At 36.3% G+C, this 286,515-nt stretch overlaps 26 protein-coding genes, 3 long non-coding RNA genes, 3 other non-coding genes and 4 pseudogenes across 53 annotated transcripts; 15 read left to right on the forward strand and 21 right to left on the reverse strand.

Moving 5' to 3' along the window:
* Positions 1–11,223: 11,223 nt before the first annotated feature.
* On the forward strand, positions 11,224–20,927 carry LOC147501279 (uncharacterized). Of its 4 annotated transcripts, XR_015221301.1 has the most exons (5): positions 11,243–11,467; positions 11,761–11,792; positions 18,698–18,917; positions 19,598–20,077; positions 20,546–20,927. XR_015221301.1 is itself a non-coding variant. In XM_086606315.1 (3 exons), exons 2-3 carry the CDS (start codon positions 18,715–18,717, stop codon positions 20,019–20,021), a joined length of 627 nt encoding a protein of 208 aa, XP_086462441.1. In that variant the 5' UTR covers positions 11,224–11,467; positions 18,698–18,714; the 3' UTR covers positions 20,022–20,433. The 4 variants fall into 4 exon arrangements, 1 of the variants encoding a protein (XP_086462441.1); XR_015221303.1 differs by lacking the exon at positions 11,761–11,792 and having other exon boundaries at positions 11,237–11,467; XR_015221302.1 differs by lacking the exon at positions 11,761–11,792 and having other exon boundaries at positions 11,243–11,471.
* A 2,395-nt stretch (positions 20,928–23,322) lies between these two features.
* Positions 23,323–27,083, forward strand: LOC147501280 (glucan endo-1,3-beta-D-glucosidase-like). The gene is made up of 5 exons (XM_086606317.1): positions 23,323–23,592; positions 23,885–24,549; positions 25,486–25,809; positions 26,260–26,566; positions 26,676–27,083. The coding sequence occupies exons 1-5, from the start codon at positions 23,520–23,522 to the stop codon at positions 26,711–26,713; spliced, it is 1,407 nt and encodes a 468-aa protein (XP_086462443.1). The 5' UTR covers positions 23,323–23,519; the 3' UTR covers positions 26,714–27,083.
* Positions 27,084–27,393: 310 nt separating this feature from the next.
* LOC147501281 (Sugar isomerase (SIS) family protein) lies at positions 27,394–39,201 on the forward strand. The gene is made up of 24 exons (XM_086606316.1): positions 27,394–27,491; positions 27,565–27,621; positions 27,702–27,778; positions 27,862–27,943; positions 28,023–28,070; positions 28,220–28,375; positions 28,454–28,550; positions 28,676–28,718; positions 30,080–30,147; positions 30,257–30,341; positions 30,431–30,479; positions 31,250–31,322; positions 31,434–31,494; positions 31,694–31,760; positions 33,451–33,507; positions 33,637–33,690; positions 33,762–33,890; positions 34,133–34,196; positions 34,323–34,396; positions 36,713–36,766; positions 36,894–36,962; positions 37,756–37,845; positions 37,966–38,073; positions 38,908–39,201. Exons 2-24 carry the CDS (start codon positions 27,571–27,573, stop codon positions 38,956–38,958), a joined length of 1,707 nt encoding a protein of 568 aa, XP_086462442.1. The 5' UTR covers positions 27,394–27,491; positions 27,565–27,570; the 3' UTR covers positions 38,959–39,201.
* A 346-nt stretch (positions 39,202–39,547) lies between these two features.
* LOC147501282 (guanine nucleotide-binding protein subunit beta) lies at positions 39,548–44,028 on the forward strand. Its single transcript, XM_086606319.1, has 6 exons — positions 39,548–39,780; positions 39,862–39,956; positions 40,020–40,444; positions 42,002–42,359; positions 43,071–43,184; positions 43,635–44,028. The coding sequence occupies exons 1-6, from the start codon at positions 39,675–39,677 to the stop codon at positions 43,674–43,676; spliced, it is 1,140 nt and encodes a 379-aa protein (XP_086462445.1). The 5' UTR covers positions 39,548–39,674; the 3' UTR covers positions 43,677–44,028.
* A 2,463-nt stretch (positions 44,029–46,491) lies between these two features.
* LOC147501283 (uncharacterized) lies at positions 46,492–47,975 on the forward strand. The gene is made up of 2 exons (XR_015219796.1): positions 46,492–46,888; positions 47,439–47,975. It is a non-coding gene; the product is annotated as an uncharacterized LOC147501283 (long non-coding RNA).
* A 6,483-nt stretch (positions 47,976–54,458) lies between these two features.
* Positions 54,459–54,968, forward strand: LOC147501284 (prohibitin-3, mitochondrial pseudogene; annotated as a pseudogene).
* A 6,681-nt stretch (positions 54,969–61,649) lies between these two features.
* Positions 61,650–62,258, forward strand: LOC147501285 (inactive receptor-like serine/threonine-protein kinase At2g40270 pseudogene; annotated as a pseudogene).
* Positions 62,259–86,215: 23,957 nt separating this feature from the next.
* On the reverse strand, positions 86,216–86,674 carry LOC147501286 (uncharacterized). Its single transcript, XM_086604291.1, has one exon. It carries the CDS (start codon positions 86,672–86,674, stop codon positions 86,216–86,218), a length of 459 nt encoding a protein of 152 aa, XP_086460417.1.
* Positions 86,675–92,248: 5,574 nt separating this feature from the next.
* Positions 92,249–93,172, reverse strand: LOC147501287 (ATP-dependent DNA helicase RRM3-like). Its single transcript, XM_086604292.1, has one exon. It carries the CDS (start codon positions 93,170–93,172, stop codon positions 92,249–92,251), a length of 924 nt encoding a protein of 307 aa, XP_086460418.1.
* A 435-nt stretch (positions 93,173–93,607) lies between these two features.
* LOC147501288 (uncharacterized) lies at positions 93,608–94,572 on the reverse strand. Its single transcript, XM_086604293.1, has 2 exons — positions 94,188–94,572; positions 93,608–94,101 (listed from the first exon to the last, which is right to left on the reverse strand). Exons 1-2 carry the CDS (start codon positions 94,570–94,572, stop codon positions 93,608–93,610), a joined length of 879 nt encoding a protein of 292 aa, XP_086460419.1.
* A 9,903-nt stretch (positions 94,573–104,475) lies between these two features.
* On the forward strand, positions 104,476–105,746 carry LOC147501289 (Mitochondrial transcription termination factor family protein). The gene has a single exon (XM_086606324.1). It carries the CDS (start codon positions 104,739–104,741, stop codon positions 105,582–105,584), a length of 846 nt encoding a protein of 281 aa, XP_086462450.1. The 5' UTR covers positions 104,476–104,738; the 3' UTR covers positions 105,585–105,746.
* Positions 105,747–106,091: 345 nt separating this feature from the next.
* Positions 106,092–114,023, reverse strand: LOC147501290 (sulfite exporter TauE/SafE family protein 3-like). 4 transcript variants are annotated; one of them, XM_086606320.1, is made up of 14 exons: positions 113,840–113,907; positions 112,295–112,385; positions 111,851–112,229; positions 111,309–111,468; positions 110,257–110,457; positions 109,986–110,050; positions 109,861–109,900; positions 108,916–108,977; positions 108,758–108,844; positions 108,413–108,463; positions 107,597–107,818; positions 106,775–106,868; positions 106,415–106,555; positions 106,092–106,330 (listed from the first exon to the last, which is right to left on the reverse strand). In XM_086606320.1, exons 3-14 carry the CDS (start codon positions 112,061–112,063, stop codon positions 106,251–106,253), a joined length of 1,416 nt encoding a protein of 471 aa, XP_086462446.1. In that variant the 5' UTR covers positions 112,064–112,229; positions 112,295–112,385; positions 113,840–113,907; the 3' UTR covers positions 106,092–106,250. The 4 variants fall into 4 exon arrangements, with proteins under 4 accessions (XP_086462446.1, XP_086462448.1, XP_086462449.1 ...); XM_086606322.1 differs by lacking the exons at positions 111,851–112,229; positions 112,295–112,385 and having other exon boundaries at positions 111,309–111,712; positions 113,840–114,023; XM_086606323.1 differs by lacking the exons at positions 111,851–112,229; positions 112,295–112,385 and having other exon boundaries at positions 113,840–113,976.
* A 9,385-nt stretch (positions 114,024–123,408) lies between these two features.
* On the forward strand, positions 123,409–124,573 carry LOC147501291 (deoxyhypusine hydroxylase pseudogene; annotated as a pseudogene). Its single transcript, XR_015220864.1, has 3 exons — positions 123,409–123,474; positions 123,558–123,624; positions 123,711–124,573. The product of XR_015220864.1 is annotated as a deoxyhypusine hydroxylase pseudogene (transcript).
* Positions 124,574–128,312: 3,739 nt separating this feature from the next.
* LOC147501292 (protein FAR1-RELATED SEQUENCE 5-like) lies at positions 128,313–130,303 on the reverse strand (annotated as a pseudogene).
* A 5,433-nt stretch (positions 130,304–135,736) lies between these two features.
* Positions 135,737–144,600, forward strand: LOC147501293 (protein ESSENTIAL FOR POTEXVIRUS ACCUMULATION 1-like). Of its 2 annotated transcripts, XM_086606326.1 has the most exons (10): positions 135,737–135,930; positions 136,975–137,060; positions 137,267–138,163; positions 138,243–138,363; positions 138,543–139,280; positions 140,007–140,476; positions 140,681–142,395; positions 142,951–143,144; positions 143,218–143,277; positions 144,002–144,600. In XM_086606326.1, the coding sequence occupies exons 1-10, from the start codon at positions 135,846–135,848 to the stop codon at positions 144,382–144,384; spliced, it is 4,749 nt and encodes a 1,582-aa protein (XP_086462452.1). In that variant the 5' UTR covers positions 135,737–135,845; the 3' UTR covers positions 144,385–144,600. The 2 variants fall into 2 exon arrangements, with proteins under 2 accessions (XP_086462452.1, XP_086462451.1); XM_086606325.1 differs by having other exon boundaries at positions 140,007–142,395.
* A 1,078-nt stretch (positions 144,601–145,678) lies between these two features.
* On the reverse strand, positions 145,679–149,257 carry VAM3 (Syntaxin/t-SNARE family protein). The gene is made up of 7 exons (XM_086606328.1): positions 148,842–149,257; positions 148,669–148,762; positions 148,449–148,582; positions 148,253–148,327; positions 146,402–146,559; positions 146,223–146,323; positions 145,679–146,064 (listed from the first exon to the last, which is right to left on the reverse strand). Exons 1-7 carry the CDS (start codon positions 149,027–149,029, stop codon positions 145,999–146,001), a joined length of 816 nt encoding a protein of 271 aa, XP_086462454.1. The 5' UTR covers positions 149,030–149,257; the 3' UTR covers positions 145,679–145,998.
* A 1,881-nt stretch (positions 149,258–151,138) lies between these two features.
* Positions 151,139–153,443, forward strand: LOC147501295 (Pentatricopeptide repeat (PPR) superfamily protein). Its single transcript, XM_086606329.1, has one exon. The coding sequence runs from the start codon at positions 151,248–151,250 to the stop codon at positions 152,763–152,765; it is 1,518 nt and encodes a 505-aa protein (XP_086462455.1). The 5' UTR covers positions 151,139–151,247; the 3' UTR covers positions 152,766–153,443.
* Positions 153,444–154,235: 792 nt separating this feature from the next.
* Positions 154,236–156,158, reverse strand: LOC147501296 (BURP domain-containing protein BNM2A-like). The gene is made up of 2 exons (XM_086606330.1): positions 156,000–156,158; positions 154,236–155,523 (listed from the first exon to the last, which is right to left on the reverse strand). Exons 1-2 carry the CDS (start codon positions 156,084–156,086, stop codon positions 154,447–154,449), a joined length of 1,164 nt encoding a protein of 387 aa, XP_086462456.1. The 5' UTR covers positions 156,087–156,158; the 3' UTR covers positions 154,236–154,446.
* Positions 156,159–156,957: 799 nt separating this feature from the next.
* Positions 156,958–160,392, reverse strand: LOC147501297 (F-box protein At5g03970-like). Of its 12 annotated transcripts, none has more exons than XR_015221306.1 (5): positions 160,235–160,392; positions 158,756–159,962; positions 157,972–158,066; positions 157,688–157,909; positions 156,958–157,427 (listed from the first exon to the last, which is right to left on the reverse strand). XR_015221306.1 is itself a non-coding variant. In XM_086606331.1 (2 exons), exon 2 carries the CDS (start codon positions 159,952–159,954, stop codon positions 158,818–158,820), a length of 1,137 nt encoding a protein of 378 aa, XP_086462457.1. In that variant the 5' UTR covers positions 159,955–159,962; positions 160,235–160,392; the 3' UTR covers positions 158,599–158,817. The 12 variants fall into 12 exon arrangements, 1 of the variants encoding a protein (XP_086462457.1); XR_015221308.1 differs by having other exon boundaries at positions 156,958–157,445; XR_015221309.1 differs by lacking the exon at positions 157,688–157,909.
* A 499-nt stretch (positions 160,393–160,891) lies between these two features.
* LOC147501298 (anti-muellerian hormone type-2 receptor) lies at positions 160,892–161,585 on the reverse strand. Its single transcript, XM_086606333.1, has one exon. The coding sequence runs from the start codon at positions 161,470–161,472 to the stop codon at positions 160,969–160,971; it is 504 nt and encodes a 167-aa protein (XP_086462459.1). The 5' UTR covers positions 161,473–161,585; the 3' UTR covers positions 160,892–160,968.
* A 2,769-nt stretch (positions 161,586–164,354) lies between these two features.
* PBRP (plant-specific TFIIB-related protein) lies at positions 164,355–168,113 on the forward strand. Its single transcript, XM_086606334.1, has 3 exons — positions 164,355–165,036; positions 166,759–166,917; positions 167,128–168,113. The coding sequence occupies exons 1-3, from the start codon at positions 164,428–164,430 to the stop codon at positions 168,010–168,012; spliced, it is 1,653 nt and encodes a 550-aa protein (XP_086462460.1). The 5' UTR covers positions 164,355–164,427; the 3' UTR covers positions 168,013–168,113.
* A 2,011-nt stretch (positions 168,114–170,124) lies between these two features.
* On the reverse strand, positions 170,125–170,287 carry LOC147501300 (U1 spliceosomal RNA). Its single transcript, XR_015194060.1, has one exon. It is a non-coding gene; the product is annotated as a U1 spliceosomal RNA (small nuclear RNA).
* Positions 170,288–175,323: 5,036 nt separating this feature from the next.
* LOC147501301 (uncharacterized) lies at positions 175,324–179,740 on the reverse strand. The gene is made up of 3 exons (XM_086604294.1): positions 179,549–179,740; positions 176,202–176,318; positions 175,324–176,109 (listed from the first exon to the last, which is right to left on the reverse strand). The coding sequence occupies exons 1-3, from the start codon at positions 179,738–179,740 to the stop codon at positions 175,324–175,326; spliced, it is 1,095 nt and encodes a 364-aa protein (XP_086460420.1).
* Positions 179,741–193,923: 14,183 nt separating this feature from the next.
* On the reverse strand, positions 193,924–196,672 carry LOC147501302 (uncharacterized). The gene is made up of 2 exons (XM_086606337.1): positions 196,023–196,672; positions 193,924–194,403 (listed from the first exon to the last, which is right to left on the reverse strand). Exons 1-2 carry the CDS (start codon positions 196,491–196,493, stop codon positions 194,332–194,334), a joined length of 543 nt encoding a protein of 180 aa, XP_086462463.1. The 5' UTR covers positions 196,494–196,672; the 3' UTR covers positions 193,924–194,331.
* Positions 196,673–202,992: 6,320 nt separating this feature from the next.
* Positions 202,993–204,376, forward strand: LOC147501303 (uncharacterized). Its single transcript, XM_086606336.1, has one exon. The coding sequence runs from the start codon at positions 203,135–203,137 to the stop codon at positions 204,068–204,070; it is 936 nt and encodes a 311-aa protein (XP_086462462.1). The 5' UTR covers positions 202,993–203,134; the 3' UTR covers positions 204,071–204,376.
* Positions 204,377–207,748: 3,372 nt separating this feature from the next.
* LOC147501304 (small nucleolar RNA R16) lies at positions 207,749–207,834 on the reverse strand. Its single transcript, XR_015194083.1, has one exon. It is a non-coding gene; the product is annotated as a small nucleolar RNA R16 (small nucleolar RNA).
* Positions 207,835–207,907: 73 nt separating this feature from the next.
* Positions 207,908–207,994, reverse strand: LOC147501305 (small nucleolar RNA R16). Its single transcript, XR_015194084.1, has one exon. It is a non-coding gene; the product is annotated as a small nucleolar RNA R16 (small nucleolar RNA).
* Positions 207,995–208,733: 739 nt separating this feature from the next.
* LOC147501306 (uncharacterized) lies at positions 208,734–210,379 on the forward strand. 2 transcript variants are annotated; one of them, XR_015221316.1, is made up of 4 exons: positions 208,734–209,008; positions 209,609–209,668; positions 209,739–209,907; positions 210,036–210,379. It is a non-coding gene; the product is annotated as an uncharacterized LOC147501306 (long non-coding RNA). The 2 variants fall into 2 exon arrangements; XR_015221315.1 differs by having other exon boundaries at positions 208,741–209,008; positions 209,739–210,379.
* Positions 210,380–218,715: 8,336 nt separating this feature from the next.
* LOC147501307 (uncharacterized) lies at positions 218,716–220,988 on the forward strand. The gene is made up of 6 exons (XM_086606338.1): positions 218,716–218,951; positions 219,044–219,191; positions 219,296–219,444; positions 219,524–219,656; positions 219,823–220,228; positions 220,598–220,988. The coding sequence occupies exons 1-3, from the start codon at positions 218,912–218,914 to the stop codon at positions 219,396–219,398; spliced, it is 291 nt and encodes a 96-aa protein (XP_086462464.1). The 5' UTR covers positions 218,716–218,911; the 3' UTR covers positions 219,399–219,444; positions 219,524–219,656; positions 219,823–220,228; positions 220,598–220,988.
* A 413-nt stretch (positions 220,989–221,401) lies between these two features.
* On the reverse strand, positions 221,402–222,808 carry LOC147501308 (protein FAR1-RELATED SEQUENCE 5-like). The gene is made up of 2 exons (XM_086604295.1): positions 221,563–222,808; positions 221,402–221,478 (listed from the first exon to the last, which is right to left on the reverse strand). The coding sequence occupies exons 1-2, from the start codon at positions 222,806–222,808 to the stop codon at positions 221,402–221,404; spliced, it is 1,323 nt and encodes a 440-aa protein (XP_086460421.1).
* Positions 222,809–222,889: 81 nt separating this feature from the next.
* Positions 222,890–223,213, reverse strand: LOC147501309 (protein FAR1-RELATED SEQUENCE 5-like). The gene has a single exon (XM_086604297.1). The coding sequence runs from the start codon at positions 223,211–223,213 to the stop codon at positions 222,890–222,892; it is 324 nt and encodes a 107-aa protein (XP_086460423.1).
* Positions 223,214–234,963: 11,750 nt separating this feature from the next.
* On the reverse strand, positions 234,964–237,690 carry LOC147501310 (polyol transporter 5-like). The gene is made up of 2 exons (XM_086606335.1): positions 237,344–237,690; positions 234,964–236,636 (listed from the first exon to the last, which is right to left on the reverse strand). Exons 1-2 carry the CDS (start codon positions 237,483–237,485, stop codon positions 235,264–235,266), a joined length of 1,515 nt encoding a protein of 504 aa, XP_086462461.1. The 5' UTR covers positions 237,486–237,690; the 3' UTR covers positions 234,964–235,263.
* Positions 237,691–239,568: 1,878 nt separating this feature from the next.
* Positions 239,569–242,227, reverse strand: LOC147501311 (polyol transporter 5-like). Of its 2 annotated transcripts, XM_086606341.1 has the most exons (3): positions 242,091–242,227; positions 241,820–241,976; positions 239,569–241,383 (listed from the first exon to the last, which is right to left on the reverse strand). In XM_086606341.1, exons 2-3 carry the CDS (start codon positions 241,956–241,958, stop codon positions 239,939–239,941), a joined length of 1,584 nt encoding a protein of 527 aa, XP_086462467.1. In that variant the 5' UTR covers positions 241,959–241,976; positions 242,091–242,227; the 3' UTR covers positions 239,569–239,938. The 2 variants fall into 2 exon arrangements, with proteins under 2 accessions (XP_086462467.1, XP_086462468.1); XM_086606342.1 differs by having other exon boundaries at positions 239,569–241,430; positions 241,820–242,123.
* Positions 242,228–262,422: 20,195 nt separating this feature from the next.
* LOC147501312 (uncharacterized) lies at positions 262,423–264,329 on the reverse strand. The gene is made up of 2 exons (XR_015221317.1): positions 262,998–264,329; positions 262,423–262,763 (listed from the first exon to the last, which is right to left on the reverse strand). It is a non-coding gene; the product is annotated as an uncharacterized LOC147501312 (long non-coding RNA).
* A 1,079-nt stretch (positions 264,330–265,408) lies between these two features.
* Positions 265,409–267,758, reverse strand: LOC147501313 (polyol transporter 5-like). The gene is made up of 2 exons (XM_086606343.1): positions 267,392–267,758; positions 265,409–267,293 (listed from the first exon to the last, which is right to left on the reverse strand). Exons 1-2 carry the CDS (start codon positions 267,534–267,536, stop codon positions 265,873–265,875), a joined length of 1,566 nt encoding a protein of 521 aa, XP_086462469.1. The 5' UTR covers positions 267,537–267,758; the 3' UTR covers positions 265,409–265,872.
* A 6,541-nt stretch (positions 267,759–274,299) lies between these two features.
* On the reverse strand, positions 274,300–276,495 carry LOC147501314 (polyol transporter 5-like). Its single transcript, XM_086606344.1, has 2 exons — positions 276,064–276,495; positions 274,300–275,965 (listed from the first exon to the last, which is right to left on the reverse strand). The coding sequence occupies exons 1-2, from the start codon at positions 276,206–276,208 to the stop codon at positions 274,545–274,547; spliced, it is 1,566 nt and encodes a 521-aa protein (XP_086462470.1). The 5' UTR covers positions 276,209–276,495; the 3' UTR covers positions 274,300–274,544.
* Positions 276,496–286,515: the final 10,020 nt, after the last annotated feature.

The following is a 286,515-nucleotide window of genomic DNA, read 5'->3' on the forward strand; positions in this document are numbered from 1 at the left end:
ATGTATAAACATTGATTGTTCATACCCCAAATAGGTATGAACAATGAGTGTTCATAACTCATGTTGAGATATGAACAATGATTGTTCATACTCCAACAGGTGTTCTTACTAATCATACATTATGTTGAGGTGTGAACAGTGGTTGTTCATACCCCAAATAGGTATGAACAATGATTGTTCATACTCCAATAAGTATTCTTACTTATCATATATTATGTTGATGTATGAACAGTATGAATAATGAGTGTTCATAGCTCATGTTATTGAGGTATGAACAATGATTATTCATACTCCAATAGGTGTTCTTACTGATCATACATTATATTGAAGTATGAACATTGATTGTTCATACCCCAAATAGATATGAACAATGAGTGTTCATATGAACAATGAGGTATGAACTGTGATTATTCATACCCCAAATAGATATGAACAATGATTGTTCATGTTCCAATAGGTGTTTGTCACACCCCCAAATTTACAAAAATTAAAATAGGGAATTATCCTCACTCTATTCCATCTTCTGAAAACCCAGGATGAAACGAAACCCTAATAACCCATTACTAAACACGATACAGAAAAAAAAATGAGATCAAATTTAAAACCAAAAGGAACAATTCTTCAATCACATTATTAAACTACAAAACTAACCAACTCTATTACATCTGTCTCAAAACAAAACCGTACACTTCCGAAAAACTTAAACCAGAAAACTCCAAGAGTAAATCCAAATCACGTGTCCTCATCCACTGCACTCCACCATCTATGTTTCCAAGAACACACCCACGTTGCAAAACAAAGCAAACATGGGTCAGCAAATTAAATTTGCTGGTATGAGTAAGACTCAATTTGTTGGTATGAGTAAGACTAAAATAAAAATAGCATGTTCAATATTTCAAATAAAGGAATATACTATTACCATCATTTCAACTTGGAAGACAAGTTAGTTCCGTTTTCTCAAAACGGCATGTAGTTTCTTCCCAAGTAATATTTCATCCCCAATATATTCCAAAAATCTCATATAACAGTACTCATCATTATTTCCACTTTTCAAAATAACTCACAACATAAATACCACTTACATTCCACTTATTAAATGCACATATGATAACCTAATTAAATATGAGTTTGATACACCTTACCTTTAAGCCAACACGTCGTCTTAGGGTAGAATATTTATGTTCCTGCATAAAAAATTAATAGATCCTATCCTCCTGCAAAACAGAGTTAGACATCACAATAAAATGATTTATCTCAGCCAGTCAAATTTCCATTCATAATCAAACCTCATTTAAGACATTTAAGTTTAATTGATACAACCTGGTTCATTCCGCATATTCGAGGAATACCACTTATCATAATACCTATATCAAGGGTAGTCATTCACATGACATCATTATGTCATAAAGTTTCTGTGTGCATAACCATAGATCTCAGACTATCACAAGTCATTAATATTTTTATAATAACATATCAAGTTATAGTCATTTCGCAATCACATAAAAGCTCACAAGCATTCACTAATATTATTCACAGTCACACTTCACATCCATAACATCACACAAATTCACATACTTTTAGTTCATTCAATTCCACAATGTATCTGGTTTATTAATCACTTATTTACTGACCTCACATTTAGTTCCTACTCCATGATTTGCACTTTACACATTTGCCAAATCACACATACCCGTGTGCCTCTCTCACACCGAGTACCACTACAAGACATATGTCCCAAGTAGGGATATTGCCTCCAGGAACATATTTACATCTTGTAAACTCGTAACTTGTGAGTCACATCCATCTATTGGCTTTCCATTTGCATAATCACAACTTCTTATGGGCATTCAATATCTCAGGTCATTCATGGCACATTTAATGAATACCTTGGGTTATTCCCGCCACATTCAAGGAATACCCATCATACACTAACAGGTCATCCATGACACATTTAATGAATACCTTGGGTCATTCTCGCCACATTCAAGGAATACTTATCATAACACTAATAGGTCATTCATGGCACATTCAATGAATACCTTGGGTCATTCTCGCCACATTTAAGGAATACTCATCATAACACTAGCAAGTCATTTATGGCACATTCAATGAATATCTTCCTATCACATGACATCTTAAGTCATAATATATCATTACCAAATTCTGAAGCGTGGAAAGTTCTAAAGGTGTGGTCGACTCGTTGAAAATATTATTCTCAGCTTAATTTTTATTGTACTAGCATTAATCGTACACAACAATTGATCACACGTTCATAGTTATTTTCACACATCAATGCAAATCAATCACGCATTTAAATATCATTGAACGCAGCACGAATGGTCATCAATCAAATAAAATTCAAATAGCCACAATCACGTACACAATTAAATACTAACATTATACACATATAGTTATCACAAAAACTAATAATATAATATATAATATAATATAGTAGCTGCACTTTTGCTCAAAGCTGCCTACGTATCCAAATATTTCAAGATTGGAATCAAGTCTTCGTAGTTCTTATCAGCCACATAGTCAAAATCAAAGTTTATCAATGCCAATATATATAATTGCATAAAACCACGTCAAATCTTGATTAGATAATGACAAACATGTTTATACAAGTTTAGACAACATCCTATTATTGGATTTGTCCACAAAGTTTAATATGTCAACAGTTCAAAGTCAACGGTCAATAGTCAAAGTCAAACCTGCCAAGTCAACAACAATCAACCAGTTCTAAACTCATATAACCAAAAACCCAAAACTAAGGCTCAAAAGTCTTTAGCCTTTCCTAAGCCCAACTTAAATAAACTTAAGCCCACAGGTTACTATCTAAAAAAAAAACACTCAATCCCACAAGTCTTATTTCGGCCCAAGCCCAACAAAAACAAGAAACATAATCGCCACCACCTCCTTCTTCTTCCTTAACAATTCACCCCTCCACCGATCAACCACCATCAACCACCAACATTTGTCCCCTCTAAACCCATCGGTTTTAACCCTCACCAAAAACCCAATATTTTGATACTATCAAAACTCGATTCCCCAACTCCTCACAAATCGCGTATGACGTTATTAACAACCCTGGGGAGCTTCAACATCACCCATACAACCCACCGAAAATAGTTGGGTTTTGATCGCCAACAAAACCCAACATACTAAAAACTCGATTTCTTCACCTCCACCGAATTCGATCTTGATACCATTACTACCCTTCAAAGCTTCAACAATACCCAAATAAACATCAATTCAACATATCCAACACTTTACAACAACAACCAAGAAATTTAAACAACCAAACACTTGATTAAAACACAACAACCCATATATTCACTCGATAGTATACCACAACCCTTATAGCCAATCTACACCGGTAGTATAAAAGTATTCAAACACATTACTTTAACTTTAAAGAGAACAATCTTGACAGAGCACACAGAATAATCTACAACGGCACAGAATGAATAACACTTAACTAACACAGTTATAGTTATATGAAATCAGTTTAGTATAAGCACAGTTATATGAAATCAATTTGTTTCGAGAGAAAACACTCAATGAAGTTCAGTGAAAGATTTAAAAATCTACTCACTCGTGATATACTCCTGCTATCAACTATCAGTAGATTTCCAGCAAGAAGCCTCCCTTATCCTCTATGTGTAAAACTCTTTTTTTTTTTCTCTGTGTAAAACTCCTTATGTGTTAAAACTCTCCATGTAAACACCATTTTTTTTTCAAAACCCCTGAAAATAGGGAAGAGGGTTTATCCTCATTTCCTACGTTTACTCTCTCCACTAATCTTTATCTTATTATTTTGTTTTATTTTATTTATTCTTATTATTAATATTAATTATATATTATAAAAATAATAAATAAAAATAGCCGGGTGTTATAGTGTTCTTACTGATTATACATTATATTAAAATATGAACATTGATTGTTCATACTCCAAATAGATATGAACAATGAGTGTTTATAACTCATATTGAGATATAAACAGTGATTCTTCATACCCCAAATAGGTATGAACAATGATTGTTCATACTCTAATAAGTGTTCATAGCTCGTGTTATTGAAGTATATTGTTCATACCCCAATGAGTGTTCATAGTTCGTGTTATTGAGGTATGAACAATGATTGTTCATACTCCAATAGGTGTTCTTACTGATCATACATTATATTGAGGTATGAACATTGATTATTTATACCCTAAATAGGTATGAACAATGAGTGTTCATAACTCATGTTGAAGTATGAACAATGATTGTTCATATATAAGTGTTCATACATCACATAATGTAAGATCAGTATGAACAATGATTGTTCATATGAACAATAAGTATTCATAGCTCATATTGAGATATGAACAATGATTATTCATATCTCAAATACATATGAACAATGATTGTTCATACTCCAATATGTGTTTTTATTGAGCATACATTATATTGAAGTATGAAAATTGATTGTTCATACCCTAAATAGATATGAACAATAATTGTTCACATGAATGTTCATAGCTCATATTGAGGTATGAACAATCATTGTTCATACCTCAAATAGGTGTTCATACCAAATCTCAACATTAAGTGTTCATACCATTGAACTCTGGGTTGTTACTCCATACTATCTTGGATTCTCGTATGACTTCAACGAACACAAGTAAAAAAGACCTTCACACCTCATGTTGAGGTATGAACAATGATTGTTCATAACTCATGTTGAGGTATAAACAATGATTGTTCATAAACGTGGTGTTGAGAGTTACTTTTTTGGGCGATTTGTCATTCATAGTCGTTCTATGTATTTTGAATGGATTAACACATATATATTGTTTTTGCTAAAGGTAATTATATTGATAGAAAAAAGTGAGACATTGTTCATGCTCTTATTCTCAAACAGTGAGTTTAATTAAGAACGAACCCTCCGTGATATGTCCCATTTTTTCTTGATTTAAGAAACACATAGTTTTCTAATTATAGTCAAATTGATTTCTTAGTTACCAAAAAAAATTTTCTTAATAAACCGTCTCATAAAGATATCCCAAAATGGTGAAGCTTGAAACAATCTGGATCTAGGCTCGATGAGCTACTCCAATACTCGATGACCCGACTCGAGAGACACACAGGCTGAATGAGCAGCCCTAGATTTTAGTGTCATTCTCAATGTGTAAAATGCATAGCAAAATAGATTTTCAACACGTGCCACTTGATTTTAAATCCAGCGCTTTTCATGGCTCAAGACCAAGAAGAAAAATAAAACAGTAAGTGCAAGAAAAGTTTTAGAAATGGAAGAAAATTTGATACAAATGCTAGAATCAGCTGTAACTTGGCTAGAATCTCTTTCATTAGGAACCAATTCTCGATCCTTGAATTCTTTTGATATTGGCATTGTTGTTGATGATGGACCATTAGATCCATCTATCGTTGCATTTGATGATCTGAGTAATAGAATGATTTGTAAGAATGATTTTCATTACACTTACCATTTACATAAATGTTCCTATTTATACTACTATCTACAAAGCAAATAGTTACACTTAGTTACAGAGTTGTTATGGTGTTACAAATCAGTTACATTTGGTTATAGAATCTTGTTAGATGATTGCTAAGCTGTCCTTCATTGATTGGTCTTCAGATTACTATTCTTCAGATCCCTTATTACCCCCTTTCAAGCTAAAAGGAGATGCAATCACTTGGAGCTTGGCAAGTAGCATGTTAAATCTCTGCGTAGACAAACCTTTTGTAAAGATGTCAGCCAGTTGATCCTTAGTGCATAAATACTAAATATCAACAACCTTGTTAATAACTAGTTCCTTGATATAGTGATAGTCTATCTCCACATGCTTTGTTCGAGCATGAAAAACTGGATTATTCGCTAAAGCAATAGCACTAATATTATCACAGGAAATCAAAGGTGGTTGAAGTAATAAAATATATAAGTCTTTAAGAATAGCACAAATCTAATACAACTTTGTAGCTGTGTGTGTGCTAAGGACTTGTATTTAGCTTCAGTGCTTGATCTGACAACAATATGTTGTTTCTTTGCAAACCATGAGATGAGATTGTCACCTATGAAGACACAAATTCCAGTAATAGACCTTCTGTCCACTGGACAAGTAGCCCAATCAACATCTGTATAGGCATGAACTTTAAAATTACTTTTGATAAACCAAATTCCATGACTAATAGTTCCCGTTAAATATCTGAAGATCCTTTTGACTACTGCAAGATGTGGTGCACGTGTCCAAGTTAAATACTGCAAAGCCCCCACCAATGATCTATATGTAGTTGGTTAAGACAAGACTTCACCTGAGTGTGAATCTAACCTGCAGCTTGAAGACAGTGGTGTAGGTGCTGGCTTAGCATCCACCATGTTTGCTTTCTGCAACAAGTCATATGCATACTTTGTCTGACATAAGAAAATGCCTTTTTCATTTTGCTGAACTTCCAAACCCAAAAAATAATGCAGTAAGCCTAAATCTTTCATAACAAAAATTAAACTGAGTTGAGTGATCACTTGAAGATACACTGGTTTAGAACTTCCTGTAATGAGAATATCATCGACATAGACTAAGATGTAGGCCACTGTCTTTGAATCTCTCTTGATAAATAAGGAATGGTCAGCTTCAGAACTAATAAATCCAATAGACAATAAAGCTTGAAGAAGTTCTCCATACCATGCACGAGGTGCCTGTTTAAGGCCATATATAGATTTCAACAACTTGCAAACATAGTGTGGCTTTGTAGGATCAACAAATCCTTGTGGTTGCTTCATGAAAACTTGTTTATATCGTTATCAAGTTGTTGATTCTATGTAGTTGGTTGAAATTATTTCAACACGTGGTGGTTCTGTTTTGTGGGTAGTAGACATTTGATAAAATGCTTAGTTGGGGTAGCAATCTGATTACATTAGAGGATTACTAGGTGAGTGAGTCTGTTGCACAGTTAATCTCTATGCTGAAGATTTTGTAAAACCTTAAGTCTGATGTAGTTATGGCTTAATTACACTTCTAGTGTTTATAGGATGTCTTACTAAGTTACAAGTCCACATATTGTTCCCAACTTTGAGATAGACAGTGTTCAACAACCTTGGAATATTACAACAGCCCAAATTCGTTGTTGGGGTTGCAAATTTAATGCAATTATATATCAGTTGATATGGGCCGACGAATAAAGCCCGACCCGAATTAATTAAGGACCATAAAACAAAGTGAGTGTCTCTGTTTGTATGTTCTTCATTTAACAACTCCAACTCAAGGTATTTAAAATTTTCTCTTGTCATTTTTCATCTATGTTTCGTTTTGTTATTCGTTATGATTTTTTTTGTCTTGTCGTTTTTTTATGTTAGATTTACTTGTGCTCTCTGTCTGTTTCATGAAATGTATCTATGCTTTTACTTGCTACTCTACAATTGTTTGAATAATTATCTGAGAAGCATTTGAATGGGTTTATTGGATTGGGTTGTCCTAAATGAGTTGTTGTAATGTTACGGAAAATGTAGTTAGTTGAAGGTATCTTTTAGTATAGTATAATATGTCATTCATGGTTAGTTGTTGGTTGTATTATTTTGTCAGATTGAAATCAGTATGTTACTAATTGGAAAGAGCGAGTGTTAGTCGTAAAGGAGAAGTGGATATTCTGTTCATGTGCGAAAATAAGAAAGGGTCGGTTTAAGAGTGGGTGATCATGTGGTTCTGATTATTGTTGGATTACAAAAGCTAGGTTGGGTAGTGATTGAATGTTTGGTACTGGTTGTGTTTATTTGGTGAGTTGCTAGTGAGGTGAAGAGGGAAAATTGGTCTGTTCGTATAGAACACAATATCCCCTCTTTCACATTCAAACAAGCTATATATAACATCATCAACATTATGAAAGTAGATTTGTATTCCACATTAAAGTTCATAAAATTGATTTGCCATATATAGATATAAATGCACCTACTTAATACCACGATTTTGTACTAGATAAATTCAAACCCTTTTAAGTAGTATAATATAACTTAAAAATTGCACGACATCACCAATTATAGTAGCGTCCTAAGAAACACTAATAACTTAGTAAGAGGTTGTTGAACGTAAAAGTTTAGTTAAAGATAATGTAGCGTGAAAAGTTTACCTTCAAGAGTGTACATACTAGATCTTCACTTAATCATTCGAAAGTATATAGAACACTAAGAAAAAAGATACTCCACACAACCAGTCTTTAGTCTTCTTGACATTTTATTGTTGACGAGTGGGCACATATTGTGGAGGGAAACTCAGCTTGGTTACCGCCGTCAAATATAACAAATGGTCCTTATTCACTCGTTGGTGTTAAAAACTCAAAATCTCAATACCGAGGAAGTAGACCGAGTTTTAGTTTTACCCATTTGAAATATCATAATATGTATCGTAAAATACCGACGCAACTTAACATGCCATTATGTCTCTAATAAGCCCGATGTTGCAAGTAATTTCTTTCTTCTCCAATTTTTCACCGCTCTAGATTCTAGACACTATAAAGCGTTTTTATTGAATATTTGATTTACAATTTTAACCACACCAAATATTTCAACCTAATTTAATAAACTTGAATTACTATTTTTTATTGTTCATTTATTTGTGTTGTTGTGGTGTATTTTATTTTATAGTGGATGATGTCGTTTAAGTGGAATGCGGCGGTGTTTAGGAAAATGGCTAAGAAAGTTGGGGAAGAGAATTTTGCACCTGGAGTAAAAAAGTTAGTTAAGAAATTTATTCCAGAGAATCATAAGATTGTTATGAGGAGAGCTAAAAGAGGGCTTTATGCGGGACGTCATATTCAATATGGGAATCAGATTAGTGAAGATGGTGGTAACAAGTACTTTCTTCTCCTTGACTCAGAAAATAATTTAATATTTAATTAGTGTTTCTTATTGCATGTTTCGATATATTTGCAATGTTGATTTTGGCTATGGAATATTTTTTGCAATATTATTTATTTCATGTAGTAGGCCTAAGTTTCATTTGTAGCACAATCTAATTTCCATCAAAATGCTTAGATGCCCAAAAGGTTGAGAGTCCTGCATTGTGTTGTGCTTATATAATTATGGGTAAGAAAAAGTGGAGCTGAAGTGTTGTTCTATACTTGGTGGCAGTGACTCTTTTTTTTCTTTTTGGTAAATGAAATGTATTTAAGATGAAATGAAAATATAGTAGGATGGCAGGGGGATTAGTGTATAACTGACATAAGAGCATCTTTAGCAATGATATCAACCTAGCATCAAACACTAAATTCTCAACTTCAGGAGAACTACATGTTGATGAAAACACCAAACCAAACACCAAAAAAACACCAAACCAAACACCAAATCGACCAATATTTGGTTTAAGGTTTGGTGCTGTATCAAATCACTCACGCGGTTTTGCCAACACCGCGTGGGCTTGGGCTTCTAATTGGGCTTATATGGCGCGGTTTTCACAAAACCGCGCCAGAGATTGAGAAAGAAAAAAAAAAAAAATTTATGTGCGATACATAGCACGGTTTTTTCAAAACCGCATGGTCTTGGGCACATTAGTTGGGCTTTAGTGGCTGGTTTTACCAAAACCGCGTGGGCTATATAAGGCGGTTTTGGCAAAACCGCGTAGTTGCTTGGTGTTTTTTTTGTTTAGTGTTTTTTTGGTTCAAAATTTTGGTGTTTTTTTGGTTGCTCTCCTAAAAATGCTCTAAGACATCAAAATTATGGGTGCCACCCCTTGACATATGGTGCTTGTCAATAGATGAGTGAGAGAACGTTTTCTTGTTTCCGGGTTGATCCTAACAAAGCATGTGTAACAATGTTAGATACTTAGATGAAGAACAAATTTTTATTTGAAACTTTTATCTAGTGTGGTAAAAATTAAGATAGAGATTCATTTAAGTTTAACTTTATTGTAATGAAAATTAGAGTTTCAAGTGACGGGAAAAAGGATAGGGGACGAGAGATGTTTGCTTAATAATTTGCTCATGGTGATATTAGGTCATGGTGAACTTGTAAACCGAACATACAGGACAAACGTCTCTTCAGTTACATCCTTGATCGGCACATCTAAGTAAAGGTCAGTACACATTCACTTAAGTGCATTGACAAGGCAGGTGGGATAGGCGAGTACTTCCTTAAAACACCCTATCACAAGGTGGACACAGAAATGGGTTTCTTCTGAAAGGCTAAGATGGAGAAGATGTATAAAGAACAAGAACTCAGACAGATGGATGTGGAGGATGAAGCCAAGTTTGAGCATAGTTTCAAAGATCTGAAACTGGCCGAGAGGGCTGCCCAAAAGGAAGCCAGAAGAAATAACTTCACTATATCAATTTTATGAACTTTAATGTGGAATACAAATCTACTTTCATATTGTTGATGATGATATATGTAGGTTGTTTGAATGTGAAAGAGAGAATATTGTGTTCTCTACGAACAGGACCCAATTTCCCTCTTCACCTCACTAGCAACTCACCAAATAACTCACCAAATAAACACAACCAGTACCAAACATTCAATCACTACTCAACCTAGTTTCTGTAATCCAACAATAATTAGAACCACATGATCACCCACTCCTAAACCGACCCTTTCTTATTTTTGCTCATGAACAGAATATCCACTTCTCCTTTATGACTAACACTCGCTCTTTCCAATTAGTAACATACTGACTTCAATCACACTTTTTTTTAATATGACAAAATAATACAACCAACAACTAACCATAAATGACATATTATACTATACTAAAAGATGACTCCAACTAACTACATTTTCCGTAACATTACAACAACTCATTTAGGACAACCAAATCCAGTAAACCCATTCGAATGCTTCTCAGGTAATTATTCAGATAATTGTAGAGCAACGAGTAAAAGCATAGACACATTTCATGAAATAGACAGAGAGCACACGTAAATATCAAAAAACGACAAGCCAAAAAACAAGAATAAAAAACATTCATAAAACGGAAAAATTTTAAATAAAACGAAAAATGAATAACAAACAAACACATAGATTTTGAGAAACGACAAAACCAGAAAATTTTAAATACCTTGAGCCGGAGCTGTTAAATGAAGAACAAACAAACTGAGACACTCACTCTGTTTTATGGACTTTAATTAATTCGGGCCGGGCTTTATTCGTCAGCCTTATTGCATCAATGGCATATGGGCTTTATTCGTCGGGCTTAATTTGGGCTGTTGAACACTGGCTACCTATCATCATCAACAAATCTTTTCTATAATCTCATTTCTTCATCATCATTCTCATAACAAGAAACCCATTCTTGACATCGAGAACTACCGGCTGGGAAAATGGTTTTAGAAGGAAGATAAGGTTTTTTTTTTGCCAGAACAAAGTTTGTTTCTGTAGCTACAATTTCCGCTCGAACTTGAACTGGAACTTAAACGAAAGAGACGATTTTCGCTGCTCCTTTTGAGAAGAAAGATTCGGTTTTTGCCTAACTTGTTGCAAACTAGTGAGTAAATTTTCCATCGTCTTACTTTCAGTATCGTTTATTAATGTTTTGATATAAAATGTGAATCTGGTTATCCCGAATTTGAATGTTTAGATAAAAAAGTTGGTATTTTTATCAAAACTTTAACTTTCACAAAAGTGGGCTGTTACGTTAATGCGTATCTAAAATGCTTATATCGTTATCAAGTTGTTGATTCTATGTAGTTGGTTGAAATTATTTCAACACGTGGGGGTTCTGTTTTGTGGGTAGTAGATGTTTGATAAAATGCTTAGCTGGGTTTTTTTTTTTTCCAGTGAGCAATCTGATTACATCAGAGGATTACTAGGTGAGTGAGTCTGTTGCACAGTTAATCTCTATGCCGAAGATTTTGTAAAACCTTAAGTCTGATGTAGTTATGGCTTAATTACACTTCTAGTGTTTATAGGATGCCTTACTAACTTACAAGTGCACATATTGTTCCCAACTTTGAGCTAGACAGTGTTCAACAGCCTTGGAATATTACAACAGCCCAAATTCGTTGTTGGGGTTGCAAATTTAATGCAATTATCTATCAGCTGATATGGGCCGACGAATAAAGCCCGGCCCGAATTAATTAAAGTCCATAAAACAGAGTCAGTGTCTCCGTTTGTTTGTTCTTCATTTAACAGCTCCGGCTCAAGGTATTTAAAATTTTCTCTCGTTGTTTTTCATCTATGTTTCGTTTTGTTATTCGTTATGAATTTTGTTGTCTTTTCGTTTTTTGATGTTAGATTTACTTGTGCTCTCTGTCTGTTTATGAAATGTGTCTATGCTTTTACTCGTTGCTCAACAATTGTTTGAATAATTATCTGAGAAGCATTTGAATGGGTTTATTGGATTGGGTTGTCCTAAATGAGTTGTTGTAATGTTACGGAAAATGTAGTTAGTTGGAGGTATCTTTTAGTATAGTATAATATGTCATTCATGGTTTGTTGTTGGTTGTATTATTTTGTCATATTATAAAAAAATGTGATTGAAGTCAGTATGTTACTAATTGGAAAGAGTGAGTGTTAGTCGTAAAGGAGAAGTGGATATTTTGTTCATGAGCAAAAATAAGAAAAGGTCGGTTTAGGAGTGGGTGATCATGTGGTTCTGATTATTGTTGGATTACAGAAGCTAGGTTGGGTAGTGATTGAATGTTTGGTATTGGTTGTGTTTATTTGGTGAGTTGCTAGTGAGGTGAAGTGGGGAAATTGGGTCCTGTTCATTGAGAACACAATATCCCCTCTTTCACATTCAAACAAGCTACATATATCATCATCAACAATATGACAGTAGATTTGTATTCCACATTAAAGTTCATAAAATTGGTGGTTGTGTTAAATAGTTACTACTTGCTTAAGCGGCTATCGACTAATAGAGACTAGCTTCCTGGACTCATAAAATCTAGCTTCCTTAGATGCCAACGCCTAGCTACCCTTCGGCTTCTAAGAAAGCCATCTTCTCTCGCTCGGGCTTCTATCTGGGAAGCCCTTGATCTACGACCACCCTTCGGCCTCTAAGAAAGCCTTCTTCTCTCGCTCGGGCTTCTATCTGGCTCTTCAAGACCTGATCTACGACCACCCTTCGGACCCTCTAGTACTCTTATCTCCCTTCCGAATCCCCGTGCTCAATAAGGTCCGGGCAGATCCCGTCAGTACGTAATGAGCTGGGCCAGTAAGGAGTCCAACTCCGGTAGTATCTGCCGAAGGGAAGTCCTTTATTAAGTAAGTAATCGAACTGCTTCTTCCTTTCCTATCTTCTTTGCCCTAGGGAAGAAGATAGGATCCCTAAGGCCTATGATCTCTAGCAGCCAGTCTCTCTGAGTCTATGAATCTAAGTTATCTATGAATCTAAGGTCTGAGCTCTCCGCTGTCTCTCCTCCCAACCGGTGAGTTTCGGACTTCTCGATGTAACTACATGGTTCTGGTGTCTTCTTCCTTTCTTTTATATGGCCATTCTTTGTAGATGGAATCCTTAGTTTCGCCTTCCGTTCTAATCTACGACTGCCCTCCCTTTCTTCTTCACTGCCGAAATCGGGTCTTTTTTGGGGCTTGGACCCGGAGAAGACTGATATGAGCTTCCTGCTTTCCTGCTTTTAGTCTTTTGCTTAGTGGCTTCCTTTCGCTCTAGTACTAGCCTTTGTCGGCTTAGCGTCTGATTTGTCTTTGTTTGTTCTCTTTCCTTCCGTGTTATCTGATTCTTTCTTTTCTGATATCGGATACTATGTTCCGTCGGAGTGGCGTCTTATCGATACTCCTCTCTTTCCGTCGTCTCTTTGTTGACTCTCCTGCCCGATTCTGACTTCTCTGTCTTCTTTCCAAGTCCCTTGTTAAATATCCTCATCAAGTGGGTGCCTCATAAAGTCTCAGTAGGGACCGGGACGGAAGGCTCGTTTTACAAATCCTTGTCTCAAAGGTCCGTTTAGATTCATTTCAGGTATCTGCCCAAGAGCTGTAGCAAGTAACGAGTCCTACTTAATACGGTCTGTAGCTCCTACCAACCATTCTGTCTTAGCAGCTAACAAACAGTCTTGTCTTCACAAACGGTAAACTAAGGGTCCGAAGGAGAGTAGAAAGCCTGGGTTCCGTAACAAATAGTCTTTCGTTTTGGCCGTAACCATCCAATTGTGAGTGAAGCCCCTATCTTGATATTCCATATCTCCTTAAGGACTCTTCTCTTTTCCCGGAGTTGTAGCTCTTATCTGTTAGGTATTAGCTCATTTATCTAGGAATCGAAGCTATGAGCTAGGCGCTTTTATTTAGAGTATCTGGTGTAGCTAGGAGCTCTGCCTTTCCCTTCCCACTCCCTCGGGCATCAGGGGTTCTTAAAAAAGAGGCTTTTAAGGGAGTTCCCCGCCTAAGTAGGAGCCCTGTCTAGTAACTAATCCAACTGTCCGGTCAATCGGTTTGTATCTGCTAACGGGACTAAGCCATTCTACTAATAGAATCAATCCTTCCTTCATCAACTGCTTTTCCTTCCCCAACAATCCATATGGGAATCCCCGGTTCTTATCAGAGTCGGTCAAGGTATCTGCCCTAATCCCAAGAAGAAGTAAGGCCTTTTGCCAGTCCCTAATGGAAGATTCCGTTCACTGGTTTGAGTCATTCGCTCCCGCTTCAGCTGTTGAAGTGTAGGGCTGTCTATCCAAGTAATAAGGCGACCGGAAGGAGGAGTGAGCGGCATCTGTTTAAGCTGTCCTGAAGTCAGTAAGGCAAGAGGTCGCCCAAACCCGTGTTTTTTGCTTGAAAAGTGCCACTACTAACTATGGGAGGGTGGAAGGGAGAGGCGTACAGATGAAAAAGTTGGTGTCACACGTACTCATTGATCGGTCTGTCTGCTGAAAGCGAGAGGAATGGGTCTTAAGCTGGTTTCCCTCCTTTAGCCCGTTCGGTTCCGTCACTAGCCTTAGCTCGTTCGGCTATGCCTCTGACGCCGCTTTGGTATTTTATCGCTGACTCTATCTCTCTCTCTCCCTCCGTTTTTGGTGCTGTGGGAGAGAGAGAGACGAATCCTAAAGATACAACCGGGAATCCTAAGCAAGCTAACCAGGGATTAGAGAAACAAGATACTAATCCTATGACTAAAGATACAACCGGGAAACCTAAGCAAGCCAACCCGGGATTAGAGAAACCTGTGCCTAAAGAAACGAATCATATGACTAAAGATACGTTGGAGCAACCTACTCTATACAATCACAAAACTAAAGCTATGAATAAGAAATGCAAGAAGAAAAGAAGAAACTTTAAGAAGAAAAGAAAACCTCCAGATTGATATATACGAGTACGATAAATCACAATAGAGAATATGCCTTAAGAGAAGAGAATGGTTTCATTGATGTTCCTATGGCAACCCGTCAAAAAAGGTATTCCAATGTGCTTTACCGAAAGCTGAAATAGCATTTCCAGACTAAAGTGGGAAAATAGTAGGAAGACAAGATCGCAAGGGAATCACTAGTTCCATGCCTTCTACTTAGGCAACCCGAATCTGCGTATACCTACTCTAGCAAGAGAGCAAACTACCAACGGATCCTTCCACTTCTGTAATAGAGGCTAAAAGGTGCGAACGAAGAAAGCTTGTTTGGGCTTTTAAAGGCTTCCCACCTACTTGTTGTGTCTCCCGTCATAAGACAGCCGGCCGATACGAGGGATTGACTTAGGCGCAATAGCCTGTTTGAATAGAATCGTAAACTAAACCCGCTCTATCGCTACACCCGTGTTTGCCCACTACACCCGATCTGTTTACTTACTTACTCTTACGCCGCTAACACGCCCCTTTGTCAAACAGGAAACTTCTGATCTACTTCTGCCGGGTTGGTTGCTCGCTTCCAAAGCCCTAAGCAACAGGTCCCATACTGTCCTGAACTAGAACAGCTAACTTGGACTCAGGGGACACTTCTGAGTTGTTAGCTGCAGGTACGAACGTAGAGAGTTTGTTAGGTCCCATCTAGTCTACAAAAATAGAACTAGAACGCGAACTACTGGCTTTAGCTACAGGGACAGTTTAACTGACCTAACAGCCAATAAACTACGGCTGGAATCAGGTTCTCCTATTTATTTCCACTTCCTTATAGGCACCTCTAGAAAGCTTTGGTACGGCAGTTTCACTTACTTCGCATGTCTGGACATTGGACCTTCTTCAAACTGGCCTTTGAACTTTAGCAAATAGTATATTGGATAGAACGGAGAGAGCTCGTTGGGGGAGCTCTTTGCTAATCGAGGCTTAACTTCCGATTTCACTATTTCACTTCCCTGCTCTGTTTCCCCTCCCCCTAGACTTGTATGGATAATTAAGCAAGAGAAGAAACTTTAAGAATAAGAAATTGATCCTCCATAAATAGAATTTGCATATATACGAGAAAGAACAATAGAGAATATGCCTTAAGAGAAGATACTGATGGATGTTCCTATGGCAACCCCGTGTACGAGGGCTATCCCTGCTCTGTTTCCCCTCCCCCTAGACTTGTATGGATAATTAAGAAAGATGAAGAAAGCCTTACAGTTTTCAATCATAGATCAACATTCAACACTCAAGACTCAGTTGCCTGTCCGGAAATAAGCTAGTTCTCTCCGGATTGCCCTAATGACATGACATCTTATCAAGAGAGGTGCCCTTCAAAAAGGGTACTGAACGGGGAGCATTGACATCTCGATTCTCGCTAATGAGTGAACGGACTCCAAGTATACCTCCCATAGCCCCAAAAAGGCGAAGGGAGGTATACATTGAGAGTAAGTGAGCGAGTGAAATAATGTATGTAGCTCCGGATTGTTCTTGTTCTCTCCGGACTGTCTGTCCTGTCGGACAAATAGGCATATGTTTTGAGTAAGAGTTCCACACAAGCCTAGGTTAGGGCAAGAAAAGGATAAGTCAACCCCTAAGGGATATTCTATCTTAACTTGCCAGTGTCTAGGGGTCGGGTTTAATGTCACAGTACACAGCAGTGATCTCTTGGCTTTGATGCTCGTCCAGGAGTGCCACCGTTTCTGCAGGCTATAGCCAAGAGTTCACGGAGCCAGGTTTACCGCATGTCTACGGACCACGCTCCAATCAATGCCTTCTTGTCCTTGAGTCCAGTAGTTCGATTCATGCTCTTGGGAATACCAGTCCTCCTAGGCAAGCTACTGTTTTAGGTCAGGAGCTCACCATGCAGCTATCTTTGAGACAGACATGCTTGTCTCAGTGAGTACATTGCTTAGCCTGAAATGAACACTCGGTTTCATTGATCACTCTACGCAATAAGAATTTGTGTTTGGGTACCTTCCACAAATGGAGGATGAGCAGAAGGAGCTGCAAGCACTTTTTTTCTTTATTCTTTCGAGCGATGACCTCAATTGATCAATACCGCAAAAGAAAAGGACCAAAGTCCCCTATTTAGTGGCAGCCGGGCGGAACTCGTCGGACTATGGGCACGGACTTCGAGAAATCGTTAGAAAGGGAGAACAGAGGTTTCATTGTTATTAGTAAAGGACGAATGAAGGGACACACGACCGGGTTGGCGGCGAAAAGGCTGGTTTGAGAGCTTGATAATTGGATAGTGATGAATCGGGAGTTAGTTAGCATAGAATCCGGAACCGCTCTTCCATCTTAAACATTCTTTGGAATGGGTGGCAGCTTGGGAAATCCCACTGGCTCTTTTGAAGGCCTGGTCTTGACTTCCTCGATCTCCATTTGGTAGGCAATCCAGAGGCGGAAGAAGGGATTCTAATAGAGGAATATTAGGGTCAACACCTTTCCCTAATTCTCTTTATTTATCATTTTCTAAATAAGAGAAAATATTCTTCTAGTTTGATTCCGACAATTACAAGTCCGGATTTAGCATACTGTAAGATAATCTTAAAAGCACTAATGCATTCTTTTTTGAAGTCAACACATTGTTTCTTTTGGTCACTGCCTCTCAATGTATACCTCCCTTCGCCTTTTTGGGGCTATGGGAGGTATACTTGGAGTCCGTTCCCTCATTCGCTAGAATAGAATGACTGATTTCTTTCTTCTCCCATTTTTCACCGCTCTAGATTCTAGCTGTGTTGCATAGGTATGGGTACGAGTGTGGGGTTTGGACTTGGGTACGGCGATTTGGACACAACGAGGTCTAAAAATCAAGACACGGGGACACGACTAATATTCTAATTTAATATTATATTTTATTAAAACATAAATTATTATATATATATAGATTTTGATAAAGCCCATTAGCCATTTAAAACAGTTTTTGCTAAGTTTAGTTCATGAATATAACCATTCCAAAAAAGCCCAAGTCCACATTGCTTATTAAAAGCCTCATTTAATCCTATCTAAGTATCTATTGAAAAAAGAAACAAAAGAGTCCAAGCCCACATCCCTTATTAAAAGAAACAAACCCTAGATCTTAGAAGATGGTCACAGCCGACCACATCAATCCACCACCACTCGAGGAATTCTCAGGTCAGTCTATTCCATTTCTCGCTTTCTCGCTTTCTTCTTTCTTTCTTAATCTTTTTTTTTCTTTGAAACCGAAAATAGATTCGAATCGGAATCTGTGTCGCGTTGGTGTCGGTGTCGGTGTCGCCACGACACGACATGGGACACGCTGGAATAATAGGCATACCCATGCAACACAGGATTCTAGACACTATAAAGCGTTTTTATTAAATATTTGATTTACAGTTTTAACCACACATCAAATATTTCAACCTAATTTAATAATCTTGAATTACTAATTTTTATTGTTCATTTATTTGTGTTGTTGTGGTGCAGTTATTATATAGTGGATAATGTCGTTTAAGTGGAATGCGGCGGTGTTTAGGAAAATGGCTAAGAAAGTTGGGGAAGAGAATTTTGCACCTGGAGTAAAAGAGTCAGTTAAGAAATTTATTCCAGAGAATCATAAGATTGTTATGGGGAGAGCTAAAAGAGGGCTTTATGCGGGACGTCATATTCAATATGGGAATCAGATTAGTGAAGATGGTGGTAACAAGTACTTTCTTCTCCTTGACTCAGAAAATAATTTAATATTTAATTAGTGTTTCTTATTGCATGTTTCGATATATTTGCAATGTGGATTTTGGCTATAGAATATTTTTTGCAAGATTATTTATTTCATGCAGTAGGCCTAAGTTTCATCTGTAGCACAACCTAAATTCCATCAAAATGCTTAGATGCCCAAAATTGAAAATTTGCCCAGGTTGAGAGTCATGCATTGTGTTGTGCTTATATAATTGTGGGTAAGAAAAAGTGGAGAAGTGTTGTTCTTTACTTGGTGGCAGTGACTCTTCTTTTTCTTTTTGGTAAATAAAATGTATTTAAGATGAAGTGAAAATACAGTAGGATGGCAGGGGGCTTAGTGTATAACTGACATAAGACATCAAAATTAAGGGTGCCACCCCTTGGGTTATTTACATATGGTGCTTGTCAATAGATGAGGGTGAGAATGTTTTCTTGTTTTCGTGTTGATCCTAACAAAGCATGTGTAACAATGTTAGATACTTACATGAAGAACAAATTTTTATTTGAAACTTTTATCTAGTGTGGTAAAAATGGAGATAGAGATTCATTTAAGTTTAACTTTATTGTAATGAAAATTAGAGTTTCAAGTCACGAGAAAAAGGATAGGGGACAAGAGATGTTTGCTTAATAATTTGCTCCTGGTGATATTAGGTCAAGGCGAACTTGGAAACCGAACATACAGGACAAACGTCTCTTCAGTTACATCCTTGATCGTCACATCCAAGTAAAGGTCAGTACACATGCGCTTAAGTGCGTTGACAAGGCAGGTGGGATAGACGAGTACTTGCTTAAAACACCCTATCGCAAGATGGACACAGAAATGGGTTTCTTCTGGAAGGCTAAGATGGAGAAGATGTATAAAGAACAAGAACTCAGAAAGATGGATGTGGAGGATGAAGCCAAGTTTGAGCATGGTTTCAAAGATCTGAAACTGGCCGAGAGGGCTGCCCAAAAGGAAGCCAGAAGAAAGAACTTCACTATATCAAGAAAGCAAAAACTGATCAAGGAAGGAAAAGCAGATTCTAGTGAAGCTGAAGCTGACAATGAAGATGAAGCTGAAGCTGTAGTAATATAGCATCTAGGACTGGGGAATGAGCGTAGATTTCAAAGCAAGCGTGACACACTATGAGGGTGAGAAAACAACAAACAGCTCCAGATATTACGCTGTCCAAGCTCTACACATTCAATCATCATCCATGCACTATACAGTCCTTGTTATTTTCACTAATTTTGAGGTGTTAAAACTCGTCTGCTCCAGCACGAGGGATAAAACTCAGTTTACTTTCCTGGCATTATATAAATGTGTTTAAGTTGATGTTTATGGTTCAATTAAGAGTGTAGACTGTTCAATTGCATGCAAAGAGACCTACAAGGCGGAACTGTAAGGCTTTGGTCCTTGCTTGCTCTCAAAATGTTCATGTGCTCAGTTGTTTGACTACATTGTTTCGCTTGTATGATCATTTAGTAATGTATTTATCTTTCTGATAGACTTGGCTTTGACTTTCCCAATGTAACTACTTCTTCCAAGTGGTTCTATATTTGTATGGACAGAAGTAACCAATGCTTAAATTTGAAGGTTTATTGTGTTTTTTGTTTCAGGGAGAGCATGCTTTACCGCAACAGTATATCCATGTGTTCAAGGAAGGAGAATTCTTAACAACGCCCGTTTCTCACTCAGGCGCATAACAAAGAAATACAATGGATGAGCTGATTATGCTTCCATCTCTTTTTATTATTTTGGCTCTGAGGTAGAGTTGCCGCTTTCATCTTATCTTTTGTATATCTGAGGTCGGTAGTTTTAGATCTACACCTGTATCTGTGCTATAACTGGCAGCCTATTCTTATTATGATTTTCGTGAATCAGATATTGTAAGGAGTGATCTATCTTTTTCTTGTTTGGATTGGCACAGCTGACTTGTTTTGTTCAAGTCCATTTTTCATTTGATTAATAATTAAAGCTTTCCGTTGTTGATGTACCAAATTACACATTCAAGCTTTTGTTTAAAGGTGTGAAGGATTCTTTTTCAAAAGGGTATGTGCTTAGTCCTTAGCATCTCTGTTCCTCTGATACTTGTTTCACAGTCAACTTTTCATTTGCATTTACACTACATGTTAACAACCATCGACTTTTCTCTTTTCTTTTCACTTTCATTTATCTTTTATACATATTTTCTATGAGTTTGGTATTCGAGTCAGATCTCGATGATGCAGTGCAATATGTCCTACACATTATTTCGCATCAACTTTCTTTCTTCTTGGTCTTCTTCACCAGGACACAACCGAGAAGAAAACAAAGTTCCTTTGAAGAACTGTAAACTTATGTTGGACCTACCATTTGTAATGTTCCTGTATTACATGTGAAAAAGAGCCAACTTTTTAAGTTGCCCCCTCATTGGAAAATTTAGACCCACTAACAGGACTCAGCCTAGCATCATTTTTGGAAATCATGAAGGTTCATCATGCAAGCCTAAACAGTCTGGGTAGTCCTTTTCGGCAATAACACCAAACACCACTACAAAAGCTTCTTTACTGCCTCTAAAGGTCCGTAATCCTTCGAAAGTGATTTGAAGATGGATGCCCCTTAGACTGCTTTGGTTTAATGCTTGATATCATTAGATAGCCATAGGTATGTAGCAAAAATGTTGTGCTGCAACTTTTAATCAATATGCATTCTAGGTTCAGAGGAAGGTAGAACAATATAACCATGTCCTGGTATAAATTTTACCCAGAAGTCATGACATTTAGGGAAAATTTTCAGAGCCTGCATTGGAGATTTCGTAACAATCTGGTGTAGGGTTAACTGGTTAGGTCAATGAAGACAGTTTCTATGTTTTTAAAAGGCAGTTCGGAAACACTTGAATTGCTACTATTTGTTGCCATGATACACAGGTCACAGGACTCACATAAAGCTTTTTGGGTTAAAGTCTTATAATTATGAGAGGGGTTCTAGGGACATATTTTATTTTGACACGTAAATAAATTCAAAATCGTTAGAGCATTTATAAGTTTTGGATTAGGCTAATATTTTGTAGATATATAAAAAATTTCTAAACTTGCCAAATATAGTATAAAAAATGGTGAAAATGAACGGTCTACAATTAGCCAAATTTTGTACATTGTTAACTACATTTAGCAAGTTTGGAATTTTTTGATTTTTTTGATTATTTGTGATAATGTTTAGAATAATTAGGAGATCATATCTACAAAATATTAGCATAATCCGAAACTTATAAATGCCCTAACAATTTTGAGTTTGTTTAAGTGTCAAAATAAAATATGTCTCTAGAACCCCTCCCTATAATTATTTATGAATATGAAGCATAGATGTCAGGTTACTTCACTTATTCTTGGAGAAAAACTTAAAAACGAAGTTGGTAAAGTTTGAAACCTTGAGTGCTACTTTCTATTCTCCTTTGGAATTAACTTGCTTGTGCATTATACCCTCTTAAAGTTAACCCTCCTTTTTGCTTCATATATTCTGCAGTCATGTGAGGTGAGAATCACATCCTCTTCACTATATGCCTAATTGTACCCTAAAAGAGTATAAATTATTCTGCAGCTGTAATATAAGGCTGAATTATCTATTGTTTATTGCCTGTTCACATGTTTGTATGGAAATTTGAAAGACGTTTGTGGTTTGCCTTAGGTAGTTTGGTTCAGAAGATAACGGTTCAAAAACCAGTATACTATATATATTCTCTTGTCCACAAACGAGAGCGTAATTCAGAAAAGGGATCCCTTCAGAAATTTCAAAATGAGGACAAGTTGAAATTCTTGTCTCTCTAGTTATTATTAGCATCCATGTGCTGGTCCCCGTGGCCTTACTGAACAGTGCAATTATAAATTCCCATATCCAGTATTCCAGTGAAACAGCGCACCAAAGGCCAAACAATCCTTGTCTCCTCATTGTGATGATACAAAATTCTATCATTTGTATGGTGGAACCTGTTATAGGTCCCCTTGATTTACACAGACATCGCATTGCTGTTATAAACTTGGTACGGTTTGTATATACAAACAATTTGGTCTTGTACAAGAGTTGTTCCGTATAACATTCTATGTGTTCGGAATTCGGATTCACTAACTTCTAATAAACAAGAGTTCTGAATCAAATTCTCAACCAAATAGTAGTTGTGCAAAGTGCAAACAATTTGTGGATGGATTACACCGAAATCTCATAAAAGAAAATCAATCATTTTCAACAACTAGTCATCATTAATTGGGAACGTATTGTACTTACCTCATTCCCGCATGCATCATACATTCATGCGTACGTTTCGAAGAAGAAACTCAGGATTATTACTGACTGATGACTTGAAGTTTGATCAAAACTGAAAAGTGTTACATACAAAGTAACAAACCTCATCTGGTCCCACACGTCAATCCATCCAGCAGAGTCCAGTCCGACAGAGAATTTAACATCTCATGACAAAAATCTTGAAATTGAGACTTTCCCGTTTACTTCTCAAGTCCAAAACAACAATCATCATTGTTTTCTGGACAACTTTACCCTTCCCTTTCAACTTCTTTATACCAGAAAACTCAGGCACTAGCTAATAATCAATCATCAGCCATGGCAAAGCCTTTTCTTACTTCACCGGCTTTCTTCACTCTTTTCCTCATATTCCACTCTCTCTGCACTGCAAGTAAGTTTTTTTTTGTAAAACTTGTCATACCAGTTTTTAAATATTCTCTGTTTCTTGAAAACTTCTCTTCATGATTACAAACTGATTTCCAACTTCCATATACTTTAACAACTTTGTTATATAATTCATTTCATGTCTGAAATAACTGAATATTTAAAGTTCTTGGTTGTAAACTTGGACTTCACTCTGAAACCGTTCCATGCAACTGAATTCACAAGTTTGTAATTAAATTTTGAACACTATATATGGTTATGCTCACTTCTTAACTTTATCAAATATACAAATTTTGCAGACTCACAATCATTTATTGGAATAAACTATGGCCAAGTCGCCGACAATCTGCCACCGCCATCTGCGACAGCGAATCTTCTTAAATCCACAACAATTGGAAAAGTTAGATTATATGGTGCTGATCCTGCGATAATCAAAGCTCTTGCGAATACTGGTATTGGCATTGTACTAGGTGCATCCAACGGTGATATACCCGCCTTAGCAAATGATCCTAACTTCGCCAAGCAGTGGATCAATTCAAATGTACTTCCATACTACCCCGCGAGTAACATTATTTTGATTAATGCGGGTAATGAGATTCTGACATCTGGGGATCAAGGTTTGGTTTCATTGATTTTACCTGCAATGACAAATTTGCAAAATGCTGTTAATAGTGTATCTCTAGGTGGGAAAGTTAAGATCTCGACCGTTCATTCTATGGCTGTCTTGAAACAATCTGATCCACCTTCTTCTGGTAGTTTTGATCCTGCGTTTGGTGATACTATGAAAGGTTTGTTGGGCTTTTTAAATGGGACAGGTTCGCCTTTTACGATAAACCCGTATCCATTTTTCGCTTATCAGAGTGATCCAAGACCCGAGACACGGGCCTTTTGTCTTTTTCAACCGAATGCGGGACGAGTCGACTCGGGAACTAAGATCAAGTACATGAACATGTTTGATGCTCAGGTATTAAAATTTCCTTTGTGATGTTTAGTTCTTTTTACGGTTTCAATTAGTAGAAATGACAATGTTTTCTCTGATTATAGCTGTTAAAATGGTTGGACTGTAGCTGGTAAAACCGAGTACATGGTACAGTAAAACCTTGGGCCAATGTTTGTTCAGGTGAGCCTATGTAAGTAAAGGCTCAAGTGCTGACTAAATGCTGGAGGTGAGCCTAGACGGGCTTATGTGCCTTTAGGCACGAGCCTAGGAGGGCTTAGGGTCTGGGCACTAGGGGTGAGCGTAGATCCCATTGGCTAATGATTTCTTCATTTTTAGTGATATATTATTCCTTACTTGTCTCTATTTTCTTTCAAGTTTGACAACAACATTTACCAACTTGGTTAAATATTTTAGACAAAATTATTGAATGAAAGTTTAGAAAGACAAGTAAGTGGCTGCTTTGATTTTGGCCAACACCGTAAGACAAGTCTTAAAAAAATAATTAGGTGCTATGAATGATTTAGTGAAATGGAGTAACGACAGTCAAGCTATTGTCAATTGTGAAATGTGCAGTCCTATTGGACCTGACCTGATTGAATACAACTCTAGTGTTTACGGCCTTGGCCATTGAGTACCTGTTTAGGAGTTGATATATAGAATGAGTACCATATTGGTTTGTATTCAACTTGCATTATGTGCTATTGTTTGGTACATAATTTCTATGTACCTCAATGATATCGGAATACTTCAATTTGCAGCAACAATTATCCTGAAATTGATTGAGCTGATGGATAGCCGATAGGCGATAGGCGGGCACCAATCTTTCATGGTGCTCAACACTGCAAGAGTTAATAGAGTGGGATTCGAAGCCCATTTACTAATTAATCAATAGTTCATGAATACCTCTTGATCTGTTGTACTATATAATGACAAATTAACAGCTAAAATTACTGTTTATAGGTTGACGCTGTTCGATCTGCCTTGAACTCAGTAGGACACAAAGGCGTGGAGATAGTGGTGGCGGAGACTGGATGGCCTTACAAAGGAGATAGTAATGAGGTTGGACCTAGTCTTGAAAACGCAAAAGCTTATAATGGGAATTTGATTGCACACCTTAGATCAATGGTTGGGACACCATTAATGCCTGGCAAATCGATTGATACGTATCTCTTTGCATTATACGACGAGGACTTGAAACCTGGGGCAGGATCTGAACGTGGATTTGGGCTTTTCAAGCCTGACCTCACCATGACATATGACATAAGTCTTTCTAAGAGTAGTCAGGTGAGAACTTTGAGTAGCATTCTTAACATCGTCTTTTCATGAAATAATGGAAACTGTAGGAATTTAATTAGCGTATATAAATCTAAGCTCATGCATCTTACTAATGTCTGTACTCTGTAAGCATTAATTCTCTTGATACGTAGATTAGATTTCAAATTTTGATTGATTTTTCATGCACGCTGGTAACTTTCGTCCTGCCTTTATACAAATGAACTATGAAGTCTTAGATGTCCCTAAGCTCAAATTTTTACTTAAATCAGTTGGCTGCTGGCATTGTTGAATGTACTGGCTATTTTACCACAATATAGTGATTCATGTAGTAAGTAGCACTTGAGGTTTATGTGATCACATGCCTTACAAATCAGACCATTGAAGAAGGTTGTTCTAAATGTTTCAATCTGTTTTATGATTACTCTTGTTGTTTGTTGACATGGATTTCATTTCTCCCAGACTCCGACAACTCCGACAACTCCAACCACACCGACGACACCAACAACACCATTGACAAAACCAAAGCAAACAGGATGGTGTGTACCCAAGGGTGGCATTTCAGATGCACAATTGCAAACAAATTTGGACTATGCCTGTGGGCATGGAACCGACTGTAGTGCTATCCAACCAGGCGGTGCATGTTTTGAACCAAACACTGTAGCCTCTCATGCTGCTTATGCCATGAATCTCCTTTACCAAACTGCTGGAAGAAATCCTTGGAACTGTGATTTCTCCCAAACAGCAACACTAACATCTACAAATCCTAGTAAGCTAATTCAGACACAAATAAGCTTTAACTCTGCTTTTTTCTTTAAAGTTTAAACTGGTTTTTACTTGTGAGTATTTATATTTTGATTTTGGTCTTTCTTATGTAGGTTATAATGGTTGCACTTATCCTGATGGAAGTACCTAATAGGTGCTGAAGCAAATTGCTAGATTATTTAAGAATAAAGGACATATATGTATAGCTGTGGACTTGCGGTGGTGTTGTTACTTGGTGCTTGTTCGGGTATAGTTGGATTTGTTGATAATGTGTCTTTTAAATGGGTGGAGGAAAAGAAATCTATTCAAGATTGTGACTACGGCTGGGTGAGGTGAGGTGAGGTTCGGCCGGTCAGGGTTCAATAGTATTTGTCAGAGTTTGTACCTTTGTAAGTGGTCCAGTATGTCTATATAGCTCTTGAATCTTTGTGTATGCAAGAGAATTGTCTTAACTTGTGTCGATGTATTATTGTCTTCACATTGTCACATTGCTTCTCAAGATGATAAAGTATTCTTTTATATGTTTTGGGGCTTTCACATATATCATTAGAATCAGCACTTATGAGTGATATGGGCTCAGGTTTGGTCTCGATCTGGCTAGGCTTAATCATGCTTTTCTATAGAATCCTGAACACGAGCCAAGACAATAAACCTAAACATTGCAACACTAATTTCATGTCTGAACAATCAATTTAAGCCAGCTATAAAGATAATCAGAGGACACTAATCTTCATAAGCATTTCTAAATATGAAACTACCAGCGGAAAACTTCATTTAGTAGGACCTGTTCATTTCGTCAAGTAATAGCCCAATACTATGGGCTAATAGAGCCCACTTGTTGACACGTGGAACGTCTGATAAAGGCCTTTTTTCGAGAGACAGAAAAAGACAAAAGCTTTTACTTCCAATTTTGCAGATAACACAACGAGGTTCTTTTTTCTTTCTTTCTCAGTTCAATAAACTAATCTGTTAATAAGTTACAAGTAATCATAATTTTTACAGATTGCAATGGCTTCTTCAACACTAATTTGTAACACCGAGCCATGGAAGGACTTAAAGGTAATATCCTCATTTATATTTTACACTTAGGAATATATATTGCCTAATTTTTAATTGTTCAATTGTAATTAAATATATAGGCTCATGTTGATGACATTAAAAAGACGCATTTACGTGATTTAATGAACGATGCTGACCGTTGCAAATCAATGATTGTGTATGTCTCTCTTTTTTTTATTTATAATTACTGTATTTGGAGTTGTAATATGTTGTGTAATGTGAATTTGTATGCATGTGTAGTGAATTTGATGGATTGGTTTTGGATTACTCGCGGCAACGTGCTTTTCAAGATACTATTGATAAACTACTTACATTGGCAGAGGTAGGATTGTGTATTGTTGTTTACTTAACGAGGAGGTAACATTGTAGTATCTGCTAATGAGTATTTGTTTTATGTGCAGGCAGCACATTTAAAGGAAAAGATTCATAAAATGTTCATTGGAGAGCATGCAAGTTCTTAAACTCTGTTTGGATTTTCAAATTCATTGCAGAATTATGTAGATTGATATTTAACTCCAAAATTAGATATGTTTGACTGTAAACTTTTTTTTTTTTTTTGCCATAAATGTAATATGGCGTGTTCTTATTGCATTTTCAGATTAACAGCACTGAGGATAGGTCTGTACTTCATGTTGCACTACGTGCTCCAAGGGATAAAGTAATTAGTAGTGATGGGAAAAATGTGGTTCCGGAGGTTTGGAAGGTTTTGGACAAGATCAATGAGTTTAGTGAAAGGGTTCGCAGCGGTTCTTGGGTAATAATATTTGTGCTTTGTGTTTATCAAATTACAGTTTCTGTTGGATACATGTAAAGCGATAGGAAACTTTGTCAGGTTGGAGCAACGGGGAAAGCGTTGAAGGATGTTGTTGCTGTTGGTATTGGGGGCAGCTTCTTAGGTCCTCTCTTTGTACACACCGCTCTTCAAACAGGTGGTCCTTCTGCCTGGTGGATATCTGTTATGCTTTTGTGTTTAATCAATTTTTTTTGTGTTGGTCATTGGCCACGTTATGCAGCAATTAGCTGATAATCATTGTGTTTTTATTGAAACTTCCAGACCCAGAGGCTATAGCTTTTGCAAAAGGACGTCAGCTACGGTTGTAAGTATTCCATTCTGATCATTTTACGTAGACAATCCACTTCAGGCATCCATGTCTGTGTAATTTAAGCGTTAACTCAGTTGCTAATCGGTCCAGGAGTGCATAGCGATTTGGCTTAGTAATCGGAATAAGTCTGGGACTTAATCGGGTGATTGTCCCATATAATATTTTCCCTCCACCTAGGTATGTAGGGAACACACAACACATATGCCACATATAACTAAGATTTCCGTACATGCTGGAGTGCTCAAGTGGTGCTGTGGTGGCTGGCTGCTGGAGTGGTACGGTGGTGGTGAGCTTGTTCTTTCTGGTGATTAAGATGAACAGACTAGGTCACTAGATTTTAACTATCGTGCGGGAAGTTGATTTAGGTTGGATTTTCTCTATTGTAGGATTTTGGTAAGTAATAACTCTCCCCCCCGACCTGTTAACCGCTGGTTTTTCAAAACCTAATAAGGCATATATCTCTCTATTAATCGGCATAAATCTGGTGATTTATCTCTCCCGCTCAGACCTGGGTATTTCTTGCTAATCGTATCGGTCAAGTAGCGCGTAACTGCACAGTAAATACAAAACCAGACCATGATCTGAATGAATGTTGTGCCCTGGATTCTTCTAGGAAGATAGTAGGCATAGGTGTCTTTGGTTGTGCCGGCTGAAGGCTATCACTTTAGTTGATTTGGATGTTTATCAACTATGTTGGTGTTCTCTTATGAAATCAGCATCTCCGAACAAAAGTTCTCTCACCAAACAGATTGAAGTTGATCCTTCTCTAGAGTCTGGCCATCATATCGTGAATTTCTAAGTAACTAAGGAATAAGGTTTACGTGTTCATGTCCTTTTTTTCCCTTGTTCAGTTGACTGAGCTGGATGCAGAAAGTAAAACTTTTCATCACTGGTGAATGGTGATGCAGAGACAATTCTTTTGATCAATTTTAAGAATCCCAAATACCTAAGTTAAGTTGACACAAATAGGTGTGTATGTATCCAACACGGATATGAAGAGTCGGACATGGCAAATTTTCAAAAACTTAAGTATATCACATACAATATTTGTCCGACACGGACATATGGATACGTATCCGACACAGATTAATTTCAAGATATGGCGTGTCCATGTAACTTAGCCAAGTACATATACTTTTCTTTTTTTTTATTACTGGGTCTATCTAATTACGTTAGACCCTACTAACTTACAAAGATTCAAGTTATCAAAAGTTGACCCTGATGTTTGTATCATAAGCCGAGAAAAGTTGTCTGTTGAATATATCTCTTAGATATGAGTTAGATATTTTTGTGAACCTGTCCTTTGAGTAACAAAATTCAGTATTATACCTAATTATATGCACGTTTGCATGCAGTCTTGCCAATGTTGACCCTATTGATGTTGCTAGAAGTATTACAGGGTTGAATCCTGAAACTACATTAGGTATTCACTGTCGTTTTAGTTTTCAACTCTTATAGCCTGGTGTAGGATGCCTGTCATTTTTTCCCTCATTTGTGTGTCTTAGTTGTTGCACTTTCAATCCTAATTGCAGTTGTGGTAGTATCAAAAACTTTTACAACAGCTGAAACTATGTTGAATGCTCGTACTTTAAGAGAATGGATTTCAGCTGCTCTTGGGTTAGTGCAACGACTGGACTCTTCTTTTTACATTTTTTTTTTCTGCTCTATAAGAACATGTTTATGCTATTGAGAAACACAATTCTCAGGCCCCAGGCAGTTGCAAAGCATATGGTGGCTGTTAGCACAAATCTTACGGTATGTTCATGTCTCTCGTGTGGTGCTCTATTCCTTTTTATTTAGTTGTTTATTTATTATTCTAAATAATAATAATAATAAAAAAAAATCATTCCACCTTGTTTCTCTTGGTTAGATTTATTGCGCAGCTGAGGAGTTTCATTTTTTGCACAAAACCTAGAATGGATTTAGAATTGTATTTTTTACGAAGCACTTGGTATCTCTGTAGTAGGGTATCTTGGATATGTTAATAATGCTTCAATGTGACCTTCTTTAAGTCTCTCCTAGTGATTACTGAAGAATTTGGGAAGAATCCAAGACTGAAGGGTTAGCTTTTCTGTATAATTTGTCTTTGTTACCACTTAGTAACTGAGTAAGTCATTCATTGACTGTGACATAGCCTCAGGAGTATTCTTGGAATAATTTTTTTTCAAATTTATAAAACTATTTTATCAATAAAAAAGAAATCTTATAGTTCTTGGTAAGTTCCTTACAGATTCATCATCACTCTCTTTCTCCAAATTTTTAACCACAGCTCACATAAATAGATTTTAGAGTGTTGAGTGATCTTCTTTCAACTTATTCACTATATAGAAATATAAAATGAAAGTTTCCCATGGGAGTTATCCCCACAAAACAAATACACCCCTAGAACAACTTCTTCATACAAAGATTGTTATCGATTTATGACTTGAACTCCTGATGCATTATATGAATCAAGAGTCAAGATTATTATTCTCGTTATCTTAAGTTTGGTATTATTTGCTAATTCGGTTGTCTTTTCAATTTAGCTTGTAGAGAAGTTTGGCATAGACCCAAATAATGCTTTTGCATTTTGGGACTGGGTGGGAGGTCGATATAGTGGTAAGTATGTTTGCAAACACATCACCGGGTGTTATAGATATTTTGAGTTGGTAATAAGTTGCCTTTAGTTATCCAGGTCTATATTTTGACAAAATGAGCTTCTTTTTTCAGTTTGCAGTGCTGTTGGAGTATTGCCGCTGTCCCTTCAATATGGTTTCTCAGTTGTTGAGAAGTATGTTTGAGATATTTCCTTCCAGTATTATGTTGTAGCTTCACAAAGAATGCTTTGAAACTTTTTGTAAATTCACAGGATTGCCTGTGGATAGTAGTCTCTGGTTGTTTAGGTTTAGACAGACGGACTGATGTTCTTAATCTACCTTTGTTTTTTAACTTCAACTTGATTCTGAAGGATTTGCTGTTTTCTTTTGAAGGTTTCTGAAGGGAGCTTCTAGTATTGATCAACACTTCTATTCAGCTGACTTCGAGAAAAACATACCTGTTAGTCTCTAATCCATTTCTAGTATGTTAACATGTTTAAATCGAATGAGGATCAGATAAATGTAGGCCCATGTTATAGGGAAAACACCAAGATCAGTATTCTCCGAAATAGGATCTTTCCGCTTTACATATTTCAGTGTCTGACACATGACAATCTATAGGCTGTTTGTTTAGATGAGATCCAGTAAAGTTAAGACGAGTTCTTTGGAGTAAAATATTGAACTGAATATTCATCTATTAGGTCTCTCCCATGTGGTACTCATCAGATATTATGGACCGTACTGATAAAGAAAAATAAAGAAGAAAAATAATTAGGGCTGTTCACAGTTCGGTTTGGGCCGGTTCCTAGTGAAATCCTGAGCTGAACTGAACTAATCGGTTCCCAAAATTTCAAACTGTAACTGTAACCGACCCGACCTATCAAAGAAACCGATTACAAACAAAACCGACTTTACAATTCGGTTTCGGTTTTAACAGTTGGGTTTAAGACTAAAATTTTGTTTGTACTGGTAAAGAAGGCTGAGCCCCTCAGAAAGTCCACTCATTAACAACCATTTAAGATCGAACAAGCCCAAGAGCATTTTGCAAGGTCTTTCAGTCCAGTCCAACCACTTTATAGACTTCTCTCCCAACAATCTTTTATTGCTTTTAGGTGTTATGGGACTAAAGGAAAATGAAGTTCTTCTATTGTAACTATCCACTCAGCATGTCATCAAAGTACCATTGTTTTGAATACTAATCACAGCTTACTAGCACATGCACTAACAGAACCAATATTACATACTAACTTCATCCTCTCTCTCTCTCATAGATGAGCTTACAAGAAAATGAAAGTTTTGAAGAGGTTGTAGAGTAATTTATAGACTATAGGTGTCTTAGATGAAGTTGAATTATCAAACAAAGGTGTGTTATAAAATGATGTAGAAAGAATGGCTGCTAATAAGCTATCTCTAAAAGCTTAAAAAGAGTAATGCACCCAAGTCTATGAAGGAAAAGAGCCAAATTGATTAAGAAAAGAGAGAGGAAAGTTGCTATTTGCAAGCTTTATGAATGAATTATGGTAGACAGGAAAGAGAAAAAGAAATTACATAGAAGCAACAAGTATTTTTATATACTTTTGTAGGAGGGCATTCTTGAAGATTGCAAGTTTTTATTTCCTTTGCTCGATTCTGTTAATCTGTTCCTAGCTTGTACTTGGGGATGATACTGTATAGGCCAGCTAGTGGAGTTTGGGCAAATTTAGTCCCACACGGGTAAGAGAACACCATAAAGAGCCAAAATTAATCATAAATACAAGTACTCATTTAGTCATTTCATCAACAGTGGGCCTGGCGTTTCAACATGTTTGGTCAAACTTAAATATTTAATTATTGCAAGGGTATTTAAGTACATTGTTGGTTCGGTTCAGTTTAAACGGTTAACCGAGGGCTTGAACTGAAGACCGGACCGAATTAGTTCGGTTTTCAAAGTTGGAACCGATAACCGAACCAAAGTGTTTAAAAACCGTTAGAACCGGCTGGTTTGGGGAAGTTCGGTTCGGTTTTTCGGTTTTGGTGAACAGCCCTAAAAATAATAGACGAAGAGAAATGGAGAGTACTGTCCTCATATTAATAGTATATCACCTTGTATTCTTTTTCATACACGGAGCATCTAACTATCCATGTATCAATGTATTGGATTCATGAGACAGGTACTTTTAGGTTTGTTGAGCGTATGGAATGTTTCATTTCTGGGATATCCTGCAAGAGTGAGTATTCTTTTTTCTTCTTCTTAATTTCACTATTTGTTTTTTTCATAAATCATGATTGAAATATAACCTGCAAATCGTTATCTTAGTAAAAAGCCACTAAACACACATTATTAATTGTTTGTCCAGGCCATCTTACCCTATTCTCAGGCACTAGAGAAGTTTGCCCCACATATTCAGCAGGTATATGTATGCTGCATCTTTCAGGAAAACGTATGCACACTTTTATCTTATGTTTTGAAATACTTGTGTAGGTTAGCATGGAGAGCAATGGTAAGGGTGTCTCAATTGATGGTGTTCCACTTCCCTTTGAGGCAGGGGAGATTGATTTTGGTGAGCCAGGAACAAATGGTCAGCACAGCTTTTACCAGCTAATCCATCAGGTATTTTGTTGAAAAGTGACCTGCATCCTAGTCTGACTTCTTGATCAGATGAATTTAAGACCTTGAAAACAACTTGATAGATGGGGTTCCATAGAGATGGTAGTCCCATGTTCTAGATACTTTCAAGATAGTGACAATCATTTCATCTAAGATCATACTTTTCTGTTATGGGCATAGAGAAGTTCATTAATAAATCTTGTAGATGGGATGCTTCATTTCTTTTTCTTTTTTGAGCCTTTCAGGGTCGGGTTATTCCTTGTGATTTTATTGGTGTTGCGAAGAGTCAACAACCTGTCTACTTGAAAGGTACACTGATACCACTGATATTCAAATAGCAGTATCTATCAATTGGATTAAAGTGGGCGGATATTTGAGCCATAAGGTTTCTTTCAGTCTCATTCATTATTCATGCTATTTTTAATCTGATTACAGGGGAAATGGTGAGCAACCACGATGAGCTCATGTCTAATTTTTTTGCACAGCCTGATGCTCTTGCTTATGGAAAGGTAATTTTCTACTTCGTTAGGAACGTCTCAGATGTTAATTTAACATTTATTTCTATTTGGTTATTTTCATCTGAGTAAAAGGTTACAGAACTAATATGTATTGTCATTTGTCAAGTCATAGTTTATGGTAGGGGTGTCCACGGTTCGGGTTGGTTTGTACTGTAATCCCTAATCCTAATCCTGGACCGAACCGACCCCATCGGTTTTGAAAACCTTGAACCGAAACCGAACCAGATCATAGGCAAAACCGACTTAAACCGAACCAGCGAAATTGGTTCTGTTTCGGTTCTAAAATGATAACGATATAGGCCCAAAAAGAAGCCCAAATGTTTTGACTACTTACCGCAAATTCTTTAGGGGCTGGTTACAAAAATTGAGTAAGCCGATATTGAGCAAGCCTAACTAACATCTTTATACAGTTCTTTATAATACTATGGGACTAATTGAAAGCTATTCCTCAAAACAAAGCCTTTGTCTCTTTCGTTTTTGGATTAACATCATCAACTTGAGCACTTTCACCTTCTTTCTCAACACATCTTTATCCACTTAATAGATGTATTCATGTGATTTTTATTGAACTAGTATATAGCCCGTGCCCACGACACTGTTTCAAATTAGGCCCAAAAGAACCCCAACCAACCGAATGATAAAAGCCCAGTCCGCAAAGCAACCATTGTTGACCAAATCAACAATGATCCAGTACTATTTCAAATTAACATTTTAAACTGCACATATCCTATAAAACTTTGGATCTGCCATGTCATAACTTGTGAGAATAATTTGTAGCCGCCGGATGGGGCTCTGTGGGCCCCACACAAAGTTTTTTTATTAGATAGATACTGTTGGTTTAGATCTATTAAATAGATGAGATGTGCGGGAGTTTTAACTCAAATTCATGTGGTTTAGATGGGGTATTCATGGGTCTAAATTGTTGTTCAAGTGGGTATGGATTGTGTAGATTTAATTTGGATATATGATATTAATCAAAGTACAACATATGTTGGGGTTTAGATGGGTGTTCATGGGTCTAAATTGGTGTTTAAGTGGGTATCAATTGTGTGATTTTGATTTCAATGTATGAAAGTAAGCAATGCATAATGTGAGTTGGGGTCTTAATTCCATTTGTTGGGTTTTAGACTGGGTGTTCATAAGTCCCAATTTGGCATGGATCCTCATATACAAGTAGTGTGTAGAGAGGATTTGAGCACTATCTTTAGTACTTGAGAGTTTAGTTCCAAATCCACTAAAACAAGAACAACGCGAGGTGAACTCTAATATAAAGGAGAACATTTGATTCATATTTTCAATTGGACTTTACCATGTGAACTAGTCAATTCAAATTTATGGATCACATAAATTCGCTTTGTCTTCAACAAAGTTTTTAAATATATAACATTAATTCGGTTTGGTTTTCTTGGTTAACCAAAGCCCTGAACGAAACCCGAACCAATGCTATAGGTTTTTGAATGCACCTCACCTAAATTGATAAAATCCAAAATAACCGACCCGGTTTGGCTCAGTTTGTCAATTCTCGGTTTTGTGTGAACACCCCCTAGTTTATGGAAATATGGATATATGGACATCTATGTGAACATCTTGCTCAAAAGATGAACTTGGAAAATGAATTGAGGGCTGATTTTTGGTGGAGATGATAGTCCCATCATGGAGACTATGCCTAAGAAAAATTATCTCATTTGAAAACTTGTGAGTTGGTCAAAAGATGGTCGCAAAAGCTGTAAATTATGGACCGTTCATTTTTTCTAACATCTTTTGACCAAGTTGGACATTTTGAAATGAGCTGTTTTTTGGTAGGGATGGTTTCCATTGTATGAAGATCATCTCTACCAAAAATCAGCCCTCAACTCATTGTGCAAGTTCATCTTGTGAGCGAGATGTTTACACAGATGTCCAATTAAGATGTCTTCATGTCCATTCTCTATATATGTAGCTGGAAAGGTAATCTTGTACATTGTCAGTATTTCTATTTAGTTATGCTCTTCTGAGTAATAGTTTGAAGAGATTATTTGTATTGACAAGGAAGTCATAATCTTTTGACAATATTGTCCCAAGTTTGTTAAAATCTCCGCTTTAAAATTCATTCTTGTATGTGTTAATTATATTTAAACTTTTTGAAGTTCCAATTAAAATATTCTAATCTCTCATTGTTGTAAGAAAATATGAGATTAAAGAAAGAAGTATGCATTATATACTAGATATAATGAAGTGATAGCTAGAACTTATTAGCACTCTGCTTTTATTATGTAATGAGATGATGCGTTATTAAAGACACCTAACAGAGTTTTGCTTTACTAGTAGACGCCGGAACAACTGCTACGTGAAAATGTTTCGGGGTTCCTTATTCCTCACAAGGTGATAGCTCTATGTTATATTTTGTTATTTTTTTTTCAATTTCTTTACCGTCAACTGTCAACAAAAAAGAAAGGAAAAGAGGACAATAAGGGGAGGTTCAGTTGTAACCTTTGACTTCTTTGTACAGACCTTCTCTGGCAACCGTCCTTCCCTCAGCCTATTACTTCCCCATTTGAATGCTTACAACGTTGGACAGGTTTGTGGTTTCTTCTGGATTTCAATCTGTCCCTGTTAAGGTGTTAATATTTTTTTGATGTTTTCATGTGCAGGTGATTTTTTTTTATAAATGTTTCGTCATTATCATCATCTTATTTAATGTTTATATTAGCATTGACCAACATGAATTTTAAGACAAGCGAGGTGTTTATCTTCATGACATGGACATCCAAACCATTACAATTAGGCATTGCAGCCTGAAACGTCATATATTGTATTTTGTGGGCATTCAGACACAAGTTATGTGAACAACCCCCTTGCAATCCTTGCATATCAAGTTGAAGCATTTAAATACTTGTCAACATATACACATCAGAAAAATTTCCATTGCCTCTTAAGATTTCTAATGGGCCCTGCTTAGAATAGAATGATCGATTGGAGGGTCTGCTGGATGTAAGTGTCTCATGTGGGATTTGGTTGTCTCTATTAGATCCACTGCAAAGTATGGAATATGGAGCTGCATGCCTTCATAACTTTTCAGCAACCAAGTGAACAATTGAGCTTCACCTATCTACTGCTATGATTATGTACAGGTGCTTTCTTACATGACCAAACCAGACTCCCTCAAAACTCGTGGACAGTTGTTATGCAACCATGGACAATCTTTTGGCTCAAAACTAAGCAGTGCCTAAAATTACATACACTATTTCAGATATCTTCTTCTTTTGCCTTTTTTTGATAATGCAGACATTTTATTTTATTACTTAATGAATTTCGAAGTTGCATGTTCATGTTGCTCAGAAACCTGACATTCTTGTTTTCATGGTCTTCAGTTGTTAGCAATCTATGAGCACAGAGTCGCTGTTGAGGGTTTTGTTTGGGGAATCAATTCTTTCGACCAGTGGGGAGTAGAGTTAGGAAAGGTGTGTAGTAGGAGATGCACTTTTTCTTTTCCTAAGCTTCTATTCCTTCTTACAAGCGACCTTGCTTCTTCTAATTTTGTCTTCCTTCTCATGTCATGAAATGTGTTCTTTACAATGCAGTCACTAGCCAGCCAAGTTCGAAAGCAACTTAATGTGTCCCGTACAAAAGGCGAACCAGTTGAGGGCTTTAATTATAGTACCACAACTTTGATGACGAAATATCTTGAGGTATGGAGTGTTTTTTTACCATGATTTCTAGCGATGGTAGTGGCGAGCGGTATTTTGAAGCATGTAGGGTTTCAACATCTTTTCATGAGAACCCCACCTGAAAACGAGATTTTTATCATCCAACTCATAACTAAAATAGCTTGTCGTAAAGGAAATCCAAAATGGTTATTTCTATTGATGGATTTCTGTATCCAGGTAGAAGAAATTAACAAAAGGAAATTAAGATTTCTAGCTAATCAGCTTAGTTGCATTGACACGGACACGTGTGTCCACATCTGATATGGATACAAAGTGTCTGACACGGCAATATGTGTACGTGTGTCTGACACGGACACGTGGATACATGTCTGTCACTGATTGCTTTTAAAATATGGCGTGTCCATGTAACATAGCTAATCTGGAATCGTTGCTAATAAAGGAAACTAAAAGCAATGTGTGTCACGATACACATTGCATCAAAGCCACAGCACATCCTTGAGGTACAGGGGGTGATGTGATCTTGAGGTGGTATGGTGTGGATGCAGTGTTCTCTATCAACTTTTTCCCCAATGGTTTTTTCCAAAGTATATATATTTGTAGTTAGTGGAAAGCATGTTAGAGAAGGGGGAGTTATCTGGTTGGCTGTGTCTTGTATGCTAAAATCAACCGTTTCATGTTGACGTTTTACTACTTATTAATAAAATGAATTTTGGTTATGAAATAGTGATATCTTTTGATGGAATTCAGTTAGGTCATGTACATTTTAATGTATCAAATGCATATGCAGGTGTTCAAAAATTCTCTTTTACGGCTTTAGTATCCTTTTTTGATATTATGTGTTTCTTTCTTTGGCAGGCAAAATCGCCTATTCCTTCTGATCCAACTACTGTGGTACCAAAAATGTAGCTGCTTAGTGCTCAAGTTACGTTGTTTCACCTCATCAAGCAGCTATGGTTTTGAGATCCCATTGTTAGCTTATTTTCCAAAATCTATTACCATAAACCTTCCTTTATTGAGCATTAACTCTTACGAGATAACTTGATGTGGAAATTGAATTCTCTGTAAAACAATTGACATTCAATTCATGATCTTCACTACCCTTTTTGTTACAAAAATGGTATCATAAATAAATACAGTTCAAAGTTTAAACGTCAAATGGATGTCTGACATGAAACAATTCTTAATAATATAGTTTGTCAGGAATGAAAGACAATCATGAAGTTAGCAATTTAGTTTTCTTGGATAAACTGGTGACAGTGTTGCTTCAAAAGAGCACATCATTTTGTTATCAATGATCTCTCATGAGAATATGTACATGGGAAGGCTGTTTAGACATATGAAGAGGTGTGTTCGTGAGGTGGTATCGTACGTGTAGGTTAAAAAGTTCATAACAATGGAAAAGTGTCTTGGGCCCAAATTAAAGGCCATTACCATACCAGTAGTGGGCGTGCACTCTGACAAGCTTGTAGTAGTCCGAAAAGGTCCCACTTATGTAAAAAATAATGAATTCAACTTTGTTGACTCTGTAGTCTGTTCGTCCTCGAACTCTCTTACTCCCAACCTAAAATTTTTCGCGAATCGAAGTCTTTAAAGCCTCTTCTTCTTCTTCTTCTTTCTAGAAGATGTCAGTTGCAGAACTGAAAGAACGTCACTTAACTGCCACAACTACAGTTAACGGTCTTCGAGACCGTCTAAGACAAAAACGTCTTCTGCTTCTCGACACTGATGGTAACTAACTAACTAACTAACTAACTAATTCACTTCTTTACTGTTTTATATAAATTCTATAATTGTTTTTTTTATTATTAGTTTCTGCTTATGCAAAGAATGCCGGTCGATCGGCTGTAAGTTTCGGACAAACGGATCTTGTTTGCTGCAGAACATTACAAGGACATACTGGCAAGGTAACTGTTTAATTAATTTTGATGTTTTTTGATGTTTTTTTTACTTGAATTTTTTTTTACCAGGTGTATTCATTAGATTGGACACCTGAAAAGAATAGAATAGTGAGTGCATCACAAGATGGGAGATTAATAGTGTGGAATGCTTTAACAAGTCAAAAAACACATGCGATAAAGCTACCTTGTGCATGGGTTATGACATGTGCATTCTCTCCTAGCGGCCAGTCTGTTGCAAGTGGTGGACTTGATAGTTTGTGTACTATCTTCAATTTAAATTCTCCGATAGATAGAGATGGGAATCTACCTGTATCTAGATTGCTTAGTGGGCATAAGGGGTATGTAACTTCTTGTCAGTACGTGCCGGATGAGGATACACATTTAATAACGAGCTCTGGTGATCAGACGTGTGTTCTTTGGGATGTTACAACTGGGCAAAGGATATCTGTCTTTGGAGGGGAATTTCCATCGGGTCATACTGCTGATGTATTGAGGTATCTTCTCAGACTCAGTATGTCTAATTGTGTAAAACATGTTTATTACTATTTTTTGTTTTGTGTTTCTTTTCCATGTATCTTTGATATAATATGTGCATGAAACATTGGTGCAATAAAATCGAGCTTGCTCTCAGCTCTGTAAACAAAATCTAGTGTACCAATAAAAAGTCAATGTTAGTTTTAATAATTGGATAGACTCTTTAAGATGACTTCTTGTGCAAGCTCTATGTAGATTGATTATAGATGGGAAATTTCTATTTTAGCAAATCTTTCTGTTCGAAGTTGATTTGATCTGAAACAAAGAAATAATGAATAGTAGAAGGTAAGAGGAAATGTTAAAGTTTTCTATAATTCCATCTGGTCAATCACAGAGTTGCCTATCCCATTTATAGCAGTAGATATCTGATACATTTCATTGTCTCCAACCATTGGTGGAGATCAAGTCCTGCTCTGTTTTGGGGCATCCTTTGGTAAGTCTGCAAAAGGAGAGCACTAATTACTATGTACTCTATTTTAGAGACCAAATTATATCAAGACACCTCTGGAGCATCTTCAAAGTCACCGTTGATCATGAGACATCCATGATTAAAGATTCTAGAAAACTTTGGCCATAATTTGAGTAGTTAAGACTAAAGAATGTTAGAATGTCTTACTTTACTTCCACAGTGTAATGAGCACTTTAAAATGTGATCCCACATCTCTCCCAGGCCTCTTACAACCTTTGAAATCGTCAAAACAATAGGGTTTTTTTTTTCTTCCGGAAAGATGTGCCCCCTTTCTATAGGTACCTTGTTTTTGAGAGACATGGTCCTGACTGAACATGTAGGTCATCCTGGATCGTGACCCCCTAGGGATTCAGCTCTAGCTAAATCCAAAACTAGAAGGGGGCAGAATGTTTTCCTTTATTTTGACCTTACCACTTGCTAGGTAATTCTCCCTTACTGATGTGAACTGAGTCATACTTGCTCCATCAGTCTATGTCGCCTTCCTTCTTCAGAAACAAGCTTCAGGCATTGGATCTTCTCACTACACCAATAACTCACTAACATATCTAACCGACGACGATTCTGGTCCAAGCCAACATCCAGCTTGGAAAGTAGCTTAAAGTCTCAGCATAAAGAACATATTAATATTATATCTGCGTATAAGGTGGCTAATCTAACTAAAAGACAAAATCTCCAATTTCTTTTGGATCTGAATGGGCTGTGCTGATTAGGTTTCAGCTTCTTGCATTCTCCTTTCGACAGCTCTTCTCTTAGGTGTATACAAACAAGGTTGGAGGTTGCAGTAAACGCAATGATTGTTGAGATTTATACTTTATGTTTTGATCTAGGTAGTTGTACCTAAACCTCCTGATGCACTTTATGACTGGAATGTTTATTAGACAGATGATTCAACATAATTGTGTTGCAGGTTAGAGGTTTTCCATACTAGCCTGTCAAATGGATGGGTTTATTGACTTTTTATTTTCTTTAGCTACATTTACATGTGTCAACACATGTGCTTTGTAATTCCCACTTTCTGAGTTGGGTTTATTTATTTGTATTTTTTCAGCGTATCAATCAATAGATCAAACTCAAAGATGTTTGTTTCTGGTTCTTGTGATACAACGGCACGATTGTGGGACACTCGCATTGCAAGTCGAGCAGTTCGGACGTATCATGGCCATAACGGAGATGTTAACACTGTAAAGTTCTTCCCAGATGGACAGAGATTTGGGACTGGCTCCGATGATGGTACATGCAGATTATTTGACATGAGGACGGGACATGAGCTTCAAGTTTACTATCAGCAACACGGTGATAATGATGTCCCAACAGTGACCTCCATTGCCTTCTCAATATCAGGCAGGTTGATGTTCGTTGGCTACTCAAATGGCGACTGCTATGTTTGGGACACGTTAGTGGCAGAGGTACGTAGAGAGCTACTTTTTCAGGTTTCAAAAGAAAAGAAAAGAAGAAAAAGAGAAGGTAGGAAAATATAAAATGAAAAAGTAAATTATGATTCAAACACATATCTTGCTATTATACGCTTTGCATTCCGGAACAAGGATGTTTTGTAAAACTTGGTTAATGTTTTTAATGTGTTGGATGCTAGGCCTCATGGGTATCAAATATGCACAGAAATTCTTTAGTCTGCTTCTTTAGTAGCGTTCACTTTTTGTTGATAAGCAGTTAGCATTTCATGTACTTTGATTTCATTTTATTTTTGTTTCAGCGTTTGCTGTTAGCAGATAGTGTGGAGAACTGGCTCCTTTAAGTGCTAGTGCTTTTTGTTTCGTTTTGTTTTTTGAGGAATTAGAGAACACTGTTTCAATTGTCTGGCTTCTCCTTATTTTATGCTTACAATGTAAGATAGATGAGCAATGAGTGGAACTTATGCTCAAAGTTGCAATGCCCAAGTATTTTTTTTTTCCCGAAACTTCGCCAGATATTATATGTATTTATTATTGTGAATTGATACTTGGTATGTGAGTCCCAATGTTTCTATAGCTGATTGAATTCAAAACTGTGATATGCATTTCTTTCTCCTTCCTTTCATGTTGTTTTCAGAACCTTGTTTTTGGTTTTCCTGCTATTGAAAATGTATGTTTCTCCTAAGGACTTTCTTTCCTGGTCTGTAGGTAGTTTTGAATTTGGGATCTCTGCAGAACTCCCATGAGGGGCGGATCACGTGTTTGGGTATGTCCACTGATGGGAGTGCCTTATGTACAGGTAGCTGGGATAAAAACCTGAAGGTAATAAGAGTTCTATGGGCCTTGTCTCAATCTTTAAATTGGCTGTGTTTGGTTCAAAATGGTACGAATCTAAATATTTTACTCCTAGCTTAATTATAGGAAGGCTCTTCGCCTTATTTTATATACTGTATTCATTTTTTTTTTTTTTTTTTTTTTTTTTTCGATATGTTTTGCTTTTATTTTCTATTTTTTGTTATCTATATTATTTATGTACTTGTTGGTTTTTTGGTAAAAAAAATCTATTTTTTGTTTTCTATTTTATTCGTACTTGATGTTTTTTGGTTTTGTTTCATTTTATTGTATTTTTTTTTTTCATTTTCATTTTATTGTTATTATGAACCCTTCAGGGTTATCTTGAACAATATGATATGCTTGATAATCTAACTTAATTAAATTTAAACGCTGATGCTGTTGCATGCAAAGTACATTTTAGCTTGTTTGTCTGTGCAGATCTGGGCTTTTGGAGGGTATAGGAATGTGGTTTCACCATAACAAGCACAGGTGGCGTCAGAATTCCTCATTGCATGGCAGGTTTGTTTCTTTGCAGAAGCAACCTTTTGCAAGTGTTGTCTTCAATTTCTTGAGAACCCAAACATTTTCCCCGTAGTCCCTCAATGATACACCCACAATATGGAACCCTTGCAAGAGAAAAAGATAAGAATGATCATTGGAAAGAGGCACTCTTTTAGGAGCTTAAAAACGGGCATTTCTGTTTGTATATGCTGTGCTTCGGTCACGTTGTATTTTCAGTGTAATGTCAATATTTTCAATACAAGGTAACAACAATAACTAATGTATGTGGAATATTAATAATGAGATGCAAATTTTTGCGGTTTTGCGTTAACTGCAATTTCTGTTATTTTTATGAACAAACGGTTTTGCGTTAACTGCAATTTCTGTTATTTTTATGAACAAACAGGTGTATGATATAGCTAAACAAATATATAAACCGAGAGAAATTTCAATGTTTTTCTCACAGTTTTTGTCTTAAAAATCTGCGCGCTATTAGAATTAATTCTTTATTCACTTTTGATAATCAGTATTCTATACACATAGGCAATACACTTTGGTAATGGCGGAGAAATTTGTATAATATTTATATGAATTTCAATGGGCAAGAACTTCCATACCTAATGTTGGGCTTGGGTTGGGAAAATAAAAATGTAACAATTGGCTTGGGTTCACTGAAAGTGTAACAGATTCTGACTTGACCAATCTGACAGTTCTCCATACGGCTAGGGAATCTGAAACCTTTAACAAGTGGCGTCATCTCCTAGGCATATATATATATATCCAAGTAGCTCAGATTTTTTCAGTTAGGATATAGCACGGACTAATTATACCAAGTCTAATAGATATGTAAAAGAATTCTATTTCTAGTATGCCTAGGATTCTCAGCATATCCAAATCACAATTCCAACCAACATTGCAACTGAAAAAAGAAGTTTACAAGGAAATCATATCTCAACGAGATCACAAGATCACTTTCATGAATTTGTCAGTGGTGCTTTCTCCATCAATAGATTGTTATTTCAATGCTCTCTCCTGTTTCTGCTCCATCACCTGCTCCGCCTCCTGTTGAAAAAGTGTTGTGGGTTCCCAATCATAAGGTTGGCACCTTAGCAATCTTACTCTTAACTGGTATTATTCTCTATGTTTCTATAACCATCATTGTAAAAAACATCAAGTGCAATGGCCGTAGGAGTAATCCAAGTGACGATACCACAGTAAATCCAGATATCGAAACAGGAATGGCGACTGTACAGATTCAGCCACAGCCTAATTTGTTTGTTCAAGTCTTAGCAAATTTTCAATGGAATGCCTTTCATCATGATCAGCATTCAGAAAACTCGTCTGAATTAATTATCCAGATGATGCGAACTGCTCAGGTTAGAGCTTCTCCTTCAAACGAACTAAATGATCGATCAAGTGAATGTGGAATTTGTTTGGAGATTTGGGAAGATAAGAAGGAGAACTGGATTCTTCCGAGATGCAAACATAAGTTTCATACTGAATGTATATGTAAATGGGTGAAATCTTCTGGCAAGACGTGCCCAGTTTGTCGACGTGATATTGTTAAGATTTAGATTTTAAATCATGTTCGTTAGAAAAGCCAAAACTTGTTATACTTGTATATTGATCAGATATATATTGACTGCAATTTTTTTTGTGTATGTAACGAACTAACGAACATCCTTGGGTGTATATAACACCAGTAATTATATATTGGTTTACATCAAGATATGCACTGAATATTGATAATCATTAATGTACATCAAGGCACCACGCTCGAGTGCACGTAATTCAAATAGTGCGCAATAGTAAGTCGATAAGTAGATCCGAGTAGCATTGCTCATATAACTTGGGTTTCTCTGTTTTGAAATATTTTGAGGTGAATTGATGGCTTTGTGATGGTTTGTTGTAGTATTATAGTTTATAACAATTTGTTATTATAAATATCTTTTTCTTTTTTTCATCTTTTTGGTAATTTTTTCTTCTATATATGCATCTAAGAAGGTCTTGCCCAAACATGACCCAGAAAACAATACAGTATAACAGGGGTGCGCTGATGCCCTAAGGACTGTCTTTTTTCTTCTTTTGTTTATGGAATCACATTTAAGGTTTATCAAAACAAGAAATCCAATCACACAATACCAACTCCTAATGAAAACTGAAAACGGACATCAGTAACATTTTTTTTTATTGGCAAGTCTATTTTAAATGAGATCAGTAATTTTTTATTATTGGCAGAATTCGAGTCCCAGACCTTTGACATCACTCAAAAATTTAACATCACTCAAAAATTTTACCGACTTTGCTAGTCGACACTTACAAAGATACCAATAAGGTTAGATTGTGCACTAGCACCAGTGCCACCACAAAAAGTGAGAGAAAACTGTGGAAGCAGAAAGTCCATTCATTTAATGGCCATTCCACCCTTGCTATATTTCAAACTTTTGAAAAATATGACAAAATATGGGAAATCCCATTAACGTCTATCCATTTGGTCAAGCCAGATAATAGGGAAAGTTTCGCAACCGAAAGCCCTGATATAGTGGTAAGTTGTTGTTTAATAAAATCCTAAATTCTTTCCTTAAGTGACTCCTAACTGGACACCGTCAATTTGTATGCTACCTCGATACAAATCATTTGTATGCTACTGTTGAATAATTTACAATGTTGATATTCGTACTGGACACACCGATATTTTTAGATTTGTAGTGTTGATATATCGGTAAATATACTGAAAAAAAATTCATGAGTCGGCATTTAGGATTTATGTCAGCATCACATTTCGAACTATGCTATGGACTCGGTAGAGAATTTTCGAATTTAATTCATGAGTCAACAAACATAAAACACTTAACTTGTCTTCGATTGTGCAAATCTTTCTATCTATTTCTATTTCTACCTTACATATATGTGTTCATCAGTTCATTAGGGTCTACATGATGAGCAAACAACATAAGATATAATTGTTCTTTCATCTTAAATACCTTCCTTTTTCATTTCTTCAATTCAATCTCTTTTTTTGTTTAGATAAAATTTCACATTTGATAAGTTTATCTTGAACATGTTTCCGTCATCTCCTCCATCACTTGCACCTCAAGAAGATGAAGAATTGTTTTCTGCATTTGGTGCGGCTCAGCTTTTGTTTCTTTTCTTTTGCGTGGTTAGTTTCTATTTCATCGCCCAATGCTACGGTAAGAGAACTAAACTAAACATCAAAATAAATATGCAGATTAGAGTTTTAAGATTTTAATTAGCCAATTTTGACAAAAAAAAAAAAAAAAAAAGAACAACTTACAGGCGTTACAGCACAAAATTGTGAAATGAGGAGTACAAAACTATTTCGATTATTTTATCAAATATATATTCTTTTCACGTACACATGGTACACATTTGCACCAACTAGCCGTTCATGCATGATCATTCCATAGAATCTACAGATTGAATATCATATAATTTGGAGTGTATGTTGCCATGGTTTTAAAATAACAGTAGTTTGTGTGACTCTTTATCCAAAAAAAAAAAAAGTGGTTTGTGTGACGACATCGATTAGTAGTTCTAAATGACCAAATACGTTGAATACCTCATCAACGTCAACCATCTGCAATGGGAATCGTGAATATTTTTGACTGATTACCAATTGTTAGTACATTCTACAGATTAACAGAGATTTAGAGCTTATATGTGTACACGAAATTATTCCACTGATAAAACACATTTTGTACTAACTTCTTGCACACACAGGTTCTTGTACTGGAAATCGAGAAACTTCACATCCAGACATTGAAACAGGAGGCCTAACTGGAGTAACAAGTCCACATCCACTCACACAATTTATGCATGACGCACAACGAAGACTTTTTGACCAACATATGCGGGCAGAAGCCAGTAGAATGTATAATGAGAATCGTTCCAAGCTGATTATGCAATTGCTTCAAAGTTATCAACAAAGATCTTCTCGATCAAAGTACAGAACTGATTTATCTTGCGCAATTTGTTTGGATAAACTTGAAGGGAAGCAATCCTGGATTCTTCCCCGATGTGAACACATGTTTCATGACGAATGTATTTGCAAATGGTTGAAGTCTTCGGGCTTGACATGCCCAATTTGTCGAAGTGTGATTTGTAATATTTGAATTGTTGTAAGGAATCTAAGTTAGGAACTGCCTGGCGCTTGATGTAAATTTGTTTCTTTTTGTTCGGCCACTTATTTTTTATAGCATTTGGAATACAATGTAAGACATCTTTCATGTCGAGAAAAGATTTGATTGGTTAGTGGTACATACATTGTGATATATATAATTTGTAATTAGCTACAAACAAAAAAGCAAAGAAAAAAAAAGGCACGGACAACTGGACAAGTGACAAGTCATGTTGATTTATAATCCAAGTCATGTTGGATAAAATTGTGAAATGATAAGAACACATTGGATTATATATACTAACTAGGGGAGTATATAATGCAAAATCTAAAGTACACTGTACGCCTACTGTACCTGTGCTCCAGCATATGGGCCCTCCAATAATCAGGGGGGTGCGTGTGTACTGCCCCCACAAAGTCTTGAATCAAAGTACGAGATGATTGCGCACCGGTACAGCTCACTCTAGAATAGCTAAAATTTTAAAACGAAACCAAAAAGATAGAAAAGAAGCGTGGTGGCAAAGGGTTTTGACTTTAGCAAAACAGAAATAAAAAACAAAATAAATAAATATGTGTGGAGCCTATATAAAAAAAAAAAAAAAAAAAAAAAAAAAAAGTGCGAGCGTATTGGAGAGAGGCAACCGGCTGGCTTTTCTAGGCCGGTATTATATAGTAGTAAAGATATACCAATCAACTAGCTTTCGAATCCGTTCTACGTGTGGTTATATTAAATTATTTTGAACAACATCTATTATCTATCTACTTCTACTATCTATATACTAAAAACGACTTTAAAAAGCCTACCCATGCCAAGACTCTAATACGAGAGTTAGCCTTTTTCTATCATGTAGACTCTAATATGAAAAATAAGATTTTCTAATAGTCCCATCGCATACTGGGCCCTCTTTGAAGAGTTTAAGTGTATTTATAATTTTATATTTGGAGAGTTTGAGAAGATTTCCAATTCTTATATATTTGATCAAATAAAAAGAAAATTGCTAAAAAATTGGTGATTCCTATTACTTAATCAAACACTTTTAGTGTTCCAATTCTTATATATTAGATCAAATAAACAAAAATTCGCTAAAAAATATAGGTGATTTGTATAAACTAATTCCCTATATACTAAAAGCGAGACCTTTAAATGAGGATTTTCTCTCCTATGATGAGAGTTAGCTTTTTCTATCCCACACCGGAAAAGATAAGATTTTCTAATAGTCCCATCGTTACATAGGAACCTCTTTGAAGAGTTTAAGTGTATTTATAATTTTATATTTGGAAATTTGAGAATTTCCAATTCTTATATATTTGATCAAATAAAAAAAAAATTGCTAAAAATTGGTGATTTCTATTACTTAATCAAACACTTTTAGTGTTCCAATTCTTATATATTAGATCAAATAAAAAAAAAATGCTAAAAAATAGGTGATTTGTATAAACTAATTCCCTTATTACAAATCATACAGAGTGTCTATGATAAAATCAAATTTATTTTGAATATATCCTTAAAACGGCCTCAAAATATAGTTAAAAACAATTATACAAAAAATAACATCACAAAATATATAATAGCAAATGAAAAAAAAATAACGGTAAAGTAATAATGACAAATATTTTAAAATATGTTTAATATCTTGAATGAAACTAACGCCAAAAAAAAAAAAATTAATGGAAAACCGAAAACTGTATGCAAATGTATCAATTAACCTCAAATAATATTTAACGGAAAATCGAAACCGATGCAAATGCAAGTTTTATACTAATCTTAAAAAAAAATTAATAGAAAATCTAAATATAAATACAACCGCATTAAACTAACCACAAAGAATAATTAACGGAAAATCAAAATGTGGATGCAAATACATCAAACTAGCATCAAACAATAATTGTCGGAAAATCGAAACCGGATGCAAATGCATTGAGCTAACCCTCAAAGATTAAATTAACGGAAATCGAACCTGGATGTGATCGTTGAACTAACCTCAAAGAAAAATTATTTATAAATTGGAAACATAATGCAAATGCGTGGAACTAATGTTAAAAAATAATTAACGGAAATCGGAAGCCGGTTGCAACTTCGTATAATCTAAAAAATACACCGGATACAAAACCTCAATAAATAATTAACAAGAAATCAAAAACTGGTTTGCAAATTCATTGAACTAACTTCAAACAATAATTAACGGAAATCGAAACTATATGCAAATGCAACTTTATCAAATAATAAACGAAAATCTAAAACTGGATGCAAATGCATTAAACTAATCTCACATAATAATTAACGGAAATCGAAAACAGGATGCAAATGCATTGAACTAACCTCAAAGAACAATTACCAAGAAATTGGAAATTGGATGCAAATGTATTGAACTACCGAAAAGAATAATTAACGAGAAATCATAAACCGGATGCAACCGCATTGAACCGATATCAAAAATAAATAACGGAATTGAAATTAGATGCAACCGCATTGAACTAACCTCAAAATATAAATAACGGAAAATCAGAAATTGGATGCAAATACATTGAACTAACCTCAAAACACAGTTGGGTTATATGTTGTGGGAATGTCTCGATAAGTATAGTTTTATACTTAAAATGGTGTTTATCTTATCTTTTTCCGTATGATTGGGAACTCCTTGCTATTCAAATTTCAAACTAGTCCAATATATATGAACTTCACCTTATTAGGCAATATCACAAAACTTCAATCAAATTTCTATTATTAAACAACAAAATGAAATTGAAGAGTTTTATCAAAGGTGAGTTCATTTTTTTTTAATGGAGAGTGAGGTTTTCACGTTATAAGAAATCTGGTTGAGTGATTAATATAATGTTAATATATATAATAGTTCTGCATATTTGCAAATATTTTTCAGAATAATTAATATAACAACAAACTCAGTAGATAATCTTTGAAGATTCCACATAGTGAGTCATGCATAATTTAAAGAATAATTAGTGAGAAATTGGGAACTGGATAATCTTCGATGATCTCACATAGTAAATTAAGCATAATTTACTTTTTATGTCATGTTTGTAATGACACTGCAGATGAATAAGTAGAAATTGGTATTACATACCATATTGGATAATTATAATGAAATCAGAAATTGATTCAAATACATAACCGAGCTCAAAGAGTGATTAACGGGAAATCGGAAACTTTATATAAATTGCATTAAACTAACGACAAATAATAATTAACGGGAAATTAGGAATTGGATGCAAATCATTGAAAAATATTTAACGGAAAATTAGAAACGGTATGCAAATACATCAAACAAATCTCAAATAATAATTAATGGGAAACCGAAACCGGATGCAAATGCATTGAACTTTACTCAAAAAATAATTAACATAAAATCAAAACCTTCTGCAAAACCGCCATTGAACTAACCTCATAGAATAATTGGTGGGAAATCGAAAATTAAATGCAAATGCATTGAAAACCCTCAAAGAATAGTTAGAAATCAGAAAACCGATAGAATTGTATCGAACTAACCTCAAGTATAAATAATCGTAGATGTGTATTTAACTAACTTTAAAGATTTATTAATGGGAAATCGAAAACGGATCCAAATGCAATGAACTAATCTCAAAGACTCATTAAAAACATTGAAAAATGGATGAAATTGCACCTTTGAACTAACCTAAATTAATAATTAACGGAAAATATAAATTTGATGTAACTGATTGAACTAACCTAAAAAATAATTAATGGTAAATCGAAACTTGATGCAAATGCATTGAACTAACCTCGATTAACATAAAATCGGAAGTTGATGCAAACATTGAACTAACCTCAAAGAATAATTAACGGAAAACCAAAAAACGGATACAACCGCATTAAACTAAAATCGAGATTAAGTAGTGGGAAATCGAAAATTGGATGCAAATGCATTGAAATAACTTAAAAAATAGTTAACTAGAAATCGGAAGTCGGATGTAACTACATCGCATTGACCTCGATCAAAGCATAAATGTCCACTTTTTAGCCTTCTCACATGAGTAATTACTGGAACCAAAAACGAAAGTGAGTTTATAAAAACAGACTCTTACATGTATACAAATTGTATAGAAATTGTAAACTATCGAACTAACCAACAATTAACGGAAAATCATGGATGCTGTATTGAACTAACCTCAAAAAGTAATTAACGGGTGATTGGAATCTGGATGCAAATGCTATGAACTAATCTCAAAGACTAATTAACTAAACATCGAAAAACCGGATGCAATCTTCAATTAACCTTAATGAATAACTAACGGAAATCATAAAGTGGATACAATTGCACCTGAATTAACTTCAAATAATAATTAATGGGAAATTAGAAACTTGATGCAACTGCATTGAACTAATCTTAAAGGCATAATTAATGAGAAATTGGAAACTGGATGCAACGTGCTACATTAAACTAACCTCAAATAATAAATAATGGAAAATCGAAACTTGATGCAAATGCATTGAACTAATAACCCTAAAAACATATTTGTATTATATGTAAGGGGAATAAATGTCTCAACAAATATATTTTTGCATTTTAAGTAGTGTTTATTATAATTCTTTTATTGTGATTGGGAATGCCTTGCTATTCAAGTAGCTTCAATATTATCTTCGCCACATTAGGTATTCTCACAAAACTTCAATCAAACTTCTATTATTAAACCTAACAATAAAAAGAAGTCGATGAGTTTTATCAAGTTTTGGTGCTTCTTTTTTATAGAGAGTGGTGCAAGAAATTTAAATGAGTAATTAATATAATTTTCATATCTCATAGCTATGCATAGTTACTAATATTTTTTAGAATAATTTAATATAACGGCACCCGTTCGTAGGACACGTTCATGTGATAATCTTTTTAAGTGAGAGTAGTGTATTCTTTGAGGATATGGAAACAATCAATCTGTTTCAGTGATTTGTACACATTAGTAAGCCGAACGGTGATGATTTACCGCTAAATCACTATAAATCTAATAAAACTATTATACAAGCTAGATCGAGTTTAAGATAATTTGAAAATTATGGATTAATATTATAAACCACAAAGTGAAGAGGGTATCTCAATTTGATCCCTTAGTTTCCAAGTACTTATGCACCATAATTGTTGCTCATTAACGTATTTCGGTTTATTTTCAATAAAAATATATTCTTATTCAAAAATTTGCCGCTAAATCACCATAAATCTAAGAAAACTATTATACAAGCTAGATCGAGTTTAAGATAATTCTATTTGAAAATTATGGATTAATATCCTAAACCACAAAGTGAATAGGCTATCTCAATTTGATCTCTTAGTTTCCAAGTACTTATGCACCATAATCACCATTAACATATTTCGGTTTATTTTCAATAAAAATATATTCTCGATTCAAAATTTGTCGCTAAATCACCATAAATCTAAGAAAACTATTATATAAGCTAGATCGAGTTTAAGATAATTCTATTTGAAAATTACGGATTAATATCCTAAACCACAAAGTGAAGATGCTATCTCAATTTGATCCCTTAGTTTCCAAGTTCTTATATACCATAATCATTGGTCATTAACGTATTTCGATTTATTTTCAATAAAAATATATTCTGATTCGATAATTTGTGCGAGACATTTCGTAAAGCCTTTTCAGCACACAAAATATTTAATAGATCCCGGGCGTATGCCCGGGTCCAAAATCTAGTATATACTAAAGTAGAGACCTCTAAGAGTGATTTTTCTCTCTCCTAGGTGGCACTCTAATATTAAAGCTTTTGAGTCTACTATGCCACGTGTAATTAAAGTTTTTGAGTCTAATTAAAACTCTTCCGATGTGTATATCTACCTCTCTCTATATCTCTGAATTCTAATATTATACAATCTGAACTGCGCACTTATTAAATTGTTTGAAGTTTCCTAATGCAATTTGAACTATACAAACAAATCACTGAGATATCAAATTGGAATATCGGATACGGGAAACAGGGAAACATAGTAGGAAGCAATATAACCACAAAATTCAATCAATTAGGTAACTCGATCAATGTTTCCATGAAATAAACTCAGGCTCTCACCCCTTTCCTTCTCACCGTTGCCACCCATAATGTGATACGGGGTATGATTGTAGACCCATGTGGGTTTCACCTGTGTGTGAAAAAATTAATGGAAGCGACAACAATTATGGGTGCATTGAGAATCTATAGAGATTGATCTTCTAATATTAGTAGCCATGCACATGGAACCTAGGAACATATCGTTGAAGTGGAAAGCTAAGTTCAAATGACAAATTGGAGTAAATAAATACATGAGTACGTGGCCTATGTATATGAGTTATGATTTCTGCAATCTATGTGTCTTTGCCATGAATCCATGACTATCTAACATGTACGTCGTGTAATCAGAAAATTGATAATAACTTTTGGCATTATGGAACGCATGTACAGGTCTAGATTGTAAGTAAGGTTGGTTGAGACATATAATTTAGGTAGTAGTAATTGCAAATCATAATTTAGATGTAAAGAGGGGATCAAAATTTTGACATGAGTAAACTTAATTAAGCCAATTTTGACATGAGTAAACTTAAGTCAGTGATGATTGTCTTTGCTTAGGTATGAGCTAAAATTAATCACATCCCAAAGTTTCTAAATTTTTGGTGTAGAGTATGACCACAAAGTTCTTCCTTCCCCATGTAATGAAGTACTTAAAGTAGTTGTCAAGCAGTTTGAAGCCGAATAGTTGTTAACTGAACGTCCCCAAGCGTTGCTATTAGTACATGAAAGGATTTTATTATTTTGTTGGATGATGTGGCGATAACTCATTTGTCATATGGGGTGGAGTTTTCTATTATATTGTTGTGGAACAGAAACAAGTTGTGCAGCAGCCAGTAGGAAGCGAAGAGGTCTAAGTTTGTGGTGGCGAAAGCAGAGCAACAACTATTAGAGCTGAATGTGAAAGCTGCTTAGTTGATTTATGGTGCAACTTCAGAGTTTGGTATGGGACTAATTCATATTAGGATACTTGAAGCCGCAAGAGAGAATGCTGCTATGTTGGCCAACTCTAATGATGTTATTTATCTTCCTAAGGGAATGAATGTGTTTATTGGGCTCAATCCTGGACAAGGGCGTTGGTAGAGGTAATTATTTGCATCTCTCTTTTCTGTGTTGGTGAATTTTGTTTTTCTCCTTGGAATTTATGATGCCACTATATATATAGTTATTTAGATTGGGGATAACATTATGTGGTCAATTTGTCTGGTAAATTTAATTTTCTGGACTGCTCCTAATATTTAAGAAACTCTGATAGTCTAGCTAGGTATACAATAATTATTAACTTTATTCACGCTATTAGAGGAGGGTGCATTATTGTTCATGTCTACCCTCTTTAGAAAATACTCGGGTTAGACCTTATGCTTGGGGTTGCAGGATTTTGTATGAGGAGTTCTTGGAATTTGCTCTAAACAATTGCTTCACCAGAAAGAGCATTTCAGAAGGGTAGAAGTACATTTGAACTTGGAGTAGCTCAACAACGACTCTATTGGATATGCAAGAGTTGGTGCATGTGGAAGGTACTTATACACCTGAGACATGTAAGGTGAACTCTTTGAGAGGCTACTAGATCACACGAATCAGTTGAATGTGTGATTTTATTATGCCCAATTTGAGGCAATTGATGTTATGGAGGCAGTGACATGCTAAAAAAGAATGATTGTTTTCTAAACAATTCTAAATAGTGGAAATCAATGAAAGGGAATATTACCTAATCAAGTAAGGTTATAATTCTTTACAAACAGCTTTATCGTTATGTAATATTTTCTATATATAATGTGTTTTCAAATATTGGAAACTGGAGAATAAGTAATGTTATGATACCATATAATTACAATTACACCTTCAGGTGAAAATTCAAGATGCAATGGACAAATGGTGTGCGACAAATCTTATCAGCTTCCGGTTCAAAAGGAAAATAGTTGAATTAGCTTACAAGTAAGCTTAGTTTTGGAGTCTTACTTATAAGAGAACTTTTGGAAGAGTTATATATTGTTTTTTTTTTATACTAAAAGGGTTTTAGTGTGTAAAATATCTAAAAGAATCTAGGCATATGCCCGGGTCCAAAATCTAGTTTACAACTATATGCAGAGCTATGATATTTAAATATTTATTTTGATAACCCATCCAAACTTTTTGCAACATGAAAACCCACTCTCCATAAAAGGAAAGAACATAACCATTATAAATGCAAAACTATACTTGTCGAGGCATTCCCACGGCATATAGTACAACCAGTGTTCATTATTCCGAATAGAATATCGGAATTCCACCCAATATTTCAGTTTTTCAAAAAACCAGAAAAAACAGTATAGAGTCGAAATATTGATAATTCCAAAATTTGTCGAAATTTCGAATATAACATGGGTCAAAATATTGTAAATTTCGGTTTTTGGATTTGTCGGAATTCCGAGAATTCAGAAATCCCAAACTATGAGTACAACTATGTTTTGAGGTTAGTTTCAACGCATTTGCAACCAACTTTCTATTTTTCGTTAATTATTCTTTGAGGTTTTTTCAATGCATTTGCATCCAGTTTTCGATTTTCCGTTAATTATTCTTTGAGGTTTGTTTAATGCATTTGCATCCAGTTTTCGATTTTCCGTTAATTATTCTTTGATGTTTGTTCAATGCATTTGCATCCAATTTTCGATTTTTGTTAATTATTCTTTGAGGTTGTTTCAATGCATTTGCATCCAGTTTATAATTTGTCGTTAATTATTCTTTGAGATTAGTTCAATGCATTTGCATCAAGTTTTCGATTTCTCGTTAATTATTCTTTCATGTTAGTTTAATTCAGTTGTATGAAGTTTCTAATTTCTCATTAAATATTTCTTGAGGTTAATTCAAAAGAGTTGCATATAGTTTTCGATTTCCCGTTAATTATTACTTTTTGAGATTAGTCCAATTCAATTGCATTCAGTTTTCGGTTTTCCGTTAATTATTCTTTGAGGATAGTTCTATGCATTTGCATCCAATTTTTTTATTTTCCGTTAATTATTTTTTGAGGTTTGTTCATTACAGTTGCATCCAGTTTATGATTTTTCGTTAATTATTCTTTGAAGTTAGTTCAATGCAGTTGCATACAGTTTATGATTTTTCGTTAATTATTCTTAAAGATTAGTTCAATGCAGTTGTATGATTTTTTTTTTTTATTTTCCATTAATTATTCTTTGAGGTTAGTTCAACTTAACGCATTTGAATCCAATTTTTGAGTTTCTCATAATTATTCTTCGAGATTTGTTCATGTATTTGCATCCAATTTCTGATTTTCCGTTATTTGTTCTTTGAGGTTCATTCAATGCAGTTGCTTCAATTTTCTGATTTTTCATTAATTATTGTTTGATGTTAGTTCAATGCATTTGCATCCTGTGTCCGATTTATTGTTAATTATTCTTTGAGGCTAGTTCAAAACAGTTGTATCCAATATCTAATTTCCAGTTAATTATTCTTTGAGGTTAGTTTAATATATTTGCATCCACTCTGATTTCATGTTAATTAGTCTTTGAGATTAGTTCAATGCATTTGAATCCAAATTCTGATTTCCCGTTAATTATTTTTTGAGGTTAATTAGTTTAATGCATTTGCATATAGTTTTCGATTTTTCGTTAATTATTCTTTGAGATTAGTTCAATGCATTTGCATTCAATTTCTGATTTTTCTTTAATTATTCTTTGAAGTTAGTTCAATGACTCGCAAGTCTTAGTATCGTTAAAACCTTGTTAATAAAGCACTACAAATCAAAGACACTTCTTAGAAGCTCGAATTTTTTTTTTGTTATTGAGGGCCTTTGAAATTGCAATAAGTGCCATAGTTGTAGTCATACTCTCCCCATGTGTCTTGCTAAAAAGAATTATACTAATGTTGTCATAAAGCCTCCCCAATGCGAAATTCAGCTTAACAGCGTCAACTTTTGATGCACATTAGAACCTTGTCCCCGATTCTTAAATACCTTATAAGACAGTTGATTTCGCTCCAAAGCTTTCTAGTACTCCCCCAATCCTGCATATACAACTTTAAAAAGATGCCTAATATGGGCAACTCAACTGAATCATCATCTCTTAATTGAGCTTTATGTATTTCCAATGCCTTCAAACAATGTGGCAAAGCCTCTTGCTTTATGATTCAACAGTATAACATAAGTTTCGGCTAATTTCCTATTATCCACACTAAGCTCGCTACTTGCAAGAACTGAAGCCATGGTATTCGTGTAAACTGCTAGCTCATGTTGAAGAAAGTCAAGGGTGGGTTCTGATTCTAACCTTTGACAATATATTGTTAGCTTTTTTAGATATCCTAAACTATCATTAAACCTGTTCAAGCCATATCAAGCAGATCCCATCAAACGTAAAGTCATGACCAGCAGTAAAGACGACGAACATGAAGTGTTTTCACTATTAACCGAAGTTTAGAACCAAATTATGTGTACTTGTGATACCTTCTATAAAAGGAGAATACCAATTTCTAGTGCTAAAGCTGGTCTTAAGCCACGAAGAGAAAAGAAAGCAATCCAAAAATGAAAGATGTCAATGGTCCAATGACAAACAATTTGGTTCATATATAAAAGCAATCATCAAATGCAAAATCCGAAAAAAGTCAATGGTCGTGTGAAAGCCTTAAGCCAATCAACCATCCACAAAATGGTTGAAGCCCCTCAAAGGTTGCATAGTTTACATAGGCGTTATCACTTGGTTGTTTTAGGCTGACAGATTTTGTTATTGATTTCTCTCGATCTATATCAAGTTACCAACTTGTGTTTAAGTGTTATATTCCTCTACTTCATACTATGTTGGATGAAATCGAGCTTTATTTTGACTTTTAGCTCAAATTACATCCAAAACTGAGATGAAACTCAGGTGGATGGTTAAAACTTTCGTGTGATGGGTTGGTTTTGGAGTCAACTCAATAGCAACCCATCTATACATCTAGCTGGGGCCCAGATGAGCCTATAAAAATTGTAAGGTAAATCCAATGCAAAATACAAATTTCTTATATAGCCGAGATTGTAGCGTTCATGGACGTGTACTGAATTTTGTTGCTTTATCCATGTCTTGGTCATTCCGTTCCACATCAAGACTAAACAATGAGTCACAAACCTAGAAGCTAAACTAATCCAAGAAAAAGATAATAAAAGTCCAACAAAGAAACTGTCAATTCCTTATTATCTGATTTTTCTTTAAAAGTTTTGCATTTTTTAGAATTAGCCCAAATATTTTATAAATATTGGAGACTCTGTAAAGACTAAAAAAAATAGAGCCAAGAGGGTATAACTATAATATATATCTAAATACAAATCATGTTAATTTACCGTTAACAGTTTCTAGTTTCTAGTTTCTAATCAACTCTAACTTTTGATTTGGATAGACAATTTGAAACCGCGGGTGATTGGCTTGTTCTGCCCAGCACGGCAGCACTGGATCGCCGGTCTCGCCTTAGCTACGCTTCACTTCATAATATACACGCAACAAATTTTCTGATGTCAGATGTGTCATATGCATTACCGCACGTACTACTAATGCGTGTCATAGTTCAGACTTCAAAGTAGTCACGTTTCGACTTGTCCATTTACTGTGGACCTATATGACCTATATACAGGTCACTATTAGCTGTTTTTTTTTGGAGAAAAGTTGATCAAACCATAATTTGAAATTGAACAATTGAATGGAAGTACTCACAGAGTGCAAAAACGTGATGCTTGATCAATCAATATAATTAGGTTAGTCTGGTACAGAAGATTTGTCTTCGTCACTAATTTGTGGTCGCTACAACAATTGGGCTGGCCTTCTGGGCCTTCATGTCTACCAGTATATTTTGGTGGAGTGTAACATCACACACCCATCGATTTTGTGTTACGTGCAATGTTCAAAATTTATGTTCTTATGTGCTTGGCTAAATTCAGAGAAGAACAATAATATCTGAACTATTTTGTTTACACATTATTTGCTTATGTAATAAATTGGTCTTCATCTGAAATACATGGATCAAAACTTATGTCCTTACGTGCTTGGCTAAATTCAGAGAAGAACAATAATATCTGATTCTGAACTATTTTGTTTACACATTACTTGCTTATGTAATAAATTGGTCTTCATCTGAAATACATGGATCACGTTTTGAACATTGCACATAAAGTTTGGATGTTAAATTGCATTGGAGTATAAAGTTTGGATTACGATTAGAACCATAGGACTTCCTAAGCCCTGAAGGCCTTGACCTTGTCCTAGCATGGCTGTCAATTCAATGGGTTCGATAACCTGATAACCGACCCGAACCAAACTGATAAAAAACGGTTTGGGTTTTAGTAATTTGGTTGGTTCTCTATCGATTTGAAATTGAACCGATAAGATATTGGTTTGGTTTCGGGTTTGTTCACCACCGAACCGATATAAACCCGAACCAATAAGATGACATTTTAGTAATATTTATGATAAATTTTGTATATGTTTATCAATTGTGTGGCTTAAATTAATCGATTTAATTTTGGATTTAATTGTTTTTATAGTTTTCGATTCGGGTCGGTTCGGTTTGTAATATATCTTATCGATTCGATTCGGTTTCGGATTTCCAATTTCCATATCGGTTTGGTTTTATTTTGGGTTCCCAATTTTCTTATCGGTTTGGATTCAATTTTTCAAAATCCGACCCAAACCGATCCATTGACAGCCCTACTCCTAAGTGACAAAAAGGTGCATGACAAGCATCATTCTGAAAAGCTTGATCACCATTGTATTAAGTATTGACATGTATCTTGTGAGACAGTCTAGATTAGATTTAACAGCAATTTCAAGTAATGCAATTTAAGTGTTAAAACTGGAATACGCTTGTGTCGTCAGGTTTGATGATGATGGTCTAGTACTGTAGTGCGGTAGTTAGCCTTGAATTCATGGTAAGAACTATAAGAAATATTCCATACTAGATATTCGATGAAGATGGTCTAGTACTGTAGTGTGGTAGCTGCCCAAGCCTATTTTGATCTTTTAGTTCCTTACACTAGTACAAAATAGGCCTTTTATGACTTGCTTAATGCTTAAGCCTTTAGTTCAGGTGCAACATGGTTCAGTGTATGAAGATCTCCTAAAAACTTGTAAATGAATTTCAGGAACTAAAACTTATTTCCCTTTCATATTTGGCTTCTGTATTCTGATAGTGTCATTATACATTGTTGATAAATTTTCAGAATGTTGATATATATTGAGCCTGGTCTGACAGGAGTATTTACTATTTACTGCTTAATCTTATTTTTATCCAATCAGGGGCAGACCCAGGAGAGGATTACACCAGGCTTCAACTCGGGGTCCGTTTAGTTTTAAAAAAAAAGTAGTATGTATCGCTCCAAACTGCCCATTACCCCAGCGAAAAAAAAACCAAACGTGAATAAGCACTCTCTAACTCTCTCTCTCTCTCTCTCTCTCTCTCTCTCTCTCTCTCTCTCTCTCTCTCTCTCTCTCTATATATATATATATATATATATATATTCAGATCTATAATTCTCAGATATTGATTATAAGGCTCAAGCTTTTGAATTGTTTTTGTTTTTAGAGAGATTAAAAGTGTTATTGAATGGGAAGTGATGGAAAGATGAAGGAAGAGGATAAATGTTTAAAGCGTTTGCGTGATAGAAAAATCGAGCTGTTTGTTCAACTTGGGATTGAAAGCAAGTTGCCTGATAGTAATATAATTGTAATGTTGGGCTATGGTAGATTGATAGATGTCCTTGCAATAAACAATGACTACTATATCTTTTCTGTCTTCTCAAGCATTATTTTTTATTGTTGAATGCTGATATTAAATTGGAATGGTTAATGTTGTAAAAGAATCGGAGCATCTCGATTGGGAAGTAAGATTGAGAATTGCAATGGGAATAACATACTGTCGTCTCGAGCACATTCATCAAATGAACCCACCTGTAGTCCATAAAAAATTGCACTCCTCGACTATATATTTGGCTGAAGATTATGCTGCCAAAATCTCTGCTTTTGGTTTCTGGAACGAGGCAACCATGGCAAAGATAAGGTCTGCTGGCATGGACTATACACCATTAACAGATCTAGAGAACAATGTATACAGCTTTGGGGTAATTTTGTTAGAGATGATAACAGGTAGGCTGTCAAACTCTTTAGATGATGGACCCCTTGTGGACTGGGCATTGAACTTTCTTAGAAGAAAACGGCCTTTCAAAGATATGGTAGATCCAACCCTGAAATCTTTCCAAGAGGATGACATTGAGAAACTATGTTAGGTGATAACATCTTGCATACATTCATATCCAAACTAGAGGCAAAAAATGAGTGAGGTTACAACTCGGTTAAGAGAGATTACTTCGATGGCTCCCGATAGAGCAACACTGAGACTTTCTCCTCTTTGATGGGTAGAGCTTGAGATCCTTTCTACAGAAGTGAGCTAAAGGCTGAAACTATACTTTTACTGCAGTATGGTAAAAGTATTTTTCTTAGCGTTATGTGTGCAAAAAATTAGTTGTCTGTAGGTGGATATTCCTTGTATCTCATGTGGGATGGTGATATGATACTTGTACATATATGAGAGGGAGATGTTTTGTTTTCCTTTTCCTTTTTCCATTTCTTTTTGTCCCTGAGTGTAAAGTGGATGCGGAAGTGTAACACTAAATAACTTACAATACTTGGAAACACAGTTTCACCTCTCCTTTTAACGTTCATGATGGATGATGTCAGATGTTTAGCCCGGAGAGAGTTGAAATGTTGGGTCAGCCCCTGTATCCAATGCATGTTGGGTTCCTCTTGATTCCATATGGCATGGCATGGCCTGTTTGGTTGTGTTAGATAGGGATGGGGATGCTATTTGTGCATGTGGGTGTGTACATGTACGTCCGTGCAGTTGCAAAAGTCTATGAATAGCAATCTTGATACTGGCTGGAACCATATTTTGTTTTTATCTATATTTTCACAATGGTATCTGATTTACAGTGATTTAGTGTTCATATTTTATTATGTGCTCTTCTTATTTCAAATGTGTTTGGTTTGATTTTGCTCTGTCCACAACTATTTGTTGTTTTTCGTTTTGCTATATGGATGTATATCAGGTCCTTAGTAGTCATGTCCCATTGATCCAATATGCCTTGGCTTTATTACTGCTTAAGACATTCCTCATTCATGCATCATTTTCTTTATTTTTGACAGGGTGCATTTTCTTCACGTTAGCTAGTATAATGATGTTTAGTTCTAGTTCACGTTAGCTAGTTCGATGGTGTTGAATTCTGGGATGGTTGTATATATGCTTGATCTGGGATAGCTGTAATGATGTTTAGCCCATGCTACTAGGACAAAAATGGTAAATATGCAGATGATGCCACTAGGGAAGTTGCATCCCTGTTATGTAGGCACCATTGACTTCTCTCTATCTTGTAGGATGAATAAAAAGCAGGCTGAGGAGGGAACTATAGAGGTTGAGGGCAATTAAGACGTCCCCACTCTAACGTGGGGTGCTCCGGAACGCAGTGGTCATGTTAGAGGCTAGGAGATGGAGTTTGAATGGATTTAAGCAGTTACATTTGCGTGGGTGTAATGTTTTCATTCTTAACTTGAAGTGCATTGTTAGCTGTAAGAGGGGTCCAAAAGGAAGCTGAGAAGTTCTCAATCTCCAAGTTGGCATGCCATCACGGTAAACAATTACAGTCACTATATATCTATGTACTCACTGATTTAACTTAAGTATCACATCCCTAATTTTCAATTTCAAATGTTGTTTATATATACAGGGCCTGACCAACTAGACTATATACAATGCGGTATTCATGCAAGAAATAATGGATGATCCTTCTCCTCCATTGAAAGTGAAAACAATAAAATTTTACATTTTAACTTTAGTCATGATATCTATACCAACGGTGTTTTATATTTCTTTTTATCTCTACCAATTGTATTTCATATATAATGGATATCTTGTTTCTTATATTTCAGATAAAGATTAATCTTGACCGTGAAAAGGCTTACACCTTCAAGGAGATAGATAGATGAAGTTTGAAAAGACTTTGTTCAGTTCATTGAAGAATGTATTGTACTGTGAACTATCCTCATGATGAACAACCACAACGCTAAAGACGACGTGGGTGATCGAATTTGGCAAGATTGGGTTCTTCTTTTCATTTGGATTAGGATTAGGCTGATTTATTTTATATATATTAGATTGGGAATGTGTTATTTACTTTATTATGTTTTATGAATAAATACAAATATATATTGGTTATTGTTGGGGCAAAAACTGAAGTAAAACAGATATACCCAGGCACTCTTAAAAATCTACCTTCTGAATATCACAACCCACAGAATGACACACACAATTGAATGATAATAATAGTAATGGGATGGTTTATTTGGATGTTTGAGACTGAACCACTTTTTAGTTCGGTGGTTGCCTACATATCACAGAGGGATCAAGTCTCTGAAAGTCTATGGAGTATAGAGCTTTCAATGTGGTTCTGTTGCTAAAAAATTCTTCAATATGTAACCACTCGAAAACCTAGAGAATCTCTGAATCTGGATCCTTATCCCTAGTTTTTAGGTACATTGAATAGAGTCAAAGCCTCCGGATTCTGTGGGATCTAGTTGGGCCTTGTTTTCAGCTGATTACGAGCTTACAGTGAGGCTTGGCCCACATGCCATGCTATACCCTGGCTACGAACCAGGGCTAAGCCTACAAATATGAAGGATCTAGTCTGGGTGCCATGTCCAGAGAACATTCTTAGCTGGTATATAGAGACGTTGTGTTGCTGGACATTCTGTGTCATGGCTACGAACCCGGGCTAAGCCTGCAGATATAAAGAGTCCAGTCTGGGTGCCATGTCCAGAGAACATACCCAGCTGGTCCATTGAGACGATGTGCTGCTGAGCATTCCATCGAGTTGGATGTCTCATTGCACACAATCGATCCAACGAGGCCACAAAATAGGAGGATCATATAATGTCATGTGGACCATTTATGAGGGTCCACACATCGCCCCCTCTCTGTCACGCGGAGCAGCCACGTGGCAGAGAAGAGAAAAATAATCTGAAAACGTTGCTTTCGAACAAGCATGTTAGCACTGATATACCTGACAGTGTTGTTATACATAAGCATGATGACTTGGCAATTCCGGTGGCTGGAAATGAAATAGTTATTTCATATGCTCAGTTACAGTATAGTTTGAGACTTCCCTTGGGGAAGGTGATGTCCAGATTGCTGAATTGGTAAGGGCTTGCCCCTGGGAATATGATGATCTTGTTCAATTTAGTAACGAGCCTAGTTCGCTATATCTGCCAGTCTTATCACATCAGACTTAGAACAACGGAGATGCATCTTATGCTCAGGCCTAAGAAAAAAGATTTTGAAAGACATTTCTTTCTTCACAGTTGACTTTGTCTCTTCGGATAGGAAGTTTATACATCCCCCTACTCATTACTTAACATGGCATACACCAGTCTACAGAGTTCGAGGCTGGGCAGGCCGCGGAACGGATATTCTAAATAATTTTTCAGGTGAGCTCCTTAAGAAATTATTTTCTTCTTCCACAATTTTCTTTGTTCTGCAGCTCAATTTAGTTCTTTCTTTAACAGATACTTGGATTTCTGATATTGTGGATGATGTACAGTCAGCCCACTCTGTCCATGTCTCTGGTCACTCCGGTAACCATAAAGTGAGAGACAATTCTATAGATAATTGCTCTGCTAAAAGAGTTAGAAAGACCCTTGTTCCGGTTCGGTACCATTTTCACTATCTTTTCAGCATGCCGAGGAGGTCTTGATTAAGTCCTCCACCCTTTTTCGTGAGGCTTGTGCCGAGGCTGAGCTAGAACTTCAACATTCATGGGACCATGTTACCACTTTGTTGGAGGAATGTCATCGACTTAGAGAAACAATGACTGCTCGTGATGAGATGATTGCGTCTAAAAACTTAGAGCTGATTACTTTAGTTGGTAAGGTCAGGGAGTCCCAGAATGTTGTACAAGCTATGGAGAGTGACCGTTGTCTAAGTGAGGAGAATACAGGTCATGTGGTGCAGGAAAACTGACATCTAGTTGAGGAGTTGCAATTGCTCAATAATCGTGTTATAGACTAGCCAGCTTGACATCTTGCTTTTCTTATTATGTATCTTCCGTTTATAGTCCGGATATTTTGAAGGCGCCTGCACTTTAGTTATCTTGAATTATCATGATGTTGCCTGTAAGGCGAAGCCATGGATTTTTCTTAAAAGAAAAATCTTCAACAGTGGCTTGGCAATAAAATAGAACTTGAAAAGTATTGGCATGAATATTAGCGAAGCTATATACTACCCCAACCACTACATGTGGATACGATTCATATGTAGTGTTGAATAAGAACGTTTAATTTGGGTATACTGGTAAAATTGAGTATTTTCACCAGCGTAATGTAAAAAGCAATAGAATTGATAAGGAATTGATCGACATTTGGCGATTCACCAATATTCTGTTGTAGAATAACTTGGTTGAATAGATACAACTGGGCTGAACATGTTGTCATACTCATAATATATATTGAATGACAATGACCTGTATCTATAGAATAACTCGTTTAAGTGTAATCGGACTGAGCAGTTTTATAGTATCGCTCAGATATAAATAAGTCTATATAGTTGAACCCTTGATAGTGTTATCATAGATAGTTTCAGAAAAGATTATCCCAGTTAGCCTGAAGCGTAGCTGGGCTGAGTTTTTTTTTGCTATGAAGCTCAGAGATGATGTTAATGCACAGAGTCTTATTCTATGCATATTGTCTTCGGTTTAGAGGATCAATGTCATACAACCGTACCAAGCGATGTTCTCTATCCAAACTTGGCGGCACCTCCAAGGGATAGATTGCATCCAACACTTGGGTTTTTAAAGTCCTAAAAGTTTGGAGTTACCCAGTTCACAAATAGGATTGAGCCAGAGGGTCGACGCCATTTACTCGGACCAACACACAGTGCGCTTCTGTATGTTGGCTTTTTAACTACGGGGATTCGTGTTTCACGCTGAAGTCAGGCAAGAGGGTCAAAGCCATATACTTAGACCCTATACTTTAGTCGTACGAGACATTTTTCAAGCCTGACACGCTCACATCACTTGCCTTATCACCGGCCTCAATCAATTATAAGGATTTGAACAGGCAAGAGGGACACTTTGGTCTGTGCCAAGCTAGACAATTGATGCCATTCAGCTAGGCTTCAGAGTGTGCATGAAGTATTCCATGCACTTCCAAGTGCAAAATGTTGGAGCTTGGAATTTTTGCAAGTACAAATGAGGCTTTTTCACTTGACCGAGAATGCTGAGCATTTGAACCTAGTTTTGTAAAGCTGATAGAGATTTGATCACAAAGTCTTCTATACCACCTAGGTTCTCTTAGGTTTGAACCTGTAGAGTGTCCAGTTGGAGGGATTAACCACCAGTCCGAACTTGACCAGGCGCTGTGCGCTTGAACCTGGATTTTTGTAGTGTAGCCACACTCGGGTTATCAAAATTCTTAGCTTTCTGATGACCTAGTCACCAGGTTTGAAGACACGTTCTTTGAGTTTTTTTTATCATGATTGTGCTTCATGTTTTCTTGATATTTGACTAATTGCTGAAGAGCTGTATCTCGGCGTTCATCAATAAGAGCTTTGTCGTAAGCTAAGACTTCATTTTTAACTCCGGATTTTACGGCTTCAGTTCTGGCTGTTGGAGCCATGATTTCTGTTGGGAGTACTGCTTCTGCACCACATGCTAAAGAGTATGGTGAAAAACTTGTGGACCTTCTAGGAGTAGTCCTATATGCCCATAAGACAACGAAAGTACCGACAAAACCCGATTTGCCTTTTAGCTTCAGTAAGCCTTTTCTTAAGGGTATCTAAGATTACCCTATTAGTAGCCTCCGCTTGGCCGCTTGCTTCAGGATGGTAAGGAGCAGAAAAGTTGTGCTTTATGCTCATAGACCCACAGAATTGTTGTATCTATGTGGAGCCAAATTGGGAACCGTTATCTGATACTAATTCTGAAGGTACTCTGAACCTGCAGATAATATCACACCACAAAAATCGCTTTATATCTGCAGTAGTTATTGAAGCCAAAGCTGTGGATTCAACCCATTTTGTAAAGTTGTCGGTAAGGTATAGCCACCAACAAAAAACAAACTCTTCCAGGTTCCCTAGGCAAAGGTCCCACGATGTCGAGCCCCCATTTTGAAAAAGGCCAAGGGCTGAGAATTAGGTGCAATTCTGTGGCTGGTAGTTTTCTAACTTTATCATGTTTCTGGCATGGCACACAAATTTGAGTGATTCATTTTGCGCCTCTTTGCATGTATGGCCACCAATAACCCTGCGTTAAAGTCTTGTGGGCAAGACTACGACGTTCTGAGTGATTCCCACAAACACCTACATGAATTTCTTTAAATATCATTTCGCCTTGCTCTGGGGTAAGACATCTTAACTATGGGCCGAACCCCATTGGCCTTTTGTATAGTCGAGCGACTCTTTCTCTAGTGAACAATACTGCGAATTTCCATGCCTCTTGCTTAACCTTCTGAGATAAAGCTTTCTCTGTGGAGAGATTCCCTGAGTTCAGATACTTGATGAAAGGCAGCCTCCAGTCAGATTTTTCCAGTGCCAAGATTTCTAAGTCCATTATCTCTAAATCATCACGAGTTTCCTCTTCAGATTCTGCTTCAGATTCAGACTTTTCATTTTCAGTGGGGATGATGTCGCCCCCAGTATCTTCATGGTCACCCCCAATACTACCAAGGTTACTAAGGTTCATTCCTTGATCTGAATCATTGACTGTGGGATGCTTTTTTTTTAGTTGTTTGCGTAAGGATGCCAAATTTTGGTGATCCTCAACATCAACTAGATCTTTAGATTCTGAAGATGCACGATCCACCTGTTCTCTTTTTCTTCGTCGAGTGTTAACAACACATACTTGTATTGCGTTACACTCTATAACATATGCCTCATGAAGTCCCATTGGTTGTAGATTGATGCTCGGCTCCAGTTTGAAATCAATTTGGATTTCTTTTGGTTCATCTAGCTGGACAGCTGCAGAGAGGTAAGCTAGTGCATCAGCGTGCCTGATTTCATTCCTTGGCCTTTGACTGATAGAGATTTTGTCAAATTGCAAAGCCAATTTGTGTATGATTTCCAAATATGCTGCCATCTTTCATCTTTTGCTTGAAAAGTACTACCAAATTGATTAGCCACCAAGCGAGAATCTGTTAGCATTTGAATGTTCTTCGCTCCTAGCTTAAGTGCGGCGTTCATACCATAGTTAACGGCCTCATATTCGACTTTATTATTAGAGGCAGGAAAGCCTAGTCTGACTGATCTTTCAATTTTTTGTCCTTCAGGTCTAATAAGTACACAACCTAGACCAGACCTAGATGCATTTTTTAAACCATCAGTGAAGATGGTCCAGAGAGTTTGATTATTGTAAATCTGTGCTCGCCCCCAGAATCGGATGTACTGGGAGAGAACTCCTCAGTTTGTGCAGGGAACTAAACAGAATGATCAAGAAGTTGTTCAACTTCTACTAATTCTGGACTCAGTTGGATGTCATCTACAAGAAAATATGCCATAAGAGAGGCTAGAGCATGCCTTTTTTTCTGCAGTCCTTGGCTCATAAACAATATCATATTCGCTGAGGTAACTTGACCATTCAATCAACCTATTTGATTCCTCCTATTTGCCGAGGGTCTTTTGTAGAGGATACTCCGTATAGACCTTCACCGTTCTCCCCTGAAAATATGGTTTCAATCGCTAAGCTGCAGGTACTAAGGCCAATATGACTTTCTCAATTTTGGAGTAATGACTTTCTTCTGCAGTTAGTGTCTTGCTAACAAAATGAACCGACCTTTCTTCGGAATCATCAACAAAAATGACTACACTGGCTACAAAGTCAGTTGCAGCAAGATAGATTCCTACAGGTTCTCCAGCCTTTAGGCTAACCAAAATTAGGGGAGAAGTAAGGTAGGCTTTGACTTCAACGAAAGCCTTTTCACAATCTTCATTCAAGGTTGATGCACCTTTCAAAATCTGAAAGAACAGCTTATATTTGTCAGAGTATCGAGATATATTTGTCAGAGTATCGAGATATGAAACGACTGAAAGCTGCAAGAAGGCCTAAGAGCCTCTGTACTTCCTTTCTACAGGTAGGGGGTGGCATTTCAAGAATAGCTCGAAGGGTTAGCTTCAATTCCCCTATGGGTCATCATGAACCCTAAGAATTTGCCTGAAGATAGGCCAAATGAACACTTGGCAGGGTTAAGCCTCATTTTGTATTTCTTTAGTCGATCAAATACTTTTTGCAGGTCAGCAAGATCGCTTTCTTCCTTTGACTTCACAACCATGTCGTCAATATAAACTTCCATAATAACCCTAATAAGATCAACAAAGATAGTATTAACAAGGTTTTGGTATGTGGCCCCATCATTCTTTAGGCCGAACGACATAACAACATAGCAATATAGGCCTCTGTCTGTGATGAATGCTATATACTCCTGGTCATCATAGTGCAGTACAATCTGATAATATCCTGAGCTTGCATCCATAAAAGATAGATTCTTGAAACCATATGTCGCATCCACCATATATGAAATTCTGTGAAGTCGACACAAATTCTGAGCTTCCCATTTTTTTTAGTACTGCTACAATGTTGGAAACCCAAGTTGGGTATTCAACTGGTCGAATAAATCCAGCCTCCAATAACTTGTCAATCTCCTTGTTCACTAAGAGTTTCCTGTCTGGGGCCATTCTCTGTGGTTTCTGCCTTACCGGTTTGACTTTCGGGTCGATGCCTAATCTGTGACAAGAGACGCTGGGGTCAATTCCGGGCATATCTGTTGGATTCCAAGCAAAGATAACTATGTTATTTTCAATTAGGCCACCAAAATCTCTTTCTCTGTTTCAGAAAGTTCTTCAGAGATGAAGGTGGTCTGACTTTCTTCTTCTCTTATCTACACTTCTTTCAGCTTATCGATTGTTGGAGGTCCCTTGGCTGGTGCCTCCCAAGGTGGTCTGGCTGCCCTCGGCGGTGCTCTGGTCCAGCCCTGCTGTAATTGCCAACGTTGAGCATGGTGTGCCCTCTGACTTCCGACTTTTTATAATCATCCATCACATGCTCATGGCATTTCATAGATGCAATCTGGTCACTTCAGATCTTACAAGTTCCCTCTACTGTTGGAAATTTAATAGCTTGGTGATAAGTGGACACTACTGCATGCATTGCATGAAGCCAATCTCTGCCTAGAATTACATTATATGTGGATGGGCAGTCTACCAAAACAAAGTCAACTCCTACAACCTTAGGACCTACTGTGACTACAAATTAATTTTACCAACCTTTTTAGCTGGAGCACCATTAAAGCCGATAATTAGAGTATCATCTTCCTGAATAAGATCATCGTCGAGATTCATGACAGAATAGCATCCAGATAATATGATACAGGCAGAGCTGCCGGTGTCAATCAAAATTCTTTGGACTCTGCAGATGTCAACCCATGCTATAATCACTACAACATCATTGTGAGGATAGTATACTCCTCGCTCATCTTCTTTAGTAAAAGTTAGGCCTCCTTCAACAATAGTCTCAGCATAGAACCCAGATTTAAAGTTGATACTGTTTACGTGATTCCAACTGCCAATTTTTTGAATCTTGCGCTTCATGCTTTATTTTCTTTCACGGTTGGATGAGCAAACAACCGCCTGAGCATGACATACAGCTATCACATCGTGCTCGACCCTTTAGATACTCCTTCAGCTTGTCATACAATTCTGAGAGACTGACGCTAAGCTCCGGAAGAGTAAGATCTTTGCTCCGGCGTCCATTTTGTTTCTGACTCTGTGAGACGCCAGTTTTGGCATCTTTGTTATGCTTCTTTCTATCTTTATCACGATGTGGTTGTTCCTGCTTTCCTTTATCATTTGCAAAATCCTTTTGCTACTTGTACTTTGAATCTTCCTAAATAGTAGCATACCTATCTGCTCGCACCAGCAAATCCTGAATTGTTTCTGGAGGCTTCAGAGTTAGTGAGTTGTATAGACCAGACTTATCAAAAGGAAGAGCATTTTTGAAAGCTTGTGCAACAACGTCATCTAGGATATTGTTAACCTCCTTGAGCAGCACCCTAAGTTTTCTGACAAGGTCTCGAATGCTTTCTCCTTTCCCCATGTGTAGGTTGAAAAGAGTTCCAGAACCTTTTATGGTCTTCCTGTTGTAGCGATAATGTTTTGAAAATTTGTTAGCGAGCTGCAAAAATGTATGGATTGAATGAGGACGAAGCTCGTTAAACCATGTCAAAGCTTCTCTGCTGAGGGTAGCTTGGAACACTATATGCATCAACGCATCATTGTTGTTAAAAAGAGCCATAAACGATCTGTACTTCATCAAGTGCTCATCTATACAACCATATACTTCATCGTAGGTTGGAACTTAAGGTTGTTTGAAAGAACCAGGAGAAATGTAATATCTGATTTCATCTATAAAAGGAGATTCTTTAGGTCATTTGATTGCCAGTTTATGCCGCTTATCTTCTCGAGTAGCTTTGGAATCCATGACATTTCTAATGAGTTCCTAGACTCGCTGTTCATTCAAGTTGTTACTATTTTCCTGTAGAGCAACACTGTTCGTGCGGACTCTGTGAGTATGGTTTCTCCTTTCAGGGCTCCAGCCTGGCTCAACAGAGTCGCGCCTATATCACCTGAAATTTGCTTCAGCCTTGCATGGGTTTAGCTCTCTAGTTTGAGCGTAATCACCCATAGAATTATGGAGGGCTTTGGTTCTGTGGCTTCTGGCCCACTGTTGTCTACATCATCTATCTCCAGCTCTCTGATAACCTCCATTAGTTCTCCAATGAGTGTTCCTCGAACCATTGTATCCGGATTTTGAGGAATCTGAACCTCCAAGACTACGATCAAATCTTATGTTACTTTGAGCTGGTTTGCATTGTCTTCTCTGTGGTATAGGATTGTGAAAACGCGTTGCATGCCACGCTCTATATCGATTTGATCAGAAGAGGAATATCCGAAAACTGACATTGATCGTTCCTTGGAGTACTGGGAACATCTTGATACTGATTTGCTTCGGTGACGATGTGGGCCACGAACCCGTCTTAGTACAGCGTCAGCACCAACTAAACGCTCCATAATTGGAGTTCTGTGGTTTTGGGTGCGGCTGGAAGTGTGGCTCCTTGGATGATGCCTCCTCTTTTGAGACCTGCTCTCCCTTAATACAAAAGATTCCTGTTGAGAGTTTTCTTCCCTAGGCCTTTTGTCGTCATTTCTCCTAAGTTAATCGTTTTCTCTGGTCAGCCTGAGCAACATAGACATTAAAGTTTCTTCATCAGATGGGTGAGCATCGTGGCTTAGATCCTGAGGGCCCGATTTAGGCCCAAGGAGGCCTTGCAAACGCTTAGGCAATATGTATGGTCCAAATTGGGTGGAAATATCACCCTACCTAGGCCCAAGGCGTTGTTGCAGACGCTGAGGAAGCATCGAAGGTCTTGCCCTAGCAGATGCAAATCCGTCTTTATATGTGACGACTCGAGTATCTCTAGTTGCATCTTGTTCCCCTGCTGGAACAGTAATTCGCAAGTTCTCCACCAAATCTTTTTTTTCATGCTGGGCGTCTAGATTCTGTGGGGGAATCTGACGCGCAGGCTGATGCTGAGCATGAAGCTCGTCAACAACTATGTGTTGTGTAGTCTCAGCATTAGGAGGAAGGTTTTGTTCAATTTCTGGAGCCTGATTGGTGTCAGCCAACTTTTGATTTCTTTTAAGTCTACCAGCAGCCATTGATCGTGATATTCAATAAAAGATAAGAACGTGGTCGTGGGTTCAATCCCTACAGACGGCGCCAAAAGATGTCGGGGCAAAAACTGAAGCAAAACAGATCTACCCAGATACTCTTAAAAATCTACCTTCTGAATATCACAACCCACAGAATGACACACACAATTGAATGATAATGATAGTAATGGGATGGTTAATTTATTTAGATGTTTAAGACTGAACCACTTTTTAGTTCAGTGGTTGCCTACATACCCTAGAGGGATCAAGTCTTTGAAAGTCTACCGAGTATAGAGCTTTCAATGTAGTTCTGTTGCTGAAAAACTCTTCAATATGTAGTCACCCGAAAACCTAGAGAATCTCTGAATCTGGATCCTTATCCCTAGTTTTTAGGTACATTGAATAAAGTCAAAGCCTCCGGATTCTGTGGGATCCGGCTGGGCCTTGTTTTCAACTGATTACGGGCTTACAGTGAGGCTTGGCCCACATGCCATGCTGTGCCCTGGCTATGAACCAGGGCTAAGCCTACATATATGAATGATCCAGTCTAGGTGCCATGTCCAGAGAACATGCCTAGCTGGTTCATAGAGACGTTGTACTACTAGGAATTCTGTGCCCTGGCTACGTGATACGAACCCGGGCTAAGCCTCTGCAGATATAAAGGGTCCAGTCTGGGTGCTATGTCCAGAGAACATGCCCAGCTGGTCCATTGAGACGCTGTGCTGCTAAGCATTCCATCGAGCTGGATGTCCTATTGCACACAATCGATCCAACGAGGCCACAAAATAAGAGGATTAGATAATGTCATGTGGACCATTTATGAGGGTCCACACAGTTATGTTATCCAAGGGGATTGGAATGTTTTAATGGAATTAACACTTTATAAGTGCAACTTGAAAATTAATAGATAATATTCAGGTATGTAGTTTATTCAGGTGTGTAGTTTATTGCAGGTTTCTAATTTTGTGATTTTTCTTATATATTCATTTTTTTTCATTTTTTATTTTTTTTTAATAAAAAAAAACAATATATACACATCACGGTTTTACCCAAACCATCATGACTACTGATACTTTTTATGACCATTTAATGATGAATGCATAACAATTTATTTAAAACTCACAAATTATATGATATGTTGTGACGGTTTTTGAGCAGTTGTTACTGTTTTTTATGGTAGAGATATGCTAGCCTGGAACAAATATTTGTCACGGTTTTGGGGGAAAAAAATGACCCCCACTTGGTCACGGTTTTGAATAAAATAATCTGATGATATTTTATGGTACATGCAAAAATGTTTGAGGCAACTATGTAAGTTCAAGATCAAGATATCACTTGGTGAGAATTTCCATATGTTGGAGCATTTTTTGTCTATTTGAGTGGTTTCAATTAATTATTCGATTATGCTGTTGCTTATTATGTGAGAAAACGTCTTCTTTTGACTCCAATTCCTTATAATTAAAGATGCTTTTGTTTTAGCAGGGTGAGGATAAGTGATGTATCTTGTTGGCGGAAGTTTCAACAATGGATGAACATCAATTATGGTTAATGGACAAAACACCTAAATCTAGGGTTTAAACCTTCAAACATGAAGAAAGAAATAATATTCATAAACAACCAACCTAACAATGAAGGCCTAGATGCCTTTATATAATAAAACAAATACTAAATCTAATTGGAAACCAAATAGAAAACCATCTAATTCCTATTCCTAATTGAATTAGGAAACCAAATAAAATAGAAACTACTAATTAATTATTTATTCCATACTCATGCATCAATAAAGGGTAGGACTTCACATTTTTTGGGTTAACTAGTATTCCCTCCCACCCTCCTAGATGAGCCAATTAGGATTTCCCCCCTACTATATGGGAAATTAGCTTCAATAAAAAAAAAAAAAAAAAGTCAAATTGGATTGACGGCGTTTTTTTTTTGTGTATTTGAGGGGGATACCCTAATTTCCCATATAGTGAGGGAGAAATCCTAATTGACTCATCTAGGGGAGGTAATACTCTGGCTCTGTTTGGCAGTGTGGACAAGGAGTCCCTATCCATGAATAGGTGACGTGGTATACATGTTTTAGTTATTTAGTGTTTGGTTGGTAACAAGCTTGAATATCGTATATAACCCGGTGGATTGCGCGAACACAAAAGTGGGTATATAGGAATCAAAAGGGATATGAGAGATACGGCTAATCTTGTTTCCCTAACTAGGAGAGAGAAAGTAAAATAATGAAAAAAGTAAAAGAAACGAAAGATTTTTGCTGGAAAGTGGAAGTCATCTTCTCCACACTTCCAACTAGCTGCTCATCTTTTGCAACTCTATCCTCTGAGGTAAACCTTTGTTTCTACACCCTTCATATTTTCCTCATTATATATATAAGCCGAGCAATCTTTGAATAAGCCGAGCAATCTTGCATGCTTGGGGTGAAGTGCTCCACGTGGATTGGGTGTATAGTTCTCTTCGTCTGTTTGGGGTTGGGAGCTTTTCCTATCATTATATTTCCTTAAAGCTATTATTTGCCTAATTATGGGTATTACAGTATATGCACTACTTAGTAATCACAAAAAATGTGTTGTCTATTACCAAGTACATGCAACCTCTGAATCTTGATATTGTGTTTCTTCTTTCAATCCCTGTTTGGCTGTTCCTTTATTTATGTTTTCTACTACTCAAGCAGAATCATAATTCTATATTTTCTCTTTGATGCCATGTTTGTGTAAAGTGACTCACAAGGTCACAATACCCATGAATAGTATGATGAGTGATGAACACGCCGTGAAGTCTGTGCCCACCCTTGGGGTTTTTTAGTGTGCTATATTTTTGAAATGTTTTGTTTGTGGACACTAGAAAGGCTCTTGCACTAGTGAAAGTTGTTAAGGCTGTAGGGGATCAAATATGGTTTGGACATCACACCGTACATTTTCATATTGTAGTCAAAACTAAAGAATACTCACTAAAGACAGTATGTAATTAAAACTGCCACTCTGCTCTCTCATTTTGTATTGACAAAGAAAATTGATATTTTGGTACTGTGTCACATTGCTTTGGACTTTTGGTAATCACATATTATCTTAGTCTCACATGGAGTTAGCTAGTATTATTCTTATTTTTTAGCAGATTGTTTAGAACCTTATCACTTGACTTTTGTGTGTGTTATTGCTTCATGTATAGTTTATTTAGTTATTGATTCTACTATAATTTATTGGCGGTTCGCTCATTTATCGGCGCGTCGTGCATCTTGTACTCAAATTGATTTTGGTTTATAGAGTTATGAATATGATAAATATTTCTTTCATTTAGAACAAATGGAAAATGAGATGAAGAATGTTCATGTCCCTTCAAGTAAGAGGACCAATTGGACAACACCAATGGATCGATATTTTGTTAAGCTAATGGTGGATCAAGTGCGCACGACGGGCAATACCTTGATGGTCAATTTAGCAAACATGCTTGGAGGCAAATGGAGGAGAAGTTTAAAGCTAAATTTGGGCCTTCTTTTACAACTGAACTTCTAAAGAATCATTATCGAGCATTGAAGAAGAACTACAATTGTATAAATACTCTTCTAAGTGAGAGTGGATTTGGTTGGGATAATGAGAGAGAAATGGTTTATGCTGATCATGATCATGTTTGGGATGATTATATCAAGGTACTTTCCTGGTCCTTTAATTCAATATAAGAACCTACTATTTTTTCTTAGCAAAAAAATAATTAGAGACCCTTATATACTTATTATAATGTAGGCCCACCTAGAATTTAATATGTGGAGAACTAAATCTATGTCTGGCTATGAGGACTTATGCATTGTTTTTGGTGATGAGGGTGCCATTGGAAAGTACAGTCGTGCGCTTGAAGAGAAAAATGTGACCAATGAAAAATCTAGTGCGACGAATGCGGAAAATTTGAATGGAGAAGGGTCTCAAAGTCCAATTCTTGCTAGTGGTGGTCTAGGTTTTGATACTCACGAACCTATAAAACTCCCAAACCGCCCAAAAGAAGTCGATCAACAACGCCATCAAGCTCTCATAATGCTAAAAAACCACGAAAAACCACTAGAGAGGGTATGGTAGAGGCAATTCATGGCATGACAACTGCAATTACTGAAATGGCTCGTAATAAGAAGAAAGAAGTTCCTGATTCTAGTGTTGAACTTACACAAGAAGCAAAGTTGATTGCTGAATTAGAAAATATGGCTAAGCTTGATAACTTAGCTTTCATGCAAGCTTTAGAGCTCCTTGAGGATGAGAAAAAAGCAAGGGTGTTCATGGGATTAAGAGTGGAGAGGCGAAGTGAATGGTTGCTATTTCATCTTCAAAAAAAGTAATTTAGGATGTGGGAACTAAAGTGGTGATCCATTTTTATGTATGTTGCTGAAAATATGTATTTTGTTGGGGATCATTAGGTGCTTTAGTTTTTATAAGTGAGATTTAAAACGTGGAGACTAATGTGGTGATCTATTTTGTATGGTGCTGAAAATATATATTTTGTTGGGATTATTAGGTGTTTTAGTTTTTTATGAGTCTAATTTAGAATGTGGGGACGAGAGTGATGATCCATTTTTTGTATGTTGATGAAAATGTAAATTTTGTTAAGGATCATTACTCATTAGGTGCTTGTGGGGACTTGATACTTATGACTTAATGAAGTTACAATTTATTTTGGATGTGATGATTATTGTTTTATGTAACTAGATGCAATTTTTTATTTATTTCCAATGTATTCCAATTGAGATTTATTAAGTGTCAGAGTATCATAACTTACAAATGTGTGGATACATGGTCTACCAAACACAGGACAAGTTAAAACCGTGACAGAATAATTGAGGACCAAACAGCTTCCAGATTAATCATCTTTATGTAATACATCTGCAGAATTGGAACACCTAATCAGTGTTAAGCAATACAAAATCTTTTGCGGCCAAACAGAGCCCTCTTGGTCTCATGCTATCCTGTATTTTTTTCCCCAAATATGTAAATTCCTCATGGCTATATTCACTTGTTAGTCGACAATTCAATCATGCAATTTTTTTTTGTCAATGATTTAAAGAAAATTTTCGTTGTGTTGCAATTTGGAGGATGTTCAGAATAACTTTTAGTATGTTTTATTCAGTTTTAACTGGAAAAAATATATATATAAGCCAAGCTTTCGAAGAACATGTCCATCAACGGACATGTCCGTTTAAGAAGTTTTGTGATCTATTAGCTTATGACCTTATGTAGAGTATACTCAAAAGCAAATTAAGAGAACTTCACATTTACTGGCATGAAAACTTTCTACCTGTGACACTAATGCCTTATAGGCTTATATGTTAGTACGTAAACACCCCCAATTCTATTGAGCACATTAGTCGCAGTGAAGAAGCCAAGTCATCTTCCAGTTCGCCCAATACAGTGCTCAGTTAAGTAGTTGTGATGACTCTCAACAATTTGCTTTAAGTTACCTTCTCTGTAACTATATTTGGAAAAGTCGGATTTCATGATTTCGGTTCTAATGTAATGCTATATAAAGGAGGACACCATTAATCAGAAACAATTCATTCAATTGAAAATTTCTTTTGTTTTGCTCATTTCGATCTGTTTCTAGAATCAAACAAACTCTTCAGTCTAATGGACTTAATCAAAAGCTCCCTGTTTACAATTTCTCCAAATTTTGCTAGTGGATTTTACATTGTAAGGTTGGCTTTTCAGTTCAGACTTCAGAATTTTCACTGGTCTGAGTGTCTCTTCATTCAGAATGTTGTAAGTGGCAACTCCTATTATTTGTCATCATTCTTACATCGAAATAAGTAGAGATAAAACCACAAGTGATAAAATGTAAACAGATAACCAACATAAATGCACTGCCAGACTCATGAAAAGAGTTCAACCTAGTACAATTAACAGGACCATTGCATGCCTCTAAAACCGAACATAGATGTTTATTTGAGTCTCAGTCACATTCCACAATAAAAAAAAAACACAGAAAAAACGAAAAAAGAGTCTCAGTCACATTTGACACAGGCACACAGCTAGGCAGCTAGCACATTTATTCATTACACTCAATTTACTAAAGGTCCGGTTCTAGTGACTCAATTATTTTTAAGTCAAGTTTGATTCAATTTCTTAGCCATAGGATTTTCTTAATATAACAGATCTAATTAAAGAAGTCTACAAGTTTACTTTTTTTTTGGATGACGTCCATATGGAACCAGCCCCACTTTTTTTCTCCTTATTTCTATTTTGAGGTCTCTTCTTTCTGTCCCATTCCCTCTCTTTTAGCAGAACTAATAACTGCCTTCATACTTTCATTCCAAATCACTGATTTGGATCAAAACTCTTGGGATATGAAATTGTTCCATTGTGCTATTGATCGCTTGAAAAATAAATGCAAATACAAAGTAATAAGAGTCCAAAATTGTAGTTTTAACCCCTTAATAATACTACTTTTAGACCAATTATGTGAGTAATAAATAAGAGTTAATGCTAATTACCTGCTTTTATGTATTTCAGGCATGAAACTCAATTATGTACAGAAATGTGCCACTTTTGCTATATAAAGGAGCAAATGATTGGTTGCTAAGAAGTTCTGTGATAAAGACCAAGATTCAAGGAGACAAAGTCTTTATGAAGCCCGGTCAAAAGCTGAAAAGTCAACATGGGCAGAAATAGTACACAAGTCAGCAGAACTTCCGAAGACCATAACTTTGAACTCAAGCCTCGGATTTGGGCCTACATTACGTCAAAACGACCGGCTCGGAAAGAGCTTTCCAATGGTCTAAGCCTTGACCCAATTAGAGGAGCAGAGGTTGACGAAAAGTCTGCTGAAGTCAAAGCCAGCTGAAACGGGCTCTGTGGACTGAAGAAATTGGGCTTTGGGCTCGATTTTCCAGCCCAAAACATGAGACCTCAACCCATGCATGAAATTGTGGATCTGGTCTCCTTCTTTACATAAAACAAGACTTAGCTCGTAAGAAAGAGATAGTTAGATAGCTTAGAATAGAAAGTAGTCATTAAATTAGCTTGTAAATCTAGTTTTTTTTGGAATTTCAATTAGTTAATTAATTAGTTTCATACATTGTTTTAGATTAATTATTTGAATCATTGTTCTTCATTCATTAGATAAATAAAATAGTAGTTCTTGTTAATTTTGATTTTGCCATTTAAATTTGTTTAGATCTACTTTCAATTATTGTTTGTTATTCATTTCTTAGTTATTAATTAGATTTGAAGTATTGTTAGTTAAAATTAGTAAAGTTCAAATCTTTATATTATGTCTAGTTTTAATTCAATGAGAAATGATAGTTTGATGAATCAAGGCTAAACCTCCATTAGAGGGGTTTGATGAAGCCTTGATGAAAACTTGATTGTGTAGTATAGAATCGCCAGTAAGAATCTATTCTACTCTAGAAGGTCGTTGATTTGCCATGAGAATGGGTGGACGACCTCACATGCTAGTTATGAATTGGTAGAAATGTCATGTATAATTAGGGATTAGAAAGACCAATTCTTATCGTAAGAACGTAAGAATTGGTTTACAACAATTCTATGCTAATTTATTAAGTTGGATTCAAGGTGGAATCAAATTCCCCTAATTCTTTATCTAGATTCAACTCTTAGCAATTTGTCATTTAATTATTCGTAGCTTGTTATTTGAATTCACATCGTAGTATAAATTCCACCATTACTCTCATTAGACCTTGGATAGACTCATCAATTGTAGAAAACTTGAATGATAAAGGACTAGGAGTGGAACGAATCTTCTATTCCAACTCTACGTCAATAGATTCGAGAGTAGAAAACAAATATCTTTGATAAATCTAGTAACAAATTAGTTTATAGTTTTACTTACGTTTAGAGTTTCATCGCTTTATTTGTAAGTAAGAATATATTTTTACGGTTATCACAAAACACAAAAAGAATAACTACAAAAGAGAAGAACGACTTTCCTCTCTAGTGAAACATTAACAAGAATTTGGTGTAGTGTACTTAACATTGGTCATATAATACGTTCAAATCACGAAACCATTTGAGCAAAAACAAAATCACAAAATAACTTTTCCTCACTTTTTCCTATGCTTATTATGGAGTAGAGTCTCAAAACTAGGAGAAGTGGTGCTTTATATTTCAAGGCTGTTGAGAATGGTTATAATCGCCCATAGATTAAGGTTTTATTTGGAGTCGCTAATGATGGAAATGGTAATAAGAATGAGGAACGAATAAAAGTTAAAAAGTATGTTATTGGAAATTATATCATGACAGAGAGCTAACTCTACCAATTTTCAACATTAAAATGACTTGTCTACGAGCACAAATTCACAAATATAACCATTTGGTACGATACGACAAACCGTATAACACTTTTGACCAAAAAATAAAAATAAAAAACAGCTCAACTCCAAATTCTTGCAGAATCATGCACTTCAAAATAGTTCAATTCCAAATTCTTTGAAAAAATAAATGTCAGTTCCAAAATTCCCACATATTTGCTATTAACCTAAGAATAAATTTTTTGTTGTTTCAAGAATTTGAATGGGAGATGGAGGTACTGAGAGAGTTGTGAGAATGGTGCAGGTTGGAGAAGAAGAAGAATAGTTGTAAAAATAAAAAAATAGTCGTAGTTAGAGAGTTGGGCGTAAAAGTGAAAAAAACATTATTAAATTATGGGATGGTCCCATATGATGTCATCTAAAAAGAACAAGTAAACTTGGTAGATTTCATTAATTAGATCCGTTAGATTAAGAAGATCATATGGCTAAGAAATTGAGTCAAACTTGACTAAAATAGAGAGCTTACGTCAATTTAACAAAACCTATGATTCGTCAGCATCGGAGCACCAATCCATTAAGCTTTATCAACAGCATGAACCTTAAATAGTATTATCTTTTAGATGAACCTTAATCAACAACATAGAGAGTAAAACCAATTAAGCCTTTATCAACAACAAGGAAACACGTTTCATAATCAGCACCACCATAACATTCTCCAACTAATCACTAATATACTTGACAATTTCAAACAATAATGTTCAAAATAAACTAGCTCTCAAAGCATCATAATCTGACGTCGAGCACACAAAAAGAATTAAACTTTACAAGAACAATAAACCCAAAATCCTATTTAAACCACAACATGAAATGGACCTTCTGGATCTAACAATTTCATAATTCCGAAATAAACAGTGAAGAGTAAATACTTCTTTTTCTTGTCATACCCTGGATGCCATTTGTTTCTATGAAATGACACAGTCATAGATGGATATAGGGGGTGCCTGTGGGGGCTGTTGGCCCCCCCTAAGATTAGAAAAACTCCCACGTAATTAATTGCATAGAAAAATCTTCAAACTATAAGGACTCGCACTCCCTAATTATTTTAGCAAACTTCCACTACCGCACCCCAAAATTTTCACAACTATAGTGAGAATATAATCAACAAAAAAAATATTATGAAAAAAAGACTAATAAAAAACATTCCAATAAACCAACGTTTTTTTTTTAATTCTCATTTTTGCCTTTACAAAATTATCATTTATCATTTATTTATTTTGAGTCCAAAACCATAAAGAGGGACAAATGTGTCTTTGAATGTTTGATGGGTTAATGAGACTAAAACAAATAGCCAAAGGCCCAAAGCCCAACCGGTCAGTTTGTATAATTCTAATCACCCATAACAAACCCATAAGCTCTCCCTCCTTTCTTTCACTCTCAATTCTTAAACAAGCGGTCAGATCTCAACCCCAAAAAAACAAAAAACAAAAAACAAATTTAGAAAAGACTTGTGGAGCAACTTGTTGCACGCTTGTCCTAATTATTTGTAAAACTCGTTATCATTATCAATAAAATTTCCACTTAAAAAAAACAATGTAATTTTTTACTTTCAATGTTAATCTTTTATAGTTTTCTCCACATGATAGTAGAGTTATATAGACTTATAGGATTATAGGAAGTTAACAATTTGTTGAATTATTGTAGACTTGTGGACTAGATTATGTAGATATATGTAGACATAGTAGTATCAATTAATGGTTTAAGTGCTTAAGTAGTTAACTTCATCAGTCCATATTAAATTCTTTGTAGTCAACGCACTTTAGTTTTGTGAATTGAAATAAATACATATTTTTGTTGATCTTTATTGTTTAGACCTTCTAACTAAAAAAATTAAAAAAATAATAGCATACTTTTTTTTAGGGTGGGGTGGGGTGTGCACATAATCTCGCACCCCCTAACTTAGAATCTTGGCTCTGTCCCTGGGTGCAGGTTGGTGAGGTTCTAGTGCCAGGTGGTGAGGTTCTGTGGGGGGGTTATGGAATTCACTATTTGGAGGCCCAAGACGAAGTTCAAGGTCAATGTACGCAATTTTCTTGTTGTCGAAGTTATGAAAAAAATCAAGAAAAGAGAGAAGTGATAACAGATAACAAGAAGAAAAAATAGAGAATAGGTGGTAAGAGGGAAAGAGTTTGAAGAGCGTGGACTAAAATTCGTGAATGGCCAATGATGTTATAAGGATGGGGTGGGCTGTAAAATTTTACTTGGGGGGTGTTGGAAAGAAATGACTATAATGGGCCTTTCCCTAATAGCAAGTCCAATTGGGAGCAGCTATAATGGGCTGCTAAAAGGTGCCACATAGGCCCTTTAGCAACCCCAGCCAAATTTGGCAGCCCAAATTCGAAAAACCACTCTAATGGGGACTTTTAGCAGCTGTTAAGTTCGAGATACGGACGGCAGAGTTTCTACCATCTATACGTTAAATTGTAACGGACGACATAAATTCTGCCGTCTGTCTAGTCCATACATCCTAACGGCTAGAAATAGCTAGTTTTTTTGAAATTGCAAATTTATAGCAACTACTTCACACAACTTTCTCACCATTTGCTCCCAATAATTCTAATAAAATTTCTATCTACTCCAACTACAACAATCACTACTCCAAGTATAATAATGGATCCAAATGAACATGCAACCACATCTAAAGGAAAGAAATCTACAAGGTCCGCTAATTTTTCAATTCAAGAAAATGAGGCTCTTTGCAAAGCGTGAATATAAGTTAATGAAGATCCAATTGTTGGTGCGGGGTAACGAGTCACACATTATTGGGAGAGAATATTAGAGAAATTTCAAGAGAGAGTTGGTGAAAACAACAAGAGAAGCAAGGATTCAGTGTCCATTCGATTTAGACACATCCAAAAAGCTTGCAACCGGTGGGCGGGAATTATCTCATTTTCGAAGAGGACTGCAAGAAGTGGCACAACAATCCAAGATCGGTTGGCCGAGGCAAAAACAACATATATGTTGGCTCATAACACACACTTTCAATTTGAGCATTGTTGGGTCCTCCTCAAGAATAGCCCAAAATGGAATGAAGAATTGGAGAGATGGTCCACAACTACATCGAGGAGACGAACCAACGTCATTCTCGATGTAGATGACGAAGTCGTGCCTTCAACACCCACAACGCCGTTGGCAACTCTTAGTGGCGTTCCAATTGATCCATTTCCTACACAAGTTGGGGATGGTAGTGGAGGTGGAAGTGGAAGTGGAACCAATAAAAAACGACCACTGGGAATAAGGGGTGAGAAAGAAAGGAGGAGAGAATTACAAGATGATGGAGAAGTATTTGGCACAAATGACGAATGCCACCACCAATAGGGTGAAGATGATGGAGCTCAAGAAGTGGAAAGAAGACAACAAAATATTAGCACAAGATACTTTTACTCTTGAGTCGGAAGTTGCCAAATACTTTAAGATGATGAAAATAGAGATAATTCGCCAAAGGAGAGATAGTGGAACATTTGGAAAGTGGTACTTTTAGTGGTGGTGGTACTTCTAGTGAGGGTGGTGCTTCTACTACTTAGATTAATTTCAATGTTGTTTTAGTTATTTTATTTCCATTGTTGTTGTTAGTTCATTTCCAATATTGTAATTTCAATTTTAATTTGAATTGTCTTGAAACAACATAAAGTCAAACATAGATAATACTCAAACTACAAACATAGAAATACTCATACTACATTTTTTGATCCGCACGAAATTGCCAAAGGTGATTGATGAGGTCAACTCTTAGTTGAACATTAGTTTCTCTACTCTGAATGTGATGAAGTGTGTTGAGTCTTCTTGTAATTTCCTCATTTCAATTCCCGACAACATGCAATGCGACTGGTGGCTCCCAATCCATGTCAATTTTCCAATCTTCGATATCAATCTCTCGTTCATCATTGACAATCATATTATGTAAATTATAAATATTTTCATTATCCAATTAATGTCATCCCTACTCCATATTCGCGTCGGCCTCTTGATTATCCCCCATCTAGCTTGTAAGACACCAAATGCACGTTCCACATCTTTGCGACACGCTTCTTACATCTTAACAAAGAATCCTTCTATTTGAGTTGTTGGGTGAGGGATTGTTTGTACAAGTATAGCCTATTTAGGATAAATCTCATCGGCTAGATAGTAACCCATTTTGTATTAGCGACCATTATCGGTGTAATTGCAACGAGGAGCATCACCACGTATAAGATTGTCAAAGAGGTGGGAATATTGAAGCATGTTGACATCATTGTTTGAACCCGCCATACCAAAAAAAGCGTGCCAACGGCTTCCAAAATGATTGTAGGTTTCTTCTTATGTCATTCATGTGTACCTTGCCATGCCGTAGGACACATTTCCCATTGCCAATGCATACAATCTATTCTTCCAAGCATACTCGAGAAGCCATGATTTTCACCTTTTGCAAGTAGACGTTGAATGTCTTTTTCGTTTGGAGCCCTCAAATATTCTTCCTCGAAGACCGCCAAAATGGCATCACAAAAATGCCTCAAGCTTTTGAAAAGGGTGCTCTTTGCAATTTGAACGTATTCATCCCATGCATCCGCACTACAACCATATGCAAGCAAACGAATGCAAGCAACCACTTTTTGCATACCCGTTAAACATGACTTTCCAATGCCATCAACCTTGTATGTGAAGTACTTGTCATGGTTGGAGACGGCTTTCAAGATTCGGAGAAAGAGATGGCGGTGCATCCTAAACCTCCTACGGAAGATATCAAGGGGATACTTCGGGTATTGCATGAAATAATCCCTCATAATCTTATTGTGAGTGTCGATTCGATCACAATAAATGTACTTTCTACTGGGGATCGAGCCTCAATGATCACGAGTAGCTTCGTGCATGTCTTGCAACAATGAGAAAATAGGTATGAACATGTTCTCATCGTCATTCATCATGTTCTCATCTTCGAATGAGGAGCTTGATTCAACATAGTGAGAAGAAGAAGCCATTTTGAATGTGAGAAGAAAAGTTGCAAAGTTGAGAATGAATGTGAGAATAAAGGTTGCAAATTAAGTTGAGAATAGTAATGCAAAAAGTGTGAGTGAAGGAAAAGTTGAGAAATTTGTGGTCTATAAAGTTGACACAAGAAATGAAGTTGGTGGTTGAAAAGTTAATGGTTGAGGAGTTGAGGGTTGAGGCTTTGATGACAAGTAAATACATGTGAGTGAAAAATTGGTTGAATTTGGCTAAGTCTAAATCGGGTTGAGTGTCTGGAAAGTATGGATGGCACAGTGTCTGCCGTCCGTCCATTTAATTAAAACGGGAGACAGACAACATAGTTTCTGCCGTCTATACATAAATAACCAACAGACGGTAGAAACTATGTCGTCCGTCTCCCGGAACTTATTATGGCAGCTGCTAGCGAAGGTCTTAACTTTGGCTGGGTTTTTGACTCCTTCAAAATTTAAGACCCTTTTAGCAGCCCCATTGGAATGACATTTTTGTGGTTGGGGTGCTATATTTGCCTTTAGCAGCCCATATAGCCCCCTAATGGACTTGCTCTAAGAAGCATTAACACACAAAAATTATCACCTCGAGGAGGGTAGGGATTTGGCAGGACCCCTGCAGTTCTCACCTATGCTCTAGTTGCTAAAAAATTATGTAACTATATATATGGTTAACTATGTTAGCTATATTCATATATTTGAACTATTTTGTATAGAAAGAAATATGTGAATGGGTACGAACTATATACGAAATCAAACATTGGTGTATATATTAACTTTTTATTTAACAAATTTGGGTACCTAAGTGTGACTACTTTTGCAACGTTGGTTTCTGTTTACATTATGTCTCTTTTTTTTCACATGTGGCACGCTATCAATTTTTTTTTTCTGTAATTATTTTCCTATGTGGAACTTGCCAGGTGGTACTCTTAACGTCGGTGATCCCGCTCCTACTGGCAGTGATCCCGCTCCTTATGGCTCCTAATGGCAATGGTAATGGCAATGAGGATGATCAAGCTAGCGACGATGATGCGGATTTAATAGTTGGTGGCCAGCAGAATGAGGATCTGGATGTGGACTGGGGTGATATTTGGGATCTAGATTTGTAGAATCTACCTCCCCTACCCCACTAGACGGAAATGAGAATTTGTAGAATCAGCCAAATGAACATCTGAATTTTGAATGGTCGCCTGATTTGTTATTGGTGCTGCCCCAGGAATGGGATCAAAATAATGTGCAGCAAGATCATGTTGAAGCTGACGGGGCAAATTTTGTCATTTCTCCTGATTTGCCTAGTTTTGCCGCACCACTAAATCAGTTACCTGGAATGCATGAAGGTCTGGTTTTAGAGAAAGCTTTACGTGTTTCTGACTAAAGTAGGTTGTATGTTGTCGATAGTGTTTTGCGTGGTGGGATACTTGCTAGATTTGCTGAAGTTGTGTATCAGCCATTTGTTCTTGTCGTTCGAGGAGGCAACTTATTCTACAACTTAAGCTGTCGTATATACCTGAATTCAAATCACATTTATATTAGCGGAGACTGGTTAAGGCTGGTGGCAGAAAATCATGTTGAAGGTTAGAGATTGATGTTTTACAATCTCAATGGTGTCGACCTTGCAGCTGCATCAGCTGGTTGAGCTTGTTAATGCCTTTTTCACTGGCTAGGGCTGTATAACCTGTATTGCAGTGCCCTATCTTGCTAACCAGTGGTTGAACTTGTGATCTTGCAGTGCTATAGTATCTCAGTTGTTTTAGTCTGATACTCTGATGCGATCTGCTTCAGAACTTTTGTTTTTGATTGGTTGTTTTTACAGAGTTAACTACAATATTTGTTCTTACTGGAAAAAAAAATATAATAATAATAATAATAATAATAATAATAATAATAATAAAAACCTTGCCAGGAATGCCAGGTGGTATACCAACACAAGTCAAAGACATCAAACAAATCCGATATATATTGGAATATGAAAAATCTGATAAATCGGAGAGACCAGTTGGAATAATCAAACAAACTGTCGAAAGGCAAAAACTTGCCAATGAAATTATCATTCTATCACCACCGATTCCAAATTATCACACTTTTCATTACTTTAATAAACTTACGAACAAACCAACCATCTTGTCGGCAGTGAAGATTCTACATTCATGATTTCCTAAATTCATCGATGTTGAAGTGTTAGCTGCAACAATCAATTGAGAACCAGTGTAAGAGCACTAGAAGATCTAAAGACAGTGAGAGATTGTTGATAATTCTTTCTAATCATTTATTTTAATTTTCCTCTCTGTCTAAACAGGGGCGGCCCTGAGACATTGGGGGCCCAAGCCGACTTCCCACTGTGTGGCCCTAATTAAAATATTAATCCTAATTATTTTTAAAAAATAGAAGTAAAATTAGCCTTTGGGAGGCTTGAACCCTTGTCTACGCACTTAAAACTTAAATGCAACTATTGCTATCAATTCGACTCTCTTGTTTTAACCTTATAGTTCTTACTAAGCTAATATATACACTAAATTTTTTGGAGGATGGGGCTCTTATTTTGCACCAACATCTGGGGCCCGCCACTTGCCTGTGTCGATTGTGCTCAAGGCTGACCCGGCGTCTAAATAGCTTATCTTTAATCAAAATAAAAATAGGAAGTGGGCTTTCCCTAGCATCTGGAATTTTTTTGGCTTAAACTTCAAAGTGGTGCAAGGCGGAGAGAAAGAAAAGTTGTGTTGACGGATGGGATGATTGGCAACACAAATTGGACTTACACATCCCTTTTGTTGTTGGTGTACTGGATCATGCCTTTGCTGCTGTGAGGGGGTTATAGATCGAGCACGTGATTTGTGCATGGGGGAGTCCTTAATTTATCTTGCATCAAAAATATTGTATACCCACCCCCCATATGCCACATAAGAAATAGCCACCAGGAAAGGCGTCTCTGAGGGTGTACGAGAGGGGTGATTGCACAGGGCCCATATTTGTGAGGCCCCAAAAACACTCCTAACCACAACTAATGTCCAATCAACTTGTGACACATGTAAATAATTAAGTTCAAAAGATCCTAAAACTTCCTTGTATATTTCTCTTTTTTTCCCTATTTTCACTCCACTGATTTTGTGGTGGATACGTTTGATATTGTTCTAACACTTGTTGAAAAAAGTTTTGAAATATTTATAGAATTTTTGGCTTTCTATTTATCTTTAAAACAAATTAATTTGGTAACTTATTAAAATCCTTTAATGGTAACTAAATCTGAATAAAATCTTTGAATCAGTTTTTAAAGGTCAATGGGCCCTTGCTACCATTGCTGCACAAGGCCTTAGAAATCTCAGGGATGGCCCTGATAACTACATAGAAAAATAATTGGAGAAAAAAGAAAATAACATACCACACGTGAAAAAAAAAAGGACAGAATGCAAACAAAACCAACGTTACGATTTCGTATATAGTTCGTTACCCATATATATACACCTCTAAACATCCACAAATTCCTTAGAAACATTTGTGGGATATTTTTCTAACTAAACTCAATTTTGACTTATTTAAATGACCAAAGCATAGACTTAACTTGCACTCACAAATACTAACTTAGCTCCTGGCTTCCCAATTGTCTAAACGCCTTACTTCCATATGGTCGATTGTGGATGTATTTATTTGATATTTAAGGTATGGTTTTGTTTGTAGTTTAATTGTCTTGGAGCTTAGTTGGGTGTGCCTGTTAACTGGGATCGCACCTCATGAAGAGATGGTTTTTTCTTTTCGTAAGAAACCGATCGAATCAAATTTCTTTGTAAGTAGTCGAATTTTTAGAAAATGAAATAAAATGTTCACTCGTAAAAGCCTTTTTTTTGTTGGGTTTAGCTTTTCTTTTTGGGTAGGAAGAGTTTCAATCCGGAAGGACTGTTTTGGTTTAACCTGTTTTTAATAGTATATACTAAATAGGACTCTTAAAGTATTTTTTAGCACAAATCTCGAGAAAATCAGGACCACCACTTAAGCCCTTATAACTTGTTTAAAAACTGAGTTGTTTTGTATTATAGACTAGAATTTAACCCATGGCTACGCCACTCGAGTCATTATGGGTGAATTTAGTAAAATAAAATCGTGTCAATTTTTTATTTTAACCCCAATTTTATTGGGAAAAAATCAAGAGCAAAAAAGAAAAACAAATTAGTTACGTTAAAATGAATGTTAATGTTGAATCTTTCCAGAATTATGTTGTGTCCATGGTTGAATTGAGTATCTAACCATTTGATAAAATCATATTTGTAAGGAGTGTTCCTGCCAAGAAGAGAGTAAAATACATAGAAGAGGAAGAAAGTCAGAAGATGAAAACAAAAAATATTAGAATAGAGTTTTCAGATAAAAGCAAAAAATATGATCCTCTCCATCAAACAGAAATCATTGTGTCAAGGTAGCCATATGTAGCAGCCACCACTGCTCTTTCGTGCATCACTTCCCATGGCACAAACTTTGAGAGGCCCACCCCCATCAAATGTGCACCACACATTAAATCACTTTAGCTGCAGCTTTGAAAACAGTTGTCACAGCACTTGGAAATCTTGCAACTGAGCTTATCCTCTGAGGTTGATCATCCACAGATGAATGCAGAGTAGATGTAGAAACCACATTACGAAGACGCTTCAAAGTGACCTTAAACTCCATAACGCATCTCGCATAGCAAAGTGAAGGAGATATGATGGTGTGGGGCACCAATAGATGGATTGGAAGGTGCTTCTCTCTGCTAGACATCAACAACAAAATAAGATAAATTTGGACAAAGTCAGCACAATATCTTGAATTTATTCAACAAATTTGGTTTTGCCTAAGAAGAAAACTATAACTTTCATGGTCCCCTCCCACCTTTAAAAGAATAAAAAAGAAAGATTCTCCTGAAGGCTGATGAGAAAGGTAAAATAATTGAATACCAACCTTGAATCAGATTTAATGGTAAGTTGTAGAGCTACACACCTTCATGACAGTATAGCTTTGAGTATTATTTGACTGATATTAAATTAATGCAGGCCTATAATTTTGAGTATGCATACAACTCATATCTTTAGTTCTTTACTCTCTTTTTTTTTTAAATACAACTCATATCCTCTACTATCCTTTTATAAACGATAGCTTTAATCTATCGTATATAATTACTGAAGGCAATATATATGATACACAGTAGCAATATTAATGATGAAAAGATGTAAAAATTAGACAAACCATGTAAAAATATTTTGATAAAAAGATGTATATCGAGAACAATTAAGAACTGACAAATCTTATTATCTCTCTTATTCAAACTTACCCAGCAAAAAAAATCTCAATATCTTAATATGACCAAAACCTTCCAAGAAACCAATCTAGATCCCTATTAATCAACAACCATTGATTGTAAATTCAAGGAACAACCAATCTCATATTCTGCACCAAAGTTAAAACCTTTACATGTTTCCATAGCGATGACCTTATCAATGACGCCGCTACAACCATTTCTCGGCTGCCTTTCAGTATCACTGGTAATGTTTGGTGAAAGTCTCCACCCAGTACTACTGTGATCCCACCAAATGGTTTCTTATTGTTGCAAACATCTCTAAGTGTGCGATCAACTGCTTCAACACAGAACCTATGTTGCATTGGAACTTCATCCCAAATTATTAGATTCGTTTGTTTGAATAGTTTAGCTTGGAGTGAGTCCTTTTTAAACCCACATATAGAGTCTTCCAATACTTCAAACGGAATTGAAAAAGTAGAATGAGATGTTCTACCCCCATGTAATAAAAGTGAAGCAATACTAGATGAGGCAACTGCAATAACAATATGACCAAGAGTACGACATTTGTCTGCAATTGTATTGTACAAAAATGTTTTACCTGTGCCTGCCACTCCATTTAGAAAGAAAGCTTTCCCCTCGTTCCGAATCACAGAGTCAACTATAACGTCATACGCATTTCGTTGTTCATTGTTAAGGCGTTCAATATTATGGTTTACTTCTGCCTCCTGTACATCAAACTGAAGTTGGCATTGCTCCCATATCAACCTATTCTTAGTCACTATTCCCCAATTTCCAGTTGGTCGTGGCATTGGTGGAAAATTTTCTAGAGTTTTACCTGATTCCAAAAGATATTGTTCCAAAAGATGCAACCCAAAATCTCTAACTTGCTCCTCTGTTGGATTGGGATATTGATTGGGAAAGATAGTGCGTATCTTGTACGCCAAATCGTCACATATACTTGTTGAGAATTTTGCCCATAACTCATGAAGTTGTGTTGGGTTGCACTCTAGCAAAATAATACTGAACAGTCTTCTGAGCTGGTGTCCCATAGTCATTATAGATGCTTCCTCTAGACATTGTATCCACTCCTTATCATCTTCAAGAAGTCCACGTGTAACACATGCTCAAAGTAAGGTGGGGAATACCATCAACCGTTCGCAGATTTTCAAATTATGTTGGCCCCTTCACAACAAATAAGAGTAAACGCAGATAGAACCTCTCCCCTTCGTTGGGTTTAGCAAAATACATTTGTCCAATTACATATCCCTTATTTTGTTTCTGTTTGGTCCATATCTTGTCTTGTTTATGCCAAACAAAGTGCTGAGGAAATTCCTGGTAAGTATAAAGCCGGGCTTCAGGATTTGAAGCACAACACTCAAAGAATGCAGTTAGACTCGACTTTTGGTTTTTTGCTCTAGCGCGAATCTTCTCGAGTGGATCTTTTGGGTTATACACAACATGATGCATTCCTTCTAAATGAAGGGCTAGCCATACAACAAATGGAACTCTTCATGTAATGAATATCCATATATCCTCCAAGCAGCTTCTGATGGTCCAATATATCTAGCATCAATGTATTGCTGAATCTCATCTCCACCAGCCAACACTAATGTTGTTCGATCATGACCTTTGTATATGTACTTGTGGATATACTTCACACAATGCAAACCAGCACAAACTTCAACATTGATATGACAGTTAAACATTCTTGCTAATTGCAGATTATATGGGACGACGTCACCATTCTCAACTTTTTTATCCTTCACGTAGTAGACACGCTTGTCATCACGACGCATATAGAGGGGATATCCATCTTCAGCTATAGTTGTCACATCAGCAAAGGCATGAGGGTAATGTTTTGTGCATTTGCCATTTTTCGTACACGGCGAGCTCATGTTTCTCTCACCACATGGACCGTGTATCATGCAAGTTATTATCGTTTCAAAAAACATTGGATCTGCATTTGGATCAGGAAGTTCTGCAGACACAACATTATCAATCTGGATTGGAGTGCGTATTTTGTCTTCGTGGTGAAGGAAAAGAGTGCATGCATGTGTGGCAGACCACGCTTTTGAAATTCAATAGTGTAAACATGTGCTACTTTACGACCAAACACATTCTTATCTTTGATGAATTTCATTAAGGCTCTTCTCTTTAGTTCAAACACATGGGCAACCAACTCAGGTCTGTCTGTTGCATTTTGATGTTTGTCGAGGGCATCTTGTATCTCGGGCCACCTAGGATTTGCCATCATCGTAAGGAATATATCTGGATGCTTGTTATAACGTGTTATGGCCATTGAATCTTGAAAAATCTCAAACATGTGTCTTGGACTTCCGGTAAACGATGAAGGCAAAATAAATCTCTGACCAATCTCATTTGTATCCACTCCATCCTGTACATCTGTTAATCCCATGTACACTTCCGCACGAAGTTTATCCTGATTCATTCTATAGTAATTCAAGCGATTTTGCTCAGTTGAAGCCCAAGCATCACACATAAATTCTTGAAATAGCTTTCCACCATGGAGTATTGGTGAGAACTTCGATTAATGGTATTTGGAACAAACGATACGCATAAAATACCATCTGAGTCATTCGCTTCGAGTTATCGTTTCCAACATCATATATTTTCATTTCACATGACCAGCCCAATTCCCCACAAGGGAAGAATAGAGGATAATGTAGCGGAAGATAAGCAGGATTACATTCATCTATGCGGTTCAATGCATTGCCAGCTTTATAACGTAGTACAATATCTCTTGTACTACTCACTTCGGTTCCATCCCCAGGTAAAACAACTACAATTTCATTTGCTGATGGAAGGTTGTATCGTCTCCGGTCAGTTGACGAATTGTAGTGCAAATACGCTGTGACACTATCCTCCCCAACCTCATTTGCACTCAATATATCATGGGCTTGACGGAGGGTATCCGTAAATCTATTACACTCTAGTAACGTGGTCTGGATAATGTCTAGAACGTCACACCTCAAATGGGGATTTCTGCGGTGACGAACATCAAGTGCTGATGCTGGGTCATAAATATAAAGCTGAGCATACGTAGGTTCCTTTCCGGTTCTGGAAGTAAGGATCCAATTTGATGGCGCAACTCACCATGTATAGTGAATGGGATAGGACTCATCCCACTGAAAAATCTGTCATCTGCTTTGGAACCGAGACTGGTGAACGCATTAGCCAAATTATATTCCCGAGTGTGTTCTCTAAATGATCTAGCCTTTGCATTGTTTCCAACGTATAAATCTTGAATGGGGGAAGGCAGCGGATTGAGCAAAGGGAGACTGATTTTTCCTTGCTTACAACATGATCCAAAAAGAGGACGTTTCGGTGATGACCTTGCCAGCCTCTCATCTATCCAATGAAGAGCTCCACAATAAGGACACTCCACATCCATTTTGCCAAGATAATGACGACCATCAGTATGCACATCAATAGAAGGTTGTACAACATCATCAATTTCCATAGGAGGTTGTTCATCATTAGTACCCATAGCACATTCTGGACTTATGCGTGTTTGAGAATTCCTTGAAGAAAAAAAAATGATATATTAAGGATAATAGAATTAGAATATACTATATAAGAGTACTACGTACGATAAATAAAAACTTACAAATGATCAGAAAGCGTATTTTGGCTAGAAGAATCATTTCCAAGGTCGTGATTACCAGTCGATAGTGACCCAGTAAAACATGCACCTTTAGTTCGCTTAGGTGGAGTGAGCAAGACTGCATCACTCGCTTTGTTCTTCCCATTATGTCTGAAACCAACATTTGATGTAAAATTTGGTGCCATTACTGTGTGTGGACCTGTTGGCATAAGTTGTTGCATTTGTTGCTCTCTCTCTCTTTGTGCACGTTGTGCCAATGAGCGTCGAGAAGGTACAGAGTTGATGGACACTGCAGTGCGTTGTATATGCTCCTGTTGTCTTCTTGCACACTGTCCCAATTGGCGTTTGGAAGGTAATTGAAGGTTAGAGGGATGAGCTGGTGGTTCTTGTTCAGCTTGGTGTCTTCCATCTTGGGCAACAACCTATAGTTTATTGCAAAATTGAAATAATAATGCAACTTAGGCAAAGTATAAACAAACAGAAATTGTTAAAGCACGAAACAAACACAATACTATATATAGCATAGAATCAGGACTTCGTACCATGGCTTTGGCTTGAAGATTTTAGTGAAGTTTGTTTGAAGGTTTTGAAGGTTTCTCTTCTCTGTAACCTCACTCCAATCCTACCTCGTCTTACACTCTAAAAGTCCAAAGTAATTAAACCTATCAAGCCAAGTACTCAGTACATTATCTCATGTATTCATTAGAAACTAATAATGCATATGCATAAAAGTTTCATTCAAGAGAACGTAACAATATGAAAAGTAAGAAGACTTACCCATGGGGATATGGCCCAGGGCTTTCAAAGTCAGGCCAGATTCTTTCATCCCTTTCACTACCTTCAGACCTGCCAAATGGAAACACTCTATGTTACATTGTGGACATTGTGGACGCCAACTTTACATCAATATAATCAATAATTGTATACACAACTTATTTGAATAGAACTATGCCGATTCCATAATGTGAAAGTACAAATACCTCGATGGGGAAGGCGCAGGCAGGCGCAGAATTGGTTTTTTATAGCGGTCGCTGAGAAGACAGGCTATAAGGAGGAGCATAAAACTGCAAAGACATTATATTATTCAGCTGGAAGCATGTGTAGTAATGCCATCCTTTGGTCTTCGTAGTATACCAAAGAGACCCCTTCAGACCTGCCAAACGGAAACACTCTATGTTACATTGTGGACGCCAACTTTACATCAATATAATCAGTAATTGTGTACACAGCTTATTTGAATAGAGCTACGCCGATTCCATAATGTAAAAGTGCAAATACCTCAATGGGGCAGGCGCAAAGACCGCAATAAAGAAAGAGAGGCAGCAAGCTTCAAAATAAACAGAGACGGCAAAGAACACCAATAGCGTAGAAGCGATTACTATCGATGAGCTAAAAAGTTGATGAATAAATAAACAGAGACGGCAAAAAGAACACCAATAGCGGAAAAAGCAAGACTAACAAGAGCAGCTAAAAGTTGATGAATGTGTGTGGATATTTGGAGGTCTATATAGAAGATGAGTGGCAAAATAGGATTGTTTCATTGGGTGACAGTAGTAACTTTTCATACGACTCTCTATTTCCTAGGACTCTTTATTTCCTAGGACTAAGTATTAATATATTACCTAGATTTTCTCCTAAATTCAAGGATAATGCTAAGAATTAGCATTAGATAGGAAGAAAAGAATTACATTAAGAATTTAATTGGACTACGTTAGAATAAGAGTTGTCTGATCAAATTTAATTGGATTTAATGTCGCCAATTCCATTCGATCCCCTTTTTTTTAATAGCAATCTTCAGACGATCAGAATCTAATAGATATTAGAAAACTCTAACTACACATATTTCTCCTAAATTCAAGGATAATGCTAAGAATTAGCATTAGATAGGAAGAAAAGAATTACATTAAGAATACAATTCAATAATGTGGGATATATTTTAACATCTTGAAGATGACCTTTTTTGTCTTTTATTCCAATGTCAGGCAGGTGTAAAGAGGCTTCTCTTCTGTGGTGTAGGGTGCCAAGTGCAAGGTTCGGGTTATGTTCTCAACATTCCTTTGTATGTTCAAATTTTCGAAGTTACAAACTTCACAATTTTAATGCAGAGTGGTTTCTTTATGATTTGCAAAGATTAAGAGCAAAGAGAGCAACATTTAAACTTGGAAAAACTGTACGTTATTGGAACCAACTGTGGTAATGAAAATTATTTTTTTAGTTTTTACCATTCTCTTTATCTGTGTCTCTTTCGACTGAAAAATCTGAGTATGTAAATATGCAATTTAGTAGTATATGTACGTACATCTTTTTAAGAGATGATTAAAGCATTTTCAGTTGTGTTGAAGCTCCAATCCTTAAAAAATACATAACCTTCAGTTCAATACTAAGACCTTTTTTTTTTTGTCAGTGGACAATGGATTTATAGATCTATTCAGAAATCTTTTAGAACACATACATGAAAATAGGCCTCCGCCTCAGCCGACTGAAACGCAAGGAAACTGAAACTCCCGTTACAAATACAATGTTTTTAGATAATTAACTACATGGCCTGCAGGCTACAGCTCAAAGCACCACAACGATACCTAACAGATGGGTGCAGGAGTCGCAGAACTTTGACACATGCCAACACAAATATGCAATTTGGAAAACAACCCATAATCTTTAGCAAACAGTTGCACTCAGAAAATTTGCTAATAATACAACACGATAGATAAGACTGATTCCCTCAGCCAAACAAAAATGATGCAAGTCCAGGTCCTCCCTCCAAGTCCTTAACATTGGAGGCATGAAAATTGGGAGCCTCATCATGATTAATGGAACCCTCTGCTGCCACAGAAATAGCATGTGAGGCAGGAAGCTTGTCTTTTGGCTGCGTGTTTACTTTGACCCTAGGCTGAAATTTTCTCGCAGTGCTCACTGCTGATAACAAATGTCATATGTTGAAAGTGGTATAAAGTTAGAATATATCTATATGTGTAAAGCTTCAAAATGGAAACCGTGAGAATATGCTCCAAAAAGGCTCTCTTAGTTCGTTAGCTCCATGATGGCAGAAACAATATCACCATCAGCGGCCTTGAGCGCCTTCACTGCCTTTGACACTGATTCTGTTGGGAGAGATGTTGACACAGAAGGCCTTAAAAGGCTCAAAGTATACACTGGCGAATCTAAATAAAGTCAGATGAATGTGTAAAGGCAAGGATCCTCTAAATTAAGAACCATTTAAGTTACACCTAAACAAAAAATGTGAAAGGTCAACGGTGTGAATCTAGGCTAATGTAGATCAATGTGTAAGTAAATACTGTTACCAAAATATACTTGGGAAGTCATATGGTTCAGCTAATGTAGATCAATGTGTAAGTAAATACTGTTACCAAAATATACTTGGGAAGTCATATGGTACAAATGTACAATAAATTATCAGATACAGTTGTAGTTGAGAAAATATATTTTCAGCAAAACAAAAAACCAATGAAACAGAGAACCATTGTTAACCATTGTTAAGTACGGTATCTTAAGAGAATGAGTTATTATTTGATTTGCGATATCAACCGTACTCAGTCTATATGATATAAGATTTTTACAGTTACCTTAGTTGAAGAAGCCATCTTTTCTTCCTAAGAAACAAATGCTCTGTTTAGGCTCCTCTTCATCCTTTAAAATCGTAAGTACCCAGGTCTGACATCGTTCATACCACCATCATGCAGGGGGTGGGGGTGGGTGGAGGGTGTTCGGGGTCTACATTCAAGAGCAGATCTATGACCCATTATGAAAAATATCTTTATATGCAGATGCTCCTTCTCCATGTCTTTCCATAATTTCCTGCTTTCGAGTTTTGTAATGGCAGCCGCAATCTGAGACACCTTGATGAAGCAGCTTCTTCGATCAGCATATAACTCAGAAAGGATCCATTTTTGGTTTCCAAAAAAAACAATCGGTGTTTTAAAAAGCCGAAAACTTTTAATATTTATTCGGATATTTTTGAAATTGGGCGATACTACACAGATCCCGATGAAAGTAGGACAGATCCCGAGAAAAACAAGACCACCACTTAAGTCTTTATAACTTGCTAAAAAACTGAGCTGTTTTGTATTATAGAAGATATAGATGGTCGTTATCTTAAAGACATTGATGAATGAATTGAAAGACAATTTGTAAAGGAGTATAAGTTTGGTAGAAATATCTTGTAAAGGTAGAAATGAAACATGTCAAATGAAGAAAATGTCTGCTCCTATCTTCCTGGGTTAATTGTTTCCAGTACAATGAATAAATTATTGAAGAGGTGTCAAATGATTTTTTTTTTCCCGAGGTGTCAAATGATAAAACCATACAAAACACTACCATGTGTTTTGAACACGTACTAAAGGCCTATTTGATCTTCAACACTCAGCATAGCTAGATATTGGTAACTTGGTAAGACGTGCATGCTTAATGGAAAAGGTGCTGCTCTTTCATCCTCTATACATCTTTACAATATTCATTTCTTAATTAATTAATAGATCAAGCATTACCGATTGGTAATCATTGTTTTATTAGTGCATGCTTGATAAAAATTCCGACTTGTCGGGCAAATAACAAATATATGGTAGGAACGAAAATAATATCCCACTTAAAAATTTGCCAGAAATATATTTAGTGGGAAAATTTTCTTTTGCCGCTACTTGTTTGCACAATTTGGCAAACGTTGGCAAATGACATTTATCAGTTTGACCGGTGCTTGATAGCACAAAATTTTCCATCAACAAATAATTTTTAAAATATTTCATTTTAATTTGTATTTTTAAAAATAATTCACATACAACAACTAATGCATATCTCTTTAAATTACATGAACAAGAATAATTAGTACACATGTAAAAAGGTTGCATGATAATTTGGGGAGTTGCATAGAATCCAATTGGAGTAGAATCCTATACTATTGAAGGAGCAAAAGAGGTGGTATACTACTATTGTTTTACAAGTTACATCAAACTAAAACCATCATGAATGAGATACAAGAGTACGTTTAGCCTAGGTAGCAATTCTTGGAGAAGAAAAACTAGTAATGCGTCAAACATGCTTCTTAAAACCCCGGCCAACACCACCAGCACACTACACCACACCTATACCACCAGCACACACCACACCACCACCTAGTAGACAAGATACCACCTACAACACCTACACACACCACACTTACACTACTGGACACTACACCACACCTATACCACCAGCACATACCTACACCACAAGCACATACCTACCCTACATGCACCACATGCACAACCAACCACCTATGGCCACCTGCAGTCCTGCATGACACACACCACACCAACACACCTCACACATCCCACCACATCACCAAAGCACATAATAATTTAATTTAAATAGTTACGCATGTATAACAACATTCAAGTGTAAATAACTTTACTTGGCAGGACGATCAATGTTTATAAGGAAAGGGTCTCTAAAGCAGGTATTTCAAATTTAGGGTTAACTAGTATTACCCCCTAACTAGATGAGCCAATTAGGATTTTTCTCTTACTAGATGGGGAAATTAGGGCATCCCCCCTAAGTACACAAAAAAAAAATCAACTTGGGTTGACCGTATTTTTTTTTTGTGTGTATTTGGAGGGAAAATCCTAATTGGCTCATCTAGTGGGAGGGTAATGTTTGTTAACCCTTCAAATTTATTCTAAGCTTGTAAAACACCATCACGCTTCTTGGTACCCCAAATAACACGACGATACAAAATCGATTTTGTCTTGGGGTACCAAAAAGTAGTAAATAAAATGGAATTGGATTTCGATGGATTCGAACCATCAACCTCTCAAGTCTCAATTATTTGAGCGCTCTGCCATTTTGAGTTTATGGATCCATTGTATCTAATATACGTATTAACAAATTACTAGAGGAAACAATGAATACTTGAGTTACGTTCTTGTTTGACAACAACAACAACAAAATTCGAAAGAAATGCACACAAACTTAACTCGCACCACTAACCAGCAACAACAATATTTGTCAGCACCAACACACCTGCAGCCCACACACCACCACACCACCACACCACACACACACCAACGAAATGTAGCATACTCACATTACCATAGAAAGTAAATAAAGACACCCAGATCACCAAAAATTCAAGAAACCACCAAGAACTTCTCAAAAAATAGATCTAAGCAAATCACATTGCATGAAAACACTTGATCTTCGAAACCCAGACTTTAAAACAACAAATTCAACATACCTGTAGAGGCTTGACTGCTACCTGAAACATACTTGCAGTTAAGGCTTGACTGCTATCTGAATCCTGATGAGTGCAGTTTAGGCTTGACTGCTACCTAAAACACACTTGCAGTTAAGGTTTGACTGCTACCTTAAACATACTTGCAGTTTAGGCGTGACTGCTGAAACATACTTGCAATTTAGGCTTGACTGCTACTTGAATACTGAAGACTGCAGTTTAGGCTTGATTGCTACCTGAAACATACTTGCAGTTAAAGCTTGACTGCTACCTTAAACATACTTGCATTTAGGCTTGACTGCTACCTGAAACATAGTTACAGTTTAGACTTGACTGCTACCTGAATACTGGAGACTGAATACTTAATGTGGATGTAATCTATGCATTGGTTTTTTTTTTTCTAAAGTCTTGAAACCCGTCCCTCGAGTTCCATAGTTAACATGATTTTTTTGGATTCTAATTGTAATTGGTAATTATAATTATGTAGGAAAGGCTCATCTATTTTTTTAATAGGGAATAATTACATGATTTTTTTGGATTCTAATTGTAATTGGTAATTGTAATTATGTAGGAAAGACTCATCTATTTTTTTTAATAGAAAATAATAATTATGTTATTTAAGTGACATTAGAAAGGTTTTTCTAAATTATTAATAAAAGAGAGCTTGTTCGAATATTAGCGAGGGAAATTGGGGATAATTATATAATTTAAGTGATATTAGGGAGGCTTTTCTAAATTATTAATAAATAGGGGGTTTGTTCTCATTTTTGTGAGGGAGGTGTTTTGAAATTGAGCAACTATGGAGATTACAAATTGCCTACTCGACAGTGGAGAGGGGTTGCTAAATACCCGGCTATCATATGATTTTTTTGGATTCTAATTGTAATTGGTAATTGTAATTATATAGGAAAGACTCATGTATTTTTTTTAATAGGGAATAATAATTATGTTATTTAAGTGACATTAGAAAGGTTTTTCTAAATTATTAATAAAAGAGAGTTTGTTCGAATATTAGCGAGGGAAATTGGGGATAATTATATAATTTAAGTGATATTAGAGATGTTTTTCTAAATTATTAATAAATAGGGGGTTTGTTTTAATTTTTGTGAGGGAGGTGTTTCGAAATTGAGCAACTATGGAGATTACAAATTGCCTACTCGATAGTGGAAAGGGGTTGCTAAATATCCCGCTATCATATAGTGTAGAGATATGTAACCCAAGTACAAAAGCCATAAATGAAGTCTCTAACGTATGAGGTCTTGTTTTCACACTGTTACCAAAATGATACCAACCCTTGTATACACACCAACATTGGTGAAGGTGATCAGGTAATAAGAAAGAATTAACAGAAGATCGATCAACGGCTAAGTTTTTCACATATGTGAAACTAATCAAACTTCAACTTTAACAATAACAAGTAATCAAACTAATAAAACAAGTAAATATGACATAGAAATTGATATTTATAGTAATTGATCAATTTGCAGGAAGAAAAGTGGAATACTACACACCAGCCAAGCTACTAGAAAGAGAGGATTCATTTTTTTCAAAGTTTATTGTAAAGGTTAGATTTAGATTAACCTTACAAACGTAGGCTAGTTGGGGGAGATGTGAATCGTGTATTGGATTTGACCGAGTTCGTATGGACGAACTACCTACGTATCAAGTTCTCTTGTGAAACTTGAATCAGGTCAGACGTAGTTCCTCATCCTAGCTATTTATATAGGCAAAGTGTCCGCGCCTCCTGCTCTCCCACGTCAGGTCAGATTCAGGTCTTCAGGTCACTTGCAAGCCATGATGGCGAGTTATGGACATTTACTGTGATGCGTACTTGAAGTTTCGGTCTTGATGACAGTCATAAAGACATACGTTACGAACCGTTGTGGGATGGGGAGAGTGAGCACTGAGGAGATCGCCTCTAGGCGAGGTCGTCTACTCTACTTGAGTCACTTTAAAGCGAGCTCGCAGAACGAGTACATGAGATCAGTTGATAGTGACATTGCTCTGCGTGCGAGTTGCATAAGTCGCTTGCCTGAGTCGAGTCACTATGAAGTGAGCTTGGAGGACGAGGATATAATATGAGGTCAGTTGGTAGTTCTGTATATGCTGGAAACGCGTGTGATATTCATTGGATGTGAATATTACTCCCTCACACTTATACCAAGCACACAAAGACGAACTAGCTCTTCCATTAGCTTTCATTTAAGAAATGAATAAAAAAAACTTACCTCTTCGAATGCGAGGAAAAAGAGTGACGAAGAACTAAGAAAGAGATGATGAAATCCCTAAATCTGGACCAGAAATCACATTCAATCAGATTGAAATTAAGAGAGGGAGATCGAGAAGCAAATGGTTTTGTCACATACTAGGATTCATTGACGCAAGCAAACGGAGTGGGCAAATTTCGATTGATTTTCTTCTTGCTTCTCTCTGTGTCTCTATGGGTAGCATCCCTTAACTTTGACATGACATGTATCCATTTTGTACATTGAAGATCTGAAATACTCAATTCAATTTATTTCTGTGCAAAAATTCTGCATAAAACCAAACTCCACAAACATTATTATTCCTGCCACCATAGGGGCTTCTCCTCTCAATCTGTATAATCACCTTCATTTTGACAATTTCACATCAGCTTATTGCTGAGTTGGTGAAAGTGTTAAACTACACCACACAGATTCTTAAAGACTTAACACCTTATCCCAAACACCCAAACTATTTTATTGTGAGGTAGGTAGTTATTTTTCCCGCTAAAATAAACAGAAAAATGTTAGTTCACTCTCTCTACTTCCCAACTGTCTCTTCAGTCTCTCCAAACAAAACTCCTCACAAACCTCTCCCTCCTTCTTCTTCAACACACCCTCCTCTTCTAATCCGCTTCCCTACATCTCACCGCGAAAACATTCGTTACCTCAAATCTCTAAACATCATCTCTCCCACCACTAAAAAAAAATTCTTCTCTCCACAAACAATACACCAAATCCTCACACTCATAAACTACTTGAAATACAAGTCGTTTTCTGATCAACAAATCAAGAAACTAGCCTTCCTCTGCCCAGAACTCTTCTCCTCAGACATTGTCCCAACCGACATCAACCCTGTCTTTGAATTCCTAACCACTTCACTCTTGGCATCTCAAGATGATTCACGCGACTTAATCCTCCGTTGCCCCGACCTTCTTTTATCCGATATTGATGATTCTTTAAGGCCCACGCTTGATTTTCTTAAAGACTTGGGGTTAAAGAAGTTGAACTCGCCTTCTAATCTAAATGCGCATTTATTGAACACTAGAGTAGACAAGTTTGTTGAGAAGATTGGGTATTTACAGAGTTTGGGGTTAACCAATGACGAGGCGAGAAGGGTTTGTGGGAGATTACCTGCGATTTTTGGATATAGTATTGAGAATAATTTGAGGGGGAAGGTTGAGTATTTGGCTGAGGAGATGGAGAGATGTGTTGTTGAGGAATTGAAGGTGTTTCCGCAGTATTTTGCATTTAGTTTGGATACAAGGATTGTTCCTAGGCATTTGCATTTAAAGGCAAGGAATGTGGACTTGTCGTTGCAGAAAATGTTGTTGTGGAGTGATCAAAGGTTTTATGCGAAATGGAAGTGATTCTAGTATGTGTTTAGTTGTTGATATGTCTTTTGTTTTAGAATGTTTAGTGTATGTTGTTTTGTTTGTGTGAGAAGGTTACTTATTGATAGCATTGAGAATTTGTGAAAATGGTGTGTATGTTGCATCTGTTGAGCATTTTGTTTATTTTCTGTTGCAACCATGAGTCCCTTGAACAGAAGTTATACTCATGTTTTCATAGCATACCGAATTGCTTATTTTTGTAGAATGCATAACAGAAAAGAAATAAGCAAAACTTTGTTTAGGGTAAATCTGATTGCTGCCAGACCATGTACAAAAAACACAACAAGGATGCCTTCTTCATTAAGTACAAACCAAAGATCAACTTAGTTGTTTTTATCTTTCATGTTTTTCCTTGTGTGTGAGGAATTCGTTATATAGACACCAGGAGAAATCCAGAAAAAAGCAAAGAAAGCTCTGAAACCTTGAACAATTGTTGAGCTGTTCAATTTCCATTACTCACAGATTTAAAATCATGTAGGCACGTTTGGACAAAACCTAGGTAGTTGATATTAATATTAGCAGTCGATAACTGTTTTCAGATTCAATTTACAAAAAATAGTTGTCAAACAAAGAGTAATAGGATGGTTTTGCTAACTAAGAACTGCTAGAGCATAGAATAGCTAGTTTGAGTACATGACTTGTCTAGGACTGACACATACTTTCAAACCCAATATGTTCATGATTCACCAGCTTCTCAACGATATTTGCTATACCCACCCCACCTGCAGAACAGTATTGAATTTCAGCCCTCAAGGTAGATAAATGAATATATTTAATTGAGCCAAAATCTTTATAGAGCTATTTACCTAAACTGATTGCGCTCACAAAGATGGTTAATGCCAAGATAAAGATGATCAAAGACGCTCGACCAAGAAGCATAATCAACTTTCTCACAATGTGTTGTCCTGTGAAAGCAGCAATTGTGGCGACTAGAACGAAATAAGCCGCTGCAGCAGAGTATGAATCAAATTTTATAGTTATTTCATTGATAGTGAATAGCTTGATATGGTTTCTTCTTTTGTTTACGGTTTACGGGTTATTGTGATGCCTCAATCTGTGTGTGTGTGTGTGTGTGTGTGTATGTGTGTGTTTTTCTCCTACACTTATATCTGACACATGTCCCTTAGGGTGTCCCTTAGTTGGAAACCAATAGTTGTTTTACTCACCATATGGAACTGGGAAGCGTTTTAGAAGGTAGTATTGTATAACCGACATGGAGGATGAGAATGCCATTGCAAATGTAGATGTTGCACTTGCAACCTGCAAGAAATGAATAACATTATGAGTATAGTGATCACATCCCCTAACATTTGGAGATCTGTCACAGTCTCACAGACATTACTGATTATCAGAACTTAATATTTAGAAGAAATGGATGTGGTCCTTCAAATTTAAAGCACCACATCCTTCTAAATCTGGGAGACTGGGACTGTTTGTAAATAGGCTAGCAGTCTTGTACTCTTCTATTATTCTGATTAGTTTTATGACATTTGAGATTCTTCGACTGACTATGTAGTATTGATAGACTATAACTTCTTCATTGTCCAAAAAGTGTTCTGTTTTCCCTGCAAGGATACTTTGTAAAATTTACTTTTAAAGTGACAAGATTTTATGTTTGTTTTTCTAAGATGGCCAATGAGATTGACATGCATCATTCGGTCGACAAGTATGGTAAATCGTAAAAGTCTTTTTAGTTTCAGGCATAGTAAACCCTTAAAGTTCCATCTTGTAACTATTGTTCTCGAAAGATAGGATATCTAATAGTTTTAAACAGACATGATTAAATTCATGAAATTGTATGATCACGTACAGAAAATAAATACGGATAAACGTACAGCTGCTGGATTTTCATCTGTAAAGCGTTAGAAGTAAGACTTCAATATTTTGTACTTTTCAACTAACATGTTCAACTAATCGTTGTCTACAAACAATTACGAGAGGGGCGCTTGGTTGTTGAGATTACACATATATATAAGAGTAACACGTACCTGGGGAGGAACTCCTAATTCAAGAAATAGAGGTCCCAAAATGAATCCTCCTCCAAGCCCAAGAAGTCCCCCAACTACGCCAGCAGTTATGCCACAAAAACAGTAAAGAAGAAGCTGGTGCACTTTCCAGTTTGTGGTTTCCTTTCCAATAGATGCTATCACCCTATTTCCTTTGTATAAGCAGATGGCTTCATAGAGAGATACAGAGACAGCGATTGGTACCTGAACATGATCAAACTAATGTATATTATATGAAGCAAAATCTGAGACTGTTAAGCGTTCAGAGTCCAATTCCTTCGGATTAGTTTGTATCTGACCTGAGCAACCATTTGCAACATGAGGCTTGGGACAAGGTGTGTAAGAAGTACGAAAGAGGTAATATGGAGGAAACCTCAGATTATCATATCTCAAATCTTTGTCTCACGTTATATATATAATGCTTATAATTTTACTCTACTGATGAACAGAAGATAGATAACACTTTTGAAGCAACTTTAACAGCCATCTCCAGCATATTTCAGGGTATATGGGGACCCACCCTCCTAAATCATTGGTAAATAAGTTTTATCCCTGAAAAGATCAATCAGAAAAGGAAGCTTTTTCGAGATCTCTTCAAGGGAAAAAGACTCATAATAATGTGGACTACCTTGTGCTCTGAAGCACCTAAGTAGCAAGAAAAAAGTTCTAACTTAAAAAAAAACACGTTTCACGGCTAGGGGAAGCATCATATCTATGCTCTTCCTAGCACTATATTGTGTACTTTAGACTCTTAAAGTGCTATTAGTTAAAGACTTAAAAGTGGGTTGAATATTTTACCTGCAGTGAAATCAGAATCCAGTATTCCACAGAGCATTTCTCAGCATAAGTCTGCACAAACAAGGGTAAGTACTGATCATTCTGCTTTGGTGTTTAATCCATTCAAATCTGAAATCAGATATAAGGCTTTCAATAAGAAACAGGTATAAGTTTTGATGCAAATGGTATTAGACACAAACACATTTAAGTCTAATTCTCTTGTCTTGGAACTTGGAAGGTTGAAAGCCTTCCATTTCTGTTTTTAATATATGTGATAGCTGTATTTAAACAAAAGCTTCTCGCTTGGGTAGTTGATTGTATTTTATATTCTTAACTTTCTTCTTAAGAATAGAGTAAACGGCTCACCTTGACCAATTGTATGGCTAGGAAGGATACCCATACAAACAGAAGCAGCATAAAATCTTTCCAGTAGACATTGTCCATCAGGGAAACCTGAAGAAAGCAGTAAGTATAATTACAATCCACCAGTGCTTGCAACATTGTAACTTTTGACATTACTTTACCTCATCACTACGCAAAGCAGCTGGACCACTAGGTAAGGGCGTGTAGTCCTGTCTAGAATCATCTGTAAATCCAAAGAACAAGGTCAGTGGTTCAAGAGGTTACGCCTAATAAGGTATGCATTCTTGCTTGGGATAGTTTGCTTATAAATAAGTAAAACTAGAACACTTTTTGGTCCACCATTTGCTCACAATAGTGGTGCTTGGCACCCATTGGACGAAGGTCTGAACCACCTTGATGTGCTTTCAGCAGATCAAGGATTACGTCTTTACCTGAATTCGATGTTTTTCTTATGTTGCCTTATTGTTTGGATTGGAGATTAAAGTTTTCATTTCCATTATGAATTCTCTTTTAAAAATATAGGAACCATCTCTAGCATTTTGGACTGAATCAGTATAGACTCAAAAGGACCCTGGGTATAAGGCAAGCAGCATGCTAGCTTCCTCCCATATAGTTTCCTTTCTCAAGATCTTTTTCGAAACAAGTTTCCCCTTCATTTTGATTTTGATTTTGATTTTTCTGGTGAATCCCTTTGCGCAAGTGAATGACTTTGGGTTTATGTTTGAACGTCATCCAAGGAAATAGCGGTCGGGCGTTGTGTCCTCGTTTCTCTTTTGGCTAAGGCGATCATGGGTATATTTGCATTTCTTTAAAGGAATTAGAAGAATCTCATTTGTTTCGTATCGTACCCCTTACAGTCTCTGGTAGGTATCTCGTGTCTCTTAATACAGGAAATAATTATCTTGATATGGAACTCAAGAACTCCAAAATGTCCTTGGTCTTCTCCTGTCACAAGAGTATAGCGACCAGTGCCCCACCCCACACACACGCCAAACCTTCTCTCACTCTCTCTCTGACACACACACACAACACCCTTGTAAATGGACAACTCTCTCAACTAAATATGCATGAGAAAGTTTGTGGAGGGCACCATTTGAGAGGCTTACCATTCTGCTTGGACTCTGACACCAATGAGTTGGCAGCTTCCTGAAAATCATGTGAAACCGAAACCGAAAACGTTTATAAGTGTGGTTGAAATTGGAGAATACAAATAGTAAGGGAAAGACCTTGCCTTTTTCATTATCGTTTCTTCCTTCCATGTTTCAATGCCTTTAAATAATGCCTTGGTCGATGTACCTACAACATTTAATGTTGCCGAAGATTGCTTCGTTAGTTTCTGATAGACGTAATTCTTTTCGTTTTATTTTTTTAATTTAATTTAATTTTGATTTGGTTTCAAGTAGATAAGATCATAAGACAACCACTGAACCAGCAGTGTGTACTGAGAGTTATGTTCTGTAGCAAACAGAAATTGCTTAATTAGTACCATAGCAAATATTTACCTACGAATAGAATGATGAGAAGAATTGTAACCATCCAGTCGGCGAATATAATGTTAAAAACAACTCCAATGCTGATGCCTAACATGAGCATTGGCTGAAAGAGTAAGGCAAGGTCGTAATCTATGATTGGCAAGTCGAGTGTTGGATGTCGTAGCTTCAGATTGTAGTATACTGTCGACCCAGCTGCACCCATGATCATACCTGCAGGAAAAGAAGATCTTATATAGGCAATGCAGTAGTGATAATATCGAAATCCAAATTCATTTCTGCTTCCTCAGCATAGGTTCAGGTGGGTTGAAAATGAGGAGGACTAGATATTTATTAACAATACTAGATATTTATTAACAATGTTGTTTGTAGTTCATTTTGTTTGCGTTTATATATCTGAATAAATTTGAAGAAATGCCCTTGAGTGCTGCACCTGATAGTGACCCTGTTAGATTGGACATTTTTATGCTTAATAGAATTTGTGCTTCGCTTTTAGATTTTGAATGGCTGTCAGTGTTATTATATTAGTGAAACTGGAAATTTTTTATCCAACACCTTTGAATTCAAATGACAATTTTCATTACCACCAAAATTTCTGCTAAACAGGGAGTATCTTCTTTTGCGTTCTGTTGTATTCTAACTCCTGGCAAACAAGAGACTGCATCTCCTTTGCTTAGCCTCAGTTCCACTTATAAACCTAAAATTTTAGTTTTCATGCTTTTTTTAAAGCCCAAAAATGGTAGTGGGAGTAAAAATGGTCATTATAAGAGCTCAGAGCTGAACAAGTCACATCTACGACTTTAGCTGTGGAGGAAAGTTTACTCTCAGCAAGTGCATGCCTCATGCTTGTTTATGAAATGCAGATTACAAAATCAATGATGCTTATTATGTTTAATTTAGTCAAGTACTTACATCTGATATAATAGAGGTTATAAAGGTATTAGATAGTTGTGAACTTGTGATCTCAGTGAGCGTCTATTTCTGCCTGAACTATATAATTTAGTCTATAACTATATATTGACAGTGACAATAATTATAAAAGAAGCATGCTGCCATTTACTTACATTTTGAAATGGCAGTTGAAGATTTGGGATCGAAGCCAATAATCAAGGTGAGCATGGGCACAAAAATGCCACCACCACCAACACCTCCAATGCTCCCCAAAGCTGCCCCAAAGAACCCTATTGTCGTCCCCACCACCAATTTCCAACCAAACTCCAACTCCTGCCGAACCCACCATTTAGTAATACAAGTTGACTTCCATATTTATTAAGGATGCATTCGGCATTGCTGAAGTTTTGAAGCTGCTTTTCCCCAGACATACAGATTCCAGCCCTTCGATCTCTTTTTCTAAAACTCGATGATTCAGAGTGTGTTTCATGTCTACGAAGTGATTAGAAAAAGCATCAAAGGGGAAACCACCTTCCGATTATCAGCAACGCCAAGTGCAGCCTAACAAAGCTGAACTCTAAAAGAAAGTAGCACAAGATTATACAAGCTGAGTGCATCTATCCATGCAGATTAAAAATATGTTAAATAGTATTTTCTCAAACTTAAACATAGTCCACCAACAGTGCTATGTATTCATTATAGCGTATGTACTTACCGGCCAAACATGATGATAAGGAGTTCTACTTAGCCATAGGAAGTTAATAAACTTGACCAAAAACCATTCACTTTCCATATCTTTTTCCACAGAACTATCTTCATCAAAAACTCTCAAGAGCCTATCTGCTCTTCCCGCCTCAATCAACATAACAATGCTCCAGCATACCACGCATGATGCTACTACTCTTTGGTTCACCTTAACCCCAACCATATATATCTTAGTTAGGGAGACGAGGAATTTGAGAACGGTTGGTTTGAATAGTGTAATAATATGTATAGTTCCTTCCCTTTCTGTCGCTTTTAAAAGCCTTACACAGTTACACCATGTTCATATGAAGAACATCAGAGACAAACTAGAAGTCCTGCTCTCTTGCCAGCTACACAAGGCCAACTGTGTTATATATATACATACATATAATAATGTGTAATTGATCGCACCTACCCATGAAATCCATCTGAGAAATGCTAATAAGCAATCTATTTTTGAAGAGTTTGCACTGGTGCCAACCCTGCTAGAATGATTGGTGAACAACCTGTTTCATAAACTAACTTACTAACCTATATATGTGGAGCATACTTGGCGGGATCACCACAATTTAGAGGAGTGTTACGGTGCAGTTTCTCAGCATCTGTGTGTGTGTGCCCAACTGCCCATTAGTATTCCTTTTCCTATTTTAGTTTGTCTGTTTGAGGTAATTTGGTACCTTTTAGTTTGAGATATAATGTACGATCTCCCTTCATAGTTCGTATACAATATGAACTAGTCTTGGAGCATTTTCACTAATTTGTATTTGTGAAGCACTTAAATTAAAGTATAATCTTTTTTATTTCAAGTGGCTTATATCATCCCACCACATCATTTTTCCATAATGGATTTTAGCAAGCACCTAACCGCTAAATTTAGGCTGGAAAATGTCAATACCAATTGTTTATATATATTCATTAGATAGAAAAGGAGTACTTAATTTAACAAATCAGCTCAAACAAAGAAAATTTTTCCTTAATTGTGAGATTATAATAGATAGTCTCACTTACTTGAAGCGGATAATATCAATCTTGCACGTTATCATTGCATGTCACTGTCTAATAAACTAATGTCATTTTCATCTATTCCATAAGACAGCAAACCAAAATAAGAAGAAAAAAAAATTCATTTTCATCTATTCTATAAGACAGCAAACCAAAATAAGAAAAAAAAAATATTCTACTCACTAATAAGGATAAATTTGAATAGGCCTTCTCTTAAACGGATTATTATAGTGTCTTAAACAGTTTATATAGTGTCTTGAACTTTTATTTACGCTTATTAACATAGTTGTGGGCAAGACACTAAATAAGCTGTTCAAAATACTAAATAAACTGTGTCAAGACACTATATAATCTGTTTAAGAGAATTTCTATAAATTTTAATGCTAATGAAGGATCTTAACGGTAGCAATAAGCCAATTAATGAATACTATAGACGATAAAAAAAACTGGACCAATTCAAATTTAGTATAAATCATCATTTTAATGAATTTGTGAGGTGGAGTCACTAATATTAAAACACTATTCTGTTGGACAGAATTTGAGTGATACTTTTATATGACAGATATTATGAAAACCAGAAGAAAAAGTCCTTGCAAACTACAATACTATACTAAACACATAAAGAAGACCCCTAGAAACGGAAGACTTCATAATATAATATAGAGGCCACAACAGCAATTGGGTTGGTTAAATCACATCACAATTTCTAGTTTGTCCCAAGTTCAAGTGTAAATGGTGTGGGTATAGGTGTCTAGCTTCTGGACAATGGGTCGGTACCAGCACGCTCATCTTCCCTCTTTAGTGTTCTGAGCTTAGACAGCGTAGCCCAAAAACAACACATGATTCAAGCTTCAAACAAAACTAAGTGCAGTACTAACTTCTGAAGGAAAGTTCCCAGAAGCAGAGACCAAGCAACATCATCTTGCACATACCGTACGTACATTAAATGTATACTGACCTGAATAATCCAAATAAGTCCGTGGATTCTCAACCTTGAAGCTTCTGAGATGCTTCTTGGCTCTGTATTCTTCTCAGTATCTGTTCACATAGTGTGTATTCTATGTTCTAACGTTTAAATATAATGTGTCTCTTCTTCAGACACACACAAAAATCTCAACGTATATCCAAGGTCCCCCCAACCCAAATTGTGTCACTCACAGGAGTTCTTTTGGCTTGGTACACAGTTGCAGGTCACCACAAGTTACGCAGGCTATCTTATCTCAAATTTATCAGTTATTTTGCTAGGGCCAACTACAAAAGGAGTAGTGCTACACGACTTACTTTTTAGAGCTACTATTCCAACCCACTATTTGGATAACGTTAGTTTGCATTGCAATACACACGGACACCTATCTCTATGTAAATCAATGATTATGACTTTTGACATATCAGTATGTCCAAATGGTAAGTCAAATAAGTGTGTCGGTCTAGCACTACGGCTACAAAAGTAGTAAGGCCTCCAAAAATAAGTTTATGCGGTTAAATGAAGAGCACCCCGTATATCTATACTATATGATAGCCCGATTATCAGGAACTATACTTCTCAACCGAATAGACTATTTCTGATCTCTCGTGTTTTACAATTTAGAAACACCTCCCTCAATTATTCTAATCAGCTCCCTCCGTATTAAGTAATTTATAAAAAAAAAAATCTCTGGCCTCTCACTAAAACTAGAATTAGTTTTTATATTATTTAAAATAATTTAGAAAATTTCTTCACGTATCAACCCCTCCTAATGTTTTATATTGTTTTTTAAATATGTTAGAGCGACATATTTAAAGATTTTTTTTTTGGTAAAGACATATTTAAAGATTTGAAAACAACCAATCTATAGCATGGTTCGCATACTTGTTCTTTAGTAAAAGGGGAAAGAATAGTTCGCTCTCTGCTCACAGCACGACTGCTACATTTTGCATGTTCAGTTTCTTGCTTATTATCGGTATGGGACTATCAGCTACATTTCCTACTATTTTCCACAATAAGAGACGGAAACTTTATATCGATTATTCTCTACATTGTCTTGTTCTTATCAAATATAAATTAGAAAACTATGATATTCAAGAAGTCATGTCAAATTTATTGATTATATTCCTACCTATGTTGATTGGTTTAGAAGCTTTAAGTCCAAGTCTCGAATATAACTCAATAGTCACTACTGAGAAGTTTGATCTAGCTAGTGGAGGAGTGCAGCGTTATGTTACTTGAAACAATGCAACCTCAAATTTGTAATCCACAAACCAAAACCTTTAGAGGAACCTCCATATTCAAGAATATCACAAGGAAATGTCATTGAAATCACCATACAAATACTCAAAACGGTTGGCGACTGAGACATATGGTTGCGAGTTTACCAATCAACATACATGTTCAATGCTCATTTGTGTACGTACTCTTAAGTCTAAGAGCATCTCTAGGTGGTGGTAGTATCACCTACATGTTTGAGGCCGAAATTTGAGGTAAGTATCTGCAAAATTTGATGTAAGTATCTAGGTGGAAGCAAATAACAGTCACAAATTTAGAATATGGTCTACCTTGCGCGACATTACCACTATCGCCCCAGGTTGAAAAAAGTGAAAAAAAAAAAACACGCGACATTCCCACTGTCGAGCCAAATTTAAAAAGTAAGAGCATCTCTAGGTGGTGGTAGCATACTTTTCATATTTGAAGAAAAAGTTTGAAGAAGCTAGGTCGTAAATTTCGACCAACTCTAAGTGGTCGCAAATTCGATAAGCAAAGGTCAACCCACGCGACATTACCACTGTTTCGCGACAGTTGGAGTGTCGCCCAAGTATAATTCCAAAACAACCCACATGATATTAAGAGTGGCGCGCAACCATTCCAAAAGTAAAAAAAAAAAAACCCCCACGCAACATTAGGAGTGGCGCTGCGATGCGATTACATGGGTGCTAGTCAAAGTCAAAAAAAAAAAGTGGGGCGACATTTGTAATGTCGCTCCGCATCCGCATCCGCATCCAAATTTGCGAACAAGAATGCGAACAAGTAGGTGATGCGATCGGATTTGCTACCACTTATAGATGGAATTCCGAAATATTCCTAACTTTTCTTTCAAATATGAAGAAAAAGGCAGGTTAGAGCATCTCTAGGTGGATCGATCCGCGGGTCGCATTCTTCAAATTTGAAGAAATGCGGAATTTCCCCGAATTCCAACTCTAGGTGGTCATTCGCGGTCGATAACCCAATCGTTCGCATTCTTGTTCGCAAATCAGGTTTGGATGGGATCGCGTAATGTCGCGCGCAAGATTACTAATGTCGCCCCAAGTTTTTGACTTTGACCAACACCACGCCAAGATGAATCTTATTTCAGATGGAATGTCGCGTGAGTTTTTGAATATTCCTAACTTTTTCTTTCAAATATGAAGAAAAAGTTGGTGAAATTTACTATCAGATTCTGTGGTAGCATTCTTCAAATTTGAAGAGTATGCTACCACCACCTAGAGATGCTCTTATACTACCACCTAGACATGCTCTAAAAAAAAACCCATGCGACATTGTCACTGCCGCGCCACATCCGTATCCGAAACCGCAAATTTGCATCCACGGATGCGGCTAGACAGGTGATACCTCCACCTAGAGATGGTTTTTCGCAAAATTCCGAATGGTGGAGGCAAATATGCAGGTGATACCTCCACCTAGAGATACTCTTAACTAACATAGGATGTCATTAAGAGGCCATGCTCATTTGTTCAAGTAATTAATTCGTGGCTTCTGTATTACTGCCTTACTACAACAAAAGTTTGATTGATATCTTCTACTGAAATAGGTGAATAACTACATAACTATAAACAGACACATACATGTATATGATAGATGCTAGATGCTTATAAAGATTATCAGCAATAGAGCTTAAAAGCCTTCCAAGCTAGCAAAATTGTTGAGGTCGGTAAAAGTAAGCTTTTTAGGTTCCACAACCTTATATCATTTTAGCAATTCTAGAGTACACCCTCTTATGGGTGTGCTGGTACAATACACCCTTGAGTAGAGACTCCGCCATGCAATACACCCTCACCCCTGGCTAATGGAGGGCCCAGATGTGACAGCGCATATACATTCTGTGTACTCTAGAATTTGGTATATCATTTTACACTTTAAGTGGCCAAAAATCAGCTCTGACAGGATATCTTATTGTTTTCCAGGATAGCTCTGCCACTACTGCTCTACATACAATGATAATACAAGACCACGCACTCAATTGAACTTTCAAAATGAGTCTTCCCATTATATTTGTTGTTATTTATGCATCTAGCATCACTCTCAATTACTCCAACTTTATTGTTGTTGTGCAACGTTTAGTGCTAGCTCTGCTGCCAATACTTGTGCGTGTCGATTAACTGAAGTAGAGTACTCAATTTGTATAGCATTTTGTAACGACCTTGTTCAACTTCACATCCCCCAGTAGCACATCAAAGACTATTAATACTGAGTAGTGGAAAATGCTCCCAGTGACCCACGTCAGTCCCTCTTTTTTCTCTGAGACTGACACATCAGATTTTACAATAATTCGGCATAAAAAAAGGAATTATACGCCCTTTTTCGCAGATTTCAATTGTTCGTAACCCAAAATAGATAAAAACCTCTCTTTCTATACTCTTTTTTCAATTCTACAAAACACTTCTAACTCTGCAAAAAAAAAAATCATCTCTTCAAACCCTCTCTCTTATTCTTCTCTTCTCTTATTCTTCTCTTCATCCAAAATTAAAGTAAGAATAATAGAGTGATGTCAAAATTAAACTACGAAAGTGTTGGGAAATAATCAGAAATTTAGAGGCAATGAATGACACTGATAATTTCAATCCTCGCAGGTTTGATCGCAAAGAAGTCAAAATGGCCGCCTTTCAAAGAAAAAGAAATTGGATCAGTTTCTTTGACAATCCATTTTAGTTCTTCTCAGAGAGTAGAATGGAACATCACTCTACTTCAAGAGTTTTGGCTTCAGCTGGCGTGGGTTCTGCTTTTTCTAATACAAAGCACCACACCGATATTCAAGTCACCGATATTAATGGCTCTAAGCAGAGGTCGAATTTTGTAGTATCAATCTTCCAGTTTCCCGAGTCTTGTTGAAAGGATCTCGCGCCTCAATTAATTGTTTCCATGTATTTTCGTTAGTTTAATTCTCTCGACAACAATGCTTGAAAAATTTATTACCCCGATAGACAAAAAGTTTTGAAATGATTTACCGCTCTAAAACCGAAAGCAATATGCTTTGTGCTTTGTTTTTGTGGATCGTCCGTAACATCCATGTTTCTCCAAAATAAATTATAAGACAAATGCAAGTATCTCCAGCACACACCTTATTATTTCTCCTTTTCATTTTAGAGTCTTTTTGAGTTATCCCCCCAAAGATATGTCGAGTTTTGTGTTTAACCCCCAAAATTTCAATCATCACAATTAGACCCCCAATCTGTCTCAGAACTCTAAAAACACTGTTCATTTTTTCCATAATGCCCAAACTACCCCTTTGAAAGAGCCGTTAGAAAGTTAAAGAACCGTTTGAAATTTCTGACATCCTCTTTGACTTATCCGATATTAGTTGACTCTTTTCTTCCCCAACCATATAAAATCCAGCTCGCTTCTCTCTCCAACAATAACTAATGGGTGGTGGTGAACCAACTAAGATGTCACTCCAGGTAAGTATCACTTTTGACCCTTCAGTTGTTACTATTAGGGTCTTTACTATTACTGTTCTTGATTGGGTTCTTGATTATAGCTTCCTTCCTCGTTTTTTTTCGTCTGGTTTTTTGGGGGTTAATTACAAATTAGTTACAAAGAGTAAGGGTTAATAACATAATTTTAGCACATGATTTGAGGGTTATGTTTTTCTTTTTTTAGGCTACTGGTTGCTTTCAATGTGGCGATTTGAACCATTGGAAAGATATATGCCCTCACAAATTTGTCCTTGGGGTTGTGGAAAAACTATGAAAATGTACAAGAGTACTAGGGACCGGAGTTTTGGATGAGATTTCTAACATGCAAGAGAGATGGATGTAAGGGTTTTATTTGGATAGACAAAGGGACACCTAGACAAAGACAAGAACAAAGAAGCCTTGCCCAAGACTTCAAAGGCTTCAAAAAGAGGATATGAAGTGCCAAGAGGGAAAGCTACCGGGTCACAATTAAGGGTCCTATTAAAATGAAGGTGAAAGGAAATGCTAGTGATGTAACCGAACTTGTGAAAAAGTTGTCACTTGGATGAATTGTATGAAAGAAGAGAGGAATGGAAATGAAATAAATGTTATTTGTAATCATGTCTTGACAACTGATCATAGCAACATAGTAATCACTAAGATATCATAACAACATAGTAATCCTGACAACTGATCATAGCAACATACTAATCACTAAACAGATCATAGCAACATAGTAATCATGTCTTGACAACGGAAAGCAAATTCCAACAAAAAACACATTGAAAGCATTGTTTTGGGCAAAAATACAAAAGCCACAAAACACACATACAACACAGCAACTAACACAAAATAAGCACCATCACAAAAAACAAGGCTATTTCCCTTTCTTTGCTCTCTTTGCTGGTCTCTCATTAACTGAGCATGAGGCTTGGCTTGATATTACCTTTTCTGTTGTTGTACCTTCTCTGTTGTTGTGGTTGTATGGGAGGCATAGCAGGTATCACCAATGGAGGTCTGACATTTGAAGTCCGGTTGTCTTTGGAGGTTCTGAGATGGGTTGTAGGCTGAGATGGTTGTGGATCGATCGGGGGTGGGAATAGGCAAATGAGGCCTCAGTTGCATTATTAGAAGCACACATTCCTCTTCTACTACCACTTCCCCCTCTACTGCCCCTTCCTCCTTTGTTGCCCCTTCCTCCTCTTCCACCTCTGCTGCCCCTACTTCCTTTTCCTCTACTAATAGTTTCAGTGGGAGCCTCTCCTCTGCCTCCTCCATCTTCAGTTTCAGTCTCTCCCCTGCCTCCTCCAGTGAAATTTTGAGTTTCAGTTGCCTCTCCTCTACCTATGCTGCCTCTGCCTCTTATTGGTGGAGCAACTTGAGCTCCATCTTCAGGGTTGATTGGTGCCTGCAAGAATGGATTTGGAAGTGGTCTTTTTCTTGGCCTACCTAGTCTTCCTCTTGTCCATCTTCCTCTAACAACATTACCACCCACTTCACCTCCTTGACACCCTCTTTTATTATGGCCAAGTACACCACATCTAGAACACCTAACTGAGTTCTCATTTTCATTTGCACCCCTTCTCCTGTTAACTCTAGGCCTTCCAGGTTGTCTATGCTTAACTGGAGGATAAACATAATCTGTAGCTACAGGCTGCATCAATTAAACAAAACACATGTCAATACACAATCAATAAACTAGAAATTAAAAGAATTGAAAATTGGAATAAGAATTACCTTTGGCCAATCATCCTCATGAACCATTGGAGTTATGTGCTGACTATGTGCATTTCTATATGCTCTAATAGTGAAAAAAGGACTGCAGAATCTAAAAACAAGTACAACAACAAATTACAATAAATAATATAATTTAACACAACAAATTGCAATAGAACATATCAAATTTAAACTTACTGTGTCCAAGTGTCTCTCCTTGGCTTAATAACAACCACAACATGAATGCAAGGAATTCCACACACTTGCCATTCTCTGCATGTACAACTTAATTGTACCAAATCAACAGTCCACCAATGTCCAGACTTATGTGTCACACAGAACTTATCCTCATTTGAACCAGCAACTTCATAATCACCAATTTCATTCTCTCTTTTTGCTAAGATATCTTTCACCCTTGGTACTAGATCATTCTCATTCCAAATCTACAAACTTCCCTTTCTATCATAGATCAACTTCATTTGTAACATCACTATCTTGAAACCATCTTCACAATAGGCTTGTCTCTAGCATCCAATATAAAACTATTCCATGATTCGTAGAAGTTATTAGAGAGGTGGTCACCTTTTACATTCAAGTGTCAAAGTGTGACCTTGCCCACAACCTAGGCTCCTCGGTCATCAAGTAGTCTTTGGCATCACTACATCTTTTCTCAAGCAACTCCATATTTTTTATTAAAGTCACTTCCCCAAATGCTTTTGCTGCATTCCATGCTTCCACTTCAAGACTCTTAAACCTTGTCTTCATGTTCGCACCACCATGTGTCTAAAACAATATCTTTGATTGCAATCAGGAAACACTGTGGCAACTGCATTACCTAAACCTTTTTGTCTATCAGAAATTATGGTCAGTCTAGATGGATGTAAGTTCAAGGATGGTGCCATAATATCTAGAAATTCAGTCCAATTCTCAGTGTTTTCTGAAATACAAATAAAGAAACCTAGTGGAAACAATCTATTATTTCCATCTAATGCTAGAAACGCATGACATACACCCCCATGTTTCCCCTTTAAAAAACATCCATCAAGACCTATTAAAGGCCTACACCCACTGAAAAACCCATCTAAACATGATTTGAAAGCAATACAAACCCATTCAAAACTCATGTAGTTAGCATTTCTAGAGAATTTAGCAATAGAACTGGGTTGGAGTTGAGAATATGCAAACAAAGCTGATGAACCTTTGCATAAGACTCATCATAACTTCCATGAATCATTTCCATTGCTAAGTTCCTGGCATTCCAAGCTTGCCAATACTTAATCTTAACTTGATATTTGTTCCAAATGATTTTCCTGATGTCAGCTGGTTTGTAGCTCTTGAAATGAAGTCTCATGTCTTTCTCAATATCTTTTGCTATCCAAGCTGCATTTGCCATAGGGTTTCTATCTTTTCTATCACCGCACAAGTGTGAACATCATTTAACCTTCTTAATCTGAATGTACTCCTCTTAGTCATGCACCTACAATAAGCCCTCCATTTACAACCTTCCTCCTTACACACAGCTTCAATCTGCAGAGCATCATTTTTCTTGAACTTCATACTATATTTTCTTTTAATAGCACACAACCTCAGATAATCTCTACACAAGAATCTATCAGCCCATTTCTGACCTACAAACAACTTAACTGATGTATCATCAGTTCTAGTCTCTCCCTCATCAGTTGGAATATTAAATGTGTTTTCAACCAACACATTTATTACATCATCATCCTCAACTGTTTGTGTCCTAACAGTTGGTTGTATTGGTTCATCTTCTTCAGCAATTGAACCATTTCCATCCTCTTATTCAGCAAACAAAGACTCCTCATCAAACAAAGACTCTTCACCACTTGAATTATTTTCAGAAGGTACATACTCCTCATCAGATGAATCTTGACTGTAGTAATGCTCTGCTGCATCTATCTGGTCAATGTTGAATTCACATCTAGAACTTTAAGTTGCATCAGGACCTAAATCATTCAAGCAACATACAAGAATTACAAAAGAAGTCTTTGGAAAAATTTGGATGTAGACAGATATTAAAATAATTTGGATGTAATTACACATACCGCAACTCCCAGTAGATGTAGAGCGACTCCTCAACTTCAATGGATGTGGGTTGTTGATCTTGTTCTCGAACAACTCTCTTTCCCTTTACTTTAAGACTAGGGCCACTATCTTTCTTGTCTTCAGAATAATATGGCAATAGCAATGGTGGGGACCTCAAATTTGATGTCTTCTTCATAACATAGTCAAAGTCTTCTGTAGTGGGCCAGTCATCCAAGTCAAACATTTTTCCCTTTCTACATCTTCTGCCATACATATATACATATTCATCTTCACTATCTGTGGAAGAGTCCACAACATGTGGTATTTCACCTTCAGAGTTATTTTCATCATCACTTGAATCACTTGAAATGACATCCAACTCATGCCAATTTACAAAGACATGTGTGAACCCCTTTGCATTAACTCTTGCATATTCCCACATGAACATCACATCTGTATCTATATCTAGACTAGTTTTGTTTCCACCATGCAACCAACATATTTCCAATACATTTCCGGATGGGACACCAAATGCTAAAGTGATCCAAGCAACAAGGTCTATCAAATTTTATGTAATCATAATCCCATTCCTCGGAATCTACATATTGTCCACCAACATATTTCATATATTGTCCATCCTCTACCCATTTACCCCGATGGTGACACCTAAAGATCCTAATTGAGGCCATTATCTGCAAACAACGTAACCAAGCCAAAACCAAAACAATAATCGGACCGCAACAACCAAACTTTAAAACCATGCTATCAATAAGGCATTGATACTCTTATATAATTTTAAAAAAACCTTAGAATGAAAAACCCTAAATAAGGCACATGAAAATTATCTTGACTGTGAGATTGTCGATTCGAGTACGAGATCGTGGATTCCAGTGTAAGAAGTAGTGTGGAGTAGTGTAAGAACCCTAAGATCATGGATTCCACACTAAATAACCCTAAATTCAACAGACGAGCGATGAGATGAGAAATAGAGTGAGAAGCAAAATAAAACCCTAAGTTGGGGGTTTTAATCTAAGTTATTGGAGTGGGCCATGTTTAATTGGGGGGGGGAATAATTTGCTCCCGCAATTTTCTTGAAAGGGTAGTTTGAGCATTATGGAAAAAATGAACAGTGTTTTTAGAGTTCTGAGACAGATTGGGGGTCTAATTGTGATGATTGAAATTTTGGGGGTTAAACACAAAACTCGACATATCTTTGGGGGGATAACTCAAAAAGACTCTTCATTTTATGGGTTTGACCTTCGTGATTGCAGAGCAACAAGAATCTTCCGCTAGCAACTGGATGGGACCTGTTGTCAAAATGTCACTTCCGAGCTATAGGTAATATCTCTAAGATTAGCTTTGTGTTTTGATGAGATGATCTGAATCTGAGGTTTAACTGATACTTTTATGTTGTTAGAATGCAGTGGAATGTTGTTTAAGTGAAGCTCTTGGGGCAATTGGTTTGGAAGGTAATATTCCCCTTCTAGAAAAGACATTGGTGTCAGATCCCTGCTCAAGAGGTGAGAGAAACATGTGAGTTGGCTCTTGAAAGAATATAGCAACAGAAGAATATTTGTCAAAATGAGGATTCAACAAAAGAGGTTGCATCACCGTTTCTTTCTGTTAATCCAGCCACACCTGCTTCTTGCTGTTCTTCTGTAGATCAACTAAGGGAAGTTCTTCTAGATGAAGAGAGAGACATGTATCAGCGATATGCGGCTCTCTTTGCTCTTCAAAATCGTTGTGAAGATGTAGCTGTCAGTGCCATAGTTGATTCGTTAGGTGCTAGAAGTGCTCTTCTGCGACATGAGGTAGCATATGTCTTAGGCCAGCTTCAAAATAAAGCTGCCACTGCTGCCCTTTCTAGAGTACTTAAGAATGTTAGTGAGCATCCGATGGTTAGACATGAAGCAGCTGAAGCACTTGGATCAATTGCAAATAGCCAAAGTGTCAAGCTTCTTGAGGAGTTTGCAAAGGATGTTGAACCCATTGTCTCCCAAAGCAGTGAAGTTGCTCTCAGCATGTTGGAGTTTGAAAGATCTGGAAAGTCCTTTAAGTATCTCTTCATGTAGACACCTCAGGTGCAATATAATAGCCTGCTCTATCAGACTTCGATGCTTTGCCTATTTTTTTATCAGTCATGCCCATTACAAATGCAATTGGCTATCAAGCAATTTGCATATTGCTGGCGTGGTGCCTGGTTTTAGTATCTGGTCTTACAGATGTATGCTACTCGCATTGAACCAACGATAATGAAAAAAATATATATATACTGATTTGTTATCCAGCTCCAGTCTCTAGAGATTTTAAATTTGTATAGATATTTATTTTTTATTTTTATTTTTTTTTCTAATTGTTGTTGTTGAAGGAGTTCAAAAACAGATGGTCCACACGGTTATAAAGGATCAAATGCTATGAATATGGTTCATAAGTTCAACAAGGAATGTGCTAACTTTCAGTATAGATTTCAGAATGGTTCATGTACCAACAAGGAAAGTTCACCAGCTCGACTAAGGAAAATACTTAGTATTAGTTATTAGGAACATCAAAAAGTTGGTCTCCCCTTATTCTTTGATAACGAACTGTTGGTTATCTTCTATGTCACTTATTTTCTTTTTCCCTAAGAATTCATTTTTTGGGGGGGATAAAGCCCTATGAATTCATCATCACTTTTGTGACAAAAGCAAAATGCTCTATTTGGTTGACTAGATGAAACTGGGACAAATCTGCAGGCTTCCATATCCAAGGACGCTAGATTGTCTTAAAAATGCTTTTAGCAGTCTTGTGGAGTCGGAGCAATTAGCTTCATTACAAAAGTAAACAAGACAAAAGTAAAGATTTGTCATTTTTTGGCACACAGCTGATTAAATTAGAGTTACAACATACAGGAACTATTTTTATCTACATATATCTACCCCTACCAACCTACCTATTGCTACGCTTATGATGTGATGTACTTAATGAAAAAGTATGACAACAAATTCAAAGCAAGTTAAGTGAATAATATAAGCAGGCCCCTTAATCCTAATGAAAGGTGGATTAGTGGGGGCATGAGTGCAGCTCAATGCACAACTTTGCCTGCTTGCATTTCTGTTTGCCTAGCTATTATTGCAGGTTCCATTTTGAGCTGTGCACACTTGAACACAGTTGGAATGATGTTGGTTAGCTGCGCTTGATAGTAAGTCTATGTTTCTAGGGATGCAAACACAATACTAGATTATTACAAAAAAAAAAAAAAATAATAATAATAATAATAATAATAATAATTGACGTGCACAATCTCTTAGTTTGGGGGTTTACTTTGAAGGAGCCTACCCGCTTCAACTATTGATAGAATCCCTTCCTATTCAAAACACGTTTCCAACTTAATTATTAGTGAGAACAAGTTACCTTTATGCCTTTATGTCTTTTGGGATTTAAAACTTCACGTGTAATTATTATAAATACACCCACCAAAATTAAAATACCCGTAATAAACCACCAATACAAGTACCCACCTAAAGTGAGACTTTGTGACTTGACCTCTTCTCTCATAGGTGCTGTCTGGAGAAGCCGTTTTCTTCCTTGCTCTTTTCAGTAAAATACCAAGCAAGAAGACAAGAGTTGGGGCTCTGATTGGTAACTATTTTCGTTTTCATGCTATATATTACATATTTAATTTGTCTTATTTGTTTACATTTCAAAGTTATTCGACTAATTGATTCTTACTAATTAGCAATTTTAACAAATTATTAAAGAGGAAGAACAATTAAATTATTGCCAAACATGTCAATTCGAACTAGTTCAATTGTTTATTAGAAACTAGAAAAGCTTTTGTGGTTGTATATTCATACCAAGTGTTTGAATAAAAGACAGATAGATATAACATTACTACTTACTATTATAAGGATAATAGTGTTTGGTGTTTGACAGAACTATTTATTAAATTACATCTGGATCTTTAGCTCAAATAGGAAGAGCACTTGAGACTGCTTACAACATCTCAAGAGGTGGTGGTTCAAATCCACCAAGGTTCTGTGTATGTTCTGAAATGAAGAAGGTTATATATCTATATAATATGATAAATGCTAAGAACAAATGACACTTGAGATGAGAAAATAGTCAATTACAACGAAAAACTAGTAGTTAGAGATGAATGGAAAAGTACTGATAAGAGCCCAAAACTGTAGTTTTAACCCTGTAACAGTCATACTTTTAGACCAATTATGTGAGTAATAATTAAAAGTTAACACTGATTACGTGTTTTTATGCATTTCGTGTTTCAAAGTCCATTATGTGCGAAAATGTGCCACTTTAGCGAGATAAAAGAGCAAAGGTCGGTTACTAAGGAGTTCCGTGATTAAAGTCATAGATTCAAGAAGACAAAACCTTCCTAAAGCCCTGGCCAAAAGCTGAAAAAGTTAACACGGCGTAAAAACAAGACACAAGTCGTGCCAGAACTTTCGATGGCCGTATCTTTGGACTCGGACACCGGAATGGGGCCTACCTTATGTCAAAACAACCGCCGGAAAGAGCTTTCCAATAGTCTAAGCCTTGACCCAATCAGAGGAGCAGAAGTGGACGAAAAGTCTGTTGAAGCCAACTGCACCAAGAGGCCTTTTTGAATTTGAAAATATTGGGTTTTGGGCTAATTCTCGGCCCAAAACATGGCTCCAAGCCCATGCACGATTTTTGGATCTGGACATATAAAAACCAAAGCTTAGCTCTTTGTTAATGGTAGCTAGTTAGACCTAAAACAATATAGATAATTCTAGATCTAGTTTAATTAATTAAATTAAGTTTTAGTTCCATTTTCAATTCTTATTTTAGATTAAGTCTTTGAATCATTGTTCTTGATTGATTAGATAAATAAAATAGTTATTTTATCAATTTCAAATTGTGTTATTTCAATCTATTAGATCTAGTTTTAATTATTGTTGGTTACCATTTCTTAGTTGTTAATTAGAATTTAATTATCGTTTAGTTTAGATTAGTAAATTTCGAATCTTGATAATATGTTTAGTTTAGATTCATATGGGAATGATTGCGGAATGATTCAAGACTAAAACCTCCATTAGAGGGGTTGATGAAGCCTTGATAAAAACTTAGTGGTATAGTGTAGAAGTATTGTAGAATCTATTCCAATCTAGAAGGTCGTGATTCGCCATGAGAATGGGTGGACGACCTCACATGCTAGTTAGTACTCGGTAGAAATGTCATGAACACTAGGGATTAGAACTCGAATTTCTTACCGTAAGAACGTAAGAATCGAGATACAAGAATCTATGCTAGGCTATTAAGTTGGATTCGAGGTGGATTCAATTCCCCTCTAATCCTTTATCTAGATTCAAAACAATCATATTTCCATAGCATTCGTAGTTAGATTCAACATAATCAATTTCATATAGGTATCGTAGTATAACACACCTTCGTAAAGCTCTCATTAGACTTAAAAACGACTAATTAGATTAGAAAACAATTCCATGCTAGAGCACTAGGAGTGGAACGAACTTCCTACTCCACTATATCTCATAGGATTGAGAGTAGAGAAATCTTTGATAAGCATATAGGATCATAAATAGTTTTAGTTTACTTACGTTTTGAGTTTCATCGTTCATTTCATAGGTAAGCTATTCAATTTTATCATTATCAAGTACTACATCATGCCAAAAGCTTTCGGCCAAAAGATATATGTAACTAGGTACTGACAACACGACAAACACTAAGTATTATCCATGTTTTCTGGCTGTGCGAGGGCATCGTTGGTACCTGAATTCACTTGTTTTTTTGCTCTTTTGTTGACTGAATTTTTCTCCAGTGCATCCTTTATCCTTTTGCTCGGTTCACCTTTTTTTCTTTTTGTCGGTGGATCTCTTATAGTAATATGATCATCAACACGAGAACTTTCGTCTCTTCCGTTTGATATACTATGTTCTTCAGTAGGAATGGTAGTCGTACTTGCCTTTTTTTTATATGCATCTAACTCTTTTAAACAATCACCTAAATGGCGTTTAACTATTTCTTCTGAACCTTCATCTGTGGCCCCTTTAATCGCAGAGAAGAGGGCTATGTGGGCCAAATTGTCGTACCTCAAACTCAGTATAATTTGGAGACACGACATTTTCACCCACTACAACACCCACCTTCGCATCTTTTGTCCATCTCCTCAAAATATATTGTGACGGAATTTGAAAAACTCGTCTAGATAGTAATACTTTCAGTGCATGCACACATAAGATTCCTGTAAATTCAAAACTTTTGCAACTACACTCCACTGTGTTTTCCTTAGAATCAAAAGTCACATATCGATCTCTATCACGCCATATCTTATCCACCAATTCAACCCTGTGAATATAAGTTGTTCCACTTTCGCATTCAACGTGATCAAGATAACAAGCAAAGTTTTTAAATCCATCTTGAAATATATTAAACATGTGTCTTGTATATACTTTTGATGCTTGTCTTTCGAAAGATGACATGGACGTTAAGATTGGGTTGGTTTGCTTACACTGGAAATCTTCCTCAGCCTCTTTCGCACGCCTATTTGACACTGCTTTATCATATTGTATGATAAATTCTGAAATGCAAATTGTGCCCTTCACAAAACCCTTAAAAAAACTATTTACGCTTTCACTTCGTTGCATAGTGGTCATCCCTGCACAAAAATGTTCTCGACCATAAGCAGCAACCCACTTGTGTTGCAGCCCATACAGAGTTCCCAACCATTCATTCTTAGTCAAATTAAATCGTTCAAGCATAGCTGCCCATTTCGATTGAAATTCTTCTTTAGTCTCAGTATCATAAATGCAGCTTTGAAATTCTGTCTTGAATTCCTTATCACGTTCATAAACATAGGAAAGGTGTTTGGCAGCATTTTTAAAAATATGCCACAAGCAAAGGCGATGATGAGTTTCTGGTTATGGCATAACATTTTCTATAGCTTTTGCAATTGCTGGGGCTTGATCAGTGAGAATTGTCTTGGGTTTTTTTCCTGACATTGCATTCAAAAATGATTCAAACGTCCATTCGAAAGATTTAGCCGATTCATCCAAGAGTAATGCACACCCAAAGATAACAGTCATCCCATGGTGGTTCACCCCAACAAACGGTGCACAAGGCATGTTATATTTGTTCGTTCGAAATGTCGTATCGAAGCAAACTACATCACCAAAGAAGTCATAGTCAATCTTCGACTTGGCATCTGCCCAAAACAAGTTGCATAGTTGGCTTTCACGATCTAGTTGTATAGCATAAGAAAATGCTGGATTCTCTCTTTGCATATGCCTAAGATGATTCAGAGCCACTTGAGCGTCCCCATCTTTATATATATATCTCCGCCTTCTTTGATAGTAGTTATAGGAATCTTTTAGTGTGAAATTTACATTTTGGGGACCTCCATGTTCAGAACTCATGACTAAATAAGCTTGAGTTGGGCCACACCCTGCTGAATACAAGGAATCCATATAAGTGCCTTGCACATCGTCAATTTTCCGTTGTGATCTCAAGAGGTGTGCTTCTTCACTACTTGCCAGAAGATGATTATGCTCTTCTACAAACTTGATCACAATCCAATTTCCATTTTCTTGCACTTTGAACAATATTCTGGCCATGCAACCAGTTCGTGTATTTGCTCTTGGATGTTTTGCGGGACCTCTAGGATGGTTGCTCGAACACCTTCTTTTGAACAAACATATTGGCGTCTTCGAATCTGCCCATTTTTTATCTTCTTTTGATGAGATCTTCTAACACTAAACCCTACAATCCTAGTGTATTGATTATAAGAGCTATAAGCTTCACTTTCACTGTTGAAAATCATACCAATTTTAGGAATGGAGTCCTGACAGTCAATTGAATTTTTGACATTTTCTTCCTCGTCTATACCAATAGCTTCTTCATTTTCAGTTGCGCCTTGACAATCGTTCTGATAATTTGTACCTTCTTCCTCGTCGATATCAATTGTTTCTTGAGTTTCAGCTACGTCTAAGTTAAGATCCCACAAATGCTTTTCAAATGAGTATAAATTGTCAAACTTTTCCATTGAAAAGTTAATCTTATAATAAAAGTGAGAAAAATTCAAATGATGAAAGCAGTGAAGAAAATTGGATAACTTAAGACTCATATTGTAAGAAATAAGCTTAAGTGGAAACGTGCTTTGGGGGGAAGGAACTGAAAGGTCGTGCGTTTTGGAGGGAAAAGTGAATTGATTTGTTATTGGAAAAAAAAACAACTTATTAAATACTTGTCACGCGCTAGTTACTTGGAAGCATTTCCCAAAAGGCATAAAGGTAACTCGTTCTCACTAATAATTAAGTTGGAAACGTGTTTTGAATATGAAAGGGTTCTATCAATAGTTGAAGCGGGTAGGCTCCTTCAAAGTAAACCCCCTTAGTTTGGGGGTCGGTGAAACATCAGATAAGTTAGTTAAACTGAAATAAACTTGAGAAGTTGGTAACTTGGTTTCAAAAGAAAGGGTGGTAATTCAAATTTATGAGACAATAATTAATTATTTATATACAAGTGTACAATGATGCAGAGCTTCTTCTATATTGAGAATTAGTTAGGCAATCAAACATCAAAATTAGCTGGATAGAAAAGTTGAAACTTAGCTTTGAAGTAAATCTAAGAGTGTTGGTAGTTAACAGTTAAAAAGACTTCTAAATGGGGAGAGTGGGAGACCTCGGGATATATAAAGTTCGGCAAGGCCGCTTCCATAACTTGGGTTCAAAACTCCTCAACTATCGTTTAAGAATTTGGATGATTCAAGTTATTTCATAGACTTAGAAGGCATAAGTATCGATGGCTCAAGAATTCCTATTCCATAAGGGACTTTTAGTCCGAAGGTGATTATAATGAAACAGGAGGGTTTTCATTGATTCAAAAGCAGAATTTACTCATCTTAACAGGACCGGCTTAAATATATTGATCGATGAGATGGTCAAAAAAGTAGATTATGTCATAGTAGATCATCCACATAAATCGTTCCAACTATGCTATAGGACTGCTTATTTGCCCTCTCAATCGGTAACGTTTCATTTCAAAGATGCAGATATGGCATTACCCGTATGGAATACATGGATACAAACTGATCCTAATACTGTATGCCTGGCTATGCTTCCAACAGATGATAGGTCCGTACTAGGAAGCTTTCAACAACAAAACTATAATGTTGGCTATGATTGGGAAAACAATGTAATTTCTTTTCAGCTAAACTATTGCGAAGATGACTTGGATTGATTATTGTCATTGCAATTGTCTGGCTCTGCCTCCAACAAATAATAAGTCCATAATATTTGGACAGTATCAACAACAAAATTATAATGTTAGCTATGGTTAGAAAAGCAGTGCAATTTCCTTAGGTCATCAAGTTTACATTATTTTTGAATCCTTTTTTGTTAATGTTCATTATTTCGAATCAAATTGATTATTTGGTATATTGGTCGATCGATCAACATAGACATTACTCAGAAAAAAGGTAGTTTTGGCCCCTCAACTTGACACAGATTATTCATCTAGATCCCAAAGTTCGTTTTAGGCAATCACAAGCACCTCTGATTAGGACACTAAAATCCGGCACCTGAAAGTATGAGGTAAATATGAACTACGACTATGCAAGTATGTTGAGTAAAATATTTTAACTCCTCCGAAAGGTTTTTTTGTTTTTCCTTTGGAGCAGAAAGAGTAATATTTATACTACCCTACCCTAGGTGAATGGAGTCGAAGAGTCCAAGATGAATGGGAATCAAACTACTTGATGAATGGAATCTCCTGTGCAACGTGCAAGGAAATTTTGCACGATATAGGTTTTCCCATAGATTTCTTGACCATAGCAACCTGAGCTTTTGGTTTCTTTCCTCATGGTAAATTGTACATTAGTAGAGACCTATTTGATAAACTCGAAGGTGAGTTACTCGAATACTATGGTCTGAAGGAGTAGAAATCAAACATTGTGGAATTACAAAGGCAACTCAAGATCAAGACAGTTGAGATCAACATGCTGAATATCAGCATTAGTTCATTGCAAGCGGAGAGGAAGAAGCTTCAAGAAGAGATCACAGAGGGAGCGGCAGCAAGAAAGGAGCTTGAGATGGCAAGGAACAGGATAAAGGAGCTGCAGAGATACCAAGATTCTACTTTTAGTGTTATATGTGGCAAGTTTTGGGAGCAGCAGGCATGGCCATCAACTCATAAATGGAACTGGGGTAACTCAAAGATGATGTGCATCACCTGGGATTCATATGGTGGAGCCTATGGGATTCAATGAATCGTCACGCTATCTTTGCCACGAGAACCAAAAGTTATCAAAGGTAATAAAATGCTTTAATTTAGAATATCTACATGTTGATATTTGTGTTTTCCTTTCTCTTAGGTATTTTTTCAAAATATTTTATTGTAAAATTGGTCATTGTGTGAGATTTTTTATGAGAATGATATAAGTATTATATATTTCTTTTTGCGGTATATGTAGAACTATTTGTAATGTGAGAACCATATTACATGTCATCTGTATTACAATTGCTTATTTCTTCAAACTAGTCGAGAAATTGTTTTAAATGTCAAACCATTTAGGCAAGATCAGTCAAGTATCCCCTAGATAGCAATTCATTCTCCAAACACAAGAAATATATCATTCCAACAGAAAACGAGGGGTGGTCAACCCATTTGTTTAATTCAATTCACTAGCTTCCTTTATATCTTGGTTTCTATGAGTTTCTTGAAAAGAGACGATGGTCTGTAATTGCATTATTTTCTTTTTGCTATTACATCTTCTACTTTAACTTATTTGATATATCCTTTTTCCCATAGTTTGTTGAGAAGAGATGGTTGCATCTTGCACTTTTCATCCATGTACTATAAAAAAAATCATGATATTCTTTTGTCTCTTAATTTGGATGTTGAGTTAGTTAACTCATAAATCTATGTTGGAGGAAACTTAGATTGTTAATTGAAGGGGTGTTCAATAAATTTACATGGAGTAGAAGAAGGGTGTGAAGTGGCTGAAGGGCCAAAAGTACACCATGTATTATTTTTTGTTTACCTGGCCCCCTACATAAGTTGGATATGATGGAAAGGATCAACCAATTCATATATGTTTTTCGTGAAGGGGTGAATTTTCCAGTGAGATGTTAGTTTTCTTAACATATTCATATATGCTTTTGGTTACAATGATGATATGTATTTTTTTTTCCCTCACATAATATCAGCGGGCTATGTATCTTATCATTTTAAGTAATCTTTTTAGATCTAAAATGTGGAGATTTAGTTGAAATTATATTGTGCTTAATAGTAGAGAACTATATACCTGTTTGGTTGAGGACTTGATCGAGGGTTTAAATTTTGAAATCTGGTATAAATGGTTGGAGGGTTTAAATTTATCTTCAAAATTGCAGATTTCTTGGTTATTTAGAAAGGTCGGTACATATGACGATAAGGGATTTCAATGCTACTTGGCCAATGTTCAATATAAACTAAAGGATAGTGAAAAAACTATTCGAGAAGGATTTGTAAAAATTGGCGGAATTGGTAAGCCAAATATGTTCCTTCCAATTCTTAAAAAAGTATGACTTGAAGAGAAATGTCATAAATTACCAAATACATGTGGTCAAGACGATGGGATTTGGTCTCTAGGGGCCAAAATGCTAAGATGTCTCTACCTAGAACCAGATCAATTTGTTGATTGGTAATAATAGATAAGTAACAATCAACAAAAGGGTCTTAAGGAATCTATATTGATAACTAAGACATCCCAGCTAGGCACATACCTCTTAGCTCACTATGTGTCGTGTTCCTTAGCAAGGCAGTAAGGTAAACAATAAAGTCCCAATTATGATTGTTTCAACATATTGGAGCTCTACTTAAAGACACTGCCTTGAGATTTCAATCCTCGAAACAAAGCACTTGCAGAAACCCAATCAAAGAGAAATGTCTTGACATCTTGGCTGCTATTTCTGAGTATGCACTGTTTCTTTTAACTTTCTTTTCTTTCAGAGTTTATTTTATATTTTTTGCCTTTTGTCTCATGATAAATGTGTAAATGGACCTTCATATATTGGGTAGAGACAACGAAAGAGTTCATTGCAAAGTTGGATCTTAAAACTGGCCAGAAAGTTCTTGGTGGTGGTTGCGGCATTGGTGGAAGAGACTTTTACATGCCTGACAACTTTGGTGTTATGGTTTCTTTCAATCTTGAACGTGCCATTGGATGTAAATGTTTTGTTGAATTTAATGTTACTAAATGTTTGCAAATACTTCGTTGAAGTTGATGTTGCTGACTGTATGAAAAAGACATACCCACATACAAATGTGTTTATATTTGTACCAAAGTTTTTTTCTTAATCTTTTGTAGAAACAACCCATACAAAGCACTTTATACTTTATATGTTCTGTTTACTTTCTCTTTGGAGGAGGTTACTTACAAGAATGTTCACATAGAAGTAAACAAAGCAGCAGATCATCTAGGAAGGTTAGGTGTTCACAACGATGATGGATTCGTAGTATATGGCCCATATCTTGGTTGTAGTTTACTGCCTACACAGAGTAAACTGATGTAAGACTGTAATTAAGATGAAGAATATATGACATTTTACAGAGGATCATTTATGGGTCTGCCCAAGGTTTCAATAAGTTGCATTTAGTTGTGTCAGATTGTAATCAAGTTCGCATTGATTTCATCACTCTTGGCTAATCTATATTCCAAATCGTTGCACATGTAAATTTGATTACAAATTAAATTAACATCAATCAACTTTATAGTTGGTCATAAAGAAAGGGATTGCCAAGATGGTGGTATTGCCTATGGTTGTTGATGTGTTATTTGATTTTAAAACTTTGAAAGAGTTATATCGGAAAGTGATGACATGCTCTTGCTCCTGCAATCCAAGACAATATGTCTCCCTATTCTTAGTTAAACCCTGAATATATGCCAACCCTGAATATATGCCAACGACGTACCATTAATATAGGTTTATTTACTCATGCATGTAATCCATTATTCTCTTTGTTGGTGTTTCTTTGCATGCCAAGTGAGGACGAGATATTTTATTCTTTAAACGGAATTTTTTTATCTATACAAGTATTGTGTGTGTATAGTATTTTGATTGCAATCTTTTAAAAAAAATAGAAAAACATAAACCCTTCAAACAAAGTATATAGTGAATTATTAGCTATCAATATACATATATTATTTATTCAAGTGGACTTTAAGCTTTTGAGTCATTAGTTATCTATGTAGCAAGTCCGGCTATAGGCGGGCCAAATGGCTAGTCTTAGGCAAAAACTGAGATGCAATTTGCTTTTACGCCATAGTTACCATCGGGCCGTTGCTACTCTGTGCGTCCAGTAACCAATTTGTTTGTTCCAATTCTCGCCTATTTTTCAACCCAATTGTCTCAACACACGTGGACATACTTTCCCTTTTGCAATTACCCATTTACCCTAGCATCTCTACACATATCCATTGCACTTCCATTCATTCCTCCCTTGCTGGCTTGCCTTTTTCTATTTTTAGTCCATTTATATCCCTAAAACCCCACTTAAAAACCAGCTCCCTTCTCAATTCCCAAAACTTTCTCTCTCATCATTCGATGGGTAACACAAAAAAAATCACTAGTCGCAACAATGCCGCCGTTTCTCCGTCTTCATATCATGACACTGAACCACCTCCAGAAGGTAACACTAACAACGAACCCTTCCTCATTTGTTCTCAACATATTTTCTTTTCTTGGGTTTATTTTAAGTTTTTTTTTTACTACTTTGCATGTTACACTCTAGTAGTTCTAGCTTTATGGGGTTTTCTTGTTTTTATTTTTTTTATATTGTTATTATTATTATTTTATGTGTTGTTTATTTCATATCTCTGTTTTGAAACTCTATGGTGGCTTTACTTAAATTATACCAGTGTATTTTTTTTTTTTTGAGGTGCGACTTGAAAATATAGGTTTTGGGTTGATGATTATTCATATGAACTACCCTACGTTATTTGAAAGCATTGTTAGTAGGAAGAGAAACATAGAGACATCTGCGTGGGAAATGTGAATATGTTATGTAATGTGCAATGTTGTCCTATTGAGAAATCTTGAATGACGTGTGCAAAGTAGGAACTGAATGTTCATATGGGATGGATGGACTTTTAAGTGTTGGTTTGTTCTAAACCATCTTGAACGTCTATACATAGTCTAGCTGTTGTTTTGATAATCAACCCCTCTGTTGCATGGGTACGCCCTAATTTCCTCTGTATCCTGCGGACACGGGTACGGACACGGACACAAGCAAAACAGACCCTAATTCTCAGATCTCGCCATGTCCAAATCGTCGTACCCGTGTCCAAACCAGACACTCCATCCCGTACCCATGCAACACAGATCAACCCTATATAAGGATCCATTAAGAAATTTTGAAATCAATTCCAACCTTTTAGAAGGTCAATAAAATGGTGGACCTTCTGATTTGATCTCCAAGTAACTACATAAGCCTGAACTTGTGTGTATGTCTCAGTGTGTTCAACCAGTTATATAACTTCAATTTCTAATAACTGTGCATAATATGGAGTTTAGACTACACGGTTTTCTCTTAGTGGGTTGTGTTAGTAGATAAGGTTGTCTAAGATGCATTTATTTATTTCACTCACTATGTTTTGATCACTGGGGTGTCATGTTTTATTTGAATATCTGTTTCCTGAGTTTAGTCTTGTGTAATTTTGTTTTCCGTTTGCAGATGGGCAAGAATCAGATATTCGTATTCCTCTAACACCTCAATGGCTTCTTGAGAAACCCGCAGAGAATAAGCCTGGAAATAGTGAGGTGAGTTTTGCACGCTCTATCTTTGTTTCATAAATGAGTACAACAATGATGTAGCATGTTGTGGTTAGTTTTCAAATCTTGAGATGCATAACTACCAACTTACCAAGATTATCATAGGCATGACTAGTCCAAAACACTTTCTTCTAAACCACCTAGAACAACTTCTAGCACTGCCTCACAGCTTCTTCTATTTGTTTTCTATACAGGGTTCCCAGCTTGGTCCCTATCCCGATTATACTACTCACTCTGATAACTCAAAGTCATCTGATAATGATGAGAAATCCAATGCCAGTGAACATAGAAGGGTTGTTTCCAGATCTTCCTTGCATGATACAAAGTCTAGTAGCCATGATCGTTGGCATGATGAAGAAAGAGATACCAATTCTTCTCTCAGCAGAGGTCGTTGGAAGGAGGGCGACAAAGATCTTGGTGATGCCTGTAAGACAGAACGGAACACAAACAGAAATTATGATGAAGTGTGCCGTGCGTCATCTGAGAGGTGGAATGATTTAAGCAAAAGAGAAAGTAATTATGGTCAACGTCGTGAGAGCAGTTGGAATCCCCACTGGGGGACAGATGACAAGGAGTCAGGAAACTGGCGTGAGAAGCGGTTTAATACTAATATAGATGTTGATATACCTCGTGATAAAGAACTACAGCCTCATGTAACTACTCACAGAAAGGAGGACAAAGAGGGTGGCTTGGGGCCACCTAATACCTCTTATAGTCAAGGAAGAGGCGAGTCTCCTCATCAGTATACTCTAGCTCCAAACAAGCAAAGTCCACTTTTAAGATATGGTCAGAATCAAGGGGAAAATGCTCCTCCAAACTTCAATCATGGAGGGGTAAGCTCTGGAGGGAACTTCATGAAGGACGTTTCATGTCCTTCTCATTCGTCAAGTATTGCTTTGGATAAGGTTGAAGATGGCCTCAGGGAGTCTTTTCCTTTAGCATATAGTAGGAAAAAATTGCTTGCCGTGTACAAGAGTGCTAACAATACATTTTTCAGAAAATCTTTGGATGACTTTATTAGTGTACCTTCACTGACAAAAGAAGAATCACTAGAGCCTCTTGCATTCTCTGCTCCAACTTCAGAGGAAATGGTAATCTTCTTTACAAATCGTTTAGCTATGTTTATTCCTTCTATGTCCAGTTCATTAAATTATGTTGCTCCTTGAATAGGTTATTCTGAAGGGGATTGACAATGGCGATATTGTAAGTAGTGACGAGCCTCAGGTTTCAAAAGATGGAATTGTTGGAAGAGGCACTACAGATATGGCGCATTCAAAACGAGACAAGCTTGGTACTACATCTTTCCATGATATATTTGTATAAATTCATATGCTCATGCAAATTAATGTAATCATGTATGAGTTCTTATATGGATAATTGAATATCCTTGTCATTTTCTTGAATTTGTTTTTTGACTTGTTATGGTCTGACGGTCCGACCTACTTGCCTGAACTCACATTATCTGTGCAGTTTTAGGGGCGAATAGTGTTCCAAATAAGAAATCCAATGAGTTTGCAGTCAGTGGAGTTGTCAGCGGGCAGAGATCTGCTGCTCCTTCTGCTACTCCCTGGAGATCACGTACAGTGGAAAAGCTGTCACAAGTACCACTACCTGAGGTTGGACCAAGAAAATCTGCCTTGGGATCGTCACAGCAACCGAAGGATCATTATGTTGAAAGGGAGGTAAGCAAAGGCGTTGGTCCATCTTTATTGAGTGATTCTACTGCAAGAAGGCAACCTTTTGAAGTCTTAGAAAGAGTTCGAGATGCCAAAAAGTCTCTGCCACAACCTTCGCCAGAGGAACTCTCCTTCTATTACAAAGATCCACAAGGTGAAATTCGTGGTCCTTTCCCTGGCAGCGATCTTATTGGATGGTTAGAGGCTGGTTATTTTGGCATAGATTTGGAAGTTCGCCCAGAAAGTGCTGCACAGGACAGTCCTTTCTCATTGCTTGGGGATGTATTTCCACAAGTACGTGCAAAAGCACCCCCACCTGGTTTTAGCGTGCCAAAGCAGAGCGAAGCAACAAGTGGACCAAAGTTCAGTGGCCTTGGAAAGTTTCATTCTGGCCCCAATGAGTCTGATAACGTTAACACTGATCCAAGGAATAGAAGCGAACCAGTGAGTGAAGCTGAGAATAAGGTCTTGGAAGCATTAATGTCTCGCAATTTGAGCAGTTTGCCATTAGAGAAGTTGGCACTCTCTGAAGGTTGGTTGCTTAGTTAGAAATTGTTTTTCGGTTGATGTTGGGGTGGTGTCCAATGTGCTATGGTCATGATCCTGACATTGCGTTTGCTCAATTTGTGGTGGTCACAAACTGTTTTTTGTTGTGTTTTCTGTTGGTGGGTGGGCTCTGTTGGGTGTGTTGGGGAAGGTGTGTGTATAGCATTTGTAAGTTTTCTCAAGGTATTTATGTTGGCAGAGCCCTGGGGTTAATGCCTCTAGGTGCAAGTCATAATCCTATACATTTTTGTAAGTAAATAAATATTCACAAGATAAATGAAACTGTATGGTGTAGTCAATGATAAGCCTAGCCAGCACCGCATCGCAAAAACTTCAGGTGGTTGTCTAGTTGCTATGGTACTACCTCTATGTATGTAATTTAGACTTAACAAACAGAATGTTGGAATTTGAAAGACCTCCATAGTTAAGATTCTCATTTTCTTCTTTGTCCTCTCTACTACCCACACTCCCTCTTTTTATTTATTCTGAATGTGCTGTGTGCTTTGCTGCTAGTGATTTTGGCCTTCTGTGTCTGTGTTTGAAAAAAATTGGTGACATAATGTTGCGTTAGGGTCCTATTTTTGGTGCTGGGGTATAAGAATTTTGTTGTTTTCTGATTTTACATTTAAGATATATTATATGGTGTAGCACGGCATAAATTATTAATTAATGCAGCAGTTTGTCCTAACTTAAATTAGTCTCTGCTTCATAGGTTTGCCAGGATATAATGTGAACAATTGTTCGGGTAAGCTACCAATGGGAGTAGAAAATGCAAATGACCTAAATTACCTGTGGGCTGAAAAGCTGTTGTTGGATAGGCAGAGGTCTTTGCCAAACTCTTATTCGATGGCAGACACTCACCAGATTTCTCATCCTCAGCATGTCGATCTGAACAGACAATTACAGAAACAACCATCTCTTACGAATACAATGAGACAGACTTTAGAGCATCCTTCCAGCCTTGCTACCACTGAAAAGCTACTCCCTTCTGTTCTCTCGCAGGAGCCACACATACTAAATATGCTGCAAGAGCAGTACTTGTTATCCAATCTTCAGTTACATCTCCAAGCACCCATACCCACACAGCTGTCTTTGCTGGATAAACTGTTGTTACTCAAGCAACACCAGAATCAGGAGCAGCAACAAAAACTATTGCAAGTACAGCAACAGTTACTTTCTCAGGTACTCTCTGACCATCAATCTCGTCAGTGCATAGACGAGTCATCATATGGACGTCTACAGGATGTTAATATGCCACCTGGAAGTGCTCCGAATGATAACCTTGCCCTTCAATCCCCACACGAGATGTTTAAAATCAATTCACAGGTGCCACCTCGTACTTTGGAAGATGCACTTCCAGCTGATTTTGTATCTTTGCATTCACAGGATTCGAAGGATGTTAATTATAGTGTTAGCTCAGAAGCCTCTGCACCACGCTTGCCACATCAGTTCTTTGAGAAATCCACCTGTCAAGATGGTCAGCATGCTGCTCTACCAGAACAACTTGGTGATCTTGTTCAAAATGCCCGTTGTAACGAGTCAGTTATTGCAATAAACCGTGTTGAAGTAAGCGGGATGAAGAAAGTTTTTGAAAAGAATTCCAAGACCACTTCCCAGCAATCAAAGCTATCCAAATCCGAGGGAAGAAATATTGCAGTGGAAAAGCTTGAGACAGCGGTTTCTGCTATGGAAGGAGACACCAAATCAGCAACCGATAATATAGAAACAGTGGTCTCTGAACAATGTACAAGCACCTTACAGAGAAGTGCATCCAGTAGCGAGGTTGACATGGCTCAAGGCAAGGGTGAATCAATAAAGGATGAGTCCCTGCTGGTTGAAAATATTAAAACACATTCAGGTCATCGAGCTTGGGTACCTGCACCTAGTTTGAAGGCAAAATCACTTTTGGAGATTCAACGAGAAGAGCACTTGAAGGCACAAACAAAAATGAAAATTTCTGGGTTTTCTACATCCTTTAAGCTCTCTCAATCCTCTTCCCCTTGGATGGGTATGGTCTCCAATTCAGGGTGTAACACTGATTCTGAGAATGCAGCTGGTTCAGGTTTCATGTTGGGGCAATCTGAAAATGCTCCAAATTCAAAGAACAAAGGGGGCCACTTACATGACTTGTTGGCGGAAGAAGTTCTAGCACAATCTACTGGAAGAGTTATGGAGGCTCCTGACAGTTTTTTTAACAAGCATCTACAACCACATACAAAAGAAGATTTAAATGATGATGTCAGTTTTATTGAGGCCAAAGACACAAAGAAGTCTTGTAAATCTGGAAAGAGTGAGCTTGTGGGAATGAAAGCCATACCCCCTGTTGCTTCAGCAGATAGGTCTGCTCATCCTATTAGGAATGATAAAGATTCTTGTCCGAAACAGGAGGCTGTACCTACTCTTCCATCAGGTTCAAATTTAGGAGATTTTGTTCAGTGGAAGGGTGAGCCAGCAAAAAGTTTGCCTCCTCCTGCATGGACTACTGACTCAAGAAAGCTCCCTAAAGCCACATCGTTGAGAGACATTCAAAAGGAACAAGAACAAAAGCTATGTTCAGCCCAGCAGGCTGTTCCAGTGCCAACTTCTAAGAAAGTTCATTCTGATCAAAGAGCACATGGAAATGGTCCTACGCAGCTGCTCACTGGATCTTCTCCCTTTAAGGCAGAATTTCCTACCCGGAATAATGCCATTGCTTCTGCTCAGTCAAAATCTCAAGTAACATCATTATGGGAAATTCAAGGCACGTCATTAAGGGAAATTCAAGGCACATCATTAAGGGAAATTCAAGGCACGTCATTAAGGGAAATTCAAGGCACGTCATTAAGGGAAATTCAAGGCACATCATTAAGGGAAATTCAGAAGGAACAAGAACACATGTCAACTTCTGCCCAGCAGATGGCTCCAGTGCAACCACCTAAGAAAGTCCATTCTAATCTCAGAACACGTGGAACTGGTGCTGCACAGCCGCTCGCTGGGTCTTCTCTCACAAATGGGGCATCTCCTATCAAGATTAGTGGGCTTGCTTCTCCTCAGTCAAAATCTAGAGAGGAAGATGATCTGTTTTGGGGTCCTCATGATCAGTCAACTCAAAAAGCCATGCAGTATGTTCAACACTAATTCAATTTGTCTTTTCTAGTTTTACTGTTCATCCTAGCTTTGTTTTGACAATATAAATCAGAAAATTTTGTTTCGTCTTAGTTTACATCATATAACCTGCATATGCATCAAAAGTTTCTTGGTTAGGAATGCATGTTATGCTATATGCGTCTTTGTATCTGCAAATAAGGAATTTCAGTTCCAGAGTATTCTTATTTGTGTTAGGATTTAGGAATGATTTGGAAGGTGTGTATAACACTGGATGTTCGGTTGGAGGATAGTGTATAACACTGGATGTTTGGTTGGAGGATAATTTTTATATCCTCCAAGGTGTGTAAATGATATGCCTGCACAAAATGGTTGTATATAGGCAATACGGATTCTTTGTTGTTGTTGTCGTTGTCATTGTCTTGAAAGTCACCTCTGCCATCCTTTTTATGTGAAATGATCTACTTTACTTGTCTGTGACTTATAAACCAAGTATACTTGGTGGCATTTGTTCGCATTTTCATTTTGTTGTAATGATTGCTCATCTGAGACTTTATCATATGTCCAACCAGGTCGGGCTTCCCATCTCTTGTGAACTCCAGCAGTCGGGGAACGAAAAGCATTCCTGTGGAAGGAACTCTGGTAGGGTTGTCCACTAAGCAGAAGTTCTCAAGTAGCAAGTCTACTGCAAATTTTCTTTCCTCTTCAACTGTTGCTGCTCGGTCACCTCCAGAAGGGCGGAAACACAACACAACCAGACTTTCAGGTAACTCTGTTGCGAACTTTGTGTTCTGTTCCTTTTGGACTTTTACCAATAAGATTTTCTTCATTTTTGGCAGAGGCAAAGGATTTCAGAGATTGGTGTAAGAAAGAAATATATAGGCTTACTGGGTCAAATGGTATAATGTTTCCCCTTTACTCATTAATGCATAATATTATATTGGAACACACGGAATCTGGAAATGACTGCAAAACGTATCAGCAACTTGTAGACTCCAGGTTTCATTGTTTATGCTACCAAGTCTTGGACACATTTTCAAGTGTATCATGCCTCATGTGCTTTATTGTAAGCTGATTTGTATTACAGCTGAAAATCAAACTTTCCTATTCCTGTTACAAGTTAGTAATCCGTGCATGTGCAGAAAATCCACCTGAACTTTCAACATTAGTCCACTTGAAGGCATGCAGAAAATCCTCTCAGATGCCTGTAAAATTGACAATCGTCATCTAATGATTTAGGTTTTTTAAGCATTTGTATGTGTCTACGACACTGACATAAATTAGTTCTCATGCTTGGAGGGAGTCCACCTTAAGGCATGAGCCGACAATACTCATTTGGACACTAGTGAAATTGATGGTTGGCATACTGTAGGGTTAACTATGGATTCATGTTGAAGATGGTGTACCCTTCCTCATCCTATGTCTACAATTCTGCTCATTGGGGAAAGCAAGTTTGTAATCTACGTGGTGCTTTAGGTTAACTTAGAGTGAACCAAGTTCGTTATCTTCTATCTTTTGTTTCTAATTTTTTTACTTGCCTAAAACTTGCTATTACTTGAAACCAACATGAAATTTCTAGCCTTGATATTTACTTCCTAACTGTTCTATTATTCTTGCTACCAGATACAAGTTTCCTGGAACTTTGTTTGATGCAACCAACCAGGGAGGCTGAAATGCTATTGAAGGAGAACCTTGGTTCATGCGATCCAGACCATACGTTCATTGACAAGGTTCTTGACTACAAGGTCCTGTTACCTGCTGATGTACTTGAGTTAGCTTTTCAGTCTCATGATGATCCAAAGACATCAAAACCTGGCTGTGGGAATGTAGATACCAACATCATCAGTGATCGAGATGTTGACTCTGCTGAGGTTGCAAGCCATATTGGTTCAAAGGGAGGAGGCAAGAAGGGGAAGAAAGGGAAGAAGGTGAGTGCATCACTTTTAGGGTTTAACGTTGTTAGTAACCGCATTTTGATGGGTGAGATTCAGACTGCTGAGAATTAGGAAATGAAATCAAAAGCAGTTGTAAATACAATATGAAGATACACCTTAAAGATAATTTACCTTTAAATATCCTTTTTTTAGGGGGGAAGGGATCAGAAGCAGACATCCGAGCTCACTCAGTTTTGTGCACAAATTTTACACAGTAGAAAACATGCGATGTGTTTATTTGTGACCGCGTATAGATAATCCAAAGTATACAAATTCAGTTTTAGTGTTTGTTATATCGCTTATAATTTCTTAATTATGTATTTTATATGAATGAGCTATAAGAAGTTAAGAACTGGTGCAATAAGAGAGATGGAAGAACTGTTAGATTAGGGTTTCTTCTGATATCCATACAGAGTTGTGGAAGCATAGAATAGAGATCCAAAGTACTGATCATTAGTTCCCACGTCTGTTCACTGATACTGTTTGATTATCTCGAGTGTGAGTTACTTGTGAAGTAGTGATTAAGAACACGAACTGACAAATGTGAGTTGACAGCTTCGCTGCAGTCATCAACTGTAGTGACAGAATGCCCTATTGTTGTTTCATTGTGCCCTATGGCTGTCCGGATTTGGAGATCAGCTGTAGTGATCATTATTTTCTCAATAGGAAAAGATTCTCGAAGAAGCATGGCTGTTTCAGTGTTGACATGGAATGACAATGTCTCGCGAAATAATTTTTGGACAATTTACTTGATGCTAAGAAACTTAAAAGAAGAATTTGACCCATGTTCTTCCTTCACAACTCACAGAGCGACATGAAATAGGAACGAGCGATTTGAGACTATTTGCAGGTTTAACTGTTTTAAGTGTCATTTTTCAACGGCACTAATTTGAACGGCACATAGTTTCCTCACGTCAAACACTCTTGGTTCAATAATCAGAACCGAGGAAACTGACACAAGTCACGCTCTCTACAGTTCCAAGGATGTCAAACTGTCAATACAATTATAGCCTTCCCATTTTAGCAATGAACACCGTTCTACACTCCGAAATAACAGCTAAGAACAATGCCGATTTACCTTCTAGAGCTTCAAACCTCATCCGGAAAGTTTAGACAAACCAAAACCCAGTCAACTCCTAGCTGCCCATAGGAGAAGTAATAGGTTGGGGATGACAGGATTTGAACCCGTGACATTTTGTACCCAAAACAAAGGCACTACCAAGCTGCGCTACATCCCTTTCAATTGGTCTACTCAATGTAGATACAGCGTAAGCTTGAAACATGCCAATCTATATTCATTTTGCACTTGGCAGAGATGACAGGGAGATTCAGAGATCCAACTTGTTTTTATGTACAAAAAATGAACTCACAAAGAATCTTGAATTTATTATTGACAAAATGACACATATATAGATATACGGAAACACATGCACACAAACCACCCAGGAAACACACCAACTTACAAGAGGAAAGAAAAAGTCAGTGTTCCAAACAGAAGGAACTGAAGGTATACATAACAAGACTGAAGAGTTACACATTCAATAGCTTTCAACCAGATGAGACAGAAACTAGCTGGCCGAGGACTCAATAAGTTTACAGCCAACAAACCCAGTAAAGTAACAAGACATCACTGCAGAAAATCCATCTCCTTGTTCTATGATCAGTCTCAGCCAACAGATTCTCCAATTAATTCATCAGGACTATGATCACAATTATGAGCACAATTCCAAATATGACCAAGAGCAAGCATGACTGCAACAAGCACAAATTTAGGATTAGAGCAGAGAGATAAAAGGACATTCCTTCAAAACTCCCTTATTTACTTCCACAAAACAAAAAACACAAAACTTCGTATCTCATTTCTTAGCAGTAAACTATAAGTTTACAAACTATTTGCCTTTAAACTATACCAGTGATGAATTAGATTTTTGGGTCTTTGATGCTTTCACTAGATGGGATGTTCCTTGTGCAGTTGCTGCATGCGAGCTCTCGATGTTGGAGTCAATATCATCTGCCAGCGGATAATTTATGACCAAATGTAAGGAGAGAAAAAGGTGAAAATGTCAAAAAGAATATGGCGATAACTTACCGATCATTGCTCCTTGCTCATGAACCAGTACAGCGAGATCTTTAAAAATTTCATTCACCTCACCAATCTGTTGGTTTATCTCTTGAATTCCTTGCTCCCTTTCCTCAATGATGGCCTCATTGAAAACAATCTCATTATCCAGTAGCAGAACCTCCTGCCTGCAACACAAATCAAGAGAGGGCAAAAGGATGGCAATTGAGAGCGAAAAATAAGCAACAACAATAGCAGGGGGTGCATAATCACTTTCTTGTAACATAATACTGAAATCCCATAGATTTTCCTTTAAAAAACTGATAGGTAGCAGCTCATTATTCATAGCACCACTTGGCTAAGGACTCGTCATCGAGAAGGAGGAGAATTATCATCTCTTTGTAAGCAAATTACTTAAAACCCATAAATTTTTCTTTAAGAAATCTATCAGGAAGTCGTTCTATAAGTACCTCATCATACATCACATCAAAAAGTAGGAGGTTGCCTCAAGCTATACAAAGGGGTGATAATTTTTCATCTCATTAATAACATATGAGGTAGTAGCTCCACTGCTATTATCATTTTCACTTTTCTAAGAATAAATTATACGGAGGACGGAAAAGCTTCATGGAACAAGAACTAACCCTTCTTAATGTGTCCCCACTCATGTGTTTACACAAGTACAGACAATGTAGGCTGAGCTATCCTGCTACAAGTAAAACTAAAAACCTTGACCAGTGCCCTAAAGTAAGGAAATAACCATTATAGCAGAATAAATAACAAGGAATATGTATAGATCAGATCCCAGGGATCTCTCTCTCTATCCTAGCAGTTTGCTCTACTATGGAGTGGTAAGCATGGGCCTACTGCATCTTGCTCCTGTAGGTCTTCGGCCACGTAAGAGCACTTCCAACGGTTACAATAAAAATACTCAAAATGGAAAGACCTTGAGATAAAACTGCAAATCCACTGTAAAGGTTTCCTCAATTTTTCCCTTCTTTTTTTTTGTTTTGCTGCTCACGGTTCCAACTTCCACCTATTGCAAGTTTTTCAACTTTTCAATAGCAAATATCTTGTGCCATTTACAGTAGTTTTATTTTCTAACGAAGTATGATAATGAACAACGAGATTAATGGTCAATAATATAGGGCTTATCTTTTGATGAATTCGCTTACCAAAATTTAAAGCTTTTGATAATCCATAAGAACCTGATTCATGTGCCTATTAATGGGAGTAACTTCAGCTTAATATCTCTAATGTATGCCCTTTTTTTCTATCTGAAGAGCTAAATGGACATTATAGAGGAAAAAGAAAATAGACAATGCAGGATTAGCTATCCCACCAGAAGCAAAACTAGAAAAAAAAAAAAAAAATGAAACACAACGAAAATTACTCGATTTTCAGCTTTTAGGATCATAAAATTGAACATGTTATATTGCAGGTGGACGTTTTTGTACACTTCATCAGGAAGTCATCTGTAATCCTATAGTCAAAGACTGTCTTTATCATAGTGGATTGATATTATATTTTCATGTAGTTGGAATATTGCTTGCCCTATGTCTTGCTAGGGGGCATTGTGTGTAAATCGCAAACATGACTGCGAGGATAGCAACCAAGGATAGCAAACTCTGGTTAAACCTCTCACACAAGGACTATTATATGGATTTTTTATATAGGGTTTTAATTTTAAAAAGACAAAAAAGAAGACAAATAGGATAACATAACAATGAGATACTCGCTTTGACCACATATTAAATTTTATCTACAAACTTTTCTTCTCATACATAAGAACCTTGTGCTAAACTTTTCTCAAGAAACTATCTCCTTAACATCAATTGCAACCAAGGAAAACATGAAGATGAAGGCAAGAAAAAGAATTACCTTCTAGATTCCACAAGGGCAGCACGTTGTTCAGGGTGTCTATCCGAACTTACATCTAGATCGCTTGTATCATAACTGCCATGATCAAGGAGTAGCATGAGAAAAAGACGTGTTATAGAACCTAGAGACAAGTACAATGTGTTTTGAGTTACAGTTACATCACATGATGGTGTGTTGGACATTTGAGAGAAAATACCTGGAAGGGGGAAGTACTTGGGACACAGAATATGCTGTTTCCCGCTCAGCTGCAAGACGTTGAGCCTTCTGAAACTCTTTTAAAACTGCCTGGAAATCTTTTGCAAGCTTAGCATCGGCAATCTTTTTGCTTGCCTGCAATTAGATAGGGGAAAAAAGCAAACTTTTTAAAACCATATATTGCAAACTACATCCAAAAGAATCAATCAATCCATACTTACACTAACTTCGGTATACTGATCTGTTTCACTAGCTTGTTTAAGTTTGGCTGTAGTATCTTTCACCAACCGTCCAATATGTAACCTCGTCTTCTGTCTGCCAGGAAAACAATTAAAACTACTACACATTGGGAAGAAAGATGAAACATTCAAAAATTATACCAATTCAAACTCACAACTTATCGCGAAGCTCGGGGGTGTCTTTAGGAGTACCAAGAGTATTAACGAGGCGTTGGAAAGTGGAAACAGCAGTGTTTATTTGAAACACACCCGACGCAACGGCTTGGGTCGGATCTTGGGTACCGTTTGTGTATCCTCTTCTTGACCCAATTGCCCGACCCGCTTCTAGATCTTGGAAACTCATATTTTTTTTTATAGCGAAGAGATTTTTTTTTTGCTCTCAATTTATGAATAATAAAATTGAAATTGAGAGCAAATAAGAGAGAGGAGAAGGGGGTGGGGGGATTTTTTTGGAAGAAGACGAAAATGAGAATTTGGGTTTGTTAGTTAATTTGTTCTTTATTTATTTTTGGTTATGGAAGCTGGCTTTTTTTAAACAGACCCCAGATTGGGACTGATTTAAAAAACAAACAGAGGCCCGGTTTGAACCCACTACTTGTGTTTGATGGGCGGCTACATAGCTAGTAAATTCGTGGAGGGCAAAAATTCCGTACTGAAATTATTGGTAAAAAATTCAAAAATTTGGATTTTAATTCGTTTAAAAATTCAGCCCAAAAAAACAAAAAAAATGTCAAACATATAATTCGTGTTTTATATGGGTATAATATGAAAAAATTCGGTCATATTTTGTTGCATTATAAGTTTAGAAGATAATATATTTTTTCAAATTGTAGTGTGTTTTTTTCATTTAAAAAAATAGACCTTATTATTCAGCAATTATAAGCCTAGATCATAGAATTCGAGTATTAATCTTTAGGTTTAAAACGTTCGTCTTATTATTTGTATTATACAGTAAAATATATAAAATATATATAAAACAGATATAAAACAGAATATTACTAGCTATGGGCGGCTACCGAGTACCGAAATAAAATAACAACTTGATTAAACAATGACCCCGCGCATAGGTGCATGCTAATGGGCCATTAGGAGTTTGGGCCATCAGTTTTGAATGCCAGTGCAATTTAAGCTGTTCAAAGTTAAAATGAGGCAAAGTCATTAATTTGCTCTGTTTGGTTCGATGTATTTACATGCAATTGCACCTAATTCCACGTAACCACCCACAAAACAGTGTTTGGTAGCAAAATGCAAATAGGCGGTTGATGCAACAAGTTGCAATTATATACACTATATAAGTAGTTTTCATGACATCCACTTGCAGCCAAAAAAGTTGTGTAAATAGATGCAAACACAATAAAGGTGCTTTCTCTTATTTAAGATATGAAAAAAAGTAGTGGGATAATATAACTAACTTTATAAGATGTGAAAAAAAGTAGTGGGATAATATAACCAATTTTACATCCTTTTGTCTTGGGTTTACCAAACACAAGTAAATTGAATGCAATGCAATCAGATGCAATACAATCATATGCCATTTGCAACTATTTGTCATTTGCAAGTCGGTACACCGAACCAAACAGAGCATAGTGTCAAACTGTAAACCTTCTTGTAAAATGCCAAAGAATTCCAATGGAATGTGAAATAATTTTAAATGGTAGCCCACACCAATCTTTAGTTATCAACTGTTTAAATATGATTTGATTTGCTATTAGTAAAGTTAACAAGTTTCATAGCTTTTAAACTAAGGCCATCTATAAGTAAATGCCAAACAATAGTAGCAAATTGCAAAATAATAATAATAATAATAGGCTAAATCTAAACCTTCTTGTGCCAGATGTATGGTGTCTCAAGCCCATTACATCTTTAGTTATCAACTCATCCAATATGATTTGATTTGTATTTAGTGGCGTTAACAAGTTTCATCCAAAGGCCCTAAGGCCATCTATAAGTAAATGCCAAACAATAGTAGCAAATTGCAAAATAATAATAATAATAATAATCTCCAAGTGTTAACAAATTTGATAGCAAACAGGCGTGCACCACTTGAGTTATCAAACAGTTTACAAGCATAGATGGAACCAAGTCTCAACATCTGGGGTGCAAGAGTATATGTAACACAGTAATTGAACTAAGGGATGCGGTGGTAGAACCATGTTTAAAATATTTTTCTCTGTGAAATTACTAATATATTTTGTAATTTCTCAAATCTTGTTCTTTCTATGCCCCTTGCAAAAGGAACTTCAATTGTCTCGCGCCACTTTGATTGTCGGCCCTAAACTTTTGGTCCCACTTTCCCAACTGTCTACGCCTCTTTGTTTGTCGCCCGCCACTTCGATTCAAATCTGGCGTGGGAGTAGTAGGGCACTAGGACCCCAATTAATATTGCGTAATTTGGCCAATTTGTTCACAATCAAATTCAGAATCAAGGACCAATATACTGAAAAGACGCGTTACTAATAATATACACATTCTTCTGCATAACGCATAGGGGCCCTTCATCTTTACATTTTAGGTTCTGGACCACAAAATAGACATACACTCTTGTGCACACCAAATATGAAATGAAACACCCAAGCTTCCACCTCATAAACCACTGCAAAACCCTTGAACAACTCAAACAAGTCCATGCACAAAACATCACAACTGGTCTCATTACACACTACCCTTCACTCACACTAACCAAACTCCTCTTCACTTTCACAAAACTCCCCACTCCTCCTCTCATTTCTCTAAACTACCCCCTCTCCATTTTCAATCATATCCCAAAACCTTCTACATTCTCTTACAACACTGTCATACGTCTCTACACCCTTTTCTCCACCCCTTTTTCTGCACTCAACTTTTTTGCTAAAATGCGTCGTTTATTGATACCCCTTGATGCTTACACCTTCCCTTTTGTACTCAAGGCTTGCACTCATTTTAATGATTTGTTACTTGGTAAAACGCTTCATTCCCAAGTTATTAAGTTTGGCTTTGGTGGTGATATGTTTGTGTGTAATACATTGATACATTTTTATTCTAATGTTGGTTGTTTAGTTGATGCTAAGTTGTTGTTTGAAGAGAGTGTTGAGAAGGATGTTGTGTCTTATAATGCTTTGATTAACGGGTTCGTTAAAGGTGGTGATGTGAGTGGAGCGCGCAAAGTTTTTGATGAGATGTTAGTTAGAGATAATGTTTCTTGGGGTACACTTTTGACAGGGTACGCGCAAACAAACCAATGCAATGAAGCCATTGGAATGTTTAAGTGTATGATTGATTTGGGTGTGAAACCAGATAATGTAGCATTAGTTTCTGTACTATCGGCTTGTGCGCAATGTGGGGCATTGGAAGAAGGGAAGAGGATACACAATTACATTCAAAGAAATGGAGTTCAATGTACTGTGTTTTTATTGACGGCTTTGGTTGATATGTATGCAAAATGTGGTTGTCTATCTGTTGCTAGAGAGATTTTTTATTCGAGCTCGAACAAGAACTTGTTCACATGGAATGCAATGCTTGTTGGGCTTTCCATGCATGGACTAGGTGAGCTCACACTAGAGTATTTCTCAAAAATGTTAGACAAGGGAGTGCAGCCGGATGGGGTGAGTTTTTTAGGAGTATTAGTTGGCTGTACTCATGTAGGTTTAGTAGACAAGGCTCGACAATTCTTCAATGAGATGGAAGCTGTTTATGGGGTGCAACGCGAGCTCAAGCATTATGGATGCATGGCTGACTTGCTTGGAAGAGCAGGGCTGATCAAAGAAGCCATGGAGATGATAGAAGGAATGCCTATGAAAGCTGATGTGTTTGTGTGGGGTGGTTTGCTAGGTGGGTGTAGAATACATGGGAATGTTGAGGTTGCAGAGATTGCAGCTCAACGCTTGATGGAATTGGACCCTGAGGATGGTGGGGTTTATACAGTCATGGCCAACATCTATGCCACTGAAAGGAGATGGGAAGATGTTGCAAAGATGAGGAAGTTAATGAATGGTAGAAAGATCAGCATGAATACTGCTTGCAGCTCAATTCAAATAAATGGTATGACTCATGAGTTTATTGCAGGGGATACATCACGTCCCCAAAGCGATGAAATCTATTGAGTTTTAGATGGAATATTCTGGCAACAATTTGAGGGATTGTACTGATTTAGTACTGTAGTGCTCTAACTGTAACTTATAATTCTTTGAGAAATGGCTGGATAATGTGTATGTATATTGTAAAGGTTAGGAGGGTGACCAAAAGTAGCACAAGGAAACCAGCCCACCATCCTCTCACATAAGTTTCTTTCAGATTAATTTGCAATTGGATTGATTAGTTAAGGGTGCAGGTATTTGGGAAAAGGAGTTTGCAGACATGGCTGACTTTGTGTGGCATTGAAAGCAGCGGGTCTTTGGTAAGAAACATGTTCTTTCTTCTTCCTGTCGTAAAGTTGGAGAAAATGATGAGCTCAGACGTTCAAAGTTCAAAGTTGGAGAAGGTCTTAAGCTGCTCCGATACGATTAAGAGCATTCTGGAGGATGACAGTTCTTGTGATATGGTTCCCCTCCCTATTGTGAAGGACTGAAGGACATATACTTCTTAAAGACAATAAACATGGCAGATAATATTGGACATATACTTCCTAGCAGTCATCGCATATTCTAATTATGAAATGGCAAATACAGCGAAGCTTTGTGAATTTTGATGCTGCATCTTTTTACAGCAATGTTAGTCCAATGCCTTTTAGATTATTACTGCCAAGAGATAGCAAATAATAATGGAAACATGGGTCCTGAGAAGTTCGAGCGTACTTTTGCCTCAAATGATTTCACTCTGGAGGAGGTCGCTGCAATTCATGACAAAAATCATTGGGCTCTCGGTTACAGCTAAGCAAGAGTGGTAAGGTTTACAATCTGATCATTGGCTTTAGTTTTCGTTTGTGCCCTGAAATTTATTTTACCTTCCTTGAAGTAGAATTTGAGTCTGAAATCAGAATAAAATTTCTAAATAACATTCAGAAATCATCACACACTGCTATGAACTAGCATTAATTATGTTATGTAGTTGTCCAATCATTTGACTATACAGAAGCTGACCAGTTTAATCGAACATATGCTTATAGGTTGTACGTGTTTCTAGTTTTCATTGATTGAAATGGGAAAGCAGTCATTTCCTCTAGGAAAACTATAGTGTCCAAGTGTCTAACATGGTTTCACACAAAAGTGTCTATTGGTACTTATGTCGGAGCGAGTTGGATTTAACATGGTTTGACACAAAATGTCTAAACTTAATACAGTGTTGAACTACCAGTGGGTGACAAGAGTAAGATGCATAGCACACTTGATCACTGACTCTAGTGCTTTGTGTAATGCAAACACTGGTTATCCCACAACCATTTTGTTGCTATGTGCTTCTTATATATTACAAGTTTACAATTACAACACACTACTTAGAATTCCAACAAGCTTGTCTTACCCTCTCTGTGTTTGGGATTTTATAGAATAGCCTTTCAATCTGACATTGATCCGTTTTTGTTACTAAAGCAAATAGAGAAAATGAATAGAAAGATAAGAAAGAAAACAACAATCATGAGAAATAGAAGGAAAGTTGATTGGTGAATAAATATGCACGAAACCGTCCGCTTCTTAGCTAATACTCTAATACAACTAGTATTTGTAAGAGAAACAAATATGCCAAACTCAAATAACAACCTATCATTCAAGTAGCTGGAATGATGCCTCGGTCGTCGGCCTACCAAATAACCTTTGCTAGCAATTCAACATAACACCCTTATATTCAGTGCTAAACTGAGGGAACCCAAACGAGATGATCCTCAGGGAAGAAATGGCACACTGGGTCAGTTCCTGGCTTGATTCCGAGCATGACAAATGATACATGACCTGGGTCCCATGCTGATGTATCCATGTGGCAGACAACGACAGCTTCTACTCTCTCGTCATATTCACCCATTAGTGAAACCTTATAGACTTTACTTTGAGATTCTTGGTGATGGCAATAGAAAATTGTGTAAGGGTAAGGCATAGTGTGGCATGCTACCATTTTTGTTGCTGATATCTCCCTTGAAATATTTAAAATAGTATAATTATGCAGGTGTGAATTAATTAGAGATGGCGTTGTTGATTTCCTATGATGGTTCGTTGTTAGAACTTTGAAGTTGGTGCCAATGCCAAAGATAGCTCTTGTGAAATCAAGCATGGACTCTAAGGATGTCGCACAAAGCTTGGTCTCTCCTTCAACGGGTGGAAGCTCACATTGTCTTAGCGTGTCTTCCATGGCTATGAATTGGGGAGAGCCATTAGAGAAGGAGAAGATATGAAGAAGGTAAGAAAGTCTGTCGGATGAGAAAGGTATGGAGTCAGCTTCTTCTTTAGGCAAGAAATGAGGCGAAGAAGAGGGATTTCTTCGAGGGAAGTAGATGGCCATTATGTTCCCTACCTTGAGGTCCTCTTCAATTAAGAACACATTTAGTGCAGGATCCATGTGACCCATGTGTGACATTTCAACATGGTTATGGCCATGTCCCCTTTCATGGCTATCGTCACTGTGTTTAGTATCCATATGTAAATCGCCATCCAGTCCATCACCATCCATGCTATGTAGTCGTAACGCTAATTTTTCTTTAAAGACTTCATCATGCATAGCACCATCATCGTTTCTATGCTGGTGTAGACTCTTCAGCTTTGCACTGTCATCATTATCAACTGGATGTAGCTGCCGAAGCCCTTCGTTTTGATATCTTAAAAGGTAATCGTCTCTGGAATCTTTCATGTGATGCGCCTGACGATTTTCATGGTCATGACTTGTTTCCTCCTTCCAATGCCCTCCAGCCATCACTCTTCCCCCACCCTCCAAGGTACACTATTACATAGACACAAGTAGATCATAAAGCTTTATAGATATCGATTATTACCTACAAGGAATTAGATGCTGAGGACAAGACGAGCAATCAGCATATCTTATAGAAGACTAGTTTTGATATTCATCCTGTAAAGAAATTCCGAGAATATAATAGAAGAGTACACTAAATTTAGAATCGCATAATAATGGCTGCACTAGGTCTAGTACTAGTAGTTCCTGACTTCCTGCAGTTGTTTCCTTTTGTGGTTCCTTTTCACTTAACGTTCGATATTACGAGTAAATTGTTCAAATAAACACAATATTAACTCAAGTGATTTAAACAGAGAGGTTTACTGAGGCATTAGGAGACGAAATTGAGTTCACCATCCAATATTCAATTGCTTACATATCTTTGAAAATGTATCTTTATCCAAGTTATAATGATGGCATGCAAAAGTATAATTAGCGGTGAGTAACTTTCATTAGAAATACTTTACCATCATAATCAAAAAATGCAGGAAGAGGCTCGAAGTAGTATATCCACAGCTCATCTTTCTTTCTTTTCTTGGAACTTTTCCTCCCATCTTCTACTCTTGGAGCTTTTCTTTTGTTCATTGATCTTTTTATAATAATAAGGGTGTATCATCATCACGGATGTAACAGTAAGGCAAGATAAACGTGGAACAATTATTCGGTTCAGATTGGATATTTGTTAATATAAAAGAGAAAAACTAGTGTGGGCAGGAGAGAGAATGTGAGAGAGAATCTAGGACACTCATCAGCCCGGAGCGAGATTGCACCAAAAAATACTGCAATCAATGTCTCTACACCCAGCGCACCCTAAATGTCACAACAAACAAGTTTTCATTTGATAGTAAGTGGGTGTTTGGTTCTCATTTTTTCAAAAAAGTATTTTTTCTTAAAAAACACTTTTATGAAAAAGTATTTATTCTAAAAACAGTTTTTCAATAAACATGTTTGGTTGTGACTTTTCTTAAAAGCTATTTTATCAAATCGATTTCACACTATGTTTACCGATATATTTTGGATATCGTAGATAAATCACTAAAAAGTCTAAAAACATCCTAGGAGTTCGTTTGCCTTTAAAACAAAGTGTTTCCTTCAAAAAAAATAGTTTTTAACTTAAAAACAAGTTTTACCTAATTATCATAAAACAAGTTTTTGGGACCAAAAAGTGTTTTTTGGATGAAAAACTATTTTTTTTTTAAATAGAAACCAAACACATTTATTTTTTCAAAAAATGTTTTTTCACTAATAAACACTTTTTAGCAATAAATAAATAGGATCCAAACACCCCCTAAAGTTTCATCATTCGTACGAATTTTATTATTTTCTTGCAAATAGTTATCATGTCCACAGAAATGAGTCTGTATTAAGAAATTTGGCTCCATACTGCCCCACCTACTTGCCAATTATTCACGCTTCAGAACTTAATAATTGAAACATAGGTCACCATGCAATCCTATCGGATTATGTACCACTCTATTATTTCAACACTTGAAATGTTTATCATAATATCTTACTACTGAAATAATGTCAATAGGTTAAATGGTTTGAATCAGATGTTGGGGACAGTGGGACACAAGGTCCATCATGTCATCCTATAGGAAACCATGTATGCCAATCTTCTGATAATGCTGCGTCAATTTGCTCTATATCAACTAACATTTTTACGCTTTATTTCAGTCAATTTGCTGAAAGTAAATCGTATTTGACATGGAGTGGTGGGAGCCTGCAAGCATGGACCTTAGTCGATAAGAATTAGCTGCCTCGTTCCAGAGTGGAGACCCTTTAACTGACTACGAGAAACTTAAGTTGCAGTCTTATTACAGGATCCTCCTATTAGCAATTCGGCTCCTACTCCAGCATTCCAAGAGTCGCTGATTCTCTTGTATGTACCAAACCTAAGAATAGTGTAGAACCTGCTGTCAGCATGTAGAATGCAATCTATCAAATATTTACTTCAAGACCAGACAAAAGAATGTGGGATGAATTGGTACTTTATACTTCTATTTATGAACTTGTATTTATGAAGTTCAACTAAATAGAGTGCATTCAACTTATATTTATGAAGTTCAATCCTTCATAATTGATCTTGACGAATTGCTACTTTAAAGCAAAAGGATGTGGGATTTAGGGATACACGTTAAATCTAACATCATACTTGCTGACGAGAGGGAAACAAGAACCGTTTCCGGTAAGGCGAAAGAACTCTAGAGCTTGCTTAGTAGCTCCAGTCTCCCCTTCTTTTCATGCATCCCATTAGCTAAGAACGAACCTAAAGTTCCAGGCACCTTTCCTCTTCCCCTGCTGTCTTACTACAAGAAACCTCCTATTAGCAGTTCACCTCCAGCTACAGAGTCTGGAAGCATGTTCTGTATTTGTTCTACACAGAATTTATGTATATATTCACAATTCAGTTCAAAGGCTAAGGATGCAGGTTCTTACAATATATTTGAGCATCCTGCCAGAAAAACCAAGCCTGCTCCACCCTCTTTAGATGCAGCAATGGAGCGGGTGGCAAGTCACATGCTTGACAAATCCTGTCACGCCTAAATGGTTAAATTTTACACACGAGATGGTTTGAATGCTTTGGTTTGGTTTGGTTTAGCGCAGCATATGTTTTTCAAAAACATTGAAACCTCTGAACTTATGCGTTCATTTGCTCAGGAGAAATATATTTTCTTCAATATCATAATAGTGGTGACTAAAACACATCATTGCGGACATAAAACTAAAACAAATCATTCAAAACACCACCTACTTACTAACTGCAAGGATCTACAAGCACTATGACCTTCACCTCATACCATAATTTAGTAGTATGCCTTTTATCAAGACATAAATCATCTCCCTAGTAAAAACTAAAATTGGCTACTTCAATCTTTTGCATTTTACCAATCATGGCCTACTTTCAAAATTTTAAGATGCTACAAAGAACTACTGGTTTGAATGATCACAAATTTGACATTTCATATACGAAATACAAATTCACCAAAAAGTGTATAGTTCACAATTCTCATCCCTGGCACAGAGAATGTCAGCTGAAATGTAAAATCATCAAAATCTGTTGAGTAGTCAAGAACTGATACCATAACAGTAGGATATATAAGAAGACAAATACACTATTGCCTCCATAAATCATTAACACACTAGGTCCAAAACATCAAAAAACGATAGTGATAAGTAAAAAGCTTACTAAAGCATCCAAACAAAGAGTGCAAGATTATACCTAGACCGCGAATGTGATAAAGTATTGACAGCTGATAGAAACATGAGAAACACAGAGAAGGACTAAATGGAGGAGACAGAAACTAAGCTGTTGACATAAGCAAAGAACCTCCCATTGAAATAATCTTGTCCAGACTCCGACTTATGCAAGTCCTTAAATTGCTTCGTACATATGTTATAGGAAGTAATTGTTCCTCCAGTCTTGAAAACCAGCACATCACCACTGACAGAAGGCAACACCTGGGCACCTTCTCTGTTCCCCATATAATCCCGGGCACCTGAAGTGTTCCCCGGACTCAGTATGTCAACAACAACATCAAGCTTAGGCTTGCTGCCATACATGTTCATGGGCATTGTATTCTGATACAAGTTTGCAGGGTACACAGACAATTTCTTACCAGCCAAAGAGCCATAACAAAGCTGTCCATTCATCTCAATATAGCAACTTCGGTAACTTGCGTAAGCACCATGAGTCACTGCATGTTCACTGATAGGATCAAAGGCGAGAATCGCACGGGAGGACTGCCAATACACAGTTTTGTCCACATACAACCCGGAAGTTGGCACCACCTTCTGATTAAAACAAATTTCTCTGGAAAGCTTCCACGAATTCTTCTCTGATGAATATATCTCAAACTCAGTAGCATCAGGGAATTCAACAGATGCTATAGCACATACCACCTTATAATCCGCAGAAAAGTTAAGTACCGAAGGTTCAAAAACAAGCACAACAGCCGGGTCTGATCCATGATCACAAGTCTGTTTTGGAAGAACCTTCCACTGCATGTTAACAGGATTGCAAACATAGTATCGTTTCTCGCCAGTTTGACCTTGACAAAGAAGTAATCCATTTGTCGACGACTTAATATTGACTGGAACTGGCAAGAAACTAAGCGACGGGTCAGGTACACCATAAGCTGCCACGTCAACAGGAATAAAAGCCGGTGCCAAACCCCCCATTTGAGACTGGTGAAATAAACCAGACATTTTACGAAACTTATGAGATTGGTTGTGAGTGAAAAAAGGGGTGGCAATAAGCTGACACCAGTCTTTACAAACAACTCTAAATTTCAAAAGTGACTTGGCAGGAAGACATGGCAACGCGTTTTCCCTTACGATAACTTCCACATCTTTGCCTTGTCTCTTGGCTAAGTCTTCCGCAAACTTACGACGCCTTTCCTGTTTTGCTTGAAGTGACATTGTTCTTCCTAAAAATCACAAAAATGGGGCTTTTTGAACGAGAATTATACACACTATTGCAATCAACCAAACAGACCCTAAGATAAGGCGTAACTAGGGTTTAACATAATAATTCCTACTTTTTTATTTAGAAAATTAAAGTAGAAAATACAAAATATCAAACAGGCCCTAAGATTTGATTTTGTTTGTTATTTTATTACATGTATGAAAAATGTGAAAATAATAATAATAAGATGATCGAGATGAAAAGTTAAAAAATGAAAAGATCATGGAAACTTACAGTGGGGGTTTCTTGTGGGAGTGATTTCAAGAAAGAGAGAAGGGAAAAGTAGATTCGCTTGACTTAGAAGATCACGTCTCTTCTACCTACTGCTTACTTGGCAACGATCACTTTTTAAACTGTGGTCCTACACTCGTACGAGTAAAACTGTAAAATTCGTGGAATGACGATATTTCAGCTTTTTATAACAACACCTTTCGGAATTTCTTTGAAGTGTGTCGGCTGAAGACCCGATATTTGGTGTTTTTTGTTTTTTTTTAAATTTTTTGAAGACTTTTTGTGTGAAAATACTGATGTGGATACCAAATGTGTGGTCCTCACTTCGGTTCAAAGCCTTTTCTCCTTGTTGAGTTAGCAGTTAGCTTGTGAAATGTGATATTTGTGGGTTGTACTTCCGTAGAAAACAAGTATGCTTTGATGCATTTATCTTATGCTTGGGGAGACATTTTGGGTACCGATCGTATAATCTCCTCCTCTCTATAACACACTCAACTAGAAAAAATTGCAACAAATCAAGTAAGGAGCGGATGTTGTTGCATTTTCTAATGAAAATCAAGTTGTTGATAAACAAAACAGCAGAAATTCTTTCTTTTTCCAAGTTTTAGTAAGGTCATTCAATAAGTTGGACATACTATTCTGCTAAAAATTGTGGTAAACTAGGTCACAAAATAAACTTTATTATTTCATGTGAAATTAGTAATAACAAAAACAATGATAACACCATGTACAGAACCTTAACCAAAGCACTGATCTCCTGGAAGTGGCCCAGGAATGGAACCCTGCTCAATGAATTGAAGTCCAAAAACAACGAAAATGGCTAGCAAACACAAGTAGGATAAACCTTCAACTGCTCCCAACAATCCATAAGGTCCATTTGGCAAACCTGATCCTGTTTTCGACTTGGTGTATAAGGACCATGCAACAATGCCCACAACAGCAAGGTAGCTTACACCTTCTAGTGCACCTATTGAGCCACCAGGACCAGGAGGAAGACCACAACCTGTAGTCTTGAGTGTGTAAAGAGACCACCCAATAACAGGTGTAGATATCAATCCACTTACTACTGCTACTTTCTCTGTAATTCCATCACCACTGCCTTTGCTCTCTTCTGCCATGCTCACCACCTTCAGTGGCCTACAACTCGGGCTTTTTCGGCATGCTAGATTGCGGTTCTGAACAAGTGAAGAAGGCAACAATGCAATTGCCTGTGACGAGAGGATTAATTTTGAGGCCTTCATGTTAATCTGAGAAAGAGGGGCGCAGCGCGGTTATCCTACTTGTGATGCTGTGAGATGGCGAAAAAGTATTCTATATACCTTATCCGATGCTTGTGTGTAAGAAAACAGAATTTGTGATAAGGCATGATGGTAAAACAATCAATTATTTTTTTTTGTTTAGCAAAAAAAAAAAAACAAACTATTTTTAAATTCGACCTTTATGCTGAATGGTGCTATCTAGCAACGCTACTATGGTCATACTACAAAATATCGCGATATTTAGGGATATCTATCCAGATTTCAGAAAAAGATATATAAATATCACGATATATTTAGAGATATATACGACTATAAATATCGGTGATATTTTGATGATATTTATGATATTTGTGATATTTGAAGATATTTGGTGATATTCTGTGTGTATAACAATTTTATTTAATATTTATCATTATATTTTAAATAAATATAAATAATGTATCATGATATATCAATAAATATCCACGATATTTGTCAATATTTTGGATATATTCACGATATTTACATGTGAAACAATATCAAATATCCCCAGAGAGGAAGATATATCCACAATACATATCTAGAAATTGAATATCAATAAATACCTATATCCTGACATTTTGTACTATAACTATGGTAGTCTCATGTTATTAGGATGCCAGGTTGTTGGGGTTAAAAAAATGATGTGAATTCTTGCCTACTCGTCAGAAGAAGATATTAAAACTAAGGCCCAAAATATCGAATTCGGTAAATATATCAGTACCCAAAAATCGATATATATTGGATATGAAAATATCGAATATATCTATTTTTTTTGTGACCAATCCAAACTATCTAAGATATCGGATATATCGAAAATATCGGAGGACATAATAGCAACATTTATTTATCAAGAAAACCATAAAAAAATATTAACAAATAATTAACCACAATGTCATAATCTAATGTACTCAAAGTGTCAAATTACAAAATAAGATAAATAAGTTACATCAATACATAAACGAGTGACGTGGCTGGTCAACTTCCATACCCGATTATTTAATTCTAACTGCTTCACAATATCCTACCCAAGTGTATACAGAGTTATACTCACCGTCGAGAAATTGTTGATCATGTCACTCATATTTTTGTGTTGGAAATTCTAACATGATTATAATTCGAAGAGTGTTGGTGTAAGTATACATTGGGCGCAATGTAACAAATCCAGGTGTAGTTCCAACAGATTCATAACTTGGATAGAGCTGTCCATATGTTGGATTGTTGGTTCAGGTTGTGGTGCGCCATAAGGTTGTTGATCAACCCCTATCCAATATCCATATAAAGAACCATATGACGCACTACTTGTACAGGGTGACTAATCATGCCACTAGAAGAATCATTATCTCTTGATTGGTTGTGTCCCCAACCACTACCATATACCCTCTCATTATCATGGTTGAGTGTTTCTGAACTCATACTCATATCAGATATCTCGCCAATATATATCGGAAATCTTTATATTAAAAAATAGTCAAAAAGTCAAATGATTTATATCGTAAATATCACATATATCGATTATATTGGCGATATAAAATTTTATATTATAAATTCCGATATATATCGGAAAAAAAAGATTATATATTTGGTGGATATATATCGATATCGGTGTACCAAAAAATATATATATATATCAACTATATATCGGATATATCGGTGATATTTTTAGTCCTTGATTAAAACAGTATAGTAATTACTCAGAACAGTCAGTGACTAACCAATGTTTAATCCGGAACAAACAGGCGAGCAGTATGCACTGAGGAGAAAATAGAATTAACTGTTGAGACAAATGAATATGTATACATATTTTTTATTTTCTTTTAAAACGTATACATTATCTTCACAAGTTTGGTAGATAGTTAGATACACAACCAAAATGATGTGATATGGAAGATGCATTTCAATGCTATATTTGGTCATTTCCCATGCAAGCTGCACTACACATGCTTTTACTTTGTATATATATTGTTCTTCACAATTTACATTTTATATATATCATGCAAATATTGTCGCAGCCTACCTCACATATTTTATTTATGCAACTTATACAGACTTTTAGAACCAAAAATAATATGGAGTGCATGATACCACTCCTGAGATATTGGAGACAACTAAGAGCAAACCTATTTTTTAGGTTCCAATTTTATGAAGTCACTTAAGAAGTTGAATAGATGTTGATGTAACTGAGATACTGGGATATACTTATTAAATGTCTATCTAGACAAAGATATAATGTTTTGAAGTTCAACCTCTCAATTTTCTCTAAGCCTACTTCAGGGGTATGATAAGCAAGTCATTAGGGGTATGATAAGCAAGTCATTGAAGATACAAAAACATTATAGAAGTAGTTAGTGATGTCAATTTTGTTATGTTAATCTGTTAGAAACTTGTCTATATAAAGATATGATGCAATTCATTTGTTATTAATGAAATCACAAGTTCTTTATGCATAAACAGATCTTGTGAAAAATCAAACCCAAACTTCTCCTTTTCTTCTTACTGTCAATCGTGAGAGAGAATTATTACGCCGTTCTAGAGAGAAGTCTGATTAGCATTTTGTAACTATTAAATCCTGTGAGGAGAAGACGCTATTGTAGCCTTTATGCACCAGCAGAAGGGCGAATAGATGTTGATATCTGGGGATATAACTTCTTCATACGTGTCCTTAGCTTGAACAGAATATCATGATATTAGCAGAATGGCAGAATCTGTTGAATTGTAAATGTTGATCTCACGATAATATTTTGCATCTGAAAAAATGTCTAATTTCGAAATATCGAAAAAAATACGGTGAAATATCATGACCAAAGTTTCAAAGATCGTGGGCATTTATACCAATCAGTTTCTAGTTGAGCACCACCGAATTTCCCCCTCTTTGTGACTGTAGTTCCAGAAAACCTGAAACAGGAAAAAAAAAAAAAAATGTACAGAATAAAATGCCCATACTGCTCATCCACACAAGGTCGATGCAGCAGCACACAATCAAACCAATCAATAACAGAATGCACATCATGTGGTCGAGTAATAGAAGAAAGACAAACCCAACCCAACGAACTATTCCTCCTCCGTGCCCAAGACACACCCTTATGTGTCGTCACTTCCGACTTAGCCTCAATTCCCTCACCCTCAATCATCGGCCCAAACCCACAAACCGATTCCGACTCCGAAGACCCGTTTGAGTCCACTGGGTTTATTTCAACTTTCTCAACATGGTCACTCGAACCAACACCGTTAATAGCACGTACCTCGTTTTCATATTCTGGTATGTTGGCGGAGCTGGAACGTTGTTGTAGTATTACTGACACGTCTGCGACTGGTGGTGTTGTCGCTGTGGATAATTTGAGAGCTTATTTACAAATAATTGACGTGTCTTCGATATTGGGATTGGATTATGATATATCTGATCATGCTTTTGAGCTTTTTAGAGATTGTTCTACTGCTACTTGTTTGAGGAATAGAAGTGTTGAAGCACTTGCTACTGCTGCTCTTGTTCAAGCTATTAGAGAAGCTCAAGAACCTAGGACACTTCAGGTACCCATTTTCCTTGTTTGGAATTTAATGGCCTTTTTTGTAATTAATTTTTTGTAGTTATTGTTAAATATGAGCTTCAAGGCTTACTACCTATCAGCAATGATGATGGCAGAGACTGACAACGATTGATTGTGTACCGTTTAAAAGTTCGGACTCCATTCCCGTATGATTCAAGGTCATTGAGTCACACATGATAATGAACCGAAAAATCCGAGTTAATACCTGTTTGGAATGCTTGATGACCATAGGGGCGCTTCTGTACATGGTACAAGTACAGAGTACGATGCTTTATTAGTACGCGCTACAGTGGGGGTAGCTTAGTTGGAACAACGTTCCAGGTCGTCGGGTCGTTTGGTACTCTTGTCTGGTACTGCAAGCTTAACTGTTTTATTGCTTTTAGTTTTGTAAGAGAAAACAACCACTTTAACCAAAATATGACAAACATAATCCAAAAATTTGTCGCCAGTTTTTTGTGATCCGGAGCTGGACACAACACAGATTGGGGTAAAGGATCCAGATCTGATCCATGGAGATGATGGAGATCTTGATAATTATGCTGTGAACATAAGTGCAGTTTGACTGCACTGCTGCTTGCTGGAACATTTAACAAGTGGGCTGCTGATTGATTAGGTCCAACTGTAAGTGTGCGTGAACGAGACCACATACATGAGGAACCATTGTGGTTGAACCTTTGCCTTCACAACTGAAATATACTCCAGCTTTTTCACCCTGTTCTGTATGGAAGACAGCTTCATAGTTAGATGAGCTCAAAGTGTCCTTGAAAAGCTCCTTCTTGTTCGTACAACGATGGATCTTGTTAGAAGCTTGCAAGTGGAGTTTCGGAATGATCAGGGTCAAAATTTTGAAGAACTGGCTGAGAAATCAAAGTATCTTATGGTCATATTTTACAAGTACACCCACTTTAGCAAGTGCTTAACATATCGATATGTCCATTCTTAATAATTTGGAATCGAGGAGGACCACTTTTGTATAGTGCAACTAGTTGTGAAGTTGTTAGTCTCACATTTTGAGTCTTTGGGAATGTCTCCTCAAGCGTATCAGGAACTTCATGAGACTGCTCTACTCATAAGGGTAGCCTAGCGAACAGACATAGAACATGCTTAAGAAGCTAACCTTGTAATCACAACTGGCACAAGAACATCAGCGTGAACAAAAGGCAGAGTAGGAAGGCTGATCAAACCATCAATTGAGTGCAAAAGCTGTTTCTTAAGAGGAAAGAAAGTCACTTCCTAGTATTATTAGTAGTGGTGCGGGGGGGTTAGAATATAAATCTCTAACTCAGTATAAATCAGTGTCCTATTCAGCAACAGTTATAAAAAACTTGTAACTAACTATGTGCACGGCTGTATGTAAGTAACCTGCCCACTATCATCTATAAATATGTAATAGTTAGTTCAAAGAATGTAATGGAAACAGATTGACTTAGTCTCAATTCTCCCTTTCTTTTTTATTGGATACGAGTGAGATGAATATTTTAACTAAGTATTCATTATTCTGATTGATCCGAAAGTATTCACACAATTATCTTGCCCTAGTAGCATGTAAAGTATATCGACGCATTACATGAGCATACTTAAGCTCAAATTGGGTGGAGTGGAAGGGACATGAAATATAGGGAATTGCTGCCACCAAGGTTCAGCTCGTGAATTCATTGTCCCATATTGTCTGTAGTTAACATTTGCTATACCATGTCATCTTCAGGAAATCTCCATTGCTGCCAACCTACCTCAAAAGGAGATTGGGAAGTACATCAAAATACTGGGAGAGGCTTTACAGTTGAGTCAGCCAATTAACAGCAATTCTATTGCAGTCCACATGCCAAGATTTTGCACCCTCCTGCAGCTAAACAAATCTGCACAGGTATTTTCCATAAAAATTTAAGTATTACCTAAGGCTTCTCTTTCATGGAGGTTGAATATGAACTACACGGACTCACTTTGCAGTAGGAAATAACTTAAACTCCTCAGCTGATGTAATAGAGAAGGAAATAAAAGATTATCCATTTAACTGTATTTCTCTGTTGGCGTTGTTCTTATTACAGGCTAAACTTATGCGTTTTACCTCTTGTAGGAACTGGCTACGCATATTGGAGAAGTTGTGATCAACAAATGCTTTTGTACACGTAGAAACCCAATTAGTATTTCTGCTGCAGCAATCTATCTGGCCTGCCAACTAGAAGACAAGCGCAAGACACAGGCTGAGATTTGCAAAGTGACAGGTCTCACTGAGGTTACTCTTCGCAAAGTCTACAAGGAACTATTGGAGAACTGGGATGATCTTCTTCCTGCTAACTATACTCCTGCTGTCCCTCCGGAGAAAGCTTTCCCCACAACTGCAATTACCTCAGCTCGATCTTTAGCTCCTAGAGTTGATGCAAGTGAGGTTGCCATTTCTTCAGACAAAGACAAGCAACCCGAAGTTGAAAAAGATAAAAAGATTATCCTGCCAGAGGTGGATAATCTGGTCAAAGGTAAAATGGAGAGTGAAGTTAAATCCACCACTCGTGTTCCTCATTCTCCTCCAGCACCAATTGGGGCAGGGAATATTGATCAGCAGGTGCTGAACCGGGCTAAGACCTTCTGGGATCCTCAGCATCCATTTAAAGTGCCTGGATTTCAACATAGTATGGCAGAAAAGGACCAGACCAAGGGTCGAGGCATTGATATCAATGAGACTCAATTCAACCTTTCAGATTTTGAAACAAAAGCAGATAAGGAGCCAATGGATATTGATAGTTTGCAAAGGCCACCCCAGTTTTCTGGTCCCTCGCCTTCAAATGCAAGCTCCCATTTGTGGTCATTTCATACTCAACTTTCATCTAACTCTTCCAGTGTTAAATTTTTGGAGCCATCACAGAGATCACGTTTCCAAGGGGTTAAAGGAGTTGGAAATCAAAATAGCAGTGAGGAGACAGGTCATGGTGGGGATCCTGAAGGACAAACTATGGATTTGTAGTGCAAGGGTGCAACAACTATAAAGAAACACATGTATACATTCTCTGTGAACTAGATAATCCTAAGGTTTGTTCAGAAGCTTAATGAAGTGATTGTTTGTTCCGAGGGGTTGTTTTATTTGTCTTATTTTCAGAATAATTAGGTGTTTTGGCTTATAAGCCAAACAAATTCATCTCTGGAAGTAAACAGCCAAAAACCATAAGCCTCAGAATCTCAGCTTCAAAATTCTAGATAACCATTCTGACATCTTTTTTTCCCTGGTAACAAACATTCTGACATCATGGTACCTAATATCTAACTAGTCATTTTGGATACTTTCAGTTCACTTTATTGTTCTGTAACAATTGTTGATTCGTTTTGCTAAGTTTAGAGATGATTTCGTCACGTGCATCCCCTGTTTTGTTATTATTACTAGAAATTAGTTTCTTGTTCTAGTCCTCAAAAGTTCAAAATGCTCATCATGTCTTTGCCCCTTTCTTTCTTTTTTTCCCCTCTAGTTATTAAGAATTTATACCAATTTCCCATGATTAGTTTTTTTTTATAAACACTGAACTTGAAGAATATTGCTAGGACTAAATGCTAATAGGATATAGATACCAACTGCTAATATGTCCACAAATTCGCTCTATATCATTTACCAAGAGGACTCTTTCTTTGCTTTTTGTATCCATTAGAATTTCAATTTTCACAATAAGAAAAAAAAATCTCCCGTACTTACTTATATCATTAAAGAATATTAAGTCTTACATGTTAAATCAATAAATGCTTTCATAGCTCAGTTGGTTAGAGCACCCATTTAGTAAGCGGGAGGTCTTGTGCGTCGCTCATATCTAACCATATCTCATCTACCAGTTGAATTAAAGACTGATATTTTGTAGATAGGATTTTCCCCATCATGACTAACATGCTCACCAAATTTCGGCTCATTCAAATATGTATAACCTAATCAAATGTTATTATGAAATCAGAAAATTCTGAACCGTTAGATAACATCCTTTATATGTTTTTGCAAATAATGATCACACCAATTTGCAAAGAGAAATTAAAAATGCTAAATACCTAAAAAAATAATTAACGTCTAATTATTCTATACGTGATTAATTTTATTTGATGTCATTGTAGCAGTGTAACATATACAGTACATGTTCTAGTGGGAGTAGCAGCGCACTGGGAAATAAAGGCAGTGCAACACTCATGTTGAAGTGGGAACATCAATGCAACATTTATATTGTTGTGGGTGTACCAATACGAAACAATTGATAGCATTTGTACGTGCTATGATCGAGATTTGTAGCAAACTAGCAACAAATATATGCTATTATACTTCTAGTCAATTACATCTATATTGTTTTTATGTACTTTTAGTCATTGATATATAGTGTAGTTATTTTTTTTAAGTCGGAGAACAGTGCATTGTTATGTTACAAGATTAACCCACAGACTAGCTAGTTCCTAGCAGCTCCTCATATATCTGAACTTAGAACTTTTTGTCAAGGTAGGAGGTATATATTATCCTCCAAGTACTACACCATGTTCACTCTATCGGCTCTTTCTGTTCATTGTGCACCACTAAGTACTAATCATCAGTCCCATCTGGAGGGGTTTTAGTTAATCTCTGTAAGGTTAGGCTAATAATATTTCAAAATTGAAATTAATTTCAGGAATAATGAACCAAACAGCGCATTGTTAGAAATTTATACTGCGTCCACAAGATTCAAGACTGATTGTCCACAAGATTCAAGACTGATTCCTATTAACATAGTGAAAGGCCGAACTAAAACCTGTCTGGCCTTTTGTTGGTTTAAAAATGTATCAATTAATGTATGGACTTTGATTTGGAACTGTTTCATCATTTCATGATGGATATTCACTGTCATGATGGATATTCCAGCGGGACTTCTTTTAGTGCGCCTTCGAAAAAGCAGTTCTCAAGCTGCAGCCAGATCATCGATGTTTAACCTTTAACTCACATAGACATGCTTTAAAATCATATTTGCAGCTAGAACGCGTTCCGTGTAAACAAATACTAAGATTAGCAACATCATTTTCGGCACGCACCTTAGACTGCCAGTTCAAGAAAAACAGTGCCACAAAAATTTGAAAATCAGATTTGCAGGGGCGCGCGCGAACGCTGCACCCTCTACAACAACAAATTATGACGTAGATTATCCCACTTGGAGATATCTTAGGCCAGCGCCCCTCCTGAGTGCAATGGAGGTCACTAACCTAGGCCATAGACCTTCCTGATCGCCCATTGACCCCGTCCAGGTAAGTATGTATCTCAATATTTGGCATTACCTTTAGTACATCCACCTATGCCTTACAAATATCACACCTCTTCTATGTGGGACTAAGTCACTAAGAGCCGAATAACATTCTATTACACTCAGACTGGCATCACTTCAGTTGTTCAATCTGGCAGATCAAATCAACCAGTAATGTTCATTGATTAGTAAGGCGGTGTTCGGCATATATGGTCCATTAATAAAAACGATATGAGAACCGTGCTACGCATCGGTGTTTTTTCAAATCTTTAAACATATCGCTCTAACATCTCTATGATAGTATGATTTTTTGAATTCTAATTATAATATAAAAAATAATATAAAACATTAAGAGAGATTGAATATAATTTGAGTGACGTGAATACGGTTTTCTAAATTATTTTAAATAATATAAAACTAATTCTAATTTCAATAAAGTGAGAGAGTTTTTGGTAAATTATTTAAAAAAGAGGGAGCTGATTAGAATAATTAAGGGAGGTGGTTTTAAAATCATAAAATAGAGAGATTATAAATACACAGTTCGGTTGAGAAATTTTTTTCCTAAATATCCGGCTATGTAGAGATTTATGTCAAGGCCCAAAATATCGATATCGATGAATATATCGGTGTACCCAAAAACCGATATATATCGGATATATTCATTTTTTTGTGACCAATCCAAACTATTTAAAATATCAGATATATCAGAAATATCGAAAATATATTGAAAATATATTAAAAAAGGAAAGGACTATATACAGATCCCAAATCTCTCAAGGCAGACCCCATTTTTTCTCAAAGCAGACCCCAAACTTAAAATTGTCATTGGGCACACCCCTCTTGGCCTCAACCTAAAAACAAAAAACATTGTTTTCTCTTTTCTTTTCTCTTTTCACTTTTCACTTTCTTCGGCTGTTCTCTTTTTCCTCCTCCTCTAAAACCAAGTGTTTAAGCTAACATCGTTTCGACGTGTTTAAGCTAACTTGTTTATCCTTTAACTCTTCTTCTCTGGTTAATATCATCGTTTTGACGCTCACTTTGTTGGTAAAAAAATTGACTTTTTTATGAACTACTTTTTTCCCATTATTATTTTCATGTGTTTTATTATGTTTTATGTCGTTTCTATTGAATTTGAGTTTACATTCGGTGATTTGAAGTGAGTTTAGTGTTTCAAGTTTGCATTTTTATGGACTTCTTTTTTGATGATTGATGGTATAGTTATTATGACATGGTGCTGCATTTCTTTTATTTAAGTCATTGAATGTAAATCTGTTTGATATTTTGTGTTTGATGCAATTTTGTTAGTTTGAGAAGTGCTTTTAATTTTTCCTTAGTTATGGCATTTACTTCTTATTGGTCAGCTGTATTTGTGCAGAATAGTTTGCTGGATTAGGAATTTAGGATCTTGAATTGCAGTAAAATGCTGCTGGCCTTGTTATTTGTCTCTTGACTGCTATGAGTGTTTTCGACTTTTCGTTACGTTATCTTCTGAGGTTTAGAAGGTCTCAAATGTGCAAAATCAACGTATCCCCTCAAAAGCTTCTCCGACTTTGTTTCTTTGAGTAAGGTTTTGTACTCAACAAAATACTTCATTCTTGTTTTTCTTTTTCTTTTTTAATACTTTTATAATAGTGGCAACAAACCATGAATCTTCAAATGCTTGCTCATGACTTGATACTTCAACTTCTTGTCCTTTGATAAACTCATACTTCTTCTTCATCCTTGCTTTTTAATGTTTTACTAATTACCATTTTCTGTGAAAACCATCAAAGGAGAGAGAGTTGGGGAATGGGAAGAGACAGAGTGTGGAGGGGTGTTTTGGAAAAATAAATTGCAGCATGTGAACGTGCATTGGTGGAGTGAACGGTCACCTCATTGAAACTAATGTTTGTGCATGCATCAATACTATGGTTTCATTTGATCTGTTGTGTTATTCTGCTTAGTGATAATATCTTATCTGTTTTAAGATGTTTATGTTTGGTTGCCAAAAGCACACCAAGCAGAAAGATCAAATTCTCCTAATTAGTGAAGTATGTGAGTCATCTCTCCTATCAATTAGGGTATTCAAGTATGGCATTAAATAGGGATTAAATAGAAATGTCATACTTGAAATTAAATAGAAAGTATATGTATTTTAGCTTTGCTGATATTATATATAGTTGCTTTCATTTTATCATAAGTCCATTGTTAACTTGTTGCTTTCTTAGAAACGTTTACTTTTAAGTTTTGGATAAGATTATGAAGATGTTGGGATTGTTGTATCATTTGTCATTTAATAACAATCTTTGATTGAGAGACTCCGAGTGCTTATAGTTAATATATAGTTTACAAAAAAATCATCGGTTTTTCATGGCACAGTCAAAAGCTTGCATTTTCTGTCTTGCATCATAAAGTTTGGATTGTAATTGAAATTTGACTATTGTTAGCTATTGACGGGCAAAAAAAATTTGCATCAAGTTTACAAGGATAGTCATGCTTTGCCCCAAAAAAAGAAAGGGAAAGTTGTCTCTAGTCGCCAAATTTCTTTTCATTAGGGTTCCCAAACGGCATCTCATCAATCTGAAAAACCAAAAACAATAGTTGTAGAAGACCATATTGAAGAAGAAAGTTGGAAGAAGTTAGTGATGAGGGGTATAGAGGTTTAAATGGGCAAAAGAAGAACATGATGAGGAGATAGAGGTTTCTAATGGGCAAGAAGAAAATTTGCAGCAAGTAGATAATGTTGAGTTGGAAGAAGAACATGATGAGGACATAGAGGTTTCTAATGGGCAAGAAGAAAATTTGCATCAAGTTGATGAGAACGAAAGTGATGGAGAGTCTAAATTGGGAATATATTCCGGAGGTCCTATAGATAGCAAAGTTTTGGTCGATTATAAGGACCATATTGCTCGCAAGATTTGGGCTGTAAAGGTATTTTTTTTTTTACATCTATGCTTAATTCATTTTATAGTCGTGTTATTTATTTATTTATTTATTAAGTTAAAATCTTGTTTAATTTTGTAGGAAAGGGGTATTCTAAAACTGTACCACCATACCGTCAAACTAGAGCAATGGGACATAAGTGAAGAACCACCTCTTTTCCAAAAGAAGCTAAAAGCTACTGGGTTGTTAAACTTAGTCACATGGACACCTAAAATCTGACGTGTCAAAAAACGACTTTATCTCTGCCCATTGTTTTGTGTGCAGTGTCCAACAATAATAAAACAAAAGCGAATATATATATATATATATATATATATATATATATATATATATATATATATATATATATATATATATATATATATATATATATATATATATATATATATATATACCGACTGAATTAAACTATCTTTGTTATCCAGTTTTCTTCCTCCCAATCTCTCCTTGATTTCCATATCCAATTCAATGAACAAACAATGTCTAATTCAAGACGTTCCTGGTAATAAGTCTTTTCCCTTTTCCAATATAGTTTAGGAGTTTATTGGTTTATTGGTTTATTAGTTCATTGTAATTGTATTTTTTTAATAATGGTGTCATACAAGCTAGGAATTCTTCATTATGTATTGGATCATGTATACGGTGCATTATAGTACATCGAATTTTGGTTGTATTAAGTACACCATTTTTTTCAGGAGGATGGGGAGGTAGTAAGTTAGATTTATTAGAGAGTGTGATTAAACATCTCTTTCCTGATTTAGCAAGTCAAACTTGGCCACCTAGAGTGATTAATCCTATTTGGAGAACTGTTTGGGAGACTAAATATTCTTGTTTAAGAGAAGGTGTTTTTACAACTCCTTACACTGAACAACTTCTTCATGCATTGCCACCTGAGTGTCACAATGCCTGAGTCGCCTTCCTTACCCCTAAGTCCTTCTCCCCATAGAACATGGCTTGTGTGCTTCACCTTGCAGGTAATGCTTTCACTTTTTTAGAGTAATAAATCGTCTGAGATTTAGAGTAATAAATGGTTTGGCCTTGGGCTTCGTTATGGATTGTGGAGTCACGGGTGGAGCATCCAGAGGGTACTTAAACCATAACGGATCTCGGGTAGTTGACCACTCTTCTTTTTCTGGCCTCTTCTTAGTACTGCCCTTAGGACGACCTTTTGGTGTAGCATCCTCCTTTGGTGGCTCTAATGATGAACTTTTCAGCGTTGCAAGTTCCATGAGCATCTTTATCATAGATCTCTACCTGGTCTTCTAAGTCGATCCTAGTCGTTGAATAAATAAATTCATAGCTGGTTTGTAATCAACACCAATGGGATCACCGGCTCTCGGTTCAATAGACAACTTTTTCAAAATTCATCAATTTCAGAAAGAGGTATTCTGCACCCTTTTTGTTTGAGTATCACTAGCTCATGCGCACACGGCAAACCGTGTGAAGTACGCAAAGTGTGGTCGCAAACGCTATCATCTACCACAATGACATCTATACGTCTCATCTCTTCCAAAATCAAATCTAAAGCTCTCTTTGAAATAAATCCTCTGAGCTCACTAAAAAATTCGTCATTGTGCTCGTGCTGAAATCTAGTTAAATTCCTCTCAAAAGAGGCTCTAATTTCGCTCATCTCAATATTGATAATTGGATGGATCAATTTCCACATTCCAAGAAAATCATGTTTGCATGTCCCCTTCAAGCTCGACTTCAGTCTAGCATGCAATCCTTCCACCCTATTCGTCGTAGTGTTTCCATAGTGCTTTTGTTGGTCTATCTAGTAAGCAACAAATGCTTCTTTGTAAGGCAACCATGTTCTACGCAAATATTGGATGAGCACATGATAGTTTTTAAAAGCTAATTCTATAGAAACAAACTTTCTCAAAAAACCCTCCTGTGTCTTTGACTTTACCACATTAGTCCACATGGAACAAAGTTTATTTATGTTTTGCTCGTCATTGAGAATATTTTTTCCCATTTTCAAGAGATTGGGAAATGTGCCATCGACACAAGTGCTTCTTTGCATTTGGAAAGACTACATCGGATGCATTCTTCAAAGCTAGCTCCCTATCAATCACAATCAACACTAGAACTTCAGGCATGAGTATCTCTCGAAACCTTTCCAATGCCTAAGTGTAGTTGTACTCTTTTTCCTTTTCCATCAACACATGACATGCAGTGAAAGTCATATTGGTCAATGTCACTCCTGCAATTTCTAACAACTTGAAATGATACTTGTTTGTCCTATACGTACAATCCATGAGAAAATTTTGGTTAAAAGTCTTAGCCATTTGGATCGAACCCGAATGGGCCCAAAACAATTCGCAAACCTCATTGCTACCTTCTCGACATTTACTGTACTCCACATATCCATTTTCCCTTAACAATCTATCTAACTCTTGCAACTGTGTTCTATTTTCCATTTCATCAAGTCTAATTCTGTGTCTTGTGTTATACATTTGTCTCATAGAGGATGAGTTTAATATATCTCTTGCTTTGACAGCATTCATGACATCTTTCGGTTTGACTCCAACTCTACTCATCTCAGATACAAGAATCATTTCCATCTTATTAAACCTTCCCATATAAGAGTGACCTTCCATAGTTTTTGCCATCCCATGATTATGACGACCACAATCAACTCTTATTGTCCATCTATCTAAACTACCACGTTCAAAACATGCTTTTAATTTAAAATGACAATTCATCTTTTTTGTTCCAGTCTTTCTCACTGCCTTCTCGTTTGCTTCTACCTTTTTATAAGATAGAAATTTACCACCACGCTCACATATCAAAATAAGTCTAGGAGCCTTCCCACCAATTGCATTTTGAGATTTCCCAATGACGATAATAGCTCCCACTTCACTTCCTTTATGTTGTGTCCAATCAATTAAATCTTGACTACTATCAAATACCTATAAATCAATTTAAGTATTCATTAATCCATGGGTAAGAAGGTATTAAATCAAAGAAGTAAGTTTCAAAACGTATATTCATCCATGCATACCATGTTGGTGTTAAAATGTTCGGTTTGATCTATGTAGTTCTCTTCCGAAGATGCATTTGAATTTTGTGAAGTCCGAAGTGCATCAATTGGTACCTCATTGTGACAGTATAGAGGATCCTATAACATTTACAGTGAATTATAATGTTAGCTACAAATTTGTCACAAGAAAAATATCTATCAAAGTAACTAAGAGACGACCAAATTAGACTGTCTAATGCTTTCTAGGTCGCTCTAGTTGTGGCGCCAGAGTCTTAGAAAGTTAGTTGGCTTGGGACGTCTTGAACGTAAGACTATTCCCATTTCCCAACACTCACTATTAAAATCAACCATAAACGGAAGAGATCATCCTCATAAATTAAATTTGCATAAATACTTTGTAATCAGATTTTGTACAAGTCGTCCTCATAATGATCTCATAATAAATTGATATTAGAATCATTATGAACAATAGTTGTGCATGGAGTTACCTTGTCTTGGCCAATTGATTGAAATTTCTCTTAAATAGTTCATTTTCTACATTAAAAACATCATATGCCCATTCCATTTCACTCAATGCTATAAAAAAAAATGAAAAACAAAAATATAGGTTGTAAATAAAAATAGAACAAAAGAATTTGAAAAAGAAGATGAATATGTGTAGAGAAAGAAGAGATGTGTGGGTTAAATTTTTTTGGATTGGAAAATGAGAGGAGTGGAAAAAAAAGTGTGGGTTTAAGGAAGGTTTCTTGAGAGAGAGTAAAAAAACAAAACTTGAGTAAAAAGACAAAAGTTGAAATTTATGTGTTTTCATTTTTTAAGTGGAGTCTGCCCTTAGAGATTATTTGGGGACATATCCGGTATTAAAATTTTCTAAAATGGGGTCTGCCTTGAGATATATGGGGTCTATATATAACAATTCCCTAAAAAAATGGTCAAAAAGTCAACCGATATATATCATAAATATCATATATATCAATTATATCGGCGATATAAAATTTTATATCGAAAATTCCGATATATATCGGGAAAAAAAGGGTTCTATATTCGGTGGATATATGTTAGAAATATCGATGTTGGTGTACCAAAATACCGATATATATCGGCGATATATAGGATATATCGGCAATATTTTGGTCCTTGATTTATGTGACAAAAGAACTCAACACCAAGTATAATTTGAGAACGATGCCTGATGACTTAATTGGGTCTAGAGTTGAATGAATGCGATGTTTATATGTCATTTGTTTGATGTGACAAAAACTCGACATCAAGTGTAATATGATAATATTGCCGCCTAATGGACTTAAGTCGATCTAGAGTTGGATGAATGCAATCTTTATATGTCACTTATGTTGCAGTGGTCAGTGTTGTGAGAGTAGCACTTCTACATTTATGTTGTAGTGCTTAGCAACTTTCATATTGCATTGCAGTGAAAACTTTTACATTGAAGTGGGAGTAGCAGTGCAACATTTATGTTTTAGTGGTTGGTACCATGGGAGTAGGGAAATGCAACATTCATGTTGTAGTGGGATATCCAGTTTGGACCATTGGTGCAGGACACGACAGGACTACAACTAGAGATCTTGAAGAGGTAGAGGCTCATGCCATCTTCAGAGGAATATAGCTAGCTAGGAAAATGAAGGTCAAGAAATTGATGATCTTGACGAATTGTATGAACTTAGTGTTGTATGTGAATAAAGAAAACAATAAAGAGACAAGGATAGAAGTAACAGGTAACAACCAAGGCGCGGATTAGGCTGTCCTTAAGGAAATATTTCGCCCCTTCCAGTGGTGCAGAAAGGCAGTAGTGGCGTCTTTCTCACAGGATTCAATGGTTAACAACAGTCTGACTTTGCACTAGAATAGACTACCCTTTAGAACATCAATATAACTTTCTCTGGCGGCTACATGAAGAAGAGAAGAAGAATAGGGCAGGTTATGGTTTCTGTTTCCGTTTCTCTGAGATGGGTTTCTTATGAACTGTATAACCTCTATGGATGCACAGTCTTATATATAGAGGCTTGGTCGGTCATAGCAGTCCAACTCGCACAAGGACTTGGTCGGTCAAGAGACTAACTCACACTAGGACACTGAAACCGAAACTTGCAGCAAAAAAAAAAAACTAGTTTAGGCTTTTGATTAATCCACTACCCACTAGACATAAGCCCAAGCCCAAGCCCGACCCGACTCGGCGCGCGTGTGTGTGGCTTTGGGTGAGTCCTCCCTCCTAGAACAGACTACCCTCTAGAACAGCAATATAACTCTCTCTGGCGGCTACAGGAAGAAGATAAGAAGAATAGGGCAAGTTATGGAGACCAACTCACACTAGGACACTGAAACCGAAACTTGTTTGGTTAATCCGATCCACTACCCACTAGACATAACAGTAAGCCCAAGCCCAAGCCCAAACCCAAACCTAACTCGGAGCGGCGCGGTGCGGGCGGGAGCGCGCGCGTGTGGCTTTGGGTGAGCCCTCCCTCCTAACACAAAATCATTTGTACCCTAAGGGCACGCCCTTACGGTAGAGGAATGTCTCTTATACTTCACTTGCTAGCTAGTGGTGGATAACCAATGTGGGACTATCTATAATGCACTAAAGTAGAGAGAACACACTTTGTTCATCTCCTCCACTTTGCACACACACACACACTAGTATTTAGAAATACTCATAGAGATTCCAACAATCCCCCATTATTTCAAAATACTAATAGTCCCCCACTATTTTGGAATAGGATATTACAAAAGAAATGGGTTAACGAAATGCCAAAGAGAATCGAAAAAACAATGCATAAGATACTAGTGCTTTACGGGCTTGAACCAGTCATAGAGTAACATGTCTTATAATACGTGAAAGTGGTGGATTAAAAAATCTTTGAACCAACATTCTCTTGTAGTAAAATAGATCACATGCACCCACACTGCTCTTTCATTATATGCATGTTCTGCGGTGTTGCGCTTTTTGGCCCTTGTGCTGCTTGTGTTCCATGAATGCTCTAGAATATATGCCGGAATACTCATAAGAACCGACCCAGTTCTACATTATATTCACGTAGGTAGATATCCATCAAGTGTACATTGCAGTTAAAATACACTATCTCATAAAAAAATAATGGACTATGGATTCCAATAAGAGTAAAATAACTCATCCTTTCTCATTGCAATTCAAATTATACAAAGTATACAAAAAATGCTATCTCATCATAGGGTAGGACGTCTCAAAGAAAGACGATAGCATACCAGAGCGACGAGGTAACTTGTTTTTCTCTTTGAACCTACTTCATGGGATCTCCAATCACATAGGTGGGGTTGTCGTCAGTGTCGCCCTCTATCTAAGGCAAAAGTTCCATCCCCCTCGACGTTTCAACCACTTGTCTCCTGTTAAGCAATTTTGTCAAAGGATCGGCCAAATTTAACTCTGACCTCACATAATCTAGAGCCACACCTCCAGATTCCAGCAGCTGCTTTATAGACCGTAGTCCCAAACGGATGCATGGTATGCTTTTCCCATTGTACAATTTGCTCTTTGCCTTTGCTATTGCGGCCTGACAATCACAATGCATAGGTACAGCTGGAGGCGGTTTTGTACTAATAGGAAGATCTACCAAGAGGTTTCGAAGCCACTCCGCCTTAGCACTTGCTTTATCTAAAGCAATAAGCTCGGACTCTATGGTTGAACGAGCTATCAAGGTTTGCTTAGAAGATTTCCAAGCGACTGCACCTCCACCAAGGGTGAAAATATACTACTAGTGGACTTGATATCATGAGAATCAGATATCCAGTTTGCATCACAATAACCCTCTATCACAGGTGGAGTTTGTCTAAAACGTATGTCATAATTCATTGTTCTTCTCAAGTACTTGGCTAGTCTCTTTAACACACTCCAATGTTCCTTGCTATGACAATGAGTGTATCTGCTTAACCTGCTAACTTCATAAGCAATGTCAGGTCTAGTGCAATTCATCAAGTACATGAGACTACCAATAATTTGGGCATATCTAGATTGAAGGACATTATGTTGATCATTTTTCTGAAGTTCACTAGTGGCCTCATACGGTGTCAACACAGGCTTACTATCATAAAAGTTAAACTTCTTTAAAAACTTTTCAACATAATGCTCTTGTGAAGGCGTATAGCCATCACTATTTCTAATAATTTTAATTCCAAGAATCACATCAGCTTCTCCCAAATCCTTCATTTCAAATTGAGAGGATAAGAACATCTTGGTGTTTCTCATAACATCAAGGCTAGGACTCATGATTAACATGTCATCCACATATAGACAAATCATATCATATATATATATATATATATATATATATATATATATATATATATATATATATATATATATATATTATAGCTCTACCCTCTTCAATTGAGGAAGCATTTCTAGAGTGTCCACGTGTCAAGGCTAATTAAGATAAAATAGGAGATAAAATAGGAAACAAATATTTATCTTTATCCTTATATATATATTATAACTATACCCTCACAAAGACTCCAATTTTTTTTAAACTCTATTACTAAATATAAAAGCAGTTTTTTCTAAACTCTATTATTAAATATAAAAAAATAGGATATAAATAAAGAAACAATCTCATCTAGAGTTTTACATACTCTCTAATTTTTTCTAAACACTAGCTAATTATGAAAAAACAATCACATCTAAAGTTTCACAAAATCTCCAACTTTTCCTAAACAATATAGCTAATTACGAAAAAAAAAAAAACTAAATTGCTAAAAACAATAATTTCCACCGAAAACGATTTTCCTAAAACCCTTTCGATTTGATGAGCCATCCATTGTATGATTTAGACATTTATTCATAGTTAAGGATTCAAAAAATCACAATTACGACCACAATAATTACGACATACTTATATATATATTCCAATTCCTTATAGTTACACCCTCACCAATCTAATTTTTGGAACACTCGCAGGGACTCCAGTTTTTTCTAAACTCTATTACTACTTATAAAAAAGTAGGATATAAATAAGAAAACAATCCCATATAAAGTTTCATAGAGTCTCTAACTTTTCCTAAACACTATAACTAATTACGAAAAAACAATTCCATTTAGAGTTTCACAAAAACAATCCCATCTAGAGTTTCATAGTCTCCAACTTTCTCCAAAAAATATAGTTAATTACGAAAAAAAAATATGAGACAAAAAAACTAAATTGCTAAAAATAATAGTTTCCACTGAAAACAATTTTTCTAAAACCCTTTTAATTTGATGCGTCATCCACAATGGGATTTAAACATTTATTCATAGTTAAGGATTCCAAAAATCACAATTCTGGTCACAATAATTACGACAGATTCCAATTAAATTTATGAATTTATAAATTTTCAACACTATATATATATCACAATTTTGGCCACAATATATATATAATTCAGCGGAATAACAAGATTCATATATATAAATTATATACCAAACCAAAACAAATTACATGTGAAAAATTAAATTATATAAAAAAAAATAACATCATAAAATATATAATAAAAATGAAAAAAAATAACGGCAAAAGCAATAATGACAAATATTTCAAAACATATATAATCTTGAATGAAATTAATGTCAAAGAACAATTAAAACCGAAAACTAGATGCAAATGCCAAAACCAAAATAATATTTAACCAAATGTGGATGCAAATGCAAATTAAACTAATCTTAAAAAAATTAATAAAAATCAATAATAAACCGCATTAAACTAACCTCAAAGAAAATGAAAAAAATGCAAAGCATTAAACTAATCTTAAAAAAGTAATTAATGAAAAAATATGGATTCAAAACAACCTAAATAATAATTAACGGAAAATCAAAACTTGGATGCAAATACATCAAACTAATATAAAAACAATAATTGTCGGAAAATCGGGAACTGGATGCAAATGCATTGAACTAACCTCAAATAATATTTAACGGGAAATCAGAAACTGGATGCAAATGCAAGCATTAAACTAATCATAAAAAGTAATTAATAGAAAATCAGAATATGGATACAACTGCATTAAACTAACCTCAAAGAATAATTAACGGGAAATCGGAAACTGGATGCAAATGCAAGCATTAAACTAATCTTAAAAAGTAATTAATAGAAAATCGGAATATGGATACAACTGCATTAAACTAACCTCAAAGAATAATTAACGGAAAATCAAAACTTGGATGCAAATACATCAAACTAATATAAAAATAATAATTGTCGGGAAATCGGGAACTGGATGCAAATGCATTGAACTAACCTCAAAGAAAAATTAATTATAAATTGGAAACATAATGCAAATGCGTGGAACTAATCTTAAAGAATAATTAACGGAAAATCGGAAACCGGATGCAACTACTGAAATAATCTTAAAAAATAAACTGGATGCAAATGCATTGAACTAACCTTAAGAAATAATTAACCGGAAATTGGAAATTGGATGCAAATTCATTAAACTAACCTCAAACAATAATTAACGGGAAATCGAAAACTAGATGCAAATGCAATCTTATCAAATAATAAATGAGAAATCGAAACGTATACAAATACATTAAACTAATCTCACGTATCAATTAACGGAAATCGAAACCTGAATGCAAATGCATTGAAATGACCTCAAAGAACAATTAATAGGGAATTGGAAATTGGATGCCAATGTATTGAACTAACAGAAAGAATAATTAACGAAATCGAAACTAGATGCAACCGCATTGAACTAACCTAAAAAAATGGGAATCAAAAATTGGATTCAACTGCATTGAACTAACCTCAAAATATAAATAACGGAAAATCAGAAACTGGATGCAAATGCATTGAACTAACCTAAAAACATAGTTGGATTATATGTTGTGAGAATGTCTTGATAAGTATAGTTTTGCATTTAAAATGGTATTTATCTTATCTCTTTCCGTATGACTAGTAACTCCTTACTATTCAAGTAGCTTCAATATATATGAACTTTGCCTTATTAGGCAACCTCACAAAACTTCAATCAAATTTATATTATTAAACAACAAAATAAAATTGAAGGGTTTTATCAAAGGTGAGTTTTTTTTTTAATGGAGAGTGAGGTTTTCACGTTATAAGAAATTTGGATGAGTGATCAATATAATATTAATATATAATAGTTATGCATATTTGTAAATATTTTTTAAAATAATTAATATAATAACACCCGTTTATAGATAATCTTTGCAGATTCCAAATAGTGAGTCATGCATAATTTAAAGAATAATTAATGGGAAATCGGGAACTGGATAATCTTTGATGATCACATATAATAAATCAAACATAATTTATTTTTTATGTCATGTTTGCAAGGACACTATAGATGGATCAGTAGAAGTTGGTATTACACACCACATTGGATAATTAAAAGGAAATCGAAAATTGGATTCAAATACATAATTGAACTCAAAAAGTAATTAACGGGAAATCAAAAACTTTATGCAAATACAATAAACTAAACTCAAAAAATAATTAACTAGAAATCAGAAACTGGATGCAATTGCATTAAACTAACATCAGAGAATAACTAACAGAAAATTAGAAATTGGATGCAAATCCTTAAAAAATATTTAATGGAAAATCGTAAACGGTATGCAAATACATTAAACAAATCTCAAATAATAATTAATGAGAAACCAGAAACTGTATGCAAATGCATTGAACTAAACTCAAAAAATAATTAACAGAAAATCAAAAATCGAATGTAACTGCATTGAACTAACCTCATAGAATAATTGGTGGGAAATCAGAAACTAAATGCAAATATGCATTAAAATAACCTACAAGAATAGTTAATGGAAAATCAGAAACAGGATGTAATTGCATCAAACTAACCTAAAAGTATAAATAATCAAAAACTAGATGCAGATGTATTGAACTAACCTTAAAGAATTATTAAAGGAAAATTGGAAACTAGATGCAATTGCAATGAACTAATCTCAAAGACTAATTAACAAAACATTGAAAAAGGGATGAAACTACAATGAACTAACCTAAATGAATAATTAACAAGAAATTATAAATTTGATCTAAATGCATTGAACTAACCTCAAAAAATAATTAACAGGAAATCAGAAACTTGATGTAAATGCATTGAATTAACCTAAAAAAACAATTAACATAAAATTGGAAATTGGATACAACTATATTGAACTAACCTCAAAGAATAATTAACGGAAAATCATAAAATAGATGCAACTGCATTAAACTAAAATTAGAGATTAACTAACGGAAATTAGAAATTGGATGCAAATGCATTGAAATAACCTCAAAGAATAGTGAACTGGAAATCGGAAGCCGGATGTAACTGTATTGCACTGACCTCAAAGCATAAATAACTAGAAATTGTAAACTATCGAACTAACCTAGAAAAATAATTAACAGAAAATCAGAAACTAGATGAAGATGTATTGAATAAATCACAAAGAGTAATTAACAAAACATCAAAAAGTGGATGCAACTGTACTGAATTAACCTTAATGAATAACTAACTGAAAATTATAAAGTGGATGCAATTGCACTGAACTAACCTCAAATAATAATTAACGGGAAATCGGAAACTTGATACAATTGCATTGAACTAACCTCAAAAAATAATTAATGAGAAATTGGAAACTGAATGCAACGTACTACATTGAACTAACCTCAAAGAATAATTAATGGAAAATCAGAAACTTGATGCAAATGCATTGAACTAATAACCCTAAAACATGTTTGTATTATATGTAAGGGGAATAAATGTCTCGACAAATATAGTTTTGCATTTTAAGTAGTGTTTATCATAATTTTTTTTTATTATGATTAAGAATGTCATGCTATTCAAGTAGCTTCAATATTATCTTCGTCACATTGGGCATTCTCACAAAACTTCAATCAAACTTCTACTATTTAACCTAACAACAAAAAAAAGTCGATGAGTTTTATCAAAGTTTGGTGCTTCCTTTTTATAGAGAGTAGTGCAAGAAATTTGAATGACTGATTAATATAATTTTCATATCTCATAGCTATGCATAGTTGCTAATATTTTTTACAATAATTTAATATAACGGCACCCGTTCGTAGGACGGGTTCAAAAGCTAATATGTATTTACATCAAAAGATTTAAAGTAAATACATTTATCAGCATCATTTATGTGATATCCATTGGACATCATGACACTGTCAAACTTTTCATGCCATTGTTTTGGCGCTTGTTTCAACCCATATAAAGACTTAACTAATTTGCATACTTTTTGCTCATTCCCTGGTACTATAGTAGCCTTAGGCTGTATCATATATATTTCTTCATCAAGATCACCATTCAAAAATATAATTTTTACATCTATTTGATGAATAAATAAATTATGAATAGCAGCGAGAGCCATTAGAACTCTTATAGAAGAAATCCTAGTTACAGGAGCATAAGTATCAAAATAGTCAATGCCTTTTTTATGGGAGAATCCATTGACTATTAGTCTAGTCTTTTATTTCTCAATGGAACCATCTAGCTTCAGTTTCTTTTTGAAGATCCACTTGTAACATATATGTTTCACCCCAGGAGGTAGATCAACTATCTCCCATGTGTGATTAGATATAATCGAATCTAGTTCTGAGTTTATAACATCTTTCCAGAAAGGTGCATCTCTAGAATGGATTGCCTCATTATACGTCACAGGATCATCATCAAGAAGAAACGTGTAAAAGTCATCACCAAAATTGGTGGATTTTCTGTCTCTTTTACTCTTCGGAATTTCTTGTTCAGAAATTTCAGGATCTGTTAATTATTGTTCACTAGGAGCAACCAACCTCTCAATGCCAATTTTCAAAGGAAACAAATTCTTAAAGAAATCATCATTTTTACTCTCTATAATAGTGTTAGTATCGATAAGGTTATTATCAGATTTTACTACTAAAAACCTATATGCAGCACTATTATCAGCATAACCAATGAACATACAATCAACAGTTCTAGGTCCCAATTTTTTCTTTGTAGGTTTGTTCACTAGAACCTTTGCAAGACACCCCATATTTTGAAGTATTTCAGGTTAGGTACATGACCTTTCCATAATTCATATGATGTCTTATTCCCTGTTTTCTTGTTGGGTATCCTATTATGTATATGGCAAGCAGATAGAATTGCTTTCCCCCATAAGTTCAGGGAAGCTCCAGAACTTACAAGCATAACATTCATCATCTCTTTTAGTGTTCTGTTTTTCCGTTAGACTACTTCATTAGACTTAGGAGAGTATGGTGGAGTAGTCTCATGAATAATGTCATTCTTGTCACAAAAATCCTGAAAGGGGTTAGACTCATATTCTCCACCCCTGCATGTCAGACTGAAGACTTTTAATCTTACAGTTAAGCTGGTTTTCAACTTCAGCTTTGTACTTGAGAAACATCTCACCTACCTCATGCTTGTTTCTAAGTAAATATACCATGGTATACCTAGAGAAGTCATCTATGAATGTAATATAATAAAACTTCCCCCTTCTAGACATGGTACTTCTGAATTCACCCAAATCCGTATGAATAAGAGTTAGTAATCCAGTTTTATCTCTAGAAACAGTTCTGCAGGGTTTCTTTGTGGCTTTAGTCTCAACACATATCTCACATTTATCATTAGAAAAATCAGAAATATTAGATAATAAACCACATGCTTTCATCTTTTTCATATACTGAACATTCACATGTCCTAGTCTACCATGCCATATATTAAAAGAGTCAAGCAAGTAAGCAGAAGCAGATTCATTCTTATTAATAATAATGTTGTCAAGTACATTCAACATGAAAAAACCATTGTTATTACAATAACCTTTCCCAACAAAATCCTCAGTCTTTGCCAAAACGAACTTGTCACTCTCAAAAGTCACCTTGACACCAGCTTTTCCCAGTAAGGACACAGAAATCAGATTTTGACGAATCTCAGGAACATGAAGTACATTACTAAGTGAAAGAGTTTTCCCTGAAGTTAACTTCAGAAGAATCTTGCATGTTCCCTCAACAGGAACAGACCTTGAGTCACCCATATAGACCTTTTCATCTTTCACTAGTATGTAGTTTGAGAAGACTTCAACATCACCACAGACGTGGCGGGTGGCACCAGAATCTAGTACCCAGTTCTTCTTCCCAGTGGCCATGAACACTTGTGACACCACAACAACAATAATATCATCTCCCTCAACTATATTAGCATTGGGAGGATCATCAGTGTCTTTCTTGTGCCTGCACTGAAAATCCCTATGTCCAGGTTTACCACAAACATAACAATTTTCATTGCCAATACCACTCATTTTAAAAGAAGTGTCTTTGACCTTGAAATTCTTATTTTTGTTGTACTTCTGCTTTTGAGAGGTTTTGTTAGATTTGTTGGGATTACCTTCAATGATATTAGCTTTAGAATGGAATTCCTTAGACAACACATCATCCCGAGTCTTGTTCTTTTCTTCTATGTGAATGTGAATGATCACATCCTCAAGAGTCATCTGCTTGCGCTTATGCTTCATACTATTTTTATAGTGTTTCCAAGACTCGAGGAGTTTCTCAATCAAACATCCAGCAACAAAGATTTCGGGTAAATTAATACCCTCAGTTTTCAAATCATTAATTAGCACATGAAAATCATGGATTTGAGACGTTACATCTTTATCCTCTCTCATCTAGAACTTAAGAAAAGTCCCAATAGCATATTTCGGAGTACCAGCATCCTCTATTATGTATTTTTTATTCAAACTCTCCCATATATCATGTGCATTCTTATTTGAACAATAAATATCAAAAATTTCATTGGACAAGGTACTCAAAATAGCATGACGACATATCTTATTCCCATTGAGCCAAGTAGCTTGATTTCTTTCGAAATCATTAGAACCCTCCATGGGTATTGTATCAGTGAGATACTTTGCATAGTTGAGTACATCTAGGGCTATGAACACCCTTTCTCTCTATCGCTTGAAGTGTGAACCATTGAAGGATTCAATCTTTGACACATTAGGTAAGTTGCGAGCATTCAGTAGAGGTGCAGAATCTCTCATAGTCGAAGTAACTTCCAAGACTCTAAAATTAGTTTCTTTGTTCGGTGTGTCTGCTGGTGTAGACATCTTGAATCTTTCTTTAAGATTATTGTATGTGAATAAAGAAAACAATAAAGAGACAAGGACAGAAGTAATATGTAACAACCAAGGCATGGATTAGACTGTCCTTAAGAAAAGATTTAAGCCCCTTCCAATTAGTGCGAAAATACAATACATGGCGTCTTCCTCATAGATTCAATAGTTAAACGATCGACTTTGTACTAGAACAGACTACCCTCTAGAACAGCAATATAACTCTCTTTGGCGACTACAGGAAGAAGAGAATAAGAATAGGGCAGGTTATGGTTTCTGTTTCTCTGAGATAGGTTTCTTATGAACTGTATAACCTCTATGGATGCACAGTCTTATATATAGAGGCTTGGTCGGTCATAGCAGTCCAACTCGCACAAGGACTTGGTTGGTCAAGAGACCAACTCACACTAGGACACTGAAACTAAAACTTGCAGCAAAAGAAAAAAAAACAAGTTTAAGGCTTTTGGTTAATCCACTACCCACTAGACATAAGCCCAAGCCCAAGCCCGACCTGACTCGGCGCGCGACGTGTGGCTTTGGGTGAGTCCTCCCTCTTAACACAAAAGCATTTGTATCCTAAGGGCACGCCCTTATGGTAGAGGAATGTCTCTTATACTTCACTTGCTAGTGGTGGATAACCAATGTGGGACTATCTATAATGCACTAAAGTGGAAAGAACACACTTTGTTCATCTCCTTTGCTTTGCACACACACACTAGTATTTAGAAATACTCATAGAGATTCCAACACTTAGTTGCTGCCATGGAAAAATGATCAGGACTGCTATCATGGAGAGCGACCTCTGTTGCTCAGGATATTTATTTTATTTCTTCAAAATTGGATGACTGTAAAACTTTATATGTTAGTAGATCCTTAAATATTGTAGCTTATAGTCTAGCATCTAGGGAGGTCGAGCACCTCCTTTCTTTTGTTTGGATAGAGCTTTGGCAAAATTCCTGATTGACCAATGTAAGTGTTAATCCCAGTGAGGGAATCCCTCCATTTCTATGGGGGTGATTCCCTTTTTGCTTAAAAAGGAAAGTATCTAGGACCTTTTCTTCTCTTGTGATTGGGTTAAAAGATTATGGTGTGTCTTGAATGCTATGTTGGATGTTGATGTACATCCAGACTGGAATGTGTTGGATTGGCTAAATGAATTCATTGGATGGTGTGGGGTGAAAAATGAGGTCTTACATCGTAGAGGATATTACTGTCTCTTGTTCCTTTATGATATCTGGTGTAGTAGGAATAAAGCTAGGATGGAACAGGCAGTAGTAAAGATTAGTAGTATTTTACAGCATACTGAAGCATCAAGATTGAGATGTTTTGAGGCCTTTCTTCCCAACAAAGATCCTTTATTATATGAAGTTTTGCCTCTGATTAATATTAGATCTTGGTGTCCTCCTGATGCACCTTGGACTAAGATTAATTTTGATGTTGGTTTTGACATGTCTAATGGTAAGGCAGCAGCAGGAGTTATTTGCAGGAATGTAGATGGATTGATCCTAGGAGTTGCTTTTAGGAGGTTCTATGCAAAAGATGTGGAACAAACTGAGGCTATAGGAGCTGAAGTAGCTGCGCTTTTGGCCCTTCATCTAAAGCTTTCTTCAGTCACCTTTGAGGGCGATTCTTCTTCTGTTATTTCTTGTTTTAAGGATTGTAATATGTTTGTTATCTGGAACATTTATGCTATTGTATGTTTTGTTAAGTCCTTAGTTACAAAACTCAAGGTGTTTCTTTTGTTTGGGTCTGTAGAGCGAGGAATGGGTTGGCTCATGGCCTTGCTTCTTGGGCTCTCAAACAAGTGCCAGGAAGTCAGCCCCGCTCGTGTTTGGAGTCTGTAATCTTTGTTTTGGCTCTATGATCTACGAGTATGCGAACCGTGCTACGCATCGGTGTTTTTTCAAATTTTTAAACCTGTCGCTCTAACATCTCTATGATAGTATGATTTTTTGAATTATAGTTATAATCTAAAAAATAATATAAAAACATTAGGAGGGGTTGAATATAATTTGAGTAACGTGAATGAGGTTTTCTAAATTATTTTAAATAATATGAAGCTAATTCTAATTTCAATAAAGTGAGAGAGTTTTTGGTAAATTGTTTAAAAAGGAAGGAGCTGATTAGAATAATTAAGGGAGGTGGTTCTAAAATCATAAAATAGAGAGATTACAAATACACAGTTCGGTTGAGAAATTTTTCTCCTAAAAATCTAGCTATCATATAGTGTAGAGAAGAGATATATAATGAAGATGGGGTTATCGAAAAAAAAAAAGTTTGGACTTTGGACCAGAGTTAAATTCACGTTATTTGGCGCAAACTGATCAACCGGGTGGGCTTTAGGCATAAAACGGATGTCTTTCCCCATAATTAAATGGAACAGTGGGTTTTGGCGCAATCTTCTGAACTTATAAATACATTATAATTTAAACTTATGGACCATAAGTTATTTCTTTCCCATTAGAAAGCTTGCCCGGTTGACTGTATCGAATAACTGATATATTCAAATTCGGCATCCAATTTTGTGTTGTATTACAAGACAGAATTCTAGACGAAGAAGGTCTGTCTTAGTAACATTTTTCCTCAATTTATATGCAACCTCAAGTTTTCAATCCTAAAAGAAAAACTTTGGAAATATTTTTAGATAATCACAATGGGATTCATTGAACGGGAGGAGAAGAGGAGAAGACAAAAAGAATCTGTTTTTCTGAGTGATGAATTAATAATGTATGAGATACTGCCTTGGGTACCTGTTAAATCTTTGTTCAGATTCAAGTTAGTTTGCAAGCAATGGAACAGATTATTCTCAAGGGATTCCATCTTTATAACATCCCAATCTGAAAGAAGCTCAAGCCTACGTCCGGCTCTCATATATTATACCTCTCCAAATCACGCATGTCTCTCTCCAGGTCAAGTTGTTGGCCTACCAGTACCAGATATGATCCAGCTTTCAGATATGTAAAAGGGATTGTAAAGTTGCGTTTTAGTCACGACCTTACGAATCTAGATGATTAGGGAAGATGATGTTATGACTGAGTTCGAATTATCGAACTGCCTACGTATTCAGTTCTCCGGTAAACTGGAATCAAGTCGGACGTAGTTAATATTGAGTGGTGAGAATGGAAGATGGAGAGAATGTGAGCATGAAGCTCTCCCCCTCCTTTGTTAGTTTCCTCGTCATTTATAGCCTGTGACCCTTGGTCAATGTAGCTCGTGGAGGATAAATGAGTGCATAGTTGCTGTTATAGAATTGTTGTAACGGCTGTCTTTCTTTCTTTGAGTGTTACAAGACTTGGCACGACCTGACATGAGCGACTTGGCTGAGGTCTTGACCTGAGCGACCTAGTAGGTCTTGGTATGAGCGACATGGCAGGTCTTGATATAGTTATGTGATGAGTTGTGTTGGACACGTGTATAATATACATTGGTTGTATATATTAGTCTCTCACAGGGATGTATAGTATATTACTGGCCTCAAGCAATGGGGTTGTTTGTGGCTCATGTGTGGATTATGGAGTTACGAAGTTCTTCGTGACTAACCCTGTCACCGAAGAAACGGTATATATTCCCAGTCCAAAGAGCATTCAACCAGACAGTAGAGACAGTATTAAGGGTCATACTGTTGTTGGTTTCGGTTTTGGCTCATTGCGTTGCCGTGCGTTCTATTTAATAACCTGTCCATTTGTTACTAGAGTGCCAAAAACCATTCAACAAAACATTGGTAATGGTTTTCTCCGTACTGTTTGTTTTAAAATATATTCTTCGACAACAGGTGAATGGAGCCTATCTAAAGCAGGAACGCAAGTAAGTGGAGAACAGGATTTGTCGTTTTGGAAGATGGGTAGATCTATTTTCATAGCTGGAACATTGTACTGGAAATTACCGAAGATTGTGTTTTGGTTGGATACTAAGGAAGACAGCGCAGGTGCTGTGGCTGCTCTGGTAGAGGAGAAAAAATTTCCATCGGGGGAGATTGGAGACTTCAATGGTGAGCTTACTTACACAACTATCACAACTAAAGACATACAGTACAGATATAGGTTTTGAAAAATGAAAAAGTCAAAATTCAGTGGATGAAGAGATATTACTTAAGCTTGAGCAGGATCTTTGCAGATAACCAGAAAGTCATATCCCCTTGGTTTCTAACTATGAAGCTGAGGAACAGAGTCGCTTCTGATATTATTACTGATAGGCATGCGACTATTTCAATGCCTTCTGAAGGTGGAGATGTGGTTTGGTTTTGGGTGAAATGTGGGAGGGGAAGAGATGAAGGGGTTGTCTTTTCATACAATATGAAGACCAGAGCACTGCAAGCGATATGTGAACCAAGGATATGGGCATCCTCAAGTTTTCTCTCTTACAAGAGCTGCCTTGCCCCAGTCCCTACCTATGCTGCGTAACCAAAATTAAACAAAGGCATTTACCTAAGCTAGTGTTTTTTTTTTCTTTTGGAGAGGAATGATACAACGATTACACAAATATCTTCTATCCTAGAAGAACGGACAAACGTAATGGGATTATTCGGAAGAGGAACTAAAGGTTGAGGGCCAGACCTGTTCAGCTCCAGTATGGTACAAATTAAAGGTGAGATAGATGCTATGCTGATTGATACAAAGAACATTTTGGAGTCTTTGATGTGATCAGCAGGGATCAAGAAGGTAGATCGATCGGTGGTGGCAGCAACACAGATGGGAAGGGCCACAGACTCTATAGAAGAAAGCATTCTAACAGTGGAATTTGCAATACAGGGCAAAGGAGATGCAACTGAGGAGCATCATTTGGGAAGGTAATGTAGAAGGCGCAATATTTACTTTTCGGAACAAAACTGTTTACTGAATGGAGGCTGAGAGAAGGTATGCAAGTACATAATAAACATACCCAATCAGAAAGTGTCATCAGCACAATCAGTCCTGATCTACACGAACGATTTCAGCACATAACCGACTTCAATGCAGGCATGCAGCAATATCAGGTCGTGCATCAGACTATCAGAGAAGAAAATCCTTCATTTAAAGCTCACTGCCAATACAGAATCTTCAACTCCTCTCAAATCGCATATCACATTTGACATTTGGCACAACGTTCACATATTCTCATCAAATCTTTTCTTATACGGGAAGACGTTACATGCAACTAATCATTGTGATTAAGATGGTTAAGATGTTAAATAGGTATCTTGATACCCTCCTGATGGTGATGTGATTAAAATGAATACTGATGGCTCCTCTCTAGGTAATCCTGGTAATGGAGGCATTGGTATGGTGCGATATGTAGGCCTAGACACAGTGCAAACGAATTTGTAGGGTGCTTGCTCAAGGCCTTGGAGTTGAGTATGGCTATTGTTTTTGCAGTTGAGATTGCAGCACAACATGGATGGAGAAAAATATGGATTGAAGCTGACTCTAGTGTTACTTATTAATTTTTTGTGGTTTACCTTATGTGTGAATTCTTCTTTTACTATCGGGTTATTTAGCCTTTGGTCCTACTTGTTCGAGAGATATGTACTCATATACCCTGTGGATGAGGGTTTAAGTTTGAGATATTCTACCAAGATTATTGTACTCCTTGACCACATGCTCTACGCGAAAATGCTTAGATATGAAGAGGGCCAAAATTATTTGAAATGCGAGTCGGCTGTTGCTTGTTTTCACTCAAATATAACATGAAAATGAAATACTATCAGAGAAACAAAATGCAGAACTGTTTACAACCATCCTACTCAATTGCTTTATATCCTCACAATTCAATGCGGGAAACTTCTGAAAAGATTTATAACATCCGTTTACTTGATTCGGATGACTTGTAAGGTAACTTCGTCTGACAAGCATCCTAAGTTCAAACCCAATTGAAAGGGTTGAACCCAGGAAATATCACAAAAATGGAAACAATAAGACTGAATAATGACATACCTACATAGCTAGCCTATGGTACGACGATGTGAAAAACTGCCTGTCTTTAACATATGACCACGTTTTGCAGACTTCACAAGACTAGAAATCTTGATCGGAGCTAGCAATGTGCCTGGGAAACAAGTAAATGTAGGTGCAAGATATTCCTCAGATGTCATCAACCATTCCCAGCAAATGACACTTCCTTCTGCTTTGCTTCCTTGGAACTCGTACTCAGCCCATGGATATTCTGACAGAATCATTATAAACACCATTAGAATTCACATTGTTTATCAAACAAAACTTGTGTCTTGGGGCTTTGGTTCCAATTCGGAACAAAGTAAGTTAAAGACTCGAAGTATACAGAGGGATGAGGAACCTACACATGTAATCTAGATACTGTAGTAATAACTATTTAAAATCTCCATAGTAATTTTAGTTCCGTAATAAATTTCCACAAACAACAAATTTAAGGGAAAAGCATAGCTCAAAGAGTTCCATGATTCATGACTATGGCCAAATAAAATTGACTTAGATAATGGATTCTTCCAGGTCAAGGAAGAGTTTCAAGACTAGAGAACTCTTTGTCAGGTGCCGTCTAACAACATAGAAAACAAAGCAACATAAACACACAAGTAAGAACAATATATATAAATGGGGAGGGATCAATATACCATGATTTTCATACCATGGTTTATACCATGGCCCACAACTTCACCCACAAGATGAACTAGAACCTAATTTTTTTGTGGATATGTCCAACAAACCTTGAAGATCACCTCCCCTATATATATATATATATATATATATATATATATATATATATATATATATATATATATCTGAAAGTGTTCCGTTTACCATACTTTTTATACAATAGTTTATACCATGCCCTACAACTTCACCTACAACGCGAATTATAATATAATTTTTTGTGGATGTGTTCAACTAACTATGAAGATCACCTCTATAAAATTTCTACTCATTTGATAATGTTTAACTATGTCAAAAGATAATTGCAAAATCGAATAATCTTAGCCGTTAAAAAAAATGTAAAGTTGACAATGATTTTTAACTAGATTAGAGATTTCCAAATGAGATGATTTTTTGTGTAGATACTATCTATGATATATATATATATATTTGTTGGCAAGGTTATTAGAAGGAATACACTGTATAAACATGACGAGGAGCCTCTGGCTGGTCGACACCAAATTAGATTTCCATCCAAACTGATCCAAAGGAATTTAAGAATTCATGGATTTACCAAACTTTTTTATTTCCAGATAGTGAGATGATATCAAGTGTATCTACAGATCAAATTAGCAATCAAGGGCTTAGATATCTATTAAGAGAGACCCAAATAATACAATGAGAGTGGGTGTGCTGCAATAAGAACTGTCCAATGCAAGGTGAATTTTACAAGCTATACAGACGAGACCCATATCCTTTGCTTGAGAAAATGTTGATGTCATCGGTGTACACCTAAATTTCTTCATCATGTTATGGTGGTCCATGGACAATGATCACCCTTTGTCAATGAAGGGAACAAAAACATTTATGTATCACCTAACATTGTTTCTATGCAGTTAACGCTAAAACTAAATAGATATAGCAACTATTAAGTTTCACTTTACTAGCATACAGAAAACGTCTTACCAATCACTAAATGTATTTTATTCAATAAAAAGCTTCAAGAAGTGATTCTACTCGTCGCACGAATAAATCCAGATCTTAATTTTTACAGATACGGTGATCCATAATACAAAACTCCAAAACATTATTTCTGTTAATTAGGCCTAATATTCATGGATCTCAAACAAACCCAAATCCAACATTAAAATGTAAAAGCACAAAAAGAATACGAACCGTGGCAGAAGATTGAAGAGGAGGGGGTTCAACAAGATCAAGAGAACGCATAGACATTTTAGCAATTTCAGAAACAGCAGATTCCTTAACACCAAGTACATCACTAGTCAATTCTTCATAAGCAGCTTCAAATGCTTCTGTCCAAAATCTAGGCAATCTTATCCTTCGACTATGTGTATAAACATCCCACATATGCTTCACTACTTTCTCCCTCTCCTCAATTTCCAAGACATCGAGATCTTCGTGAATGGGTGAATCGAGGAGATCATCAGAGATATGATTGAGATTACCAGCTGACCATTTAAGTGTAACTGTGCCAGTGAACATGGACCAGAAAGCTAGTAATAATATTGCAGCTAATGCCCAGAATTTATACCTTCCTTTACCAAATATACTTCCATCTTGATGATGATGTGAATGATTATGGCTCTCTTTTTTTGTTGTTATTGGTAAATCATCGTCTTCTTTCATTCTTTTTTTTTTTTTTTTTTAACGTTAGAAAGTGAGATGGGGAAATGGAGTTGGATTTGGTTATTATTTGTTTTGGGACTTTAATTCTTTAAATGCAAGTAGGTAGGGGGAAAAGAGAGATTTTTTTTTAATAAAGAGAGAGAGAGAGGAATGAGGTTAATGACTTAATGGGCTCAGGCTATCCACATTTGTCTTTGTTTTTTCTTGTTTTCACACTATCAATAAAACAGTGAAGTCAGATATAACTATCACGGCCTTTAAATAAGAGGCCCACTATATATAGTTTGATCGAGGCCCGTAGTTTGGAATGTTGCAGTGGCTTATCAAACATTTGCATTGACATTGTCAATGAAATTAAACAACCTCCTATGACGTCAACCCATGACTTTGGAAGTTTGTGGTGAAATCTGCCGAGCCTCCTCTCCAAATATTTAAAAGAGTTTATTCAATTTCGGCCCCACTTTTAATATGGTATTCAACATTTGGCTCCTATAAATTGTTTATTAATTTATTATTTGTTCCAATTCTGTCAGTTGACTGGGTCAATTTTAATTGCCACTGTAGTATATTTTTCAAAATAGTAATTTTACCCTTCATGTGATTTGTGTGTGAACCTTGTAAATACTAGTTTTGTAAAATTTCAATTTTGAAATCCAATACAAATTTCGTTTCGATGATATTGATTTAAAAATTCTTATGGCAATTATCTATGGTACAAACATCGATGGCTTGGATTAAAATATTTAGGGTTTTTACATATTACGAGAATGTGGTGGCCAAGAACAATGCGGGAAAACAATTTAATTATCTTCTTTCTTAATGAAACTCTCATCTCTCTCATTAACTAACTTGCAAAACAAACAAAAATCGAAATTTAGTCATTCCATCTACATATATTTTTGTTTTTGTTCCCTGTTTCAAAAATATTTTTAAGTTTTTAGCCCCTCCTCTATTAATGGACTGTAGGATATCCTTCAAAGAAAATACAAACCTTTGGTGCACCAACGATATGATGACAACTTCGCTACCCCCATTATATTATTTGATTTGGAGTCAGACATGAGCAAAAACCAATAAGCAATTGGTCTAGTACTTATAGATGACCAATATATTTATTGGGACATTCAAAGCTCCAATATATGGCTAGTAGCTAATAACTCTTGGATGCCAACTGTAAGATTTCGACACGTGTCATTTTGTTTTGTTTTTAAAAAAAAGTCACGTGTGGCACGCGTGAGGGGTATTTAGGGCATTTTGAAATTATGAGGAGCAAAACATGATGTGCAGTTAAAGTTGACCCAGTCAACTGACAGAACTGAGGCCAAAAACGAATTAAGCAACTTTTTTTTTGAAATATTTAAAGGGTTAAGGCAGACTAGTTACATCGAAGGACCCTAGCCCGAAGGCTTACATTGCCCGAACGCCCATCAACCCCAAAGAGAACCTAGCCCGAAAGTTTTTGCCGATGCGCCATTTTGAGTAGACCCAACCGCCTCAACTTAATTTGTCCATGAAGACTTGTTTTCGCTCCTTGGTCCACCTATCATAGCAGTACCCTTGTCACTAGCCTGAAGACTCACCTAGCCCAAAGGCACATCACATAATTACAGAAGAAATAAATCCCAACCAACACTTGGTGGGATTCGAACTTGCAACCTCTCCCATGAAGAGAGGGGGTGGTATACAACCAATTGAATTGAATACCCTATTAAAAGTGGGACCAAAATCGAATAAACCATATTAAGAGTTGGGCGTGTGGACATTTCATAAAAGTATTATGAGTTAAAAGATATACGTCATGCGTGATAAGAACACGGATTCCAGCCTAATTTTGTGAATACAACAATTGAGATAATCAATTGATATCAAAGCGAGTTATAAGAAATGGCATTATTTGTAACGCCCGTATTTAAAATACATATTTATTTATTTATTTATTAATTAATTAATTTAAAATTCTTTGGATTGGATTTGGGATCCGTGGGCCTAATTTTTGGACCCGAGTCTGTGTTGGGCTTAGGTTTCAAACCCATGTATATATACATATTTTTCCAGAGAATAGAGTTTTTAGATAAAAAAAAATAAAATAAAAATGGAGGCGGAGATAAAAACTTGATTGCTAGAGCGTCGGAGCGCGACGATTCGGACTATAAGGATTCGTGGAGCTTTTGATTAAGTGAGTAGATTAGTTTTTTCTATTTCTAGTCTAACTTTACTACCCAAGCTTTCTGCTTATGTTTTTTGACCATTCTTTTTCGTTATTATTATTCGTAATGTCGTTGTTAAACTGTATTGTTGTTGTTAAACTTGTTGTTATTAGACTTTATTAATGTCGTTGTTAAAAACTAGTTAAATGGAAAACTTGTTAATTGGTAGTATTAGGGAAACTCTGGGGATGGGGCTATTGAAGCTCGAAGGAGCGTCAATGGCGTCTCGAGCCCAAGATAAAGAAAACGTACTATTGTTTTGTTTGACCTATTCTTTATGGTTTTGATTTGGTTGTTTGATGTTGGTTATTGATGGTTGGGGGGGGGGGTGCTGTCGGAAGACTCGAAGAAGTCGTTAATGGAGGCGCCAGCCCCATTAGAAATCTGAACTGTTATGTTGTTGTGTTGGTATATGCTTTTGAAATATTAAACTGTGATTGGGATGGGTTGTTGGTGATGGGGTACGGTAGCTAGTGTAGAGTGTGTGTGAGGGCTGTAAATGGGTGCTGTTGGAAGCTTGAAGCAAGCTGTTAATGGCGGACGACCCAAATCCCATTTAAAGGGAGGGTTATCAATATAGGAAATCGAGTTGGGGCTTTAACTAAAGTTATTGGGTTTTTGTCAGGGATCAAAACCGCTCGGTTGAAAGGGGCGGACGAGTGGAGGTGGTGGTGGCCGATTTGGTGGCTACTGGAGCTAAGGAAGATGACCAGTTGGGCCTTGGGCCGGTTTCAGTTTTTGGGCTTTAGTTTTTAGTTGTGTTAGGCCAAGTTTGTTTTGAGTTTGGACCAATTTGGTCTAGTTTTTTGGGCCCAATTCTATTTGGTTTGGTTGGGCCAGTTCTATTTTGTTTCTTTGGACCTGGTTTTAGTTGTTTGGCTGGGCCAGTTCTATTTTGTTCTTGGGTCAGACCACATTAGTTTTCTTTGGGCTGAACCAATTAAAGTTTTGGGCCAGTTTCAAGTTTGTTTTGGGGGCCGGTCCATATAACTTAATATAGATTGAAATTGGGTCTTTAAATATTTAGACCTTTGGGTTTTCGTTTTGGGCTTTGATTGTGGACTTTTGATATTTTAATTATGCTACGTTTTATGTTGTAAATTGTATGGACAAAGCAAATGCTAAAATGGTGCGGAAGCTTGTATAAATTTGGTTGTCATTATCTAAGAAAGATTTGATGTTGATATTGTGTATTTTTTGACACGTGACGAGATAGAAAATTTAGGAGACCTAATATTCCTAAAACGATATAAAAATGTTATGCGGTACGTTTGGATAAATGGAGACATTACGTGGTATGTGGAAATTGTTTTTATGTTAAATGATATCATATGATAGAATATCTATTAAATGCAATACCTTTGAGAAATTGATATAAACACTTCATTATTATATATGTGAGATGCTACTATAAGATAGTATAGTATTTGTAGATATTTTCCACGAAATTGTGGCTTAGTGCAATAGTATATTGGCACGTGAAAAAACGAAAGTTGTTATGAGATGTATTGAGATATTTCTAAATATGGTGGTTTAGTACAATAATTAATTGGCATGCACGTGATAGAGTGAAATGGTTATAAGACACGAATGTATGACACCTGAATAAATTACGTAACGAAAATCCTAGAACCTAGCTACCACAACTCATGTGATTTGACTCTTATGATGGGTGTATGTGATATGATTGGCCCTTCTGGCGTTTTAGTGAATCTGAATGGCCCTTCTAGCGTAGCCGAATAATGGCTTGATTATTCCGTTTGCAAAACTAGAACGAGACGCGCGATATTTTTATGCCGAATAGTGGCAGTACTCACATAATGGCTTTCGTATGAGGGTTACCCCAGTATCACGATATCCCCCGCTTAGGGTAGCTACGCACGAAGTGGTTCATTATGTGAAGGGAGGCATGTGGATGTACATGTTCGGCATTGGATAGCGATTGTGGTAGCCAGGAAAACTAGGTAAGACATAGATACGACGTGATTTTAGGGACATGCAAATAAAGCCTTAAATAATATAATTATGGTAATATGTTGGTTAATGATATATCTTTAAATATATGATTGTATATGGTTTTTGCGTAAGGGTGGGTCAACCTAATTACTTGTCTTGAGGCGACTAACTAACTCAGAATTGAGCATGAAATGCGAAGAAGTATAGAATATGCTTGACCGGTTAGTAGTTTAGTTAGAACCTAAAACGCGATTGGAGGAACTAAATGCCTTTGCATTTTTGTTGGGAAGCTAATTAAGGCGCCTCAGTGGAGGAACTACCTGCCTTAATTATTGTACTTAAAGATGTTGTATTATTCGTTGGATGTTAAGGTGCCTCGGTGGAGGAACTAACTGCCTTATTTAGTGTGTAAATATATGTATAAGTATATATTGTATTTTAGGGCTACTCACACCAGCATTGTTTATAATGTTGACCCGATTTGCATGTTTGCTTATCGGGTGTATTCATTAAATGAACATAGTTGATAAGTCTTGACAGTTTTAGTATTAAAGAAGATTGGTTGCTGCTTGTGGTTTGCATTAGCGTCGTATTCAGGATATGTTTTGTTTTCCCTTAAGATATAATAGATTTTAGTTGAGACAAATGTAATTTGTATTTTCAGTTGTAATTATAATTAATGAGGGTTGAAAGGAGATTTGTAACTTAATAATATTTGTGAGTTTTTGGTAATGGAGAGGACTTTAGTTTATTTGAAATTTTTATTGGTTTTTAATTATCCGCATATTTAAACTGATTATGGGTTTTTAGAAGTTGAGAGTGCATCACACCTCGAAAATCGAAGAATCGGAAACAAATATTATTTTTCCAAATTTTATCGAAATTCGGGGTGTGACATTATTAATTTGGCATTCATCAAATCTTTCACCTTTGGCCATATATGTATTTGTTATTGTTGTTGTTTCTTGGAGCCGATAGTTTTTAACCTACGACTTAGGTGCCCAATTTTGTGAAGATAAAGTATTTTGATATTCAATCCAAAGTTACTTGTCATATTTCATTGAGTTCATTCAACAACATTGACTCATGCACACCACTATGGCCTACGTCACTAAGCAAAATATCCCGTAGCAGATTTAGCAGTTCTTCACATTCAAGTAGCAGATTCTGAACGACCTTGTTAAGGTATTTTTTTTACTCCAAGGTCATATATATGTCAGGGAAGGAAACCTTTATTATATGGATTTCAGTGGGCGGCCTTAGTATCAAATCTTTTGGGGATTAATTTCTGTTTGCGTTTGGAAGTTGGAATCCAAATTCTTGGAACCCATGCATGCCTTGTGTATTACATACCAAGATAATTGCAATGAAAAAATGTATACCAAAAGTCCAACATGATAATACCATAAAAGTTATCCTACGTGTGATAATTACCGTAAGTTCATCCTGTGAAACAAATTGAAATTTGAATTGGTACAATGCGCCAATATTTGGCTGAAAAGCTCTATATATATTAGTTTTCCAGATTCAGAATTAATAGTGCTAGCATAGTTTTCTAACATAAGCTGCTGTTTGCAATTCTCATGTCTAAATTGTAGGCATGATAATAGGAAATTGATCATAATGCATTCGAAGACTCAGTCCCAAAATTTTCAAATTTTCAAATTTTCAAAATTTCAATCCCCGCCTTCCAAAACCCGAACTGTAATAGGTTTGTGCCATGTGGTGCTCATTTAAATTCAATGTGAATCGATTTGTTATTTTTGTCCAACAAAATAGCATTTGTTTCCTAAGAAGGACACAAGGTTGTGAAACTAATTCTCCACCAGCAAACAATGCCGTCATCAGCCAATTTCTTGATCATATTTCTTGAAGTTCATACGACACGTGTCAGACAATTTAGGCTAGATGTTCCCATTTACTCGATGTGTGAAAAGCTTTGATTGCAAAATTGGGCTTCACGCACTCCCACGCAGGGAGCCCAAGATGGGTGCATGAATCCAAAATAGGAAATTTAAGGACTCTTGTTGTCCGAGTTAGATCAGGAATCTAAATGCAATATCAGCCGCTGGATCAAAAGTGAAAAATGGAAACCCTTCGACTACTGTCTAAATGAGGACCCCTAATTTAATTGCAAAAAGGCAAGTTCCAAACTTTTGACGGTTATGATTCAATATAATCAGATAGTGATCAAGGAATGCCATTTGGAGAAAATCACTGAAATCAGTTGTTATAGAGTAAATTTGTTTGTTAGAAGAGAGAGAGAAAAAAAACTCGTACTTGGTGTGTTAGTTTCAACAACTGAAAAACAAAGAACCCTAATTCTACTTGAAGTCTTTTGTTATTTCTTGGTATCCATATGAGATGGTTCTCTAGTTCAACTCCTAAAAGAAGTTTGCCTTCTTTCTTTCTTTTCTTCTTGCAAGTTTGCAACTTCTTTGCCTTTTTGTTTTCAGATTCAAGAAACAAGACAACATCATGGATCAAGAAAGTGACAAGAAAAGGAAGTTTGAAGAAGCTTTCGATGAAGATCTTAGTTTGAGTTTGAGACTCTCGCTTTCATCAAGTTTTCATGGTCCTTCACAACCAATACTAACACCATCACCAAACCCACTACCATTACAACCACAACCACAAGAAGAAGAACAACAACCTGAAGAACAACTAACTTTTCATCAATTTCCATCAAACCCTCATTCTTCACAGCAACAAGAACTCTTTCAATCTCCACTTTCTCAACCTGCACCACCACATCTTCAAGAACAACCGCAGCGAGCACTCTACTCCGCACTTCATGATTCTAATTTGTATCAACCACCTACTGATCATTCAACAACATTCACAGAACCAGTAGGACGAAGTCGACATGGATATGCTCCAACTCGCGGTAGTCGTGGTCGTCGCCTACACGGTGCCAACGCCCGGAACGAGAACATCACTCCTCCCTTTCAATGGGCTACTAATCAACGTGCAACTGTTCATGACTTAGAGTACCTCAGACGGAAAAATCTTAACAAGATATCTGGTGAAGTTCAATGCAAGAAGTGCAATGCTCGTTACAACTATGAGTTTGATCTTGATGAAAGGTTTAGGGAAATTGCTGAATACATCATTGAAAATAAAGCAGAAATGCGTGATCGGGCGCCTAAAGTTTGGTCGAATCCTGATCTTCCTACTTGTGATCATTGTGGACATCCCAATTGTTTGAAGCCAGTGATGCCGGATAATAAAGATGATATCAATTGGTTGTTCTTGTTGTTGGGCCGAATGCTAGGGTTTTGCACTCTTGATCAGTTGAAGTACTTCTGCATGCATACCAAAAATCATCGAACCGGGGCAAAAGATCGAGTTCTTTATCTTACTTACCTTGGTTTGTGCAAGCAACTTGATCCTAAAGGACCATTTGATCGTTGATTCACCATCTTATCGAGTGTTCTTATTGCTTAGTGTTAAGTTTGTGTTCTATAGGTTTAATTTCTTTCATTAGTTGCATGTAAATAGACTATTGTTAGTCCAGTGATTAAGTAGCATCAGTGTTAGTTGGTGACCTCATCAGTCTAGTATTAATGGTGAAGGAGGGTGCATGATTTTTGTTTTCCAAGAAGAATTGATTATGTATGTGATTAATGGAGATTATATTGGATATGCCCTCCTTTAATGAAGTTTATGCAATTTCTTTATTGAAGTTTATGCAATTTCTCTTGAGTTTTGTTTTTTCAATTTGTAAGTTTGGGTTCTTCATTTGGTCTATTTTCTTGGCTCTCGCCCCTTTTATTTTTTGTTAATTTAAATTGTGATTTCTACATTGTAATATAATTTTTGGGGCATTGACAATATATTAGATACTAGAAATTGGGCTCTAGACACTTTCTTTAGTGTGTTTTTTGTTTAGAGAAAGACCAATATTATCTTTTGATTCTACTCCAATTTTAACAACACCACTTTTTGGGTGTATTAACTGTTTTTAAAACTTCTTATTTCTCCTTTTTACCCTTTTATTTGTAACTGTCAATTTCTTCCACAAATAAATAATACAAAAATCTAATGTCTGCAGTGCGTGTGCAATGTGTGTCAATCGAGGCCACTGATCATGCACCCATGCAAGGGTGCGTGTGTATTGCTCCAAGATGTACTGCAATCAAATAATATAATTGTCTTATAAAAAAAAAACCATTTGCCTTTTCACAATTTCACAATTTGAATTACATCAAACTTAAACATGTTATTCAAAATTATCAGAGATGCATTTTAAATTGTTAAAGCTGTATTGAAATTAGTTGTAATCAACATACATTTTTTCCGTTTTTGAAGTTGATGTTTTCCACATTGTTTTGATCTCTCCAGAAATTCATCTCACTTTTAATTGGAATTTTGTAGATTTAGGATGAATTTTAGTTATTTTGATTAACCCACTACTCTTTTGGTAACTAATTTAGTAAGTAGTTTTTTTTTTTTTGTTGGTAGTTGGTTTTTTTAGTTGGGACTAATAAAAGACAGATGTCAAATTTTAGTTTTTATGGAGGAAAAACAAAAAAAAAAGTTTGCTAAAAAAAAAATTTTGCTATTTCCTCTAAACTTAAAAATTTAGTAGTGTATTGCATTTGGGATTTTGGGGTTAATGTCAATTGGGAATTTGTCCACTTTATTTACATGGATCATCGATCGTTAGCTACTAACAATAGGTGTGCGCGGTTCTTTCTATACCCTGGTGTTATTCTATATGGATCGGACTTTTAAGATAGGACATGGCTAGCTTCTCTAGTGATGAAATGTCATTGATTGTAAGAATGTGATCGATGCCACTGTAAGTTTTGTAGCACATGGAGGGAGATCAATTTTGGAGCAGATAGTTGCGCGGTTCTTTCTATACCCTGGTGTTATTCTATATGGACTTTTAAGATAGGACATGACTAGCTTCTCTAGTGATGAAATGTCATTGATTGTACGAATGTGGTCGATGCCACTGTAAGTTTTGTAGCACATGGAGGGAGATCAATTTTGGAGCAGATAGTTGTGCAAGGGAAGGGAGAAATATAATGGTGGACTGACAAACCTGCAGACTTTTTGAGAAGAATTGAACATATGGAATGACCTATTTCAGGTTTACTACATGCTTGAGGTATGACAAGCTCTGCAACTCATTCTTTGTAATTACATAACTCATTCATGTAAGCTCTGCAAACCATTCTCTGTATTTACATAACTCATTTCTACTTTACTATTACATAATGACTTATGAGAGCACATGCATGAGTAGAATACTCATCAAATCCTCCCCATTCAATTTGGAAAAACATAAAAAATACGTAGCTTCCTCGAAGTGATCATGCTGCGCAAAACCAAATATCATTAAAGTCCATGAGCATTTTCCAAATAAGAAACCAGATCCAGTTGATGCACCACTTGAGCTACTCTTGGAGAACCGTACGAATCTTCAACCAAACAATTAGTCGAACCAGAAATGGACTGAGAATTCGACCGTTCACCATTCCTGATACTTTGCCCAAATTCAAAACGGCGAGCAATTGTGGAATCATAACAGCCAGTATCTTTCGAATCATATTGAGCCAGGTTCAAATTTTCTTCGATTTTCCACCTCTTGCACCAATTCCAGATTGTTATCATGACTTGAAGCTTGAGGTACTAGAAAGTAGAAACAGAGATAATCGGAGCATTTTGTGGCTTGTGGCCCTTCACCTCCTCTTCGCATACCATCAGCATATTTTTTCGCTCTTTTAGACTCAATAGAATCGTACTCAGCGACACTCACATTACGGCGAGCATTGGAGTTATCCATATCCATGTGTCACCTTTGTTCCCAATGAACACCGCTAGATCAAAACAGCGTTTCCTGTTTTTGTTTAGATCAGGAGAATAAGAGAATTGGAGTGTTTTTGTCTGGCTTATGGCGACGAAGAGCTGTTGGGTCTTGCATTCTTCTTCTAGGTCCCCGTGAAATAGTTTTGAGTTTTAAAACCCTAGGTGTGGCTTTATTCATTCTAGTATTGTAACACTTAAATGTGAGGGCTTTAGTCCTGCATTGGTGACTTAAATTTATAAGATATTGTGCTCTTGAAAGGTTACATAGTGCTGGACGCCTTGGCCTCGAAGGCTCTAGGAGCCCCAGAGTCCAGACAACCTTAATGCTCACACATCACCACCCAAGATGGGTACAAATGTAATTTTGAAATTTGAAACAGAAAACAAAACTAAAATTTCTGCCATGATCAATTCCAGTAGAAATATTTTTAAAAAGGAAATTATACGCAGAACATGGTATTGTGAAATTAGGAATTCTATTCTATTACATATACTGAAAATTTTAGGCCTTTCATTCTGGCACAAGCTATAGAGATCATTCTAGCCCTATTCCCTAGATATTTTTCACACTAATAAAACAGTTCGCCACCTACAAATTGTTGGTATGCATTTTCTTGTTCAATTAAGATTTTTCTTTCAAACTCTTCCTGAAGAAAAGGTACAGGCCGCACACTATTGGCAGATTAAGAGAGGAGCCTGAACTTTTCGGGTAGCACAATCTTGACAAATCTGTAACAGAATACAGGTATAGTAGGATGCAAAAGGAAATAAGTCAAAGCACTGATCAATGTATTCTCTTCAAAAAAACCCATATCACAAGGCTAATAATACTATTGAGTATTGCCAATTATAATTTATGAAGAACATCGTCATTGTCTGCTCAGAAGATGTGCATATACAATCATAGACAAATCTCAGAAGTCCAGACATAAATTAAGCTACTTCATCATAGCAGAATTGTCCTCAGACCAATTATATCATTCATTACAGGAAACTAAAAATCACAACAATTTCACACAGTTGGGACGAGAAAATCCAGATACATTCCTGTGCAGTTAAAACCATGGTATTCACAATTATAAATACTTAAGCTAAAACAATGCTCATTTCTAATGACCCTCAGAGATATTCCACAAAGTGGAAGTTGCAGACATTCTACACGGCATCAGTTCTGACCGCCCGTCCGCTTTTTCTCATCCCAGAGATCATAATAGAGTTCAAAACAAGACTAAAAAGTTCTATGCATATCTACGTTTGTTTTTTCACTAATTAGAAGGCATCAGATAATAAAAATGAGTAGTTTTAGTCCACATATAATTTCAGTGTGTAGGATAAGATTTACTACATCACTTGCCTTCTAATTCTTAAATAAACACCATACTGCACAAATAAAAACACAAACATACACACAACAAACTATTAATCAAACATTCAGGCATCAGATAATAAGCGGAGTTTATTGTCCACATAATATTTCAGTGGTTAAGCATAAAAACAACTTTAACATCACCTGCCAATATTTAGAAAAACCTTAAAAATAAAAATAAAATTTAGGTAAGTCCATTTGACCCCAATGCAAGAGGAAAAGCTGCAATGGGCTGGTAAGCTAACCATTAAATATACGCACCAATTTTATCTCCTTAGCTAAATTTAAAACAATAGTTAGCTTAAGAAGAGGGTAAACTGATGCGATTTCTGCAAATCAATTGAATTGAAATGGGTGTTCAATAAAATCAAATTTGAAAAAAGAAAAACAACAGAGTAAATGAAAAGATGATCTGAAAGAGGGCTATTCATCGATTGAAGATTAGATAATTTTGGTGAGAAGAAGAAAGATTGGAGTTTTGAGAAGAAGTATTTTCAGATTAGGCGTAAAGTGTTATAAATAGGGGATTTTGATGAACCCTAAAACTTTTCTAGGGTTTTCACTTTTCAAGCTGTTCACTGATGAGATTTGTGGGCTGGGCTGGGGTGGGCTTTTTTATTCATCAAACTAATATAAAATTTGGTTCTCAAAGTTGAAATTGAATTCTTCAGATCAAGCCCAACCTTCTATTTACAAAAAAAATTTCACTATGAATTCGAAATATATATATATATTTTTATAGGGGCTGGCTACCTTGACAGCCCCAATTGACAGCTTATCTTGCCATCTCGTCATGTCCGTTCGATTACATCTAATCCAATGGACAGATCACACACCCCAAACAACTAAAGAATAGAACGGGGGTAAACTAGTTATTTAACTTTCTTGGTGAATAAATCCAAAAAAAAAAAACGCACAAACCTCTTCCTTTCTCGCTGTCTCTCTCCTCACCAACAGTGAACAGTGAAGATGACGAAGTGGCTTCCTCCCCCTCAACAACGAAAATGAAATCCACTACCACTACAGAGAAATGACCAGAGAGACCCACCACCACTCAAGAACGAGAAACCCACCACCACTACAGAGAGAACCACCACCACTACAAATCGAGAAACTCATCGCCACTACAAAGAAACCCACCACCACGTTTGATTAACTCAAAAGATGTAAGTTTTTTTTTTCTTCTATTAACTCTCTTTTCTTCTATTATGTAGTGTTTGAGATAAATGTTGAGTTCTAAATTGGATAAATTGATGTTTTTGTTATGATAAACAGTGGATTTCAATGCAATTTAATTTGATAATTTAATTTTCCGATGCTATTTAATTTGATCATTTTTATTTTTTCCCTCTTTGATAAACAATGAATTTAAGTTGTGGGGTGCGAAATTTTTGCATCTGGCCTAAACTAAGGATCTCATATTTCAATAGAGGATATTGACCAATGAGATATATATAGTACCCGTCTGCATCCACACTATCCTAGGTAGAATGAACTATAACTGTAGCCTGTAGAGGTGCATATAAGCATATTATAGGAGCTTATAGATTTCTTCTTGCTAAAATAGTACTAATTGCAACCGAAGCATATAAGCATATGGAGGTTTGAGTAAAATAGTACTAATTGCAACATTTCATCGCTGACAATAATAACTTGGTCAAACTTGTGAAGAAGCTACCAGATGAACTTTTTCATGATGTAATGGTAAGTCTTCTTTACTTGACATTTGCACTATATGAAAATGAAGTGTTATGCATATTTGGCAGGTTCCCTTTGGCAAAGCAACATTCTTTCCTGGTCGACTAATACACACGAATGAGTTTTTGGTAAGTTGTTCGTTTCACTACAATTGCTAAGTGTAATTTTTCCTTTTGTTCTTATATTATGTCTCTGAAGGTTCTGTTAGGAGAAGGGTACTATGACGAACGAACATCCAAGCAAACTGTTGATATATTACAAAGAAGAGGAAAGGCTTTGGACTCTCAAGTCTATTTCCTTAAGGCTATAATGTTGGACCTTAAAACTGAGGCTTTTTTTTTTTGGCACTACAGCATCTGAAGTTGCAGTAAGTTTCATTCTGAGTTAATTTTAATGTATTACTTCACTTAATTGTAACACTTGGTCGTTTAGCTATTAAACTCACCGATGAGCCCCCGCCTCACGTAAGGTTGCTAAACTAACTAATCTACTCAGGCGCCGCTCATTCTTGGCTCGAGCAAGTTCATTTGTGCTGTAATATGGGCCGAGTCTGAACATGCTGAAATTTGACTTCCCGACAAAGTATTAGTGAACTTTGAGCTACTCGAGGTTCTACTCGTTTCTAGCTCCCTCAAGCTTGTTTCATGTTGCAATTTGAGATGAACTTAAATAACTTTTTTTTTTATGGGAATTAAGAAAAAGCAATGTTTGATTAAGAAAATCTAGCCATTTCTTGGTTTGTATTTTGTTACCTGTTTTGTGTAGCTTCAAGTATTTGATCAAGGTGTGTTAGTGTATACATTGAAAGCTTTGTTATCAGCAATGTAAAAAATAATTCAATGCTATGCTATTGTTTATATGGGTTCATTCATTATTGTTGTATTTGAATGCCAATTGGATACAGAAATAGTTCTTTGTGGACTATGAGCTTTAAGTTTACAAAGCTTTAAGTTCATAGTCCAATTGTTCATAGTCACAAAGCCCACAATCTACTCACCGAAAATAACAACTGAAAAGTAAAACCCAAATAGGCGCCCGCCCTCTTATAGTGCTTGGGATATAGGCTCACGCCCCTAAACCCAAATAGGTGCCCGCCCTCTTATAGTGTCTGGGATATAGGTGCACCCCTAAACCTAAATAGGCACCCGCCCTCTTATAGTGTCTGGGCTATAGGCGTACGCCCCTAAACCCAAATAGGCGCCCGCCCTCTTATAGTGCCTGGGATATAGGCGCATGCTGACAATATTGCACCAACTCATTTTTTGAATGATATGAACAAAGAATGTTTATAGCTCATGACTATGAACAATCATTGTTCATAGTCCAATTGTGATATGAACAAAGAATGTTCATTGCTCATGACTATGAACATAAATTGTTCATTGCTCATGACTATGAACATTGATTGTTCATAAGATAAGATATGGACTATGAACAATCACTGCTCATAGTCCAATTGTGATAAAACAAAGAATGTTCATAGCTCATGACTATGAACATTGATTGTTCATAAGATACAAGTATGGACTATGAACACTCATTGTTCATAGTCCAATTGTTCATAGCTCATACAATTGGGACAACAATTTTACTAATATACTGAAAGGAAATAACTAAACCAGAGAAAGAACTCTTACAATTGGGACATCTTCTGGTTTCTTCTCTGAAAAAAGAGTATGGACAAACATGTTCAATGAACGATTATTCTGCACCAATTTAATTTGCAGATATTTTAACTTTTGAACTCACTACATAACATGGAAAACTCTAAGCACAAACCGAAAAATAATTATAGTCTACAAACCATATCAGTATCATGGGCAAGATCAACATTTGAATTCAGTTCCACACCAAATGATTTGGATGCGTTCCTTGACAAGGAATTCGTAAAAGGTTCTTAATTTTTCCTTGTGAAATATTTTATGAAATTGTTAGGTTTTAGACTCCCACCAAATCTTGACATACCACATCCGCCTGTCCAAATTCAGCTACCTAAGCAACAATGTACATCCTCAAAAACCGAAATTTCTCAAAATTGTGTCTACCCGTTCCAGATAAGATGTTTCAAAATTGGGAAGTCCCATTTCTTCCACAGCTACAAGGAAATTCCTCACATTCTCAAAATACTGATATGCAGACAAAGCTGCTCCATCAGGAACAACAATCGAATCACTCGGACTTTCTACAACCTAGGATCAGCTGCCTCATACCATTTTTCTAGTATCAATTATCCGACATAAAAAAAAACGAAATCATTGGTGTAAGCTCCCAAAAAATTGGATAGTTTTATAATTCTTACAATTAGAAAAAAAAAACACCCAAAAACAAGACAAGAAGAACATAACCAACGGTCCTTCCACACTCAACAAGCTTGTCATTCCACACTCTTGTTTTTAATTTTTCTCGACAATTTCTGAGTCGTGCTTAGCAATCTTATTACAAGATTTACACATTCTTCCCGGATTCTCTAAGGCTTCCTCCCCGGGCCTTTCATTCTCTCCGTTTTCTTCTTCCTCCCCTTCGTTTGAGAAATGTTGGGATTTAAAACCAAGAGCTGAAAAGAAGATTTAAGAGTTAAAATCAAATAGGATTTTTATCATTGCAAAGATAAAAAAAAACAAACTAAATAAATTACCTGTGAGGTATCAACTATAGGCTCTTCAACTGGAGGTGCTTCATTATTCATTGCATCCGTTTTGTTGATAGTTTCCTTGAGCTCCGAAACTCCAATAGACATTTCACTCATCTTCTGAATAAAATATGCATATGTCTCAACACTAGTTGATGCATCATAAGCCAATTTAGTAGCAACCTTGATACAATGGGCAACTCTTAATGGCTCATGGTCTTCATGACCGGCCACTAGTCCACCATCAAACACCTCTCTGTATGTGTTTGCCTTTTGCATCCACCGTTTCAAAATAAAATGATCTGGAATCTCTTCGATGTCATAACGCTGAAAAAGCTTTAAAATGTGAGCACAAAGTAATCCTTCGAACTGGAAATTCTTACATTCACAGTCACCCTCCAAAGTTCCTCTATTAAAAGTCACTTTCCAAATTGAAGTTTGCTTAATGTCTCTTGTCTTCACCATATAAATTCCTGTTCCATGTATGTCTATCTCTTCTCTAACAATTCTATACTTCATCTTAGCCTTTTCTAAATGTTTCTTGAATTTATTGAAAGCACTAATGGTATAAACTTTACCTGCATGCTTGAGGAGGAAAGCATCCTTAGCCACAATGCGAGAAGTATGTTGACACGGTAATCGATTCCCTTTTTCATTCCCTCGGCTATCGATTCCAAAGACCTCTCATTACCATGGACAAATTCCATAAGTGTAGTCGTCGAACTAACGAATTGATCATAATGAGAATTCATTGATTCACTTCGCCTAGTCGTATGCATACCAGCAAAAAAAATGTCATTGTGATAAGCCGGAACCCAAGACGTACGGTTTTATATATTTCATGTCAACTAAGTATTTTCAGTCAAGTTATACTTCAACAAGAGTGCGACCACCTGATTTCAAAATCAACAATCCTATATGACTTCCAAATAATATATGTAAGCTCTGAACACAAAGCATCGAGCCTATGGTAGACAAATGACAACTTCTCTCGAAAATTTCTGCATAATGTGCCAAAGACAAAATCGATGTCGAATAGTAGGGAAAACTCTTCTAATCTGCTTTGCGGTCATCGCTAAATCTTGGTCAGTAAGTATTGAAGTTGGTGGACGACCACCCATAGCTGCAAGCCATGTCTGAAACAACCACACAAATGTCTCTTCTGTCTCATCAAGTAGCGGGGCACAACCAAAATGAATGGACTGCATGTGGTGGTTGACTCCAGTAAAAGGGGCAAACGGCATACCGTAAACATTAGTTCTATATGTTGTATCAAAAGATACGACATCCTCAAAGTACTCATATTGGACACGGGACCTTCCATCAACCCAAAAGAAATTTACTACTACACCTTTTGTATCTAATTGAACGGCATAGTAGAATTGAGGATTTTCAGCACTCTTCTGCCTAAAATAGTGAAGCACGGCTGTTGCATTATTATCTTTAGGCATTTTTCTCGTCAAACCATAATGGTGGTTCCAACAATGCTTTCTCCGAAACCCAATCTCATCCCCATGGAAAACGTCTGCCACTGTCCCTACAGGTATACCGTTGTCATGAAAAACCTTTGTCAAACTCTTTGCAGCTTCAGGCATATTTTTGTTACCTTTTATATATTGTCTCTTTGATGGAGTGATTTAAAACCATGGCTATGGCGATTTTTCAGCCAAACTCACATCATATATATCTTCAAGTTTTCTTTTTGTAACTTCGATTCTAGCTTGGCAACCACATCTAATAGTCGGTACTTCTCGGCTACACCTTCAATTTCTTCTTTCTTGTTATGGACCCCTCGGCGTGAGCAAACCAATAGACAACTAGAAGACAATTCCACACCCGTTTGTTTTTATCCGTAGTCCTAACACGAATCTCAAATCCCTCCCCTGTTTACCAAACTCTCTCAGAGTAAGTCTTTGCTTCATCAACACTATTAAATTTCATACCTAAGGGTGGAGCAACTAATTTATTAACGACATTACTTTGAGAATCAGTACAACAAGAAGAAGTGCCAACAAAAGCTCTAACATTTTCTTCCATTTCTAGCAAAAAAAGAAACACATAAAATATCAAATGACGCAAAATAGATATTAATGACTCCCATATATTAAATTGACAATTTTAACGTCTATTCTAATTAGCAAAAAACGATTATGGTATAAAAGAGGGCTATAGAGCAATTCTTCGAGAACAAACAACTAAGAATTCTAATTCGAAAAGAAAGCACTTAAGTTCAAAAGGACAATATCAAAGCAAAGAATATTAACTTCTTACAAATCGGAAAAACCAAAAGAACAATAAAATAAGATTAACTTACCTTGGTTTACAGAGATGGCTAATTCTAAAAAAAAATAGTATAGTGATTTTTTGTGAAAAAAAAAGATAATGGGCTCCAATTGAATAGTCGGGTGATCTTTTGTGAAGAAGAAACCAATGTGGGTTTCTCTCAGAGAGTGAGTGAGGAAGGAAGAGGAAGAAGAAGTCTCGTGGGTGTTTTGTTGGGTTTTTGTTTTTTTATGAATAGAAAATCAAAATGACCATTATACCCACCTGAATTCTTTGTTTGATAAGGAATAGGTCTTGGGCGTTGGATGGGTTGTGATCAAACGGACGTGGACGAGATATCAAAGATAAGTCATCAATTTGGAGTCATCCATATATATATATATATATATATATATATATATATATATATATATATATATATATATATATATATATATATATATATATATATATAAAACAGCTCAGTTGTTAAACAAAGTTATAAGGGCTTAAGTGGTGGTCCTAATTTCTTCGGGATCTGTGTAGTTAGAGTTTTCTAATATCTATTAAATTCTTAGCAATATCCTTGAATAAAGAGTAAGTTGATTCCAATTAATAAACTCATACAACTAAGCACGAAGGGTTTTGGAATTACTACTAACTTATCTAAGAATTCTTCGTTATTAACGCTAACTTATCTAAGAATTCTTCGTTATCAACGCTTATTAGGGGAAGTTTATGTATTATATTGGCTTTTTATAATTCCAGTTATCAACATTGGCTGGCTTATTTGACTAAGCAAACACCAAGCAATTGATTTTTTCCTTCGCACACATAGAATTTGTGTCATTGAGCGGCTTTGTACACATGTATAAACACTGGAACCATATAAGAGAACACTTCAATTGATAAGCCTGAAACATCAAAATAACTTATGGAATGGAAACTGTTACTTCAGAAATTCTTTTTTACTTATTGATTAGATAAATTGTTCATAGGAAAGAAAAAAAAATGTGAAGCGAGTTAACATTCCCCATAATATGCCCCTTGATTCTGTTGTCAGTGATTAGTATTCAATGCAGTCATATTTATTTTGTTTAGATATGTGTCTGTGTTTGTCTAACACAAACACATGGATACATGGATACGTACCCGACACGGAATGGAAAAATGGTGTGTCCATGTAACATAAGTTAAAACTCCTTTATACAAAACAACTCGGTTTTTAAGAAACTTATAAAGACATAAGTGGTGGTCCCGATTTTCTCAGGATTTGTGCTAAAAATACTTTGAGAGTCATATTTAGTATATACTACTAAAAACAAGTTAAATCAAAGCAACCCTTCCGAATTGAAACTCTTCCTACCCAAAAATGAAAGCTAAACCCAACAAAAAAGGAGTAGTACACTGACCTACTTTTTAGACATACTATTGCGACTCACTATTTGAATAAAATTGGTTTGCATTGCAATACACACGGACACGTATCTCTATGTAAATCAATGATTAAGACTTTTGACACATCAGTAGGTTGAAATAGTAGGTTGAATAAGTGGGTTGGAGTAACATTACTGACAAAGAAGGCTTTTACGAGTAAACATTTTATTTCCTTCTCTAAAAATTCGACTACTTACAAAAAAATTTGATTCGATCGGGTTTCTTACGAAAAGAAAAAACCTTCTCTTCAGGTGCAGTATGATTTTTTTCTTTAGTTTGTTTATATTTCTTTTATCTTTTTTGATAGGCTATAGTTTCCTTATTCAAGAACCTCAAGTTTGATGTCTAAAGGTTATCATCAGGGTTTAACTTTGAAACTTTGTTCTATGTTTCATTTTTAATCCTTCTTTGTGTTCGTGGATGGAGGGTTCTTGCTTGCAGAGAGTACTCATTGATGGAGTAAGAATGACTACTAACTCTGAAGCTTGAAGCTTGAAGCATTAAGCATTAAGCATGAAGACTAAAACCTTAATTAATTAGGATATGTTTTTTTATGAGTTTCATCACATTTACTTTTTTGTTTTTTAAGTTTGAGTTTGCAAAGTCAAGCTCTTTTGAACTCTTCGTGAGTAAGAATTTCCTTTTTTAATTTTTTATGTGCCAAAAAGTTGGAGAGAAGCCAATTTTGCGGTCAGATTTGAGAGTGCCCGGAGGATATTAAAAATTCCCAAAAGAAAAACCATAAATAAAAAAGAAAAAGTTCGCCTAACCCCTAATTTTCTTTTCTTCAAAAAAAAAAAAAAAAAAAAAAAAAAAAACTAAAAAAGCACTCCAAATTCAACTCTTTCAACATTTCTTCAATAACCTTCTTCAAATGGTAGAGATAACGGGTACTCTCTTTCTGGCTCTTTGATCTTCAAATACTTTTTTTCAGTTCTCTTTGTTTAATCCTGTGTAATTGAAAGAATTGTAGTTTACTGTTTTGGGAATTGTCTCGGTTGCATACTAGATTCTAACATTATTATTATTTTTTTAAAATCGGGTAAGAATGGAGAAAGGAAAGGAACTTAGCCACACTGGGACTGAGCAGAGCACGTAGTTGAATAACAGTTTTAGCTAGAGTGTTGTGACACTATGTTCAATTTTCTAAATTTATTTGTATTAGTGTGTTAGAGTGAATATGCATTCAAATTTCTACTACCCATTCTATCATGCATGTAGTTTTATGGTCGGTTTAGTTCCAATAGAACTATGTCTCTATATATTTAATTTTAAAAAAGTCGAAAAAACAATTGGAGGTACTGCTGATATAATTTTATCAGTATTTTACTTTTCTAATGAATTTGTTGACTACTAAATTGGTTGAATTAGTTTTCTAGAAGTCCCATATAAACTACATTGAAAAATCAGCTAGGTGAATGTGGCATATTCTTCCAAGTATTAGTCCGCCTAGCACGAACATTTAACTCGAACACAAACTGTAATAACAAAAGCCAGCTTTCAAATTCTAAAAGTAGCATACCATCATGAGTATTACTATTGTCCTTTCTTTGCTTAATATATATGTATCCTTTCTAGAGAAATTTTTGAGAGAATAATTGTTAGACACTTATACATTCTTCTTCCTACTTATTTTGGTACTTCACGTAAATTTTTCTTTTTCATTCCTACAGATTTTGGTACTTGCATAAAACGATATACTCAAATTCAAATTATTATAGGCAAGCAATATGCACAACTATAAAATTCAGTATGTTCCATTTTGTTTTGGTAAATCTTTGATGATCTATGATTTTGAACTTCCGGTTTTAATGAATAGCCTTACAGAATCTGTTTAAGGATAGTGTTTCGGGCCATTATTGTTAAAAGAGAATGCTTACCTAAACCGCAATAACAAAGGCCAGCTTTCAAATTCGGCAAGTACCATGTCATCATTAGTATTACCACTGTCTTTTCTCTGCTTAATATGATCTATCGTTTAGTTTTTGGTCTGTTATAGTTAAAATTATAGCTAGAATTTATTGAATCATAGCTATAAGTTTCTTAATACATATATTTTTTGTTTGATTCGACAAGAGATTTTTGAAGGCAAAAGTAGAATCCAAGCTAGAAGATGAGAACTGAGTACTTTTCAACTGGACTTGGTGTTCCATCCTTTTAATATAAAATGAGAACCAACAATATGATTTGCAATCTGCTACAGTTTTTTCGTCCTGCTTAAGGCTACTTTAGGCAGTTAGGTTGTGCCAAAGCATACCTAAGCTTCTAAAGTTCTACTTGTACCAAATCTGCTCATAATAGTTATAATAACACATTGCATCTTAGATCATCATCTTAGATCTACCCCTTTTGTGTTCATGCAAATAATTTACATATCATGTGTTATTATAATCCAAAATTGGCTCATTGTCGTGTGAAGTTATTTATAATCCATATCATGTCTAATATCAATATGGCGCCATACAAGTTCATTTCAGATGTAAAAAAAAAAGAGAAACCATGCCAAATTTTTAAAAAATAAATTGGTGTGAAATGGTGTTTGATTCAATAAATTCACCCATAATAACAATCAAGTGGTATCGCCACGGGTTAAATTCTAGTATATATACAGTTTTGCTCTCATGCGGACTATTAAGTTACATATTTGGAGCGGACTCAAACTCAAACTCAAACTCAAAAGGAAACTCACTCTTCTAATTTAGTATTTCATATTCTTTCATTAAATATAACTAAATTGGGTCCTACAAATATATTCACGTGACTTTCTTTCTTAATTCTCTCTCTCCATTTATCTCTCCCAAACAACACACGCTCTCTCTCCTCACTCTCTCTCTCTAAAAGTAATTTCTCTCTCTTTATTTGACTTTTCTCACTCTATCTCCAAAGTCCAAACAACATCACGCCCTCTCTCCTACCTATCTCTCTCTCCACGTATAATGACTAAAGAACATACGGATGCGAAGTAGACTAATAGAGAGATATATAAAAATATAACCCGTCCATTTTTATTTTTATTTTCAATTATGTTAAGATTTAATAGATCATGCTTTTGAATTTCACAAAAGCTAGCTCTATGTGTACAGGCATGAGTGTACTAAAACTACTAATATGTGGTTTTAAACTTTTAATAGTATCGTCTTATCAATATTAACATACACCAGCTTTTTTCTTTCAGCAACGGAGAAATTTGCACGAATGTTCAGAAAGTCAGTAGAGAGTGAGAAGAGGAAGAAATATGATGCTTCCATACAACTGGAAAGACAAGGGAAGCTTTTTGAACATATAATAACTGGTGAAGAAGATGAAGATGTGCTTCTCCAAATGTAAGCTAAGCTATGATCACCTTGTTTAATTCCTTCACTTTAGAATTTAGATGATTTTCAGTACATTCTTTTTTATAACTGTCTTTTTGGTTGTTGACTTGTAGGAAATCGAAGCTTTATGAGTTTGAAAGAAAGGTGAATCAATGGAAGGAACTATGTGTTGGTATCGTAAAGCTATTGAAGCACAAATTAACTGGAAAAGTTTGATTGGTTATGAGATCAAAGTCGCTCAACATCTATGCGAATCATCGAAGTATGATCTGAGCTTATCTGTGTTACAAATACTGTTTCATTTATTTGAGTTTGTTTTCATATATTCTACCTTGTTTCAGTTTCTTCCGGAATGTTAGTGGATGTATACGCATCAAACTATACATCCTGTGTCTGGGCTGCAACTGATTTTTATAAGGGACACTCAAAGGAGAAGCTCTTTGGTATCCACTTGACACTTTGAATCTGTGGAAAGTGAGTATTGTTTTGTTGTTGTTGTTCATCTCCGTATTCTATAGATTTCTAATCATCAGATCGTTTTCATTTTCATGATGTTCAATTCTAATATGAGATTGAGATGGCTTAAAGGATGGTTTTAAGTAATTATTTATAGAAGAAACCTCTAAATATTCCTACTCAGGTATAAGTCTCTGTGCCTATCTATCTAAAATACTCCAGAAGGACATTGGGCTCGGATCTATGCTGTGGTTATGATCTACTTCGTAACTCTCATTGCTCTCTTTCGTTCAATGACTTGCAACTTGACCAAAAGGCTCCCTTGCTCATTGCCCAATGATGACAACTGCATTTCAAACCTGACATCTGACAACTCAGCCAAGGATGAGTTCGCTTCCCCCTCACCAATTCCAAGAGTCATTGAGGCAGACCTTATCTGCTCCTTGTAGAAAAGACTTACCGAGCTAGAAGAGAAAGTTCATGCTCTCCAAACAAAGCCATTGGAGATGCCTTATGCGAAAGAAGAGTTGCTGAATGCTGCCATTTGTCGGGTGGAGGCATTGGAAGTTGAATTAATTGCCACAAAGAAGGTATACTTTCACATGTTTACTTTTATGTTACTGTCTCAACAACCAACACTTAAAACAACATTGATCTAGTGCTCACTGGAATGAAGTTTATTGTGTCGAACAAGTGCCTCACCTTCCAAGTTTTTTCCTTGTCATCACTCGAGCACCTCTGCACCTGGGAGCGCCAAATGATCTTTTTGTTGAATTGTTTTACATGCATTTACTAAGATCTGTTTTTAGCATCGTAATCACTCGATAATACACGTGATAATGCTCTTCTACAGAAAGCATTGATTAATTACTTTAAAAGATTACATTTGTTTTATTGTACTTTTCATACGCATTGGTACTGTGTTTCGTAATAGAGCTTATCACTGACTTAAAATTTAGGTTGAAGGAGAGGGAGAGGGAGCGTGTCATGGGAACCTTTGAGAGGGACTTGCATTTACCTGTTACATGTGTTGATGCAACGCAGCAATTTCTCAGTAAGTTGAAAGGAATCGTAGATCCTGAGGCTAAAAGGAAGATAATTGGTAAGGAGTTCATCTGCATTTTTGATGAATTTGCGCAAGAGTTGGAGCAGACAATAGGAAGGAAACCAGTCTACCTCAGACATTCACATACTTGGCCTGTAGTGCGGATGATTTCTCATGTTGGTTAGATGAAAATGAATATGTATATCTAAAATACTTTAAAGAATGCGGCTGTTATCTACAGTCCCGCAACAGTATTTTAATATTTTTTTATGTAACTCTTGGTCTCTTCAACCATTTTATTTGGACGGAATTGCCCATATCCATTTGATATATAAAATATTAAAGTAAATTTGGGATTTAAACTCAAATAACAACTGTACTTCATGCTGGTTTTAAGTATGTCACTACCAATTTGGTTTTGTCACAAAACTGATGTCAGAAATAGCCAAGACAAACAGTACGTGAACTTCACTTGGTTGGAAACTTGGAATCAAATCATTTAGCAAACAAGTACCGTGAACTAGCTAAAGGTACTTAAAATGATAATTTTAAAAATAAATTTTAAAAATAACAGAGGAACACCTCAATTCACATACAAAAAAACAACGCTAATTTTAACTACAGACTCTATTTAATTTACCGAATAAAAATGCCTACCGAATAAAAATGCCACAAGTTCACTATTTTCACACTTGATTCTCTCACAATCATGATCCACTCAAGGCAAATGCTCAACTTGTGTAGATATTGATGAGTTACCACCACCATCTGCTGAACTCTGAGTGCCAGTTGAACCTGCAAAAGCCAATATTAAACTCAATACAAATTAAAAATAAAAGAGTACATATTAAATAAAAATAATAAACAATCGAACATTACCAATCAACTTCGGACAGTTTCTTTTGTCATGTGATTGTCCGGTAAGTCCACATCCATTACAGCGCCTTGCTTGAACTTGTGCTTGAACCTGTGCCTTCTCTTTTCCCCCTTGCAATCTATGTTTCCTACTCCCTTTTGCTTTAGCTAGATTCGGCTCATTCAAAGTCACATGTCGAGGCATTTTTTCCTTCTGAGAAATTCCAACTCCTTTAATAGCCAACACTTCCTTAATCATTTCATGTACCACTTTCAAATGTTGCTCATAGATTTCACTTGCCTCTTCACAAGCTACAGCGTCATCAAGTACCTTTGAAGTAAGATGAGATAATTTTGTGTGCCTTAACAACATAAAGTCGTTACTACTTTCTTTCACCTCTTTCCCACCATCTGCTATTATTTCTTCCAATTTTGTATATTTCCTCCATCTACTCAATATATAAGCATCCGACAAGTAAACAATTTGACTAATTTTCAAGTAAGCCAAAATGTGTCTACAAGGAATTCCTTCAAATTCAAATTTTTTGCAACTACAAGTAGCAAAATTTAGAGCCTTATCATATACAACTTTCCGCGGTCTAGAATCTCTTTCACTTGGCCTTTTCACCATGTAGACAACCTGTTTTTCATCATCTACTGAACTTTCAATCAAGTACTCCAAACTCTTCCACAACTCATTCTGAAATTTAAAAAAAATAGACAAGGTATATATATCTGTCATTTGCTTCTCCATAGAAATTGGGGTTTTCATCACGGGGCGCTCATTGCTATCAACATGATCAGCTTGCAATTCTTTATGACGTTGGTATTCAAGTGCACGATTAAATCGCGTAACAAATTCATTTAAAGAATTTTCTCTAGAGACGTACCTCTTGAAAAATGCATGTGAACTTTCCGCTCTTTGACTACTTGACATGCCAGCAGTGAAAATGTGTTTCACAAATGACGGAACCCACCTAGAACGCATACCATACAATGCAGCTAACCAAGTGTTATCTTTTAGTTCACTTTTCCCTATTGTATCTTGCCACATTGCCTCAAACTCTTCACGAGACTCGGTATTCCAAATGCATTTTTGAAAAACATTATAGTAATCTCTATAAATGATAGCATCTAATTTTTCAGAAAACTTGTTCAGAATATGCCAAATGCAGTATCGGTGATATGTATTAGGAAGAGCTTGAGCAATAGCTTTTGACATAGCGGGGTCTTGATTAGTGATAATCATTTTAGGAGGGCCAACTGACATTACTTCCATCCATTGTTGGAGTAGCCAAATGAATGATTCTGTCGTCTCGTCACACATGAATGCACAGCTAAATATTACAGTCTAACGATGTTTATTTACCCCTGCAAATGGTGCAAATATCATACCATATTTATTAGTGTTGTAGGTTGTATCAAACACTACTACATCACCATAAAGTTTGTACGCTTTTATTGCCTTCGCATCAACCCAGAAACAATGAGTCAACCTATTTTCGTCATCTGTCTCAATTCTGAAAGAAAATGAAGAATTTTTTTCTTGCTCTGACAAAAAGTATTCCATCAATATCTCTGCATCATACCCATCTACCAAGTTCTTTGCATTCCTAACAAAATTTCTAAGGTCTTTTTCTGTACAGCCAATATTTTCTATTCCACCCACTTCCATTGAAAGAATACTTATTTGCTGGTTTATAGGTATATTGGCCGAAGAAAAAAGTTGAGACAATGACTTTTTTGTTTCAGATACGCCGCGGTGGGATCTCAACAGATGTACTTTATGAGGGGTTAAAAGAGAATGGTTGTGACCCTTAATAAACTGGCTAACAATGTAACCCGATCTCTTCAAAACTGACAATTTTGCCTTGCAACCCTCACGAATAATCTCCCGACGCCTTTTTTTTTCTTTATCATTTTTCTGTTTAGGTTTCCCCTCTTTGAAACAACAGTACTCCTTCCTAGTTATTTCATTATCTTCTTTATCCTTCTTAGTAGAACTATTTCATATACTAAACCGAGCCACTTTTGCATAATTGTTGTAAAATAAGTTTCATCCAAAGACTGAAATTCTTGTCCTATTTTCGGTTTGCAATCTTCTTTTACATCAGGCATATAAACCATATCAGATTTTTCTTCTTCATCTAAGTTCAATTGTTCAAACTCCATATTCATTCAATAGTTACTACACATAAATAAAATTGTAATTAATTAACATTTAATAAGAATTATTGAAAAATTAAATTGTAAATAAATTGAACCTAACACTACGAGACCCTAAATAGGGAGTATACGTAATAACCATTTAATAAATAAAAAAACTGAGCAAAAAAACTGAACATACCGGCACGAGGATGCTAAAAAACGACTTCAGCTATATTATTTTGTTCCACGTTGGAACAGTCCAAAAGAAGAAAAAAAAAAACTGTGGTAGTGAGATTGAGGTGAGAGACTATGTGTGTGGGGACGAAAATAGAGAAGTGGGTCGGAAATAGAGAAAAGTACGTGGAGAGAGAGATAGGTAGGAGAGAGTGGCGTGATGTTGTTTGGACTTTGGAGAGACAGTGAGAAAAGTCAAATAAAGAGAGAGAAATTACTTTTAGAGAGAGAGAGAGTGAGGAGAGAGAGCGTGTGTTGTTTGGGAGAGATAAAATAGAGAGAGAGAATTAAGAAAGAGAGTCACGTGAATATATTTATGGGATCCAATTTAGTTATATTTAATAAAAGAATATGAAATACTAAATTAGAAGAGTGAGTTTCCTTTTGAGTTTGAGTCCGCTCCAAGTATGTAACTTAATAGTCCGCATGAGAGCAAAATTGTATATATATATACACGCCCGGCTCCTAAAAGGACCTTAAATAAGTACTAAATCTAAAACACCCACAACTTCACCTACAAAATGATTTATAACCTAATCTTTTGTGCATATGATTTTACTAACCATAAAGAACATATTTACAAAAATTCAACTCGTTTTACAATTTTTAACATTAGCAAAAGATAATTGCAAAAACTAGACATTTCTGGACCTTTATATATATTTTCAAAAGTGGAAAACAATTTTATCTAAGTTAGAGTATATCAAACGAGTTGAATTTTTGTAGAGATGTTCTTTATGGTTAGTAGATCATATGCACAAAAGATTAGGTTATAAATCATTTTGTAGGTGAAGTTGTGGGTGTTTTAGATTTGGTACTTATTTAAGGTCCTTTTAGGAGCCGGGTTGTATATATCCTAACAGTCCTTTTATTAAAAGTAGCTACTTAAGTTAACTTTAAAATAAGTACATAAGTAAAACTTCACCTACAAAATGAATTTAAACCTATATTTTTGTAAATATGATATACTCAATATTAAGATCATCTCTACAAAATTTTAGCTCATTTGGAAACTTCTAACATTGGCAAAAAACAATTACAAAAATTAAATATTTCTGGACCGTTAGATTTCTTTTTAAATATGACAACAATTTTTATATATGTTAGAGGTTTCCAAATAAGCTGAAATTTTGGAAAGATAATCATTATGGTGAGTGCTTCATAACCACAAAAAATTAGATTTGAATTCATTTTGTAGGTGAAGTTTTACATACATACTTATTTTAAGTTAACTTAAGTAGCTACTTTTTAGAGAATTACTGTATATATAAAAGCTTGCGCATATTCTCTCTCCTCATCATATCACTTTATTTTCCAAACCCAGCAATATTAGTGACTGCTAAAAAAAAAGATGCTAATAATTAGAAACACCTCCTTACATTTGTTTAATTCTCCTTCGTCTATTATCAAATCATAATCACCTCCCCCATCACAAATATTAGAAGTTTTTGAGTTTTTGGGAAAAAACAAAAACCCTACGTACCAAATCAACTATGTTGTTTCGGTTTCTCTCCAAACCCAAAAACCCCTCTTAAAACCCTCATCAAATGAATGGAAAATTCACTCATTTTTAAATTTCACTCCTCTTTTTATATACTATTTGAAAGAGATACAAAAAATTATCTGGATTGAATGAAGGTTTACGAAGAAACTAATCATTGTTTTTTTTAATTGTGGGTTTTACATAATTTTCTTGATCATTTTTATTTTATTTTATTTTAGATTTGAATATGAATTTATTTATTGAATCTATTTCATAGCTTTCATCATTCACCAATCAAAGAGTCTATAGAGAAATCACACTCGCTCTCCGCACCGGCTTACGCGACGCCCGCGCCAAGTTCTCTTTTCTCCTCAAATTCCTTTGATCCGTAACTGAGTCTGACTCAACGATTCAACTCTTTTCTATCTCCCAATCCCTAACTCACCTTCAAGGTAAACAAGTTTGAAACATTTTAAATTCTAGAGTTTGGCTATTTATTACGTTATGGGCTAATGTTGGATAAATTATTGTGTGTAACAGTGGTGCATGTTCTGTTTCAAAATTCATTACGTCAATCGAAAGAGAAGGAATTTGTTGTGTCCAATTTGAATCATATATTTATAGTTGAGCCATTTTTTTTTGATCTTCTTTTGGTTTTTTTATTTTTTTATTTTTTTTATTTTTTTTTCCGTTTCAAGTAGTTTCGTAGAGTGTATGATCGTCGTATTTTTTTTTTAACTTTTGGATTTCTCCTCTGTATTGTGGGGTCAATTTACATTTTATTGTATATTTGTATTTTATATTTAATTTGATTTTCTTCTATCACTGTAGGATTTAGCATGAATCGTTAAGAAATAAGTCAATAGGATTTAGCATGAATCATTTGATCTTTCTTTTGTTATAAATGTTATTGGATAGCAAATGTCTTTTCTTTTTCATTCTTCTAAGTTCTGACATCTTAGAGAACAGGTTCCTAAGGCACTTTCAACCACAAGAAGGTAAACCGATACTTTCGGAGCTCAACTCAAATGGCCGACTGATTATGCTTTTCGAAAGGGAAACACTAGCTATGTACTAATATTAGAATTTAAATTTTGATCAACATATTGTACTATCTTCTTCTAATATCTTTAGCAAGGTGCATACTGGGTAAGTTTTTGGGAATCCCATCAGATATTGGCGATAATATAACCTCTTTTCTTCCTTATACTCTGTGCTTTTGAGATGACCTTTTAAGACTTTGATCTTGAAGTTGATTTAAAGTTATGAAAGGAATCAGAAAATTTTATCTCCGAAATGAATGCCCCCAAGATGTCATTGATATACAAAAAAAGGAGGTGCATTGTTTCCATTATCACTCTAAACATTTTCATGATCTGTTTAGGCAAATATGAGTGCTTCATTAATCATTACTATGATTATATGGAATGTTTTCAACATTGATTTCAGTGAATCGGTTTTAAGTTTTGTAATTAATTATCTTTAAAGGTATGCTGACTTTTCACATCATTTTCTCTCTATCTCTTTGTGTTAATTTGTTTTTTGAGTATACTGCAAACCTTCTACAAACTCAAGTACTATAGTAATTAAATTGTTGCGCTCTGATAACCCGTAAAAGCTCAACTAGATTACTCTAACTTTATTCTTACGGTATCAATTATTTATTTTCTACTCTCACATATATATTCATGCAATATATAGAGTACGAAATCGTTCCACTCTTAATCTATCTAGACTTAAATGAATTCAATTAATCAAACACAAGGAAACAATTGTGAGAACAATGAGAGTAGTGTTGTGATTTATTTAAACTAAAACTAATTATAAATTAAACTAATTTAACTAAGCAATTAAAAGGCGAATTTAATGAATTAGAAGAACATAGAGGGGGGGAATTCCACCATGCAATTCGATTGGTTATTAGTTAGTCATCGAATTGAATATTGATCCCTAGTGAATACCAAGTCCTCTCGAATCAATGTTTCACTAGCATGAGAGTTTAGCTCCACCACAAATCTCTTTGATGGTAGCTCTAAACTCTAATTCATCATTATGAGGTTTATCTATGAACACTCATAATAATGAACTTGAAATTCTATTCTAAATAACAACTATTCTAACAAGCAATCATCCTCACATAACTTCTTTAACTTCCTCTAATGGAGTTTTTAGCCTAGTTTCATTGGATTCATTGACAATAAACACTAATAGGAAGACATAATTAAATTAAAATAAACTTGATTAAAATAAACTTGATTAAATGAATAGAACAAATAGTCTAAGAATCAACATGAATTAAAACTGAAATTAAAACTAATGTAGAACTAAGATAATGAATAACTCATTAGAAATTTAAGACAAACTAAATCTACGAATTCAATATTGAATTAGAAACTAAAACTTGAAATACAAACTAATTATTGATTCTAAAAACTAAATCTTGTTCTAAACACTAATTTGATGCTAATTAACTAGATCTAAAACTAACTATTGGATCTAGACTAAGTAAAACTAATTAAAAACCAAGAAATGGGGCTCAGCCCCTTGGTTTGAATCCGGATGAGTGTAAACCCCTTCCTATCGGCCCATACCACATAACCTTCCTATTTATCGCCCATATCACAAAAACTCCCTGCTTTCCAATAACAGCAAAATTCCAGTCCGATTTCTATTTCCTATTTTATTTTATTACCCGTTTTACCCTTTTTCCATATTCATTGAAATTTCGACCAAGAAGAACCAAGAAATGGGGATCAGCCTTTTTTTGAAGAAGAAGTGAAAAACGAGAAATCCCCACTTTCAGAATGCATTGTTGATGGACCAATGTGGAGAAATCCCCACTTTCAGAATGCCTTGTTTCAGAATGCATTGTTGATGAACCAATGTGGAGAAGGACAAGCTGCATTGACGATTGCTTGAAGAGAAATTGGTACTTGCTCAGGAAGAGCAGAAGGAGAATGATCACGAGAAATGTTAGCTTGATTATGGCTAAATTAAGTATCTTCAGAAGAATGTTGATGAGGCGTTGAGTAGTTATGAAGAGCTTGCGAAAGAGGATCCCAATGACTACCAACCTTATTTTTATCAGTTTGTGATTTATAGCTTGCTTGATCGGAATGAAGAGGCGAAGGCGCAGTTTGCAAAGTGTCGTGAAGTTTGTCTAAAGGATTTTAAGGTGGAAGGATTTGTGCAAACCCCATTATCAAGAGCGAAGCTCTTTGGGTCAGGCTTGGATAATTGATTTTAGAGCATTGTTTCGGTATTGATAATAATTGGAGGTGAGTACTACCTGAGGCATTTTTATACATGCTTTGCCTTTGTTAAATTTTGTTATTATGTACTTTTTCGTGTTAATTTAGAAATAATGGCATGCCCTCAAAACTCAATGATAGCATAATTGGAGAGTTGTAGAATGGAGCTTGTTTTTCAGGATACTTCTTGTTTTCTAATAATATGTTGCTTCATTGATGTAATTTGAAGCTTTTGAAATCTCCATGTGCTTCTTAGCGCTTCAACAAGTTTTTTCTTTACTCTTGCAATGCATCACTAGTCTCGAGTGAATATGTTACATTTTTGGCTAGAAAATATGTGTGATGTAAACTATATTGAGATAGAGTCGACCAAAGTCGTTTATTGCCCAAGAAGATTTTGTTTTACAAGCAATAGTATAGATAGAGGATTAGCTCGTTGGTGTATGACCGCCTCCCCCTATCGAGACAGAGTGCGCTTCATTAGGATTTAGGCATGTGTTTAACTTCCGAATGTAACAAAAAACTGTGAAGATCTTGTTTGTGAGTTGCTACAACTTTCATGCTCATGAGACTTGCACATTTAGTCTCATGTGAACTGAGACAGACTGCTGCTCATGTGGATACCTTTGTTAAGGAAGAGATTCAGTCTCCAGAAACAGAAAATGTAACCAATGCTATCTCTTTTTCTCACGATGAAGAGACAAAGAGAGAAATTAAGAATGGAGCTGACTGATACTTGGATGTAGCTGAATTGGAAGAAAAAGATTCTCGTAACTTACATGTTCCCGCCTTGATGTGAACATTGATGAAGGCTCTAGTAGTCAGGATGTGGTCAAGGAGCCTGAAGTGCTGGAAATTCAGGATAAACAAAAGAAAAAAGAGTCTCCTTCAATTGGGGAATTGCACGATTCTGGTTTAAATAGGAACCCTAAAATTCTACCTGCTGTAGAACCTGTTCAAGCTCCTCTTTCTCGTCGTCCGGCTGGCCTTGGTGGCGCTGCTCCATTGATTGCTCATTTTGATGTTATATAGACACATTTTGTAAAACTATATTTACAGTCACTGAATTTTTATAGACGTTTTTTTGACATTTGAGTTCTAACCAGGTGATGCGGGTTATGGAAATATAAATTTACATATGCAAATATGAAGTTACATATGTGCATACAAATTTACATATGCAAATATGAAATTTCATAGACATTTTTTCTCGACAACAAATATGAATTTTCATATGTAAAAATAAAAATAAAATTTTCTTATGAAAAAAAAATTTTATATGAAAATTTAAATTTAAATAGGTTAAGAAGATCGTGCAATTTTATATGAATTTTCATATGTAAATATAAATATAAAAAAAATTTTTATGGGTTAGTACGCTTATGAAAAAATTTTATATGAAAATTTAAATTTAAATAGGTTAAGAAGATCAATATTATTTCTTCTAATTTAAAAAGGATTCAAGCTTAATTTTATATTGTCATATGTAAATACAAATTTACATTTATATTATGATGGCGTCAACCCGTTTAAGTAAAGATTGATGACATCAAAATTACCCATAGTTTTATTATCATTTTAAAGGAAGAAGGATATTTTTTGGTCTGTTTGGATATTTTAAAAAATAGGGGTTTTTATGGGTTTGTATATGGAAATGAAAATATTGGCTTTTGAATGAGGGGTGTTTTTATTTTTTATTTTTGGTTATATGTATCAACCTTTAATGGTGTGGAGATTAAACCCAAAAAAAATATGAATTAAAAACTAAATAAGTAACTTAAGAGCTAAAGCTTTTGTCTCTTGATATGGAGGAGACAAGATCCAAAACAAATTGGTACATGGGTGTAAGGAGGACTATTTTAATTGTTTTGGGCCAAAAATTTATAGTGAAAAGATGAAAATTCCAAAACCAAAACCATGTTTTAGAATCTTCTGGCCATCCAAAAGGGGTTTTCAAACTAGAAATGACTTCAACAACTTTTCATCCACTTTTTCTCCCCAAAATGATTGGATCGAGGCTTGGACCATTGGAAAAATGACTTCAACAACTTTTCATCCACTTTTTCTTTTTCGATCTGGTCGTTTTGACATAAGGTAGGCCCAATTCGAGTCCGAGTCCAAAGATACGACCTTTGGAAGTTCTCACGACTTTTGTCATTTGTTTACGCCCGCGTTGACTTTGACTTTTCAGCTTTGACCGGGCTTTAAAAAGGCTTTTTCTCCTTGAATCTTGGCCTTTTATCATAAATATTCTTAGCAACCAACCCTTGTTCCTTTATCTCGCAAAAGGGGTGCATTTCTGCACATATTCGACTCCAATGCCTGAAATACATAAGAACACGATAACAGTACTAACTCTTATTATTAATCACATAATTGGTCAAAAACAATATTATTAAAAGGGTTAAAACTACAGTTTTGGGCTCTTATCAAACCACCCCCAAACAGTATTTTGCTTGTCCTCAAGCAAATATGAGAAATTAGAATAAGTGACCAAAAATGGAGTTGTAACTAATCTCGTTTCGTCGAGTGCGATTGCATTGACCATATCCCAACAAGGCCTTAAACCACTAGAAATTCCCTAGTGAACGAGTTATAGCCTCGTGAGAGTTTTCTAGTGAAGGTACTCACAAACTTTATCTATACTACAACGACTAAGAAATAAAACTATTGTTTCCTTATTTATGTCTCAATGATCTATACTTCTCACTAGTATTTAAACAAGAATGATCATTCTAAAACTTAAACTAATACATTCATAATAATGAAATCATCTTAAGATAAACAACTATAGAATGAACTATGATATGAAATGTAATGGCAGGTCCGTTTCTGAAACTTTTGGGTAGCGTGCCTAAGTAGGTTCTCATAAGGAATGTGTCAAAACACATAACACTCTGATTTTTCCACTCAAGTTTGCTAACTCCAGTGTGCAGTGGGCACACGTTTCCTCACAATCTCAATAACAATCCAAGGAAGCTGAGGTCGATCAAACACATCTACCACTTACTATCACACCAACCTATTCCTAATTGAGCTAGAGGTCTTTATTAGGTGATACGGGGCATATGTATTGGTTAAAAAAGAAAGGAAATGGATATTCAAAAAGACAAGTATGAGAAAATAGGGTCTTCATATTATGTAACTAGAGAAAACCTTGTTCTTTTGCTTCTACACTTTGTTTCCATCCTAAGCCTTTTTATTTTGGCTTTTTGACTTATTTTATTCTATTTTCGGAGTTTTTATTCTATTTTTATTTTTATTTTATTTTCTTTGGATGGATTTTTTTTTTGAAGCAACTAACTAATTTTTGTTTACACAGGTTTTTCTCTTTTCTTTTCTTCACTCATCCTATTTCTCAGACTTATCTAGATAGGTAGACTGATTTTATTTTTTATTTTGTTTTATTGAGTAAAGGATTTGTGGTTTGTGAAAATGCTAATGAAAGGCTCAATGGGGGCGACTAGCGGATAATAAATTTTATATAAGTGTGAATTTATGGCTATATCGATCCAAAGGGGGCCTAAATTCTCGCTTAGGATATGGTGTGATGTTCAAGCAAGTGGATGTGCAATTTTTCTACTCGAAATTTACTTCTCCCTTGTGTCATCACTTAGATATTTCACTCTTATGAGGCTAGCTTTTAGGCTAGATGCTCACAGGATATGTATTAAGTATTCTAACCTAGGTCTCAAAAAAATATTGCCAAGTACAATCAAAGATGCTCATGCAAGATGTTTATGAAAAGATACAATAACTATTACATATATATTAATCTATGTTTCAAAAATTAAATCCTAATTCAGGTACTACGTGAGATTTCTAGACTAATATCATCATGGATAAGGGAACAATACTATTATCACTAAGTGCCTAGTATAAACAATATTTATGATTTTTAATTTTTTATAAAGAAAAGTGCATAATTTACATCCTAAAAGTGCCTAATATTTGCAAATGTTTTTATCCTACCCCCAAACAATCGAACGCTTTGTCCTCAAAGTGTAAAGAGATAAGAAAAGAATTTACCATAGAAACGTGGCAAAAATTGGCAATACCTGTAACAAAAATATTATAAAGATGATATGATAACATGAAGCACAATTAAACTGTTACGTACTAACTAACACAAACTCTACTGGAGTAAACATGACAGGCAAAAGGTGGCAAAAAAATTTGAAATGAAATACCAAAAAGCCCCACCCCCAAACAAAATTGGAAAACTCTTTTTAAGTTTGAAAATGTTTGTTTGGCCTATACTCTAGAAATGTGGTATGTTACAAAAAATATATATCACTCCCTAGACTTAATGTAATATATATGTATTAGCATGTAGTTTACCATACATCAATAATCTAAATAATTGTGGATTTTTCCATAAATAGTTAACACGTAATGCACCACCAAACAGAATTAAGCACAAAGATTTCCTATGACATGGCTTAATAGAATGGGAGTGAATTCTGATGGATCTAAAACTTAATCGAGCATAAAGTTTCTTCTTTTTCTTTGAACGAAAAGGTGTCCAAGTGAATGATCGTGAGAAAATGGATGGTTGTGGAAGATATGTAGGGTATGGATAAGTTTTAGATTGAAGGAATGGAAAAAATGAGTGCGTGGTTTTAGCATAAAACTTATTGGTGGCATGGGTTGGTATTAGCACACATCTGGAAATGAAGGTATCAGGTGGCTCTTTAGGTAGTTCTTGAGAGGGTGGATCATCACAGGCTCTTAGAAACTCGTCGAATTCCTCATCTAGGTTGTTCGCATCCATATAATTATGGTATTCATCTTCATCTTTGAGGAATTCATCTATCTCGTCTATTGTGAGGTTTACTCCATCTCTTGTAGTGTCAAAAGGCAGGGTGGAAAATTCTTTCGCTAGTTCAGTTATGTTCAAGGAGTCAAAATTGTGATCTTTGTCTTCTTCCATAAGAGGGGTATCTACTAGTGTGAGGACAAGATCGTCGGAAGCAGGTGTTTCCCACATTCAAATCCAATCTCCTTCTGATACCGTATGTAAAGGTGAACCAAAACGCTCCTTTACAATCACCCAAAGGTTTTAGCAACTTTGCTAGTTGGCACCTGCAGCCACTTGAATTATGTTAAAGTTTAGTTTTTGTGTTAGACATAACGATTGTTCGTTTTGCTTTTGTATAGTTCTTATTTAGCTGTTGTATCATGCATATTATGTACAACATTTGACCGATAAAGCTATCATTTACTAACTTCTAATATCCCATAAATTATATTTCTAGCGCCACCAAATTTTGGTTCGCTGAAAATATGTTAGTTGTTGGTAATAGAGTCTTTCCAAGTTCCAATAGTCTTTGAGGAAATGGTATAATTAACTCACAAGCAAAATGTTCTTCAACATCTAATTCTCAGAGCATCCCAATTCACATTAGCCATGTAGCCTGTTAACAGTGCCTATGTTCTTTATTTTGAGTAACACAATATGCCACCAAATAATATGGACGCCAAGCACATAGGGCCGCTCTAGGCCTATGTTGTCTAAGGCTTTGCATAGGCCCCAATATAAACAAAAAAAAAGGCCCCGTGAGCTCTTAAAAGCCCCCATAGTGTTAGAAATCCACACAAAAGCCCAAATTTTCAGACTTTGCATGTAAATTTCTGTAAAATACAACCTTTTCTAGGTAGAGCTAACTTATTGGACAACACAATCTTTATGTATTGAAATTCTTGAATTTGTTAATTACTAAAAATGTCTTCCGGTCGTTGCAAACGCAACAGCAACGCGCAATTTTGCTAGTTTTTTATATATGCTAACAAAGAAATAATTGAATTTCATTAACATTCCTACTTTCCTAGTGCAAGCAACACAAAGAAATGGAATCATCCTTGGACATGCTTTTTAGAGCTCAAACAATGAGAGAAATGATTCTCGGAATGGCTTTTTGGCAAAAGGTTCCTCTAGTGGATGATTCAATTTTTTTGTTGGGTAAGTGAGAATATATTAAAATTTGAAACAAAATACAAAATATGTTGTATAGGGTGGCTAACATGATGACCCCTATTTCATGCTCCTACTATATCAATTTAAAATCTATAGAAAAGGTGAAAATGGAGTGATTTTTTGCTCCCAGCGATATTTCCTCCAAGGGCTCCAAGCCCAATCAAAAAACAACACATGTCTATAACATTTTGAAATCCAACTACCAATAACCATCTTTTTCTTAGACTTACCATTTTGCCCTCGTCAAAATTTAAAGAGAAAATCTAAAATATTTGCTGAAAAAAAATAGGAAATGATCTTTCATTTTCTATGTTGACTCATGAATAGAGCGATTCCCCATAAATCTCTTTTTTATTATCGCTCAAATGATAATTATTAAATTTTTTGATTAAATAAAATAACTAAAGAAGGAATTGTTGACCAATATTCTAAGGGTAAAATTGGAAGTGCAAATCTAAAGAAATATGTTCCTAGCTGGATCTCCACAGTTGTTGCTTCTTGATTGGGCTTGGAGCCCTTGGAGGGAATATGGCAGGGAGCAAAAAATCATGCCACTCCTGAAAAGAGGTCTCCCCCACTTGTGTAACCAAAGAGGTCGACCACAGTGAATGATTCAAGCTCCTATACTCTTATCATTTGTTGTTGTTTCCTTTTCCGCGCTTATGAGCAAACAGCTCTTCTATATCTTCAAGGTTTCTGCCCTGTGTTTCTGGTAGACGTGTATAGAAGAACACAGTCGCTATAACACATACTCCAGCAAATAGAAAGAAACTTCCTCCAATGGTCAATGCTTTCGACATCGATAAGAATGTCATCGAGATAACACCACTCATTACGCGGTTCACACCTACTCCTATACTGGTACCTTGTGCACGTAGCTTCAAAGGGAATATTTCAGAGCTATACACCCAGGTGACGGGTCCTAGCCCTATAGAAAAGAATGCCACATACGCTAATGTCATAACGATACAAAGTGCTATGGCCCATACAAGTTTCTGGTCAGGGTTGCGGTCAATTATTGTTAATCCAGTAGCTAGCAATGTCACTGAAACTAGCATTCCGCCGATGCTGCTTAGAATCAACGGTCGTCGTCCAACTTTGTCTAAGAAGAAAGTTGCAACCAAAATGAAAAGAGTTTTAATAAATCCAACCGCGACACTACAACCTAACAAAGCTTGGTCATTTACAATTCCAGCCTTTTGGAAGATTCTGCTGCTGTAAAGCACGACGGCATCTATTCCAGAAGTCTGTTGAAGAAAATGTAGTCCAACGGCTGCTATGAGAATACGTCGAACACTTGGTGTAGGGTGGATTAGTAATTCTTGCCATACTTCGTGTCCTTTTTCAACTTTGGGTACCTCAACAATTTCATCAGTACAATCTAACGGTATACCCGCAGCTTCTTGAATTGCTAGTAAGCGTTCTTGAGCCTCCTCTTTAGATTCAGAAGTTTTAAGTAGAATCCGTTTTGCATCGCCCAATCGGCCTTTTAAAACGAGCCATCGGGGTGACTCAGGCATGCGTAACACACCGAAGCCAATAATTACAGAAGGAACTGCTCCAATTCCAAGCATGAGTCGCCAACCGAGGCGTAATGAGAGCCTAGAGAAAGCGTAGTTCGAGACGTAACCAAGTAAAATACCAACATTGATGAACACTTCAGGAAAAGAAGTCAGGAATCCTCGGGCAGCAGCCGGTGCAAGTTCAGTAGTGTACAAAGGCGCAATCGTCATGGCATAACCCACACCTATTCCAGCAACGAATCGACCCACCATCAGAAAAGCATAGTTGGTGGCGAACCCCATCAATAGTGCACCAACAAAGAAAATAGCAGCTGCAACGACTATAGTATATTTGCGTCCTATCCAGTCTGAAGTTCTTCCAGCTGCCGCTGAACCAATTAAACTATACAAGTTTAGAATTCCAACCAAAACCTCCAACTGTACGTCGTTGATTTTCAAGTCTCTTTGAATGAATAGTTGTGCTCCACTCATCACCCCGATATCTGCTCATCAAAATCACATACGAAAAATGAAAATGGTTATTAGACAGAATATAGAAAGAAACAAGCAGAGTTGTTACGCGTTCCAACCAGATTTTATACAAGTGCATAGAAAATTCATGTATAGCTCATATATGACATTTCAAAGGCTAGTTTCATCTATAGATACTTCATTACAGGGCCAGGTGTGTGGTCGGTTAGTTTATAAACGTTCTTGAGGTGGTGGTGGCCATTACTGTATTGTTTGATATCTTACAGTTATAATGTGTGCTGCGCTCGTGATTAATAGATGGAGGTAAAAGAGATTTCGACTACACATGTATATCAGTATATGCGTGTTTGTGTAATTTGAGTGTGCTAATGTGCGAATGATTTAGTTGGAATTTCGATCTGAAAACCAAAAATGTGTGCATCAAATTCAAGAATCTAATGTCACAAATCCATTCCAGAATTCCTCGACCATTTTCACATGAACCTATACTTATGAACTTCCCTCCAATCAAATATCTTCCTCTTCTCATTTCGACTGGAGGCAGGAATGTTGGTTGTTTAAAACATCATTTTAAGAAAAACATCGTCAATTATTTTGACATGGTTAATTTTTTTTTTCTAACGATATACTTTTTTACCATGATAATTTTTTGTGCGATGACCAGATAATTCTGCAAAATATAGGAAAAATCTTGATAACGCATTAGAAATTCACCAACCATAACCGAGCAGGACGGAAGTAGAGCAACATAAAATAGCGCAAGCGAAGGCAAAGGCTTGAGATTTCTTTTTGTCCGGAATGTGATCATCTGGTAATTGAACATTGCCAGGGACACTGTTGGCTGATTTCGTCTCATCCATTTTCTCTCTGTTTTCTTTCCTTCACTCACTAGATGTGAATAAGGCTTAGAAAAATGTTTAAATATGTATTATTGATTCTAAAAACAAAAACAGCATATACTTTTACTTCAGACCTCAAGATTGCATTCCTAATTTTGGGAAGGTGGTCTTTAAGTGCATGTTATTAATCCGGATATTTAAACCAATGGCTTGGCGAACTATCTGTTCAGAATTTGTTGTGTACAGTTATAATAAAAACAGCTGTGTTATCCGAAGTTAGAAAGATTCACCCATACTTATCCAACTGAAAACTAGCCATGATCTGTGGAGTTACTTATACCAGGACAAATCAACAATACACTTGTCAAAACTTGAAGAGGATAGGATCGATGCACTTCTTGGAGAATCAACAATACAGGTGCCAAACTGCCAATGGCATGGTTCACTACACTCTACACCATACCATCCTGGTCAAGCGCATCCCCACTGGCACACTCAAAATGTGTGCAAGTACACTTGTCATGAGATTTTGGTGCAAGATTATGACCACTTGGAAATACTCAGTTTAATTTGTGTTTACTTGTTTACGTATTTCCACAGAGACTCTCAACGATTAGCCAAAAAAAAAAAAGGAAAAAAAAATAGAGGCTCTCAGCTCTTTAAAGAAAGCGTGCAATCTTCTTGCAGGATTCACCAGGCAACACAACCATGTATTTTTTCGTATTTAGTTATTTAATTAACGCTTAACTAAGGGAAAGTCACAGAATATAACTGTATCATCACTCCAACTAGACTTCTCTAAAGATCAACCAGACAGAGATATGATAAAACTCGATTATGATAGAGCCTCAAGAGGCAATCCTGGGATGCTCTATGCTACTTTTCTTTCAGTCTGTGTGGTTACATTTTAATCAAACTAGATACTCAAGCATTTCAAGCTGATCACCCAAAAGTTCTGCTATAACTTCCAAGGTTAGAAAAGCGCCATCATTTGTTGGAACTTGGAACAAACACCACTTTACAAAACTTGAAGCTGAAGTTCAGTTCTTTTCAATTCAGCTAATCAAAAATCGAATTTACTAGGCTGTATCTATCAGACACTATTGCCCTGGAAACGAGATCAACAAAAAAAAAAAAATTAATTAACCCAATCTCGCTATCTCCGTCATGAAGAGTTTTGAACAAAAATAGTCAAGACTCGGAAGAAGCATAAACAAAAAACTAAATACACATCCAAAATGCCCACACACTTCAGACAAGATTTGCCTTATACGAATGAAGTTAGATGGCAATATGGCATAATGTTCACCGTATTGTAAATTTAAGTCGATCCAAATCTTAGGCTCGGAAGAAGCATAAATTGCAGCACTCCAAGCAGGGGTGAAGCAAGCATTATCGTCTGTGTGCCCTGATTGTCAAGTAATAGTCAAGACTCAATAGTTTAGAAGCTGTTGCTACAGCCCAGAGCATTCTTGATCCACATTGAATTTTCCAGGAGTATATAAGGAACTAATGAAGTCAACCAGGGAGCAGATTTGTTGTTAAGGAGCTTTAAGCCTGAAGATGATTGTATTGTATTGGTAGTCCCTGCACTCTATTGTCAAACCTAATTATGAGGAAGAGTAACGTCCAATAATAGAAATAAACTTTTACTAGAAAATAGGGGACGCTTGATATACTTCGCATTCGATTGAAAAAAATGATGTAATTTTATTGTTGTTATACTCTTAAAAAGTTAAAGCAGGACACTTTATGACGAGTTATTGGGCTGAAGTAGTCACATGGATGATAACTTGGACATACATGTCCTGCCAGTACCGGACGGAGTATGTTCGTTATACTTAGTTCATGCTACAATCTCACATATAACAGGACTTAGGAAGATAAAACATTCATGCTTTCAGAAGCCTAGAAGACATCGAGAGGTAGCTGATATGAACAGACAGGCCTGAATGGAAAAAGTTCTTCTCTGTTACCATTAAAAACGACTTTCATCAAAAGAACTCTATTCTGACAATGTGCATTGCTTAGTGTTAGTGGTGATGCTAGGAGAGTTTAAACATAATTGTAATGGGAGAATCAAGAAAGAGAAGAATGGAGGCTTAGAGAATAATAGGGTTAGAGAGTTATTTATCTACACCTTAGTTCATATATTTATACTTGACTTATTTGGATGTCAAGCTACTCAAAACAGCAACTACTAATTACGTATCCACACTTACAGAAACGTGGGATACTTTACATATTTCAATACTTTCTGAAGAATGAATGAAATTACCATTTCAACTAAACCAGATGCACGAAATCATCCACAGTCGTGCTCTTCAAGTTTAAAACTTAAATAATAACAGTAATATAGTAATGAAAAGAACTTGGCACTACCACGTACTACTAGTAATAATGTCTCCTAAACCACGCAATCAAGTCCCTAGCCTGATTGATTAAACTTGGGAGTAATTTTAAAAATTACTTCACTAATGAGATAACTGATCGACCTGTGCATAATTGGTGGTCCCTAATTGGGTCGCTCGACGCCCATCGCTTGGTTCTTCTCTATTCTGGTTCCTCCTCCACCTTGATTTAAACAAAGCATCCATGTCTTCCAGATTTCTTCCTCGTGTTTCCGGTAGAAACATGAAGAAGAACAGCCAGGCAATTACACAAACTCCAGCAAATAGAAAAAAACTTCCACCAGTAGTCAGTGCTTTGGTCATTGACAAAAATGTTGTACCAATTATCCCACTCATCACACGGTTCATAGCAACACCCATACTAGTGCCTTGAGCGCGTAATCTCAATGGATATATTTCAGAGCTATAGACCCATGCAATGGGTCCGAGCCCCATCGAAAAGAAGCCTACATAGAGTAAAATCATAGCAATACAGAGACCTAATGCCCAAGACAACTTCTTATGAGGATTATGTTCGATCATTGTTAATCCAAATGCTAGTAATGTCACTGCAACAATCATTCCTCCAACACTGCTTAGAAGTATCGGTCTTCGACCGACTTTGTCTACAAAAAAAGTTGATATCAAGATGGAAAAAGTTTTCACACATCCAACTGCCACTGTTGCACCTAACAGAGCATTTCGTGATACGATTCCTGCCGCCTTGAATATTCTTGGACTATAAAGCACAACAGCATCAATACCAGAAGCTTGTTGAAAGAAATGTATTCCAATTGCTGCCACTAAAATGCGTTTAACTGTAGGAGTAGGGTGAAGTATTAATTCTTTCCATACCTCATGACCCTTTTCGACTTTCGGCACCTCAACAACTTCGTCCATGCAATCAGCCGGTATACCAGCTGCCTCTTGAATTCCTAAGAGTCTTGTCTGAGCCTCTTCTTTTGAATCACAAGTCCTCAGTAAAACACGTCTGGCATCACCAAGTCGTCCTTTTAAAACTAGCCAACGAGGTGACTCTGGCATGACTAGTACACCAATGGCCATAAATACAGAAGGAATTGCTCCGACTCCAAGCATGACTCTCCAACCAACTCGTAAACTGAGCCTAGCGAAGACAAAATTAGATAAATAACCAAGTAAGACGCCAAAGTTGATGAAGATTTCAGGGAAGGAGGTTAAGTAACCTCGAGCCGCTGTGGGTGCAAGTTCTGTGGTATAAACAGGGGCAATCATCATGGCGTAGCCTACACCGACTCCAGCAACGAATCGACCCACCATGAGAAAAGCATAGCTCGGGGCCAAACCCATCAATAAGGCGCCAACAAAGAAAATTCCAGCTGCTAATACTATAGTAAGTTTACGTCCTATCCAGTCCGACGTTCTCCCAGCGAGTGCTGAGCCAACTAAACTATATAGATTTATAGTTCCAACAAGAACTTCCAATTGGACGTCATTGATTTGCAAGTCTTCCTGAATGAAAATTGCTGCTCCACTCATCACTCCCGTATCTGGTCAAAATTTCACAGATTTAATATGCAAGAGATTAAGAATGATCCTGTATAATAAAGAAATAGGAATTAAAACAATCATGTTACAGTGTCAATAAAATTCTTAAATTTGAAAACAAAAATTATCCTCTGCCTGATGCCTCGCATAACAGTACTAATGCATGGGGGGGGCTGTGGTCGTGTAAGATTCCAACTGAAGTACAACAGTAATCAGCTATGAACATCCAAAAATTCTAAGATTCTCATTGTCCATAACACTTTTGAAATTTTAAGACCGCGCCCCGATGTAGGTACGACATATATACTCACGGGGATAAAGAAACTTTCACAAGAAAAATAAATTCTGACCACGAAAATTATCGACTTAATAAAACAGAGAAAAAATAAAATAACAAAATTTTTTGTTCAAAAGATTAAGAAGGAGAAAGTCACTAACCATAGCCAAGCATGATAGAAGTCATTGAAGCTAAAATGGCACAAGCAGATGCAAATGTTTTATTGGACTTGTTTTGAGGATGATCAGGTGATTTAACCTCGCCAGGACCGACATTTTTCTCTGATATCAAGTTCTCCATTCTGTTTTCTATCTCCACCTTGAGAGAAAAACAATTCAAGAAAAAGAGATAAATGAGTCCTGAACTCCAAATTTGAAGCTGAAAGCCCTTAAAGAAGCAGGTTAACAATATCCTCTAAAATTGAACAGAAACCTTCGGGGGGAATCAAGTGAATTTCGATAGGTAAATCAACCTGAATGCTCGGACACGTACTTCTATAACTAACTTCTTGGTTGGATTAACTATTTATCATTGGTTGTGTCATTTGCGCTAATGTATAGTGAAATCTGTAAGCATATGGCATGTGTACGTACATATGATTTTTCTCTTTTTCTAAGATAAATGTTGTTTTCATGAGTCGTCATAGCTTTTAAGTTTTAACAGAGTGCCCATCAAAATGTTTAATAATTCTACACGGACATAGAAAAACTGAGCAAAGTTGTACTATAAAAAACCACCACTGCAAAACATCAATGTTGCACCATGAAAATCATTACAACATTAATAAAAATACTATTGCAACGCGAATATTACACCATAAAAATTACTGCAATATCGGTGTTGCACCAAAAAATCAATGGAATGAATAGTTTGATATGAAGAAAAGATGATAATAGAAAAAGAAAAAGTGTTTTGAGAGAGAGAAAAAAGATTTTTAGGTTTTATTTTCACCATTGCAACATCGATGTTGTAACAGGCTACGCCATTATGTCATTTTTCCTGTGTGTCAGTGTAGTATTACTCTAAAATGTTTGGCAACTTCATTAGAAACAAAATCAAGAGCACACGGCAAAAATAGGAATAGGAAAGCAGTCTTCATTTTATAAAAAAGGAAAAAGAAAAAGGAAAGTAGTCTTGAACTCGAGCCACATAACCCATACCCACACAAGACCATTAAATTTTCAGTGTTCCACCATTTGGTATACTGGTGAAAAGTGATTGCACCCATTGACGTAAATTATGTGAAATTTGACTCACTTTTTTCGTTGATATGGACAAGCACCCAATTACCCAATTCAAAGTTTGATTGCTAATTATGCTAGTTTTATATTTGACTAGTGTTTGCCCATGCCGTACGACCAGTGTTCTAAAAAATGCTAGGTGGTAGTCGGGTGGTGGGAGAGTGCCTAGCCCGTCTAGGCACTATGCGGCGTTTTTTTTCCTAATATATATAGTAATACACATTTATACTATAAGAAATGAAGAAAATCATTTACCATAATTTAAAAAATAAACACAAACAAAGATACTTATTACAAAAATATGTAATAGTTAAAAAATATCGACTTCATATAAAAACATACTCTTTGTTATAGTGACATATAATTTAAATTAGTAGTCTTTTAAACTCATTCAAATCTTAAGCCACACGGGTTTTTAATTTTCGATATTTAATCATTTAAAAAAAATTTGACTGGACCACCTAGAGGCCGCCTAATCGGTCCGCCTAGACCTGCCTAGTCGGTTCACCAATTTTTTAAACGACTTGGGCCTAGGCGAGTTGGTTGGGCACCGCCTAGCGCCTAAAGACTGCCTAGACGGCCGCTTAGACCCATTTTTAGAACAGTGCATATGACATTATTTAAAGTAGGCCCAAAAGAACCCCAGACCAGTAGGCCCAAAAGAACCTCAGACCACCAAATTTTAAAGCCCACCAGATGTGACAAAACCAGCCCACTCGATGTGACAAAGCCCAGCCTATGCCTATCAGACAATAAAAGGCTAGCCCGACATCCTTTGTTGACCAAATCATCAAGGATCCAGTACTCTTGCGCCCAAATAACAAACTACACACACCCCACAATTTTGTGGATCCGCCACGTCTTAAACACCCAAGAAAAAAATTTGAGCCACCGAATGGGGGGCCTATGGGCCCCACACCGACCTATTTTTATTAGATAGATTACCGGAAAAAAATGTTTTAAAATTGAAAAACGCAAGAAGGGAATTTATTAATGAAAAAGAAAACACTCTTTAGTAGAATTCGTGCATGCTACAGAATTTTACAACCACAATAAGAAATTTTAAGGGTTATTTAGGCTTTGGTCCTACTATTAATAACGAAATTAGGTTTTGGTCCTACTTTTCAAATTTATTAGGCTTTGGTTCTATTTTTTCCTTGACTGTGAGTTAATATAGTTGACCCTGGTCAAGCTGCTTGTTATTTCAAAATGGCCAGAATACCTCTCCCTGTGCATGTCACGTGTTTTTATGTTGACGTTTTCAGTTTGCCACGTGTCGATATAAGGTTTCGTTACAGAGAACTAAAAAAATTAGACCGTCAATTTGTTGTTGTGCGCATCTTGAGGAGTTGGTGAATAAGGAGAGTAAATTTGAAAAGTAGGACCAAAGCCTAATTTTGCTATTAATAGTAAGACCAAAACCTAAATAAATAAACCCTCTTAAAACCCCAATAAGTCAATGATCAAATCAAACAAGCACTTGATTGACATCGTTTGATATTAAAAATTCAGTAATAAATGGGAGAGAGTAAAAAGAGACCAGATTGGTGTGGCATCATTTGAGGTCCAAGCACTTGACAACAACGAGTTGATTAGAAAGGAGATAGATCGCTCTGAAAATAGTAGCAGTACTAACCATATCCAACCTCTTCCAATAACTTGTAATCATTTGAATTCGCTGAGTAATTTGTCTTTCTATTACAACCCATCCTTCTTTTGTTTCAACTAGTAGATTATGGGATATTGATTGATGATTAAATGTGTGCTGTAAATATAGGACAATTCGATGTTGAAGTCTGTTAAGTTGTTATGTTTGTATTTACATTATGTAATTCGATTAAATTGATTGTGTCAGAAGATTTTTGAACAAGATTTGTACAGTAAAAAAAAAAATGAGAAAGTTGAAGGTTCTCTGAATCTGAAGATAGATTGAATAACATCTTGCTATTAATAGACTAAAAAAGTTGAGGTTATTTAGGCTTTGGTCCTACACTGAAGGGTAATTTTGCCATTTTGAAAATACAAACAGATTGAAACAGATTGACCAAGGTCAACTATTTTGACCCACAATCAACAAACAAAAATAGGACCAAAGCCTAATAAATTTGAAAAGTAGGACCAAAGCCTAATTTCGCTATTAATAGTAGGACCAAAGCCTAAATAACCCAAATTTTAAAAGCAAAGTTCTTCTTGAAAGTTATAGAAGCTAGGTGGTAAAAAAAATTTGTTGCATGCAACATGCTTGCCAACATTCAATGTCACGAAGATTTTCGACTGAAGAGTGGTTGTCCTAAGTTTTAAAGCCTTATGGCAGCCCTCATGGCCTCACGTCAGTGTGAACTTTTTAATAGGACAATTTTTTTTTAAAGTATATATTTATAATACAATTGATATCAGAAATAATAAACTCTTTGCAGGTTTTACACTTAATTTTACTAATAAATTGGGGATATGTAGCTCTAAGGACAGAGTATTTCAGTGGCTATGAAAAATTGAAAAGGTACGAGGATCGATACCTTGCATTTTCAAAAAATACAATTATTCAAAACTTAGGGAAAACTTCCTTTGAAGGTTAAAAAAATTTCAAATGACTTTATCCTACTGTAAAGGTTGAATTTGGATTAACCTTACAAACGTAGGCAATTAGGGAGAGATGGGATTAAAGGTTGGATTTGACTGAGTTCATGTGGACGAACTGCCTACGTAACAAGTTCTTTCTCTAGGGGAGACTTGAATCAGGTCAGACGTAGTTCCTCCTCTCCTTTGTATAGGCAAAGATGCCCGCGCCTCTTCCTCTCCCGCGTCAGGTCAAGTTCTGGACTTGATGCCATTTAATGAGCCATGAAGGCGTCCTGTGGTGGAGTAATGGTATGCGCACCTGAAGCTCCGGTTTTGATGATGCCAGCTGTGGCATACATTACTAGCGGTTGGGAAACTGGCTAATGTTAGCGTTCTGGACGTGGTCATTCTGGGAGAAGAGTGTTCAGGGTGCTGATGAGGTTGCTTAATTTGTATGAACTGATCATCAACCACTTGGACGTGTGGATGAGTGTGATCGTCTTGGTGTGCTGGACACGTGCTTAATATTCACTGTAAGTGTATATTACTCCCTCACACAACCCCCTCTCAGCAGGTCGTTAAGTATTGGATAGCGATCTGGTGAGAGATTTAAGTTGGCATGTGGATGGCACGTGGGACGGATGATTTGAAAGGTTGCAACTGAACCACCTCATTTTGTGGGGAGACATGGCACATTAGGGTTAAATAGAATGATTGCACTTCTTTGGAAAATGAACCGGTGGCTTATGATATACGCCTGGAGAACTAAGGAGTTCCTCATTTGCATCCCCTTGAGTTCGAGAGGCTAAGGTTAGTTTATGCCATTTTTGCTTTGTGCTTTTCTTTCTTTTGCTTCTTGTTTTCCATTGGGTCGTGAGGCTTAGCTGTAGTTATTTTTGTTGTTGTTAATTTGTATAAGAAGAGGAAGTATGTCTGATTCAGACGATACTCAATCTGAGGAGATTTGAGAGGTGCCATTGAGTGAGGAAGTAGAAGAGGTTGGTTCTGATTCTGTGGTTCCGGTGTTGAGCAGTTATGGTGATAGGGTTTCATCATCCTCTAGTGGTTTACTGCCTAGGGTAGTAGATAAGCGAGCTCTGAGAAGCTTTGGAGATTTGAGGCGAGCATATGATATTCGTGTGAGCGACCTGGAAATACACGAACGGGGAGAGGATGGTGACGTCTTTAGTAATGCGTTCGTCCCCCAGGATTATGGGGTAGTTATCTGTGAGGGGCAACTGAGAGCAGGAATGAGGTTACCGTTGTCTACGCTGACGTGTGAGTTTTCGAATTTCTATGAGAAAGGGCCCTGCCAGTTCGTTGGAAACACATGGCATTTGCTTAAAGTCTTCAACCTTTTGAATGAGTACCACATTGAGGTCGCTGATGTTGCTGAGCATTTTGTTGTGAAGCGATTTAGAGCTAACGACGTTAGCTTACAGACTTTGACTGGGAAGTCAAACGTTCTGGATGGGGTTAGTAACGAACCCTGGGAGAGGAGGCTGTTGTTGTTACTTGGGAATTATTATGCTTCTGGGTTTAGTGTCCATACTAGGGTTTGTAATTTTTCTGGTACGTACTAGGTTGTTTGTTGTATCATGCCTCTGTGTTGTATATTGAGAAATATGTGTTATAGTGAACTGACCTTTGAACTGTTTATGTTGCAGAGGTTGCTATTACCAGAAGGACTGAGCGTGCTGTGATCGAGAAGTTTTGCTCGACTTACTCGTGTTGAGAAGTGGAAGAAACTGCCTGAAGTAGCGAGCTACTTTGTTGAAAGGGGAGGACGGGGATCATAGCAAAGAGGAAGCAACAGGTCAAGAGGTCAGGACATAGTTAGATCATCAAGTGAGTCAAGCATGGAGCGTGAAGACAGTGGTATTGTCAGTAGGGAGGCTTGGAACAAAAGCCGGTCTGGTAGGTACGACCTGGAGGTGGTGCTGGTGGTAGTGGGTTGGTGAAGCGACCTTAAGTGGAAAGGTTTGGGGCTGTCCCAAGAAGGATAGGATAGGAGAGCTCCCCCTTTAATCTGGAGGACATCTCATTCACTCCTCATGAACGGAAGAGTTCATTGAAGAGGAAGGCTGATGAGTCTGACATGAGAGCTGCGAAGGTCGCTAAAGCGGCTGAGCACGTTCTTAGGAGTAGTTCTGGCACTGCTAGTGGTGAACGAACTGGTGGAAAAATAGTTCGGGTCTCAAGATTGAGGGCCCAGGTTGATTTCAACGTTCTAGGTCTTGGGGACGCTAAAATCGGGTCGACCACTGCTGTAAGGGGAGTTTATGGTGGTAAGGGGAAAGAGAATGCTGCGGGGAAGGAGGTTGGGAAGGATCATCCTAGTATGGGTAAGGATGATCTGGAGCGCAACCTAGTATATGTCAATGAGAGAACTGGGAGAAAGACAACTATGAAGAGGTCGGATTGTAGCTATAAATCCGCACTTATAGTGTCCTGCTTGCTGGAAAGGATGACGCTGGACGGGGACATGAAGGACTTGGATTCTAAGGACCTGACAGAGAATCTGAGAGCGATGGACCTGACCCACTATTTGGTAAGTGCCAAATTTTTTACAACTTGATTTATTATGTTCATCTGTACATGTTGTGTTTGGGTGTGTAATCGTGTGTAAATGGGTGCAGCTTATAGCTGGCTACCAAAAACTGAAGACGGCGGCCCAGATTGGTGAGATGGAGAAGGGCGAGCTTGAAAGGCTAAAAGACGAGCTGGCTGATAAGCACCCAAAAATGTAGTTTAAACTCTTTAATAGTACTTTATTTAGGCCAATTATATTTATAATAAATAAGAGTTAATATTGTTTACATGTTTTTGTGCATTTCAGAACTTGAAGTTGATTAGGTGACTAAAAGCACCACTTTTGCATGGAAAACAAGTTAAGATGATTGCCAAGGAAGTTCTACATTTAAAACCCAAGAATCATGGAGAAAAACTTTATTCAAGCCCAGTCAAAGTTGGGAAGTCAAAGTCAATCCGGGTAGAAAAAGGATAGAAACGTCAATAGAACTTAAACAGGCCGTATCTTTGGACTTGGTCTTCGAAATTAAGCCTACTTTATGTCAAAACGACCGGCTCGGAATCAGCTTTCCAATGGACCTAGCCTTGTGCCAATCAGAGCTATAAAAGTAGACAAATAGGATACAAAAGTAATTTCCAGCAACTGTGGCCCTTTTACACTTAACCTAATGGACTTTAGGCTCACTTTAGGGGCCCAAAGTCCCCCTCTTGGCCCATGCACGAAAATATAACCCTAACCTGTCTTATATAAATAGGGTTAAGGCTACTTTCTCTTCTAGCTTCCCTCTTTAGTTAATTTTAGTTTTAATTAGTTTTATTTTCATTAGGGTTAGCAATTGTAGACACCATTAATTCCCATCAATAAAAGCTTTAGTTCTTCATTTAATTTGTCTTTTCAATTATGTCTTTAGTTTATTTAGTTAATATGATTCCAATAAAACAAGGCTAAACCTTTATTAGAGGAGGTTTATGAAGCCATGTGAATATGATTAATTATTTGTATTTATTGTTTTGCAAATAAGAACTTCAAGTTCTTCGTTATGAGTAACTAGAGATAGAGCTCATAACGGATAACTAGAGTATAGAGACACCACCAACGAGATTTGTGGTAGAGCTACACTCTCATGCTAGTGGAACTTTAATCCGAGAGGACTTGGTCTTCACTAGAGATCAATACAAGCGATTCGATACTAACTAATAATCAATCGAATAGCGTGGCGTATTAAACCCCTTCTTATATCTTCTCTTGTCAATTTAAATTCACTATTTTCATCTCATATCTACTGTTTTGACTCTTATTAATAAAGCATATTTGCCATCTAGATTCGTATCCAAGTAGTGTACAACTAGAGTTTGGTGAACACGACTACTCTCCTCTTTATCACATGCTTTTGATGAGTTTTATCTACTATTTTTCCACCATAATTTACTGTTCACGACATCATATATCTACTGTTCATCAATCTAGCATAATACATTCTTATCAATGGCACCGCTTACCATCTAGTTTGTTTACATTACGCGTGTTTAGATTACAAAACATTGTTTTCACTATTCACAAAACACACACTAAAACATTGTTCGTACTTTTTTCAAAATTTTCTACTGCTGTTCGAGAGCATACGAGTTGCTTAGCCAACTCCCTGCCCTCCCGTGACCTGACCTTAAAAATTTAAAATCCTAATTTTAAGTCACGAGCACGCGCGCTCCCTACATTTGCTTTCACTTAGCGCGACCCGCCTTCTACATATGAAGCGCGAATTGCGCCCACATAACTAAATTATAAACGTGCACATGCCCTAGGTTAATTAGCTTAAATTAATTTTTTAATATTATTTACAGTCTTATCTCACGAGTATAGTACAATATTCGTATGCTATCAACTACAAAATTTTAAAAATTATTTTTCATCATTCTAAACGGTGTCTAGAAAACTGAAAGAATTTGGGGTTCTCTAATTAAGGAACGTGCACATACGGACAACCTTCCTCAAATTCCTAAGTGTCATGGCTGTTGGTTTGATAAAAAATACAAAAAAAATGAATTAAATATTAATTAGAAAGCCCACCCAATACCAAATCCCGTTTCATAGGCCTGACATAGAGGCCCAACACGAAACCCATAGTAAAAAGCCTTTTCCTAATTCTTAAAACTTTAAAAACTAATAAGGTTAATCTTTTTACAGGACTTCACAATCCACACCGTGTACCCGGACCAATACTCATATAATTGTTCAAGTAACATAGACGTGCTTCAAGGCTGTTGAAGACGCTATTTATATGCGTAGCAAGGACGCTCCAGGTAGGGCTGGTCATCAGGCTTGGTGCTTGTGAGCAACTTGGTGCTCGGCTCGTTTTGGGATCGGCTCGTGCTTGCTCATGAAAAAATATGAGCTTAGTTTTAGGCTCGTTTTGAGTTCGAGTTCGAGTCGAGTAGCTCGCGAGCTACTCGTCACTAAATAGTTTTCTTTTATCTCTTTATATATATATATATGCCCAGGCCCACAAACACATGAACCCATAAGCCCACAAGGAAAAACCCTAAACAATAGCCACGTCTCTAATGCCAAAAGTCAAAACACATTTTATCCCAGAAGGCCAAAACTTACAGGCAGCTCTCAAACCCCATTACACCCACACCACCATCTCAAAGCTAATCAACTTATTGACACCTCCATCATTGAATTTCAATTCCTTCATTTTCATATTTGTTTTCATGGAGTAAATTTCATTTTTTTTTTTTTTTTTTTTTTTTTTCTTTTGCCCATCATTGATACTCAAGGTGATAGTGAGAAGTTAAAGTGTTGCAGACTTGCTGCTATTGTAGAAGAAATTGATCCAAACAAGGGCATTGCAGCTAAGAAAGTTGGAAGATAGAGATATGAGAATATTGATTTTGTTATATTTTTGGCTTTCATTTTTTGAAAGTGATGGTATGTAATATATAGCTTGTTGTAAATTTATATGTTGATTGTAGTTTGGATGCGCTTCTTACTTTCCTAAAACTGAAATGTAATGTGTTTTGGATTTTTTGTACTTAATTCGTTCAAAAATGGAGTTTATGCCATTATTTCAAGATTTAGTTCACGAGCTACGAGTGTCGAGCTCGAGCTCGTTTTGTAAAACGAGTCGAGCTCGAGCTATGTGTAATTAGAAACGAGCCGAGTTTGAGCGCAAAGTGGAGCTCGACTTTGAGTTTGAGTTTGAGCTCGGCTCGAGCTCGACTTCGAAAACCCACGAGTCGAATCTGAGTATGCCAATACTCGGCTCGCTCGACTCGATGACCACCCCTAGCTCCAAGTAACACCTCTATACATCCTCGAATTTATTGTCAGAGGATTCTATTTCTAGTAATAATCAGGCTATTTTGGCATGCTCGTTAGGACTTGCCTATTAGACTTAAAACTTGTATGAGATTAAGATCTGGTATGCATAAACCTGCTATATTTGTTTATCGTAGACGCAAAATTAAATAATTGCCTATCTAGAAATTCACCAATCACCACACACACATCACATACACCCACCAACACTACATTTGTAGCAATGGGTGAAGAAATAGCAGAGAGGCCCCTCTCTGATTTTTATAAGGCTTAAACGATGGACCTGAGTCCTGCATAATTCTTATAGATACTACTGGAGATTTTAGAATTCCCCCCAATATATTTAATCTGCTACCTGTTTTCCATAACTTAGATCATGAGAAGCCTTATCAACACTTACGTAGAATACAACAAGTTCTTACTATATTTCATCATCCTAACGTAAGACCTGAACAAATAAAGCTCAGGGTGTTTCCTTTCACCCTAGCTGACAAAGCGACTACCTGGCTAACATCACAAAAGCCGAACTCTGTCGACACATGGGAAAAGCTAGTAGAATTATTTATGGAATAATTTTACCCACCACAGAAGACTGATGAGATGCTACAAAATATTAATTTCTTTCGCCAAAATCCTTAAGAATCCTTTTATGAGGTTTGGAATCGTTTCACTGATCTTCTAGTAAAATGGCCACATCATAATCTGGGTAAAGACACTAGTTCGTGCCTTCTTTAAAGGCATGTCCCAACATTATAAAGAGACTTTAGATATCATGAATGGAGGTAATTCCTAGGTAAAGGAGTCCACATATGTTAATAACTTTCTAGATAATCAATTAAAGAAAAGTAACAACTGGGGAGGTAACGATTACTCCCGCTCCATTCCTTCTTCTACAGCTAAGGCAGCCAGTATGTTTGAGATTAAACAAGATCCTGAACTTAAAACTTTAATTAAATCCTTCACTCATAAGGTAGATGCCCTTTCTGTTAAAAAACAAGAAGAAAAACCAACTCCCATCATGAATATAAACTCTATTCGCTGTAATTTATGTTATAGTCTTGAGCATTCCGATCATTATTATCCTCTTGCTTATAAACAACCACAATCACAGCCAGAAGATGTCTATGCTTTTAATTATATACCTAACGCACCTTGGAGACAAAATCCTAATTTTAGTTGGCGTAATAATCACTAACAAGCAGCACTTTTAGGTTTTAATAATCCAAACGTTAGGTCCACCAATAACTACAATCAATATCAACCAAGGCAAGGACAAGGGCAAGGTAAATTATAATAATAATAATAGAAGTTTAGTACTAGTTAATAACAACTATCAAAATCCACCCATTAATAATCAACGTGAGATAGTTCTTGATACACAACCCGTGGCAACTCAACCTTCCCAAAATGATAGATTCAATGCATACATGCAAGCTCAACAACATATATTACTAGCCATCCAACAATCCATCCAACAGTTAGCCCAAGAAAAACCACCACAAAAAGGTGTGTTTCCAAGTTAACATGTACCTAATCTAAAATCAACAAACACATCCTTTGAATTAAATGGTAGTTCTAGTAATAAAAATATAATACAAGGAGAACTAAAGGCCGTAACTACTCTCCGTTCAGGGAAAGTGGTTGACAACAAAGTTATAATGCCTGAGGATTCCCCACAACAAGATAAAAAAAACTTATTAGATACCATAGTTGAAACTAAAGATCCTACCATGGTAGAAATACCAGTTAAATCTCAACCTAAGGGGAAACTAACAAAAGTTAAAGAAAAAGGCGATACTTATATTGACCCTTATGCTAAATATAGAGAAAAACCACCGTTTCCCAAGAGACTAGCTATGCTAAAGAAGGACGATAATTTTGACGAGATTAAGAAAGTTTTTAAAAATTTAACTATAAACCTACCTTTCCTCGAAGCTATAAAACATCTTCCAATACACGCTAAGTTTCTTAAAGATTTGTGCACCAAAGAGGAAAACAAACATACCTCAAGAAGCCTTTTTAACATAACAATTTCTCTCTTTATCTGAGCACAATGGAATCGTTAAGTACAAGGACCCTGGTCATCCCATTGTACAATGCACCTTAGGCGATACTTTCACAACAACTGCTCTTCTAGATCTAGGGGCGAGTGTTAACTTACTCCCATTTTACCTTTATAAACAACTAGGTATACACGATCTAAAACCGACTAAAATGACTTTGTAGTTAGCCGATCGTTCGATTAAGTATCCTAAGGGCGTAGTTGAAAATATTCTTATTAAAGTACAAGACTTCTATTATTTAGCCGATTTTGTCATTCTAGACACAGAAGTCACCCATGACTCTGTTCCTATTATCTTAGGGCGTCATTTCTTGGCAACTGCAAATGCCCTCATTAATTGTCGCGATGGTTCGATGTCCATTTCCTTTGGAAATCTTACTATTGAGATAAATGTTTTTAAAATGATGCAACAAACATCAGACATGACTATAGATGGCGAAATTAGCATGATAGAGAGTCTCGCTCAAGATTATTTTAACAAAACTTTTCCAGATAATCAGATGCACCAATTTCTTTCCTTTGGCAGTACTAAGGATTCTTACATCCAAGAAGTACATGCCCTCTTAGAATCTACTCCTATTCCCGAAATAGCTCTTGAGTTTGAAGAACTCATTTCTTAACAAATCTGTGTTTTAAAGGAGGAAAACCTTCCTGATTCTCTCATTCCCACTCCTTCCACCCCTGAGCTTAAACCTCTTCCCGGTGAGTTAAAATACATTCATCTTGATCCGGATGACACTCATCCGATTATTATATCATCTCAGTTTTCTGCTACTGAAGAGGCAAATTTGATTAGGGTTATTCGTGAACATCGTTCTGCGATTGGTTGGTCTTTAGACGATATTAATGGTATTGACCCTAACGTATGCAAACATCACATACATTTGGAGGATAATGCGAAAACCTCCCATGAGCCACAATGTCGTTTGAACCCTGCCATGAAAGAGGTAGTTAGAGCGAAAATTTTGAGATTACTTGATGCTGGCATTATATACCCTATCTCAGATAGTGAATGGGTGAGCCTAGTTCATGTAGTCCCTAAGAAATCAGGTTTTATAGTCATTCGTAATGCCGATGGAGAGTTAGCTTCCACCCGAATTCCTATAACGTGGTGGATTTGTATTGATTATAGGAAGCTTAATGCTATGACACGTAAGGATCACTTTCCTTTACCCTTTGTCGACCAAATGCTTGAACATCTAGCCAGCCATGCTTACTATTGTTTTTAGATGGCTACTCTGGCTATTTCCAGATTATTATTGACCTTGATGACCAAGAGAAGACTACATTCATATGTCCCTTCGATACGTATGCATATAAAAGAATGCCTTTTGGCCTTTGTAATGTACCTAGTACTTTCCAGTGTTGTATGCTACATATTTTTAGTGACATGGTGGAGAAATTCATGGAAGTATTTATAGATGATTTTTCCATTCATGGTCATTCCTTTGAAGATTGTCTTTCAAATCTTTCTAAAGTTTTGAAACGGTGTCAGGAAAAGAAATTAGTCTTAAACTGGGAAAAATGTCATTTTATGGTCACTAAATGCATAGTTTTAGGTCATATTGTTTCTAAAAATAGAATATAAGTGGTTAAAGCTAAAATAGATAAAATATCGTCTCTGCCTATACCACGGACTGTCCGTGAGATTAGGGCCTTTCTATGCCATGTAGGTTTCTACAGACGTTTCCTAAAAGAATTTTCAAAAATAGCTAAGCATTTAACACAAATGCTTTTAAAAGATTTCATTTTTTATTTTAATCATGACTGCAAACAGCCTTTTGAAACTTTGAAAGCCGCTTTAACCTTTGCACCTATCATACAACCACTAGACTGGTCAAAACCTTTTGAACTTATGTGTGATGCTAGTGATTATGTCGTTGGTGCTGTGTTAGGGTATAAGTTAGATAATAAATCTACTGTTATTTTTTATGCTAGTTAAATCTTAAATGATGCTCAACGTAATTACACTACTACTGAAAAGGAATTTCTAGCCGTTGTCTATGCCTTAGATAAGTTTCGTCCTTACTTAGTTGGTTCCACGACCATCGTCTATACAGACCATGCCGCGCTAAGGTATCTTCTCGCGAAGAAGGATGCTAAGCAGAGATTGATCCGTTAGATTCTTCTCCTAACTGAATTTACCTTAGAAATTAAGGATAAAAAAGAGCTAAAAATGTACTTGCAGATAATTTATCTAGGTTAGCTAATGAGGATGACAATGATTCCGAATCGATATCTGACTCTTTTCCAAATGAGCATATTTATTCAATTTTTTCTGCACCTTGGTATGTAGACATTGTTAATTTTTTAGTGTTCAAGATCATTCCTGACATATAGACCAGGAATGAACGTAAGAGATTTTTGGCAAAAGTTAAGTTTTATTACTGGGATGAACCCTACCTTTTTAAATATTGTAGGGATTAGATAATTTGTCATTGCATTCCCCAGTGGGAGCACAATAAAGTCTTATCCTTATGCCATAAACAATCATGCGGGGTCATTTTAGTGGAAAGAAAACTGCCACCAAAGTTTTTCAATGCATTTTTTATTGGCCGACCCTGTTTCAAGATGCCCATGCTTACTGCGAAGCGTGTATTAGATGTCAATAACTTGGCCATATTACTCAATGTAATATGATGCCCCTAAATCCCATTCTTATAGTAGAGATTTTTTATGTCTGGGGTATAGATTTTATGGCCCCATTTCCAATTTCGCATGGTTTCATTTATATTCTTGTAGATGTAGACTACGTTTCTAAATGAATTGAAGCCATGACTTGTTGTAATAATGATCATAAAACTGTAGTATTGTTTATGAAGGAGTATATCTTCTCACGTTTCGGCGTACCTAAGGCCATCATTAGCGATGGAGGAAAACATTTTTGCAATAGAGTTATTGAAGCTTTAGTCAAGAAATATGGAGTTACCCATAAGGTGGCGATTCTGTATCATCCTCAAACTAGTGGTCAAGTAGAGGTGTTCAATAGAAAAATTAAAAAGATTTTAGAAATGATAGTTAATCCTGATAGGAAAGACTAGTCTAGACGCCTAACATATGCTTTATGGGCATATAGAACGGCTTTTAAAACACCTATTGGTATGTCCTCTTATCGCTTAGTTTATGGTAAACCTTGTCACTTGCCTGTTGAGTTGGAATACCATGCCCTGTGGGCTATTAAAAGTCTTAATTTCAACATTAATGCCGCTGGTGTCAAGCGCAAATTACAATTAAATGAGCTTGAAGAAATCCGTAGCGATTCTTACGATTTAGCGAAGCATTATAAAGCTAACATGAAACGTATTCATGATAAACATATTTTGTGTAAAGAGTTTGACCTTGGTCAAAAAGTTTTGCTATATAACTCACGTTTGCATATTTTTCCTGGTAAATTAAAAATACGTTGGTCTGGACCTTTTCTGGTTACTGATGTCACTCCTCAAGGAGTAATTACTTTGGTAAATCCCAAAGACAACAGTACCTTTCAAGTAAATGGGCAACGCTTAAAACATTTCCACGAATTACGTTCGCCCGCTGTAGAAGAAACCTTTTACAAGACCATATTTATGAGGACTGATCCTTTATGTTTGGTGTACTTCCTATCCATATTCTATATTTTGGGAGTACTCCATCAAGGTAACCGGACCCTCCTTTCGGAGTGTGTGGTTGTAAGTACCAGATCCTTAGTCCACGTTCATGTAATTCACGCATTCCTTTATTGCACTTTTTCTCGTTTCTTTTGAGTTGTGTTTCTCTATGGAGTGATTTATATTTTTACTTGCTTTATTATTGTATTTTTAAAAAATCCTTTTCATAAAAATTAGAAAATATAAAACCCATATGTCTAAAACCATCTAGGTTGTGAACGATTACTTATACTTTATAAGGTACTGATGATATGATCTTCTGTGTGTTCACACCATATCATCTACAACATAAAGTATTAGACTCATGCATATAACTAATAACATATATAATATGCATAACATTTGCCCATATGATTCTCATTCAAAATATAAAGAATTAGAGTTAATACAAAAGTAATGTTTTAGTATATAACCCTATCAGCAAGCCAGTAGACAACTCAGCTAGAAACAGATCAGAAAATTCCTGTAATAAACCTTAGACATACTCGGGGACTGGAGCTAGTAATGAGTTCGGTTCACACATTAAAATAAACACCTAATCCGCAGCGAGCAATTCAGCCTCAAAACTACGCATAGCCAAGCAAGAAGGCTTCGATGCTGGAGGAGTAATTGGGATTGATTCTCTACTTGGCACTAACACGATTTTAACATCGCCGAAGAAGAAACTATATGTGTTGCGCCAACCATCATGGGATACCCTGCGATCAAACTACTAAGGCCGACCCAATAATAAATGACAAGCATCCATAGTGACAACATCACACCACACCTTATCTGTATACTTAGACCCAATGGAGAAATCAACCAAGCAACGTTTAGAAACAATAACCTCAGTTCCTTTCTTAAGCCAAGACAAGGAGTAAGGGGTTGGGTGTTTCTCAGTCGATAAACCAAGCTTGCGAACTGCCTCAGAAGAAATGACATTCTCATAGCTCCCAGAGTCGATAACAAGTTTACAAACCTTGTATAGTACATGTCGACTGAAAAATAAAGTTACAAAGCCAACCATCACCATCAGTCTCCTTAAGAGCCAAACATAACCTGTGAACAACAAGAAGTTCACCTATGTCACCCTGTACGAGCTCTTCAAGCACATCCTTAGAGTCGTCATAAAAAAAGGGTGTGCCTAGGATACCACCAACAGGATCCGCATCAACATCCTCATTCTCAGCAAATAAAATCTTCCCAAGAGCAGGCGATTTAGAGCATCGATTAGCATAATGACCGATCTCCTCGCATCTAAAACACTTAACTGAATTAGGACCACGAGCCACAGCGTCTGGCACACCATGTGGCCTAGGGAGAGGAGCATTTGGGGTACGGGTAGGAGGACCACCACCCCGTCGGTTCAGCTGCTTCTCTAGAATTAATGTCCTTTGATGAGCCTCAGACATAGAAAAAACATCAAACATATTTAAAGCATCCTGTAGATCATAATGAAAACCCCCAATGTACCGTGCGACTAATTGATCATCAGATTCGGTGAGTTTTACATGAGCCAATAACTGGTAAAACTCCTTAGTATAGTCATCGACAAACTTAGCACCTTGGCGCAAGTTCTGAAGAAGTCGTTGATACAATTCACAAGTATAATTAAAAGGTAAAAATGCAGCACGGAGATGTTTCTTAAGTTTCTCCCAAACAACAATCTTAAATTTACCTCTTCGTGCACGAGTTGCCTTCAACTGTTGCCACCAAGCCATAACACGACCACGAAAATCGCGTTGCCACAAGCGCCACTTGTTTGTTGTCGAATACTTCTTTAAACTCCATAACTTCCTCCACAGTACCGAGCCAATCAATCAATTCATCCGGTTGCAAGCTACCATGAAACTGGGGCAAATCAATTTTCAAGCCTGATTCCCAGCGATCTATTGTCTCGATGAAACGGAACGCGCTGGAAGTTGTCAATATCCTCCTAATCGGCAAGGGGTTATCAACCTCTGCCTCCAGATCATCTTCCACTAGCTGTGGTTCACGGTCTTTGTCACACCCTGAATTTCAACAGAATTTGGAAAAACAATATTTGTTCTCGACTCTTCGATTTTCGAGGTGTGATGCACTCTCCACTTCCAAAAATCCATCATCTATTTAATTATTCAAATAATTTGAAAACAATAAAAATTTTAAATAAACAAAAGTTCTCTTCATTACCAAAAACTTACAACTATGATTAAATTACAAATTTCTTTTCAACAACTCTTTAATTATAAATTACAAATGAAAATATAAAAACATTGTCTCAACTAAAAATCTATTGCACCTCAAGGGAAAACAAAACATATCCTGAAATGCGAAACAAACGCAAACCACATGCAGCAACCAACCGTCTTCAACACTAATCCTGTCAAGACTTATCAACTGGGTTCATTTTATGAACATACCCGATAAACAAACATGCAAATCGGATCACAAACTTAATGATTTGATCTTGGCAGATAAGGAAAGAAAGATGTATCTGCGAGTATCTTAGTCCCATAAATAAAGGTTGGGGAGCCCAAAACCCATAGTTATTTTTAAAAAAAACATGCAAATCGGGTCAGCATTATAAACAATACTGGTGTGAGTAGCCCTAAAATATAAAATATACTTATACATATATATACACAATCCACAAGGCAGTTAGTTCCTCCACCGAGGTGCCTTAACTTCCAACGAATAATACAACATTCCTAAATTACAATAATTAAGGCAGGTAGTTCCTCCACTGAGGCATCTTAGCTTCCAATTCAATAATAATAAGGCATTTAGTTCCTCCACTGAGGCGCCTTAGCTTCAAACCGTACTAAATCAACTGTATCTAATAATAGAATAACCAAACTAAAACTTACTCTATACTTACACTGGTGTAAGCCAAATCACAGAGTGGGTCACACCTGCATAAATAATAAATTCAAACCCACCCTTCTGCAGGACCATTGTGAATGTAAAATAAATTACAATAAATCATTTATTAGAGCTTTAAGGTACACTTTGTTATATCATCACAATCATTGTTTGGAGTTTCTTAAAGTGTCTCTAGAATCACGTCGTCTCTATGTCTTACCTAGTTTCCCTGGCTACCACAATCGCTACCCAACGCCGAACATGTACATCCACATGTCTCCCCTCACATAATGAACCACTCCGTGCATAGTTACCCTAAGCGGGATATCGCATACCAGGTAACTCTCACACGAAAGTCATTATGTGAGTATTGCCACTATTCGGCATAAAATATCGCGCATCTCGTTCTAATTTTGTGAACGGAATAATCAAGACACTATTCGGCTACGATTTCCCAATACATGGGTGAATCAACATCTTATATATACACCCTATACAAGGGCCAGTCATATCACATAAGCCCATCACAAGGGCCAAATCACACGAGTTGTGGTAGCTAGGTTCTAGGATTTTCATTACATAATTTATTCAGGTGTCATACATATATATCTTATAATCATTTTAATATATCACGTGCATGTCAAATACATTATTGCACTAAGCCAAATATATTTAGAAATATCTCAATACATCTCATAACAACTTTCATTATTTCACGTGTCAAATAAATTATTGCACTAAGCCACATTTCCGTGGAAAATATCCACAAATACTATACTACCTCATAGTAGCATCTCACATATATAATAATGGAGAGTTTATATCAAATTCTCAAAGATATTGCATTTAATAGATATCCTAACATATGATATCATTTAACAGAACAACAACGTCAATATACCACATAACGTCACAATTTCTCTAAACGTACTGCATAATATTTTTTTATAGCATTTTAGGAATATTATGTCTCCTAAGATTTCTATCTCGTCACGTGTCAAAAATTGTACAATATTAACGTCAAATCTTTCTTAGATAATGACGAACCAATTTATGCAGGCTTCCACACCATTTTAACATTTGATTTGTCCATACAATTTACAACATAAAAAGTAACGTAATTAATTAAACATTCAATAGTCCACAATCAAGGCCCAAAACCAAAACCCAAAAATCTAAATATTTAAAGACCCAATTGGATCTATTTTAAGTCATATGGACCTGTCCAAACAAAAATAGAACTGGCCCAAACAAAAGAAATGAAACTGGCCCAAAAATTTAAACTAAACTGGCCCTAAACACAAATGAAAAAGGAGATGGGGACAAAGAAACAAAACTGATGTGGTCCGGCCCAAAAACAAAAGAAAAAGAACTGGACCAACAACAAACAAATGTTTAGGCCCAAGCCCAACCGACCAAACCACTAAAGCAACAAAATAGACTTGGGTGCACTGGATCGCGATCTCAGTCACCCTCTCCAGCGCACCACCAAGTTCCAGCAGCTCCTTCCACAGATCAGCCACCACCAAACTCCAAACCTAACCGAAAATGATCAGGGGAAAAACCCCAACTACTTTAACAAAAGCGAAAATCTCAATTCATTACATCAATACCCTTCATTAAATCTAGATCTGGATTCGCGCCGCCATTAATACCAGACTCAAAGCTTCAATCCGCCCTACTGTCCAGCACCCAATCAAACCTCAACAACCAATAGCCAACCAACATGCAATTTAACATCACAACAAAAAAAAGAGTTCAAACACATCAATCAGGAGGATTTCATTCTTTTGGCTTGGCGATGCCATTAACGCCCCTTCAGAGCTTGAACATCACACATCTCACTACACAACCAAATCAATAATATGTAATTTAACGGACGATTCTTTACTTTGGGGCTTTAGCCGCCATTAACAGGCCCAATCAAGCTTTGACAGTTCAATGTCGATATCCGAGTTTCAACAGAATTTAACAAGTTTTAACAACGACAGGACGAATAATAATGACAGAAGAATGAGCAGAAAACATGAGCGGAAACCTTAAACAGTAAAGTTATACGTGAAATAGAAAAACTAATCTACTCACATTAATTAAAATCTCCACGAATCCTTCATAGTCTGAATCGTTGTGCTCCAACTCTCTAGCAAGCGAGTTTTTTTTATCTCCGCCTCCATTTTATTTTATTTTTTATCCAAAAATCCTATTCTCTAGAAAAATATGAATATATATTCCTGGGTTTGAAACCTAAGCCCAACACAGACTCGGGCCCAGAAATCAGGCCCACATATCCCAAATCCAATCCAACAAATTTTAAAAATTAGTTAATTAATAAATAAATAAATACATATTACAAATATGGGCGTTACAGTCTTATGGTTGGTCGGGTTGCCAATTAAGGGCCTCAACCTGGCGGGTCAGCGCTGCTACCTGCCTTGAAAGTTCGGTTATTCGATCACGAGCATACACATCATCCAGAATAGCTTCTCTCTGAGCTCTACCACGCCCTCTTCCGGCTAGACGAGGCATAACTAGATCGTAACTGAATCTGATACCAACTAATGTAATATTAAGTGTGTTAGCTCACGAACAATCAAATAATCATATCGCTCTTTAACCAAGAGACGATGGAATAAATTTAATAAAATCACTGGATGAATCTGTCACAATTCTCCTAAGCCTTTAAATAGGCATTCTAAACCTAAAACAAGCAAGCGGTGAGTTCACCGAACCAATCCTACAGAAAATAAACGAAACAAAAGATTGACTTGGCAAAAGCCCATAAAAAAGCTTTGAACGCGTGCGCGCCTATCAGAAGGCAAAACTGAGCGCGCGCACCCTCGTACCTCCACTAACAACACTCTCAGACTTTCAAGACACCACCATGTGCATCTAGGTACTTCTCTGCAAGAACCTGCACTGCATCAATGACGATACTATTAGATGGTTGGGAGAGAAGAAGGGTGAACTCACAGTTAAGTCAGTGTACAAGTATCTTAGCAGTGATTACCAAGAAACTTCACATTTTTTTTGGAATTACATTTGGCACCTCGACATTGCTCAACAGATAAAGCTCTTCTTATGGAAAGCAGTAAAAAGTGTCTTGCCGACAAAGGAAAATTTGAGTTACTGGAATATAGTCTAGTCATCTACCTGTCCGAGATATAATAACCAGGTGGAGTCAACCTCCCATGCTCTCTTCCATTGTACTATGCTCAAGCGTATTTGGTATGATTCTGGGTTTGGCCTAAGAACTGAAAATTGGAACCGAGTGATAACCTCAGCTCCGTCTTAAGTAGTCTTATCAATCGACACAATAATAAACATGATATCATAGACATGCTTAGCTCTGTAGCTACAACCATGTACTCCATATGGATCGAACGGAATGATCTCACCTTCAACAACAAGCAAACTCCTATCACCGTTGTTATCGCTTTTCGGGCAAACACTTACATCACCAAAAACAACCAGCTACTTATCGTGAGTACCAATTGGCCTCGCATAGGCTCAAATTGGTCTTATATATCTACAGATGCACCTTGGGTGGACAATTACACCAAAGCAGACCTTGCTTTTGCTTTATGGAACTTTACTGGTGTATGCATTGGTGCAGGACATGACAATGTTAGAGCTGGGGACGCAAAAGAAGCTTAAGCCAGAGCTATCCTTGAAGGATTGAAGTTAGCACAGCGGTTGCAAATCAATAAAGCAGCAATATTGACAGACTTTCAAACCCTTATTGCTATTTTGGAGCGTAGAGGAACAATACTTTTTGGGGGAGTAACATCTATAGCTCATGATATACTCTTTATTATCTAAATTAGTTGAGTGCAAACTTGACTATGTTAGTAGGACCCTAAACTTTGTTGCCCATAGTTTAGTTTTAGAGATAGACGGGCCCTTCCGTACTTTTGTCTGGACCTGTTTCAGCACGGTCCTTAGTTGAGTTGTCATCGAGTATGTAATTTTGTAATATTAGGGAGTCGGCTCCCTAACATGCTCCTTTTGTTAAAATAAATAAATAATAATAATAATAATAAATAAATAAATAAATAAATCTTAAAATTGACCAAGGTTCCTTATATACTTGGGATTTGAAAGGGGAAACGCATTGGTTACTGTTTCAAAGGTTTTAAAACGGCATATAGCATATTGGCAAATGGGATTGGGTGGGGTTATAGATGAAAGTGTAGCGTAAATATACAATTACTGGGGATATACAATTTGGTGTTTGTTTAAAGTTTAAACTATATCCTTATCATTGTAGCAATTAGAAGAAACAAAGCTAAGAAAGTAGCTATCACATTTTCAAACCAAAAACCTGTTTTGAATTATTGGGTATTAAAATTGGACACATTCACATGTTTTATTCTTCAACTTGACAACTTGAATCAGGCTTTTGGAACTTCCAAATCTCAATAATACCATTTTGCACGCTACAAGATAGTTGCAAACCGACATGGTAGGTGTCTAAAGCGGATGGTGCCACGGATGGTGCCATTGTGCGTCTTGAAAGCTTCGTACCAATTAAAATAGTTGCAAAAATTTCCCTAAACATTTAAAGCCCTTCTTCGATATTAGGGTCGGGGTCGCCCCCCTAAAAGTAATAGATATAAAAAGTCTAAACCTCTTAAAATTGCCTATATATTTTCTTTTTTTTATTACATCGCTTTTAAAACTCATTTATATTACAAAATGCATAATAATCTACAAACTCAAAGTTCAAACCAATCTAAGAATAATCCCCAGATAAGTCCAAAATTTAAAATGCACATCCACAATCTAACGAATCAAGACATCGTGAGAGTTCAAATTACATTTAACATCTATGGGATATTATCATTTTAAAGGAAGAAGTAATAGATATAAAGAAGAAAACATAATAGTTTTGGTTATGGTATAATATTACATTTCTTCTAATTTAAAAGCCATTGTTTGCGACAAAGGGTGTTTTGGTTTCTATGTTACAAATGTCCGCTGTTTTTGCTTTAATGGTGTGGAAGGAAACCTTTTAGTTTTAGACTTGGGCGGATGTGAATAAAAATATAATTTATAAGAAATAAGTGAGAAAAGAAATTGAGGAATAATAAGTTATGAACTTTGACTTGATGATCGAAGGAATAAAGTCTTATTTTTATTAAGGCTCAAATTCTTAACAATGTTATTTTAATTGAAAATATTTAACAAAGAGTTGGACAATTATGGTATGTGTATTTATAGTAAAAGTATGAAACGGGGGGCGGTTTAGGGCTTGGTTAGAGGCTTGGTTAGTGGCTTGGTTAGGGTTAGGGCTTATGTTTTAGAATCTTAGCCCTAGCCACCTTAGAAGAAGGCATTAGGGCTGGCCCCGCCCTAAACTCCTTTGATTTATAGGAGGATACGGTATATCACAAACAATCGGTTTAGTTATTTGCCAAAAAATTCCCACCCCTAGTACCAATTAAGGCTCAGTTCTCGTGCGCTTTGATTGTGGTATATCACAAACAATCCGAATTTCAGTTTAGTTATTTGCATATAGTGATGATGCTTTGCTGCCTGTGCAGCTTTATAACACAAGAGCAAAGATATTATGCTTTGTCTTCATCATTACCATATATAAAAACTAAAAAAGGAATTGCATTTAACATTTCGACGGGGGCGGCCCTGAGACTTTAGGGGCCCAAGCCAAATTTTGACTATGGGGCCTAACCCGAAAAGTTTAAAAAAGAAATATAACAAAAATTGTCTCTGAGCGGGTCTGAACTCAAGAACAGCTACTTGAAGTTTGGTGATAGTACCATTTGAGCCATCTCTTTTAGTATGTCTAGTGTTTACTAAGTAATATAGGTTACATTGTTATGGAGGAGAGGGCTTTATTTTTGAACAAATTTTCGGGGACCCCAGACCCTCGCCTGTGTCGACTGTCCGCAGGGCGCATTTCGATTGCACCAAAGCAACTACAAGGAATCGTCTTCCATCCTGCTTTTCAAAGATTGATCTCCCCAAACATTTGGCACATAACTCACAATATAATTTATTTATCAACCTATACTGGACCTGTGTTCCCTAACTGGACCTGACCATTACTTGTCTCATCTGTACTCTGGCTTTTCTTCCTTCTTGACTTACCAAACAAAGCATCCATGTCCTCAAGATTTCTACCTTGTGTTTCTGGTAGAAATGTGAAAAAGAAGATCCAAGCAACTGTAGCAACACCAGCAAACAAGAAGAAACCACCTCCAATTGTAATTGCTTTAGACATTGATATAAATGTCATTGATATAATCCCACTTACCACACGGTTCACAGCAACTCCAACGCTAGTACCTTGTGCACGTAATCTCAATGGGAATATTTCAGAACTATAGACCCATGTAATGGGCCCTAGTCCAATTGAGAAAAATGCCACATAGAACAAAACCATGGCTATAGAAAGAGCTAAGGCCCATGAAAGTTTTGTATGTGGATGTTGATCGATCATTGTTAACCCAAAGGCTAGTAGAGTGAGTGACAAAATCATTCCTCCAACACTGCTCAACAGCAATGGTCTTCTGCCAATTCGATCTAAGAGAAATGTGGCTATCAGAATGGTAATAGTTTTCACAAACCCGACCGCCATCGTTGCCTCTAAAAGAGCCGTATTTGTAACAATTCCTGCTTTCTTGAAAATTCTTGGACTATAAAGTACCACAGCATCAATACCTGAAGCTTGTTGGAAAAAATGAATACCAACAGCTGCTATTAGAACACGTCGAACGGCCGGTGTAGGATGTAAAAATAGTTCCTTCCACACTTCATGTCCATTTTCGATTTTTGGTGGCTTAACTACTTCATCGGTACAATCCAACGGTATACCTGCTGCCTCTTGGATCGACTCCAATCGTAGCTGGGCCTCCTCTTTGGACTCAGAAGTTTTAACCAGCACCCGTCTTGCATCACCGAGTCGACCTTGTAACACAAGCCAACGAGGTGACTCGGGCATGGCTAGTACACCAAGACCCATGAACACAGCTGGAACTGCTCCAATTCCAAGCATGAGTCGCCAACCGAGTCTTAAACTCAGCTTACCTAAAGCAAAGTTAGAGACGTAACCAAGTAAAATCCCAAAATTAATGAAAACTTCAGGGAATGAGGTTAAGAAACCACGAGACGAAGCCGGTGAAAATTCTGCGGTGTAAACCGGAGCAATCATACTAGCGTAACCAACACTGATACCCGCAACGAATCTACCCACCATGAGATGTGCATAATTAACGGAAGTACCCATAACTACAGCACCAACAAAGAAAATTGCAGTTGCTAATACTAATGTGTATCTACGCCCAATCAAATCTGATGTTTTACCAGCTGCTGCTGAACCAAATAAACAGTACAGGTTCAGAATTCCAACTAGAATTTCTACTTGTACGTCCGTTATCTTCAAGTCTTTTTGAATGTAAATCGTTGCTCCACTCATTACTCCAATATCTGCTCATATCATTAAAAGAAAGTTATTTATTCATCGAATCACATTGATAAGAAATAATAATAAAATGTTTAAAAACAAAGAGAAAATATTAACTAACCATAACCAAGCAAGATTGAAGTCATGGAAGCTAACATGGCGCAACCAAGGGCGAACGTTTTCGTTTTCGCTTTGCCAGGAGCAGGGATATCTGGCAATTGAACTGTGCCATAGACGGCATTGTTGTCCAATTTCTGGTGAGTCATTTTTATTTTCCTCTCTATAAACCAAATCTATGCACTCACTAAACTTGTGGGAACTCAGTAGGATTTCAACTTAAATTAATTCAATTTAATGAAACCATACTAGTATACTACACAAGGTTCAAGTGTTCAACTCAAATCTTCTGCAGTAAACAGGTTAAGGTTGGAAGAGTGCTTTAATAGACTACAGCTTACATCAGCTTTTCTTATTTCAATATTTTCAAAACCCTGAAAGTCTACGAGGTGACAGCTTAACAGCCTTAACTTACGTATCTTTGTTGCCCTAATCATAACCCTTTTGTTAATTAGTATAAATGATCTTTTCATTATTTATTTTTTTCAATTTAAAAACTTTTCAGGGAAACACTTATTTTATTTGATTGATTATTAATTTTGTATATACAGCTGGGCATGGGAGGACGATTTGAGAATTGTAATTTTGTATATCCAGAGATGAATCTATGTAACGTTGTTATTTAGATCTGTGCCGAGATACACAACACACAGATATCGAGATCGAGGTCTGTATTTCAATTATAGTTCGGGATTTCGGAATTTTCGGAATTCCGGTAAATCTAAAAACCGAAATTCAATAAATTTCGACTCTATTACATTTGGAATTTCAAATTTTTTTGAAATTTCAATTATTTCGACACTATATTTAGAATTCTGGTTTTTTGAAAAACCGAAATTCCAAACGGAATTCCGGAGTTTCGTTCGGAATCACGAACTGTAAATATTTCGAGACCTTAAATGTCTTTATGAGTGACAGAGTTGAAATGGACGTAAAATTTGTCTTTTTCTATAAGTTAGTTTCCACGTAGTTTCTGATCTTCTCCCATCATGTTGGTGCTGGATTTACTGGATTCTTATGTACAGTCCCATAATTAAAGAGGAGTACGTTTTGGCTTGGTCATTGGTGTGACTCCGTGTAGTAGTCATATTTATGACCACTGACATCACATATAGAAAAGTGCAACACTTAGAGAAAAAGGAAAGCACAAGAATATAATCTAAAAAGAAATGAGAGAGAAACAAGTGGACCTCGTATGGTATTGGGCCAAATAGATGGTCCAATACTGTACAGGTCGAATGACTTTGACCTAAATACCAAAAAGAAGTGAGAGAGAGACAAGTTGACCTTGTATGGTATTGGGTCAAAGAAATGGGCCCAATATCATAGAGGTCCAAAGACTTTGACCTAAAGGAAGAGGAGGCGGCTAAAGAAAGAGAGAGAGGGGGAGAAGGAGAGAAAGAGGATGGAGAATTACAGCACATCTTCATCCCCCGGGGGTACGTAGGCAACCCAGATGGGTTCAGCTGATCACAAAATGGTGAGTATTTCGGATCTTCGAGATGAAACCGAGTGGAGACATGTAAGATTAAAGGGTATGAATTGGGTTCATACAATGGCGCCGTCTGTGGGGATCTCGAACAAAAGGTTACACTGTTCTATTTTTCGATTTTTTGATAAGATCGAGATATTTTGGTTTTTGGCAGATACCTTGATTCTGTACAGTACGAGGTGGTGGATATGAGGAGTACGGATTTTTGACCGAAGCTCTTTTGCTGTTTATGGTGGGGGCAGCGGAGTCTCAGGTGAGTCGTGTTGAAAAGCTTAAAGGTGTGAAAATGAATGACAAGGGAAGATTGTTTGAAGGTGTAAATCAGTTGGGTTTTTCGTATGTGTTGTTGTGGGTGTGTTTATAGTGGTTGGTTATTGGTATTTTGATGGTGAAAGTTTGCCGCAAGATCGTTTCTCAATAGCAATAGATCTCTCTCTCTTGAAAGTTATTGTTGGAGGCCAAATTTGGTGGTGCTCAGATCTGGTTTGTTATATAAGTAGTTCTTGATTGGTGATGTGAGGTGGTACGTGGAGTTGGATTTGATACTTGTTTCTAGGAGTTTTGGGTGGTGGTTGATGTTGGGTGGTGGTACTCCGATCAGATCTGGTGGTGAGTAGAGAGATGGGTGGAGAAGATGGAGAAATGGGTCGGTTTGGACCCATTTCATATCTTGGTAAAATGGGCTTATTTGGATATTGTTGGGCCTCTTTGCTATTTGGGCTATATGAGTCGGTTCTAAAATTAAGTTTTGGGTGCTTCAATCGTGGTCAATAAGACCTCCCTCTTTGTTTAGAAAATGTTGATGCTCTTATCAATTGTGTCACGCAATGTATCCAGAGGAGCAAGATTTACATGTCGTACATTCACCAGTAAATACAGTAAGAACATGGTCACCCTCTTTAGACTAAGATAATCCTTATCCTACATTCTCAACAATCTAGATTATATTCTATTGTGGTCAAGTGTGTAGAGTAATAATGTGGGTGGACTTATCGCGTGTGGGTTGTGGTGTAGTGTGTGGACTATGGCATAGTGTGGGAACTGGTGGCATAGTGTGTGCATTAGTGGACTAGTAGTGTGCGGACTAGGGCTAGTGTGGTAAGAGGATGGCCTGGGTGTACCACCTCGGATTTGTGTTGGGCACTCAAAAAGGGTATTTCAATCACGTCAAGTATTGGCAGAGGGGCGGTGGATCTAACAAGGGATAACATAGTCTCCTTTGTGATATTAGTGATTTTAGTTTTTGTGGAGTATTCAACAACATTGACAGCGAGGAAGTTTCGAGATAGAGAAATGATGAGATCAATAGGTTGGGACTAAGATTGACGATTTGGAGTGTCCGAATACGAATGGTAAGATGATTACAGAAGATGTGGAGAGACATACTCCGCGGCAGGTAACTTGTTTCTTTCACCGTACCATCAGGTACATAATAGACGGATGGGTAGTGACTCGACTGCCAACTAGAATTATACTAGGGGCAAACAAGACTTGCTCACGAACAAACAATCAGTGTCACAATCTGAGTTCGCGACCATGCTGGGGTAGGCGAATCATGTTCCCATCATATACTGGGGGCAAGCAAGCCTTGTCCCCATCCTTGGCAAAGAGGTATGTAGGGACAGACTGAGTGGTCCCCAAACATCGTGATATTCTATGGAGCTATTCACTCTAGGAGTCCGCAGACCACGAGTGGGAAAATAGGGTCGTACACCTCAAGGTAAAACGGATTGTACATTGTCTTGAGCACATTATCGCCATTAGTCTTGTATGCAAATGTTTATGCGGAATGTCCTTCATTGAATCTAACGTGTTATTTGTACAATACTCGAACACGAAAGTTTCAGGTTACAGAGAAAGAGAAAGTCTTGTGGTACTGTGGAACCAAGCAGAGTTTGAGCTAGTATTGAGAGATGGATCCATCTCACCTCATTTACTACCTTGTTTGCATACACTATATTGTCATCAAAGAGTTTACTTTTGTTATTAAATGTTTATTGCATGATATAGCATTGAGTAAGACTGGGGTCGAGCCCCGTACTTGCTATATGGGAAACCTCGGAGTCTACTGGTATCTCTATGTAGTTGTGACTTACAGTTCACATTAAGGGCATTATATCTTTGCACTAAGTTACATACATGTACACTATTATCTCTTAATGCCTTGAGAATTTGTCTGCACATATTTACTAGTGGATACTTGGTCTACTCTTGTGTGGGAAGAGATAGAGTTGAGTTGTTCCTAAGCCAGAGAGCGGGGGGGATGAACCCTTCGTGGAATCAAGCTGGGGGCAAAATAAGTTGCCTCTAAGCCAGAGAGCGGGGGGGATGAGCCATTCGTGGACCGCAATGTCCGAATCAAGCTTGGGGCAAAATGAGCTACCTCTAAGCCAGAGAGCGGGGGGATAAGCCCTTCCTGGATCGCAGTGTCCGAATCAAGCTTGGGGCAAAATGAGCTTGCCTTTAAGCCAGAGAGCAGGGGGTGAGCACTTCGTGGACCGCAGTGTCCGAATCAAGCTTGGGGCAAAATGAGCTACCTCTGAGCCAAAGCGCGGGGGGGATGAATCCTTCGTGGACCGAATGTCTGAATCAAGCTTGGGGCAAAATGAGTTGCCTCTAAGCTAGAGAGCGGGGGGGATGAGCCCTTCGTGGACCGCAGTGTCCTAATCAAGCTTGGGGCAAAATGAGCTGCCTCTAAGCCAGACTGCGGGGGGGATGAGCCCTTAATTGAAACCCTAACCGCCGGAAATCGGAGATGATGAGCCTCATGGAGTCAACTTTGGGCAACAAAGCAGGCCCAACTGCCAAAGACTGCAAGGGGGATGAGCACTTCATAGAATCAACTTGGGGGCAAACTGAGCTACCCCCAACTGCCAAAGACTGCAGGGGGGGTGACAATTCGCATAATCAACTTAGGGGCAAACTGAGCTGCCCCCAACTGCCAAAGACCGCTGGGGGGGATGAGCCCTTCGCAGATATGCTTTGCGCTATCCGGCTAGTGACAGAGGAATACACAAAAAACGTGAGATCAAGTCATATGGTACTGTGAAGGTTTGGAATTCAAGTACAAATACAGGAGAGGTCAAGGTCTTCTCGGGTCCACCGTCTTCATCGACGGACCCGAGAGGGGGCATTTGTAGTAGTCATATTCATGACCACTAACATCACATGTAGAAGAGTCTCAAGAGTACAATACTTAGAGAAAAAGAAAAACATAAGAATATAACCCAAAAAGGAGTGAGAGAGAGACCAGTGAATCTTGTATGGTATTGGGCAAAATAGATGGGCCCAATACCATACAGGTCCAATGACTTTGACCTAAAGACCAAAAAGGAGTGAGAAAGAGACAAGTGGACCTTATATGGTATTGGGCCAAAGAGATAGGCCCAATATTATAAAGGTCCAAGGACTTTGACCTAAAGGAATAGGAGGCGGCTAAAGAGAGAGAGGGGGAGAAAGAGAGAAAGAGGATGGAAAACTACGGGGTATGTAGGCAACCCATATGGGTTCAGCTGATCAAAAAATGGTGAGTATTTCGGATCTTCGAGATGAAACATAGGAGTGGAGACATGTAAGATTAAAGGGTATGACTTGGGTTCATAAAACCGTTTGCAGGTAGTATGGACCACACCTACTATCCGTAGATTATGCAATTTTATGCCATTTTGATTTGTCTTTTGATCTCTAATGGCCCTATGCAATGTAAAATTTTGATCAGTATGATCATCAAGTTATCTATAATACCAAATTCCTCCAATGGAAACCTGTTCATACAATAAACATATCCATATGGCCTGCATGACATAAGTGAAGAATCACAAAGAATCTATTGCAATGATTAAATTAAGTTATATTTTTTTTTTTGTTATTTTTTTTTGGTCACACGATTTAGTTTGCCATACTTGCCAGGCACCCGGGTGTTGGAACTAGCCTATAGATTGGAGAATAATAAGGATGTCGCGCCCGTCTAGCCATATCAGCATTCTAGACTAATGAGGGGTCTAACTTCTAAGGAAGGTTGGGCAGGAAGCTCACCTGAATGTCGGTTTATTCCAAACCAATCGGTATGCAATTGGAATGGTACTATTCCCGGATTTTTTTCTCCTAAGAAAAAAGAAAATTGGAACCCGAGTGATAATCTCAGCTCCGTCTTGAGTAGTTTTATCAATCAACACAATAATAAACATGATATCATAGACATGTTTAGCTTTGTAGCTACAACCATGTACTCCATATGGATTGATCGGAATGATCTCACTTTCAACAACAAGCAAACTCCTATCACCGCTATCATCTTCAGGGCAAACACTTACATCACCAAAAACAATCAACCACTTATCATGAGTACTAATTGGCCGAGCATAGGTTCAGATTGGTCTTATATATCTACAGATGCATCTTGGGTGGACAATTACATCAAAACAGGCCTTGGTTTTGCTTTATGGAACTCTGTTGGTGTATGCATTGGTGCAGGACATGGCAGGGTTAGAGCTGGGGACGCAAAAGAGGCTGAAGCCAGAGCTATCCTTAAAGGATTGAAGTTAGCACAACGGTTGAAAATCAATAAAACAGTAATATTGTCAGACTGTCAAACCCTTGTTGCTGTTTTGGAGCGTAGAGGAATAATGCTTTCTTGGGGAGCAGCGTCTATAGCTCATGATATACTCTTTATTATCTAAATTAGTTGAGTGCAAATTTTACTATATTAGTAGGACCCTAAACTTTGTCACCCATAGTTTAGCTCTTAGAGGTAGACGAATCCCTCTGTACTTTTGTCTGGACTCTGTTTCAGCACGGTCCTTAGTTGAGTTGTCATCGAGTCTGTTATTTTGTAATCTTAAGGAGTCGCCCCTAACCCGTCACTTTTGCTAAAAATAAATAAATAAATAAATAAATCCTAAAATTGACCAAGTTTCTTGTCTACTTGGGATTTGAAATGGGAAACGCATTGGTTACTGTTTCGAAGGTTTTAAAATGGCATATAGCATATTGGCATGTGGGATTGTGGGATTGGGTTGGGTTATAGATGAAAGTGTAGCGTAAATATACAATTACTGGGGATATACAATTTGGTGTTTGTTTAAAGTTTAAACTATATCCTTATCATTGTAGCAATTAGAAGAAACAAAGTTAAGAAAGTAGCTATCACATTTTCAAACCAAAAACCTGTTTTGAATTATTGGGTATTAAAATTGGACACATTCACATGTTTTGTTCCTCAACTTGACAACTTGAATCAGGCTTTTGGAACTTCAAAATCTCAATAATACCATTTTGCACGCTACAAGATAGTTGCAAACCCACATGGTTGGTACCAGTCTACGGATTGTGCCATTGTGCGTCTTGTGAAGCTGTGGGTAACCAATTAAGGCTCAGTTCTCGTGTGCGCTTTGACTGTGGTATATCACAAACAATTCGAATTTCAGTTTAGTTATTTGCATATAGTGGATGATGCTTTGCTGCCTGTGCAGCTTTATAATACAGGAGCAAAGATATTATTCTTTGTCTTCATGATTATCATATATAAAAACTAAAAAAGCACTTGCATGTCTTAACATTTCGATTGCACCAAAGCAACGACAAGGAATCGTCTTCCATCCTGCTTTTCAAAGATTGATCTCCCCAAACATTTGGCACATAACTCACATTATAATTATTTATCAACCTATACTGGACCTGTGTTCCCTAACTGGACCTGACCATTACTTGTCTCATCTTTACTCTGGCTTTTCTTCCTTCTTGACTTACCAAACAAAGCATCCATGTCCTCAAGATTTCTACCTTGTGTTTCTGGTAGAAATGTGAAAAAGAAGACCCAAGCAACTGTAGCAACACCAGCAAACAAGAAGAAACCACCTCCAATTGTAATTGCTTTAGACATTGATATAAATGTCATTGATATAATCCCACTTACCACACGGTTCACAGCAACTCCAACGCTAGTACCTTGTGCACGTAATCTCAATGGGAATATTTCAGAACTATAGACCCATGTAATGGGCCCTAGTCCAATTGAGAAAAATGCCACATAGAACAAAACCATGGCTATAGAAAGAGCTAAGGCCCATGAAAGTTTTGTATGTGGATGTTGATCGATCATTGTTAACCCAAAGGCTAGTAGAGTGAGTGACAAAATCATTCCTCCAACACTGCTCAACAGCAATGGTCTTCTGCCAATTCGATCTAGGAGAAATGTGGCTATCAGAATGGTAATAGTTTTCACAAACCCTACCGCCATAGTTGCGCCTAAAAGAGCCGTATATGAAACAATTCCTGCTTTCTTGAAAATTCTTGGACTATAAAGTACCACAGCATCAATACCTGAAGCTTGTTGGAAAAAATGAATACCAACAGCTGCTATTAGAACACGTCGAACGGCCGGTGTAGGATGTAAAAATAGTTCCTTCCACACTTCATGTCCTTTTTCGATTTTTGGTGGCTTAACTACTTCATCGGTACAATCCAACGGTATACCTGCTGCCTCTTGGATCGACGCCAATCGTAGCTGGGCCTCCTCTTTGGACTCAGAAGTTTTAACCAGCACCCGTCTTGCATCACCGAGTCGACCTTGTAACACAAGCCAACGAGGTGACTCGGGCATGACTAGTACAACAAGACCCATGAACACAGATGGAACTGCTCCAATTCCAAGCATGAGTCGCCAACCGAGTCTTAAACTCAGCTTACGGAAAGCAAAGTTAGAAACATAACCAAGTAAAATCCCAAAATTAATGAAAACTTCAGGGAATGAGGTTAAGAAACCACGAGATGAAGCCGGTGAAACTTCTGCAGTGTAAACCGGAGCAATCATAAGAGCGTAACCAACACCGATACCCGCAACGAATCTACCCACCATGAGATGTGCATAATTAACGGAAGTACCCATAAGTACAGCACCAACAAAGAAAATTGCAGCTGCTAATACTATTGTGTATCTACGTCCAATCAAATCTGATGTTCTACCAGCTGCTGCTGAACCAATTAAACAGTACAGGTTCAGAATTCCAACTAGAATTTCTACTTGTGTGTCAGTTATCTTCAAGTCGTCTTGTATGTAAATCGATGCTCCGCTCATTACTCCAATATCTGATCATCACATTAAAAGAAAGTTATTTATTCATCGAATTACATTGATAAGAAATAATAATAAAATGTTTAAGAACAATGAGAAAATATTAACTAACCATAACCAAGCAAGATTGAAGTCATGGAAGCTAACATGGCACAACCAAGGGCGAACGTTTTCGTTTTCGCTTTGTCAGGAGCAGGGATATCTGGCAATTGAACTGTGCCATTGACGGCATTGTTGTCCAATTTCTGGTGAGTCATTTTTCTTTTCCTCTCTATAAACCAAATCTATGCACTCACTAAACTTGTGGGAACTCAATAGGATTTCAACTTAATTGTATTTAATGAAACCATAGTAGTATACTACACAAGGTTCAAGTGTTCAACTCAAATCTTCTGCAGTAAACAGGTTAAGGTTGGAAGAGTGCTTAAATAGACTACAGCTTACATCAGCTTTTCTTATTTCAATATTTTCAAGACCCTTAGAAAGTCTACGAGGTGGTAGCTTAACTTACGTATGTTTGTTGCCCTAATCATAATCCTTTGTTAATTAGTATAAATAACCTTTTAATTATTTATTTTTTTCATTTTTAAAACTTTCCAGGGAAACACTTATTTTATTTGATTGATTATTAATTTTGTATATACAGCTGGGCATGGGGACTTGGGGACGATTTGAGAATTGTGACAACAGATTCGAGGTCATATCCACATTTCTACAGGAAAACAACTACAACATGTTCGTGTTCAAAAGCTTAATTTTGAACTTTAAATTACTGCCATGTCTTTATGAGTGACATGGAGTTGAAATGGACGTAAAATTTGTCTCTGTCTATAACTTAGTTTTCACGTAATTTTCTGATCTTCTCCGATCATGTTGGCGCTGGATTTACTGGACTTTTATGTACGGTCCCATAATTAAAGAGGAGTACGTTTTGGCTTGGTCATTGGTGTGACCCCGTTTGCAGGTAGCATGGACCACACCTACTGTCCGTAGAATATGCAGTTTTATGCCATTCTGATTTGTCTTTTGATCTCTTATGGCTCTGTGCAATGTAAAGTTTTGATCAGATTGATCAGTCTGATCATCAGGTTTTGTTCAGATTAATAGTAAATTCCTCCAATGGAAACCTGTTCATACCATAGTTTAAAGATTTTGGAATCTCCAGGATTCAGACAAATCCAAAAACCGGATTTACATGCCTTATTCCGATATATTTTGAAATTTATATTTTTTTGACCCTTGATTTTTGGAATTCCAAATTTCTTAAAAACTGAAATATTCGGTGGAATTCCGAGAATTTTGTGGAAATCACGAACTATCTATATAATAAAACAGCTTGGTCTTTAAGCGTTTTGTGTTAAGCTTACATCGGACGGCTAACAATTAATACAATCAGTACATCCAGTGGCGGAGCCAGGGGGGTCCCAGGGTACACCCGGGCTCACCCTCACTTTCTAAAAAAGAAAAAAATACACTTCACTCTATACCAAAAACCCAAACAGAAAAGAGAAAAAAAAAAAACCCAACTAAACCCAACCTAATTCTTTTGAGAATTCTATATATATGCTTCAACATGTTTTATATAGTCTTGGATTAGCTTGTTATTGGTCAATTCTTAGTCCTTTGATTTATGGAAGGCAACCGGAAGAAGGTTGGAAGATCAAATTAAAAGGTTTTCTGACTTTTCACCTGGCTCATGTTCCGTCTCTTTAAATCTAAAATGCATTAGTCAGATGATAAATGTCTATGACTTGTCGTAACCAAAGTTAAAGCAAAAGCGATATGCGCACTATGGACAGTTGATCCGAGACACTATACTGGACCTAATGATTGATTTGTAATTCTAGATATGATGATTGAAGTTCCAAATTACTATTCATGATCTTGCAATCCGGTAAAAATAATTTCAGTACGTATATAATTCCTCGAAGAACTTGGAATAATCTCTGTATATAGTTTTGACCCCTTTCAACCAAAAACAGAACCCCTCTCTGAACAATTGCATTATTCTATGTGACATTAGTAAAACCTAATCATATCTAGAACACCTAAGATAATTAGAAAATAAGAAATTTAGATGCACAAGAATTGTTGAAATTATTCATAAAAATCTGGACATTAGTACATAACAACACTAATGGGTCTAGAGATTTGCACTAGCACATTCAATTTTGATTTTTTTCATTTTGTGTGACAAATAATAATTTCAAATAAGAGTTGTGAATAATTAGTTAAAAAAATGAGTTTTTTTTTTTTTTTTTTTTTGGGGTTGGCTCACCCTCACTCAATTTTCTGGCTCCGCCACTAAGTACATCTGACGGTAAAGAGTAAGTTGATAATACAATCAGTACATCCGATGGTAAAGAGTAAGTTGATAATACAATAAGTACATTTGACGGTAAAGAGTAAGTTGATAAAACAGTTACATACAATTTTAGTGTTTATGATAAAGCACCGACTTATTTCGAATATATCTTTAACATGACCTCAAAACATAGTTAAAAAAACAATAATGACAAATATTTTTAAAAATATATAATACTGAATGAAACTAACGTCAAAAAATAATTAATGGGGAACCGAAAACTGGATGAAAATACATCAAACTAACCTCAAATAATATTTAACGGGAAATCGAAAATTGTATGCAAATGCAAGCATTAAACTAATCTTAAAAAGTAATTAATAGAAAATTGGAATATGGATACAACTGCATTAAACTAACCTCAAATAATAATTAACGGAAAATCAAAACTTGGATGCAAATACATCAAACTAATATAAAAAAATAATTGTCGGAAAATCGGAAACTGGATGCAAATGCATTGAGCTAGCCCTTAAAGATTAAATTAACTGGATGCAAATGCATTGAGCTAGCCCTAAATGCAACTGCATTGAACTAACCTCAAAGAAAAAAATAATTATAAATTGGAAACATAATGCAAATGGATGGAACTAATCTTAAAAAATAATTAACGGGAAATCGGAAACCGAATGCAACTGCACTAAACTAATCTCAAAAAATAAACTGTATGCAAATGCATTGAACTAAACTCAAGAAATAATTAACGGGAAATCGGAAACTGGATGCAAATTCATTGAACTAACCTCAAACAATAATTAACGGAAATCAGAAATTAAATGCAAATACAACTTTATCAAATAATAAACGAGAAATCGGAAACTGAATGCAAATGCATTAAACTAATTTTACAAAATAATTAACGGAAAATCAGAAACTAGATACAAATGCATTGAACTAACCTCAAAGAACAATTAACAGGAAATTAGAAATTGGATGCAAATGTATTGAATTATTTGAAAATAATAATTAACAAGAAATCAGAAACTGGATGCAACTGCATTGAACTGATCTCAAAAAATAAATAACGGGAATTGAAATTTGGATGCAACTGCATTGAACTAACCTCAAAATATAAATAACGAAAAATCAGAAACTGGATACAAATGCATTGAACTAACCTCAAAACATAGTTGAGTTATATATTGTGGGAATGTCTCGATAAGTATAGTTTTACATTTAAAATAGTGTTTATATTATCTCTTTCCGTATGATTGGGAACTCCTTGCTATTCAAGTAGCTTTAATATATATAAATTTCACCTTATTAGGCAATCTCACAAAACTTCAATCAAACTTCTTTTATTAAACAACAAAATGAAATTGAAGGGTTTTATCAAAGGCGAGTTATTTTTTTTTAATGGAGAGTGAGATTTTCATGTTATAAAAAATTTGGTTGAGTGATCAATATAATATTAATATATAATAGTTCTGCATATTTACAAATATTTTTCAGAATAATTAACATAACAACACCCGTTCGTAGATAATCTTTGAAGATTCCACATATTGAGTCATGTATAATTTAAAAAATAATTAATGAGAAATCGGGAACTGGATAATCTTCGATGATCCCACATAGTAAATCAAGCATAATTTACTTTTTATGTCATGTTTGCAAGGACACTACATATGGATCAGTAGAAGTTGGTATTACACACCACATTGGATAATTAAAAAGAAATCGGAAACTGGACTCAAATACATAGCTCAAAGAGTAATTAACGATAAATCGGAAATTTTATGTAAATGCAATAAACTAAACTAAAAAAGTAATTAACTAGAAATTGGAAAATGGATGCAATTGCATTAAACTAACATCAGATAATAATTATCGGGAAATTAGAAATTGGATGCAAATCCTTGAAAAATATTTAACAGGAAATCGGAAACGATATGCAAATACATCAAACAAACCTCATATAATAATTAATGGGAAACCGGAAACTGAATACAAATGCATTGAACTAAACTCAAAAAATAATTAACAGAAAATAGAAAACCGAATGCAACTGCATTGAACTAATCTCAAAGAATAATTAACGGAAAGCCAAAAAATGAATGCAAATGCATTAAACTAAAATCATAGATTAACTAACGGGATATCAGAAATTGGATGCAAATGCATTGAAATAACCTCAAAAAATAGTTAACTGGAAAAACAATATATACTTTGGATTATAGGAGTTTGCTATTAACTTTTTATTTATTTTTCTAATTCTTATAAAGGGACTTAACAACTACAGGTTTTGTTGGCATAAGGCATATTTACTCATGGGATTTGAAGCACTTGTAGGTACATTACTTTTATGGGCATATTGTCGTGTAAAATTGAGTATGTATGATGCACAAAAGTTCAATTTAAATGTAAAATAATAGTGGAAACACTTTTGATTTTTTTCCAATAAAATTAGGGTTAAAATAATAAATTGATACGATTTTATTTTGCTAAATTTACCAATAATGACTCGAGTGGCATAGCCACGGGTTAAATTCTAGTAGTTCATACAATAAGCATAGGGCCTGCATGACAGAAGTGAAGAATCACAAGGAATCCATTGCATGATTAAATTAAGTTAGATTTTTATTTTTGTTATTTTTTTTAGGTCACACAATTTAGCTTGCCATACTTGCCAGGAACCCGGGTGTTGGAACCGGCCTATATTGGAGAATAATAAGAATGTCGCTCCCGTCTAGCCAAATTAGCATTCCATACTAATGAGGGGTCTAACTTTTAAGGAAGGTCAGGCAGGAACCTCACCTGAATGTTGGTTTACTCCAAACCAGTTGGTATGCAATTGGAATGGTACATGCCTAGATTTTTTTCTCCTAAGAAAAAAGATACTCGTCTTTTAACTTGGACCAAATTCAAAATTTTGTGAATACACACCCTGGTGTAATAGGCGTATGAGGGTAGTTTAGTATTTTTATTTTTATTTTTATTATGTTTTAGGCCATGTTGGTCCAAACCTAACTCCATTCGGCTTAGGTTAGATTTGATGAAGTTTTGGTTTAGTATAAATATAATAGTGTGCCTCCATTAGTTCAGAAGTTGTTTTTTTGGTTAAGTTATTTGATTTGTGAAATAATATTTCATGAGTGATTTTTAACGAAATTATATTATCGAGTGTACTGTTCATTAATTGAAGCTTCCGCCAATCATAGTTCACATCACACCTTTTTTTTTCTTGATATCAAGTTTAACAATGGTGGGATTAGAGTTTGAGGCTCAAATCAGAACTTGTCTCAATTTTAGGAATGTAGGTAGATTTAGCTAGACTGGAGCAGTAAAATATAATTATTGTTATTTGTAAATACTATAGGTTGAGCTACAATGAAACTGTTTGATTGATAATGAATGATAACGAATTTTACAAATAATTATGATAATCGTGCAACAAACTCATTAGAACTAGCTGTCAGACCTCTGGTATAATCTCCTAAAGGTTTTACCGACTTTGCTAGTCGGCACCTGCTCTGTTCACTAATTTTTTTCATTTATTTGCAAAAAAAAAAAATCTAATTAAGATGTCCTTGCCTCTTTCACCCATACTGAAGTCAAATTAGACTTTTTTATGCTGAGATAGCGTGGTCTTTTTCCTACCAAAATGATATAATAACCAATGGGGCGTTTGGCAATGATTATGATAATTCATTTTATGACATATATATATATATATATGGTTCAATAATAGGTAGAGCAATTGATCGAAGACTAGCACAGATGAATCAACAAATAAATGAGAAATTCAGATTGACTTAATTAATCAACTCAATTATATAATGTCAAGCAATCAAGATCAGATATATAAATCTTTCATTTCAATATCTCATATAAAAACCATATTCAAAACCAAGCATTTTTCAATACAGGGCAATCAGACTAACTGAATCAAATCATACTCAAACAAACCTCTACCATGCAAGCACAGAAAGATACAACATAACCCCATTCATCCTATTATCATAAAAGAAAACTTAAATACATTCATCTATCTACAGTACTAATCCATAACAATCCGGATTAGTAACAATATTATAGTATTTATTAGGTTCGGCATAACCATAAACAACAAGAGGCAGTATACCCAACAAACAACAGGATATGTCTTAAGCGTCTAACTGAATCAAATCATACTCAAACAAACCTCTACCATGCAAGCACAGGAAGATACAACATAATCCCATTCATCCTATTATTATAAAAGAAAAATTCAATACATTCATCTATCTACAGTAATAATCCATAACAATCCGGATTAGTAACAATACTACAGTATTTATTAGGTTCGGCATAACCATAAACAACAAGAGGCGATACCCAACAAACAAACAGATATATCTTAAAGCGCTGGATATGTCTAAAGGGAAGAATGGGAAATGAAGTCTAACCTTGAGGCTTGATTCGACAAACAAGATTGACAAACCCGGAAGCCAAAAGTGCATATGCATAAATAATCCACCAGATAATGGAACTTTCATCTTCATAGTATGAAGAGAGGAAAATTAGAATTGGCTGGCTAACTAAATTTGTCACACTACTTTAAACTCCACTGCCAAAATTTTAGTTTATGGATATGAACTGACCTTACTTCTAACACGATCAAATGCCTTTTCAGCATCACCACTGAACAGATGTGGGCTTGTAGACGTTAGGAGTGTAAAAAAAACCGTTGACCCATCATCCGGTTGGGTACCCGGTCTTCACCCGCCACCCAAATCCGCACCGACCCAAAAATAGACCAGCCCGCCCCACCACCGTTTTTACGCGGTCAGGCTATGAGTGTAGGTTCTATGCTCAAATCCAATCCGTCAAGCCGCCCGACCCGCATTGTGTCAAAAGCCGTTGACCCAACCCCATTGACCCGCACAATTTCAAGACTCTAAATCTAATATTTTTTTATTTTGTTTATATTTGGGAAATATAAACACAAACTTATGAGTTCAACATCAATTTATAATATTCAAGTTTGAACATTTGACAAATATCAAAAGTTCAAATTCAACTTTCGAATTTTGGAGAAGATGAATCATTCATCCTTGTATTAATTTCGAATTCTTTTAGTTTATATTTTATTGTTTTGTACCATAGATTTTCACTTCCATCTTCATTTTATCATGCTATGAAAAATAATCAATTTACAAATGGTAAATCACAAGAAATAAGTTTTAAATTTGCAGATATGGTTTTGGGTTCAAGTTCAAGTTTTTTTTATATTTGTTTATTTTTTATTGATTGATTCCATTTTTTTCTCTATGTTGTGAATTGGAAATATATTATTTCGCGAATTAGAAAGTTTTTGGATGAAATTGGGTTAAAATGATAATTTCCAATCCCGACTGGACTGGATGACCCGCTTCAAAACCCATCAAGTAAGTTTGACCCAAAGCCAGGGAGTGACTGATCTTAAAACATAATTACCTCTTCCACCCCCATCGAATTCACTTGGATTTGTATTTTCTAGACCCACTCCGGCCCGCCCCATCACTATTTGACCCGCAATTGACCCGGCCCTCCCCGTATTACACCCCTACTTGTAGTGTACCTGGAAAGAAAATTATGGACATAACTGCATAAGTAACAATATCATTCGTCTATCAAGATATTCTCTAAGAATCACAACCAAGAGAAAAGAAAAAACGTACAAATAAGCATGGGAAAGTTCTAAATGTTGAATAAAGATCTCAGTCCATCTCTTCAGCAAAAGAAAGATAATTTCTTTTGTTACTATCCATAGTAGTTTTTTTTCAAACTTTATTTGTTCTTTCTCTCTAAATACTATTAGTGTTGCGAAATTTTGAAATCGTCGACATGTACAATAAGCTTAGATCATCGTGAGACCTGAGTCAAATTAGTAGAATTGCAGAAATCGTACTCACATTCAAAGCCTAATTAGTTCGTATTTGACTAATGTTAACCACTTTTAATTCCAAACTGCATGTCCAATACATTTCCCGCCGTAACATCTAACTAGGCTCGGAGGCCCCAATCATACAATGATGTGCAACTTTTTCGTATGAAGACCGTAAGAGTAGAAAATGATGCAGAAGTGGTATACTTATTTATTCTATTTTAAGTCAAGTAAGTCAAGCACAAAGATAACAAAACATGGAGATGGAAATATTGCTGAAGGTGACCCATTTGTATATGGGTCAAGAAAGATGTGCTGACTGCTGATGAAGAAATTGTGTCGTTTCATGTGGTAGGTGACACTCCAGTGGTCCAACCTTTCGTCGCAATTATTGTGTATCTTTTTAATTTATGAAGTTTACCTTTGCAAGGTTTAATTTTGTTTTCGCTTGATAGTACAAACACTAACACTAGTTAATATTAGGGCTGTCAATGGGTTTCCATAACCGATCCGAATCAAACCGATAAAAAACGGTTTGAATTTTGGTAATTTAATTTATTTTTTACCGAACCGAACCGATAAGATATTGGTTTGGTTTCAGATTTGTTCTCCACTAAATCGATATGAATCCGAACCGATAAGATAACATTTTAGTAATATTTATGATTAATTTTGTATATATTTATCAATTGTGTGGTTGAAATTAATTGATTTAATTTAAGATTTAATTGATCTTATAGTTTTCGGTTCAGGTCGGTTCGGATTCGATTTGCAATATTTCTTATCAGATCGATTTGGTTTCGGGTTTCCAATATTTTTTATCGGTTCGGTTTGATTTTAGATTCCAAAATTTCTTATCGGTTTGGGTTTGAATTTTTCAAAACCCGACCCAAACCGATCCATTGACAGCCCTAGTTAATATATAACCCGAAAAAATCAATCGAGCATGCAGGGCCGCATAATTTTTATACAAACTAGATGCTTTTTGCGTTTATGTGATTTCAAGCAAGGATGAGTTGAACCTGAACTAAGTCGATAAACAAATATCCACTTTCGATATACAACAATTTCATGTATGTCCAAATTTTCTAGGCCTTCCTGTATCAAAATTCTTTATGGTCAGCCTAACAAATGAAACCAAGTTACTCAAGCAGTTATTCAAGCCTAACAAATGAACCAAGTTCATGTTTGTTTTATTTTCCTTTTTTCTCTTTGTAAGGGTAAGGTCGTAAACCTCCATACGTTTCTCCTATATTTTCCTGCTTCATTTTTTTTTCTTTTTTGGTAAATGCTCATTCTTTTTCTGCCATTGGTAATTTCATCAGCAGAGGATTAAATAAGTTATATATGGTAATATGGTCCAAGATCGGCATATTAGGCATTTGTAATAAGCTAGTTATTTACTCATGATGATGTGGCAAAATAAGAGAGAAACCTAATTCAATATTATAACATGTCCTGGCAATCTTGTCGACGTCTCGATTTTGGTTTGACTCAATTATCGATGAGCTCAGAACTATTTTATATTGCAAGATTCTTGCGTTACCTGGACTTACCAACATAAACAATTTTCGTAGGTCCTGTATTGGGCACTCATGAAATTGTATTGGGCCTCCGGCCTAAGCCCAATAACTAAGTCAACAGAAATAGCCCAATATCCCCCTCAACACATATATAAAGTTTTGTTTTGTAACCGCTTATACCGGTATTATCTCTCGTGCGAGTTCGAGTTTCACATCCAAAAAATTTGAGTTTGCATTCAAAGAAATTTCGAGTTTGGCTACCGAATCTAATCACTTTAATACAAAATTTGAGTTCGAGTTTGAGTAGAAGATTGAGTTGATTCAATACAAAGTGTTTTTTTGGATGACTTCAACCCAAATATTACAACACATGATGATTTCATATCAAACTCAATACAAACTTGATGAGTTCGAGTTTGGGTGGAAGATTGGGTTAATTAAACTTGATGTTTTTTTGGAGTTTGGGTGAAAGATTGGGTTGATTAAACTTGAGTTCGAATTTGGGTAAGCTTGATAAAGTCGTTTTGAGTTTGTGTTTGAGTTTGGGTTGATTAAGTGGAAGTTGATTTTTAAAATGAACTCATGACAAATAAATCGAATTTTTTAAGTCCAAACGACCCAGCCATGTCGTCCAAGAGAGTCTCCAAACGATCCCGCCATGTCGTCTTGGAGACTGCCCAAACGACCCCGTTATATCGTCTAGCTAAAAATCTAAGAGTTTTGTCTCAAACGACATGGCAAGACCGTACACTGAAACGATATGATGAGACCGTTTGAGTTTATACTCAAATGACAGGGCCAGACTGTTTCAGTATACACTCAAATGAT

The sequence above is a fragment of the Coptis chinensis genome, chromosome 4 (genome assembly GCF_015680905.1).
Source record: "Coptis chinensis isolate HL-2020 chromosome 4, ASM1568090v1, whole genome shotgun sequence".
Taxonomy (NCBI): Eukaryota; Viridiplantae; Streptophyta; class Magnoliopsida; order Ranunculales; family Ranunculaceae; genus Coptis; species Coptis chinensis.

Excerpts from the sequence above, each read along its gene's own strand:
- LOC147501279 (XM_086606315.1), top strand. The coding sequence starts at position 18,715 with ATGTCGTTTAAGTGGAATGCGGCGGTGTTTAGGAAAATGGCTAAGAAA. Across the intron at positions 18,918-19,597 it reads AGTGAAGATGGTGGTAACAA|GTCAAGGCGAACTTGGAAAC; the intron begins GTACTTTCTTCT and ends TGGTGATATTAG.
- LOC147501280 (XM_086606317.1), top strand. The coding sequence starts at position 23,520 with ATGGCAAAGCCTTTTCTTACTTCACCGGCTTTCTTCACTCTTTTCCTC. Across the intron at positions 23,593-23,884 it reads CCACTCTCTCTGCACTGCAA|ACTCACAATCATTTATTGGA; the intron begins GTAAGTTTTTTT and ends CAAATTTTGCAG. Across the intron at positions 25,810-26,259 it reads GTCTTTCTAAGAGTAGTCAG|ACTCCGACAACTCCGACAAC; the intron begins GTGAGAACTTTG and ends CATTTCTCCCAG.
- LOC147501281 (XM_086606316.1), top strand. The coding sequence starts at position 27,571 with ATGGCTTCTTCAACACTAATTTGTAACACCGAGCCATGGAAGGACTTA. Across the intron at positions 30,148-30,256 it reads GAATCCTGAAACTACATTAG|TTGTGGTAGTATCAAAAACT; the intron begins GTATTCACTGTC and ends TCCTAATTGCAG. Across the intron at positions 30,342-30,430 it reads TGGATTTCAGCTGCTCTTGG|GCCCCAGGCAGTTGCAAAGC; the intron begins GTTAGTGCAACG and ends CACAATTCTCAG.
- LOC147501282 (XM_086606319.1), top strand. The coding sequence starts at position 39,675 with ATGTCAGTTGCAGAACTGAAAGAACGTCACTTAACTGCCACAACTACA. Across the intron at positions 39,957-40,019 it reads TACAAGGACATACTGGCAAG|GTGTATTCATTAGATTGGAC; the intron begins GTAACTGTTTAA and ends TTTTTTTACCAG. Across the intron at positions 42,360-43,070 it reads GGGACACGTTAGTGGCAGAG|GTAGTTTTGAATTTGGGATC; the intron begins GTACGTAGAGAG and ends CCTGGTCTGTAG.
- LOC147501286 (XM_086604291.1), bottom strand. The coding sequence starts at position 86,674 with ATGAGGGATTATTTCATGCAATACCCGAAGTATCCCCTTGATATCTTC.
- LOC147501287 (XM_086604292.1), bottom strand. The coding sequence starts at position 93,172 with ATGGGACACCAGCTCAGAAGACTGTTCAGTATTATTTTGCTAGAGTGC.
- LOC147501288 (XM_086604293.1), bottom strand. The coding sequence starts at position 94,572 with ATGAATCAGGATAAACTTCGTGCGGAAGTGTACATGGGATTAACAGAT. Across the intron at positions 94,102-94,187 it reads TATTGAATTTCAAAAGCGTG|AACTTCCTGATCCAAATGCA; the intron begins GTCTGCCACACA and ends TTGTGTCTGCAG.
- LOC147501289 (XM_086606324.1), top strand. The coding sequence starts at position 104,739 with ATGTTAGTTCACTCTCTCTACTTCCCAACTGTCTCTTCAGTCTCTCCA.
- LOC147501290 (XM_086606320.1), bottom strand. The coding sequence starts at position 112,063 with ATGGTTGGGGTTAAGGTGAACCAAAGAGTAGTAGCATCATGCGTGGTA. Across the intron at positions 109,901-109,985 it reads AAGAAACGATAATGAAAAAG|GAAGCTGCCAACTCATTGGT; the intron begins GCAAGGTCTTTC and ends CATGATTTTCAG. Across the intron at positions 106,556-106,774 it reads ACGCTTCCCAGTTCCATATG|CGGCTTATTTCGTTCTAGTC; the intron begins GTGAGTAAAACA and ends ACTCTGCTGCAG.
- LOC147501293 (XM_086606325.1), top strand. The coding sequence starts at position 135,846 with ATGGGTAACACAAAAAAAATCACTAGTCGCAACAATGCCGCCGTTTCT. Across the intron at positions 139,281-140,006 it reads GAAGTTGGCACTCTCTGAAG|GTTTGCCAGGATATAATGTG; the intron begins GTTGGTTGCTTA and ends TCTGCTTCATAG. Across the intron at positions 143,145-143,217 it reads CAACACAACCAGACTTTCAG|AGGCAAAGGATTTCAGAGAT; the intron begins GTAACTCTGTTG and ends CATTTTTGGCAG.
- VAM3 (XM_086606328.1), bottom strand. The coding sequence starts at position 149,029 with ATGAGTTTCCAAGATCTAGAAGCGGGTCGGGCAATTGGGTCAAGAAGA. Across the intron at positions 148,763-148,841 it reads CCCGAGCTTCGCGATAAGTT|ACAGAAGACGAGGTTACATA; the intron begins GTGAGTTTGAAT and ends TTTTCCTGGCAG. Across the intron at positions 146,324-146,401 it reads TGAGCAAGGAGCAATGATCG|ATGATATTGACTCCAACATC; the intron begins GTAAGTTATCGC and ends ATCCGCTGGCAG.
- LOC147501295 (XM_086606329.1), top strand. The coding sequence starts at position 151,248 with ATGAAACACCCAAGCTTCCACCTCATAAACCACTGCAAAACCCTTGAA.
- LOC147501296 (XM_086606330.1), bottom strand. The coding sequence starts at position 156,086 with ATGGGAGGAAAAGTTCCAAGAAAAGAAAGAAAGATGAGCTGTGGATAT. Across the intron at positions 155,524-155,999 it reads TGCATTTTTTGATTATGATG|TGTACCTTGGAGGGTGGGGG; the intron begins GTAAAGTATTTC and ends TCTATGTAATAG.
- LOC147501297 (XM_086606331.1), bottom strand. The coding sequence starts at position 159,954 with ATGTCACTTCAAGCAAAACAGGAAAGGCGTCGTAAGTTTGCGGAAGAC.
- LOC147501298 (XM_086606333.1), bottom strand. The coding sequence starts at position 161,472 with ATGAAGGCCTCAAAATTAATCCTCTCGTCACAGGCAATTGCATTGTTG.
- PBRP (XM_086606334.1), top strand. The coding sequence starts at position 164,428 with ATGTACAGAATAAAATGCCCATACTGCTCATCCACACAAGGTCGATGC. Across the intron at positions 165,037-166,758 it reads AAGAACCTAGGACACTTCAG|GAAATCTCCATTGCTGCCAA; the intron begins GTACCCATTTTC and ends TGTCATCTTCAG. Across the intron at positions 166,918-167,127 it reads AGCTAAACAAATCTGCACAG|GAACTGGCTACGCATATTGG; the intron begins GTATTTTCCATA and ends TACCTCTTGTAG.
- LOC147501301 (XM_086604294.1), bottom strand. The coding sequence starts at position 179,740 with ATGCATTGTGATTGTCAGGCCGCAATAGCAAAGGCAAAGAGCAAATTG. Across the intron at positions 176,319-179,548 it reads AATTGCTTAACAGGAGACAA|GATCCTCTATACTGTCACAA; the intron begins GTGGTTGAAACG and ends TAAATGTTATAG. Across the intron at positions 176,110-176,201 it reads AACATTTTAACACCAACATG|GTATTTGATAGTAGTCAAGA; the intron begins GTATGCATGGAT and ends ATTGATTTATAG.
- LOC147501302 (XM_086606337.1), bottom strand. The coding sequence starts at position 196,493 with ATGAAAGAAGACGATGATTTACCAATAACAACAAAAAAAGAGAGCCAT. Across the intron at positions 194,404-196,022 it reads CTCTTCAATCTTCTGCCACG|AATATCCATGGGCTGAGTAC; the intron begins GTTCGTATTCTT and ends TGATTCTGTCAG.
- LOC147501303 (XM_086606336.1), top strand. The coding sequence starts at position 203,135 with ATGGATCAAGAAAGTGACAAGAAAAGGAAGTTTGAAGAAGCTTTCGAT.
- LOC147501307 (XM_086606338.1), top strand. The coding sequence starts at position 218,912 with ATGCTTTTGAATTTCACAAAAGCTAGCTCTATGTGTACAG. Across the intron at positions 218,952-219,043 it reads AGCTAGCTCTATGTGTACAG|CAACGGAGAAATTTGCACGA; the intron begins GCATGAGTGTAC and ends TTTTTCTTTCAG. Across the intron at positions 219,192-219,295 it reads GAAGATGTGCTTCTCCAAAT|GAAATCGAAGCTTTATGAGT; the intron begins GTAAGCTAAGCT and ends GTTGACTTGTAG.
- LOC147501308 (XM_086604295.1), bottom strand. The coding sequence starts at position 222,808 with ATGTCAGTTGGCCCTCCTAAAATGATTATCACTAATCAAGACCCCGCT. Across the intron at positions 221,479-221,562 it reads AAACTGTCCGAAGTTGATTG|GTTCAACTGGCACTCAGAGT; the intron begins GTAATGTTCGAT and ends TGGCTTTTGCAG.
- LOC147501309 (XM_086604297.1), bottom strand. The coding sequence starts at position 223,213 with ATGGAAGTGGGTGGAATAGAAAATATTGGCTGTACAGAAAAAGACCTT.
- LOC147501310 (XM_086606335.1), bottom strand. The coding sequence starts at position 237,485 with ATGGATGAGACGAAATCAGCCAACAGTGTCCCTGGCAATGTTCAATTA. Across the intron at positions 236,637-237,343 it reads TTCCGTCCTGCTCGGTTATG|ATATCGGGGTGATGAGTGGA; the intron begins GTTGGTGAATTT and ends TTTGATGAGCAG.
- LOC147501311 (XM_086606341.1), bottom strand. The coding sequence starts at position 241,958 with ATGGAGAACTTGATATCAGAGAAAAATGTCGGTCCTGGCGAGGTTAAA. Across the intron at positions 241,384-241,819 it reads TTCTATCATGCTTGGCTATG|ATACGGGAGTGATGAGTGGA; the intron begins GTTAGTGACTTT and ends AATTTTGACCAG.
- LOC147501313 (XM_086606343.1), bottom strand. The coding sequence starts at position 267,536 with ATGACTCACCAGAAATTGGACAACAATGCCGTCTATGGCACAGTTCAA. Across the intron at positions 267,294-267,391 it reads TTCAATCTTGCTTGGTTATG|ATATTGGAGTAATGAGTGGA; the intron begins GTTAGTTAATAT and ends TGATATGAGCAG.
- LOC147501314 (XM_086606344.1), bottom strand. The coding sequence starts at position 276,208 with ATGACTCACCAGAAATTGGACAACAATGCCGTCAATGGCACAGTTCAA. Across the intron at positions 275,966-276,063 it reads TTCAATCTTGCTTGGTTATG|ATATTGGAGTAATGAGCGGA; the intron begins GTTAGTTAATAT and ends TGTGATGATCAG.